The sequence below is a fragment of the Anopheles merus genome, chromosome 2R (assembly GCF_017562075.2).
Source record: "Anopheles merus strain MAF chromosome 2R, AmerM5.1, whole genome shotgun sequence".
Lineage (NCBI taxonomy): Eukaryota > Metazoa > Arthropoda > Insecta > Diptera > Culicidae > Anopheles > Anopheles merus.
Window position 1 is genome coordinate 22650960 of NC_054082.1, and position 242170 is coordinate 22893129.

The 242170-nt window shown below is 47.5% G+C and overlaps 20 protein-coding genes and 1 long non-coding RNA gene across 64 annotated transcripts in view; 10 read left to right on the forward strand and 11 right to left on the reverse strand.

Moving 5' to 3' along the window:
- The window catches only part of LOC121603556 (junctophilin-4), a 19450-nt gene extending 9364 nt beyond the window's left edge, over window positions 1-10086 (reverse strand). The window contains exons 1-4 of one of the 7 annotated variants that reach the window (XM_041932447.1): window positions 9795-10086; window positions 8447-8700; window positions 8150-8361; window positions 1773-2668 (exon numbers count right to left, since the gene is read on the reverse strand). In XM_041932447.1, coding sequence (XP_041788381.1) covers window positions 1773-2014 — 242 coding nt within the window. In that variant the 5' untranslated portion in view covers window positions 2015-2668; window positions 8150-8361; window positions 8447-8700; window positions 9795-10086. Of the gene's footprint in view, window positions 1-1772; window positions 2669-4682; window positions 4970-6001; window positions 6096-8149; window positions 8362-8446; window positions 8701-9069; window positions 9423-9794 lie in introns of those variants that run through there. The other 6 variants (XM_041932450.1, XM_041932449.1, XM_041932446.1 and 3 more) reach the window with 6 other exon arrangements.
- Window positions 10087-16415: 6329 nt separating this feature from the next.
- LOC121590894 (cartilage oligomeric matrix protein) lies at window positions 16416-25431 on the forward strand. 2 transcript variants are annotated; one of them, XM_041911037.1, is made up of 18 exons: window positions 16416-16516; window positions 18533-18635; window positions 19358-19421; window positions 19915-20018; window positions 20125-20336; window positions 20417-20570; window positions 20642-20779; window positions 20861-21037; window positions 21108-21225; window positions 21323-21444; window positions 22484-22584; window positions 22779-23140; window positions 23208-23427; window positions 23511-23798; window positions 23870-24104; window positions 24184-24412; window positions 24523-25031; window positions 25102-25431. In XM_041911037.1, the coding sequence occupies exons 2-18, from the start codon at window positions 18545-18547 to the stop codon at window positions 25176-25178; spliced, it is 3201 nt and encodes a 1066-aa protein (XP_041766971.1). In that variant the 5' UTR covers window positions 16416-16516; window positions 18533-18544; the 3' UTR covers window positions 25179-25431. The 2 variants fall into 2 exon arrangements, with proteins under 2 accessions (XP_041766971.1, XP_041766972.1); XM_041911038.1 differs by having other exon boundaries at window positions 16437-16516; window positions 18538-18635.
- On the reverse strand, window positions 25307-28706 carry LOC121590896 (gonadotropin-releasing hormone II receptor). The gene is made up of 7 exons (XM_041911047.1): window positions 27026-28706; window positions 26818-26941; window positions 26582-26730; window positions 26406-26505; window positions 26118-26325; window positions 25921-26044; window positions 25307-25844 (listed from the first exon to the last, which is right to left on the reverse strand). The coding sequence occupies exons 1-7, from the start codon at window positions 27187-27189 to the stop codon at window positions 25649-25651; spliced, it is 1065 nt and encodes a 354-aa protein (XP_041766981.1). The 5' UTR covers window positions 27190-28706; the 3' UTR covers window positions 25307-25648.
- Window positions 28707-28973: 267 nt separating this feature from the next.
- LOC121590895 (hepatocyte nuclear factor 4-gamma) lies at window positions 28974-37026 on the reverse strand. Of its 7 annotated transcripts, none has more exons than XM_041911043.1 (8): window positions 36839-37026; window positions 32475-32567; window positions 31883-32096; window positions 31714-31808; window positions 31043-31585; window positions 30860-30959; window positions 30654-30790; window positions 28974-30583 (listed from the first exon to the last, which is right to left on the reverse strand). In XM_041911043.1, exons 2-8 carry the CDS (start codon window positions 32521-32523, stop codon window positions 29949-29951), a joined length of 1773 nt encoding a protein of 590 aa, XP_041766977.1. In that variant the 5' UTR covers window positions 32524-32567; window positions 36839-37026; the 3' UTR covers window positions 28974-29948. The 7 variants fall into 7 exon arrangements, with proteins under 7 accessions (XP_041766977.1, XP_041766980.1, XP_041766975.1 ...); XM_041911046.1 differs by lacking the exon at window positions 36839-37026 and adding an exon at window positions 36760-36778; XM_041911041.1 differs by lacking the exon at window positions 36839-37026 and adding an exon at window positions 36333-36623 and having other exon boundaries at window positions 32475-33000.
- Window positions 37027-39804: 2778 nt separating this feature from the next.
- LOC121588718 (myosin light chain kinase, smooth muscle-like) lies at window positions 39805-50217 on the forward strand. 6 transcript variants are annotated; one of them, XM_041906994.1, is made up of 9 exons: window positions 39805-39970; window positions 45056-46192; window positions 46286-46613; window positions 46701-47033; window positions 48081-48355; window positions 48438-49260; window positions 49328-49768; window positions 49844-49937; window positions 50012-50217. In XM_041906994.1, coding segments are annotated over exons 2-9 (3162 nt in total). In that variant the 5' UTR covers window positions 39805-39970; window positions 45056-45326; the 3' UTR covers window positions 50014-50217. The 6 variants fall into 6 exon arrangements, with proteins under 6 accessions (XP_041762928.1, XP_041762929.1, XP_041762932.1 ...); XM_041906995.1 differs by having other exon boundaries at window positions 39805-39966; XM_041906998.1 differs by having other exon boundaries at window positions 39814-39908.
- Window positions 50218-53671: 3454 nt separating this feature from the next.
- Window positions 53672-60783, forward strand: LOC121589022. 4 transcript variants are annotated; one of them, XM_041907577.1, is made up of 5 exons: window positions 53672-54181; window positions 54757-55017; window positions 55104-55301; window positions 55372-55539; window positions 58734-60783. In XM_041907577.1, the coding sequence occupies exons 2-5, from the start codon at window positions 54757-54759 to the stop codon at window positions 60552-60554; spliced, it is 2448 nt and encodes an 815-aa protein (XP_041763511.1). In that variant the 5' UTR covers window positions 53672-54181; the 3' UTR covers window positions 60555-60783. The 4 variants fall into 4 exon arrangements, with proteins under 4 accessions (XP_041763511.1, XP_041763514.1, XP_041763512.1 ...); XM_041907580.1 differs by having other exon boundaries at window positions 53714-53733; XM_041907578.1 differs by lacking the exon at window positions 53672-54181 and adding an exon at window positions 54196-54479.
- A 12956-nt stretch (window positions 60784-73739) lies between these two features.
- On the reverse strand, window positions 73740-92251 carry LOC121590300 (neuronal acetylcholine receptor subunit alpha-7). 10 transcript variants are annotated; one of them, XM_041909839.1, is made up of 14 exons: window positions 91149-92249; window positions 87487-88206; window positions 87234-87373; window positions 86770-86814; window positions 84779-84823; window positions 82763-82872; window positions 82487-82667; window positions 82313-82388; window positions 82044-82238; window positions 81481-81567; window positions 77034-77143; window positions 76738-76961; window positions 76476-76646; window positions 73740-75770 (listed from the first exon to the last, which is right to left on the reverse strand). In XM_041909839.1, exons 2-14 carry the CDS (start codon window positions 87545-87547, stop codon window positions 75686-75688), a joined length of 1530 nt encoding a protein of 509 aa, XP_041765773.1. In that variant the 5' UTR covers window positions 87548-88206; window positions 91149-92249; the 3' UTR covers window positions 73740-75685. The 10 variants fall into 10 exon arrangements, with proteins under 10 accessions (XP_041765773.1, XP_041765769.1, XP_041765768.1 ...); XM_041909835.1 differs by lacking the exon at window positions 84779-84823 and having other exon boundaries at window positions 76744-76961; window positions 91149-92250; XM_041909834.1 differs by lacking the exon at window positions 86770-86814 and having other exon boundaries at window positions 76744-76961.
- A 667-nt stretch (window positions 92252-92918) lies between these two features.
- On the reverse strand, window positions 92919-95532 carry LOC121590301 (protein RCC2 homolog). The gene is made up of 6 exons (XM_041909840.1): window positions 94971-95532; window positions 94709-94784; window positions 94129-94631; window positions 93961-94055; window positions 93618-93882; window positions 92919-93520 (listed from the first exon to the last, which is right to left on the reverse strand). Exons 1-6 carry the CDS (start codon window positions 95283-95285, stop codon window positions 93350-93352), a joined length of 1425 nt encoding a protein of 474 aa, XP_041765774.1. The 5' UTR covers window positions 95286-95532; the 3' UTR covers window positions 92919-93349.
- Window positions 95533-96889: 1357 nt separating this feature from the next.
- LOC121590297 lies at window positions 96890-134563 on the forward strand. Of its 10 annotated transcripts, none has more exons than XM_041909819.1 (22): window positions 96890-96975; window positions 99910-101892; window positions 108598-108727; window positions 109344-109467; window positions 111438-111586; window positions 112148-113546; window positions 117528-117705; window positions 117793-118031; window positions 118123-118286; window positions 118375-118511; window positions 119058-119075; window positions 119720-119857; window positions 123808-123906; window positions 129108-129257; window positions 129344-129420; window positions 129537-129678; window positions 129775-129944; window positions 130164-130258; window positions 130347-130435; window positions 130512-130699; window positions 130787-130921; window positions 131015-134563. In XM_041909819.1, exons 4-22 carry the CDS (start codon window positions 109397-109399, stop codon window positions 131136-131138), a joined length of 3762 nt encoding a protein of 1253 aa, XP_041765753.1. In that variant the 5' UTR covers window positions 96890-96975; window positions 99910-101892; window positions 108598-108727; window positions 109344-109396; the 3' UTR covers window positions 131139-134563. The 10 variants fall into 10 exon arrangements, with proteins under 10 accessions (XP_041765753.1, XP_041765749.1, XP_041765755.1 ...); XM_041909815.1 differs by lacking the exon at window positions 96890-96975 and adding an exon at window positions 96982-97085; XM_041909821.1 differs by lacking the exon at window positions 96890-96975 and adding an exon at window positions 96982-97085 and having other exon boundaries at window positions 117531-117705.
- Window positions 134564-136133: 1570 nt separating this feature from the next.
- On the reverse strand, window positions 136134-178758 carry LOC121590296 (histone acetyltransferase KAT6B-like). 2 transcript variants are annotated; one of them, XM_041909812.1, is made up of 13 exons: window positions 177848-178758; window positions 177608-177788; window positions 176976-177079; window positions 176302-176744; window positions 176052-176216; window positions 175885-175981; window positions 175644-175808; window positions 144954-145162; window positions 143876-144845; window positions 142192-142820; window positions 139879-141929; window positions 139600-139792; window positions 136134-139516 (listed from the first exon to the last, which is right to left on the reverse strand). In XM_041909812.1, the coding sequence occupies exons 2-13, from the start codon at window positions 177763-177765 to the stop codon at window positions 138923-138925; spliced, it is 5778 nt and encodes a 1925-aa protein (XP_041765746.1). In that variant the 5' UTR covers window positions 177766-177788; window positions 177848-178758; the 3' UTR covers window positions 136134-138922. The 2 variants fall into 2 exon arrangements, with proteins under 2 accessions (XP_041765746.1, XP_041765748.1); XM_041909814.1 differs by lacking the exons at window positions 175644-175808; window positions 175885-175981; window positions 176052-176216; ... (2 more) ...; window positions 177608-177788; window positions 177848-178758 and adding an exon at window positions 145251-145302.
- Window positions 173153-175525, forward strand: LOC121590302. Its single transcript, XR_006004404.1, has 3 exons — window positions 173153-174130; window positions 174501-174615; window positions 174678-175525. It is a non-coding gene; the product is annotated as an uncharacterized LOC121590302 (long non-coding RNA).
- A 348-nt stretch (window positions 178759-179106) lies between the features above and the next one.
- On the forward strand, window positions 179107-185678 carry LOC121590298 (inactivation-no-after-potential D protein). Of its 2 annotated transcripts, none has more exons than XM_041909827.1 (19): window positions 179107-179576; window positions 180025-180353; window positions 180869-180918; window positions 181985-182061; window positions 182144-182230; window positions 182316-182450; window positions 182538-182630; window positions 182714-182783; window positions 182853-182929; window positions 183018-183096; window positions 183184-183377; window positions 183446-183540; window positions 183615-183684; window positions 183792-183842; window positions 183914-184015; window positions 184098-184496; window positions 184586-184744; window positions 184820-184954; window positions 185289-185678. In XM_041909827.1, exons 2-19 carry the CDS (start codon window positions 180067-180069, stop codon window positions 185466-185468), a joined length of 2340 nt encoding a protein of 779 aa, XP_041765761.1. In that variant the 5' UTR covers window positions 179107-179576; window positions 180025-180066; the 3' UTR covers window positions 185469-185678. The 2 variants fall into 2 exon arrangements, with proteins under 2 accessions (XP_041765761.1, XP_041765760.1); XM_041909826.1 differs by having other exon boundaries at window positions 179108-179576; window positions 182535-182630.
- On the reverse strand, window positions 185668-188073 carry LOC121590299 (U4/U6 small nuclear ribonucleoprotein Prp4). 2 transcript variants are annotated; one of them, XR_006004403.1, is made up of 8 exons: window positions 187767-188073; window positions 187480-187659; window positions 187024-187368; window positions 186553-186948; window positions 186333-186480; window positions 186125-186253; window positions 185797-186048; window positions 185668-185743 (listed from the first exon to the last, which is right to left on the reverse strand). XR_006004403.1 is itself a non-coding variant. In XM_041909828.1 (7 exons), the coding sequence occupies exons 1-7, from the start codon at window positions 187940-187942 to the stop codon at window positions 185905-185907; spliced, it is 1518 nt and encodes a 505-aa protein (XP_041765762.1). In that variant the 5' UTR covers window positions 187943-188073; the 3' UTR covers window positions 185668-185904. The 2 variants fall into 2 exon arrangements, 1 of the variants encoding a protein (XP_041765762.1); XM_041909828.1 differs by having other exon boundaries at window positions 185668-186048.
- Window positions 188074-188939: 866 nt separating this feature from the next.
- LOC121590611 (dynein regulatory complex protein 1 homolog) lies at window positions 188940-191943 on the forward strand. Its single transcript, XM_041910423.1, has 10 exons — window positions 188940-189256; window positions 189326-189498; window positions 189578-189910; window positions 189974-190083; window positions 190157-190552; window positions 190616-190802; window positions 190867-191156; window positions 191233-191336; window positions 191416-191563; window positions 191629-191943. Exons 1-10 carry the CDS (start codon window positions 189078-189080, stop codon window positions 191743-191745), a joined length of 2037 nt encoding a protein of 678 aa, XP_041766357.1. The 5' UTR covers window positions 188940-189077; the 3' UTR covers window positions 191746-191943.
- An 872-nt stretch (window positions 191944-192815) lies between these two features.
- On the forward strand, window positions 192816-196148 carry LOC121588469 (SCY1-like protein 2). Its single transcript, XM_041906445.1, has 6 exons — window positions 192816-193107; window positions 193307-193912; window positions 193982-194190; window positions 194272-194944; window positions 195017-195470; window positions 195538-196148. Exons 1-6 carry the CDS (start codon window positions 192981-192983, stop codon window positions 195932-195934), a joined length of 2466 nt encoding a protein of 821 aa, XP_041762379.1. The 5' UTR covers window positions 192816-192980; the 3' UTR covers window positions 195935-196148.
- A 223-nt stretch (window positions 196149-196371) lies between these two features.
- On the reverse strand, window positions 196372-198970 carry LOC121588471 (protein phosphatase PTC7 homolog). Its single transcript, XM_041906448.1, has 5 exons — window positions 198581-198970; window positions 198288-198467; window positions 197684-197997; window positions 196924-197062; window positions 196372-196810 (listed from the first exon to the last, which is right to left on the reverse strand). The coding sequence occupies exons 1-5, from the start codon at window positions 198792-198794 to the stop codon at window positions 196761-196763; spliced, it is 897 nt and encodes a 298-aa protein (XP_041762382.1). The 5' UTR covers window positions 198795-198970; the 3' UTR covers window positions 196372-196760.
- Window positions 198971-199214: 244 nt separating this feature from the next.
- Window positions 199215-202893, forward strand: LOC121588470 (dynein regulatory complex protein 9-like). Of its 2 annotated transcripts, none has more exons than XM_041906447.1 (5): window positions 199215-199504; window positions 199594-200035; window positions 200117-200384; window positions 200467-200891; window positions 200959-202893. In XM_041906447.1, the coding sequence occupies exons 2-5, from the start codon at window positions 199957-199959 to the stop codon at window positions 201324-201326; spliced, it is 1140 nt and encodes a 379-aa protein (XP_041762381.1). In that variant the 5' UTR covers window positions 199215-199504; window positions 199594-199956; the 3' UTR covers window positions 201327-202893. The 2 variants fall into 2 exon arrangements, with proteins under 2 accessions (XP_041762381.1, XP_041762380.1); XM_041906446.1 differs by having other exon boundaries at window positions 199216-199504; window positions 199588-200035.
- A 977-nt stretch (window positions 202894-203870) lies between these two features.
- LOC121589052 (cytochrome P450 4C1-like) lies at window positions 203871-205751 on the reverse strand. Its single transcript, XM_041907620.1, has 3 exons — window positions 205030-205751; window positions 204815-204941; window positions 203871-204745 (listed from the first exon to the last, which is right to left on the reverse strand). Exons 1-3 carry the CDS (start codon window positions 205638-205640, stop codon window positions 203972-203974), a joined length of 1512 nt encoding a protein of 503 aa, XP_041763554.1. The 5' UTR covers window positions 205641-205751; the 3' UTR covers window positions 203871-203971.
- Window positions 205752-207127: 1376 nt separating this feature from the next.
- Window positions 207128-209078, reverse strand: LOC121590337. Its single transcript, XM_041909910.1, has 2 exons — window positions 208703-209078; window positions 207128-208630 (listed from the first exon to the last, which is right to left on the reverse strand). Exons 1-2 carry the CDS (start codon window positions 208876-208878, stop codon window positions 207484-207486), a joined length of 1323 nt encoding a protein of 440 aa, XP_041765844.1. The 5' UTR covers window positions 208879-209078; the 3' UTR covers window positions 207128-207483.
- A 6594-nt stretch (window positions 209079-215672) lies between these two features.
- On the reverse strand, window positions 215673-220520 carry LOC121589556. The gene is made up of 6 exons (XM_041908553.1): window positions 219812-220520; window positions 217337-217458; window positions 217103-217224; window positions 216610-216959; window positions 216229-216449; window positions 215673-216106 (listed from the first exon to the last, which is right to left on the reverse strand). Exons 1-6 carry the CDS (start codon window positions 220067-220069, stop codon window positions 215866-215868), a joined length of 1314 nt encoding a protein of 437 aa, XP_041764487.1. The 5' UTR covers window positions 220070-220520; the 3' UTR covers window positions 215673-215865.
- A 6958-nt stretch (window positions 220521-227478) lies between these two features.
- Window positions 227479-227919, forward strand: LOC121590424 (vegetative cell wall protein gp1-like). The gene has a single exon (XM_041910095.1). The coding sequence runs from the start codon at window positions 227479-227481 to the stop codon at window positions 227917-227919; it is 441 nt and encodes a 146-aa protein (XP_041766029.1).
- Window positions 227920-242170: the final 14251 nt, after the last annotated feature.

The following is a 242170-nucleotide window of genomic DNA, read 5'->3' on the forward strand; positions in this document are numbered from 1 at the left end:
GGGCGGACCGCAGTCGTTTGCTCCTGGCGCCAAGCGCGCACCGGTGGCGTCATCGGTCGTGAAAGTGTTTAATTCTGGCAAGACACAGACAGACACAGCATTCGCCCCGCCGTTCGTGTCTTCGAAGCACTCCACACACACACACACACACACACACCGCACTGCCAAGGATGAGAAGCTGGCGATGGTGCATCGCGATAGTTTGTGGTCGATTGTCCGACCTGCGGGGGTAAAGGAGTAAAATCGATTTTCCTTCTCAGGGCTCGACGGCTATGGGCCAAGGTTCCGCTGCACGGTTCGGGCGCAGTGTGAGGGTAAAGGAATTTCAAAGGGGATGCCAGCCTAATGAACCATACAGCATTGGGGTGAAAGGGGCCATCTTATGTACATGGCGTTGGTACGGGGTGAAAGGGTTTATTTCTTGTACGTTGAAAGAAAAAATATACATTTCTAGAGGTAAACGTGCTTTATGTATCATTCCAAAGATCTTCGAACACATAAATCCATTAATTGATTTTTTTTTTAATTTGGGAAATGCAAACAAATGTTGTGGACATATGTTATGGCTGCTTTATTTGCTACAAACAATGCCATACAATAACTGCAGATTTAAAATGTAAGCACTTAGGCTCCGTGATACAGTTGTTTTACTGGACGATTGAACAACTTGATCAAACTGGGTTCAAATAAAGTATGAAATAAACACAAACATTCCAATGATAAGTGTACCATCTAGCCCTTGATTGCAAGTTCCCACCCGACAGACCAGAAAAGGCAGATCTTTCGACCGACTATGGTTGTTGAATCTAACAAGAAGAAGTAAAAAATAATCCAAACGTTCCGTATGGCAACGTCTTCAGCACTACGTTCTCTCTAACAATAATTCAGCAAAATACAGTCACGAAAAGTGTTCAAAAGATGCGCAATTTGGTTCTAATGAGATCCCGGAAAAATCGACCAAAAATCTTGTTACATATATAGTGAAGTCTTTGGAAGCTGCAACCCCTGTTATTGTTACTTTAACACTGCCTGTGTAAATAGACTTTAGGTTGGATTATGGTTCGAATTTCTAGTTGTCTTGATGGATGAGGATTTGAATTGAAAACGAAAGGATAGGGCCTCTAACTACACTATTCCGACCTGTATCGTCAAGCGCCAGGATAATTAGCTTGCCGAAAAGTGCTCTTTTCTGGGTCTAAATTCTGGGTCGCCTAGAAGAAGTTGATGTGCTCTCACATCGAATATCTTTTTACGTTGCGTTTTAGAGTTCAAAACCGTACAAGAAGTTATGATGACTCTCAGTAATGTTTTATTCTGTTATCCAAAACTTGTTTTTCTTGTAAATTCTATAGTTAAACGTATATTAAGTGCTTGATTTATTATGCCACATATCACAAGTTTAAAAATGAAACCAAAATTCTTCAACCAGATTTATTAGCGACAATGTATACTGTACAAGAGAACTTGTTCGAATATTCAGAAAATATTCTAATTACTCGCATATTCTCTGTATCCAATATACTTGTTTGCACCTAATACTCATGTTTTTTTTGTCACAGAATACACGCTACACGGCAGGGCGTGGTACCTCAGTCTTAAAATCCTTTATCAATGAACGCAATGGAATGATCTTGTAGCTCTTGTTATCGAGTGTTGTAAATCTAGGCAACTTCACCCTCCAACTCACTGAATCAATGTCTTCACTTCGACCACACCGAAATTAGGCCACGCAAAACGCAAACCCAACCCGCGCACTTACTCCCAGCACTTACCTTGGCCAGCAATATATCCCCGCCACCTCGAAACCGTAATGCCATGCTCCGGAATAAGCACCTTTGTTCTTTGGACCCGTACAAACTCCGTGGCCGTGGGCCTTGTTATCCTCCCACCCTCCACAGAATGTTCCACCGTCTTCGAAATCGTACCGACCGCCGCTGATGTGTGTACTATCGGCACGAGCGGCCGCCGCGACCGAACTGCCGCCGCCCGCCTGCATTGCCGCCATGTGCGCCATCTTTCATTTCTTCCTCCACCACTAGATCGCCACCGGCGGGCCGCTGCGTGCGCTCGGTGGCCGCCGCTGCTCGCTACCGTCCCAACAATGGCCGTCAGTGAAGCCCTCTGCTTCCCACTGCGTCGTGCCGTACCGTGCCGGATGGTGCTGGTACGCTGCTGCTGCTGCGTGCTTCGGATGCACACCGTCGTCCCGGTCCCCGTTGTCGTCACCTACGTCGTCGTCGTATCGATGCAGCAGGACCGGAACCGGTCGACTCATCGCAATTGCTGGACGATCGTGCGACGGCAGATGAGGCGATGCGATGGATCGCACTGGATCATAGCATCGTACGGACGGCACACACACACATACACAGACGCACACACAAACACACACACAAACACTCACACAATCACTTCACTGCAACTACCTGCTGGATGCAGGATCAAAACGCTGCTCGAATTCACTGAGATGATGATGACGGACGGCCGCTGCAATCACCCCCGGGCTCACTCTTCGTCGTAGTTGCAACACACTCCGCCGTCGCAGGGGGGAAAGCACTCTCGTGGTGGGCGGGTTGCGGTCGACGGAGGAGCAAGAACGGTCACCACACACTGCCCCGACGAAAACCTAACCTAGATCACGAGGCCTCACGATGCTCAATGTGCGTATCTGCTCGAAAGCGCAAGCGATCGTGCGGTACGCCGCGCATCAAACAGGGCAAGACGAAGAGATAAAGAGAGCGAGAGAAAGAGAGTAAAAGTGTGAGACAAAGACAGAGAAAGGAAGAGAAAGCATTTGGTAGCCAAAAACAGGAGAAAGAGAGAGAGAGAGAGAGAGAGAGAGAGAGAGAGAGAAAGGCAAAGGAGAGAACAACGATCAGTATCAGTCTGCGTGAGCAGCAGCCGGCGGAGCGAACAGTTTTGAGAGGGAAAGTTGGGAAATTCGGGGAAAAAAACTCGGCGGAAAAACTCGGACCGGCGGTCCGGGGATGGGCGTTACACGATGTGCGTTACAAGCGGTACCAACACACTGGCGCGGTTGAAGGTATTGGTGATGTGTGTGTGTGTGTGTGTGTAGCAGTATCGGGTGTGCGCGCTGTACAATGGTTTGTGCACGATCGATGGTATTAATAATGGATGCTGACGATCGGATCGGTATCATGTTGCACGGGAAATCTGTACCATCCCTATCTCGGCGGGGGTAGGGGTGGCGTTGGGGAGAGACCAAACTGTAGGGCAACGAAAACAACGTGAACATTCTCAAAACCGTTCCGTTTCGTTGTTTCTAACCGTTCCTCCCCTCTATCATCTTCTCTTGATTTTCCCAGCCACTGCTCGAATTGTGCTGTGGGTGCTCGATCGGCTTACACTTTTCCATCCGGCACTAGAGCCGCCCCATGATGACGTGAGCCAAAAAGGGATATTAAGGCGATAAACGAACGAACCACTATCCGCCATCCGCTTCGCAATCCGTGGCCCCGTAACCTTCGCATTGTTTCCACGACCGATGCCGTGACTGAGTGAAAACTCCCCCTCCTCCTCTCTTCTTCCCCCCCCTACCCCCTTCTATAGAACCTTTTACAGCTGGGATTTTCCATTTATCGATCGTGTTGGGCGTTTGCTGTGGCCACCAAGTCCCCTCCCATAGAACGGGGCCGTTGGCCGGGTCAACCGGGTTTTGGGGAGGAATTATAAAAAAAAGAAAATAATGTAGCATAATCGTGAGGCGTGTGCGTGTGTATGCGAGTGACTTCCTGCGACAGCATTCACGCACGCTTTTGAGCGAACAATAAATGTTGCCCCTCGATCGCTTGAGGGCAGAAAAAGGATTGTTTTTTTTTTTTTGGTTTGGGAGGCCGCCTTATTCCTTTAGGCTTTGTGCCCGTTACTTCGCTCATGCCGTGCAGGGGATCCAAGGACCCGGAAGTGTGGGGACTGTTTGAAGCTGTTGTGCACGGTGCTGTTTCGCTTTCGACTCCACACTGTCTTGGAGGATTCAATTAAAGGCCAGGACAGGGAGTCTAGCTGCAAAACTTCCCCGTAATTGCCGACCCCGCGCGGACGAAACGTCAAACCTGAGTGGTGGGTTGGCTCTCGGGGGGGGGGGGGGGGGGGGGAGTGGAGGAAGGTGTGGCAGATTTGCACGCAGCGGGCAGGCACCGACACCACATGCACGTATTATTTTTACGTGTGAAGTAAAGAGTAAAGAGCCAGTGTAGCGTAGACGGTCCAAGTAAGCTTAGACTTAAAAATAGCATCCCCGCTGAACCAAAAATTTGACTCACCAACATCCATATAACCACACACACATCTCTCTCTCTCTATCTCTCTCTTTCTATACACACACACACATACACACACACACACACACACACACACACAATCACATGAACACATTCCATTTGCACACAACCAGACGCACGTATGGGGCATCTCCCTCAGTTATACACGAAAACCAGCTGCCCCCAACACACACACACATTCGCTGCGCGCACACGTGCACGCGCAATAGCCCCTAGCCCGATGACGACGACCACCGTCGTTGCAGACAGAGGTAGGGAAGAAAGCTAAAGGTAGAGGACGGTGGGGGAAGAGCCCTAAAGGGTTTAACAGGAGGGGAGGAGGGTGAGAGTGAGGAGCAGATTTGCTCAGTCCTGCGAGATGAGATGAGCGGAGCAGCGTACCCGTAGCGTACGCGCGCACCGACAATGCGCTGACACTGGCGCGAGCTGGTGTGCCCCAGGCCTATTCACACGGACTACTAAACTGTGTACAATTTGTACCCAACTGACATTGACACAAGGAGGAGCTTGAACCGTTGGTTCCCCTCGCTCCTTCTCGCACTCATGTCTCGCTCACTCATGCATGCGGAGCTTGCTTTCTCTGCCCTTCTCGCTTACACCGTCACGGTGGATTCCTGCGAGTACATCCGTCCTCAGAGTCCTCGGGGTTCGGAAAAGATTCTCGGGGTTCAAAGTGGCACCCCCCCCCCCCCCATAACATACACCTCTCCACCCACGCCAAGGGGATAGTTAAACGGTTTGACCCTTTCTATATGGCTCCAGGTTGGCAGGTAGTGGTGGTTTAGTGGCCAGGACATGTGAACCCTCATCCCCTGGGTCTATTGTGACTTTGAGAGTTTAAAACAATACACGCTTCGGCAGGAACCGTTCCACTGAGTAGCCGTTTGGAGCGTTGGTGTGCGTACGTGGGGAAGCAATCCGCTGTTAGGGTTTCCCAACCCCACCCGGGGAAAGCATACGGGCGGAAGTTCAAAACTGAGAAACGAGAAACAAACCATCTCTGCGGCCAACGAAAAGCAACAACAGCAAGGGCAGCATGAAATGAAAAGAAATAGCACACAGTGGCGCACAGTCAGCGGCACCCAGCGCTCGACCATTTCTTCGTGCTCGGAGCTCGCGCCGCAAGATTCGCAATATTTCGGTGCGCACTCGGTTGTTGTTTTGCGTGCGCGATTCACTCGCCGCGAATTGTTCGCAGCGCGTCGGACTGGGGTTGGGCAGTAGTGGCAGTAGTAGTAGGCTGTGGAGAGCGCGCAGCACCGTTGGTTGATGAGTCCGATTGAACGAAACCAGATCGGTGGCCCACTGTGTACTGTACGGTTGCGCGGGGTTGCGAAGATGATGATGATGATGATGACGGCGATGATGATGATGATGGTGAAGGTGATGATGCTGATGCACGGTGTGCGTTCCCGTGCGACATGGGGTTCGGGTTGTGTTGGTGGTGCCGGGGGAGCGAACCGTCGCCGACATTGCCGCTTCCCGGACCCGAAACCTGCGAGCGAGTGTGTCAGTATTTTGGGAAACAGCTAGCTAGTCCCGCGTCACTGCCATCCCACGATTAGCTGCACATCCCAAGCCCCTGCCCACCCCCTTCTCACCCTCACACACACACACACACACACACACTGAAACAGAAACGCAGACACGTCAATTTGCCTTCAGCGCGGGAGCCCCTGCGAGGATAAAAGGGATCTTACTAATACGTCGCGCGCCACTACATGAGACCGAACCGATGCGGCAGTCCCCGTCCACTAAAAAAAAGACACTTAGACACAGCGCACAGTAGTCGCCCGCTCACCGCACTCCTGTCACTTTCGCACGCCTCAACAGCCCAGCAAACAAATGCTGTCAATCTTGGCGGGGCAGCTCGCTCACTGGCCGGTACTACTACTACCTCCTTCGGTCATCTCACTTTTGGGAGCAAACACACATGTACATATACTCTCGCACACACACACATACACACACGTGTACACTATTATTTTCGCATTTTTGCTTTTTCTGGTTTGCTCTCTCCACGCATTAGATAAGCGGTCGCACTGAGTCGCCTTAATAACCACTTAACAATCTGTCACACAACTTTCGTCGACGGATGGCAGTACACTGATCGCTGCAGATCAAATGTATCTTTTAGCTTTTGCACATCACTTACGTACTCACACATACCCACACACATGCACGCACGGCACTTTGCACGATATGGTTGCACTGTGGTCTGTACGTTGTATCACCATGTAGCACAGAGCAGCTGCCTTCGGTTGGCGGGCGCGTTAATAATGCAGCATTAAAAATACTCTTTGGGGGATTGCCGCCATATCTTTGCCTCGGTGGTCGAGTTACACACCCGTCCCCTTAACAACATGTGCGCTTAACGAGGCTCCAGAGAGAAGATTGTGTGTGTGTGTGTGTGTGTGTGCCATCAGGCGGTCGTCCTTTAATGTCGTCAAGCACACTTTATTCAATTCGTCCAAAAGGGTACAAAATAACACAAAAACGAACTCTTATTAAATACACACCGATCTGTTTCGATCACACTGATCAGCTGTCCACAACCCCGTCGATGGAGGTGGAAGGAATTGGAGTTATGCGCACTTGTATTTGGGGTTCGGTATTCACCCCCCCATAAACACACTCGGGATTGACGTGCGCGAGATGAGACTGGGAAATTCGCCGTTTTTTTCGCACACTGATCAACACACACTCACACGCATACAAAGTAAGGGTCCGAACATCATGTACCTTCCGTCACAGTAAGCGGTGGTGGGTTGGTTTGGGCTTGGCTGTGCTTTTACGCGTAGTATGGGCCATGCAAAATGGTTGACAGGTTGTCGATGTTTGCCGTTGTGCCGCGCGCCTAGCACAAATGCAGCATCCTCGATTTGCCAGCGAGTTGCTACTATTTTCTACTTCTTTCCTCTTCTTTTTCTTCTGCTGTTGCATTGGCAACGGCGCTCCTGCTCGCCAGCTACGATACAAAGTAACGCACTGTCGCACCGATGTTGGCAACCGATGACCGAAGAGGACCGCGTGATTGTCGCGCATTGGCAGCCGATCTGAGCCGTGTTTGCCCCGATGATCGCACATTGCCATTATCAACACCAATGTCTGCCTGGTTTAGAGAAAAAGCTCAAGCATTCCCATGCAACAAGCACCACTGTTCCACTGTTCGTTCGCCACATCGGAAACACTGCAATGGCATTGGGGCGTGGGGCCGGCATCGGTTTCGGTTGTCGCAATTGTTCGAGGTCACCTTTTCGATATCCTTGGCCGGATGCAGGCGAAAGTACGATGTCACTACGTTCGAGCCAGCACTTCAAACTTTAAGAAACGGAAAGCCACCGCAGCGCGTACCACAAATTAACTTGCCGCTGCACGGTCTAGCCGAGGGGTTTGCTGTCACCAATTTTTCCCTTTTTCACCCAACGAAAACAATCGTAGCAAGCGAGGAAACAATTCCTACTATCCCGAAGCAGAACAGGTGTGCTGTAGCGACTTTGCAGCGGCTCACTTTCCCATGCCCGTGAGAGCAAGGGAAGGGGGGAATTTTTCCTTGCTATGTATGTGTGTGCGTGTGTATGTGTGTGTGTTTGTGTGTGTGTGTGGTGTGTGTGATACAGGGACGATGACGGGAGGATTGGCCCACTTTCTCCGTCGTACAAAAATCATAACAGAACCTTCCCAGGCAGCAGATGTAGTGCCTACTGTCAACACTGTCATACGTCAACTATCTCTCTCTCTCTCCCAAAGGTTTTAGGAAAGGGGCAAAAATTAGAGGGGAAATGTTGGGTAGTATGAGGGGATGCTAAAGGGGATTGCCAGGAAGCGAATGGTTGTAATTGTTGTACCGTGATTTTGTAGGTAAGAAGGTAAGCTGTATACGGCGGATCATGGAAATGGAAACTTCCGCCGATGCTCGCAAGTAACCGGGCGGCCTGCGTGTGCGTGCGGGTCCTGTGTGCTCTTGCCTCACGCTCTCTCTCTCTCGCTCTCGCTGTGTGCGACTGTATGTATGCGTAATGTCTTGTTCTTTCCGTATGTATTTTGCGCTATGCAGGCACTATGGCGGTGATGTCAGGGTGGCGGGACAAAAAAAAAAACAACTCAAGCACTATACTATCGAAACCGTTTCTATCTATATCTACCGTTTCTATCTATCCACACATGCACGGAGCGCATACGTGAGCGGGAACGTGTACGTGTGTTACTGCTACCGTTTGCTGCTACGGCTGCTACCACTACCACCGTTTCGCTGGTTCGTCACCTGGGTCGTCGCTTCCGTCCGTCGTCGTCGTCGTCGTCGTCGTCGCACTACTCACGGCCTGCTTAGCCTGTCACACACTGTACTCACACACTCTGTCACACACTGCACTTTCCACAGGCAACGGCGTCGGCCACACTGGATCGATGGGGCGGGGGAAGGGGAGGAAAAATAAATTTAACACATTGCAACACCAGCGGTATATATCAACACAATACGAATGCGTATGGACTTTTCGATCCACAGCGAGTTCCACAACGTTCGTTTTAGGTTGGATAGGTGGGCCCCTGGAAAACTCTGCCTTACTGTGTTTGTGTGTGTGTGCTCGTGCCAGATGATGACCCTACCACAGTGACGCCAGGCCGGGGACAAGGGGAAAACAGGGAGCGTTATTTCTTTCGAGTTTTCCCTCCACTCGTTTCCGCCACGCACTTTTACATACACGGGCACGATTTCGTCCTTTCGTCAACGCACACACACACACACACAAACAGCGGAATGTTTGACCTGCTGGTTTCGCTGCTGGATTGTTGCTGCTGCTTCCTCCTGGGCTGGGGGACGCGGCGAACCTGCCTTCTCTCCTTGTTTCCCAACCGCAAGGCTCAGGTTCGGGAAAACCAATAGGCAGTGTATTGCATATGCTGCCCACTTCCTTCTGCCTTTCCCTTCTGCTTCTTCTTCTTCTTCTTCTGTTTCGTGTTGCACGTTTTTCGTTTTTCGTTTCAAAGATTCCGTGTCAGTGTTTTCGTCGTCGTCGTCGTTGCGTCGTTGCGCTCTCCCGGTGGCGCTTTTTGCTTCTCAGCGGAAAGCCGAAACCGCGGGCCTGCTGCTGCTGCTGCTGCTTGGCTCGACACTGAACTGTTCACCTCGGTTGGTTGCTCGCGAAAAACCCGTGGCCATGCGAAGGTAAAGGTGGCCACCCATACCACACCTGCACACACACACACACACTCACAGGCTTGCATGCGAAACTGATCTCACTTTGATCTTTGTATGACACATTTTCTTTTCATTTCGCCTTACGCAGTGAGGTGAGGGGGGGGGGAAAGGGTGGAAGGGGGTTTTCCTTTTTCTCCCTGCCTGTGGCCAGTGTTGGAGAGACAATTTGGTCGCTGATGTTCCTTGGCCGCACACTGGCACACACACACAAAAGACACTCGATATTGTGAAATCAAAAATACACATCAAAACCCGTTCTCTATCCCGTGCGGGGAGCGCGGAACCGTACCAACCTATAATATCCGCGCACACGAAGACGGGTTTTAGTTCGTTTTTCGGGGAGAGAGTGGACAACAGGGAGTCGATGCGGAGATGCGAGCGGGACGGAGGTCACCACCCAACCAACTAACCACGAACAACAACAACAAAATAAAAACGCAACCGAATCACTCGCGCTGAGCGAAGGAAAACCTCGCTGTGCCCCAGTTCGAAGGTTGGAAAAACTGTGGCGGCGGCGGCGCTCGGACGGAAAATGGACGGCTGAGCGAAATGGTGCGCGCGCTCTCCCAGCACTTCTGCCCAGCAGAACGGGCAGCACAACAGAGCAAATGCGGCGGGCGGCTGCGAGCGACCGAGCTGGCGCGAGAGCCCGAGAGAAGAAAGCGTGAGCGAGCGGCATGGGCCAAAGGATATGCGGGACGGGTGCGGGAGCGATGGGAAAACGTTGCTGAGCGATTGTTCTGCGAGAGCGCGCCTGTGCGGGAACGGGACGGCCGATCGGGGTTTTCCCAGCGAGCGGAAAAACTACCCTGTCGCACGAGAGCGAAAGGAAGGGAGCGAGAACCGCGGCGACAGAGCGCGCGTACTCAAAACGGGAGAGTGGGTGCAAATGAGAAAGAGAGATAAATAGAGAGAGAGAGAGAGCGAAGGGCATGGAAAATCTGCTCTGCGCTCTCCCCCGTGCTCTCACCTGTGTGGCGAGTGCGGAGCCTGGTGTTGGAGACGGAGCAACCGTCCTCATCGGAAAGCGGACGGAATTCCTTGCGAGCCATCTGCAAGATTGACCAACCGCGCTCTCCCCCTTGAAACCCCCCTTATTAATGCGTGTGCGTGTGCGTGGAGAGGGGAGGAGAGGTACACTATTGTGCCATACACACACACACACAGACACACACAAACACATGAAGAACGCGCGCGCTACAGGGAAATCATATTTCACCATATGCTAAAGCGGACGGTTCGCGTGCTGGCTGACACAGGGCCGGCCCTACCACCCAATTTAACATCGTCTACAGGACAAGAAGGGGGGGGGGGGAGATGGAGGAGTGTTGTGGTGTTGAGAAACGGCACTCAAGTGAAATGGATCCCGTTCTCGCACACACTCACAATTGATGACATATGGTGAGGGCCGTCTCACGCAGCACGCGGCAAATACCAACCCAAAACCCTTCCCACTGACTATCCCCCCCCCCCGCAGACTGGCCTCACAAATGCAAATGCACACAGTTTGGGGTGTGTGTGTGTGTGTTTGTGCCAAAGGGGCAACCTCCACCTCCCTCCCCTTCCGCTCGATCAAAGCAACCTGTTATGGAGCGGGCCCAACCGAAAGCAAACGGATCGATCCAAACACCCAAAAACCGATCAGCGATCGCATTGGGGTAGAGGGTTGGGGTACGGGGGGACTGAATTTGCATCCAAAATGAGTTGAGTTTGCGCTGGCCGAGCGGCTGATTTTTTTTTTTTACTTTAAATGGGCTCGTTTCAAGGGTTTGCAAGCGGCGCCGGAAGAAGCCGCCTACTGCTGCCGCTCATGGGCATGGCGCATGGCATAAAAAAGTGCTGGCGCTTGGTCATCATCATCATCATCGTCATCAGCGGCCCTCTCCCCACGCCGAGGTGAGTAATCGCGGTTCCGAGGCAATGTATAGTTGGAGAGCAATATTTGTGTTTGTTCAAGTGCTGAAGAGGGATGAGGGGAGGGGGGGAAGGGGGTTGTGGGGGTGGTATGATTACTCAAGGCTTTTGTCATCGCTCTCGGGCGCGCGCGATCCTGATCTTTTGTGCCGTTTTTTTTTTGTTTTTCATTTTCGAAAGAGCAACATTTGATCGTAATAATATGCGAGTTGTGAGTTGGAAGAGGGGGTTGTGGCGAGGAAGGTTGAATGGGGAGGGGGGGGGGAAAGAGGGATTTGGGAGGGTAAAGAAATCGGATCACCACCCAGTCGGTCGCCTTTTTTTTCTTGTTGGGGCCGCTCTTTTGGGGTGAGGTAAAATTAGACGACTTCCCTTGATGTACTAAATCGCCGTGTGTGTGTGTGTGTTTGTGTACATTTTTGTTGTTGTTGCCACGATGGGATGAATGGCATTTCGAGTGTTTCCGCGGCTGTGGTATTGTAGCTCGTTGATGGCGGGGCAATTTTGAGGACAAAGCACAAAGCAGCAAACAGCAACGGGCTCGCGTCGCGTTGACAATCGGGCATTTACTTGTAGTACTGAAGGCTCGCCATCACCACCACGCGAAGATATGGGCGAGAAAAGACAGGGAGGAACAACAAAACATAACCAAAAAAAAAAAACAACACTCTTCAACGGCCACCTTCCAACACATCGCTCCCCGGAGCTCTCGCAACCAGCTGTTTCCCACGGAGGAAGCGCTTCGCAGTGGAGGCCCGCCGGAGTTCCTCCCCAAAAACCGATGCCCTGGCACCTGGCACGCAACCGTCAGGCCCTTCGCGTGAGTTACACTTTGTTTACACACATCATATGACAAATGTCAAACAGCACGGCTCGATGCGTCCATTCGGGAGTGTGTGCGCGCGCGCGCACATCACGCTCCAGCTCTCTGGTCGATGTGTGTGTGTGTGCCGTGCTCTCTGCACGGTGGCACTTACCCCGGTAGCACTAATGTCCCCCGCCTACTTGGGGAGAGGGTGCGACCTGCATTTTCAATTTCACTGTCCATCCGCAGCGAGCTCGTCCCAGGGCGTGTATCGCACGGGAAGAAATGGCCCCAGCTCGCCCCTCACCCCGGCCACGCCAGTTGCGACACTGGTGGGGGAGCACTACCGCCCGCCACCGTTTGCTTTGGACGAACGCGAGAACGCACTCTGACAGTTGCAACATGCGTGCCGCTCTTGGGAATGTAAACACGCAGCAATCAATAAGGCAGAACGGGGCGAAACAGGGAGCGAGCGGGGCAACGGACACGACATCACACAGTGCCGTGCGAATAAGTGGCACCAGCGGCAAGGAAATGGACCGTGCGTGAACGAGGAAGCAAATGAGAAGAAGAAGAAGAAAAAACACTCACAGAACGGTGTAAAAATTACAATTCGTCACGCTAATTAAGTCGGAAAGGGCCAACCCTAGTAGGGCGGGGTAGAAAGGCGGAAACACTGTTAGGGGCAATAAAATATTACACGCCGACCATTTACCGTACCGGCAAGCCCCGTCCCTTGTCAACGGGGGTGTTTTGGGGTGAAGTTTTGCAATCCAACCCCGATGGACGAGCGTTGTGACGAGCATAAAGCATAATTTCGTGTGTTTGCGCGCGTGTGTTTCAACGGTCGATGAAGGAAGCTACACTGATTAGCAGTGAAAAGCGGCATGAAAATAGGAATGTGAAGAAAATGTGTAAGAATTGGTATTTTTTTTTAGCGGGGGATTGTGAAAGGAGAAAAGTAATTCAAAGCAACATTTCAAAAAGCGGGAAAAACGGACACATACAATGGAGCACAACAACACAATAGAATTAAATGAAGAAAAAAAGATATGATAGTTAAAAAAAGAAGTTAGAAATATATAAAATTAACAAAAAATGTATAATTGAAGCAACTGAAAACAGTGTAAAAAACTCTTATTAGAGTGCAAACAAAAAAAAAAACAGAATAAAAAATAATAAAATTTTAGGCAAAGAAGAATGTACTTGGTATTAAAATTATGTTTTTAAATAGTAATTATATTTAAAAGGCGAGTGAAATATAAAAAAACACAGACACAACATGAACAGGTCTTTTTGGTTTGATCAATGTCAGTCTAAATATAATATATATGCTATGCACAACAATAGCGAAACATGTCGGGAATTGAGCACAGGTCAGGATGAGCTCAGAGACTCGGTAAAACAGCGAACTATTGGTGTCAGCCCGAGGGGATCAACAACGAAGAAGAAGAATACATGAATAAAAGAAGAAGAAGAAGAAGAAGAATAGTAAATGAATAGAAAAAAGAAGAAGAAGAAGACAGCGAAGAGAAGAAAAAGAAGAAGAAGAAGAAGAAAAGAAGATAAGGAGGAAGAATAAGATTAAGAAGAAGAAGAAGAAGAAGAAGAAGAAGAAGAAGAAGAAGAAGAAGAAGACGAAGAAGAAGAAAGAGAAGAAGAAAAAGAGAAGAAGAAAAAGAGAAGCAGAAGAATAAGAAGAATAAGAAGAAGAATAAGTAGAAGAAGAAGAAGAAGAAGAAGAAGAAAAGGAAGAAGAAGAAGAAGAAGAAGACAGCGAAGAGAAGAAACAGAAGAGGAATATGAAAAAGAAGAAGAAGAAAGAGAAGAAGAAAAAGAAGAAGAAGAAGAATAAGAAGAGGAAGAAACAGAAGAAGAAGAAGAAGAAGAAGAAGAAGAAGAAGAAGAAGAAGAAGAAGAAGAAGAAGAAGATGCAAAATAAAGGCACACCGGTTCGCGAGTAAAAATATGTTTGAAGCATGTAAATACGTTTTTAATCCAAAGGTTATTGCCTGCCTTATGAAACTTCTGTGATAATCATTTTGAAGTTAATAAAAATCTTCAGTTTTATTTGTTGAATGCATCAAACTTATTATGTTTTTTTTCATACACTTTTTTTGCATAAACGCAAGCATGAGTAATTTAAGCAGCTGTATGAAAGTTTAGTTACAAAACGACGGCGTTTTCTGAAGACTACAATGGATTCATCTTTACACTGAACTCAGGTTATTATCATTTTATCATGCGTTCAACATGCCCATGGATTAACCAGCTCAAGGGCACCCTTTATGCCCCTTTCCGATGGCAACCATTTCTCCCGTGCTTGCCGCGCATGCATGCATGGTAATTATCGTACGACAATAATTAATCGAGCCAGCAGAGATCTGCACCACAGCAGGCAGAAAGCGGTCGGGTCGCTCTCCTGCGAAGAACGGGCCACTGCATTGATGAATTGATTATCGACCCGGCCGGGATGGGTCCGATCGACAGGTCCCGGCGATCGCGCTCACAACCCCCAGCGTGATCTGATTGACCATGATGAGCACAAGGTTGGTGCAGCATAGGTGCAGCAGGCACACGGTACGCTGGTGCAGGTTTTGTTCGATTTACGTGGACAGTAGATTCCGTTTTTGCTACTGCACAGTCCCAGCAATACAATGACATTGATGGAGTTTTTTTTTTCCTGCGAGAAATCGACAAAACATACGCAAACGGGCAAATTGTTTTAGCATTACAGCAAGCTGTCTAACATTTTGCTGCATATTTAATTTCCTCGCGCACAGCATAAGCATGTCTAATTACTATCGCACACAAACACACGCACAACAAACGCAAAACTAGCTTGTCACAGGGACGTTAACGAGAAAACAATGCAAATAAAGCTGTTAGCGCACAGACATTTTACGAGCCCCTATTTGCCGGGCATGCAGAACTTCAGCCATTTCCCTTTTTTGCAGCCCACTGGCATCCAGCATTCCAGCAGACAAACGGCGACAAACCACATGCGAAAATGGGCTAAAACGTCCGGAACCGATGTGCGCGCGCTGCCACTGCCCACGGTTTCCGATTAAGATTGCTTCCAACGAGCGCGCGCACACACACACACACACACACGCAAAAACGCCACGATCCCGGGTCCGGGGGATGGGAACTAATGAGAAAAACATTATGCCAACCCGTCGCCGTCACCTCGCCCGCGGTTTGCTGTGCTGTGATAATGTGCTCCATAAAGTACGGATCTAAACGATGTTGCTACACAAACGAGCGGGACTCACGGCGTCACAGCCAGAGGGGCCATTAGCGGGGCCGCGCTTAGAGTCTGGACAATCTGCTGCTGCTGCCGCTCTGCCAGCACCGTTTGACACGCTCGAAACAAGCGTTGCGGCCGGCCACGGCCCAATGTCTGACCGGTCTAACCCTCCCCCCCGATCCACTGTTCTCCTCCTTCTCGGGTGTTGCAGTGGACAGCGTGGAGCGACCACCCCACACAGCACAGCGACAGTGACAGCTTTTCTCTCCGATTTTATTAGTCAAAACCTCCATTAGACGGTAATGGCCATTATGGATCGCCATTACTACCGCTCCGGTCCGCGGAGTCACAACGGGTCGGCAACTGGACAGCTGATTTTGCCATACGACCGTGATGGGACGGCTCTTTATGTGTCGGGAGCAACAGGCACCTCACTGGAAGGGCATTTTTGGGGTGGAAAATGTGGTTTATCGCCGTAGCCTTAACAGTGGTCTGGGACGGCCGTGCCCGAAATTTCGTCGCCCCGGGACCACACCCACCACTTGCGGCTTAATGGCTTAACGATCCTCGATCGATGGAGATCGTCGCACCTTCGGTGCACCAGGTTCGTCGCCTATATCCGTAACGGCCCGACCCGGTGGTAATCATAATCTGTTTCACCCCTCCAAAACCAAACTCAAAAAAAAAAAAAAAAGATTAAAGCCAAGATTCGATCGTCACCTCTTCCGCGATTGTGACACCCCGTCCCGCACTACCTCTCCTATGCTGTCCTTCCACTAGTTTCACCCTGCGTTCGGTCGATCACGTCCTGTCTAGCGCGCTCTCTCTCCCTCGCTCTCTCTTTATTCGCTCTTGCTGTTGAAGCAAGCATACACACACACACACACCGCCTGGGGATGGCGATGAGGTACGGGCGCAGCATGATCGCGATCGGCGCATCTAGACCCGAAGGTACGCGCGCCGCGGCTTAGTCTGCTGTGAGATCCCGCAGCGTTTGGTCGATCTGTTTTTCTTGCCCTTTGCTTCGGATCGTTTGCACGGGATTGGTGAGTCTCTGGAGTCTCTGAAGGACCATCTGGCGTGTGTGTGTGTGTGTGCGTGCGTGACAGTGCGTGGCCTCCGAACCGTTTAGCAAGGACCTCGTGGCAGGAAGTGCGTAACGATCCTTTCGCAGTGAATGAGCGCGTTTCGTTTGTGTCACCACAAAAAAAAACGGTGCCTTGTGTTAAAGCAAGCTTCCCAGTGAGTGGAGCCAGCAGACAGATTGCGTGCAGTTTGGCGAAAATCGTTTCCTTTGCCGTGTCAGGTGGCGCGCCGTGTTGTAACGGGCTCCTTACGAGTTCGGGCCAAAATTGTTGTGCAGCGACGCTGCGCAAGGTTGCGCTAGTTGCCCAAAACTCGCCCAACCACGCGACACACGCTTCCCGCTAACGGTTTCCGTTCGGGTTTGCGCGCCGTCCGGTAATTTCTGGTCCGCTGCAACCGGACCGCATGTCCATTTTCGGACCACTCCGGTCCGAATTTGGCAAATCGTCGCTCGAAATCCCATATGTTCCCCCATGGGCTCCCGTCGTCAGCGCGGTAACACGTACGCGCTGGAGCTTGTGTGTGTGTGTGTGCGTTTGTCTCGGTGTGTGTGTGTGCTGTGCGGGGACGGACAGACAAAGGGGGCGGGGGCAGTCTGGGGGCCTGGAGAACCGCTTTTCCTTCGCCCCACCGTCCCCAAGACCGCCTTTTGCGCCTGGTTTGTGTGTACGCGAGGCGCGAGCGCGCGCGCAGCCTCCGCGCGGCGAGCGTGCACTGCCCACACGCGTTTTTTATTTTTATTATTTCCCCGTCATTCCGCTTTGCTTCGCTTTTGAAAACCGCCTACGCGCCACAATTCCGAAGCTCCGGGGCTAACACTCAGCCCTGCCGCCAACCGCCAACGACCGCGGTGCCCACACTGCTCTCTCTCTCTCTCTCCCTCTCTCTCTGTCGGGTGCAGCTTCTTTTCGCACCGTCCTCCATTCTACACCCGTTTGTTGTCGGGCTTTGATTGCTCGATCCCGCGATCCAGCGTGTGTGAGTGTGTCTGACGGGGGGAGGGGGGTTGTTTTTTTATATATGTATATCGCTTTTCCATCCCCTCCCTGCTCTTCCTTTTTGTTGCCCTTTTGTCATAGCGCGAGGACGGGAACACGGGGCCCTGTTTAGCGTTTTTGGATGGGAATTCCTGTTCCCGGCCCTGAGCGGTAAGCTTTTTCCTCCCCCGGGGCGGACCGGGGACGGCCAGGGAACGGGTGGGCCCTGTGCAGAGGATGCCGAGGCCCATCAGTTCCACCTCGGGACGTCGGGACCAGCAGGGACAGTGAAAAGGTGTGCCCAGGAAGAGACACGATCGTAATGTCGCTCAAGACTCATCTAGTTCGTCGCCTTCGTCGTAACGCTCGGAAGACAAACGGCGCGCGAACGATCACCGATCGGCATCGGGATGGGGTGGGCAAAAGAACACCTTAGATGCACATGTTGGTCGTCGCGGCAGCATCGTTGGGAGTGTGGATGGGACAACAAACAACTGGGGGGAAAAAGGGAACGAAACGAGCAAGAAAGTGAGAATCGAAGCATCAAACAATTAATAAAACGTGTCCACAATGCAACGGCTCGGGTTGGGTGTTTTCGCAGACGGAACCCGTGCACAGATGGCGCAACAGAGAGCGCAAGTTAAGTGCATGGATTTTGGAAGTTCGTCCCACCAATTTTGAAGAAAAAAAAAAAAGCAAAAACTGCAACAACTCCAGCCCGGTTATCCACCTTGTTGCTTAACACGGCGCTTTCGTCTGCTTACCGACGAGACTGCTACCGGCCCTGAACTGTCGCGTTTACTTGAAAAGTGATCCAGCAACAATCATGTAGTGCCGCTTTTGTAGTGCATGTGAAATTGCAATGAACATTTCAATCAAGCTCTTCCCGTTTTGTGTGCGCGAGTGATCCTTCTGTTTTTTTTTGCGAGCTGAACCGGCCTGTGAGTGTTATCGTACTGATTTTCCCTTTCTCTTCTTGTCTCTGCTTCCCTGCGGCAGTAAAGGAGCAAAATGAAATCAACCCTGCCGATGGCAGGGCTGTTGCTGCTGCTGGCACTGTTCGCGTTCGTGCAGCAAGTGCAACCGCTGTCGATTGACCCGGGTAAGTACACGAGCACCCATGCACCCCTGGCGGTGCTATCAATTAGTCGTAAATAATCCATTCCAGCTGCTGCCGTCCATAAATCGTCGAATTTCGAACCGAACTGGGACGCACTGAGAGTATAGAATAACAAAAGCAACGAAGCGAAGTACCCCGCCGCAAGCAGCCAAAAATGGGCAGTGGACCAGATTTACAACCAGCAGTGTCTTGTGGCCAGAAGTTTTGTGCCCAAAACGCCATTCTCTGTCGCCCCGGATCGCCCACACCGGTTGGCTCTGCTGCACGATACACATACTGGGGTTTGCAGATTGGATGCTTGATGGTGCCGGTTTTTTTTGTTGGTTCGTTCGATTGGTCCAGAACCCTTTTGGTTTCTCTCGCTCGAAACCCTCGATCGAGGAGGTGCGCGCAATGAAGTAATGCTTCATAAATCTTCCACCCGTTGCACACACGCACACAGAGCATTGGCTGCAACCTACACTGGACGCCACAGTACGGCGCCCACGTCTGCGACAAGCGATTGCGCGATCGCGCTATTGATTGATTTATTTAAATTAATTTCTTATATGGGGCGCCAGAAACTGTGTGTGTGTGTGTTTTTTTTTTTGGTCACTAATTACAGTGTTGAGAAGTCGCGAGACACTTTGCAACATACGTGGTGCGGAATGATTTACATTTTTTTGTTTTTTTTGCTTCCCCTTTTTTTTCCTTCTCTGATGTAGTTGCGTCGACTGAGCTGGAAGAATACATTAAGGATGATTTCCTAATATCGCTCCGCCACATTAGGTAAGCGATCGGCACATTAATTGATTTACAGTGAAACCTTGGTTAAGAGATATTTCTGCAACAGAGAGAGAGAGAGAGAGAGAGTCAACTAGACAGAGTAGGAGATCTTTCAAGTAGGAGCACTAAAGTTAGAATGACATGTATTAGAGGAAATATACTTCAGAAACGGCAAAAATGAACTGAAGTAAACAATTTTAAGTGTTTTCCAACCAGTTTCGGTAATTTCAAAATATGTTGTAATGATATAAATGCTCAAAATTATTCTTCCTATTACCCTTAAATGTTGTTGAATGGACATAATTCAATCCAACAGTCAACTAAAGAATACAATATTAGATATCAAACCACATAAGAGATAGTTTCAATAGGGGGGCAGTTTTATTTAAACGTTTGATCGATTGGTCTCTTATCCAAGCTTCACTGTAATTGTTTTTTTTTTTCTTCAAACACGCCACTACAATGGCATTTCGAATGTTTACCACACTCCACACAGACCGCGGCGAAAGTTTAGAATCACCATCGAGGCACTGTTTATGATCGATTTCCCTGAATCGAAGAACAAATTTTCCTTCTATCTCGATCGCAAAAACAAGCGAGGTAAGCAAATGGGTCTACTGTGGCCGCCCCTAATCGAAAACCGATAAATCAATCGCTTTTAACGGCCATCCATTTCCCTTCCCCCCACCCATTGCCCATCGATCAGTGACCATCGACATCACCACCCACTCGAAGGTGTACTCGAAGAACCTCATCCTGAGCGAGCTGAACGAGTCGACCACGATCAAGTCGCTGGCGTTCGCGTTCCACCAGAGCGCGATCACCGTGTACATGAACTGTAAACAGTCCTCGACCGAGGAGCTGGACGTGAACCTGTCGAAGCTGTTTGCGGGCAGCGACGAGCCGACGGTCAAGCTGGTAATTGCTCATCTGCCTCACGATCAGCGTTCGCGACAGTGATTGATAGGGATTTGCTTTCCTACTTTCCTTTTCCGTAGTTCCGCGAGCGCAAGTATCCCCTGTTCCTGGATTCCGACCTGGACAAGGCGCTGAGCCGTGCCAGCTGTCAGAAGATACTGCGCCGCAACGGCAACCACATCCCGTCGCGCCAGAAGCAGACGGTGGAAAAGATGCTCAAGAACAAAGTGCAAGGTGAGAGCGCTGGAGAGTTTGGGTAAACTTGTCCCTGAAAAAGCGATTTGCTAATCGAGTCGGTGTTGCAGGTGAGCTTATACCGGAGCGCAACAAGAAGCGTGACATCCGGAACTGGCACCACACGGCGGAAAAGTACAAGGAAGCGTTCCACACCGACTTCTCGGCAAACCGTGGCGACATCCCGATCATTCACGGTGATTGTGATGGTAAGTTGGTAGCGGTAGGCCCATTGCAGAGTTATCCCAAGACACAGTTTTCAACACTTTTTGTGATTTCGATCATGGCAGAGAACATTCTGAAGCTTCTCGGCGAGCTGATGAAGCTGGTGAAGGAGCTGAAGGAAGAGGTGAAGGGACAGCGGCATGAGATCAACTACTTGCGGGGGCTGATCGAGAACTGTGCCGGTTGTCAGCAGGCGCAACCGTTGCGCGAAAACTGCCAGTACAGCAATCCGTGCTTCCCAGGTGAGTTATGGCAGTACCCCAGGTCCTGGTGAGGATCTACTAAACCACCTGATTTCCCGCAACGTTGCAGGCGTGCAGTGCTATGATACGTCCACTGGTATGCGCTGTGGTCACTGTCCGCGTGGATACGTCGGCGATGGCCGAAACTGTCGTCCGGGTCAGACCTGTGCGGACCAGCCATGCTTCAAGTTAGTAGCACTCCTTTCAAACTAACTCCCACTACGCTCTATCGCTGACTAACAGACATCCAAACGATCCGGTGTTGTCTTGCTCCTCTCCTTCCAGTGGTGTCCAGTGTTATGACACGGTCGAGGGTGCCCAGTGCGGTCCCTGCCCGGCGGGATACGAGGGCGACGGTAAGCACTGCCGGTTTCGGGACGCCTGCGAAGACAAACCGTGCGCACCAGGTAGGAAGTAATAGTCAAGTCAAGCTCCCCGCCTTACCACAACCCCCTCCAAACCCACTCACTTTAACCCGACGCCTGACGAGACGCGACGAGTCGGGTCGTCGCCACGGAGGGTCCCAGTAGCGTACGATAGCATGCGGGCTGCTACGGGGCTTCTCCAATCATTTCTCCATTGCTCCCTCACAAAAGAAAAACCCCAACAACAAACCCTTCTTATACAAAGCCCCGTGTGTCGCCGTGTGTGAACAAACCAACAGTTGTGAATGTAAAACGGTGTTCCCATAATATATAACACGCTCCCCAGGGGTGGAACAAAAAGTTTGGGGAAAGCGTTGTCCACACATACCGCCGGCTGATATATACATATACATATACATATACAGTGTTAAATGAATTTCACATATTTTTACATGTTTTTTATCACCATTTTTCTTACCACGTTTGATCCTGTGCCTGGCAGGGTGCGCCAAATGTACTTAACCTTAAGCTTCACTAGCAAACCAGCTGATATTTACGATACGCAATAATAAAACTGATATCTCATCGTCGTACGTCGTAAGTTTGGCCTGATTGGATGGAACTTGTTGGATGACTGCGGTGCGATTCGTGTCTTCCGTTTGAGCTGTGGCAGGGTATATAACATTCGCTTCATAATCTTTTATCAACCATTTCCGAAACAGTTGTAACAGAACCATGCGAGGGGGGTTTGGGTATTGGGAAACATCTTTGCATGCTTGAGATTATACCATTTTTCTATCGTACCATTTATCATGTTGACTACTGCCTTTTAACTGATTGTGAGTATTCATCGGCGATCGGTTTCGGTCCTGGATCAGTGCTCCAACGAAAGATCTTGTAATGTAAGCAATGGTAGTGTGAGCGCCGAAGATCGTGTCGATGCGAAAGTGTGAATCACCAAACCAAAATCATTTGCGCCTAACCCATTGACAAATTGTGTAACCTGTTCCCGAATTCGATCGTTAAACTTCGTCTCCCACACATTACTTGACTGTTCCTCCCTTCGCCCTCCAAAATTAAGGTGTACATTGCAGTAGATTAGATCAGCATCCGTTCTTCCGCTGCGGTGCCTGTCCGGCCGGTTTCACTGGCAACGGTACTGCCTGTCACGATCTGGACGAGGTAGGTTATGCTGTGAGACTCCATCTTCTTTGCTTGCTTTGCTGATACGACCCCGGAAAAAGGGTGTCTCCAGCCGAGGCCAAAAGAAGACCGTCTTCTGCCAACTCATACGCCTACTGCTAGAATGCACTTTCAATACCTTTGCATCTGTAATTTCTCACGCATGACTTCTCCCTACCGCCCGTTTTGTAAAGTGTGATCTGGTGGAGCCGTGCGATGTGCGTGTACGCTGTACCAACACTGCGCCCGGGTTCCGGTGCGACCCGTGCCCCAGCGGTTACGTCGGCATACACTACGAGGGGCTGACGGCAACGTCGTTCGACGGTTCGATGCAACGCCAGCGGTGCACGGATCGGAACGAGTGTGCGGACGGGTCGGCCCGCTGTGGAGCGAACATGGTCTGCCACAATACGGAAGGTTCGTACGACTGTCAGTGTAAGGCGGGCTTTATCCGCAACTCGTCGCGCGAATGTTTGCCATCCGATCGGATGTGTCTGGATGGGACGATCTGTGACCAGAACGCGGTGTGCAAGCATGCCGGCAACAATAAGTACAGGTAGGGATTCTGGAGGAAGATTTCCAGGGTTCAAGTAAGGCTCCAAAGACCACTTTTTTTTTGACAGATGTAAGTGTAAGGTAGGCTGGGCGGGTGATGGATTCCTGTGCGGCTCGGACAAGGATCTGGACGGGTGGCCCGACGCCAACCTGCAGTGTAACGATGAGAAGTGTCGCGCTGACAACTGTGTCAACATTCCCAACTCGGGCCAGGAAGATGCGGACCGGGACGGTATTGGTGATGCGTGCGATCCCGACGCAGACAACGATGGAATTCTGAACAATCCGGTAGGACTGAATGACTCAGGCGGAGAAATTAAGTGTCAGCTCCAGTCCAGATTTTGCTAACTTCCCTTTCTCTATAAATGAAGGATAATTGCCCGCTGGTGCATAATCCGGACCAGCTGGATAGCGATGTCGATGGGGGCGATAAGCAGGGCGATGCGTGCGATAACTGTCCCACGGTATCGAACGTCGACCAGAACGACGTCGATAAGGATGGGATGGGCGATGCCTGCGATCCGGACATTGATAATGATGGTATTCGCAACGAGGACGATAACTGTCCCAAGGTGGCCAACTTCAACCAGCTCGATACGGATGGCGATCGGGTCGGGGATGTGTGCGACAACTGTCCGATGATTCCCAACCCAAATCAGGTGAGTGTCTGATTAGAAGAATCTAAATTAAATTGATTCTCACTCTCTGTTCCCTTTTTTTTATCCCACAGCTCGATTCCGACAACGATCTTATCGGTGATGCGTGCGACAGTGATGTCGATCGCGATCGGGACGGTATTCAGGACAGTCGCGACAACTGCCCGAAGTTGGCCAACTCCGACCAGCTCGACACCGACGGTGATGGGCGGGGAGATCTGTGCGATACCGATGCGGATAATGATGGTATCCTGAACCACGAGGATAACTGCCCGATCGTGTTCAATCCCGACCAGACGGATGCGAACAGTAAGTCGGCAAGAAATTGATTGCACCCGATGTGGCACCCGCTCGCAGCGACATATACTTACAAAACACTTCTTTCCAGATGACGGCATCGGTGACATCTGCGAGGAAGACTTCGATCTGGATCTGATCCCGAACTATCTCGACAACTGTCCGAACAATTCGAAGATCTTCTCGACCGACTTCCGCACGTACCAGACGGTGGTGCTGGACCCGGAAGGCGACTCGCAGATCGATCCGAACTGGGTGATCTACAACAAGGGTGCGGAAATTGTCCAGACACAAAACAGCGATCCGGGGCTGGCGGTTGGGTAAGTTCAGTGCTCAGTTTGTAGGGCTTGCGCGGAGGATCGCTTTGATCGAGATTGTTTAATTGCTTTTGCTCCCATCCCATCATCTCGTGCCTGTCCCGCAAATGCAGCTACGACGCGTTCGGTGGCGTTGACTTCGAGGGCACCTTCTTCGTCGACACGGAAATCGATGACGATTACGTCGGGTTCATCTTCAGCTACCAGGACAACCACAAGTTCTACGCCGTCATGTGGAAGAAGAACATCCAGACGTACTGGCAGGCGACCCCGTTCCGTGCGTCGGCCGAGCCGGGCATACAGCTGAAGCTGATCAACAGCGCGACCGGACCGGGCGAGATGCTGCGCAACAGTCTGTGGCACACGGGCGACACCAAGGGCCAGGTGAAGCTGCTCTGGAAGGACCCGCGCAACGTCGGCTGGACCGAACGGACGGCGTACCGCTGGCTGTTGCTGCACCGGCCGAAGATCGGACTGATCCGGTTGCGCATCTTCGACGGCGACCAGATGGTGGCCGATTCGGGCAACATCTTCGACACCACGCTCAAGGGTGGCCGGCTGGGTGTGTTCTGCTTCTCGCAGGAGATGATCATCTGGTCCGATCTGGTGTACCGCTGCAATGGTAAGTTCGGTCGACTGGCGAACGTGCGTCCGAGAGTAATGCTTTTCCATTTTCGTTTGCCTCACTACAGATAACGTACCGGAGGCGATTTACCGCGAGCTGCCTCCGAATTTGCAGCGCGAGGTACAGGTTGACCATCGGGCTTAGGCCGGCACTCCATCGGGTGATCGTCAGCAGAGTTAATGTTAGGTGTACAACTAAATGTAGCGCTTACAGTATATACAACACCAATCTGCTTCGTATAATCAGGCCCTGTTTCCACTCCTTACTATTACTATTCCCTTGTTGTCGCTACCTCAGTTCTATGTCAGTAAGACACTATTCAGTACGTAATAGGCACTAATGCGAACCAATAAAGCGTGTGATCTTCCTTCGCACAGCGATGGAGGATGAAACAAAACTTCTATACAGCATTTGTGATCCTTCCATTTCATGGATACGTCCACCGAATCGTGGATTTATTGCGTACATAGCCGCTACATACAGAGTATTTCAGACCGTGAGTAGTGTAATTGTAAGTTGTAACACTATCTTATGCTATAAAATGGAGCAAACATCCTACATTCTCTCCCTCAACAATAACACGAAACAGACTTCACTCCATGCTACTAATGCTCCTACACCCTCATCGTCAGATGACTGCCGCAGCTTTTCTCGTGTGTCGTCTTTAGTAGTTTTTTAGTGTGTTTCTTGCGCACGTTAAAGACACCGTACACCACCGGGTTCATGCAGCTGTTCGTGCTGGCGAACAGAAACAGTCCCTTCTGTATTCGTTGGTCCACATTTTTGGCCGACTCCTTGTCGAGCCAGTACCTGCAAAACGAGACGGGAAGGAACAGCATGCTCTAAACATTGGAAAGAATTTCTCCTGGATGACTCTATCACTTACCATAGTGACATGACGTAGTAGGGCGTCCAGCAGACGACGAACACGATCACGATCATTATGGTCATCCGTAGCGTCTTTCGCTTCGCTCGCCCAAGCACATCTATCGACGAGCGGCGAAAGCTCTCTGCAAAATAGGGCATAAGGTGAATCTATTGCGCGTGGTTGGAGAGTCGATAAAGGAAGGAGTTCCCTTTTACCTAAATTGCGTGGATTGGTACGACTAAATATTTCGTAGTAGATAGACCCGTAGCAGTAGAGGATCACAATCAGCGGGAAGGTGTACATCAGGCACATTACCAGCACGTTGTAGATGATCTGGTAGATTTCCTCCTCAAAGTAGTGGTACGTTACGCACTGCTGGTATCCCGTAATGTTTGGATGTCCTTCCAGGTGAAAGATAAACGCCTGAAATCGCAAAACAAAATGGAACCGCACTGTTTGAGCAACTGGCATTGATCGGTTCTTAGCAGCAACAAAAACCATACCTGAGGTAAACTGCACAGTCCGGACATTATCCAGGCCGCTGCTATCATCAGCACGGCCCGATGTTCGTGCACTTTCAGCGGTTTCAGCACAGCAAAGTATCTGAGAAAAAAAAGGGCAAAGTCTGGCCATTAGCCGGGGACGATCGGTAAAACGCACTGTCTCAGATGGCACGTACCGGTCCACCGATATGCAGATCAGAATGAAGCTGGACAGATACAGCCCGAAGGTGCGGAAGAACGCCATCACGCGACACATCAAGTCACCGGCCGTCCATCTAACCGTGTACGCCCACCCAATCTCCAGTGGCATCATCAGAAAGGTGACCTAGGGTGCAGTGAAAGAATGGGTGTTAAAGAATCGATTCTCCAAAACATCGCCACAGGTTCCGTATGCCTCCAACCGCAAACCAACCAGCAGATCTGCAATCGCTAGATGCGCCAACATGATATTGATCCGCGACGAGGCGCGCACCTTCCGCTGGGCCAGTATGCTGAGCACCGTAAGGTTGCCCGTGGCCGAAAACACCATCAGTGTACTGTAATGGGGATGCAATAAAAAAAAGGCACAAAACGACGTTAGCGGCAGAACAGCCTGAGACACCCTGGCCACCGACGCTTACGTGTACACCATGATCGATAGGATGTGACCGGAGTTGAAGCGCATATCGATCGGCATCTCGTAGTACTCCTCGCCGGCCGTTTCGTTCGCATAGTACGACCAGTCGGCCAAATTCCGATGGTCCTCGATGCGCTGGTTGATGTGGGCGGCCATTGTGTTGGGCATTGTTCTGGCTGGCAGGCTGGCAAACCGGACTTGCGGCTTGCGGCTAACTGTATCGAAGGGTTGCTCGGTGCTAAGCTAATCCATCTAGCACGATCGGTCCTGCTGTCAGTAGTGCACGTGTTTCGTTAACCACCAGGCGGACACTTTTGTATGGCATTCTTTCCTTAGAATGATAACTGAACGCGCTAAGAGTAGTTCACAGTCTATTACGAGATTCTTCCCGTGCTCACAAATCGCTGCCCTGCCCCAACCACTGTGTGCCACTAACGTTCCTCCCCCAACGGCATCGACCGTCTCAGGTTGCCTCTTTTGTGTGGTGCCCTCGGAGTTCGGAGAGATTCGTCGGCCAGATAACTCCTGCCGACTTCTTGTAGAGACACACTCGTGAGTGCTCCAAAACAGCACCTTCACAATCCTAGCCCCAACACGACACAACCTCACACACTCACCGCGAACACACAAACGCAACCCGCAGAGTCAATGTCGCAGTTCACACGGGCACACCACTGTACCGAGGCTTCGGCAAGCAATGTATGCTCGATTGTCCCCTCCCCCCGGACCCGGACATGGTTTTGATCTGCCACCAATAAATAATGCTACACACCACCACCACCACCACCCTCCGGTCGGTCACTGTTGTTGTGATGTGCGACCGCGGTAGGAACACTCACTGAGCGCGTGCCAAACAACTCATAGTCCAGGTCTACTCTGTCCATGGGGCGTGCTGCCACCGTCGCCACCGCCACATGCATGCATTGGATGTACGGAGAGGGCTGGGAAGGGGGGGGGTGTATACGGATGAGATAGATCCTTCGGCTGTACGATGATTAGCAACTGATCGCGCACCCTAATGCGTTTGCAGGGCGGACGGACTGATAGGGACCGATGTGGGAAGAGACCTCTAACGCGCCTGCACTAATACACAAGTAAGCAAACCAACAAAAAAAACTGTACAATAACAGCAAACACACTCACACATTACACAAACACCGATCGTATCAAATCTTCCACCAACGAGCGAACGCATCCGGAAGTGAGCAACTGTGGTGGTTGATTTTTCACTATTTTTGTGAGTGAATTCCCGAATTCACGATCGCAACCACCTGCCAGAGGTACAACAGTTGAAGCCACACCGCGATGATGGTTGATGTAGGTACGGCCGATGTACTGCTACTGCCGCGCGGGTTCCCTGAGCACCACCACCACACCGGTCCGTTCTCGTGCGCTCGCGAGCGCTCAATCGATTAGTGCCGTGCCGGGCGGTACGGCCACCACACGGTCGCGGGGTGATCGCGTCCAATTCCCTCCTCCCACAGCGAACGAACGATCGCGGCAGCACCACCGAGGCTGCGGCACGAGAAACGGTGTAGATAGACTGCCCGCACTAAGGCTAGCCGGCCGACTGGGTCGAACCGTTGTGCGGGCTTGTGTCGCCATTGGGTCGCCATCGGACGGACGCGGTTATCAGCGGTAATGCGTTTACCACCGATCGAGCGAGCGGAGCAGCCGAACTAACGTACCGCAGCCAACCACACCCAAGCGCGCCCTCGGCTCGGCTGTCGTATCAACTAGGACAACACAGTCGGCAAATGCCCGGCCCCGGAGCTTGAAGCCACATTTGCTTAGGTGAGATGAGGAACTCGCGCTGTTATCTTGTTCCCCGTTTTAAATTCATTCGGAAGCATCCAGCAATGGAAACGCGGAACGCAGACACACGTAATTTCCTTGTTTTAAAGCACAGCACCACGCACCACTGCTGGCCACCAATATGGAAACAGAGACAATAACAGTCGTTTTTTTTATTTGCACTTTTGCGTCCCAGAAAACAGAAGAAGTATAACAAAGTCGTAGTATATAGAACACGTTTCCTTAGCTCGGGCGATGCGAGAGGGAAAAAAACGGCCAACACACGCTATCCCGTAGCGCGAAAGGGATGAATGATAAGGGAGGTAAGGATTGGGTGGGGATGGGAGATACCTAAACTACGCAAAGAGTATAACAATCACCTTCCCGAATGTGCACACACCACCGGTTGTAAATCTATGTACAGGAGAGAGAGAGAGAAAAAAAAAAAGAAAAAAACCTACCTAACAGAATGAGTCTGACTTTGACTTGGTTACTTAACTAGCCTAGTATCATTATACTTATGTAGCTTTAAACACGGGCGTGTTTGCTTTTTTGTTTGTTTCTTGCCTACTCCAGTCATTCGTTGAACATTTTCATTGAAAGAAAACCCAAAACAGAAAGCTCAGTACCAACCAGTATTGCAGTCACATCGCAACCGATCGCGAGAGCGACCGGCGACGATCGTGAAGAAAAACCTAGCGCCCTGTCACCGCTTTGTCACCCGCCCCATAACCGTACCGTAAGGAAATCTAACCAAACAAAAACAAAACAAAAACCTGCCGCAACAAAACGGGGAGTATAATGTAAAAAAAAACACGCACACACACGATCAACGCAATTCAAAACAAACAAACAAAAAAACCCTTTCCTAAACGGTTTGCTCGCTTCTCGTGCCCCGTCGTCGTGAATATCAATCTTGCTGCTGCTGCTGCTGCACTATCTTGGTTCTGCTCTAGCCTTCTGCTTACAATTGCACATTAACCCCCAACCATTCTCTGGTTTGCTTTCATTTCCCTCCAAAATGGTTATACTATCAGCACATACACTCTGTCTCTCTCTCTCACACACACGCACACACACACATTCACGCACATAGTTGCGAATGGCAAGAGGGATGTGGGTGGGTTTTGGAATTAGGCATTTTCCGGCTCGCGCTTCGTCTCGATCTTGACCATCTCGCAGCCCTTGTCGGGCGCGTGCGTCATCTCGCCCGGGCAGCAGCTTAGATTGTTGTTGTTGAACATTGCGACGTCGCTGTCCAGTTGCAGCGACGACGACGGGTCGTGGACACTCGTGGGCGCATGGAAGTATATGTCCGCTACCGTAACGGTGCCATCCGCCGAGCTGCCCGTAACATGACGCTGCTGCTGCTGCGCTTGTACTTGATGGTTTTGTTGATGCTGCTGTTGCTGCTGCATGTATCCGACGTCTGCAGGTACGGTACCACTACCACCACCACCATTCCTTGGACCGTGCAGCTGCCCATTGAGCGCATCCGGCGGTGTGGTCTGATCGGGCGCTTTGCGCGTACAGTAGCTGTTGGCGCTCGGTACCGTGTCCATGAGCAGACCGTCCGGATCGCCACCGTAGCCGGGCGGTCCGTTCAGCGATGACATTTGTACTAGCGGGTCGGCCCCCTCGTGGTCCACCGGTGGGCCCCCGATCGATGGCGCGAGGTGCGTCGTATCACACGAATCGGATGGGCTGTTGTTGGTGTTCATCATGTTTATCGGTGAGGTGATCGTCGACGAGGTATCGATAGTGTCGCCTAAAAAGGGTTACGCAACACAGTGAAACAGTGAAACCAAACACCATGGCAGCAGACGGCTCAACCATACCTCCGAGCAACATTTCCTGCAGCAAGCTATCGATGTGCGCGACGCCGAACATTTTGGCAAGCTCGATTTGCTGTATCATCTGCCACGTGATCGATTGGAGCACTGGCAGTAGCAGCAGAATCTCTCCGAACCTTCCTCTGTTGAAGAAGAAGAAAAAGGTTAGTTCTCCATTCAATTCATCATCCACGGTCCACGTCTCCGCTCACCTCGAATCGTACAGCTTGTCCGAGATGTAGTCCTCGAGGTTGTTTAGCACCTGATGCCTGAGCGATTTGATCTTGGCAGGTTCGTTCAATCCTTTCGCACCTGTTGGAAGAGAGGAAAGCAAATCACATCACCGCTAACGCCCCACGCCATAGAGTCCACTGCCCCCCCTCGGCGGAACGTACTTGGATCGAAGAATACCAGCGCCTTGATGCACGCCAGCTCGGAATCGTCGATCTGTATCTCCTTCATGGCACTGACGAGCTCGTCGATGATGCGGGCCCCGATGCGGGAGATGTCCAGATTGGGCGACATGTTCGCATCCGGGCACTGCTTGGTGATGATGCAGTTGTTCCCGAGCAGCAGCATGTCCTGCAGGTGCATCGACCGGCGGGACAGCCCGAGCAGCAGATGCTCGCCCGCGTGCGCCCGCAGCAGCGCGACCTGATCGTCCAGCTGCAGCTCGGCGAAGGCCGGTATCGATTTGGCCCACTCGACCAGTATCAGCAGCTGCTGCTTCATCGAGTCGCACACGTCGTTGATGCTGGCGAACCGCTTCGACGACAGGTCGGCCTCCTCCGCGTCGTTCGTTTCGTCCAGCGCCGCGCCGAAGTGGCGGCTAAAGTTTTCCGCCCGCAGCAGAAACTTCACCGACAGCCCGTTGATGGTGTTCTTATCGTCCGTGCTCGGCTTGCGGCAGCTGATGCGGTCCCGCTCGTTCTGGACCGCTGAGAAGGAAGAAAGAGAGAGAGAGGGAAGGGAATTATTATTATCAATCGCGTAAGATCCGGGAGCAGCAGACGGGTGAATGTGTGTCTATGTGCGTCCCGCGGACATCTCGTCCCTTTGCCCTTACCCTCTTTTTTCATGCCCGCTTTGAAGCATTTCTTCAGCCTACAGTACCGACACTGGTTGCGCTTGTCTTTGTCCACCACGCAGTTGCGTGAGAATCTGTACCAAACGAAGGGAGGGAAAGTGTAAGCGTAAGGGTGCTATTCCGGACGGTTCGCGTCGCTTCAGCTCACCTGCAGGAGTAGGTATGGTTTTTCCTTACGCTCCGGCGGAAAAAGCCCTTACATCCATCGCACGAGGCGGCACCGTAGTGTTTGCCCGTCGCACGATCGCAGCAGATAGCGCACACGTTGATTGCGCTGAAGCTGCCGCTATCGTTCGGCTGCAGGGGGCTCAGGCATGATTCATACGCCGTATCGGACGTATGGCTCGGGCTGTCGTGGCTTCCTGGAACAAGACAAAAAAAAGGCAGCGAAAAAAGAGTAAAATCGTTAGACACGGGAATCAAAGGGACCTTCGAGAACACCAAAGGCAAGATTGTGAGCGATCACCAACATCACACCGACATAACAACACCCTCTATATATATATGCTGCGATAGAGCATGGTACGTCTCCGCCCTCCCCACGGTTTGATGGGGGAAAGATATTCTTATCGCCCACAAGTCCGAGCGTCCGAGGGCCCTCCCCGACTACCGACAACGGCACAAACACAGCACACCTTCCGCACACCGCGACACCGCTGCTGGGCAGTTACAGCACAGCACAACACAACTTTTGCTCCGAAGCATCCCTCCTCCCCGCGCCTGCACCGCACACCCCTTACCTTTCGTTCGGTCGTTCAGCTCGCTGTACTCTATTCCGGCGTTAGACATTTTGGTCGTTGCAGCATATTGGCTCGCGAGCAGTGGTACACATTCTGTAAGAGGCAAAAACTGCATCATCATGCCGGGCCGGGACGGGGACTACTACCACAGACACCGAACGCGCGCGTGCGAGGACGGTTCGACGGTTCGGAGCGCGCACGATCGTCTGCGGCCGTCGTAGCCTCGTGCTGGGTGCAACAGCAGCAGCAGCGCCGTCGTCGTCGTCGTCGTCGTCGTCGTCGTGCTCTCACTTCGCGTTAGTGTTCGTACGCGGATACGCGATGCTGTCTGGCCGCCTAGAGATTATGTGCGCGACACATTGGGGCGCGCGGGGTGTGTGTGGTGAGCGATGATTTGCCGTCCGGCTACGCGCCCCGTTTCTCGCTACCCCGCGACAGAACCAACCCTCTCCAACACAGAGACACACACACACACACACACACACACACCAACACACGCTGCGAGATCCTGTGCGACGGTCGGTGGCTGCGGTGGATGGAAAATACCACACGGGCGGGATCAATACTTCGGTGGGTCGGAATCGGACGACCGAGAAAATCGACGACGCGTTAATCAGCAGCCGCGACGCTCGGCACTGTACTGAGCGATTACGCGGCGATGGCTTGTGCTTTTTTCGTTGCTGCCAGGAACTGCCACTCTTCTTCCATCACCTACCAATATCTCGAGCTTCTTTCAGCCTCATCTTTTCCACAGCGACCGGGAGGGAGGGGAAGAGTGATTGGTTGGCCCGTGGCAGCCGTGAGAAGCTTCGGTCTTATCTCTTATCTTTGTGTGTGTGTGTGTGTGTGTGTGTGTGTGTGTGTGTGTGTGTGTGTGTGTGTGTGTGTGTGTTATTTACTCCCATCCCCCGTCCCGGCAGGTTTGCCTGGACCTTAAGATGGACGCAAAAGTGTGTGTGTGTGTGTGTGTGTGTGTGTGTGTGTGTGTGTTTTTTTTTAATTGGTCAATCTTGTGTGCGTATGGTGCTTTTTTCTTGTCTTCTTCTTATCTTCCCCCCCTCTGTGGTGCTTCTCTAAAGTGCCCAAACATTATCGTTTACATAATGGGGACGTTTAACCTTGTGTAGCGAAGGATGTTAAATGTGGTGGGTGGGGGTGCGGGGGAGGGGGGCATAAGACAAACAGAACAATTGCACAGCCACACGCTAGCGGAGGAGCTTTAAGCAACTGTTCGTCAAACCGCAAGACATCTTCACGCTCTGCCCAGGCCACCACCGGCCAGCAGGCGCGGATAAAGCCCACGCAGATACAGGGGAGGGATGATCTCTGTGCAAGTGTGTGGCGGCTATGGTGACGAAGCAAACACATCTCGAGAGCAACCAGCCAATGGCTGCTTTTATTTTATTTTTGCCTCAATTGACAAAAGACAATCAAAGAACGTGATCTTCGCGGATCTTGGCCGTCCTCTCTCTCACTCGACGACTGCTAGAGACGGCAGCTCTCTCGTTCTCTCTCTTCCTTCTAACAAAGTACGACGCGCGATCGTGCCGCGAAGGCGTGTGATTTCATTCGCGTTTCATTGGAAAATTGAGCAGTGATCGTTAATGTTAGCGCGCCACCATCACCCTCTTCTCTCTGTCACGAACTCATACAGGGTGGTAAATGTTGTATTTCCGCAATCTACGAGCGAAGTTACTGCGGGGCTTGTCTTCGGAAAAAAACTCATTCCGTGCCTTCGGGTGCAGTTAATCAGACGCATCATAAATCCTCCCCCTGACACACACACGCACCCACACGCCTCCTCACACCCCCTCCCCCAAAGGGAGCACTTGATGTTTTCTTCCGCGGCGTTTTGTCACCTGTGCGCAAAGAAGAAGGCGCGCTCGCGCAGCAGGAATTAAAGCCTGGTGGTGGGCTACTAATCCCACCGCCCGGTAGCAATGACCGTGGCGGTGACGGTGACTCTCTATCGATAATTATCGGCTCCAGGCGGTATCACAAACCCTTCACCCCACTTCACACAATGCCAACAGAAATAGTGTGTATGTGTGTTTCTGGCATTCTCGTGTGCTTTCAGAGTTTAAAGCCCAAGAGGAGCATGGGGCCCTATCTTAAATATGTCTCTAGAGATAGAGGAATTTGTACAAAAATATGACACACGATCACTTATTAAAAAGTGTTTCCTTTTTTTTCTCTCTCTTTTCATCCAGGCCAAAACATTCGTGTCGTGTCTACACCTAAGTCTATATGGTCAAAAACGCACGTAAGTAACGTCAGCCAAGTACTACACGTTCTGTTCGCGCCCGGCTTGCGTTCTCCGCAGTCATATTTTGCTGCTGTTTTTGCGCTGCTGTTGCGCTGAGTTGGCGTAATTGTGTGTTTTGCGGTGGCAAAAACACAACCCCCTGTTAGAGTCACGCAGCACGGCGCAAACACGCCAACGACGCCATCCAGACAGCAATTTACTTACAGCAAAACGAAAAGAGTGAGTAGGACAGATCAAGGAAGGGATGGGGCGATTGACAAGGAGGGGGGGCAAAAAAACGCTATTCAAACAAACGCGCCTGTGATGCGGTATCCGTGCAGGCTGACGACTACTCTTCCGCTACCAACTGCGGTCGACGTAATTTCATCTACGAAGATCATCATTTCGCTTGCGCTTGTAGAGTTGACAGGGAAGGAACGGCGGTCGGTCCATCTATCCCGCTTCCTGATTCCTCGTTTCATTGCCAGGCAACTGTGTAAATGACAAAGCTTCCAGCTTGGGAGGATAATTGTCCGGCATAGTGTGTCCTCATCGTACCGGGTAGTTTGCCGGATGATCGCTACGATCGAACCGCCCTTTGTGTGCGTGTGTGTGTTCCTGTTTTGATGCCAGCCTTATCAGCCCTACACACTATTCCCACGCACACACACATGGAATGGCATTCGATGATAATGATGGGTCCGGTTGCAATTGCAATGGAAGCGATTCCTTCCATCGCGGGCCACAATCCGAAGGGGCAATCATTTTGCTGTCCCGGTCTCCCGTAATCGGGGGAGGTGGGCCAGTGGAGTTTTTGTTTTCATTCCCGCCATCTTCGATACCCGTCCACCACTCCAACGACCCCCCCCCCCCCGCCCCATTCTGGTTCGCATTCCACGATCGGTCTGCTGGGAATCGAACGCGTTGTTTACATGCCACACAGCCTCCGACAGCTGATACCACAAGAGCGAGAGAGGGAGAGAGAGAGATAGAGAGGGAAAAGGAGGCAGTAGCAGCAACAATAATCTCGGTCACTCGCGATCGGAAAATCGAGATCGACCACCTCGAGTAGACGATGGTGGTGGTGGGAGCCGATCATCACAACATCATCCACCACACCACTGCCACCGCAATGCGCGCCATGACACAACGATCGCGATGGCTGCAACTTTCTACACAAAACCCCGGACACTTTCCGCCGACGGAAGATTAAAGACACTCTCGGCAGCTGCATGGGGAAGGTGGTGATGGGATACAAACCTGCAGGGCAGGGCTTGTATGTGGTCGCACACCTGTAGCACACTACAATTACCTTAACAATACAGGTTCGGCACCTTCGATCGGGTATGTGTGGCGCACACTAAACAAACCCATCTGTGTGTGCTTCGGACCAAGCGGTACTGTTCTTCTCAAGCAACAGGTCTTTCTCTGTCTATCTCTTTTTCGCTCTTTCTCTGCCACTCTCTCTTTCTCTCTCTCTCTCGCTCTCTCGCTTACTCCGTTCAATCAATCGGTCAATTCGGCAGTGGATTTTACTTGTCGCTGTTTGCACACTCCTTCCCTTTCTCGGGATTTTAGTGAAGCACACCCTTCTACTCAAGGGGCCCTCTCACCCCTTGTCGTTGAGCGAGACGGTTGCACTCGCGGACGGATGGCAGGGGAGGACAGGGAGGTGGGGGCGCCTTATCAATATGCCTTCCCGTTCCAGAAAGATACGGCACAAACACGGCGACGACGACACACACGCACGGGACGGTGCGCGCGTTCCGCGACAATTGTGGCGATTGTGGGGCCCCGCGCCGAATCAAGCACCGAGCGCCGTGACGCGATGACACAACGCAGCACCGTACAACCACACAACACAACACCACCGTGCGACGACGACGACGACCACGACCCTGAGAGAAACGATCGAGATTTCCCTGTGCGTTTGTTCGCTTGTAGGTATGCGGACTGCACACTGGGGTTGTGCTCTCGCCGCCACCCAGCGACGACAACGACGACGACGACGATCCTCTCTGCACAGCGCCACACACAAACCCGCGATCCTCGATCGCCTTCCAGCGCACACAATGACCCGACCGATGATGGCACTGTGCGGAGCGCAGCGCTAGTTTACCTTACAGGTAGTCACATACACACACACACAAACACAAATAACACGAAACAGCACTAAACAATAAACAAAACTGCGCCACACTGGGCGAACTGGGACTACAAATATTTACAACAAAAATTACATAAAACAACCGACATCACTACAGTTATGTGCAATTAATTTTTGAGTGCATGTGTTGACAGCTGATTCTCACCAATGCGTGCGTAGATTGATTTCACGGTTGCTAGACGGTGGGCGGTGTGAGCCGTGGTGAATTTCCTTCCCGATGGAAGGGTGTGTACAGCGTGGTGAGATTGAGTGTGTGTTCCATTTCAAATTGTCAGTTGGCGGACGAGCGTATTCGTTTTGTGAATTATTTTTGCTGAGGAAATAGGGTTAGAATAGATTTTACTATTTCTGATGCGTTTGGAAATATTTGAGGGTGAGCTAAAATAATGAAAAACGAAGCCTTTCAACCAATCCACAGTTTTAACAAATCGAGATGTTTCTGTTTCCCGCGATGGTGCTTTCGGATAGGAGTTGACACAATTTTGAACAATTAAAATAGAATGCTTTGTTTTGTCGTTGTCGTACGCTAACAACGGAACAAACACCCGTGTGAACGTTTTAAGTCGTGCCCTATGCGTGTTGATATGCGAGTTTAGTCTTCTTCATCTTTTTTTGGCTCAACAACCGTTGTCGGTCAAGGCCTGCCTCTACCACTACTTGTGGCGTACGTATGGCGGCATGGTCCGTTTGGGAATTGAACCCATGATGGACATGTTGTAAAGTCGTCCGAGTTGACGACTGTACCACGAGACCGGTTTATGCGGTTTTATTGGCCGTTAGAGTCGATGAAGATTCATTTTTCGTTATTCATTCGATAGTGCGTTTCTTCTTCTTCTTTTTTTCTTCTTCTTTTTCTTCTACATTTTCTCTTCCTCCGTCTTCTTTTCTCTTATTCATTTTTCTTCTTATTCTGCTTCTTCTTCTTTTTTCTTCTTTCCTCTTCCTCCTCCTACTCCTCCTACTCCTCTTCATTCTTCTTCTTCTTCTTCTTCTTTTTTCTTCTTCTTTTCTTCTGCATTTTCTCTTCCTCCGTCTTCTTTTCTCTTATTCATTTTTCTTCTTATCCTGCTTCTTCTTCTTCTTCTTCTTCTTCTTCTTCTTCTTTTCTCTTCCTCCTCCTCCTCCTCCTTTTCTCTTATTCATTTTTCTTCTTCTTCATCTTCTTCTTCTTATTCTTTTTCTTCTTCTTCTTCTTCTTCTTCTTCTTCTTTTTCTTCTTCTTCTTCTTCTTCTCTTTTATTCATTGTCGTGTCAGCCTTTTTTGTGTGAACTGTCCTTCCTAATAGATTTGTTCACTGTAACTTTATTTTATTCACACCAATACAATCCGTTTGGAGTATTCAGAATCAATTTGGAAGGGAATTAATCCAAGCTCAATTACGTAGGGATGTCTTTCAATTACATCTTCCATGTCGTCGCTTCGAACAAAGGCTTGATAGACAAAGGCAAGGGAGTTGTCTGAGATGCTGTGCTTTGCAAAGAAATGCTATGGAACCGAACGCAGCCACTGGATGTTGCACGTTAAGACTTGATGTCACACCTTAGGAAATTTGTTGCGTTATCGACTACTTCCCGATCTTTAGTTCCCGTATGCGTAGCTGTTTGTCTCGTCATTACGAGAATTGTTTGGGTTTTTGCCATGAATCATCACATGTTCACCGCTCTGCGTAACGCATCTCGTATCAGTGTTATAAATAAAGCAATATTTAAATTCGCATTTCGTTCCAACCATCGAAACGTTGGAAAAAAAAGAAATAAAAAACCAAACATGCTTATAACCGAAACCATACTTTCGAACAGATATCTTTTTTTCTTATGGGTTTTTGTGCCGTTCTTTCACCTTCAACACATTAATTCTCACGCACAATGTCGCAACGGCCTGCTCCAGCCTGGAAGTCACTGACGGTCAAAGCGATAACATTACCAAATAATTGACCCCAAAAAACCATCGACATTTTGCGCCTTCCTGTGCCTCAGTGTGACTTCCGAGCGCCATAAACACTTCCCCCCCTTTCCGGCAAACACGCTCCCATTAGCATTGAATCGATGCCCTCGTATATTACCATACCCACGCCATACTGGCCAGCAGCAACAACAAAAATAGTAAAAAAAAATAAATAAGCCCACAACATACCCGGGACGGGTGCTGGTGATGGTGGTGGTCATCACATGAACGATGGGGCGGTGGTTGCGGTTTTGCACCAGCAAAAATGATACAATCTTTTTCATTCCATGAAAGGAGTTTTGTAGGAGAGTGAGATAAACACTCGAAACGAAAGTGGCTTGGTGAGTCACGGCGGACCGAAAGACTGCGGATGCTGCACGCTACGTTTCCACCCACCTCTCCAGATGTGCAACAGGTTTCGCTCCACAGGGGGGTGTAGGGTAGATGGCGCCCGAACCCGTTGGTTTATTTCTTTTTTTATTATTCAGTTGCTCCACAGCAGAACGTCCTTCAGCACTTCTCGCCCCCCTTCCCTCGCATCCTGGCAGATGGTCGATCATAAAGCGCTAAACCGGGTCACTGGTTCGCTCTCATCCGGTCCAATGCGCGAGAAGGCGCTGGACGTCTAATGAGTCGAGCCGAACAGAATTACTTTGTGAAAGGACGTCCGGTGGCGCTTCGAAATGGCGCTTCGAAGTGTTTAGGGCCGTACATTTAAATACGAAATTGAATTTTCTTGTACCCCTTGTACCCCCTCCTCTTCCGCCTATTGCAAGACGCGCTGCGATCGAGCGATGCTGCCGTGCTGCCTGGAGACGCTTGGCACCCACAACACAGCGACCGATCGACCGAATGGCATTTGTTGCACCCTTTTACATCCAGCAACACTCGCTGTCGGTGTATGTGCTTGGGGATAAGGGTGTATGTGTGTCCATTTCACGGCCCTGTGCTCACCGCAACGCGATGGCGCCTCCAGTTGGGAAGACGCACAGTCGCTGTTCGTCCGCAGATCGCGTCGGACGTTGCAAGCTTGAACGTAACGCGAATTCAGCTGCCCGCGGCCTCCGTAAAGCCTCCGTGAGTCAGTACGGGCACACCTTAACGCCCTTTGGCACAAGTGAAGCAGCAGGAAACTGTGTGTGAGTGTGAGCGCACGCGCGCGTATAAAGTGTAGCGGCCCGAAGACACGAACCGCACCGAAGGTCGTGCGTGCGTACGATCGCGCAATTTTGTCGAGCGGCCCTTTACCCATTTGCGGCTGGTTGGACGATTTTTTTCCACCAACCGGTCCGGCCCTGTCGTCGTCGTTGCCGTCGCCGCCGCCATCCGTAACTATCCATTGCGCGAGGTGTTAAGGTGTCGAAAATTGCCGGTTCTAGTTTCAGGTGGCACCTGCCGTCACCAGGTGGTGTGATTTTAGTTGCTCGCGGTGAAGGTGCACACAGCGCACAAGGTGCATTGGTGCATTTGCAGGGTAGAAGGTGCTGTGTGACGCGCAGTTTGCTGCCAACTGCGCTAATCTACTTAGCTCTAGTGCGACGGCGGAGCCGGGGGTTGGTAAAGGGACGTGGCGGCACGAGCGCATACGGGCAGCCTGATTAGTGTGCGAATGATTAAAACCGATCAACCGGAATGGTTCTAATTGCGAGACCCTGACAACTCATCAGTTGCTGGCGGATGTAGCGAATTGGACGAATCGCTTTAATTGATAATGGGATATTGCATGCGTATCGATCTTTGAGATAGAGAGAATTTGAAAGAGAGGGAGAGAGAGAGAGAGCAAACGGTTTGAGATAGTTGAAAAGATGCCACACAAAGACAACATCAGCAACGGTGCCTACAATTACAAAAGTGAGCAATTGAGAGCCTCACAGCCTCAGCGTTTTAGGATCGATTACGGCTGAGGTCGGCAAACATTCGAACAAAACATCCAAAATTTCTGAAGCTATGGGTTGCGTTTGCAGCTTTAACCTTCCTAAATACAATGCACTTCATTCGTTTGCTCTTTGCAAAGAAATTTGCTTCTTTACAGAACGTTTTGAAGTTTATGTATTTTACTTCAATTTGACTGATCATATTGAAAATCTATAGGTCTATCTATAGAAATCTGTCGAATCTTTAGAAGTGCAATAAAAATGATCTCATCACAGTTCAATTGCAAAATGTTCGCGTGACCCGGACGCTTCTCGAGCCCCGTAACTTGCCAACCCCTGGATTAGGGCATCTCTCCCGTAGTCGAAGGCATGTGGAGCGAGTAACATTTTGGGGAACAAGATCTCCCGTCTAGTTTCACCTGTGTTCTCACTGCAACTCGCCATCCTTATCTTCCTCTCTCGCACATACACACTCTTAAACGCTCAAACGATAGCTCAGTTGCCGTCGCTTGTGTGTCATTACAACCCTCCATCACTCTCTAGTGGCCGTTCGTTTCGATCGATTAGATGTCGAGATCGAGAGCAAGATTGACGACGCGGTCCTATCACGGGCCGAGCCAGACCAACTTCGCCAGATGGTGATCGTTTCCTCCAATCATTCCGTTACGTGCAGCTCGACCGTGTGCAGCGACAACTGTACCAGAGACTGCTGCAGGGGCTCGCCATCGACCCCAGTGTGTGTGTGTGTGTGTGTGTGTGTGTGTGTGTGTGTGTGTGTGTGTGTGTGTGTGTGTGTGTGTGTGTGTGTGTGTGTCAGAGGACACAGATCGTTGCAATCTGCGTCGAGATCTGGAGCGACTAATTAGCACCAGCCGCAGCACCCTTATTCTGTTGGCAAAGTACGATCAAGCCGCAGTGCGTCGCCGTGGTCGCCTCCGATCGAGATCTCCGCGTGGCGTTTAGCAAATATCGTGAAGATCGGACGAGGTCGGACGAGCGCGCCCGCAGACAGCGAAACTGACAAAAAACTGCGGGGGACGGCGGTCTGCAGCGTGGCGATGGGAAAAAGGGTGTACAAGGGCGCGCGAAAAGATACGCCAATTTGTAGCTGTGTGCATGTGTGTATTTTTGTGTTTGTGTAAGTGTGGTGTTTGTGGTGCCATGCAGTAAACCGCGGGTTCGTCGCCTCTGGCTCGAAGGCTTTTCGTTGCTGCAGTTCGGCAATCTGTTAGCAAAACACGCGTTTACGGGTGCTGCCGGCGGCGGAACGGACCACCGGAAGCGCCAGTTCGATCGGGACGAGTGTAAACAAGTGGCCTGGCTGGGTTAGGGCCCACGGCCGGATGTGCCCAGCCGGTGGCTGGGGACGTTTCTCGGTGAAGCCTCGAGCGCCGTCTGAGGCCACGCCGTGAACATGGGCTCGTATGACCTTTGGAATGGGAGGGGGGGGGGGCATCGGGCGCGCTTGTGGTGAGGACGGTGACGGGCACACACACAAGAAGGGCAACTGCGCTCGCTGCGTGTCGGTGTGTGTGTGTGTGTGTGTACTGCGGTTTACGCAAGGTTATTTTTCCATTCCAGCGACAATGTGCCGCCGTTTTCTGCGGGTATTGTGTTGCGCGGTTTTCTGTCGAACGGAACAGCGAGTAGCGAGCCTTCGGGCGGCCTGGTTGACGAGTTCGAGTTCGAGGCTCAGCTTTACATGCACAGGCTTTGGCGTATTACCGATCATACGCAAACAAAGTTGGCGCAAACCCTCCAAGTGGCGGTCTGTTATTCTTTCCCCAGCTGTGCTAAGCAGATGAACTGAACCGTCTAACGTTCATAGCGGACAAGTAGTGTGTGGATGTGTGTGTTAGTGTGTTTTTATTTGCGCAATTTACTACCACTCCCTTCAACTGCCACCCACCGGGGGTGCGGGAGGTTTTTATCGCTGGGCGCTTTCACTGGTGTGTAGCTCGCGTCGATTATTCCCTTTCCGGGGCATATACAAAACACGTTTCTGGCGTGCAAAACGCGTCGCCGTGATGCCGACAAGCAACATTGATCATCGTCTACTGGGCGAGGCGTGTAGTGAGAGATATTCCTTGAGAAAGCTTGTGTCGCGTGTGTGTGTGTGTGTGTTTGCAGTGACTTAAGTGCCACCGTAAGCCACGAAACCTTGTGGGCAGAAAGAATTTCGCCAGGAATGTGCAACGGCCGCCGCCGCCGCGCATCAGCTGTGGGGCGCAAGTATGGCTGCGCACAGGTTAACGGTACGGAGCCCACGGATTCGAACGCGCAAGTCGTAGCGCTACCGTGCGGCCGTACACAGGGGGAGGACCACCTGAAGGTCGCAACCGTGCGCCACCGTGCAAACACGTTGCATTCGTGTCGGGCAGCACGCGTGCGCATACTGTTTTGCGGACTAATGCGCTGTAACATGTGCGATGAGTAATTGATGCCATCGTTCAGTGTGGCTGCCACTAGTTTCTTAAGAGATGGTGGTCAAAACGTTTCATATTTGCCATAATGTCCCTTTTTCGTAACGATAGTGTCTTATAAAAAAAACAACAAATACGACAAGACACCTTCACAGCATTTATCCATTTATGAACGTCGAACGTCATTTCATTCGCGATTATTTTGTTTCGCCTCCGTCGATCGATTCACCGTCTCTACCAACCCGGGTCGTTCCCCGTTCCCCGGTACGAGTGCGTGTTAACATATTTGGAATTCCATTGTCGCCAACACCGCCGGCACGACGTGAAATGTGAAATTTTATTAAAGCCATTTGCGTGCCCCAGTGCGGCCAAAACGGCGGGCAGCGACTGGTCTTTATATGGCCCGTGTGTGCTATAAAGAGGTAGTTTAGCGGAGTAGCGAGAGATGTTGGCTGGATGGTTGGTCGGACGGCAGTTCCTTAATTGGTGTGTGGAAAGAACTGGTCGGGTCATTTTTTGTACGAAAATGGATGATTTTGTTTATTTCGAATTGTTTATTTATTGTACGCGAATGTGAAGTGTGTGTGTGTGTGTGTGTGTGTGTGTGTGTGTGTGTGTGTGTGTGTGTGTGTGTGTGTGTGGTGTGTGTGTGTGTGTGTGTGTGTGTGTGTGTGTGTGTGTGTGTGTTTGTGAGTTAGCAGTAGCGAGTTCAAATCTCGGCGACGAGCTGGATTTCGCTCTGTTTGGTGGCTTAATTTTTAAATGGCGCTTTAATACACTTTCGTGCTGTGTTTCTTGCATCTTTCGTTAAGATTCATTTGTTTACGTCTTCAGTGATTTGTATTGCGAATCGCGGAAGGAGTCTCCAAAGATTTATGAAACCCCATAGATTCGCAAATTGTCTGATACCTTTAAGCATTCATCAACCGTCTGAGATTCAGAAATCTTTAGAGATGTATCTTTGCAAATTCTGAGATATGCAAATTTAAGGTCATGGTTTTTGATAATATTTAGTGATCTTTGAGGATTAATGAATCTTGGAGAGTTCATCGATCTCAACATTTGAGTTTCAAATTCAATGATTTAATTTGATGATTCATTCAGATTCTTGAATCAGAGCTACGCATCATTCGTATACATTATTTGTCTGTGGTTTTGATTCCAACACTTATCGTTCTCGAGCTCCAGCCTTACACCAATCTAATCGATCTCCAAAAAGCTAAAACGAACTCCAGCCTTACACCGGCTTATGCGAGAGAGTTCAATTATAACCGAGTTGACTTGTGCCGGATGGGTATCGAACTACGATACGACCTTGATGGAACTACCTCAATCCCCATTCGGTCATCGGGGTTCAATTCTACATGCGTGCACTTAAAACTATCATATCATGCGAATAGACACAACATCTCCGTACATCACCAAAAGAGCACAACATCTCCATGCTCCCTTGGAAAGGTCTCATCATCCTTGCGCGCTCGATGCGTTCCGTTTATCTCGTGCGTACAATCAGTCGTTTCTTGCAATGTATTCCCCAACAAGCGCCAGCGACATTGACTTAAGAGCCCTGCTACTTCCAAAAAGAGCGAATGTCATTGTACAAGCATGACAGGACCGTTCCGTAACCCTTCCGTTCCCTACCGTACCGCACGGTTCTCATCTGCGAAAGCTCCTAGAGCTCGTGACGCCTGCCACCATCCCGTCAGCGATATCCATAAAGTACGACCTTCTTCTGTTGTACTGATGATGGTGAAGCCCAAATAGGTGGATAAGCTATCGGAAGGTTGAATGTCACCAAAGTGTTGAGGTTCCACGTTCAGGGACACGTACGCAAGGGGTTCAAGGGGAACGCAAATGCGGAACAATGCACAAAAGGCAGCAGTGGCATTGGAGCTTAGGAGTTGAACTCATACTGAACATCTTACAGCAACGCAATGCAGTAGTATGGTGGTCCCGTAGTAACGCTGTGTACGTGACTGTGTCAGTGAATCATCATCAACGCATCTAATAGCGAACTGATGAGCTCAACTTGAGAAAGGGTGGAGTGAAGTGTCACACGCGGCGAAATTCCTTAGCGAACGTCCGTGCTGTGCTCCGTGGATGTTTCAAGCTCAGTGTTTATGTGTGTGTGTGTGTGAGGCGGTGTTTGAAGTTGATAGCAACGTTCCAGCAGTAGAAGTAGAAGAGTTCGATGCAAAATGGCCAGCGGTGCGATAAACCAGCCAGCGCTCGCCGGGTGCGGTCGGGCAGCCGCCGGTGAACCGTGCGCCACCGTGCCGCTCAAGTTTATCTACGTGCCGCAGAAGCTCGAGGTGTACGAGTACGAGACGGCCATCTTTCAGTGCATCATCGAGGGCTACCCGACGCCGGCCATGGCCTGGCAGCGCAACGGCGCCCTGCTCGCACCCTCGCGCACCATTTCGATCCAGAGCAAGGGCTCACTGTGCACGATGAAGATCCAGTGCGTGAGCGCGAAGGATGCCGGCCCGTACCAGCTGGTGATCGAGAACGAGAGTGGCCGGGTGGAGCGCACGATCGAGCTGCTGGTGCTCGAGAAGATCCGCACGATCAATCGGGTGAAGCGGAACAGCGAGCCGGCGGCGAGCAGTATGCGCATCTACCGCCACATCAACGACTATTCGCCCCAGGTCGGCGAGTACATCGTGCTGAACGCGGAGTACTACGCACCGTCCATACCGGCCGTGCGCTGCTTTCACAATGGGCGCGAGCTGGACGATGGCCGGATATTCCATCGCAGCGTCAGCCAGCGCAACGTGTCGCTCGTGCTGGAGAAGGCGAAGGCGAGCGATTCCGGCACGTACACGTGCGTGCTGGAAACGATCGACGGCTGCATGAAGGTGATGTCGGCGGAGATCGACGTGCAGGACCCGAAGTGGTCGGTACCGGTCGGACAACTGCCCCGGATCGTGCGCGAGCTGCCGAAGGTGATCACCGTCACGGAGGGAACCGAGGTGGAGCTCAGCCTGGAGCTGCAGTGTGCCGAGCTGGTCAAGTGTTCGTGGAAGAAAAATGGCCGCCCGGTGAAGGATTCGACCGACTTTGCGTGAGTATCGAGCTGCGGGGTCCAGGATGCCTGGGGGACACGAGAAACCGAATGCAACTAACCTTGGGGAGACACGCTCATCCCATCCCGCAGGTACATCGATCACGGTAATGGCAAGTTTGGGCTACGACTCAAGGACCCGTTCCTGGACGATGCCGGCCTGTACGAGTGTTGCATCGAGGCGGCCAAGCAGCAGCTTACCTCCAGTTGCTATCTGGACGTGCTCGAGCTGGACCAGCAGCAGCCGCCACCGATGGACTGCGATCACCGGCCGCCGGTGCGCTTCGTACGCTTCCCGCTCTCGCAGATCGCGCTCGAGGGCGACAACGTGGAGTTTTGCGCGTGTGTCCATCCGCCGGACATGCGGGTACGGTGGTACGTCCGGGGCATGGAAATTACCAGCGGTACCAAAGGATTTTCGGTGCGTCACTGTGCTCCCTTTGCCCACCTGACACCTTCTGTTGGCTTACACCTTCGTTTGTTTCCATTCACACCCCCTTCACCACAGATGGAGTCACGCGACGATGGAGCGAACATTCTGCGAATATTCAACAGTGCGTACCGGCAGAGCGGCGAGGTAAAGTGTTGCATCCCCTCGACCGAGAGCGACCGGCAGGGTCAGCTGTGCGCGTACGCCGACCTGTGCGTGCTGCCGAAGGCGTACGTCGGTGCGTGCGAGCGGCAGGAAGTACGGCGGGAAATCGAACGGTACGGCGGCAGTCAGCAGAAGCTGCGCTTTCTGCACTCCCTGCAGGACGAGGTGGTACTGCAGGGCGACGACGTGATCATAGAGGCCTGCTACCAGGGCCAGCCACCGGCCGAGCTGCGCTGGAAGCGATCGGTAAGCAAAGCTTGTTGGAATGTTGTCTTCTAGCGCGGCGACCAACCGCGCGCAGCTGCATGCCCAAAAACAGCTCGATATCTCTCATGTCGGATCACGGTTTCGGCAAAGGGGCGACAGCATGAGCCCGCGAGGGCGTGTTGATTAGTATTCTCTACCGTCCGGATGCCGCTACGGGCCAATCGCCGCCAATCGAGGAGGCTAATCTTAATCTTAACCAAACACGCATTCGCGGGCGTAATGGTAGTTGGTTTCGTTGCGCAAAATATGCAAACGAATCCTACTGATTTCGCTATCTGTATCTCGGCTGTACGTGGGCTTTGGAGCTGGTAACGTGGGAAAACAGTACACAGATTTACAGATGTTTTTTGTTGTTGTTTGAGTCTGTTTGGGTTTGAAGTCCGTGTAATTTGTGGGTTTGGGGTAGAATTTCCATATTTATGATGGTGTTTGATTTGTGCTCTGCTTCCAGCGATTACACGGCTCTGCTACTTGTGGGTTGCTGCTGCGACTTTGTTGACTAATTTTCAATGACACATTGATGAATAATACCCTAGAAGATCTCGATCAAACACACAGCTGAATAGAGACAGACGCCGGCGCCTTGCAAACAAGATCAGATATGGATCGATTCTTTTATATCCAAGGACATCTTTCCCAGTACTCAGAATCGAATATTTCTGGAGGGCTGTACGTGCCCTGTGGGGCATTAAAATGTGTGTTGTTTGATTCAGACCCTTAAAACCCAACCATATAGAACACAGCCGAAATAGGTGAGAACTTGGAATTTAAACCCAACCGGTCTTGTAGGAGCTGACGCGTCTATCTAATAGACCACAGAGCCGGCTCGGAGCTGTACGTGTAAAACATCGTTTAGTTCCTGTTGATGAGCGGGAATTGGATTGTGAGCGGGAAGCTTACAAGCTTATTAATACTTTCCTTATCATCAAACCATACCCACATACACATATCCGTACAGATAGATAATTTGCAGGGTGATGGTAAATTGGGCGTATCATAAATATCTATGCTTCGCTATCATTTTAGGGCCGATTCATCACCGATAGCAATGCCAGCACGAGCAATCTACCGGGCCGCACCCGGCTGCTTCTAACCAACATCGAGCCGGCCCAGGGCGGTAAGTATAGCATCCAGCTCGACAAGGCCTGCCCGGAAACGGAGCTGTCCATGTGTTTGCGCGTCGAGTCACCGCCGGAACCGCCTGCCGGACGGCCGACAGTGGCCCCGCTTAGCCCAACCGCCCTGACCGTATCGTGGAATCCTGCCCCGTACGATGGAGGAAGTGCCATAACTGGATTTGTGTAAGTGCTCTGTGGTGCAGCATAGCTATGTGTGTGTGCGCGCGCTTTGAGAATCATCTGCTAATAATCGGCTGCCCTTTAGGATCGAGATGGAACAGAATGGCGAAGACCGTTGGACCTGCGTCAAGCGTGTGCCGAACTCGTTTTCCTGTGTCATTGACAGCTTGCAGCCGGACGGCTCGTACCGGTTTCGAATACGGGCAGAGAACGTGCACGGCACAAGCCATCCGACACCGGCCAGCGAACCGGTAACGGCACAGCACGAGGCCAAACGCATCAACGGCACGTCGGAGACGCGCACGAGCCTGCTGGCCGCCAGTCCCACGTCGAGCGGGGCAAGCTTCGGCAGCGACGTCGGCAACGGTGAGTCTGGCGGGTACGCGGACCACGAGGGTGACGGTGGCGAAAGCAACAGCCAGCACCAGCACCAGCAGCAGCCGTGTCCCGCGACGCTAACGATCGCCTCCGGCGGTGACTTTAACGAGCAGTTCGAGGTGGTGAAGGAGGTGGGCAAGGGACGGTTCGGCGTGGTGTACAAGGTGATTGCCCGGCAGGGCGAGGCGGGCACCGTGCTCGCGGCCAAGAAGGTCAAGTGCATCCGGCTGAAGGACAAGGAGCGCGTCTGGCAGGAGACGGCGATCATGGAGAGCCTGGAGCATCCGAAGCTGCTGCGGCTGTTCGCCACCTTCGAGCTGCCGAAGGAGATCATCATGGTGGTGGAGTACATCTCCGGCGGCGAGCTGTTCGAGCGCGTGGTCGCGGACGACTTTACGCTCACCGAGAAGGACTGCGTGATCTTCGTGCGCCAAATCTGCCAGGGCGTGGAGCACATGCACAGCCGCCAGATCGTGCATCTGGACCTGAAGCCGGAGAACATTATGTGCGCCACCAAAACGAGCCACGAGGTATGGGCCGTAAGGGGAGGATGGTATGGTATGTGGTGGGAATGAGACATTCCGCTTGCTTTTGCAGATCAAAATCATCGACTTCGGTTTGGCGCAGCGGCTGTGCGCGTCCAGCCCGACGCGTGTACTGTTCGGGACGCCCGAGTTCATTGCGCCGGAAATCATCAACTACGAACCGATCAGCGTACAGTCGGACATGTGGAGCATCGGCGTGATCTGCTATGTGCTGCTGTCCGGCCTGTCGCCCTTCATGGGCGACAACGACGTGGACACGTTCAGCAACATTACGCGCGCCGAGTACGACTTTGACGACGAGGCGTTCGATCTGGTGTCGGACGAGGCGAAGGAATTCATTGCGGGGCTGCTGCGCGGCCGCCAGGAGGAGCGGCTGACCGCCCAGCAGTGTTTGCAGTCGGAGTGGCTTTCGCTCAAGGGCGGCGACAACGTTGGTGTGAACCAGATCCGGACGGATAAGTTGAAAAAATTCATCATCCGTAGAAAATGGCAGGTAAGCGAAAAGGGCGGGCGGTGCTTTCACGCGCAACATAATTGCCTAACGCCTTCCCTCTGATGCCGTCCACAGAAAACAGGCAATGCCATACGGGCCCTCGGAAGGATGGCAAACTTATCCGCTTCCCGGCGCGTGTCGGTAGTGCCGCGCGAAACCAACCCCGAATGTGAGTTTGGCTTTGACCTGAGGTGTGAAGTCGAGGTCGGTAACAATATGAGCCTTTTCCGCATTTCGTTACAGAGCTGGCATCAGGATGCGATCTATAGTGCGGGCAGCACGGCCAACAGTACGTCCGGCAGCAGTTTGTTGAGTGTTTCCGATACCAAATGAAAGCATCTGATGATAAGCGTAAATGTTTGATTGTTATTGTTTTACCTATATACTACGTGTACTATGCAGACAAAACTACTACATCAATAAAGCAACTAAGTTAGAGCGAACTCTGTAACGCATTCGTTGTGTTAACTGGAATAAATAACTTAAGGCCGGGAAACATTGCCCGTACTCGCTAGTGTAAAGGCCGGGCTACATTGATCGTACTCGCAAGTCTAATTTCGATTTTCACTAGCGCATCTGGCGGCGGCTGACTGAAGCATTTTGGCAAACAATTTGGAGCCGATCCAGAAAATACCTTACTATTCCATGTTTTTTACTTTAACTTGACTGGAAAAGCTTTGTAATTGATAGACAAACATATTGTGCAAGTATTTCAGCCGTTTTCGCATCAAAAAACGATGTAAAAACTACTTAATTTTGAGATGCGGCACGACCATTCCCTAGATGAGCAAAAAAAGCTTCAGTCAGCCGCCGCCAGATGCACTAGTGAAAATCGAAATTACGCTATGGAGTACGATCAATGTAGCCCGGCCTTAATATCGATTTTCACTAGCGCATCTGGCGGCGGCTGGTGGAAGCTTTTTTTGGTCATCGAGGGAATGGACGTGCTGAATCTCAAAATAAAGTATTATTTTCACCGATTTTCATTGCGAAAATGGATGCAATGCGTGCGAAACATGTGTATCTACCTTTAACAAAAATGATCTTGTCCGATTTAAGTGGAAAATATGGAAAAAATAACAGAAGCGGCTCCAAATTGTTTGGAAAAATGCTTCGGTCAACCGACGCCAGGTGCGCTAGTGAAAAATGAAGTTACTCTAGCGCAGCGGTCGGCAAAATCCGGCCCGCGGGCCAAATGCGGCCCGCCGCAACATTCTATCCGGCCCGCGAAAGGTTTTGACTGATTTTGAAAGATGGGAAGAAACTATTCGTATACAAATTACTAAATAATTTTTAGAATAGCATTTTATGCCATCGAACTCTTTCAATTTTAATTAAAGTACAGGTGTCCCCCGAGATACGACTGTATTTGGAACCGAGAAAAAGTCCCAACGCAAGGCGTAAGTCGAAAAAGTCGTATGTCGAATATCTGTCAATGTAAAGTTTATAACCGAAGTTGAAGAGTCGAAATCTATGATATTGTGTTTTTAATTTGAAACAATGTTCGATAATGTATTAATTTTACACAAAATGTCGTTTACACGATGTAGATATTCAATATTGGGTAGCTGTGGAATCTTTGGAAATTTGTGTGTAACGGTCATCAGCTCAGAAATTCAAAAATATACATCAATTTCTTCTCGATGACAACTTTTCACTGTCAAAATCAAAATCGTCGTATCTGCGAATCGTCGTAACTCGAGGGGGTCGTAACTCGGGGGACGCCTGTACTATGGAATGGCAGGCCTTGACCGTCAACGGTTGTTGAGCCAAAAGAAGAAGAAGAAGAGTATGGAATGACGGATCGTTCGGTATGTTTGAACTCAAGATCAATATCCCCGTAACTTTTACAAGAAAAAATGCCTTTTTTCGGCTAGCTGTAGAAAAAAACTAGGAGAGACAATTTCTTTACATGTACATCATTTGAAAGGTAATTATTTAAGCTTACTTGCACAAATTTATCTCAGACTTTGCGAGTTGCCTTTCGTCAGTTATCCCGAATTTTCACCATGATGGACGAAGGCATCCTAAGTTTTCTCGACAAAATTTTTAGAGAAAAGCTTTTCCATCATGTTGGTCCAGAAAAAATCGATGGAACACATGTGACGGATGTTGTACCAGTTTGCGGACTAAGGTGTCATATGCAAATTCTGCCGTTACGACTTTTGTATCATCCCCGGAATATCCGCAATATTTTTTGCGGCGTGGAAGGATGGGGTCTTCAAGAAGCAATATTGATCCTTTTTTTGTTATTTTTTGACTAATCACATTTTTGGCCATCTATTGCCGATTCTCAAATGATTAAAGATTGCAATTAGCTTTTAAAGCAGGTATCATCAATTTTGAAATATGTTTAGATGATATAATTACAGAAAAACAACAATGATACCTAAGAGGTTTCTAAAAGGTTAAATTGTAATAAATTAAGCGCTGATAAAAAACCGCATTCTCCTGGCCCGCGGCACTTGATCATTTACTTAATTTGGCCCTTTACCACAAAAGTTTGCCGACCGCTGCTCTAGCGAGTACGGACAGTGCCCCCCGGCCTTTAAACAACATGAAACACTGCAGCAATGAAGGGTACTGGCTATTTAAGGCCGAAAATACACGGACCGGAATTTCGCGACCGCCAACTATTGAATACAGGCGGTCCCCGAGATACACGGTACCTCTTATACACGGATTCAGGGATACGCGGTTTTCTAAATTTGACAGTTCTTTGACCAAATTGTACTGATTTGACACATCTATTGTAAAATGCCAAATAATTTCTGTTTTGATCGGATGTTGAAAACTATTTCAAAAGGTTTGAAACTGTTATTTCATTCAGAATCATATCAAATAGTTGATCAAGTGGCTAAAACCACCCCCTAGTTGCAAATTTACACGAAAATTAGTGATATTTTGGCTAGAAATCACGAGATTCGACTTACGCGGAAATTCGAGATACGCGGTTTTTTGCGGCCGTTTTCGGTCTCCATTAACCGTGTATCTCGGGGACCGCCTGTATTTCTCTTTCTTAATTATTGTCGGCATGCCATGAGATTTTTGTGAATTTTCAAAACCGGTTTTCCCATACAAAAACGCATGCTTTTTAATTGAACTGTCCACCAACTATTGAGCGTTCAACTAAAAAGCATGCCAACTAAAAAGCGTTCAACTATTGAATTCTGACTGTATTGTAAACACCTTCGGTTTTGACATCTTTGAAGAAGAATGGTGTGCTGTCAAAATTTGCACGGGCTGTCAACAACATGAAAAATATCAAATAGAAAGAAAAAAAACATCGAGAAGAACACACCATGCGACTTCATGTGAAATGTATCCAAACATCCTAGTCTTTTCAAAATTGATTAAGAAAAACTTCATCTTATTTTTATTTTTAAATTCAACGGACATACTTGCGGTGCATGTCTGCGTTGTGTGTGGACCCCGCTTAGAGATGATTCCAATGGTGAACCACCTTGCTATCTGCACCTTGTGTCTGTGAACAGCGGAATGTTCCATGACATTTGTTGAAATATTTAAAAACATTCTGATTCTTTAATTTTTTTTATATCTTCGTTTTGTATCGGCGTGAGTTTTATAACATGAATTAAACTTTTTATTGTCCTTCCGTCCTTTTCCTAAATTGATTGATTGATTCGGAAGCGATGTTTTGCAGGGCTTCTGATGCAACCTATTATTTGTTTACAGTTACCGTGGAACGCTTATACGGGTACCTTTCATCCGGTTTAGTGTATATTCGAGCAGTTAATAAAAAGGCCAAAGGCAGTCTAGTCCTGCGCAACATGTTCCACACGAAACAAATGTTGGGAGCTAACTGTAATGAAAGAATATTCTACACACGCCCAGCTCCCCGACCCGACCGACCGACAAACCCTGCCAAAAGGGCTTTCGTTTGACGTTTGGCAAAGCGCTAGCAAACCGTTTCGTCTTGGCGCTGTCAGGGACAAACGAAAATCGTAAATATTGCTTCATTATAGCCATTTTAAGTAGTTTAGTGTACTGGAGAACGGGAAACAGAAGACGATACCGCGTCCAGACAATCTTAAAACCACTTTCTGCCGAATCCGAATTTTTTTTGTTCTGCGAGAGCGATGCTGTGATGCAGCATGATGATGGGCGCTCAGCAGCGTTGATCGAAACAGCAGCAGCAGCAGTAGCAGCAGCAGGAGGAGCAGCAATAAGAGCAATAACAGCAGCTGCAGCAGCACCAGTAAGAGCGCGTAGAGGATTTTCTCTCGCCCTGTCCCGTCCTCTCCTGCCGATGCTGAGTCGCCGCCGTCGCCTGTGAGCAAGAGATCTGGCAAGGATTTTGGAAACGTATCGTGCGAATCGTGCTGCGGAACAGAACGGTGGTGGGTCGCTTCGCCACACCGAACGAGAAACTGTGCTGGAAAGGTGGCTGAGGTGAGCTGGACAAACGGGAGGCAAGAAGAAATACTCCGCGACCAAGCAGCTTTAGCGATAGTAAGCGCGCGCGTGTGTGTTGCTCGCGGTTCTGCGCTTTTTGTGGCTGTGAGGGTTGTTTTTTTTTTGCCCTGTTGGGTGTATGAAAGAACTGGAAGTGAAGAGATAGGATAGGCGAGATGATCGATCGAGTGATGCTACGGAAAAAGATTCCATTCTCGATACTCGGGCTCTAGTGAAGTGAGGAACTCGTCCGCAAATTGTGGCCTTTTTTTAGAGCAGTGTATTATAAATTACGGTAATTTTTTGTACGCGAACACGAAAAATCAACGCACTTTTATCCCCCTCCTGCGGTGGTCGCGGTGGTTCTGTGTTGACATTTTGCCCCGCTCGTAAGCGAAAACCCCTGTATGTGCCTGCCTACACCCCTTACTGTTCGCAACCCCTGCCCACCCTCATGTGTAGAAGTCCTGGCTCGCGGCCAATCCGTGCGACGGCGGATGGGTGTTCGATCGCTGCACTAACGATAAAATCCCTTGTGGGTGTGTGTATGTGTTTTTTTTTATTCGCCACAGATGCCACAAACGGCCGACGAGGTGGAAGAAGATGGCAGCAAAAATATGGTCTCTAACCTGCCGCTCCTGTTCGCGGACGGCTACCCTTCGTCACTGCAGAAGATCACCGAGCCGCAGCTGGAACGGTTCATCCCGTTCATGGTGCAGTGCTCGCTCGGCTACGTCCACATCCATTCGATGACCGAGTTCAACAAGCCGGAATGGTGGCCGACCGATCTGGAGTTTACGAAACCGTTCCGACGACCGAAATCATTCACTGGGGTAGGTGAATCTTTACCCCCCCGCGCCAGCTCGCTCGCTCGCTGTGTCGGCAATCTGATCAACTCTTGCCTTTTTCTCGTTTTCAGAACTGGCTGCAAAAGATGCGAGAGATCGTGGTAGTGTGCTACACCTTCCACCATAGCGTCTATCTGCTGCGGTACTGTTCCGATCTGGCGAAGTATCAACCGACGGCGCTACGGTTCATCAACAATTACAACTCCACCACGTCCCTATTTGAGCGAGCCACGAACAAGCTGCTGGTTACGTTTCGCAATGAAAATATGGTACGGTGGGAAGGTGCTCCGTTTTGTTTTTGGCGATAGCCGCTGACGACTACCTCCCCTTTCCTTGCAGCTGTACGACCAGGAGCAGAAGATCAACAGTCGCAAGTGCCTGCTGCCGAAGCAATCGAACTCGCAATCGAGCTTGGCGACCCAGGAGGAAATGGTCATATCAGAAAGCTTCGATATCTATCTCTGCGACAACTGTGATGCTGAGCTATACTCCTACGGTGCACTGGTGGTAAGTCAGCTCGATATACTTTTTTTTTTATCGTCCTCCTGTTCGATTCAGATCAAATGCGTTTAGGAGGGACGGGGTACGCCAATAATTGCGCAGTAGCGACTGTTGAGACGCAACAATGCGCACAGGAAGTAGATATATGGAGCAATGCTTCAGTCTGTCCTTGCAATATGTGGTCTATCGATGCGATAAACACTCGCTCTAAATAACAAGAGGTTGAATATTTCTCGTACATCTAGCATTTGATAATTGAAAGATTCATACTATCGTTCCGTGCTGCAATAACGCTTTGCTTAGGTGTTGGGAAGGATAGTCTTTGGACCTTGGGTGGCATCTGAGGCAAGTCTAGTACCTTAGATTATTCATGGAGGTGTCTTTTGCAATTTTTCCGCAACAGCGTTCGCGGCTCTTGAATAAATATGCTGTAAATTGGTCGTTATATGAGTTTAGTTTGCTTCAAAAATTGTCAAATACAAGGACAATTGCTTTTTTATAATATTTGAAACCATATTTTTGCAAATTTTCCACGTAAATGGTATTAATTATATAATGATGTGGGTAAAAGTCCGGTCTCGTGGTACAGTCGTCAACTCGTGGTGGTGGTGAAATCTGGAATCAAAGTGTATGTATCAGAAGTGTATCATTGAGAAGTAGAAGCGATAAAAATCAGCCTTCTAAATTCATACACCTTGGGATAAGCCCACCTGTATATTATACTCACTTAGATAGCTGCTCGAAAACTGCTATACAATGCAAATAGCTGACAGGCTGAAATTTCAGCCTACGAACTTCAAACGGAAATGGCCCCATAAACAGTTTTCTTTGCATCTGCCAAAAGATTACAAGCAAAGATTCGTGCCATCGAGAGCAAAACTTTCACTAAAAAGATTCGACAAACTCTGCTCGATTTTCGGTTGCTATGGGAGACGGCGATTTTCACAGGAGTTTTCAAGCAGAAATCGTTGTGTCAAAACAAGGCTAATGCGATTAAAAAAAAAAACTGAAAAGTGCAGTGGTTTTATAGCTTTTTTTAACCAATTTTTGAACATCACTTCTGATGTCATTTGACAGGACGAGTGAATGCTTTTGCTCAAACAAGCTTTGTGGAGGCTTGAAGAATACACAAAACACTCTTAAAACCTCCATTCAGAAGCAGGAGCGATAAAAATCAGCCTTCTTAATTCATACACCTTGGGCTAAGCTCACCTGTATATTATACACACTTAGATAGCTGCTCGAAAACTGCAACACAATGCAAACAGCTGAAATTTCAGCCTACGAACTTAAAACGGAAAGGGCAGTGTTAGATTTCAGGAATCTTTGGTTGAGATTCATTCATATGAATCTTCAACGATGAGTGATTCAAATCTCGAATCGAATCTCCAAGAATTCATCAATCTTTCAAGAATCTACGATGATTCATTAATCTATAAGGATTAATGATTCTATAAAGATTCGTGAATCCATTAGGATTTATAAATCTCCAGTGAATCATAAATCTTTAGAGATGTATGATTTTCTAAATATTGAATATGCGCGATCCCATGGTACAGTGGTTGACTCGGACGACTTAACAACATGCCTGTCATGGGTTCGCATGTATCGTCTCCCAGTAGCAAAACAGATTATTCTACTGTGTGTTACTTGCCAAGAAGTCTCAAAAGCCTGTTCTGGCTGACTGGCTAGACCACGTAGGTTGTTAAAAATAAGAAGAAGCTCAAACTCTATGAATCTTTGGAAATTTATAAATCCCTTGATAATCATGAATCCCACAAAATTCAAGATTTCAGATATCAAGATTCAAGATCAAGATATTCAAGAATCATTTGAGATTCATGAATCTGTCGAGATTCATATTTTTTTAGTTTCATGATTCCTTCCAACCGAGACTCAGATTCATTGAATCATTTCAAAGATTCATTCCGCCTCATCAATCTTAATAGATCGTAACAAGCCATATATTTGTTCGCGAATTTTTCCTCTTGCACCAGAAACTTCTTCTTCTTCTTCTTTTGGCACAACAACCGCTGCCGGTCAAGGCCTACCAGTACCCACTAGTAAAGTGGGCTTGGCTTTCAGTCACTTATTGTTACCATAGCAGGATATTTACTCCTACGTATGGGGACACGGTCTGGTCTATTCGGGGCTTGAACCCTGACGGGCGTGTTGTTAAGTCGTTCGAGTTGACGACTGTACCACCAGACCGGCTAATCCACCAGAAACAAGTGTCCAAAAAAGATTCGCTATTTTTTTTGCGTTCACTCAAAGGTGCCTCGTTAGACTACCAGTGGATTCTTAGCTCTGATTTTGTTAGCTATGATGGATGAAGATTGCTATGGAGATTGGCAGATAAGGAGCTAGGGTTAATGCTGTATAACTTTGACAGCTAGGGTCAAATGAAAATTTTTCAATGTACATTGGACGGTCCGACCTGTAGTCATTTATGGACCTTGGACGTGCTTTCAACATTTTATATGAGATTTTACAAATAATTTAGGATAGTCGCAAACGATTTTTTGCTTTCGATAATCGCTCAAAAAGAGTATTTTTTTTTTATAGTGAGTAAATTGGAATACATGAACATGTTGACAGAAAATTTACGAAATGCTGGATTTTGAAGTTCTTTGATGGATGTGATTGCGATTTTGTACACGTTATTTGTTTACATTGCACATCAGCTGATTGCTTTGATGTGTTACCTGATAGATATTTCACCTGTCAAATAGTTTTTATCGCTGTGTATTTCACTCTTTGTGGCCGTACGGTAAGAGGGGCCATCCATAAATTACGTAGCACTCATAAAAGGGTCGCGTAAAAATGCGTTATTATCTTATAGAGAAAATGACGACACATGTGCAAATCAAAACTCAAAATGATTAGTTCAAATGAAGTTATTGCGGCATGAAGCCATTCCATGAGTCCTGGAGTGATGAGTCTGGTACAGACCAAATGCAGATGCAGCGACAAGCAAGAAGACGACGAATTGAAGCTAAGCAGGCCATGCCAGGGTACAAGATAAATGCAGAAGAAACGATCGTTTTGATGCTATACGGTGTTTGTTAAACACCGTTTAACTACTGTTTAACTACTTAGTAACAAACGAAACTCACTAGCTGCTCGAGAACATTAAAAATGGTATTTATTTTCCTACCTGTGTGTACTTGGACTGATTTCATTTCATTGAATGCTTCCAGGAACACGAGAAAACCTGCAATAGCGAGCAAAGCAATCCAGAGCTGGAGTACACTAGCGACGACGATGACGTGATCTTTTGTGGAGAAGTGTGCGGTGACCAGCAGCTGCCACTCGATGAGGAAGCCCGTGCACAAGCAGAGCAGCAAAAGATGGTATGCTTCCTGTCGCAGAACTTCATGCTGCGCTGCACAAAACCAACAGACCCGTCGAGCGGTTCGTCGCTCGTGCCCGTACCGAAGTCAAACAGCACCGAGACGGAAGACAGTGGCACGGTGGCACCGGGCGCAAACCATCGCCGCGTACCTAGACGCACCCGCCAAGTCGTTACACTCGCCAAATGCGCTCAAATTCCGCTCTCGTCACCGTTGGGACTGTTTATGGTAAAAACCTCCAAAACCATTACCACCACGGACTACCTATCCGAGCGGTTCGATCGCATGGAACGATTCTGTCTCGCACCGAGCTTACCGCCCGGTGCCGGTTTCCTAATGCGAAAGCGACTGCTTAAGGGTGGCTCGTCGGAAGAACTGGCCGCCCACGATCGGCGGCTGCCGAAGTGGTTGTTTGCAAAGCCCAAAACGGGTGGCGGACCAAACGGGTGCACCGTGACATTCAAACGGGCTGCGGACGACTCGAGCGAACGGTCGATACGGCACTACAAGCATCCCCGGCGACAGCTGTCCCGCAAGCATTGGGAGGAAAACTTCCTGTTCTACAACAAACTGCTGCTGGAGCGTTGCCGACCGTTTGTGGTGGCGTTAATAAGACTGACGCCTGCTGAAGTGCAGGAGATTGCAATGTTGCCCGGCATCGAGCGGCAAATCAGGGAAGCGGAACTAGCGGCCAGCCTGGAGCGGCAGCGGCGGAAAGAGCTGGCGGAAATTGCAGACAGTGCAATGGTCATTGACAGCATCGATCTCTGCTCTTCGGACGAGGAACACACGCAGGAGGACGATGATGCACAGGAGCTGTTCGCCAGTGGCATGGTGCCGGAGGTGCACATGAGGGAGGATGATGAGGAGGATCAGCAGGCGGATCAGCAGGAGGAGGACAGAAACGCGATGCAGCAGGAACAGAATACTCGCACTAACAACCAGCCCGTTGCACAGGACGAAATCGAAACGATCGTGTTGGAAATGGACGACAGTATGGGCAGCGACACGAACGAACTGGCAAACGCTAGCTTCTACGAAAATCGTTCCTCCCAGCAGAAGGGTGCATTACCGGTCGATGTGCACTCTCCGACCGTACCGAGCATAGCGAAGAAATCGATCATGGGCACGATGCTTAGCGAGAGCACGTATCGGTTGAACCAGTCACTTCCGGCGGCGCATACGAACGGGCGACACCTGGAAGAGCTTGCCGCACCGCTGTACCTGTACGGGAACTGCAGCCAAACGGCAGCAGTGAATATGGCCGACGAGACGCCACCGCTCGCCAACGGCAATCGATTCGGCACCGCCCGAAAGGGCAGCAGTTTGCCGTCGAAGGAGAACGTCATGAATGGGTTTGGGGGCACTGGCGGCAGCCCCACGAACGGCGAGAGTGCCGCCGTTCCCGTGCACCATCAGGCGACGGCACAAGCGCGCACGCTGCTACTTGCCGCACCGATCACCAACGGTCATCCCCTATTCGGAACCATTCCAGTTTCGTTCGGCAGCGGTGCGAGCTTGCACCCGCGTACGAGCGCTTCCGTTGTCCAGTCGATTACGACGACGTCCTGCGTGAACCAAACGGTGCACGGGCACGCGTCGCTCAATCACAGCAATGGGCCGACCTCGGCGACTGTCACCGGCACAGCCGCAGCCAATCTCCAGTAGGAAAATAAATTTACAGTAATTGTATACATGTTAGGAGCTCTTTAGACCTATTTATGAGACGCAAGCGGACAGAGAGAATCTGAGTGGCAGTTATACTTTTGTTTCCTCTTCATAGCTTTCATTTTGAATCCGTTTTCCACAGCGGTTTTATGATATTACATTTTGTTTTACGTCCTTACGTCTGAACAGATACACATTCGACGAGAAATGTAAATAATTATGCAGACTACGTTGATTTTGCTGTTTTGTTTTGCCGGTTTCGCTCGTTCCTTATTGTGGCAAGACAAATTCCTGTCCGTCTTGATTGGCCTGGATAAAACTCACCTACCGTTTTCAGATTATGTACTCTTTTGCTCTGCTTGATCGAGCTTACAAGGTAACACTGTGATGTGTGAGCCGAGATGAGCTTGAATGTGTTAATTTATTCCTCTGTTCCATACGTAACATGCTTTACAGTTCTCGTTCCATACGACTAAGCGTCGTTATGCGTAACTAAACCTTGGTGGCTTAGAAATTATTATTTTTAATACAACAACAACAAAAACATCGCATCATGTCTCTCTAAAGTACATAGATTGGCGTTGTACATATCTTTACGAATAAAAAAAATATGACTCAACGAAATGGAGAAAGCTGTTGTGATTACTGTTTTAATGGAATACTTTTAAATATGACCCTGTATAAAAAATGCCACGAAACTTTTTGTACACCTACTCCACGGGAGCAACTGATGTCTGTTCCAGTCCTTCAAGCATCTTAGCTCATTACCAAAGTACGTGACTTGATCGCGGTTCCTGTTCAAGTCCTCTATTCCGTCCTCAATTCGTAATATATATCGTTTTGTGCATCTCTGGGTTTCATGCACGCAATGGGTTTCATAAAAAAATAAGAAAATAACGGTGCTAACTGTCATGTTCAAATTTTACATCTTCTTTCGTCTAGAGTAGCCAGGGGGATGATGCATATGAATTATTTTGGAGTCTGATACACGAAGTAGGCTATGTGTTGAAACGCACCTGCGTAACACTGAGCGCTGTTTCAGTCAGGTCATTCTGTGTTCAGACTTAGCAGTGAGCAGACATATTACATTGTAGCAGCTTCCTAAAGAACAGTGGTGAAAAAGTGTAAGAAATGTCGAAGACTTGAAGCTTGAAAAGATTTGAATGCCAAGAAGGATTTGATTGCAGTGGATTTATGGGTGTGTTGCAGTGTTGGATATGGAATCTGTAAGTGGAATTGATTTTACAAAGTAATTTACTCTATTGGCTCCCGTAGCATAATTTGCTGTCTTGGCCATAGTATTATCTGCTTAGTGCGCCATAGCGCACATAATATCCGCATGTAGCCTCTCGCCAAGTCGAATCGTGTAAAACACCGTACCATGCAAGACCGTATTATTTTTACTTACCTGCCCGGCTATATAACCTTCTTTGCGATCTCGACCTGCTGCAGGAGTGTCCGAAATCACTCACGGTCGTTTGCCAAACCGTTTTCTCGGCCGTAATGGTGGACGTATTCGCTTGATCGCGCTTCCTCAGTTTGGGAATACGAGGTAAGAAAATCATTCGCTCCGGTTAAAGAAGTATCAATTATTGAATGCCAATTTCTGCTAGTAGAAATTTGCTATGTTTTAACAGAAAAGCTTCAGCATTCAACTGCTCCATTGGTTTTGAGGACAAAAACGCAGGTTCATTAAATTGGACAGCAAGTGTGGCGTATGGCTACTAGATGGATGCAAATTGTATTGAATGGATTGCTGTGGGTAGTTCGTTAATTTATTAAGTCAGTCTAGTTTGCACAACGCAGGAACCATATTGCTGATGATATTCGATAGGAAGAAAAGCTTTATTACGTATCTCATCAGCAAAACTGTTCGGGTGATCTGAAATGTGTCCACAGTGAAATCACTCTAAGGTGCGCCTCGGAGAAACCTGTATCATTTAATGACATCCATCATAGAGAAACTTGTTGCTATGGAGTATCCAAGTAACCAAATGTGAAGATTTGGTCTCCCAATTCCGTATCAGAAAATTCTCCTGAAAAAATATCTGGAAAAGAAATGTTCATATTGCACTGCTTCTGAACGACCCATTTTTTTGCAGTCGTAAATTGCGTTGTTGCATGAAACCTTGTTCTCCGGGACTGAACCATGGAAAAATCTACAAACCTAGGACAATCAAGCATTGCTTTGCGTGTGTTCAAAGGCATTGTCTTGGCTCAAAAAGCTCCCATATAAAATGTGTCGTGGCTCTCTTTTGAGTCGTTTAGGAGAAGTGTTAGGTAGAATCGAATCTTGAAGAGGGGATTGTAGATTAGAATGACTTTTTTTATATTTCTGTCACGTAATTCGGAATAATTTGGCTTGTGATGGTTAGATGTGGACCGATCAACGTTCGGTCTTGCTGGAGCTACTACTACAAGGTAAGTTAGCTGTACACTGTGATATACCCCACCGCCATATACACACACTTCGAAATGCAACTATTACTCGGAACAACGATCCGTGGATCCGCATTTTTCGCAATTATTATTTGGATATTTTATTATAAAACGTTAACATGTATATATACAAACACACACACATGCAGACACAAACTTTCATTTTTTAGTACACTCGTATGTGTAACATTTTTTGAGTTCCGCCATTTTCTCCAGCATCATCATCGGTTCTTCTTCTTCTTTTTTTTTTACATCGAAACTATAAGATGCTCTCCATTCTGTCTCTACGAGTACAACAAAAAACAAAAGGTTTCCCTTTACACAACACCCTATTGCATCGGTCGCCCGCGGCCGCGATACTTGCACCGTGCGATCAGTAGCACCACACGGTGCACCAGAGTACCATTAACGTTTTTCCTTCGCATTTCCTCTTTTTCTTCCTCAAGCTTACCGTCTCAGCGCTTTGTGATCCTTTCACCCATACTGCTAGTGTCTTTACACTCCCCCGGAACGTGATGGTTTTGTTCCTTTTCCCTTACACGTACGATCGAGTTGCGCTGTCGTGTCCTTGTCTAGTGTTTCCCTACCCCCCCCCCCCCCCCCCGTCCCAAAACGGGTTCGCGGTTTTGGCTGCTTACTTGGAACAATTCTCCTATTGCGTAGGGTGATTTAAACAAACAACTATTGCGCTTGTGTGTACACACCCGTTCCCAGAGTAGTACTTAAATTGTTGTTCCGATTTGAAAATGTGTACTAGTGCTGTTTTCTTGCTCTCGTGGTTTTTGTCTACTCTGTTCTTTATGTATTTTTGATCCTGTCTTCTACTGCCCCCCCCCCGGCGCTGCTTCATTTCGGCTTTTTTTTGTATGTGTCGTTTTTTAGGTTTATCTATTCCGTTTGGTTTTGCGTTTCAACTGTATTTAACTGGTGTGGTTTGTTTAAATTTACGTTTTGAACCGTAACTATTTATTCTTTCTTCGTTACACGCATAGGGTCTTAAAATTATTTCAGTTTTTTGTTTGTTTAAATACTCGTCAATATGACGAAACACCGTCTGTTAATTTGACTCGCCCGATAACAGACTCACCGTTTCATTTAGTTGTTATTTCGTAAAAACTTGCGCTTTTTGTTAAAAATATTCTTATTTACACTTGTTTTTTTTTGTTTTTAGTAATTATTTTGAACTATTAAGGCCCTCAACTTTCAGGCTTATATTTAGTAAAAATTACTCTTTCTTTTTTTTTGCCATATTTCTTTTTTACTTCCGTGTGTGTTCTGCTGCTTACAGTTGATGATGTGATGCAAATTTTCATTGAAAACATTTGGCATACATAGATCTTGTGTGTTTGTGTGTCTGTGTGTGTTGTAGTATGTATGATGGTGTTGTGTTGTGTAATTTTTTTTTTTCACTACATCGCTTTTACTTCCATACTTTTGGAAAATACTCAACCGTCATGATACAGCATTCCTGCAGTGTTATTACACTGGTTAAAACAAACACATTGGATGGTGGTTGGGTTGGGGGCAGGGAGTTATTTAGAGGACAGAGGGAACAAACAATTAACTGCAAGAGCAATAGAAGAGAAATTAATTTACCTCTTCGATTTTCAGTGCTTTACAGTAAATGGTACGTAGTAATTACGAAGGAACTAGAACGTAAAGTTTTGCAATCAATGTGGCAAAAGTAGCACCCGGAAGGAGTGGGAAGCTGCAATTTGTGGATAGTGCAAGAGGGCTAAGGAAGTGTAACAAATAATAGAACGAGAACAAACAACAAAGTACAACAAGATCGTACTAACACTCCAGGTCGTCTGTGGATTGGCAAGAATTTATGAAATTCATTTACGTTTTTTTTACGTGGCCCTCGACACCATATCCCACAACAACGACTGCTATCCCGTTGCAACCACTCGTCGACGGATGATGGTCCTAGTGCAAGTAGAATTGATTCCCTGTGTGTTGCGCTGCACCGATTCACAGCTACATACGCTAGCCTTTGGCCTGTTTAACGGCTTGAAACACTACCTCTATTGCAAGGGAAGGGGAACGAATGTATCGCTAACGTTCAAAATTGGGCATACCTTGCTATTACAGTGCAGTACAATAGCAAGATGAAATATGGGTAATGATGGAACCTGCTACTAACTGCTCTCTCCCCTATTCGGTGCTCACACGAACTACTATTAAAATCCCTTTCCCGCTGGAATAGCTTGATTGCCTCGAACGATGTGCCGCACGGTTCCGTCTCGATCACTCACACTTCAACAGTACTGAAAGGTTCCGCTTTTCGGTGGTAGCTCTCGTTTAGTGCGTGAAACAGTATGCTTCAAGTAGTACTCCTCGCCCAGATGCTACTCTAGAAAGTCAGAGTGTGAGGATACACGCGTTCGGCTTGGCTTGGCCCTGTACGGGCACTGCCGATGCGCCAGTGTCCTCCCGTTCCGCGAGGCTTCTGTTTGCAGTTATCCTAAAACGGATATGGACCGACATAGTGGCGTACACTCGTAGAAATGTAATAATCGATACTCGCTGTTGGGGCCGGTATAAGATTTCGATGCGATGCCCGCGCTCGAACTCCCATGACCCGCGTCCACAGAGCGGCGAGTAACGCGAAGAACGCAAACGCGTTCAAATTTGGTTAGCTAGTTGCGCTTACATTAGTAAGATCTTGTTGCCCGGTTTGTTAGCTAGACATTAGAGCTGTGTTTGCAGAATCGGAGCTGCAGTTCTTTCTCTCTCTTTTACGTACCTTTCCTAACAGATGGTTGCTTCCCATTAGGGGAAAGTACGCTCTACACTCTGTCACGATAGGATCGTTACTGTGTTTCGGTTGGCCTTTTTCGGGGTACGATCAAATGGGTTTCCATTCGAAAATGAATGAATGTGTGGTGTGTGGTACAGAGTGTTGGAGCGAACCTGACCGTCGACAGGTAGTGGTTGCACCGGGGAGTGATCGCGCATAGGGAATGGCTGACGTCGTCTACTACCACGGGTAGCACGGAATATCCATCAACGAAATTTTTCCTCTCCGCGCGTGCCTCTTTCCTATTCCCCCCTGTCTATTACCGTTCTCTGCAGCTGTCTGCTCGTTTTGCTAAATCTCTCTTCCCCCAAAATGGAAAGTGGCGCGTCGGAAAGGACATGTAAAATTGGTTACATAAATAGTTTCTTTTTCTGTGTGTAAACTAGCCGTAGTATTCAACCCGCAGGAAATGAGCTCATCTCTCCTTCCTGTGGCGTGTGTGTGTGTGTGTTTTAGTTTTCTGTAGGAGTACCCCCTTCGGGGATGACGGGGGCCGTTCCCGAAGCGGAAAAATATGCCACAAGTATAAGAGTAAGTAGACTTTCGTATAAATATATCTGCAAATACAAACAGTAACAGTAGTTTTACACTCTACGTAAATTGTCCCAGTTTTGTGTGTTTTTGTGCGCGTGTGTTTGTGTATGTGTGCGAGCCGCCCACCTCCCTCAATTTCTAGTAACAAGGGGAAGTTCTGGGGGCTAATAAGGTCGAAAGAAACACGTGTAACAAAATAACGGTTTTGAACGGTAAAATTTCGTTACGGTGGACATTCGATGCCACATTCGATTGGCTTTAACGTTTGTTTTCTTATCTGTCTTTGTTTTTTTTTTAGCTTTGGTTTTTGGTTGCAATAGAATTAATTTTGGGGGCATTAGTAGTATTGTTCTCTCACGATTGTTTTAATGTAATAATGTACGGAACGATACGCTCGGGTGTGCATCGCTCTACTCGATCGTATGCGCGCGCCGCCTTTTCGCTGCTCGACACATCCTGTCTGCAGGTGCTGCTCTCTTCGTATAACGAAATAAATGCTTCCTATCCACTTTCACTTTCTGGTGAATATTATCTCGTGTCGTGTGTCGCTAGAATCTTCAACGTAAACTTGAAACACAATTACCACATTACCGATGCTTCCTGCAATTCCTTTATCCTGTGCCTAATCCGGTTAAGAGTGCTAATGTGTGTGTTTGCGTCTGGTAATTCATAATTCATAGCTTCATCATAACATTTTGGCCACTAGAGTTCAAATATAGTAGAGTCCAATCCAATCGGAATGGAAAGAACCGCCGAAACAGAAACTATTCCGTGCACCAATACTACACAGCTTCGCTACGTGTGTGCCCGTACATTGCTTTATGGGTCCTGCTTATACACGTGGCCCGTGAATATTGTGTCTATGCCACACAGCTGTGTTCTGTGAGTTGTTTTACCACGATAGCTTCCAGTACAATATGTAGGTGCAAGTTTATAATATCGCTGTGTGTACGCCTCTACTAAGAGCGCACGGTGCGCACTATCAGTGTTGAGTGCTGCAAAATATAGCGTACTGGAGAAACGTGTTATTAGCGAGCACTAGGCGGTCTAAAGGTCAAACAAATTCTCATTTTATCATTCTGTGGCCGTTTCCCATGGCATTGTAATTTTGGACAGATACAGATCAAAATCCTGTATATCCGGGGAATGAGGAAAAGTATCATCTTTCCGTTCTTTGTTGATGTAATTAAGAGACCTAAAACTAAAAGAGCGATATACCCCCTCTATAACGCAACCGGATGGTGCTCCATTTATTGCTGCAACGCAACGAGACTAAAACACACCGCTTATTCCCGGAGTGGAAAACGGTCCGGTCTTGCGCAAGCGTCCGCACGTAAACCACTGAACCAACGGGATGCTCTTCAATGCAGCAAGCACAGAGGGCCTATAAACAAATTGTCCTGTCTGGAGACTTGAGCGGCTGGAAGTACCAAGTGGTTGGTTCGCTACACAACGTTTAACGCGTGACCTAGGTAAGGAAGACTCACTGGAATAACAGATGTCGTAAAACGAACCCTTTGACTATAGATGAATCTTGGTGTTTTTGTATGGCTATGGGTGTGTTGCTCTGTAATGGGATGGGATCCGAAGCCCTCCGAGGGATAACATAGGCTCTCCCATCCAACTCCTATTCCGACACGTCCTCGTCGTGCAGAGTGGTAACATGTGCCTTCATATATCCTAGCTTGGGTACACGGGCTAGATCCAACCCCTTGGGCGGATGGTGGCATATGGTGAACCAGGAGGGGGGTGGGTATCCCGGGAAACTGGGTGCCTGAACGTCGGGGGGGCAACCCGACGCTAAATAAAACGGCCACGTGGGCGCAGGGCCAGTCACCCAGTCCCATGGAACAACTGACTACAGAAAGCATCAGAAGGATACGAAACGGACTTAACGATACCGACCCAACGCAATGCCCCCGGACAACGATTAAAATGGGCTCATGGAACGTACGCACTCTTAGCAAAGCCGGAGCCTTGAAACAACTTGATGACGCCCTAGCCACATTGAGCATGGACCTCGTAGCTCTACAAGAGATTCGGTGGCTAGGGAACGGTGTGCACAACAGGCGTGGTAAGCAATGCTACGATATTTACTACAGCTGCCACGACCGCCACCACGTGCTCGGAACGGGTTTCGCCGTAGGTCCCCGGCTGAAATCCGTAATCATAGATTTCAAGGCTATAAACGATAGGCTATGCACCCTGCGCATGCGAGGCAAATTTTTTAATATAAGCCTCATAAACGTTCACGCCCCTACCGAAGATAAAGAGGAAGAGGAGAAGGACCTTTTTTACGGCCGCCTCGCTAGAACTATAGATGCGTGCCCCAGGCATGACCTCAAAATCATCCTGGGGGACTTCAACGCAAAAGTCGGTAGGGAGCCAATGTACCGCCAATACACTGGCTGTCACAGTCTGCATGAGCACAGTAACGATAATGGTAGTAGATTGGTCCAGTTCGCCGCAGCGAACAATCTGGTTGTAGGAAGTACCAAATTTGCGCGGAGGGACATTCACAAAATGACGTGGGCGCACCCGGATGGCGAATCCTTCAACCAGATCGACCACGTGTTAATAAGCCGCCGACGACAGTCGAGCCTGTTAAACGTCAGAACTTATCGAGGAGCCAATATCGATTCCGATCACTACTTGGTTGGCTTAGTGATACGTTGTAGAATCGCCCGCCCCCGCACCAATGGGGGCGGAGAAAACACGCAGCCTCGGCTCAACACGGACTCTCTAAGGGACATTACTGTCCAACAGGAATTCAAAGCCGCTTTAGACGAGTCTCTACTACCAGAAAACAGATATGAAACTACGAGCGAGAGGTGGAACGCTCTAAAAACAAAAATAATAAACTGTGCAAGAAATATACTCCCACCACGTCGTGGCAACACCAAATCTGGCTGGTTCGACGATGAATGCAGACAAGTGACCGAACGTAAGAATACTGCATACCGAGCAATGCAGCAACGGCATAGAACGCGGGCATGCGCAGAGGAATATTCACGGCTCAGACGCGAAGAGAAACGAGTTCACCGCTCTAAGAAGCATGCTTTGGAAGAGCAAAACATGCGGGAACTCGAGCAAACCAGAGAGGCGTACGGACCGACACGAAAGTTTTACCAAGCGATAGCAGGTCACCGAAACAACGTGGTACCTAAGGTAACCTGCTGTCGCAACAAGGATGGAGATCTGGTTAGTAACCAGCCAGAGGTCCTCTCGCGGTGGGCTCAGTACTTTGATGAATTACTCAACGACCAGTTAAACGAACAGCTAGAAGCGCCACTAGCAGATAGTGTCATGCTACTGCCACCTAGCATAGAAGAAACACGAAAGGCTATCCGTCGGCTGAAAAATAACAAGGCACCCGGAACCGACGGAATTGCAGCTGAACAGGTCAAGAATGGAGGTGCACGACTAGAAAACGAGATTCATCAAATTGTTACTGAGGTGTGGGATAGCGAATCGATGCCTTGTGATTGGAATCTCGGCATCATCTACCCCGTATACAAGAAGGGAGACAGGTTGGACTGCAACAACTACAGGGGTATTACGGTGTTGAATACCGCCTATAAAATATTCTCCCTGATCCTTCAGGATCGCCTTGTCCCGCACGTCGAAGAGATAGTAGGAAACTATCAAAGAGGATTCCGAAACGGAAAATCAACCACTGATCAGATCTTCACCATGCGGCAGATCTTGGAGAAGATGGCTGAATACAAAAACGACACATACCATCTCTTCATAGACTTCAAAGCCGCATACGATAGCATAGCCAGGGTAAAACTGTACGACGCTATGAGCTCATTTGGAATCCCGGCCAAACTGATAAGGCTAGTTAGAATGACTATGACCAACGTCACATGCCAGGTGAGGGTGGATGGAAAACTCTCAGGACCTTTTGCTACCACCAAAGGTCTGCGCCAGGGGGACGGGCTTGCCTGTCTCCTATTCAACTTGGCGCTAGAGAGGGCCATCCGCGACTCGAGGGTGGAGACTACGGGAACCATCTTCTATAAGTCAACCCAGATCCTGGCATACGCTGATGATATAGACATCATTGGTCTGCGGCTCTCCTATGTAGCAGAAGCCTACCAAGGGATTGAGCAGGCGGCAGAGAGCCTCGGATTGCAGATAAACGAGGCAAAGACCAAACTGATGGTGGCAACATCAGCGGACCTACCAATAAATAATCCGAATCTACGTAGGTGTGACGTACAGATAGGTGAACGCACTTTTGAAGTCGTCCCACAATTCACCTATCTTGGGTCAAAGGTCAGCAACGACAACAGCATGGAAGCTGAGTTGCGCGCAAGGATGCTGGCTGCCAACCGGTCATTCTACAGCCTGAAAAAGCAGTTTACCTCAAAGAACCTGTCGCGACGGACGAAGCTGGGACTATATAGTACCTATATAGTACCAGTACTCACATACGCCTCTGAGACATGGACACTGTCCAAATCTGACGAAACCCTCTTAGCCGCGTTCGAGAGGAAGATGCTCAGAAGGATACTTGGCCCCGTATGTGTGGAAGGACAATGGAGGAGCCGCTATAATGACGAGCTATACGAGATGTACGGCGACCTCACTGTCGTACAGCGTATAAAGCTCGCCAGGCTCCGGTGGGCTGGCCATGTTATACGCATGGAAACGGACGACCCAGCCCGTAAAGTCTTTTTAGGCCGTCCACAAGGACAGAGGAGGCGTGGTAGGCCCAAATTGAGGTGGCAAGATGGCGTGGAGGCGTCCGCCATTAAGGCCGGGATAACGGACTGGCAGACGAAGGCGCGAGACCGTGAGCGGTTTCGGACACTCCTGAGGCAGGCCAAGACCGCAAAGCGGTTGTAGTGCCGGATAAGTAAGTAAGTAAGTATGGGTGTGTCGTGTGTTGCGGTTTCTGTACGGTGAGGTTTTTTTTTTTTGCTATGAGAGTCTTGCGCGCGAACCATATGAACACATTTTAAAACACTAAGTGTCTCACCGTCTTGCGCTGGTGCAATCGTTTGAAGCGTGTGTAACTATAGCAAGATATTTGTCCAATTTAGCATAAACCAAACTCACGTTACACACACGCTCTCTCTCTCTCTCTCTTTCTCTCTATCTCTGCTGCTCTCTTTCCCCGCCATTTCCTAATCACGAGTAACGAAAATTAAATATTCATTATATACCAATATAATATGCACCTATATATATGTAACTTGGTTATATACATATATATATATATATATACCTCTATGTATGTATAAATGCTTTTTTCTGCATGTATAAGTATAGAACTGTACTATAATCTCTTCGCTTTGGAATGGTGTGACTGCAGACACCCCATGATTTTTTTCCTGTGCACGTTACAAATGCTGCTGCCAGAGTAATATATAATTATTTCTAGGTGTGTGTGTGTTCTGTACCTACGTACTTGCTCGGTTTTAACCCTCCTTTTTTCTAATTTTTTATTTACCTTCTTTTTTTACTATTTTGATTTGCATTCTTTGTAGAGTTGAGCAACTCACAGTTTTTTATGGTTTTGGTAAGACAAACAAAAACAAACTTAAAATTAGGTTTAAACTATGAATGTTCCATTTTGAATTCCTGTCCGACCTGGTCAATTGTGAGTGATAGCGATAGCGTAAAATCCTACGAGTAAAAGACGTTTTTTTGCTCTCGCTCTCTCCTGTTGTCTTCGTTACTAGCAGAAGTGGTGCAAGGATCTGCAGTGTACTCGACCGAATTTACGTATTTTAGCTACAAGTACAAAACACCGTGCCAATGTCGCATCACACGTCGCAATTTGGTGGGTTCTGGTCGCGCTCTGTGTGCAGGTGGTGTGGAAGTATATAAATCGAATAGCAAATGTCCGACAAAACGTGCAGTGCTGTTTTGTCCCCCCCACCTCTGCACGTAAAACAGTGAAAAAACTGACTAATTTTGAAATGCATGTATATGTAGTGTAAACCATTTAGTTTTTTGTTGTTGTTATTGCAAGGAACATATCAGAGTAAGTGACAGCTCTAAGTGTAAAGATATTATTCGTCCCGCATCAGTGTCGCATCGCTGCCCTCCTCTGCTATACGCCACCATTTTCTTCCCTTTCGCGCACACCGAATAGTGTGGTGCGGTAGTTTTGATTGAGACGCTCACTTATTGTTGCAGAGTAGTGCGTGCGTTAGTATACATGGTTCGATTCGGTCGGCTCGGTCTATCCCACATCGCTATCCAAAACTGCCCCCTCCCCCCCCATTGTCAAGGCAGGACTTCAGGTCGGCGAAAAAGAATGTTAATAGCATCGTGTACTAGTAGCAAATAGTAAATAGTTGAAGTAGTGTGGTGTACCCTAGTAATAGTAGTTGTTGTAGTTTTAGTTTCAGCGTCACCAGTAGATAGTATTAGTAGTAGTAGTTGTAGCAGTAGTAGTAGTAGTAGTAGTAGAAGCAGCCGCAGCTACTGCAGCACAAAAACACACACTATGACGAATAGTAGTGACAGATAGTACCTTAGTAGACACTACAGTGCGTAAAAACTAAAAGAGGAGAACAAAACAAAAAAATCGTTCTATAAATCATCGCATCAAATAACGAAAGCATCGTTTTGCAAAACGGCCGACAATGCACTAAACATTCTCTATCATTTAACACACATCGCCGGGAGTCTAGATGCTCCTTGCAAGCGCACAGCTCTCACCACTACCCCTACTTTTAACAATCTTTTGACACTGCACGTGACGATTCCGCGTCCAACAATGAACGGAAACAGTCACCCCAGAAACGTCAACCTACAGTCGCAGTACATTGCTATAACGTCGTGCTATAACGCATCCCGCTGGCGCTACTGTAACAGAATTCCTTTTTGGCTTGCTTTTGCTTTTTTGTTTGTGTGTGTGCATATTTCTTCGCGTACTCTATGTGTGGGAGCTGTTCAATCTCAATTGGTAATAAATAGTTTCCCAGTAGTGAGTGAGTTTGGCATTCCTTTATCTCTTGGCTTTGGGTTTCTTGGAATTTCCGGGTGCGTATTGCATTGCAACCAGTTGCATCCAAACAACTAACAACACCCATTGTCGTTACGTGTTAGCTGAAACCTATCACTAAGCTGCATTGATTTTCTGACAGACTTGCTGCGGTTATCTTACTTGGCTACTCTTGAATAACGTTCACGCGTAACTTGCCTCTACTGAAAGTGAAAGTGCGTTTGCCAAATATGCGTGTGTGTTTCACACACTTCCGTTTGCTATATCAATGCCCGCGCACGCAGACACACACGCACAGAGCAGCATCTTTTCACCCGATTGCAACGGTGCAGCTCGCGCATTCTAACGTGTGCGCGCGCGCACGCTTTATTTAAGTATATATGTATATATATATATATATATCTCCTATCTGTATTTTCTTATATAGTTTTGTATTTCTTTGTTATCATAATTATTTGTTGCACCTATTCGATTTGCTTCTTCTAGTAAGAGAGTCGTGTAGTTTTTTTTTTTGCTTGCAGTTTGCACCGTGAAAGAGCAAATTTATAATTTTATATTCGAACTCTATGACAAGTTTGTTCTGTAGTTGTTTTTTTTTACTCTCTGTGTCCCACTATCTCGCTTTTCCTCTGTCACGCATATATTAAACATATACGTGATTTTAAACTTTTGCTACTTAAAGTAACGCTTCCTTAAATCTTCTCTCTACATTATTTCCCCTCCTCTCCGGTTCTCTTATTCCCTCTTTTTCCTCCACACGTAAACGTACACGTACAACTTATGTGCACATCCATGCATGCTCAGCCTGCTTATCATTGTAAGTATTGATTTTGTTTTGTTTAAAACACAATTAAAATAATTTACCATTACACCATCTACATATAGATGAGTAGTCTTCAATATAAAAGTACTTTAATCAAGTCGTTCGATTTAGCTTCTGCTACTTCTTCTTCTTTTTCCTCCCTTGCAGTACACTTAGTATACTAGTTCCAAAAATACAACACTACAGTATCAAACAGCGTCCTCGTATCAAATCAAGATGCTTGATTATAATATACGTCCTCTCTATTCCCCGCGTGCGTCCCTTCCTTTATCGCTTTCAATCGGTGCCGTGTTTTTGTTTGTTTGTTGGCTGTATCATTTCCATTGTTCATACCTTGTTCTAATTCATAAAAAAAGTCCTGCTCCCGTGTCTCTCTTTACCCATGTTGTTGTCCCTGTTGTTTCCATTACTTTACGCGCATTGTGCTTGCTTTTGGTGGTATTCGTTTACTCTTGTAACGTGTTCGTACGTTCGCTCGCAGCATTGATTGCAGTCTATTTTGCAGTTCGCATCACGGCGACCACTATTAGCCCTCAAATGTTTTGTTTGTTTGTTTTTGTTTTGCCCCATTTATGGTTTCCTTTAAAAAAGGGGAACCTTTGTTCTGTTGATTCTACTACTAGCCTGTTGCTCAGGATGTAGTAGATTTGCTGCAATAAATTACTTTGCTGCATCGATTGATGGTGTAGAGTTTCGTGGCGCAGCTAGCCAGATGACGTTGGCAGTCGATGGTAGGGTGTATACGACGAACATGTGCGCATCGGTTGTATCATTGCCTCACATGAGCAGCAGCATCTTACACAGCTCTTGGTGCCTGTCTCACTCGTTTTTACGCATAACGGAGACACACGAAAGTTAGTATGATGAACGATTCGATAAAACCAAGGATGGAACACAGAAACCAGAGCAGCACGTCCTGCAGAAGGAACTACCAATTGCGCCGTTGCTCGGGTTCACTTCCTATTTTCGTGGTCTATTTGCTCTTGCTGCTGTTGTCGTGCTGCCTCCGGGATGGATGGTGCCAGAACGTGGTAAAGAAAAGTGAACAGTTAAATAGACGGCAAACGCCACACTGAGCCGCTCCCGTTTCTCCGGCGAAGGGACGATCCGAATTTCGGCGCGTCGTGCTCCGGGCGCTCTATTCACATTGGTCGTGCACACACACACACCTTTCCAGCTAAGGTGTGGCCTTCTCGCGCAAAGAAATCAGTCCCGGGCCTCTGGCGCGTGCTTTGGCATCGATTTTCACTTAGTGTTTTATATTGATGTTTTGTTGTTTGCATGCTACACTGCAAACGGGGAATTTCGGCAGTACGAGGGCGTCAACGCTTTGATAATTGGAATCGCTTTTGCTTTTTAAAATGCTCGCTCCCCCACTATCATACGCATTTGCTTTAACTAGAATCACTGCAAACTATTTTCATACGACGCGCGCTCTACTTATTTATAAAATATATGTATATATTTTATGCGTGTTTGTATATATGTATATATACTGTGTTTTCTCTCCCCCTTCCCTTGGTTGCCGTCTGCCGCGGGTTGCTCGCGCAGGTAGTAAGCCGTGTTTATTGCACTATTATATGAGGAGCCGATAGAAGCACAGTGACGGTCGCTATTATTGTGAATAATGTAAACACGAAAAGGCAAAATCTGCAAACACGCAAACAGGAAATGTTAGTAGTTAGTAGTGAAAAAGGTGAAGATTAATCTAATTTTGGAGTGAATTTCGGAAGTCCTCGCCAAATGACAAATCTTCAAAATTCTTGTACTGTTATAAATTGAAGGAACTTAAACGGAGCTCCACACGCAAAGCTATCCCAACAAAAAATGTAATGTTAAACTGAAAAACAACAAGTGTAAAAAAACCGTCCATCTTCTTGCGTTCCAATATCACGGATGTATGATGGAAACAAATATGACAATTTAACCAAATTAATCCAAACGACACGAGATTCAGTTGTTCGGAATGCATAATACAGCAACGCTAGAATACTTAAGGCTTAGCAATCGAAAACTGATGTTAAAACAAAAAAAAAAGATTCAAAGATTCGTGTTATCTATCCAGCGATGGATAGTTTTGATTGCTCGAAAAAGATTCGCCGAAAGCTGCTAAACTTCCTCCCCTACCTCCGTGAAAAAGTATCTTTGGAAGATATATTCTAGCAGAATATGGGCTGTGAAAACACAGCTAGAATAGAATCTCTCAGAAACATGTTACAAAACTTTTTTTCTACCTGTGGTTCATCAATTTCAAAAGTTTCGTGAATTCCAAGAATCATTCAAGAATCACCAAATTCGTTACTCATCATTCGTGGAAGGGTTTACGTGACTGACACTAATGGCGATGTCCCCTACCTGTCAACAACCATCGCCGCGAACTTCCAGTCACTGATCAATTCCTGTTCCTCGTCCGCCTTCTTCATGCGATTCGTGATGAACTGCAATTCCTTCAGTATGTGGTGCAAATCCTTGTGCGAACATCCGGAACTGACGTTCTGCTCCTCGACCGTTGTTAGACGCGTAAAGCTACATCGGTGAAAAGAAGTGGATGGTATTCGAAGGTAAAAAAAGAAACTATCATTGGAGGGGTTTCATCCAGCCGCTAAGCTTTACTTACACTGACCCTCCTATTGCGGTGGTCGAGCCAGAAATGCCGGAACAGGGATGGCGGAAATCGTCATCGATATCCAGCACGTTCGCTAGCAGCGATTTCGAGGATCGCTCCTTCAGCTCCAGCTCCTTCATCCGATTGCTCAGGATGATGGTTTTGCGCGTGATCTTTCGCCCCGGTCGACCCATCCGCAGTATCCACGGTAGCCACTGGAGGAAAACGGATTTGATCTGCGGTGGAAAACAAAAGGGAGGATGAGCAAATGGCATCTTCGTCTCGCTGCATTGCGTGCGACTACTCACCCAGGGAGGCATCTCGTGGATATCGGCGGTTCGGTGATGGTAGTTCAGTACGACAACCGTCAGCACGACCGACGAGGCGACCATGAACATAATGCAGTTGAAGTACGTTCCTGGAATGTGTTGCATTTCAAAAAAATGACAATTAGGGATGAGCGAGCCAAGTGCGGTGCACTGAGCGACAGGCAGAATTTGAGATGGAAAAGGCAAACTACTATTTTTTTTTATAAACTAAACAATCATTCCAAAAATCGAAAGCGAACGATAGAATCCGTCACACAACCAACAACCGACAACAATGATGCATCGAAAGGATAATAATCAAAAACCAAAATGAAATGAACAAAAACATGCTGGAATCATGCAGAGAGCACTAGTAGCATAGGACTAGGGACAGGGCTTGTGCCATTACGTAGAATTGAGCCGAGAAGCATGCAGTCGTCGGTAATGAGAGTGGCTTGATGGATTGTAAAAAAATTGGCAAGAATCAACATTCCGACAGCAACTTCCGTTTTGTGGTGCTGGTACTGCAGCGAACATTTTTGCGGTTAATTTCCGACCAAAACACACACCCACGATTAAGAAGGGAGGAGCAGCAACGTATGTGATTTCCTCATCAGACATTCATGATGGACTATTCTCAAGTAACGAACAAAGTAACGAAGCGTTGGTTTGCCTATAGGAAGGTGACAAAATGTAAAAAAAAACATCGACCTAGAACGCTTCGATCAAGTATCTGTGCGGTTCTACGTGCCCGAGATATTGACTCTCCATTATAGTAACTGGAGAGGTAGACCAATAACTTCTGCTACACTGGCTGAACCACTGTCTCTCTCTCTCTCTTTTGTGTTTTCATCATTAGTGGGACATTCACTACATTTCGCTGCGTTTTGTGAGCTGCAGATGGTTTGAGAATTCATACGCAGATTATCAACACTTTTGGATGCTGGTTGGGCGAGACGGTGGTGGGGGGGGGGGAGAAGGGGAGTCTTCTATAAGCAATAGCTAGCGGATGATAAATAATAATGACAATAACTCATATAAAGTGAAGCACACAGCACAAAACAGAAACTCAATAGAGCGCATAACTTTTGGTCAGCTAAGAAAAATATCTTTATACATTATCAGTAGTAGAAAGACAGAAGTAGCACAAATATGTATTTACATTACAGTGGAATTTGTTATGTGAACATTTGGAAGGTTTGAAGCAAACTGGAATCGTAGAGACACAACACAACACCGCTAAAAAAAATCCCCAAAAAGCACAAATGCACAAACCCTAACAAGCTGAGCAGTGACACAAGACCAAGAGAGAAAGAGAAAGAGAGACAGATGGGAGCTGCATTGCAAAATTGAACCAAGATCGTCTCAGAATTCGGTGAGCTCTAGTCTGAACGCCCAAATGCCATGCGATAGGCACTGATTTATTCAATCGAATCATCGTTTGCTAAAACGCAAACACGCACACACCCACACCCACATATAGATACTTCGTCACGTAAAAAAACCATAAACCATGCCCCCGAACAGGTGGTGTTGTCGGTTAATGGTTAAAGTCTTGAACACCTGCGACAAATCCTTGAATCGATCGGTGGAAGGACCAGATGTTATACTTATGCTCGCCTCATCATCGAACTCTAAAAGGGGGGGATCGAGCGCGCAGGGACGGGAAAACTGTGCAAAACTTTCATTAGCATACTCCCAAGAAAACGAACCCAAATTCAAAATGAAACAGAAATAATGCACTAAAATTACGGGCAAACTCTGCAACAGAACGGAAAGGTAAGTGGTGGATGTGAGTAGTAGAAAGCAAACAAAACAAACCATGCGAGTAATTGCAAGGGGGGGGGGGGGGGGGGTGAAGGAGCATGTGGCGGGATAAGTACATCTTGTTCCACCCGAAATTATGGTGGCAAGCTTGTATGTGTATCTGCATGATTGTGAGCATGATGTTTCAAGGAGAAATATATGATTTATGGTATTGTGCGCGGGATGGTGTAATGTACTGGGGCCGCAAGGATGTGTGTGTGTGTGTATGGTTGATATGATATGGTAGCAGTTAAGAGAGTGTTGTTTAAATCCGGAGGTTTGAGATGGCAGTTGCGGCTGGGTAGCGTCTGTTTGTACATAATTATGTTCAGTACCTCGAAAGCTACAGTTTACTGATTAGCGTTATATACGTTCGTTTAGTAATTGTAGTAAAATGTGTGGATTCAGATATAGGTATGTATGGCTGTGCAGGGGGAAAGGGGTAGGGGGAGCACACCATACGAACTCTTATCGCTTAGTTTTTAGGTCGAGCTGCATTTTACACCTGTACACGCACACGCGCGCTGCCGGTTAGCGGGAATGATGCTGAATCATTCACCAGTTCGTTTAGTTCTGTTCTGTTAAGATGGAAATTGTTATTGAATTATCCAGATTTACTTAGTAGAGCTACTAGTAGAGCCTTTTTTTGTTTTGATTGTTTGCTTGAGGGCGTGGAAGGAGTGGATAGATATTAATATACGTTTTGATTTGTTTGTTTGTATTCAAATATGTTTTTTTTTTTTGGTTTGGTTTGTATAGTACTACTTTCTTTAGGCTATACCTAGCAAAGGGACTGCTTCGCTCGTTTTCGTAATAACATGTCCCACTAATAATGAAAACACAGTTTGAGATACCAGTATAGTAAGTCCTGTAAAAAATAACAAGAAAAACATCATCTTAAATCGTTGAACATTGTAAGCGCTCTCTCTCTCTCTCTCTTTCTCTCTGTTTTCACTGGATCGGTAGTGTACAACAAAAGCAAGTTGTGCAGTGAACCTCAAATTGAGAGGCCGGTACAGGCACACCACACACTAAAATAGGACTGCTAACCGCAGGTTTTGCTCATTGTGCTCAGGATTGTGCCTTAGCAGTTTCGTGGCACGATCTTTTGTTCGGGTCGGGATGGTAGACAGGTGTGTTAAGCACTGTTTAACAGTTGTGTTGAGGAGGGAGACCAAAAACTAAAATCAACCCACGACGACGACAACGACGACGCCATATTTCCATAATTTTGTTCGACAGCTTCCACACAGTGTTTGGAACCGGGTACTGATCGTAAAGATTTGCCCGCAATATGATTTGGCCTAGCAACATCAGCAGCAGCAAACACACAGAGACATAGGAGAGTTGGCTCCCTCTTTTTTTGTAGAATGTCATTTGAATTGGAAAAGTAAAGCAAGGAAGCAAAATTTATCACTGATGACACTACACAGAGTAAACGCAAGAAAGCAAAAGTGTGGTCCTACTGGTAGTGGTTTATGCATAAACATTTTTAAATTAGTTTCATTTACGCCTTAGTTAGTGAATATTATTCATTCAGTTAAACCTCCCCTTGCATCAGTTGAACATTTATTTAGGCAACATTTTATTGGCAGTGTTAGTGATTGTTATGTTTTGTTTTAAGTTTTGTTCATGAATTGTTTTGTTAAGAGTTTATGAAACGGATGTGTTAGTAAGCATTTTACTGTTTAGTTAATTTCCGGACAATATTCGAAATAAAACAATGAATGCTAAAAAAACACAAGATAAAAAAACCTTCAAAGCGACACACAAATAAAAAGAAAAACCAAGCCACTACATCATAGAGTGATAGAAAGAGAGACAGAGGTAGAACAAGATGCACATAGACAAAAGGATTGTGCCACGAATGGCTAACTGGAATAGAAAAACGGAATAAGTAAATAGAATCGCAACCCACCCCGTTCATCTAAATCATGCAATTTAGTAATTTGCAACTAGCCTGCAAATGATAACACTAAGATAAAGAATTTGGTAGACAAAAATAAAGGAAATGCGTACACTACTATGCAGTGATGTAAATATGTGTAATAATAGAGCATTGTAGCAGAGAGGAAAAGAAAGTACGTAAATCTAGTGCTAGAACAGTTTTGTAAAGAGGCTAAAGGGAGAATGTTTAAGAGATACAGATCAAAAAGAATAAGAACATACTCTCCAGAGAACTAACAGAAAAATCTTCAAATGACATTAAAGGAATTGTTTGGAGCTAAGCTTTCGTCCATCGTTTACACTCAAAAACGGAAGGTCTGCAAAATGTACTGCTTCTTTAGGCATTGGTTGCTTAACGCTTGTCTGATTACACATCGCATATATATTAGACTTATATTATTATCTCTTGGAATTTGAAATCTGCACTAATCCGTAGAAACGCTCTGTCAACGGTCCCGGCAAAACAGCTATTCGACAGTAGATAAATCACCACAATATCAATCAACGTAAATTGACAAAGCCAAGCATTCACACACACACAAAGACAATTACACAGTTATTCGGGACAACAGCTAAAATCATTCATCGAAAAATGTTGGAGGAGCTCGAGAGAAACAAACAATAAAAAAGAAACAAACGGGGCAAAAAACCATCACAAAATGCCTAGCAATGGATGAGTTCAGTATCGGCTAACCTAGTAACGGAATTGCATCGGATACTTGAGGTAACGTCTCCGCAACTAAATTAAGGAATACAGTGAGTGATAGCAGTATAGTTACACCTGAAATGAAAGTGAAGTCGGTTTAGTTTACATATCACGTACTACACGCCGATTATGACGCTCGCCCGTGTTCGAATGATATCGTCATGATATGCATGGTTTTGTAAGACGAATGGAAATTTTAACTGGTGGCCTGGGACCTTATAGCAGACAGGACGGGGGCAGTGCGCTGAGTTTGAGTATATTGCCCCAAATCGGTAGAAGGATGGAAGATGGTGTTCCGATAAATGCTCATATCGAACAAAACAATGCGCCCTGTGTCGTGAAAATTCGGCAATAACACACAATACTGGGGAAATGGATCGATGGCTTCAAGAATCTACGAATGTAAGGGGCCAAGCAGATGATTTGGTTGATGCGTCGGATCAGATGTACAGGCCGGCCACGTATTTTCCTGATCTCTGAACCACGAGGAACCCCGGCAGTAGTCGCAGATGGCTGCTGCAAACACTCTTCCCAACTCTCCATACACTTACCAAGGGTCAACTTTTCTCCCGAGTCCGGTGGAAGCGTGAATCCGAGCAGGGCCATCGAAGAAATTAAGACGCATGGAACTATCAAATTGAAGAAGTAGTAAAGTGTCCGTCGCCGTATCTGTATCGTGAACGTTATGTCCACGTACGGCTCGGGACAACACTGATATGTTATTGTATTTTTCTTTCCGGGCATTCCTGTGAAGTGGACAAGAGTGCATAGATGTAGACTACGAGGTGACGATTATCAGCAGCATCTGCGGTAAACATACCTATGAGATACCATTCGCCGTTCGTGATGAAATCCGACAGATCACCTCCATCGTCCGAGTTGAGTATGAGATCCAGCTGGAAATGGAAAACATCAGTCAATAATTAGTCATTCCTGTCATTTTTGGACTGTGAGACGATTAGGAGGTGCTAGCAGGACCCGCAGTTTCGCCTACCTGATTGCCATCGTACGTCCAGCTGCCGAACTTCATCTCACAGTGCTGGTCGTCGAACGGGAACCACGTGATGTCGATTTTGCACGTGCTCTTAAAAATACCGGGAGGAACATATAAACAGCTTCCATTGTTTTTCACAACTATGTTCGTATGATATGTTCCGTCGAATCCTTCATCAGCACTGGAATGTTTGCAGAAGTGGGAGGGGTTAAGGGGAAAGCGATTGGCGATAAGAAGGGTTGCGACAAGAACAGTCTCATTTTAGCTACCCCCTACCTGTTGTACATCAGCACGTCCGGCTTCCAAAGTTTGTTCGGGGTAATTCTCAAATCCCTCACACCACCGTATTCGGAATCGTTCCAGCGCAAGTTGTAATCGTTCCATTCCTATAATGGGCCGTCGCCACGAAAATTGAATCAGTGGAGAGCAATTTTGGTTTCGAGGGCCAGGCCAGACAGATATGCAGCACGTGCCCACCGTGTTGCGCTGGCAGCAGCACACGTGTGCCATCGACCCAGGAGGTAAGACCACCTCCCCAGTTGATGGGATTGGTTTAGTGTACAAAACAACTATTGATTCTACGTATCATATATAGTATATATTGTGAAGCCATTGCGATAACCATATTTATGAACATTTACGAGTAGAAGCGGTAGTAGTAGCATTATGAGTATTATTAGCCAGGCATTTGCACCACATGCAGAAGGGGCGGCAGCCATAACTGCCGAACCGAGCGCTGATCGATCGACGATCGATACGTCAATCAGGCCTTTGGGATCTGGCCAGAACGAACCAGTTGCGATGCAACGGACAGAGGAGGGCAAAGCGTTCCATCAAAGCTAATGCAACAAGACTCAAATGCATAATGGGACAATATGCTAATGGCATTCCAAACTACACTACTTTTCTATCAGACTGGGGAAATTGAAAACCGCAAACTACAACTACAAACACAACACGGCTCATGCAACATTTCAACGGTGAAGTTTTTTTTAAATATCAAATTACATAGGTATTGTGTTTAGTGTGTATCATATTTATATGGTCGAGTGCATTATTGTCAGTTAGGTTAATTTCACAGGTTTTTTTTTATTATAAATTGGTTTTAACATGGTTTCATGTTGAAAAAAAACGACATTACTATGTTAATTCTAAGTATTCTTTATCTGTATGCAAAAACATTGGTGTTTAATAGTAATAATTCTTACAGACCTTTTTCGTCTTTTTTTGGGCATTACATCCAACCTACTTATGGGTTACACTCATCGGATACCCAAATTAAAGCAATTTTTTCATGTAATTCCCTTTGCTAAAAGGATGACGCACGGTCTGAACGGGAAAGGCTCCTTTGTCCGGGTTTGTATGAGCTGGTACGGTTTATAATTCGACCACCGAGACACATTGTATCATATACGTACACGGTGAATAAATATCTAGTCTATGATGCTGAAATTATGGCTGCAAAGACCACCTTATCCAACGATAACTGTAATAACTCATTTCTTATTTTGCTGACTGATGTTTTTATAAAAAAAATAATATTCTTATTGTAGACAACAAGTATCATCTATTATTATAATGCAAGGGGAACTTAGATTAGATACAATTCTAGCTACTGTAGGACATTAATTCTGTCGTATTATATTTTTTTGTGTGAAGTGTACTAAACAGAGATTATTATTTCCCTTTTTCAAACAGCGTCATATTTTATGAGACAAAATAGAGCACACTAAACGTATTGGATACTTTTCAGAACAAAATCTTTCTGTTCTGAAGCATCACATTCCCAATCAGATTAAAGCACTAGACGATATAACAGTAATGAGGACAAAAACCAGGTGTAATAATTGTACATGTACATGTGTTCAACCAGCTACATTCAAACCAATAGCTAGATAGTAGAAGATTTTGTAATAAGAAACAGTGACAGTAGCAATAGTAATAGTATGAAGAGTAGAAATAGTAGTTAACCAATCGTACAGAGGCTCTAAGGGAGATAGAAAGGTGTCAGCAACTATGCAGCTGTACGTAGAGTACCCTAGGAAGCTGGTTTGTGTATGTTTGTTTGTTTTTTAAAGTTCATACTTTAGGAGAGCCAAACAAGGTTCGGTATGAAATAACTCGTTCGCAACGCTATGCATCCAAACAATCCTAAGCTTTTGTAAGATAAGGTCTAAGGTATAGGTGGGCGGTTAGAGTAAGTTTGTTTTGTTTTTGTGAGCTTTGGTTATTTATTCATAGTTTGTCCGTTTATAAAGCATGCAAACTTTACCGTGAAAACGTGTAACTTACCAACGACAGCCATATGTTCGTTATTAAAAGTTGATTCTTCTCGTCCTACAATCATCAATTTGCAGAAATGAATGGATTAAATCAAAGGAAACAAACGCTATTTGCATAAGAAAAACTGACCAATAACGACAAACGACAAACAATAGGAGAAAATAAACAAACAATCCGCTGGTGCTATCAAACAGAGCTTCTCAGGGCGAGAGGGGGTAATAGGTGACAGAAAAAAGAGACGAAAAGAATCGAAAAGGAAGTAGTAAAATGGTAATAACAAAACCGTGTAGATCGGTATTTCAAAATCGTACGCTGCAGGATCGCTTTGCAATGCGCCTGATTGGTGTCGTGATAATGAGAATAAATATAATCATAATAATTATAATACTAATGCAAAAAACACGGGTGTGAGGTAGCGAGTAAGAGGTAAGAATCAAAATCAATGGTTTAAAAAAAAAATCTTCCAGACACGTAGAGATTAACATTATTCCTAATATATCAGCTATGTATTATCTAAAACACACACCAGGTGAAGCTAAACACGCTGGCCACCGGCCCTCACAAAACTTGCACACGCACGCACAATCGAAGAAAATCGAGTTTAGTAAATACATGCAGATTATGAGTATTAGGATCTTGATTAAGGTTTGTGAAAAAGGAAACGACGCAAATGATCGACATTGTCTTCGAGAGGTTTGCATTTCTTTTTGCTTCGTGAGGAAACTCGATTACAAAACAAAACAAAAAGTTTATTATATTACAAACGATAAATCTATGATTATGACATGTACCCATTTAAAAGCGACATAAACAGAGATGCCAAATAGCCTAGGCGCATTTTTTTTCAATTAAATATCTGGTTTTTATTTGATGTTTAACACTTGTTTAAATTAGTAGTTTGTTTTTTTTTTTTAAAATGAGGGAAGCTTTAATTTTGCTATTTAGTTAGTGAAACCCTTTGCTGGGCTTTAGCTACGCATATGGTTTAAAGTTATTAGGCAGAGGAATGATGGAGTTTGTTTTAGTGGGAAACGTTTCCCCAGTTTTAAGATTACGAACTATTTAACGCGGACCCACAACGCGCGCACCGTTCCTCGGGGAGGAATTTTAGACGCATCTACGCATGTGTTTTTGTTTGATGTTGCTTGGTTTAGCTTTATATTCGGTTAGTTAAAACCACAAATCACAAGTACGTACACACAGCGAGTAGTGAAAAGTCCAGTAAGACACGACAATTATATTTTATAGCAAAATGCACTGGTGGGGTGGGACGGTTGGTTGTTTATATGCTTCGTATTAGAATTAGTAACACCACCATGTCATAGGCGGGCTCTCGAGGCGTTCGAGTAGAAAGGATGACTTCTTCCGTTGTTATAATACAGTGTATAGGATTTTTGTATCGCTGTATATGTATGTGTGTGTGTGTTTGTAAAAATAGTACACATTTAGTACACATGTTATGTTTTTGTTGTTGTGTACCTCAGTGATTGAGAAAACAGAAGCATGCATTGAACGAAAGATACAACATCGATAGATAAGGAAACGTAGAAAGCCATAAAGTGTAAGCTGGAGCAAACTCGTGTGCCTCAGAAGTTGGCACTAAAACTGTTGTTCCGCGCTCCCTACAACGAGAGCTGTGTATGTGTGTTGGTGTGTTTATTTAGTAACTAATATCGAACGATAAAGATTGATACAGATAAAGAACCGGAGAATAGTTTAAAGAGCAAGGAGAAAGTTTGACAAAAGTTTGTTCTGCACGGTTTGCTTTCCGCAGGCGGCAATGGAAGAAGTCATCCCTTCGTGATCCCGCACAATCCCCCCCCCTCCTTCCCATGCGTGGGGTAAAGTAGGCGTAACTGTTCATAAATATAGGCTTCATCATCCCAATTGCGAAAACAAGTGTGTTTCCTAATCCAATAAACCCTGGCAAGGGTGTTGGAGATATTTTATGGTATATGCTGCGAAGAGCGTGTCGCTGCGCCCGGGTACATGCCACTTACCAGATTCAACCAAGCGTTGGTAGTGAGTATCTGATTTTTTTCGTCCTAGAATAGGTTCAATAACGGGTAACTTGATTATAATGCAACACACAACGCACACACACACACACATAAACACGAGAGAGGTATACACATGGTATACACAGGTAACAGAGAGCCCTGTACGAAGAGCCCTGCAGTGCTAAGCAAAATGCACGGACGCACGCACGTACGCGGAGAACCGTGAGCGCGGGCGGATCGACACGAATGGGCACAGTAAAAATGTAAAAAACAAAAAACCCAAGTCCAGTGGGGGAACAGAACAAAACGGAAAACCGAAAACCGAAAACCAAAACCCAAAAATTGGAAAACAAAACGGAAAAAACCAATAGGTGGTTTTTTGTTTGTTTGAAGCCGGAGAGAGCTACGGAGGGGGTGTGAGTGTCACAACGGGAGCACCACCGGCACGCACGGGCAATACTCACAACATCGATTATTTGCTGCAGCGTCAGCCCGAACTTCACTTCCAGCGGATCGGACTCGTTGGCGACCGGGCGTTCGAGCGTGTTGTACGTTGCCAGTAGATTGTTCAGCAGTCGTTTCTCGTGCGGTCCCTGCAAACTGTCTGCAATTGGCGTTGCGTCGTCGGAGGAAAACAGACAAACGAAAGAAAAGAAAAAGAAAAACGATTGTCAGTGTGATCTCGGGGCGCTGCAAGGTAGATGAAGTAGACTTTACCCTTAATGTAGATGACCAGCAGACACAAAACGATGAGATACAAATCCATAACAAAATACATCGTTGAACGCAACGCCACTCGAAACTGTTCGCCGCGCTGAGCGATTACACATTTCACGCGCTTTTAATGATCTTCATCGGAAATGCGAACAACAGCGGCAGCGGTGTGTGGTTTCTTGAGCGCGAAGGAGGGAGGAGTGTTGCGCTTCTTTGAGCTATATTATCGTTGCTGCTTCTCGCACCTGTCGTGTGTATCCTTTCGTGCTTAATCCGTCCTGCCCGGTCAGTGGCCGTTGCAATGCGCCGCAACGGTGGTGCGCATCCAGCCTCAATTCACACAGTGATTGCGTTCAATTCCTAGGTGACCCAGGCGTGGCAGGCGGGAGGTTACTTTCAATTCCACTGGCGTTACCATAAATCCAACAACCAACAATGTCAATCCGCTGGACGACGGCGGGATGCAAGTGCATGGCAGTGCCACTGCGTACTGCGTGTATTGCGTTCACTGCTACTGTGGCTGTGTGGCTGTGCCGCGCAATGTGTGGGCCAGTTTGGGCGGGTACAGAACGGGTATGCAGCGCTAAAGTGCACATGCAAATTGAATTAGCTAAATGGGGCAAAGGTGTTGGATAGCTTAATTTTCATCTGCCGCCACGTGATCACGACCGGTAACCATTGCCACGTCGAGTAGTCTGCTTCGGCGATGTTCTATTGCTTGTACTGTAAAAAGGAGAGAGACAAGAGAGAGCGTGGAGAGAGAGAGAGAGAGAGAGAGAGAGCGGGGAGAGAGAGAGAGAGAGAGAGAGAGAGAGAGAAATGAAATTAATGGTTCGGTTGTTAGGTTGTAAATTTCGCAAATAATAAGCAGTAACAATAACGAAGACAAGCGAGTAATTAAGATACTTTGGCCATCTTTGGCGTACAGTGGGCAAACAACAGGCTGACGTTATCGACGTTATCACACACACACACATGCATGGGGGAGGGTGGGTTAATCGATTATCGAAACACTAATCTAACTTGCGCGCCCCACAGAATGAAATGAAATATGAATGCCAAGATGCTAAGCCCAAACTTCGATTTTAAAATGGCCACTAAATTGCCAAGAGTCGTCCTTCTTTACGGTTGCAGATCGTATGCATATTTTATGCGAAGCAACCACCAACAAAAAGATGTGTGGCAAAGATGGGCGGCCAACGATGCTGCTGCTGCTGCTGCCGTGTATTGCTTACACATGTCGCCACTGCCGCCCTTTTCTGTGTGTTGAACACCACCAACCGTTCCATTTTCGCGCACACACGCCTGTGTTACAGGCACAACCTCCAACCCATCGATTCCTCCACCTGACACACTGCTCCTGTCCACTCGACCCACTCGATCCTGCCCCCCCGAGAAGTTTGCGCACCAGCAGTATGTTCCTCCCAGCCCGAGACGGCTTTTCGAGCACGCCAGTGTCCCAGTTTTGAAAATTTCATTCATTCATTCATTCACTGCGCTGTGTGCTGCGCTGCCCCTAACCTTACCAACCAGCAAATCTTAACCGCCATCTCCATCACCACCCCCTTGTCCATCTGCCCTTCCCACAGGGAGAAGAGCGGAGAGCGCAGCATGTGATTTACAAGCCAAGCGGGATGGGAAAATGGGATATTATATTTTTCTGCAACACAAATGCACACACACACACACATACAGCCACACATTTGCAGGATATTACTAGATGCGGAACGGCGATGGCGCTCCGTTTTGAGGGCGATGTTCAATATACCGAAAAACTTAGTCTTCTGCCTGGGCCTTTCTGCCTGTCTGCTTTTACAGGATTGGGGCTGCTGCCAGTCAGGAATAGAGGAGGAAGTGTGTCCCCGTTTTTTTTTTTTTTGCAGCAACGAATGATTATCGAAGGGAGCAGAAGTCGCTCGCGGTTCGATTTTTGTAACTGCTCTGTTGCTATTTGAACCACCACCGCCACGGCACCACACACAACACAGCCTGCTGCTTCGATCAGCGCACGTGCCTCCTCCTGCTCTTCGCCACACCGACGTGCGCCTGCTTCCGCGTGTGCTCTCTTGCTTGCGTACAAAGCGCGCAAAGGATATATACGCCACTGACTTTCACTGCGAGAGAACGAGCGACAGAGAGAGAGAGAACAAAGAGTTGACTGAGAGATGAACTCCGTCCAAGGAAGAGAACGAACCATCCGCGGGTAGAAGAGAGTTTTGACGTTCTCCAGTTTTGAAGGTTGAGGGGGAGGGTGGGGGTGGGGGGATGGGTTGTTTCGAACGACACAAGGATATCACGATATATTCTTTCTGTTTTTTTTTTTGTAATCTTGGGTGCACACGGTGGATGTGGTGCAGTACAGCATATACCAAATCTATCGTGTGTCCTTGCGATTCACCAGCCCCACAACGGTACAACTGCACAGTAACACACGCACACACTCTCACATACGCGCACACGGCCACCGAAGTTTGGTGGACACCTGGCGCACGAAGCATTGTCCTTGAGCTTTGTAACTGGGTTAACCTGGAATGGGACACACGCGCACACATACATACTAGTCTTTTTTAATGTGGTCAACACAGTGGTGAGAGGATGCGATGTTGGAGGCCTTTAAATGGTCAACCAGCAGAGGGTTGTCAAGCAGTCCAGTGCCTGGCTAGCCAGAAAGGGCAACAACGCAATGAACTTGAAACCAATCCAAAAGGTCAAAATCTCCACAAGCGGGCAAAAGAAAGCGAACAATTTCTTGAACGGCACGCGAAATCGATGCCTCCATACAGTTTCGATTTGTCCTCGCAGACACACACACACACACACACACACTTTGGTCGTCTAGCTGTGACTGTGGGTTGCACTTTCGCCCAATTGCCTCATTGGCACGTGGCCAACCGACTGGAGTGCCAGCCAGACTGGAGTCCAGTGCTACCCGCTCACTGCTGCCGCCCGCACGGCACCGAAATCGTCGACCACGGGGGCAGGGGGGGGGGGAGGGTTTGGCTGTCCGACTAACCCTCGGACGCGGGAGCAACGTACCGATTGGTCGATTTTATTGAATTCAGGCTATCCATCACCTGCCAAAAAGGGTCATGTCCTGCCAGTGCTACTACTACTACTGCTGCTGCTGCTGTTGCTACTACTACCACCACCCGCCGTCGCCACACTACTACTACTAAAGCCACTATCTGCCTTTGGCTTTGGTACACGCACTGCACGGGAATGCTTCCCTCACTGTGTGCAGTCGAACCGACCGACCGACCGACCGACCGACCAACCGACCCAAAAGCTTTCCCAACATAATTTCGGTTCGCATCGTCAGCGCGCGCGCACACGACATACATCTAGATGTGTATCAACAGTGTAGCTAGCTTTTTGCAACAACAGGACGATGGGAGTGAGCGAACGAAAAAAAAAAAGAGATAAGAAGAATGGAAATCCAGTTACAGGGAGAGAGATCGTTATCACAATGGGGTTTTCACTAAACTAATCAGGGCTTTTTGTCTTTTTCGATAGTTAAAAGGGGGCCGCTCGCTCAATGCTCAATGCTCCTTTTAGGGGGGCCAAAACACAAATCGAATGCTTTTCAACTTGAAAACAGAAAAAAAAGAAAATAAAGAAAGCAGCGCTACGGGTTCATGAAAAGCTATGGCGGCTCGAACACGTACGATTGCTGAAATACGTTTCCTTGTTGCTCACGGCTGTTGCTGGGAAGGGCTGGGAGCGGGATGGATGATGATGATGATGATGTTGTCCTTGTGCAGAAAAACGGAGGCAGAAACACAGGTAGCAGCACCCAGAAGGCCAGAGGGGCACAGGAGACCACCGTGTGTTTGCGCGTGTGGTCGGTGCGGGGGCGGGACGGCGTATCGCGCGTTGCTTCCTTTCCGTTGGGATGGATGATGCACACACACACACACGCACACATACACAGCACTTTTTGATTTGCTTCTCCGCTCGGTTGTGGCCCAAGAAGTACCCACTTTAGTGCGAATTCACTATTGCTTCACCGACCAGCCGAGGGTGGCACGCGTTCCACCACCTTCGCTGCTTGCTTGTTGCATCCGACGGTTAAACACTTTCGCGAGCACGAAAAAGCAAAAGCTCCTCTTACACGCGGGGCGGCACGAGCGGAAAAAGTTCACCCGTCCTCGCGCAATGTCCTGATGGGACCGAATTTTGCTGTGAAGTACAGTGCGCCATGCACACTTACACACGCACTTACACGCACACACACACACACGGACGTGAAGGTCGGGAAGAAAAAAGCGCAACCAGCACCTTTCGCCACCAACAGTCGAACAATCGAACGGGCACAATCTGATCCTGGCGTGGTCAATAGTCGAGGAGTCCAAAACGGGGAAGGGAAGCGAACAAAGCACTACACACTGTAAAAATCCTTCGTAGTTGTTGCTGCCGCTGCTGCTCCTGTTTAGAGGTTCCTGGTGTATTTGGTGGATGGGGCCGCTACTCAATGCGTCCAAGGGGCACACACCACCAGCAGCAGTCTCATTATTTCTGCCTCTGAGTGTTTTTTTTTTTTTTTTGTGTGCTGGTGTAGCTTGTGTCTGCCAATCCGTCACGACGCGGGTGCCACTGCCTAACGGTTTGACTGCCTTTTCTGCACTTGTCAGTCGGCCGAGCGCTTCCGTTCATTGAAGGCAAATCTTTGCGCTTTCCGAGGCGTGCTCGGTACGGCTCATGCGTGCCCGCGCCGTCGCGTTCGGTTCGGTGTTAGCATGCTTAACGAACGCCACAATTTTTCGCCACCGTTCGCGTCGTTTCGGGGCGAACTGTCGTGAGGGTGAGCTTTTGTTGGCGAGCTTTTTCCCTGTGCACACGTGTGCGGCTAGCTTGGTTTGCACGTGCGAATTCAAAATTTGATTAAACAGGGGCACTTGCTACCAGGCACCGGCGGTTGAGCTCTGTTAAGCTGCTTCGTTTAAAAAGAAAAATAATATTCTTCTTAAACTATTGAACGTGACAGGGTTTCCAGGGGTTTTCATAGCTGTGGGACACTTCCTTGACTCTTTCTTATGGGAAGTGAACTTTATATGGATGGAAATTGACACCATGGAAATTCGAATTTGATGTGTCCAACAAGGGTGCTATAGAGTCCAATTCCTATTACATTACACGTAGGAAAGAGTCAATAAAGTGTTCCACAGCTATGGGAACACTCTTGGAAAACCCCTGTAAATGCAGCGCGTACCATCATTATATGACCATGTCGCATCTATTTCCACCAGGTTTAAGCATGGTTCAAACATAAAATAAGATTCGCTAACCGCTGTTTATAGTAAAGCTAGTATGAATGAAACAAATAATTAGGATGCGATCCAGAGATTTAAAACGAATATCAAACAACGATCGTGATCACTATACAGAAATACACTGGACTATGCTACAAGTTTTGTCAACATATAAACTCTAAAAGCTAAAAGTCTTTTCTCCTCCAACGGAGGGAGTGAGACAGTTCTTTCAATTGTTCTTTTCATTGTTCAATGCGCTCAATGCTTTTGGTGGAAATACATGCTTTTCCCGGGTCGGTCACACGGGGCGGTCCCGACGGGAAAAGCTAAATGCACGTTTAATTCCCAAAAATATTACATATACGTTACGATGGAGTGATTGATGGAAAACTAATACTAGTAAAAGTAATTGAGAAGGGTTCTCTCGGTTCAGCTGGTTGGCTCAAAGCGGCAACGCGCAATGAACGCCAAAAGGAGGGAAGAAGAAGAAGAAGAATAGTGCGGTGCTGGTGGGCTGGTGGACACACAACCCATCGCTTCGCTCTTCATTCTTCTGCCGGCAGTCTCAAGTCGGATAGTAGTGTGGTGGTGGTGTTGCCCCCTGCCTCCCGCAGCAACTAGACGACAAACTCGGGCAGGTTGTCATACTTCTCCTTCGTCTTCTCGTGCTCCGTGTTAACCAGCAGCATCGAGTGCGAGTAGCCAAGCGCAACCATCGGGATTTTCATGCCTTCCATGCGCGTTACCTCCTTCGGCGTGGAGGACGACTTTTGCAAATCGCCCAACCCCTACAGAACGTGCAATGAAAAAAAAAAAAAGTATTGTAATAACGTGTGTTAGATGAGTTAGCGCATCCATTATGAAAGCAGGCACACTCCCCCTTACCAGTTCGCCGTACGTCGGTGAAGCACCCCAGGCAATCAACGAATCGTCGGCCGAGATCACGATCGATGTGTAGCCCGTGCCGATGCTGGTAATGTTCCAGCCCGCTAGATCCTGCACCGGCTTCGGGTACATGTTGGCCTCGCCTGTTTTCTTGTTCTGCCCGAACAGGTACAGCGAGCCGATGTCGGATATTGCCAGGCTGTACGATGAGCCACAAAACACGCGCATCACCTTACGGTTCTGTGTGTCGAAGAATTTGATCAATCTGCAATGGGCGGCAACGGCAGAGTGTTTGCAAGCGATTAGTTGATGCTAGCGATCGACACGGTTTAATCTAACTTACCTCGGCACCATCTCGTCCTTCTGCTCGGCATGCCCCAAACGCCCGATGCCTCCGAAGCCCCAGCTGTACGCCCGGTTCTTCGAGTCGATTGCAACCTAGTGAAAAGAATCAAAGAAAAGCTTTTCCAGCAAACGCGATTGAAGGAGCTGTGTGTAAAAAACGCCCTACCGTATGGTTGTTGCCGCAGGCAAAGTCGATAATGTTAACGTTTTCGATCGGCAGCACGTGACCCTCCTTGTTCTTCTCCATGTACACCAGTACCTTGCGCGGTTGCGTTTCGAAGTGGAACGACATCTTGGTCGAGTTGACAAAGTACCGCCCGTCCGTGTTGTGGCCGAGCTGTCCGTACTCGGGCAGCCCGAACGTGTGCAAATTTCCCTTGATGTCGAGTATGACGGAAAACTCGGCACCGCAGCCAACCTTAATGATCGGCGGCCCGTTGTAGCTGATCCGGGTGGGCGAGGTGATCGTGGGCAGCTTGTTGCCGACGCCGCACTGGCCGCTCTTGTTGTCGCCGCACGCGTACACCGTACCGGTGTCGGTGAGGAAGAGCGTATGGTTCCGACCGCATGCCGCCTGTATGACGTTGAAGTCGGCCAAGTCGGCCACCTGCGTCGGCTTCTCGCACGTCACCGTATCGCCATGGCCCAGCTGGCTCAGCTGATTGCGTCCTGGGGAAAGGGGGTTGTGCAACAAAAGTGACCAGTCAGCACAGGCAGCAGAACAGACCGGCAGCAAAATGTCTTACCAAACGTAAAAGCTTTCCAGTTTTCATCAATTAAAACCGAGTGCGCGGCAGAACAGAAGCTTGCCATCGAACGGTACTACGAATGGGGTGGGAAAAGAAACATGAGATGTTATAAGGGGGAGAAACATGACCACGCACACACGCATACACGCGCGCACACAAATAGTCACACGCACCACTGAACCAATTGCGGCAAAGGATGCACACAAAGGGCCAAATGTTTCGAAATTGCAGAAAACAGATAAACACAAAAGAAACCCACCGTTTCGCCGGTGAACCGATGGAAGGTGAACAGGTTCGGCCGAATCTTTGTGACACCCTTCGAGTCCCGTTTGCCGGTCATTTCCCAGGACACCATGCCAGCGATGAGCAGCTTGCCGGGGCCCTTGTCGTACACGGCCAGCAGCTCCTCCGGCAGCTTCTCCATCGGTCGCAGCTCCTCGACCACCACCTCGCGGGTCGACGGTTCGCCCGCCCGCGGATACTCGTCGCTCAGGTCGGAGTCATAGTTGGACTCCGAGTTTTTGCGCTTCTTCACCGCCTTCTTCGTACCGTCCGGCTTTCGCTTGGAGGACATTTTACGCACAGAAGACGCACAACACACAGGCAACGCACACGCACGAACGGCCAAGCGCAGCAGGAACGATTTATCACAAACCCGTGAGGGGGGCAGACGGAATGGACAGAGTACAATGGGGGGGGGGGACAAAGGCGACGTTTGCAAGACGGCGAACCCGGAGCGCGAACCGAACGGGACAAACAAGCGAGAATTCAGACGACGCTGTTTTTTTTTGGCTTTTTCCAAACCGCCAAGCCAGTGCTGCCAGAGCGGTCAATGAAACCAGTGCTGCCAGTAGCTGCAGTGTTTGCCAGTGCCTGACAGGAGCACGGACGCACAGTACCGTGACGTGAATATTGCATATATTTAGGCGCTCAGTGTGGCCGTTTGTTTAGTTTGCTTTAATTTCTTTAATTTGTGGCTAATTTCATCAAAATTAAAACTAAATCAAGCCACTGACTTGCTCTCTAGGCTTTTGAAAAAGAGCAATAAAATAAGTCTTTCAAAACATCATTCTTGAAGTAAAACTCAAAAACCGTCGCCAAACCGTCGAAATCGGTGCGAATTTCCCTCGCTGGCGACGTTTTTTAAGTACTTGCGACGATTTTGACGTTTCGAGCTAGAATTTTTGAGGGATTTTTTTTTGTTCAAAAAAACCGTTTACTTTGGTCTGGCTTTCAGAAATCCAATGGAAGTGGCACACGATTCGATTGTAGTGGCATGCGATTCGATGCAAACGGTACGAGATTCGAATGTACCTGGAAACAGGTGTATGTAGGGTTTGAAGGAAAAATCTCAAATTTACTTTTTTTAAGCCCTAATCGGCCGCGTGGAGCCCTGAAAAAAGGAACTCGCCACACCGTTGGTTGACTGCCATCGTTTCGATTCATAATTTGCGTTGGCAGGATCCATTTTGAGGGAAGAGATGACCGTTGATAAATTTTGGATGAATCCTTGCTGTGCGTCCTTCTTTCAGTTTTACCGCTATAGTATGGTAAAGTGTTCGAATGATGCTCGTTGAATTTAAGTGTTCAAAAACTGTTCTTTTGCAGAGCTTTAAGGCATACCTTTTATCCCAGTATGCAGCTCAACTCCATTTCGGCTCATTTGTTTATTTCCTCCATTACCTTCTTTTGCCATCCATTTCCCGCTCTGCAAAACACATGCTTCCTTCGCACAGCTCTTACACGTTCACGCGTGCTCTAGCGCTCGTTCGTGCGTGATGCAACATCCTCGACATAGGTTTTAATAATTAAACAGCAATCCGCCATTGAACGGATCTTTTAATGAAAGGACTCCCTCGGGATCGAACCCGCATCCATTCTACAAGGGGGATGGATCATGCAGGGTGAGGATGGGTGCGAAGGTGACTACTCTACGAGAGCAAATCACACCCCCCCCCCCCAAAAAAAATGTCGAAAATTGTGAAGTGCATATGAAGGCTCTCGCTTCCCTACTCCCGCACTTTCCCCGTTTCATCCCTCCACTCCTCTCCCCTTGCGCTACTCGCAGTGTTGCTGCTGCTGGTAGTATTGCTACCATTCTACATTTGTCAAACACACGGAGGCCACCTTCGGCAGTGTCATGCGCATTGGCGAAAGCTTCGCTGAATAATGGAAAATGACTAACCCGCACCCGAGTGTCTGGAACTTCGCAAACGGGAACTTCGCAACATCGATCCGCTAGGGGGCAGTGTGTTTGAAAAAAGGTGTTATGCATTCTACGGCCTGCCGCTGCTGGTCATAGGAGCGCGAGTGCTGTTCTTGAGTTTTTACTCCTGTTTTCGGTTCGGTGGGACCCTCCGTCAAATCAGGAAAGGTGGGCCCTGTGAATGTGTGTGACTGCTGGCCGCGCTAAAGCAAACACGCAGCAGCACGCCAGAACGAAACGTATTTGCAAAACTGCACCGATCGCGGCATATCCTTTGCCCCTCTTTGCCAAACCGTACGACCTGCGTGAGTGATTCTGTGGGAAATAGTGCACCAGGAACCGAGTGCGTGTCCAGAACGGCAAGTAGTGGCTGGCACTGACCGCAAAAGCTTCCCCACTTTGCAAAGGGGGTCTCTGCTGCCAGCCAGACAAACGTCGCTGGAGGACGCTGGGAGTGGAAAACCCGCCTGTGATTACGTGATACCCGCCATCGTTTTGGGAGTGAGAAAAAAAAGGGGAAGGGAGTTGGTGCACAGGAGCACGCGAGGTTCTTTCGCACTTTTTGCCGTTCGAAGGGTGGCCACCCAACCCATTGTTCCTGTTACATGGGCGCGCACATGGGCCAGCTACCCTTCCAGCAGTCCTCCCCTAGCGCGGTGTGTGTGTGTGTGTGTGTGGTGTGTGTGTGTGTGTGTGTGTGTGTGTGTGTGTGAATGTGTGTGTATGCTGACTGAAACCTTCGAAAAAAGAGGTCCTTCTAGTTCGAATCGTTCGTTGTCTAATTTTTATCCAACATCCACGGCCTCTCCTCACCCATTCATGTGATGGAAATGCAAGTAAACGGTCAACTAGTAGTGAATAGAAATAGAAAACACACACACTCACACTGACACACAAATTACCGTCTGATTGGAAGTTGATGGTGAGAAATCTTTCCAATTGCTAAATATAAGTTAGTTGTGCATAATGTGCAACATCAGTGACCGAAGCCTTAGCATACGCCGCACCATTCCCTCAGACGCACACACACACAAACACATGTACAGGTGCGTGTGTCCTTGCGGTGAGGCTGCACACAGTCCCCGACCAGTCTCGCAGCGAAAGCGAAAAACAGCTGTACACCTGGCAGTAGCTAGGACAGAGCAGCGACGAGTGACGAGTGTGTGTGTGTGTGTGTAGAATAGTGAAGGTTGTACAATACCCTAGGCAAGTTGCCCCTGATTTGCAGCGTTCCATCGGAGAGGCAGACCAATCAAGGCAGACAAATGGCGAAACATGGCGAAAGTGTTAAAATAATTCACACACACACACACACGCATCATAACTTTTAGTGCCCACCTGGGAGGGAAGAGGGGATGCTGAAAGGATCCCGAAAAATCATAACACCAAAAAAACAGGCTACCGACCACCAACCACACACACACACACACACACATGCGGCACAACCCGTTCGTGGAAAAGGCACGTATCCCTGCCCACCCGTCGGCCACGTGGCCACCACCACCACCACCACCAACACAGAGGCTCTTACACAATCATCAAAAAACACCTCCCGCCCGGCCGCCCACCCAAATGGGGAGGATCTCTTCCTTTCCCCGCGCCCCTTGCGTGTACCCCCTCTCCCCCCTCCGTCACGGGCAGCGGGCTTTTCCACCATCATCCCCTACGGTTTGCGGTGGTGCTTGTGCGGAAAAGTGGAAAGTTTGCATAATCTCGAATCGGTGGTAAAAAATTTACACTTCTCTCCCGCCTTCTCACCAACAACAAAAAGAAGAAAAACACAACACATCCTCCCATCTGTGTGTGTGTGTGTGTGTGTGTGTGTGTGTGTGTGTGTGTGTGTGTGTGTGTGTGTGTGTGTGTGTGTGTGTGTGTGTGTGTGTGTGGTGTGTGTGTGTGTGTGTGTGTGTGTGTGTGTGTGTGTGTGTGTGCGGGTGTGTGCACGTGCATGTTCTCATGTTGTAGCCACACTTCTCCCTGGTTTTTTGTTGTTGTTGTTCTCCACCTACACGATTCCTGGAGTCTGTAGTGTAAGGCCTGCTCTCCAGTGGTTGCTTCGCATCGATCGATTTAGAAGAATCGGTTTTTTTTTTAATCAGAGACCGTGATACAGGGGAAGATAGCGGAAAGCGAAACAGTGCGAACCAGTGTACCGCGTAGAGTTTGGCTATCCTTCACCTCCAAACCTCCCCGCCCCACCCCTTCCATCCACCCCTCTCTTCTCATCGAGAAAGGCAGCAGAACAACAACTACAGCAACAACGGCCAGTGTAAAGGTATCGGAAATCTTACACAAGATACATATCTGTCAATATCGTTACGTAACCGAACCGAACCCGTCGTCGTCGTCGTCATCGGCCGTTGTCGTGGTGGTGGTGGTGCTGGTCGTCGTCGACGTCCTTTCTCTCCGAACGTGCTCACCGCGAGCCTCTCCCCTGCTTGCCGCGCACCCACAAAAAAAAAACCCCAACGTGGTGTGGCCCCTTTGTGTCTGCAGTCGCTTTCGACCTCTCGCGTGTACGCAGCAGCGATGTTTGTTTGATGGTGGCAGAATGTGTGTGTGTGTGTGAAGCAAGGATTGCCTCAACAAAACTTTAGCTGAGCAAGGGCTGTAAAGGAGTAGTAACAGCAGCAGCAGCAGCAGCAGCAGCATCAAAATTGCACACTCGACATTAAACACGCGCTTGGCAGGATCGGGGTCGGGGAAATTCGTGTTGTAGCTGTGTGCTGCTGCTCGAAGGGGACGATACGGGGTGCGTCGCAAAACAAAGGCAAAGGCGAGAGAGAGAGAGAGAGAGAGAGAGAGGGCATGAGGGAGACCGGTAGCAATGGAAGCTGCCATTGGTTTTTTGGTTATCGTGGCGTACTACCCGGCAATGGAAATGCTCTCCACATTTAAACTGTTGGGATAATTAGGAGTGGCGAACGAAGGGCGTAGAATTTTGCTACTACTTCTTTGCTGAAACACGTGTGTGTGTGTGTGTTTATTGCAGGTGCCAGCGATTCGCAAACGCGCAAAACAATCGCGCCCAACGCGGGGGAAGAAAATCGATTACGAGCAGCAGCAGCAGCAGCAGCAGTGTGTGTTTCAGTGAAGAAGGAAAAGCAGGAAAAGCACAAACATACACATGGCTGCCAAGTGTGAATTGTGAATGGTGAAAGTTTAATCAAAAACGTAGCTTGCACACTAGCAAACAAACACCAACTAATGCAACCAAGCGCCCCCCCTCATCTTCCCTGTTAGTGTTAGAGCTGCCGCTTTCTTGCCTATAAACCCCCTACGCCTAACAAACGCTCCCAACGCTCAGCGGGATAGTGTGTTCTAAACGGCAGACGCAAACGCAACAGTAACGGGGTAGTAAGCATAAAATAGCAACAGCAGCAACAACAACAACGCGCCCCCAACATCATTGTGATAGAGAAATGCCTCCCACAAGAGAGTGATTGCCGATTTGTCGCTCGAGCTGCTTGCGTTTCCCTCCTGTGTTGTTCACGTGTGTGTGTGTGTGTGTGTGTGTGTGTGAGTGTTTGTCTGTGCGTGTTCTTGCTTTCCTATAGTCGCCTTCTAACGTTCGTGCGCGAGTGTGTGTGTGTATGTGCTGCCTTTTTTGCGTCCGCGATTGTGTGGTGATCGCGGAACAACAAACCAACAACAACAACAAAAAACCGCCCTCCGTGTGAAAGCAATCCAACAAGACCAACAGCAGCTCTGGTTCGGTCTAGCCAAAAACGGAACAAAAGTAAAAAGTAAACATACGAATAACAAAACAAAAAAAAACAAAAAAGAAAGATTAATAATACGTATTTGTTTGGAGTTGTGCAGTATTAGTACTAGTATTTCCCCACCGTGATACAGGTCCGCCTGTGTCCCAGCTGTGGTTATCTAACAACCGTTTTTACTACAAACACGGACAAAAAAGCTCCCCCTCCAGCTTCCCTTGTGCTTGTCTCCTGCACCTCCCATCCACCAACGCCCACCAACGAAATCGATCGAACTCGAGATATCTACGGTTTGTGTGTGTGTGTGTTCTAGAGCGCGCGCGTGTCTCCGTCTGTGTGTCAGTGTGTGCTCTATTGTTTCTTCTCATTCTTCTTCTCCTTCCGTGCCGTGTTCTTTTGAACCACCCCAACAAGCCCTCCAAAGCCGCCGTTTTTTTCTGTTGTTGTATACGTGTCAACCCGCGCGTCAAATCGCGTGGTCCATCGCCGCCGACTGTCGAACGACGAACGACCATCCCACCCATCCACTTGTCCACACACGCGAACGTACGCGCCCGGATAAACGATCACCCGGAGCGAAACCAAACAAAACCAAAACAAAACAAAAAAAAAAGTGCGCGAAACAATCGATATCGAGCGCGGGGCCGAGCGTGAGATGAGTGCTCAAGGAGCGGGCCCGTTCTTAGCAGTGCCCATCAAACCACCCACCGTCCTCCGACTGCTGGGCTGTTAAAAAGTGTGCACCACAGCAATACTGCCCCTGCCCAGCTGGCAGTTGAGGCAGTGGGAGAGGCTGAGCCCCCACCCCTTTCCCGCCAGAGCCGCTTGAGTGATTGATCATGATCTTGACGGTGATGAGACCGCATTTGTCGATGCAGTGTAGAACGGGGTGAAAAGCGGACTCTAACCCCCTCCACCCAAATCAGACCAGTGCTCTATTGTGCCTCGCAACCTATCTTCAACCTGGTGTGTGGGTGTGTGTGTGCGTTTTTTTTTGCTGCCATCAGGACATCGGGAAACCCCGGTCGTAATCGAGGGACTGAGGCGCACGTCGAACACACGTTAAGGCAACGGAATCGACCGTGACACCGAAAAGGAGGCACAATATTACGAGAAAGCAATAAGAAGAGAGAGAGAGAGAGGAGAAAGGAGAGAGGAGAAAGAAACACACGCGAGGACAAGAAATCAGATCAAAAGCTCATCGAGATGGAAGGATGTACTTGTGAGGATACGGCACGAGTACGGATTTATTAAGGGTAAGTGTGTTGTTTTCTCAAGCACCTCACGGCTCTCATGCCATCCATACGCCCCCCCCCCCTCCTTTTTACTTACCTCGCAAACCCCGCTCCCCCTGCTTGTGGTGGTCGCGCCCGCTGGGAATGCTCTAGTGGCACGGGCGCGGGCATGGTATGTTGTTTTTTTTCTTCTTTTTCGTTATTTGCCATTGCTGTTGATTTTATTATTTATCTCACTGTCCTCCCTGCTCCAAAACCCTCCATAGCCCCACTCTTTGTGTGTGTGTGTCCCTGCGGTCGGCACGTACGGGACTGGGCGCCTCCATCAACCATTTCACATGCGCCCGCAAGTACACGGTTGCCCATTACCCGGCTGTATCTTATTAGTAGGAAGGGGGGGGGGGGGGTTAGGAGTCGTACCCTGTGGGTATGATGACGAAAGTGCTGGCAGATACACATCGAAGCGCACACACACACACGACCACGTAGTCCGCGCGCAATTACCGTCCCCGTACACTGGGGCACCACGTGGAGAAAGGGATTGCCACAGCTACACCGCGAGCGCTTCGCGTTTTCACTGCTCAAACCCTCCCACACACACACACATACACACCTTCTTGATGCCCGATCGCCCACCAACTCCACTCCACAGCCGCGTTAACGGGAATCGCTTCGCAATGAAGATGAGTTAGCAGAATTTGCGGTTTCCAAACCCCTCAGGGGGGAAGAAAGGTCATAAAGCGGGGCTGAAGGGAGGCAAAAATGAGCAATAGAGAGAGAGAAAGAGAGAGAGAGAAAGAGAGAGGGGGAGAAAGAAAGAGAGAGAAAGGAAGAGAGTGGTTATAATATCTAAAATACAAGGCAAGGTAGCAAAACCAACGGCCCATAACCACAAGATGTTTTGCAGGGAACGCTTTTTTCGGTCGATAGAGACACCCTTCCCCGTCCCGCCTTGCTGAACTGACACAACTCCCACCGCGCGGGCCACCTGCACGTATACGTTACGTGCACAAGCGCTCGTGCACACGCAAACCTCTTTCGACAGCACCGCCACCAAGTGACCCGGCGCGCGTTGGTTCGTCTCCTTCGGTGGTTCGGCGTGGTTACACAATGCACCGATCTCTCACATGCGCTGAGGTGTAAATTTTCGCGGAAATTATTGTTCCGTTTTCCCCGTTCGCTCCTTCTCTCGCCCGTTTTTTAACTCACCTTCGCTCACGCCCTGGACCTGGACGGATTCAAACGCATTCAACTCAAGTGGTTGAGGGGGGGGTGGGAGGATTGTTTGAAATTTTATTTCCCACAAAACTGACTGAGCTGAGGATGGCAGGATTGGATGGGCAGGGAAGGATGTGCAGCTAAGTGTTAGCACAACAGAGACAAGGACAGAAGAAGCAGAGAGAGAGAGAGTAAGTGAGAGAGAGAGAGAGAGGAGCAAGAGAGCAAGAAAATAAATTATTTTCCCCGAGGGATTGTAATTAAATGCATGCTTCACGAGATTCATTTCCCTGCTTCACACGAATCGATAAGGATGTATGCTGTTCCCAAGCGAGTCAACACGCTCGAAAGTAGCAAGGAAAGTAGAAATGAAGTAGCCTTCTACTTCCCGTTCTACTTTTGTTGCTTAAAATCAGAAGAATGTAGAACATCTGGGTTCCAGGAAAGAGCAAAAAAATGAGTTCTCTCGTGTACACCCCACACACACGCACGCGACGACTCACTCTCACGCGTACTCTTGTTCTACGCCCCTCCTCCTTCTCACTCGCCCCACAGATCTATTTTTAGAACATCATTCACTTCCATCGACGGCGGTCGATGTGACGATGTGTGTCGTCGCGTGTGTGTTGTCGATTTGGTCAGAAAAACTTTTTTCTTCAGACCAAATATCTCTGACTTGGAGCGTCGGCGTTCCGATTGAACCATCGCGACTTTGATCAGTGCGCGCGGTTAAAACGACCTTTTGTATTATGTTGTATGTAGCGTGCGCGCCAAAATTGTAAGAGTGCGCGGAGAGTGAATGTGGTTTTTGGGGGTGGGGGAATGAGATACAGAGACAAATTTCGCTACACATTAACACATACATTCTCACTGCACGGGTTGAACTGCGAATACTCAGTTCTGAGAGAATATAGTCGCCCAAGCGAGTCAACACGCTCGAAAGTAGCAAGGAAAGTAGAAATGAAGTAGCCTTCTACTTCCCGTTCTACTTTTGTTGCTTAAAATCAGAAGAATGTAGAACATCTGGGTTCCAGGAAAGAGCAAAAAAATGAGTTCTCTCGTGTACACCCCACACACACGCACGCGACGACTCACTCTCACGCGTACTCTTGTTCTACGCCCCTCCTCCTTCTCACTCGCCCCACAGATCTATTTTTAGAACATCATTCACTTCCATCGACGGCGGTCGATGTGACGATGTGTGTCGTCGCGTGTGTGTTGTCGATTTGGTCAGAAAAACTTTTTTCTTCAGACCAAATATCTCTGACTTGGAGCGTCGGCGTTCCGATTGAACCATCGCGACTTTGATCAGTGCGCGCGGTTAAAACGACCTTTTGTATTATGTTGTATGTAGCGTGCGCGCCAAAATTGTAAGAGTGCGCGGAGAGTGAATGTGGTTTTTTGGGGGTGGGGGAATGAGATACAGAGACAAATTTCGCTACACATTAACACATACATTCTCACTGCACGGGTTGAACTGCGAATACTCAGTTCTGAGAGAATATAGTCGAGCGCTCGCGCATGAGTGCAAGCAAGCGCGGAATAGAGGATAGAGGGAGACAAACGATTATTTTGCTCCAAGCTTTCTACTTTTGTCCCGTTGGGCGAGCGCTCGCGCATGAGTGCAAGCAAGCGCGGAATAGAGGATAGAGGGAGACAAACGATTATTTTGCTCCAAGCTTTCTACTTTTGTCCCGTTGGGTTGCTGCTGCTGCTACTCCCGCTGCTACAAAAGCTGGGCCATCATTATAATCATCCGAGGGGAGAAAAGGAAGGGAAAAGACTCTAATGCACCTGTTTTTTTTTTTTTGGAAAAAAGCACCCAAAAGTTAGCCAAACCAACCTATCGATTTTCCGTCCATGGACTGGTTTGGCATCATCATTTATATTAATTATCTATCCGGTTCCGGTCACCTTTAGTGCCTTCGCGCCAAAAGAACAATGTGGTCACTGGCCTCGCGATTGCTCATTAGGATGCAAATTGTGAAAAGTTCGATACTTGAGCTGGGTTGCTGTGTAGGAGAGGGACAATATCTTTGGTGAACCTCAACCACGGGCCGGTTGCTCCACCCGGCAGCATCTCTCTCTCTCTCTCTCTCTCTCTTCCTTATTTCTTGGGTCGGGTTGAAATCAAAATCCAGATAAAAATTGGATGAACACACAATTGGCACACACGGAGGTTTCGTAACCCATCATTATAATCATCCACTTTTGGAAAGCAGTTGAACAGGGCTAGATGGGAAGGAGGAACCGCTTGGTGCGGCCGTACGGGGCCCTGTCAATTAGGCTTTCAATTTCGAGAAAAAGGGTCACTTTGAATCGGGTCAAGGCTCTTGCTGTCTTGCGCTCTTTCCCACCGCTCTCTCTCTCTCTCTCTCTCTCTCTCTCTCACTCTCTTTGTCTGGCTCGCTCAAGGGGTTTTCAAGGTAAGGTGTGATGCAATCGTGGCCACCCAGCCCAATCCCCACTGCTCGTTAACGAAAAGTTGGCAATACAATCCGTTTCGAGAAGATGATTTGAAACACTTTACAATCATCTTTCGCCTGCGCTTTCCGACAAACACACACACATACATACACAAACAGACACATACAAACCGGGTCCATAATTGAACAGGTGAAACCCATTCGCGCATGGCTCCAGCAGTGGGGAAAAAGGAAAATCTATAGCGCTGGCGCTAGAAATCAGAGACCCGGACGGCGAGTCCACTGGCCACCCAGCCAGCCAGCCCCGGGTTCTGGTGTATAAATAGAGCATTATGACACCACGGTCCGGCACACACAGATGCACACGAGAAAATGAAATTGCTGTCAACCCGGTGTGAGTAATGCCGTGTGCGGGTTTGTTGCAATTACTCGATTGGACCATTCCCCTCCGCGAGAGTGGGCCAATAGAAATAATAGCGCAGCGCTCCAATTGCAATTGAAATGCGCTTTTCTTGCGGCCACATTAAGTCGTGCAAACGTGCGATGGTGTTTGGGTAGTGGTGGTGGTGGTGGGGTGGTGGTGGTGTAATTTCATTTGCATTGGTAAAGCCGACCGTGGGCCAAACGCGAATGGGAGTGTGATGGTAATTTGTTGTGTCACAAAGTGATCCATCAGGAGCTTATTGTTAGGGTCTAATGTTGTTTTATTCACAATTGATGCAATTATTTGCGCCAGGGGGAGGGGGGGTCAGACATGGTAGATTATGTATTGGATGGGATGAGCAATGGATAAAATTGGTGTTAAGCATTGTCGTATGATAATCGATTGATCCTTTTCTGATTTAAAAGGCATAGAAGTGAACGCTGAAATAATAGTCTTTCTTCTTTCTTTTGAAAACCTAAAACCTGTATTGGGGCCTGTTATCAAGACAAGATTTTAGAACTGTTATATCTTGGCCAAGGTCCCCTCCAGATCGTTAGAAAATGATACTAAAAATTTCTGAAGGAGTTTAGGCTCTAAACTGACTATCAAATTTTGTTTATAAAATTACAGTCGATATTGCAATAATTTTAAATTATTTTTATAAAGTAACACAGCGCGTAACAAGGACTGTACGACTGTAGTGGTTAAAACATGTAAAGCAACGCATTACATAATCTTTTCTCTTTTCTGAAGATTTGGAAACCCCAGAGAATTGGTCGTAGTGTTACGCACTGTATCGACAAGAAGTGACAACCAAAATTATTTCTGTTTTCCTCACTCACACCAACTAATAATAATAATCTACTTGTATTAGCAACACAGCTGCAGCAGGATGATTTATCTGTGTACATAAAACCATACTTTATATTTCACATAACCTTCCCTTCCTCCCAGTTTCTGACATCATCCATTCCCTGCTGCTACCAGTGTTTGCTTTCAGCACTCTTACCATCGCGGTACCAGTGTTGCCCGCTTTGTCCAGGGCAGCCGCGGGAAACGTTGATTAGTAGTGCAGTCCTTTTGTGTAAGCGCAAACGCCGCTGAGCTTCAGAGCTCACGAACCTCGGCGTTTGAAAACCGGGAAAATCGTGTCCCTTCCCGCTGACGACCCAACCAGCGCCGACCCATCAATCAATCAAACCAATCGAACGATTCATTATTTCACCCGGTTGTCAGCTGGCACACACACACACACACGTGGAGAGTTGGTTCGTTTTGACGAGAGCCGCTTTCCACCGCATCTTGGGGGAGGGGGGTGGGATGTCGAGTTCCGTTTGTTTGTTCAAAATTTGGCAAACGCTCGTCCCGAAAGACGTACGGCGCAGGAGCATGTAATTTCGCTTTCTACATTATTACTTTCATTATACTGCTCGGTGCTTGTGGGGAGGGAAGAGGGAAGCACCCGCATCAGCATGCAAACAAGCAGTTACCGTAGCACACCATATGTGTGCGTGTGTGGTTGTGTGAGATAGAGTAAGCTTGAACGAAGTGTTTGTGCAGTGTAGCGACAGATGTCAGCTTCATGCTGCCCGGGTGGGATTTTGGCCACGACCAAACGGGGTAAACAATTCCCGCTCTCCTAAACAAATGAGCCTCTCCTGCGTGTGTTTTTGTCGTCAGCACGAGCGAAATGGGGAGCCCAAAACCACCACCACCCCACGGACAAACAAAGGGACAAAAAGCAAAAAGCTCGCTAAGCATCGTTAGGGACTGCTCAGGGCGGCCGTCCACCAAGCGCACGACCCAATCGAGCCCACCGTCGTGAGCGGACGCGGACAATTCCACACCGGCTTCCTGCAGAGCCACCGTTCAATTCCGCACGATTGCTTCCGGTCGTATGCGAGTGCAGGAAGCTATGGAGGGGGGGAGGCTTTTTCTGCGTCATAACATGTTTGGCTATTTCTGACATCCCTGCCTGACTTCTGGTCCGGGCGCGACTGTCGACGACCGACCGTAGGCTCCTCCGCACGACCGTCGGTCCTCAAAACGACTTCCTCGCGGCTCGTTCGATGGCACTCTTCAGCAACATATGTTTCATGAATGTAATTATGTTTTGACACGCACCTTTTGGTCCTTCTTGGGGCCGGCACATTGGTTCCGACCTTATTCTTAAGGTCGAAACGACCATTGGGTGGAAAATGCTTCCCATCGTGTCTCGCTGCCAATGGCCGATGTTTACAAACTCGCGCCAAACGACCGTTCTGGGACTTGGGGCGCTTGTGGGTTGAGGCGTTGGCTATCTCCTCCTCCGGTTGACGGTAAATTGATTACGCTGCTAGTGCGACAATGCGACGTTAAAGATTTTAACGATAATGGCACTCCAATGCAACGTTTTGTGCTGTCCTGCTGTGCTGAGGGAGGACCTGAATGAGTTTATAGTTTTAGGTGTATTTGTGTTCTTGGATGCCCTTCCCGCGCTGATTGTTTTTCCCCTTTTCCTTTTTTGATAGAACTTCCTGCTCTTCCTACTATTCTTACTAATGCAATGGGGCCTTGTGCTGCTGCTCACCAAGAAACCCCCCAAACATAAAGGACCAATGATTTATGATGCCCTTTTCCATTTATTTTCTCTCTTTCTTTCGGTTTTCCCATTTCCAGAGCCACAGAGTTGCAGAGCCCAAACACAACGGATTCGGACGCGCTGGATGTGTTGAAAGATGCCTTTAGAAAATTGTAAGCGTAGGGTACACAGTACTGGCGATTACTGCAGCAATCACATTTTAAGCAGGTAATTCTACTAATTGGCCCGCGCCGCATACCGTTGCGATTGTTACTAGCGACTGTCCTGGACGGGTGACCTTCGTACCCTTCCAAACGATAACGGTATGAATATTCAGGTATCATTGAGTTCATTATCCAAGCGAGCGAAGACCGACTGATGCCAGCTGTCGAGGGCTATCCCGGGCAGTCTCGAATTGGTCTCGAATTTTAGCCAAACCACCAATTGACGACCGGCTCAGCTCCCTTGGGTGGCCAATATCTGATCAAAAATTACACAGCAACATACCATGAGGGAATGAAAGAGCAGCAAACGTCTCTGCATTCGTTGTCGGTGCCAGCGCCGTTAGCGAATATTCAAATGAATTCGATAAAAAGACAGGTCAAGCGCGGGGTAGGGCAGCTAATGTGATGCAAATGCGGAACTTAAGGATTTCGTAGGTGTTTAGATAGTATCTAGAAAGTGTCGTTTTGTTGAATACGTAGAAGACGTTGTGTGGAATACGACGAGTCTGGGCAAGGTACAATGAATATCTCTCTTAATGTTTTTGTTTTTGTTTGAATTGAGTTAAATCTAATATTTATACATTTGTTTCGCTCGTTTGTGTTCCCTTTTTATCAAACAGGATTACACGCATTCTATCCCCGTCAGCCGTTCATCTAGTGTAGATGTGTGAAGATGCCTTTTAAAAACTTTCAACGACGGGTTAGTGGTCCTGGCGCATACTGTAACAATTACATACAGAGCAGGTGAGTGTAGCGGTTGGAGCAGAATTCTTTACCATTTCTTTCCCTTCTCGCAGTCTCTCGCATACGTACCAGTCCATCGCGTAAATTGCCAAATGTGGTGCAATTCTCCACACCACCATCACCGTCTCGAAACCCATGCGGCACAGTCGAGCAGCTGGGACAACCACCACCCGCTCGTTCACTTTGTGTTCGAGCAGTTGCGGCAGTCGCGCGAGAACAAGGCCGCGCTCGCAACCGCCCCGAAACCGCACCCGCCCATGCGTTCCGGTATCTGGAATCGCAAACAAGCGCGCTCCAGTTCAGTCAAGTTCGTGCGTCCGGGAACGGTACGCGCGCTCCAACGGGACCGAGACCGATCGATCGACTGTCGTGGAGCGGTGCACCATGAGAACTGCACGGGGCTAGACAGGGACAGGGACGGCGAGCAGCAGCACGCGTGCAATTACTTAGTTGCCCAGTAAATACGGTCGGCAATTGATGGAGGCAGCGAGAGCAGATTGAAATAGATCTACACTGCTTTGCCGTGGGCCGCATCGATGCTGGGTCGACAGTGTATGCCGCGCACGCAGCCGTGTACACGCTGCTGGAGCCAAGCTCCTGCCGTGCACGATCGACGGTCCCGCGCAAAAAGATTATTTATTTATTTTTGGATATTTGTAAAACTCGTGCACACACCCCGTTCACAAGCGACGGGCGGACACGGGACAAGCCGGGATCGGGTTTGCGTCTGGCCGTGATCGATACGCTATAAAATTGCCATAAACCAACCGCTCGCGAGTATTCGTGAGCAGCGAGAGCCGCGTCTTGGGCGTGACCTTGCGAGTTTTATGATGCCTTGCCGCTAAGCTTCGTTAAGCGCTTCCCGCTCGGCGGGTTCGGTTTCTCGTTTGCTTCAAGTATTGTTTGTACTTAGCCGTAGTATACGATCGTAACATTCCACCGGCGGCCGGGGTCGCGTTACGATCGAGCACTTGATTTTCGGCTCCGATTTCGGCTGTCGGTATGACGTGCGCCGTGCGCTGGCGGAAGAACGGAGACGATGGATGCGCCTGGTAGTTTGTACATGTTTTGTTTTCAAAACTCAGTTACAGCAAAAGTGTATAGAATTTGCCCCACTTTTTTTTTAGCAGACATTTTCTATTATTAAATTTTGGCATCGTGATGGCCGATTGCTCCTCTGTTGATTAATTATTGGCAGCGAAAGTATAGAGCCGTCCAATCATCTGGCGCACCCCATTTCCAATCGATTGCGTTGAGAGATCGATTGAATTGAAGCCGAAGAACGATCGCGTTGCGTTGAACGATCGCAACTCTGGGCGCTGATTAGCGAAGCCGATCGCAACTGGCCGACGGAAAGAGATGAGCTGTTGCAGCGGAGCAAACAAAAAAAAACCTCCCAAATGCTGGGAGCTATACTGATCGGCGCCCCATCCCCAATCCCTCCGCCGCCCGCAATCGACACAACAACCTTAGGTGCGAGAAGTCAAATTTGCCCCGTCCGGGGCCGTCCATCACTCACAACTAGTTTCCGTTCGGGCCGTTTACCGTAAATTAGATATACAAAGCTGTAAACTGCCATTCAGTGATTTCCTACGGCGAGCGGGCGCTTCGTTGATGATTGGCCCCGAGAGCGAAGGGGAGAGAGGCGTTGGGAAGCAGAGCTCGTCGGCAGCGGAACGAGAGGGAAGAACGCGTTATCTTTCGGCTGGAGAAACAGTGGGCCAGCGGAGCAGCGGCGGCAAGGAGTATAAACATCTTATTTTCGTTCCATTTTCAATCCATTTAATACATATTAGAAGGCACCACCCGCGTGTGTGCGCGGCCATCGAACGTTTGCCGTGTGACTGTGTACACGCACACGTGTACACAAGCGTTTTCTGCGCTTGTCTGTGTGTGTGTGTAAGATTGCTTCTGGTTTATGAGTGTGTGGTTTTGTATCTTTCTCCTCTCTCTATCCCCATTTTGCATAGGCAAGAAAACGCGGAGTTTCTGCAACTCAGCCAAACCCAGCTGCACCAGTCATCGGTGAACATCGGGTTCAGTAACATTGTTTACAACAGTGCGACTAGCGAACCGCTCAACAGCTCCCGCAGTGGCTCGACCTCGCTGGCAGTGATCGGTAAGTAAAAGGCGCTTCTCGGTAGAAAAAAGCGACGCGATCGTGCACCGGTGAACTATCCACAAGCAGTGGGGCAAGCAATGCTAATGTTGTGCGGTTTTTAGTGGAGTTCATTAGTGCGATAGTCGTAAAAAAAGCATCTCGTATTTTACAAATATCTCGGCACGAAGAAAAAACATTAACTTCAATCAGTGGTAATCCGCTGATGGTGCAATAAAACGCCTCCCGCTCGGCAGTGATGTGTACAAATTGAACAAAATTTGGCTTGAATTTGAAAATAATGTAATCTCTTCAATGAAAGCAACACGCTTACTTGCGCGCGCGTGTGAGTGTATTGTGGTGCACAAATCGAGTGTCTTCTAGGAGTCGCTTGCGTAGAGTGGCCCGAGGATGATGCGATGTTAGCTTTGCTTCTTGGTGCTTCCTCAACAAGTTTAATTCGGCTTCCCGCCCATGTTAGTGTCCGTGTTTGTGATGTGATGTTTTACCTCTTTCTGTCTCTCTCTCTCTCTCTCTCTCTCTCTCTATATCTCTCTCTCTCTTACTCTCTCGTGTCGGCAGACAAATCCACCACCCCGAAGGCGGAATCGAGTGATCAAAAGTCGGGCCACAAGTACAACGATCTCAACAAAACATCGCTCTCGGTGGAGGAAAGCAATCTCAACTTTAACTTCGTCAAGAGCAATGGCAAGTCGGTGTCCGCGAACAACTGCAGCGGCTCGTACAAGGGTTTAGCGGGTAGCAACGGTGCCGGCACCAGCTCCCAGTCGCAGCAGCAGCAGCAGCAGCAGTCGGCGGGCAGTCGGCCCGACGGCCCCGGCAGCACCTTCCCGTGCAAGAAATGTGCGATCAGCAACAATCTTAGCAACCCGCCAACGTTGCACCTGGGCGGAACGCCGAGTGACGGGCCGCCGGCACACTATCACCCCGCCTGCCACGAGCACCACGACCACTCGAACCAAAGCCTCAAGAGTTCGCCGGCGCATGGCGGTTCGGGCTCGTCGGGCCGGGGCGTACCAGCAGCAGCAGCAGCGAACATCGTAGCGTCCTCGGCGCCGACCAAGTCGTCCGGCGGCAGCGGCAAGGGCAGCGCGCTGCTCAGCTCCTGCCAGGGCTCGTTCCACTCGCTGCAGGGCGGCGGCTCGGGCAGCGTCGACGGCAACGGGTCGATCCTGCCACCGTACGGCCACCACAGCGTGTCGTCGAGCGGGGCCCAAACTGCGTCCGGTGGGTCGATGCAACATGCCTGCAGCAACCTGCTGTCCCATCATACAGCGGTGCAGCCGCGCCTAAGCTACTCCACCAGCAGCCACACCGACTCGCCGAACGGCAGCGGCACCGTGCTGTACAATCGGTCGCGCATCAACAGCAACGGAGCAACGCCGGGCGAGCTCGAGCGGGGCGGCAGCATACCCGGTGCGAGCAGCAGCAGCACCAACGGTGGCGCAAAGCATCAGCAGCAGCAGCAGCAGCAACACGCCACCAACTACAACGTCTTCAGTGTGAACTACGAGCGGAAGAGTGCCAGCATCGGTGGCGGTGTCGCCAGCGGTAGTGGCGGCGGCGTATTCAGCGGTGGTGCGAGTGGCAGCAGTAACGGCAACGGTAGCAAAACGATAAACAATAGCAGCAACAAAAGCAATAACAGCAACGGTGCCATCAACGGGGCGTCCAACAGCGGGAACGGCTACGGCTACCATGCGAGCGACATTAGCCAGCTGCGCAACATCATCGAGCTGAACAAGCAAGTGAACGATCTCAACTCGAAGAACGTCGAGTACAACCGACAGCTGAGCGCACCGGCGGAGAACAACATCAACAAGAGCAGCAGCAACTGCTACAGCAACAGTGTCTACAACCTGTTTTCCAATCACATTTTGCCTCAGTATCACAGCAATTCGCCCAACACTAACAGCTTGAACCGTGCGAAGAAGAAGCGCAGCTACAAGCTCAATGGCAGGTAAATATTGCGCGCGAGGACACGGTACACACGGCTGTATGTACCGGGGACTCACGTCAGGGACGTTTGCTTTGCTGTGAGTGGGTTTACTAGTTTTCAAAATATTCTTCTCTATGGTCATATTTTGGGAATAGGGCAACTTCAAAATAGCCACGAGAATAATCATTCTTTTTAGAGACAAGGATCAGGGAAGAATAATAGCGATCAATTCCATTCCAATCAGACTTGGCGATTAAACTCACATAGTATCCGTAGCGACTCACAAGACTGTAATTCAACTTTGTGAGTTGCGAGAGTATATGAGTTGAGGCGTACAAGAGTGTCATAGAAACTCTCTGTGCAGAGTTGAGTCCGGGTAGCTTCAGGATTCCTTATCTGTCACTCACTTTTACTAGTAATGCTCATCTTTACTACTAAAAGATATGTTTCATAGCATCAACAGCTACTTTGGAAATGTGAGCTTCTCGTTGTTCACTGTAGGCATTATTTGGTGTCGAATCAGGGCCAACATATGGCGAATATTCCATAAATTCTATAATATTACTACCTCAACATAATAATGATTAATTCGCGGTGATATCATGTGATGAATGTAACTTAAATCAACCCTTTTTTCCTGTGAAAAGGTTATGCATTTTTGCATATATGTGGAGCTAGTGAGCTCAAGAATGCCTGAAATCTCTCGGTATGTCTCATATCGGTCATGTGTGATCAGTTCAAGTAGGATATCTATGTTTTTTGATAAAACCTCTACGGTTTTGGATGACCTTAAATGACTGTTTCATCAATGAGCAACAACGGTCACAATTAAATTCCAAACAATGTTCAACATTCTTCAAATCCACGGTATTAACAGACGGGGTTTGATGAAATGCTGATAATAGCCTAAGAAATGCACTTCATAAGGTCCTTTCCACCAGAGAGATCTCCCGAAGTCCATTCTCTACAAATGACTTGAAGGGTTCGTAGGAAGAGCGGTACAGATTTCATGCCATCCAAAACAAAACAAACTGGATGTATCTGGATGCAATAAAGACATCCGCCACGCAGGGGCGTACAACTGACAACAACTTGGCAGGGAAGCGCCGAGAATAGCCGATGGCCTCATGCCCGTGATCTCCCGACATCGGCCACGACCGATCGACCTGCCACCGATTGCCAATGAATTATGGTGATCTGTTTTTAGGTTGGACATAGATTTCGTTGATTCTAGCACCGCCACCACCACCACCCTTCACTCCCACTCGTTCGATTGAACTCCATGTTACGGGTTACGGGCCACAAATGTTTACAAAATCCCGATCGTGTACCCCAATTGGAAGCGCCATAAACTAGCGTACTATTATCGGAGTGGTTCATCGCCCATCCCTCTCTCTCTCCCTCACACATGCACATATATACATACAAAGCCAAAGCCACCTTCCAACATCTGCCTGCTCACGATGAAGATATTCAAGCCAGCAACAGCAACAAACGACGAACAGACCTCAGGCGGAGGAGTAATTTAATCAATTGGAATGTGGTAGAGCAATCACTTAAAAGAAGATCACTGCAATAAGCAGAACAAGAAAAACAATAACCGCCTCAACGAACACGAGTGCAATATTTGTGATCCTTCACCTTCCCTTGACCTCTTTCCCTTCGCTCGTCCAGCCCTACCCCTTTATGGAGATGCTATTTTTGTACAACTCATTTGTTAGGTCCGCTATTGCCATCTGGAGGGATAGGTGCGTGCAGGATCTTGCAAGCTGCAAAACACGCAGGCTACAAAACACGATGCAAACACAGGTTCATCCTTTCCCCACACTCACCGTCATTTCTTGCCCGTTTGGCATTTCAATTGATGGATCCGGCCCCCTTCCAATGCCTGGCAAAAGGTGTTTTTGGAAGAAATATGGGCGCACAATTCTATACGGGATTCGCGTTTGATCGGCGATGTACAAATCATTGCGTACAGCTTGAATGCTCGCTGGGAAAGCAGCGGGTGGTTAACGATCGCCAGTGCTCCAACGATCCACACGAGAGGGTGTAGATCAATCGCTGGCGATTGATCGACTATTTCCTTTTTTCCATACGTTGTTTTTTGGTACCATAAGTTTTCATCGGAATGTAGGGAACAGCTCTCTCTCCTCTCTTTGCTTTAGCTGTTTGTAGCTATCTCATTTATAATTAGACATGAAAGGATTCCTTTGAACTTATCTTCCCGTTCCATTCTTACTGGAGGGAAAATTTCATGGAGATTACAGGTGCTTTTAACGAAATTAACGTCCAGACTCGCTCTGCCACTCCTCGGAACAGGTGCGCTTTAAAAAACAGGAACAAATATGTCCTACTTTGCACCCAAATGCCTACCGGCACCTGGTTTTGTGAAGTGTCATCTTCGGTGTGGCGTGTGTCATTCTACCCCTACTACAGCCAAAAGCCAACATTTGCCAACGTTTGCTATTTGCTCAAAGACGCCTAGCGGTGGAGGAGGGCAACGTGGTGGAATTCCTTTTCGTTTGCTAACGTTTTGCTAATTCCCCATTTAGTACCTCGCACAAAGTTGCACAAATATTTACCCAGCTGGTAGCATGTTTGGCTCGTTTTTCGTGTTCGTGCAGCACCCGAGCCCATAGGGCCCAACATTGCGTGCCCGGGAGTCGTGTAGCGTGTCAGACCGACACTAATGCCGTGGTGGGGCTGTTGCATGGTCATCTCAACAAGTTGATATGAAAAAAAAGAAGCATTAGAGAAACACACCTGCCCGTGTGTGCTGCTCGTGGAATCGGATCAGAGCGCGAGTTGGACACGGTCGCTTGCGCAGGACCACGTTTCGGCCACTGCATTCTGGTGTTGCCCAAGTGCACGAGTTCCCAGTGTCCTTGCTTTCAATGTCACAACAACGGGTTTCGCAGAGTGTGGCTACCAAGGCGGCTCGTGTGACTTTTACTAGCACAGTGCAACAGAGTGAGTGTCGTTGGAGCCGTCCTCTTCCCAGTCCACGCACGAGCCGTGTGCAAACGCCAAGTGTCGGTAGCGTGAAGAGACACGCGCTCTGTTTAATTGATGATGTAACTGCGGGCAAAACCGATTCCACACTCCACGAGCGATCGGCGTGGTGCGACACACTTAAATGGCTTAAACAGACTGGGCCGGATTCCATCTGATGAGTGGCGCAAGGTATATACCGGTCCCAGCTGCTCTCCCTTCCTAAGCCCGGGGGTTGACGTTTTCGGTCAATACGGTGCAATAAATCGTAGGGCTCTTTAGCAGTGCGAATGCAAGTGTTGCCACACGGTTCATACTAATTGTGCACGGTTGGACCCCTATTTCCCTATTTGCACCGTGTGCCGCCTGCTAAAGTGAGTGAGTTATAGATCCCGATGCATCGCGCACGGACTGGACCGACTGGGACGATCTTATCGGTGACGTGGCGAACCAGCCAATTGTGGGACCAGCGCTGGGCACTGGTGGTGTGTCGCCGTATCAGCTGCGGCCTGATTGCTTTACCGCGACAGCGGGCCAACTAGAGTGCCAAACCGTTTCCATGCCAAGCCAAGGGGCTCGTTAGTACGTCGCCGTACGAGCCCGTGCCGACGATCGTCCCTGTGCTCGGTCGGTGGTTATTTCCATCAAGCTCAATTAGTAGTAGGACCGGAGCTACCGTACATTGTGCTTTCCCCGTCGCTGTAGTGCCACTGCCCAGTTCTTCGCTTCCAGTCGTGGGGAGGGAATCGTGCGCGAAACACATTCACTGCCCGTTAACGGTCGATCGTCGTGATCGATTCGCATGTCAATTAGTCTCGGCTAATTTGTTCAAACACACAGCGCGGGACAGATCGAGAAGAAACAACCAGACGACGGTTGAGACACGCTTCATCTAACTGCACCTCATTTCTTTGCTCGTCGCTTCTCTTCTCCGCCCTCTCTTCTCCACCTCATGGACCCGTGCGCACGGTCGGTGCGCCAATACCCTGCACCGCAATCGGCCGGCACCAGCAGACTGTTCAGTGCGGCCAGCTCCGACTCCATAAGGTTCCATTCGAATCTCTCCAACCAGAACGACACCGATCTGCGGGTGTCGATCGACAACACCTGCACGGACTCGCTGGTGACTGCACTGGATGATGAGGCGCTGCTGATCACGGACTACATGAACGACATGGCTAAATCAAAGGTAGGGTCACTTGTACACTGCCCACACACACACAAAGTAAAGCAAAGTACTGTTTCTGTTTTTTTTTCCACCATCCATCATTTGCAGGTACATTTTGATGACGTGTCCCTCTATGGTACACCGAAGGAGGAACCGCTTCCCAACATTCCTCCCTCCATAGAGAAACCGTCATCGAACTTCCTGAAGAACCAGCTGCAGGCATGGTTCCAGCCGACCGACAACCGGCTGGCCATGAAGCTGTTCGGCAGCAAAAAGGCGCTGGTGAAGGAACGCATTCGCCAGAAAACGGCCGGCCACTGGGTCATCCATCCGTGCAGCTCCTTCAGGTAGGGGCCCCCGAACCTCGGGAGGACGCTTGCGCGTGTGCGCGGTGGTGGTAGTAGTGCTGATCGTTCTGTTTATTCCTTTCTTCGGCAGATTTTACTGGGATTTGTGCATGTTGCTTTTGCTAGTAGCGAACTTGATCATCCTACCCGTAGCGATATCATTTTTCAACGACGACCTGAGCACCAGATGGATCGCATTCAATTGCCTGAGTGATACAATCTTCCTTGTCGATATAGTGGTCAATTTTAGAACAGGTACGGTCGGCATTGCTGGTCCTTGCCGCAAACACATTGGGGGAGGACCGGCCTGTTAACCGTCTTTGCCTGCCGTTCTCGCTTTCAGGTATTATGCAGCAGGATAATGCGGAGCAGGTGATACTCGACCCGAAGCTGATTGCAAAGCACTATCTGAAGACGTGGTTTTTCCTCGACCTGATATCGTCCATACCGCTCGATTACATTTTTTTAATCTTCAACCAGGTAAGAACGACGCATCGACGGGAAGGAGTGGTGGGATAGAGGGAGATGAAGTTGGTAGACGATCCACCAGTTGGTAGAGTGTGTGTGTAGGCGTAGGATGTAGTGTGTACTCTTACTCTGTAGCACCTTTACAGACCATTATTCTATTCTGCTTAACGTCTTTTCGATATCTTGTTTTCAATCTATTGTTTCAATCTTGTAGTCTGTGTTTCTTTTTTTTATCTCTCTCTATCTCTCTATCTTACATTATCTTCTTCTATTTTTTTTCTTTTCCTTCCATATTTGTGTTTACACTCTTATTTGTTTGTACTTCTTACATAGATATCGCCTCTTTTAGATCGATGTTTCATTCTGATCCTATCTTCCCTCCTTCAAGACTTGTTTCTCTTAGACCGCTTGCCTGGTAGTGGTAGTGTCTCGAGAGACGCCCTGCTGCAGTCCGCCCTGTCCGCCTGTCACGCATGCATGCCCTTCCTCAACTGGCGCGAGCTCTGGTCCAAATTAATTTTTCCCGTTTCCGTTTCTCTTCCGTTTCTCTGATTCCAGATGCAAAAGTACAGTCAGGTAAGGAAGGCATGGATAGTACGTTGTTTCCGCCGCCAGCTACGCCTCCTCCCCCAGTTACATTTGTGTTTGTGAATGTGTGTGTGGGTGTGTGGGTGTGCTCCTGCAGTGGTCCTGTGCTATCACACACACGCACACACACGCACACGCGGAACACCAGGCGTGTGACCTCAGCTTCCCGAGTTGCTAGTGTTTCTGTTTTTTTTTGTTGCGTTGATTTTTGGTTTGTTAAATTATTTCGTTTTTATACGTGTGTTGCGGTACCGTAGGAGTGTGTGTGTGTGTGTGTGTGTGTGGTAGTCAACAAATGTTTTCACAGCTCACACATGTATGTTGAAACATTTGAAGGTAGTATTTTTGGGGTTTTGTTTTTGTCTGCTTGTGTATGTATCCTTGCGGGGTGGCGGTTGGCGTTCCTAGACGCAGTAGATGGGAAGCGGAGGGGTAGCGCCATGGCACCGTGTTGGTACGACACATTGCTGGTTTTTTGTTTGTTTTTGTTTTTTTTTGTAACATGCATACACCAATGTTTTAGCTCGCATTTACAAACTGTGACTACAACGGCCGAGCCGCCGTTTTTTTTTTTGGGTTTTTGGTTTCACTTCACACCACCAAACTGGTTTTGTTTTTCCCCCGCCCGGCAGGATTTCTCCGACTCCTTTCAACTGCTGCACGCTGGCCGTGCCCTGCGCATACTGAGACTGGCCAAGCTGCTGTCGCTGGTGCGGCTGCTCCGACTGTCCCGGCTCGTGCGCTACGTGTCCCAGTGGGAGGAGGTCTATGTAAGTACAACGAGCTGGCTATGTTTTTAATCGTGCTTTTAATTTTACCAACAGCAAAAAGAAACAACATCAAACCAAACACTCTATACATACCGAAACGTACTTAAAACACCTTTCGTCTTGTTGTGTTTTTAAATTATTTTCCTTTCTACACCATTCTATACGCGCTGCTTTGTTACTGACGTTTGTTTTATGTGCTAAGAGATACCTATCTACACATTCAACAGCATACACATTCATACACACAGTACAGTATCGTCCCTTTGTTTGGTTTTATGTTTAAGTACACATACTTCTCTGTACCCGGAACCAACAAAATAGTATGTGCTCTAATTTACCTTGTTTGTTTCGTTCTTTCTCTATTTCGTTCCGCGGGTGAGAGGGGATGGGGATGGGGGCGCATTTGTTTTCCGTTTCAGTTATGTCTTCTGTTTACATCTCGCCGTTCGTACCAGCTGAACAATTTGGTTTGTTTGGTATTTTCGCTCACTCAATGTTCGCCTCACAATTTGCCTTCGAACGTCCGTTTTGTTTTGTTTCTGTTTCTGTTTCTATTGTCCGCTTTGGCTTCAAGCAACATCAATGTGCATCAATAATGCTACGCCACATTCACCCCTCCCCCCTTACATACAGACACAGCTCGTGGTTTGCGATGTTACGTTTATACGTCAGTGTAATTATATTGGACATCTTGTGTGCAACCTGCCATGCGCCATTATTCGCCAGCTTCTGCTGAATGTGTTCTTAACAAAGTGCGTTTTACCAAACGGTTTGCCTTTTTGTTTTTTGTTCGTTGTGTGTGAACCGCACGCTCATATCACATATACACCGGCTCTTCTGAAATCAGCCCCCCCATCCACCCTCAGGAGATATATGCTCAGAGTAAAGTGTTGCGCTCAACACTCACATCAAACCTAATTGCCCTAAAGCACAGAATGACGTTTTTAAAATTATAAAAACAAAACATCTTTAATTAATCGCCTTTTAAAAATAATTACACTATTATTTTGCAACTTATTTTACACGATCGGTATAGAATTGGCGAACAAGTTGTACGTTTTTTTTAAATATTTTCCGTCTACTTCAATTCGTTCGTAACGTTGTAATCCATTCGGAAGGCTTCCATTTTATCACTTTCTTTTTGATACACAATCACTTTAAAGTATATTAATTTCAACTATCGTTACAGTTGCTTACACTTATTATATTATTTGGATAACTATTACATTCACATAACACATAAGCAAGCTCTTGCCACCCAAGCTGTAAGCACCTCCAAAAAAAAGTAATGTATCAGCTTTAAAAAAACCAGGTGCAGTGAAATGATGCTCTGAACTATGAACCAATCCTCAGCGTATGTAGAATAGTAGTTGGCAGGGTAATGAAAAAGATAATAATTGGAATACTCAAACACTTTTTACACATTGGCTCGACGATCCCCGTTTCCTCCCATTTGCAACATTCTCTCGCGTTGATAAGAAAATTGTCTTCAAAGTGGCCCAAACAACAGACCAGCGCGTGCAAACTGAAGTCACTTGCAGCTAGATTGATCCAATTTCTGCGACATCTCTTTGGAATTGGGGGTTTCTGTTAGTTTGTTTTGTTTGTTGTCTAAACTGCGATAAGATTGTCCGCGAGGATAGGCACAGAGTCGAGCGAGGCACAGGCGTCTTACCTTTGGGGGAACAAAATTTTGTGGTTGCATCGCATTGGTTTGGATCGAGAGCGCAGCAAATAATACAGTAATTGGTCGTGTTAGCATTATTCTGCTGCTCGTGTATGTGCTCCAGCCCATCCTCCGACCTCCCATCCCTTTTCTACTGGAGGGCTGGATTAGTTTGTTGTACGTTGGTTGTGTTTGTGTTTATGTTTCGTTTCGCTAATTTTAATATGTGCTGTATCGTGAATCTTTAGACTTCTGTACCATTGTGTCGCTCTGTATGCGTCGTGTTTGTGTGTGTGTGTGTATGTGTGTGTAACGTTAGTTAAGCAGTTTAGCAATTCCGAAACGGGCAACCGGGTTTGATGAGATACGATCAACAATGCGTCGACAGAATTTATTAGCGATTTCAGTTTGAGACGATAACTGATGCGAAAAATTAACTAAAAAATGTTCCTTCAAACCGTTGCTCGTTTTCGCAGTGTGTCGGATAATTAGTTAATCCGTTTCTATGTAATTTGTATGTGTGTTTGTGTATTATTAGCTGTGTTAAAAAAAAACAAATAAATTGACAACAGGTAAAACCAAATAAATCCACCACGAGCTAAACTCCTGCAAACTAAACAACATCCACCAAATTGCATAACTTTGTTATCATTTGTTAACTGCGGTGCGGACAGGGCTTGCCGTACACTACATACGATTTATGTTTCGTGTTATGATCAAGCATCTTTTGTGTTACACACGATGCACACACTTTGATGTGCCAAACAGAATTCGTGTGGTTTCGTTTCTGCACCTAATGTTGCTTTGTGAATGTTTTTGTTTCGCCAAAAAATCATTCACATGAATCATCGAATCGAAAACATCACGTATCACGAATTAAATTTTGAATCTGAATTAAAAAAATTCTAAACATCATGCATAAGATATTAAAGTTAAAATATAAAAAAAACAATGCACTCTAAAAATCAATTCTATCAATTCTTATGTTATACATTCGATTTATCATCGAATTTACATTTATTATTCAGAATATTTTTATTTTGCTAGCAGAGTTTGAATTGTTTTTAAACTCCTGACATACCACAATATAATAATTTGATTCGTTTTAATCTAATCTATTACAAGATTTACGCGGAGTCGCGGATCCTGCTCATGCTAAAACAACATTACTACACATTTAATTTCATTTGTACCACGTCGAATTGATGTATGCCGTCAAAAATCCATTCATTACCGTTCATGGTTCATGGTCTTCCATTTCTGGAAATGTGAACTTCAACTTCGTAGCTCAAAATTATAAACCTGTTTGTTGCAACCTGACATCATACACATTTATGGATCTAGCAGCATACAAGCGGCAGTTACACGCTGTAGTTTGCTTGTTCGTGCGCCGTAACTTAGCCAAATCGAAGGGTCACTCATATGATCACAAGTTTGTCACAAAAATACACACCCTAACCGCATCCATCACCATTACGCCCGCTCGTATTGCCATCGCCATGTACATGGTTTCGACAGTCAATGACAGAGGCTTGAGTTTGCCTCGCTGCGGTGACTGTTTTAGGCTTTACTTTGATTGCTACGATCGTACATTAATTACAGGCCTACATCATACATCGAAAGCGGCACAAATCGAGTTCGAGTTGTATTTGTTTCTAGATGTGTGTGTGCGTTTATTTGTGTGTGCTTCATCAACAACGATCCACATTATGTTCGACCAAGCTCGTATCGTGCGTTTCCGTCCTTTCGATCAATTCTGTTACATACAATTGTGCGTTTTGATCATTGTTTCGTTATCGTTTTTCACGCACACAGACACTCACACACACAGTATTAGACACGTTTCTTGAACCCGCGCGTTCATGCTTTCAGTTTGTTGCCGATTAAAATTTGTTCCATTGAGAGGAATTTAATTTTGTTTCGGTTTCATTATTTAAACTATCCTTACGCCCCATCCCCTCGCCGTTAGTGTTCATTGCCCCTTTCATTCCCCCCATTCGCGCTCCGTAATGTCGGTGTCCTGCAGTTAGTGGTCGTTTTGCCGTCTTCAGTTGTTGTTTGTTGGAATGTATGCTATCACACGACCCAAATCACGACTCCAAACAGCGCATATATGTGTCCATCCCGGTTCATCACAGCACTGTTGTACCACCCACCCTCTCCATGTGATCCTGTAACACCCTTCCCCTACCGCCACCACCACCAGCACCACCAATACCATTGTACTGCGCATTAATCAAATAAAACCGTCATTTTTAATCGATTATTTTATATACAACTTTAGATACTTCAAAACCTACAAAAAAAGCATTCTAATCGAAGAGGGAGATCCTTTCAAAAAGAAAAAGCTAAAGGTTTTTCTAAGAGCAGCCTTATTTTGAAGGTAATTAAGAGAAAGAGAAAGCGCTTTTACTTCATTATTTGTAACCGTTTGTTATTTATACATTTACCAATTATTAAAAAAAAAAAACAACTTAGAAACCATTTCGGTAAATAAACGTTTTTTAAGCCAAATCTGTTCAATTTCGCTTATTTACGCTTTTATATACCGCTTAGTCGAAACCAGTTTTTGTTACCATTTTTACCTTTTTGCTAGTACGGCAGCCTTACATTTATTGCAAATATTGCTACGACAAAAAAAACAGCAGCAACAACAAAAAAAAAAACGCAAAATTGGAACGCAATGTTAATATATTTCAAAATTGCATCTTGCATCGCCTTACGGCTTGTTTATATTAGCTAATTTAGAGCCAATGAATTATACATTACATACATACCTGTTGTTTACATTAGTAGCAACGACGAAAGCATCAACAAACAAAAAACAAAACAAAACAAAAAGATCAATAGCAAAACTAACCCGCAAGCACATTTTAACTGCACTAGCAACATTTGTGTGAATATAATCGTCTTCTCGAGTCAATTGATTTCTAGAAAAAAAATAAAGAAGTAAAGCCTAGTAGAAAGCTTCGTATTCTTTCTGCTCGATCACAGTCATGCCAGGGGAAGTAATACATAGCAGATACAAAGACGATAATGTTTTGCGCTTCAATTTCCTTAGAGTTTGTGCATTTTCGATCCATTGGGTTACCATTCGATGCCAGGTGTAGATGTTAACAGAACAAAACAAAACAAAATTATTTTTAGCATGTTTTTTAATTACTATTAGCAGTAGATACTGGAATGTTTTTTTTTCTTTTCTACCTAGTTTTTATGGTTCGTTTCCGTTTATGTCCTTTCTTCCGCTGTTATTGGATGTTTCTTACTTGTCAATAACAATTATAACAACGAAGGTCGTTAACTGATTGCCATTATGTGGCAGATACTACTGCTTAACTACTACTCCTACACGCTGTAGCACAGCAAAAACAGTAAGCACAACCAATGTTGATGCGTGCAAAGTACGAAGCAAATATTACGCGAAAGCGTACATGAATTGAATTCACTGATCTTTCATCTATCATACATTACCGAACGCTTTCTGGGTTGGGCAACAGGGTCGTGGGACAAAGTTTGTACTGATTGTTTCACTGTTTAGTCTTAACTGGAGCTTCAGTTTGATTAAAATGATGATTTTGAATGAACTTTACGTTTGATTGAAAGTGGCAAATTTTCCGGAACTCTTCACAAGCAATAGTCATCTGATGTTTTTATACGCTATACAATGTTTTTTACATGTATGTGTGGTTGGAAGTTTTCTCCCGTTTAGTTGATTTGTTTTTGTTATACTTTTATTTATTAATTATTTTTCAATTTAAAAGCATTTTACTATAAACTATCACCTTTGAGTGCTATTATTCCTACCAGTGTTTTAGCTTTCCCAACCTGTTACTGGTACCATTTCAAAACATTGAGACATCGGTATGGTTAGAAATTTTTGAATAGCTGACTCATTTCATGCTATAAACCATAAGAGACATACCTAAATACCTCAAAGTGTTGTTCAGGCGCTAAACTAAAGGCAAACATTAAGTTGTCAACTTTACGTTAAATTATCCTTAAAACTCATCCGTTGCCCATTTTTACGTAGAGCAGAATTGCGCAAAATCGCTGTAGAGATGTAGAGCAATCGTTCTCCCTTTCGAGCTGCTCCAGCCTAAAAAAAAACATTGATAAACAAATGGATCCCCGGTCCCTCCGTATTCAGTCGATTGAACTGTAATTAATAAGAAAATTTGTAACAATAGCCACTCCATTAGCATTGTCCATAGACCACACGCCCCAACCGACCCTTTCGAATCACTGCCACCCAACATTAGTCTCCTTCTCTGTAGGTAGTTGCGTGCCTCCTTTACCACCATCACGATCCTGGCTGTATGTATGTATGTATGTACGTGAATGTCAGTTCCCAAAACAATAACAAAACAAAAGTCCATCCAATATCCACACCACCGAGCCGCCTGCAATCCCTGCATTGTCTTCTGATACTTTCTTTCTTCTTAAATTACCCATTAAACCCAATGCCCAACAAACGCAACCAAAGCTCCCGAAACAAAGCACCAGAAACTTCTCAACTCAAAGTTTTTGCAACCCTGTAGCGTGTGCAACCCGTGGGGAGAAGGTTGGCTGCCGATGAAGCTCGCCCTCGGGCAAACGCGTCGCACAACGGTCATGATTCAACACATTTAAATGGCTTCATTAATCATCATCCATCGTGCAATCAACTTACGGCGATATATAAATATTATAATAATCGATAATACTACTCCATAGGCATCAGGCTTCTGCTTTCGCGCGCTACATTCGCCGCCACCCGTATGTATTTCCGGTTTAACTCTTCCATTTTCCAACCGCTCCACCCGAAAGCTCACCAAAACCCTTTTTTACCCCTCTCTTTTATATAAACACTCGCTCACTCACTTTTCTTCTGTATTTCGGCTTACCCCTTAGTGGTTTGTTGCCCCTTTTACGCTACACCTACATGCGCTGTCCTGAAAAAAGCAACTTAAACCGGCAGCTGACAGCAAACATTATGCTAGCATTAGCAGCAGCAGCAGCAGCAGCAACAGCAACAAGCATTGAGGAAAAAAGCTGCTAACTCTCTTTCTCTTTACATACTTTCATCTAAGAAAGTTCATCACGAAGAATCGAAAAACAAGGTCCCCTCCGAATCTACTGCTGTACCCCTTCTGTCAAATGTTGTACCTATGTTTCTTATGTTGTGTGTGTGTACGTGTACATATATTCACCAGTTCGTAAGTGTGTGTGAGTGTGAGTTCGTATACAGTTCAACTAAAATCATCCATAAATCTCCTACATCTATCATCTATCATTTCTCCGTTGCCCGATGCGTTTTTGGTGCTCTTTCCCCCATTCTCATTATCGGGACACCGGGGATGGATGTTATTCTATCTATCTATCAACACTGTTCGAAACGTTTCATTTTCCCACCTTCCGATGTAATGATTATTACGGTGAAAGTGCAGCGAACAGATCGATACACCGGCGCTACGGTCGTTTGCTGAAATCATTAATTAAAGCGCCGCATCAATTCTGCTCCAGAAGGGTTTTACCATTTTTAATTATCTGTTCTGGTCTGAGCGAGCTTGAGAGTAAGCTGAGCCATTCCGGACGCATAACGGAGGGTCGGGACACACGCTTTGTATAAAGCTTACGCTGCTATCTTCTATCGCCTTTAGCGCTGCTTTGCATAGATACATCCACACAGCGAAATTTTTTGATAGATGCCCCATAGTCTCTCTTACACTACAAACTTGGAGGCAGTTTGGTAGATGGGTCCTATGAGGGAAGAAATTTATTGTCGAATTACTTTAAATGATGTACATAATTGTGTTAAAAACCTGTACCAGATGATTCGATATGAACATGAAATGGAAATATTAGCGCTTTTCCGTGCTTTGGAATATCTTTCTGAAAACAAAAGCAACTATTACCGCTTTCTATGCGGTCCGGGTCCCGTGGTGTCGTGGTTATCTTCTCACATTGACGCAACACAGGTCGTGGGTTCAAACCTTGGTTTTTAGGAGTGCAGCTTCTAGAATCTGTGATACTCAATGTGTTTTCTAACAAAGCACAAATGAGAAATGCATACATCAATTTTGTATTTTCTTTCATATCGACGACCTCTATTATATCCAGCATGGATCCTAAGAGTGAGCTGAGATATTGTTGTTTGTAAGGACAACTGTTTTCTGCCTCTTTTTTTGTTTAACGCTGCTTCTCTTTGTACAAAAGCAATTATTGGTATTATTTTTTAAATGTTATGAAAAATCACATGAAAATGTGGTGCAGCTTCCCCAACAACTATTATTGGCCCTCGAATTGTAGCTCTGTACGTTTGTGTATATGTGTATGTCTCTATGTGACCTCTGTATGTGTGTGTGTGGCTGTACAAATACCCCTGCCGTAACGACCCTCTCATACACCAACTCGGCTCGAACGAAGCGACTGGCGTTCGAGATGTAAATAGTTGAATTCGAAAACTGTTTGCTTTGTTTTGTTTTTTCGATTTGCAGTGGTTGATTAGTACGGTTGCGCTTTAGTTCATTCCGGATTGTTTACTGTGCATGTTGGCAGTTTGGTTTGGTTTTTCTGTTTGTTAGTTCTCTCCCGTTACGTCGCTGCGGGCGTCGGATCGATGGATCGTTTAAGTGCGACACGATCCTCGTCCGCCGGAACGCATCCCTAAGCTGATGCGATTGACCGGCGTTGTTGGCTACCGATCTTGGTGTTGTTCTCGTTCGACGTTTGCGACCCTTCAATCCATTCTGTGCTCGTTTGTAAAATGTGTGTGAGTGTAAATAAGCTTACGTGCACCAGCACAAGCCACTCGGAATTGGACCGGTAGATCCCGAGTTTTTGGGATGGCCATCAATCAGCAAAAGTTACCGCTCCTATTTCACAAACATTTTCATCTTTGTTTAGGCTTTTTTTGTTTAAGTTTTCACTGGCCTTACGTTTGGGAAACTGAGCTTTTCGTTTTTGATTTTGGGTTTACTGATTTACTTAAAATGTACATAAAGTGCTCTTAGCGAGATTAAAACATTTTTTTGCCATCATTTTTCTTTTGTTCGTTTATCAACTTTCACTATCCATTGAACGATGAAATACTGCGTTACAAGTGTCTTCACTCGACAAGCGTAGACCAGCTTGGGTGGTTTCTTTTTCTTTCTTTAAGTCGAGTTATTTGGATGTTCATTTCCTTTTCATTATTATAGTTTTATAGCTTTTTCTTTCGTTAAACATCAACCATTGGACAAAACTCTTTAAGCCAAAAGAAATCATTACTATTCGCCAAGCAAAGGGGAGACTGTTTCCTCTACCGGTGGCCACTACCAAAGAACGAAGCACCAACAACACTGGTCATCTAATATTTTAGAAAAGAAAGCCCTCGGTCCATCTCCAGCAAACAACGCGTCACTGCTCAACTGCATCAACTAGTTTTGTGTGTGTGTGTGTGTTTTTGCGTGTGTTCAAACGTGGAAGTTTCCCGAACACATGCTGGCCAGTGTTCTGGTTCCGGCTTTCCCTTCGCGGGTGCTCAACCCTCAAGCACGACCCTATACCATTGCCTTTCTGCTTGTTCTTCTTCTTTTCCCGCCCCGACTTCACTTGCGTGTTCAGTTTCTCAACATGGCGTCGGTGTTCATGCGAATTTTCAACCTAATTTGTATGATGCTGCTGATCGGCCACTGGAGCGGCTGCTTACAGTTTCTCGTGCCGATGCTGCAGGGCTTCCCATCCAACTCTTGGGTGGCAATCAATGAGCTACAGGTAAGTGAGCTCTAGTGAATATTGGAGACTGATAGGCAAGCTTTTACATTTGCTGTTTTGTTTCATGTTTCTGTTTCCCTTTGCAGGAATCATACTGGTTAGAGCAATACTCATGGGCACTGTTCAAAGCGATGTCGCACATGCTTTGCATAGGATACGGAAGGTAGGTGGTAGGTCCAGCTTGGTGCACTACTGCTGGAATGCATGCAGCAAGCTCCAGTTCGTCTGCGTGAAGCCATTGTTTTGCTAATATCTATCTCTACTGCCTCTGCCGGACAGATTTCCTCCTCAATCACTGACAGATATGTGGCTTACGATGCTTTCGATGATATCTGGTGCCACCTGCTACGCCTTATTCCTTGGGCACGCTACCAATCTCATCCAGAGTCTGGACTCTAGTAGACGTCAATATCGCGAAAAGGTATGTGCCGTGACCCCCAGCCGGTTGTGCAAATGTGATGTACTAATTTACTAACCCCAAACGCCCGCCACGCCCAAAATGGTGCGCCTCCTGCAGGTCAAGCAAGTGGAAGAGTACATGGCGTACCGGAAGCTGCCGCGCGATATGCGACAAAGAATTACTGAATACTTCGAGCATCGGTACCAAGGTAAATTTTTCGACGAAGAATGCATTCTCGGCGAGCTGAGCGAAAAACTGCGGGAAGATGTGATAAACTACAACTGTAGGTAAGTACCGATCGACGGGGCCCCTCCATCGTGCGATTGAAATATACGCCAAGCACAAGGATAAGACCCTGCCCCGAGCCCAATTAATGCTAATATGCAACCTGTTTTTTTTCTTCTTCTTCTCGTATGTGTGTGTGTGTGTGTGTGTGTGTGTGTGTGTGTGTGTGTGTTTGTGTGAATGTGTGTGTGTGTTTGCGCGCGTGTGTGTGTGTTCCACAGGTCCTTAGTTGCTTCAGTGCCTTTTTTCGCGAACGCTGATTCTAATTTTGTATCAGATGTAGTGACTAAACTTAGATACGAAGTTTTTCAACCTGGTAAGGAGATACTGACACACGCGTTAAATGTGAAAGATGCAGTAGCATAGCAGTTTAACTTCACCCCCGTCTGCTCTTCCTCTTCCAGGTGATATTATAATTAAGGAGGGAACTATAGGATCAAAAATGTATTTTATTCAAGAAGGCATTGTAGATATCGTCATGGCTAATGGAGAGGTACGAACGACCAGGGGTGGTGTGACCCGTTTTGCAAGATGTCTCCACTCAATGCAACCCTTCTGTCTTCCTGCAGGTCGCTACATCACTGTCGGACGGATCATACTTCGGAGAAATCTGTCTGCTTACCAATGCCAGAAGAGTCGCCAGCGTTCGTGCCGAAACCTATTGCAACTTATTTTCACTCAGCGTTGATCACTTCAATGCGGTACTGGACCAATACCCACTGATGCGCAAAACGATGGAAACGGTGGCCGCGGAAAGGTTGTAGCAGGGCGCTTGCAGATAAAAGCGATCGTACCTCGGTATTAATCCTCGTGCTCCTTTCTTTTTCAACTTTCCCTGTTGCAGGTTAAACAAGATTGGCAAAAATCCCAACATTATGGCGCAGAAGGAGGAATCGGAATCGGGCAATACGGAAACCAATCAAATTAGTGCTGTAGTGAACGCTTTAGCTGCTGAAGCTGATAATGTAGATAACCTAAGGTACGCATTACGCATAGCAATTCCGTTTTGATCCGCGTTCATCATGTAATGGTGTCTCCATGTTTTGTTTTTGTTTCATTTCGTTCCCCACAGTGACGGTAACGGTAGCATGAAGAAGGGCACTTCGCAGTCCAGCTTGAACGAGCTCAATCAAAGCTTGAAGATGAGCTTACCCCGGCCGAAGAGCGGCGAGTTTAGGGCCCTTTTTGAGGGCTGAAACGCCACCCACAAGGGAGCGTGACCGTAAGAGGGTAGGAGCGAAGCGGAGCAGAGCGGAAATAGTGGCATGTGGAGAAGTGTGGTGTGGGGGGAGAAGCATGTTTTCTTCAGGCCTTATGACAGTGACAATGTATGTGTGTGTGTGTGTTTTTGTGTGTGTATGAATGTGTATCGACATACACATAACCGACCCAGCGACGAAACAAACATCCAAAAAACACTGATACACATACTCTCTTTCTCACACACACACACACACACACACGCATATACACATACTTACACAGACAAGAACAATGATCAAATGAAGCAATGAAAAAATGGCATCTACTCTTGTAGCGCGTTACGTTAGTGACAGGAGACAAACACACACACGCACACACATACAGACGTCTACTATCAGCTCACACTACACTCAGACACTCAGTACACGTGGGACAACCCCGTTTGATCGTTTCAGGTTCAGTTAGGATGCAATTTGTAGTGAAGATGTTTCGGTTAGATCGAATTAAGTTAGACTAATTATCTTTCTTCTTCGAGGGTAGTATAAGTAGGTGGTGCGAGTGGGAAGGTACGGGAGGGGAGGAAGCGTATGAATGCGGGGACATGATGCTTGTAGGAAAAGGGCCTTGGGGCAAAGTATATACACTTATACATATACAATTATACCGAAGGAGAGTATACAAACACACTCACACACACTAACCCACACTCTTACACACACACACACACACACACGTACGCTTCCCCTCCCACCATATGCGCACGAGCGGGCGCATAAGTAATTATATTTTAGGAGTTAGTAGAAAGTGCAGCGTAGCAGCGGCGCACCATTACATCTTTCTTTAGTTCTTCTTAGGCGAGATATACATATACATACATATATATATATACATATATACATATATACATAGATATATGGCAGTAGTGCATTTGGGTGTGTGGGGGGAAAAAGGGAGGGAGGGTGGGAAACCGCCGCAGTAGTGAAAACAGGGAGTAGCAGAACACTTCAAAACTTGCGCTACAATTTCACGCACGTTGCATCGATGAGAAAGTACCAGTGAAAGAGAGAGAGAGAAAGAGAGGGACAGCGAGAGAGAAAGAGAGAGAGAGAGCGGAAGAGAAAGAGAGAACATTGAAGAGAAGCAATCACGAACCGGAAGAAGAAAGAGGATGATGGGGCGATGGGAAGGGACGAAAGCGTAGCAACAAAAAACCCTTCGTTTCCTGCACTCCGCTCCGGTAGTAAACTCAGGACTACTCTAAACGCTCTGAACACGCACTGTTAACGCACAACAAGCAGCATGAAGCAAACAAAACAAAAAAAAACAAAAAAGGCAAAACCGCTGAGTTCTTCTTGGGGCTTTGCTTTCGATGGTGCTGTACGCGCAGGATGCGGAAGCTTTTTATGACGTGCCAGCAGCTAATTGGGGTGGGAAAGGAGGGTGGTAAGGGAGGGAAACATTGCACAAAGCTGCAGGGAACACAAACACTGCGGCAAGAACACGGCTTTGCGCACAGCTCGTACGCACGGGCGCGCGTGCGCGCAACGGATAAATACAGGCGACACGGGGAGCTAGAACTGGCAACGTTAGAACAATACGAGAGAAAGTCTTTATTTACCTTGTTGGTGGGTGTTGTGGGCGGTGAGGTTGGAGGGTGGGACAGTTTTATGGTGGGCTAGAATGTCCACAGCAAGACCTGGCAAGTGGGGGGGGGGGGGGGGGGGTACAACGGGGGGACAAGAACAATTAGAAACAACAATCGGGGATTTAGCAGGAAGGGGCCTTAGGCGCAGGATTGAGTAACTCGTATTTAAGTAGAGATTTACACTAATGAATAAAACAATTCAAACAAACAAACACACACACACACCCACACACATACTAAGTCGCACGGAGAGGAAACAAGCGTGGACGCGGGTGCCAATACCACAAAAGCGCCCATAACAAAAAAAATGCGAAAAATCGGGAGGTGCGTAAAGAGTGGCTCTTTTTCCTCATTTGCCTCCTTAACGCACTGCTAGGACGTGCTAAGCTGGGTAATAAAGGAAAGGAAAACACAAACACACACACACACTCGAGAACAATTACACGGGATATAAGGGAGGGGGGGGGTGAATTAAGGGAATAGGCGTAGTAACATAGCGAACGAATCGAACCAGGAGAAAAGAAGGAGTGTAGAAAAAGGGGAAAGGGAAAGCAATTAAGTATAACTTAAGAAGAACAACTAATGTGGTAGCAGCGAATGAGGGAGAGATTTGCAAAAAGAAACAAAAAACAAAAGAAGTGGAAAAATAACAACCACAATAGTAAAAGAAAGGTAAACAAACATTAGAGAAAAAGGAGAAAATCAAATCAATTAGAAAATAAAACCGAGAAAAAGGCGAAACAAAGATACAAAACTAAAACTAAAAACGACGTGGGAGCAAGAGAAACATAAAGCCATTTGAAACAGAACTCTCACTATCTCTCTCTCTCTCTCTCTCTCTCTCTCTATCTCAGTAGCGGTGTAGTGGTGTAGTAGTGCAACTGGGGTAGAGCCAACGGCAAGGGGAGAGCAGACGGGAAGAAGTGTTGTGTGTGTCTGAGGGGCGGGGCGCAAATGGCGCGCGAAGGCGTTTATTTAGTTCGTGTTGCGTTCTTCAATTTATGTGTCGCGTCTAATTCGAGATTTTTCCAGTCTAAGTCCGTAGCAGTACTAGTAGCAGTAGTAGCAGTAGTAGGCGATGGAGAGAGGAGTGATGGTGTGTTTGCGATTGCAGAGCTGTAATTAAGAGAATCAAAATTACAAAAAGAAGCAGAATAAAAAAAAACACACACACAGTCCTTTTCTTTTGTAGTAGTTTTGCGCAAACAAAAAACGCGCTGGCGCGCGCGCCTCAGCAGTTACGTTTGCCGCAACAAACAAACAAACAAACCTACACACAGACACACACACAGTGATACAATAGCTGCTCTCTCGCTCTCTCTTGTAGGACAAAAGCAAGCAAGCAAAGCAAGCAAAAGAAATCAACTAAAATAATTAGCTCAGCTACACACTCTCTCACACCGCAACCGTCGGGACCGACCGCCGTCGAACGGTTGACGGTGGAGGGGAGGGTGTTTAGCAAAACCAAACTCTATTTAGTGCAATTTTGTTGTGGGAGAAGGAATAAGAAAAAAAAAGAGAGAACAAGAGGAGTATGAAGAAGAAAAAAAGGGTGAAAAAGGAAGGGGTGTTCCGTTGTCCTGTGAAAATCAAAACAAACAAACAAACAAAACCCAAAAGCAACAACAAAACAGCAACAACAACTCACAAAAGAGCGTTGTAGATATAGTTGATCGTCGTTTCATGATAGTTTATTCAGCATTACTGATAGATTAGCTGGCTTACACTACTAAAAACAGTGATTGTGAATAAAACCCTAGAATGAACTAAAAAGGCATCAAAAACACGGTTGGGTCCGTCTTTTTCGTTTGCATTTTGTTTGCGATGACAACTACTACTCACCCTGTAAAAGAGTGGCGGAAAAGGTTCGGACACGAATGGCAAAGGTAAGTGAAAGCAGTGCTGCAAAATGTCACTGTCAATGCCATAAAAAAATCGGACTGAAACAAAATCCATATCAGCGTCACGTACTCAATTGTGATAATCAGAGGTGATACTCAAAACTGTTGGTCATTTGGACATTTTAGCAACTAACTTTTGGTCATTGACTTTGTTATGACTTTTTTTTTAATGATTGCGGTTCAGCAAAAAGGTCACTGACATAACAAACATGACAAATTTCGGCTGAAACAAAATCATGTCAGCGTCACGAGCTCTACTGTGATGATCAGAGGCGAGCCTCAAACAGTTGGTGCGACCATCACATGCTTGGTGACATCCTCTTGGTCAGTCACTTGGTCGCGACATTTTTTGTCGATGATTGTCACGATAGTCATGGGACATATGGCGTGCGTGCGAACGGTCCCATGCAACAAAATGAGCATGTTTTCTCGCTCTGTGTGACACCGCAGACCATCAAACCGGACAGACCGAGAAAGCATGCTCATTTTAGTGCTTGAGACCACACACCAAGTATATTCCAAGAATGTTGTGATTATCATTGAGAGAAAATGTCGTGAACAAGTGAGTGACCAAGAGTTGGGAGCTAATCAAAGTGTCACCAAGCATGTGATTGATCCTCCAACTGTTTGAGTCCCATCCCTGACCATCTCAGTTGTGTACGTGATCTGATTTGAGCTCCGTTTCAATCATCAGTATTGGTAACTGAAGCAGTGGCAATTCTAAGCACCACTGTTCGAGGCCAGAAAAAGTCATAATTATGCGTGTGACGACTTCAAGCTTAGCTTGTCAGTCAGAGTATCGCGTTGGACTCAAGCATTCGCATGTAGCGTTCGGCATATCATGACGCACTTTTATTGAATATCAGCAATGATCATCAAGCTACCACGGATATGTTCATTGTTTTCGTTGGTGAAAATCTCGCGATGCTCATGACATTATGCAGCACTGCGTGAAAGGACCCGAATGAATGGTGAGGCGTCTCCATTGCACAAAACTGTCATGCAGAAGACAAAAGAAAAAAGAAGTGTGTCTCTTGTGTTTTTTTCTATCCTTTTATTTTGCCTTTTTAATTGCGCAATCGGTTAAACAGATACAAATTTGTGTTATAAATATATAAAATATTATGAAATAGTGAGTGTATGTTTGTGTGTTGGCGTGTGTGTTTTTTTATCACACAGCATGGATGGAAACCACCACAAACACACAACACCTTCCCTCCCCCTCCGCGTTCGATGTTACATGCGGGGATGGGGTAACACGTGTGTGTGTGTGTTTGCGTGGGGAGATTTTTGTAATGTATTCGTATATTTTTCCTCACTTTTGTCCACACTTTGCATGTTTCTGTTTTTCCTTTTTCCGGTTCCAGTGCTGTTTCTGCTTCAAAAACTTTTAATTCAGCACGTGTTTTGCAATTATCGTGTTTGTTCATGACTGTGATCTATTTCTCTCTCTCTCTCTCTCTCTCTCTCTCTCTCTCTTTCTCTCTCTTCCTCCCTGTGTGTAATCCTGCTTTCTTTTGCCTTTGCTAGGTTTAAGGTATGATATTTATGATTTTTATGATTGGTTTGATAAATGTTTATTTTTGTTAAATATACTTTTCTGCGCCTCTGCAACCCCTGCTATCATGAACCGCGTTCGCGTGTGTGTCTGTGTGTATTGTGTGTCTAATATAATAAGTAAGTATGATGAAAATGTTCATGCCTTTTGATTATCTCATCTTTTCGCCCTTTTCTTTCACCCCCAGTACACCACAGACTGTTATCTTCGTTTCGCAGAACTCGCCTGGCCCGGTCCTTTCTGGACTGTCTCAATTCCTTCTCTGTGCGCTGTGTGTAACTTAAAATGTAAGCCAATTCCTTTAGCAATTCACATTCTCCTCATTTTGATTGCGTTTTCTTTCGTAAGTTGTTACTTTATTTCGTCGAGATTTCCACCTTTTGCTTTCATATTCCTTCCTTCAACTTCAACACTTTCCCACTCCGCTCCGCTAACAGTAGCAGTAAGCTGCAATCGAACACAGTTTGTTCGGCGCCATTTAGTTTTGTTCGTTTTTGGTTTTTTGTTTCTGTTCAAAAGCTACCTAAATAGTTTCGCACTTCCTTTTGCCCTTTCGTTCAATGCTGCGCAACGGCAAACGGAACGTTGTTTTGGAGGTTTGCTGCTAGCGAGAGCAAAATTTCGCCTTTCCGTGTTTTGTTGTGTATGATGGAGTGGTTGTGTGCGCAAGAGCTGTGTGTATAAATTCGGGCTCTAACAATTCACGAGAACGCTAAGGAAAGGCTACAATTAACGGTTACACTATTATTTATTTAACACTACTATACGCAGGGGAGGGGGGCGCTATGGGATTTTTGATGAGTTAAAATATTCGATCAACACACACACTCACATACACACTCTCTTCGCGCGCCCTGCTAGCACATACATTAATTTCATTTTTATCTTTTCACTGCCATCCCCTGCTACGTTCGAATTATAGTTCTTTGTTGTTGTTATTAAACATTCCATTCCATTTCCTACTAATTAATCAATAAACGTTCAAAGTGCATATAAGCGAATTGAAAGCTATCTCAAAAAAAGGCAAAAGAACGCGCGCGCGCACGCGCACGCAAGGCTAGAGAGCTTGAAAGGGGAGGGGGGAAAAGAAAGAAATGACAAAAACAAAACAAGAACGCAACAACAACGGCCTTATGCTTAGCTGTCTGTTGTATAGCTAAAAAAACTCTGGGTGTGTGTATAACCTCTAATTGTGAATCGAAAAACCATTTTAAAGCAGACACAAGTGTGTATCCACTGGCAGCAGAAGAAAGCTCAAATCGTTGACAAATTAAAAGGAATCATTAAAAAAGGAAAGAAGGAAAAAACATTTCACTGGACATAAGCATGGGCTCTCGACAAACAGGAATAAGCAATCATCCACCATCGGTGATGGTGGCGTGGTGCGGCGCAGTAAGTAGCTGCAAAGTGGCGTAAAATAGAGCAGGTGCGCGCGCGTGCACACGCGGTGCGTGTATAAAGCGAGAGATTAAATTCAGTGCGCCCGGGAATGGATGGGGATGTTGCAGCCGGCTATTACTATCCCCCTTTCCTCCTGTCCGCTCTTGCTCTGAATGCAGTTTTTAACAAGCATTATTCTTTTTCTAAACAAAGCTACCACCAACAACAAACTGATTGGAGATTTCGAAACAAAAAAAAACGTACGTACGCACGCTGGTTAATAGCTAAATCGTTGTGTGGTGTTGATGTTTCTCCTTCTCTCGGCGTACGCTCATACTAAAGGCCAAAAGACGCAATTGCGCAATTCAAACGTAAATATGTTATAACTACTAATCATCATGCTTGGCATAAAACAAAAAGATATACTCCTATTCGCTAAACTTGTAGGTATATAGGTAGTATGGGAGGGGGAGGGAGGAGCGGGTGAGTGGGATGACGCTAAATAATTATATCGAAGGGAATTCAGCATTGTGTGTTTTATCGTCCTTTTCATCGTCTTCTCTCTCTTTCTCTCTAGTTTCGTTTCGTATCGTATGCGTTCGTTCTAACACGCGTGCGTTTAATCCGGGTCTAATGGTTCTCGCCAAATAGCCAATGCCTACCACAATTATCCGTCTCTCTCTCTCTCTCTCTCGGACAAGTGGCCATAATACATATGTACTCTCCTTAAGGGGGTCAGTTGTGTTTGAAATTTGTTAAAGTGCATGCACGCACAAACTTCTACAGACTGTAGCTCTAAAGAACTGTTCAAAAGTGAAAACATGCAGAACACGTACCACACTACACTTGTGAGAAGAACGGTTGCACTACTATTACTAGATCTGCTCAATGGTTGCTTGGATTGTAGGGGGGGGGGGACTATTTTGCGTGTCGACACTAACTCACTCACACACACGCACATACACACACCTAGACGAATAATTGTATGGTTCGATACTTTTAGCAAGATTTGCCCGAGAACGAAAGCAAGAAGAAAGTCTGGTTGTTGGTTGACCATTTGTTCGACTTTCGTCCCTTTCTCTTCCCCTTTCTTTTGGCTGCGTGCCTTCATCACTAACTAAAAACACGGTTAAACAATAGGAATATGCGATTATGGTGTATTAAGACCATTCGGGTGTGGGGGGAGGTAAGAGAGAGCATTAGGTCTCTCCCATCCCATCCCATCACACTGCAGTGCCTCTCTCTCTCTCTCTCTCTCTATCTCTCTCCGGCTTTTTTCCCCGATTAGTGACATCACATTGCTTGCGGAACAGGCACGAGCAATTGGTCAGCGGGCAGATGCTGTTCCGGCTGTTCCGGTGGAGAGGTGGCAGCTACTGCTGCTGCATCGACCGGCACTGCTGCTTCTGTCACGGTACCAACGACACCGTTCGTCTTGGCGGCAGCAGGAGGAGCGGCTGCCGCCGTCGTTGCTGTTCCCTTGGGTCTCGTGATTGGCGCCGGTTTCTTAGTGCCCGGCGCTGGGGAAACGGCACTGGTGGTCGACTTCTTGGCCGCCACACCGTTCTGCTGCACCTTTCGCACTGAGGGCGAGGTCGCCCCGGCGGTGGCAGCCTTCGGTGCGAGCGAGGTGCGCGTGGTCGTCGTCGTTCTGCCAGCGGCTGTGGAGGACGACGCTGTCTTCGATGCTGTGGTTTTAGCGTCAAGCAACGGCTTCTTGGCGGCAGCGGTGGTGCCGCTACTGCTCGTTTTGCCGGCCAAACCACTACCAGCTGAGGCGCTGGTTCTGGTGGCGGCTCCCGTTCGCGGCACTGTGCTGCTTGTGGTAGTCTTGGTCGTTCTGGCAGCGGCGCCATCAGTCGCGGAAGTTCCGTTCGTTAGCGAGCTCTGAAAAACAATCATTTAACACATTCGCCATTAAAACGAACGTTCTGGAAGCGGTTGGCCGAAATGTGGCGCTATACTCTTACCTTAGCTGCAACGGTTCTCTTTGCTGTAGTCGTTGTGGTGGTACTTGTCTTCGAAGGAACTGATGCACTCGATACGGCGCTCGAGGGTCGCGAGGTGACGGTGCGTGTGGTGGTGCTGCTGGCAGTCGACAAACGCGAGCTTGGTTTTGGGGCTGCACCTGCACTTCCTGTGGCCGGTTTGGGTGCGGCAGTTCTATATTAAAACATACAAGAAAATGTGTAAATATTACAACAAAACCATTATTTCATTCCCTTACGATTGAGCCCAATTATTCTTACCTCGTCACTGAACTAGCGCTGGCCGCTTTCGTTGTGCTCGTTGCAGAAGTGGCGGTTTTCGTTGTGCTCGTGGCGGAAGCGGCCTTGGTTCGTGCGGCCGCCACCGACGATGCTGTGGTCTTGGTCGCTGGCGCAGCCTTTGTCGCGTCTGTGGATGGTTTGCCGGTCGTAGTACGCGCTGCTGCCGGTCCGCTAGACGAGGTAGGTGCTTTCGCGAGTGGCTTGCGTGCGGCAGTAGTGGTGGTGCTGCTGCTGCCAACACGTGTCGCTGCGCTCTTGGTCGCAGTACTGTCCTTATACACGGCTGCGGAGGCTGATGGTTTAGCGGATGCTGTCGTTTTCTTTGCCGCGGTCGTTGAGGGTGCCTTTGGCTTGGCGGTCGGCTTGCTGGTAGCCGCTGCAGTGGCTGCCGCAGCTGCAACTGCAACGGTGGCGGCAGCAGCAGCGGCCGCTACTGCAGTACCCGCTACATCTGCCGATTCCTTTTCCGCTTCGGCTACCTGCGGTTCTTCGGCCTTCTTATCGTCGCTTGCAATCGTTTGTTCTGGTTCCGCGGGCATTTCAGCGGTCTCCTGTGGTTTCGCAGCTTCCACCATCGGCTCTGGGTCAGCCTTCTGGTCAGGTGCGCCGCCCATCAGATCTATATAGTTCTGCGATGCCTGCGGTTCGCTGCTGTCGACGCTAGCGGCCGGCTCCTGGGAGGAAAGCAGCCCTGGCTCCGGATCGTAGACAGAAGCTTCCAGCGCAGATGCCTCCTTGTGGTAAGCGGCTAGCTCTGACTCTCCACCCGCGAACGGGCTGCTGCTGCCGGACGTTTTGCCCAACTGCTGCTCGATCGATGATTGCAGCATCTTGAACTCGGGACTCTGCGAAATGTCGGAACTCGCGCCTCTCGGCACCTGATCGGCGGGGTAGTCTTCCACGCGCCCATGGTACATCTCTCCGCCCTCCAGCATAAGGTTATCCATTTGGTGCGCCAGATCGACGGACGACGGCGAAATGTCCACCGTTTCCTTCTGCTCCACCGACAGCTCCTCCTTGGCGCTGTAAGTTTCTTCCGGCTTCACGAGCTGATCAAACTCTTCGTGCGCGTACTGTGCCTGAACCGGGGCCACTTCCTGCGCGTCAACCAACGGTTCCTGGGGCTTTTCCTCCTCGTCGTCCGGCAGTTCCTGCACCTTGTTCAGCAGTTCCATCTCGGCATCCGCATCGGCAACCGCCGGCTGCGCCAGCAGATCGACACCAGCATTTTCGTAATCACCAACACCGTTCGCCATGTCACCCGACCCAGCCAGCAGCTGCTGCTCCACCACTGTTTGTTCGTTAAATTCGCTCAAATCGAACGGGTGAACTGCCAGTGGGGAGCGCAGGTGCGACTCTCCGGCACCACTCTCGTCCGCACCACCATTCTCTCCATTTTCCCCACCGTACTCCTCGAACTCGTGCGGTCTCTTGTCCATCTCGGTTTGGAAGTCGGTTTCGGCCGGTACGTCCAGGTCTTCCATGGACGACATCGTGCCCTTGCGTGGACTTTGCGCAACGATCGCGTCTTCACGCAGTTCATGCATCTTGGGATTGATCTCAGCGCCGCCACCGCCAACCGATCCGGTTACTGGTACGAATTCCTTGGCTTCGGGATTCAATGACCAACCGTAATCACCTCCGCCACTGCCATCCTGCTGCTGCTGCTGCTGCTGCAACAGATTCATCGACTTCTCCTCCGTTTCGTACAGGTGCTTTTCGTTCAGCTCTTCTCCATCGGTCGTAGGGCTCATGGTATCGTCCATGCCCGAACCGAACATATCCTTTTCGTGGCTGTATTGTTGTTGCTGTTGCTGCTGCTGCGCCGGGAAGTTCTCCACCGGAGACATTGGCGTCTCGGGCGAGTGTGGTTGGTCGCCAACTGATCCACCGTACATGCTAGCCTCCATGTTTACACTATCACTGGGAAGGTCGTACGCAGGCACTACCGGTTCGGATGTTTCTTCTTCGTTTACCGTTTCGCTATTGGTATCGCACACCGGCGCGTCCGCTGTTGGTGGTAGAACGTCCTGGAACAGCGAGAAAAGCGAAATTAAACATTAATCGTGCGCTCCTTTCAACTAACTAGAACTAGAACAGCAATCCATGCACAGCCGCTAACCCCAACACAGCACATACACACTCACAGCAATGCACTAAAAGTGCATCACTCATCGTGCGTGTGTCGCTTGCTATTTTCACACTTTCACACAACCACATACCGCACCCCTTCACCTCCACACCACACCGAACTCGAACAGAAAAGAAAGAAAGAAGCAGCAGAAGCCCTACCTCGTTGAAATCGTTCAGCAAATTGACAACTTCCTTGGTTTCGCCGCCAGTGCTGCTGATGACATCATCAACTTCGTTCGCACTCTCCGACACGGTCGATTCCGCCGCGTAGTCGCCAAGAATATCTGCCACCGCCGCCGCCGGTTCGTTCGTATTCGGCACAGCCGCTACCTCGTCGTGATGTTCTGCCACCACACGACCCCCCGCCACACCGTCTTCTTCTTCCTCGTTGCTCTCCTGGGCCGGCGTTTGCTCCACTTGCTGCTGCTCCTCCTCTTCGCAGTTCACTTCCACCTCCTCTTCCTGCTGCTGCTGCTGTTCTTCGAAATGTTGCTGCTCTACTTCTTGGACTGGCTCCTGCTGCTGCAGCACGTCGTTTTCCTGCTGAAGTGGCTCTTCGGGTGCGAAACTGTTGCTGATGCTGCTGCTGTACTCAACCGGGAGCGTAGTTTCGTCCGAGGGCGTGCTTTCTTCCGGCTGCTTTTCAGGCGCTGGCTGCGATTCTTGTTCGTGTTGTTGCTGCTGCTGTTGCTCTTCGCTGTTCACCTTCACGTAGTCCCATTCGTCTTCTTCGGAGTCTTCGCAGCAACCGGCATCATCATCCTGTTTGACGTCTGCACTATGACGATCTTGACACAAGAAAAAGAGAGAGAGGGACAGAGAGCGGGAGAGGGAGAGAAAGAGAGATAGAAAGGTGAAGTTTGACGATCGCTCACGTACGGAACGGAACAAAATGACGGTTCGGAGAAGATACACCAACAATGTCTTCTCCCGCTTTTGCACCGCAGGCCGGCGAATTGGCGTTACCTTGTTGCACGGAAAAATCTGTCCACTTTTTTATTGTTATTGCTGATATGCAAGCCAAACAACTGATTAGCGCAATACGGACAGATAAGGAGACAAACAAACAGTTAAACGTTCACGATATTCACAGGCACGTATGACGACCAAACACAAGCCCAGCGTAGTCTGCTATGATTCATCTGAAGGCGAGCAACCATCAAACTGGCAGAGTGAGAACTTGGCCATTCCTCGAAACGCACGATACGCGCGAAAGAGAGAGAGAGAGAGAGTTTGTATGGGTGTGTGTGTGCGAGAGCACGCGCGCTCGAAATGAGAGCGAGATCCGAGGCGTTGCATTTCGCTCGCTCGTGATGCAAATAACTGCCGCCCTTCAACGGATGCTCGCCCAAAGAACGCAAACGTCAAAAGTTTGCTCAGAACTATTCGATCCATGAAGGCAGGCGATGAGTTCTGTGCAGCAGATTTTAAACATCGCACGAAAACAGCGCCTGCATTGAAGAGTTTCTTTCTCAATTTCTTTTTTGAATAGCTTTGAACATGAAACATAAATAATCTATGCCGTGAACATTGAAAAGGATACAAAAACAAAAATACCTAGAATGATCTATCGCTGGACCGTGTGTTGTCAAGAATCAGAAAAAATGCAATATGATGGTTTTCAATTTGATTTTACACTTTGAGCCCAAACAAAAATGTACATACCGATAGTAAAATGTACCAATAACTACTTCAAACTATCCAACCCAACAGTTGGAAAAAAATGACAACATTAACCCTACCACTGCCCAATCCAGGCAAGGGCCGGGTTCGAAGAGCAACCCAGGTACACGCCGAAGGTTTTCTAAAATTAACTTATTAAAACCCGTATTTTTGTACTTACCAGTGCCATAATCACTATCGAACACCTTCTCGTGATGCAGATCCTCCTTCTCCGCACCATCATCCGCGCCGTCGAAGTCGGACTGCTTCTCCTCGCCCATCATCAGCTGACCATCGTCGTCGTCTTCGTCATGCTCGTGGAGCATCGCTGCACCGCCGGACACCTGCTGCTGCTCGATCAGCTGTCGTCGTATCGCCTCCGGAATGCCGAACGAATCAAGCTGATCGATCAGTTTGTTGTCGACGATTGCATCCGCACCGAGCAGATCGTTAACGATTGGTTCGTCAATCGTTTTGAGAGGAACTAGTTCATCCGCATTCAGCTCCGCCTTCAGGGCAGGCACGATTTCTGCTGCATCCAGCTTTTCCGACGCACCATCACCCCCGTCACCACCACCCACCAACTCGTCCCCGATGGTTTCGGTCAGCTCATCGTAATGATGATGCTCACCGTTACCGTTGACGTGCGGGACGGCGTGCACCAGCTGGTCCTCCTCGGACAGATCCACCGGCGGATCGGCGGCACTGAGGCTGGATGGTGAAGTGGGCTCTTCCTCCTCGTAGTCGGTCGTGTTTGCCGCCTCGCCCATACCACTTGGCGCCAGATCGAGCGGTACGTTTAGTGACTGAGCGAACGGATTGTGATGGTCCATGGTATGGTGCTGTGGCTCTTCTGCACCGCTGTCCGCCCCGTGAGCCGCCTCATGCTCCAACATATCACCATTGTCCAGCAGCTGCGCGGACTTGACGGCTTCCTCTAGCAGCGGGCTGGGCGATTGCTGCTTGCTATCGTGCACACCGTCCACGTCCGTCTCTGGGCCGAGGCCTCCGTCTGAGAGGAAGCCCATGTCGTCCATCGGACCGACGCACAGCGTGGAGGCGGCAGACTTTGGTTCCAGCATTGCACTTTCTACCATGAAGTTTTGTATATCGTCGTACGTTTTATGATCCTCCATACCGATGGCGTTGTTCTGTGAGGCATGACAAACAAGAGGTGTATCATTGTAACAGTAACCAGAAAAGGGGGTTGTTTCTAGATGTGTGTGCCAATGGTGAAAGTGATGGACTTTAAAACTTACCTCAGCCAGAAAGCCATTACTGGCGGCTCCGTTAATCTCCATGTTTTGGCTGGAACGCAGTCTTGCCTTAGCCTCTATCTGTTCTATAAACGGTGTCTCCTTGATGATGGTCTGCGGATCCTTAAGGAACACTATTATCACTGTGATATTGTCTCTAGTTTTATGCTTAGCAAAGGATATTAAGCAATCAGTTACTTTCTGTGGATCATCTGTGGAACAGAAGTGAAGAGAACAGGGATCAGATTAGTACACCACGAATAGGGTATTTAAATGTTTCTTTTGGGTATTTATCGTTACTAAATCGCACGCGCCATCTACAAATATTTTCCAGCATTCAATATTGCTCACGTTTCTAAATATAACTGTTACCACCAACTACCAAAGGACGTTCACACCCGAACACGTTTAGCAGGGCACTGACGGGGCATATTCGCAAACCGAAAACTATACCTAACCGGGTCTTAAGCAAACAATCGATCGCAGTATGACGCCCTGGGGAACCGGCAGCAAACGGAACATCGCCTAGATCGCGTAGTGACGAATGCTTGCAAATTTGCATTGCATGACATCACGCACATTCGGCTGGGCGTGGAGGTTGGATTTGCGTGGCCAAGTAGCCAAGAAGAGTAGCCACAGCAGGGTCATACCTGTGAACATTATCTTCTTCGACTTCTATTTTTCTGCCACGCAAAGAAGCTCTTAAATGACACTAATGGCCTTAGCACTTCAATACACCCTGTCATGCGCTGTCAATCATGAGGCGCTCCTTGTACCATCAGCCAACGTAGTTTTAGAGCTTTCAAATTGATCCGAATATCATCGACAAAAAATGCCATATTTTCTCTGATGGATATTTCCCACACCTCAGCTGAATCTGTGAAAGACACACACACAAACACACACAGACCAATTCGGCCAGCACAATTTAAGAAAGTTTTCTATTCAATCCTACCGCAACCCACGGCGGCAGGAGAAATGGGTACACACCGCAGCTATTTGCATACATTCGCGCAAACGGTAACACGCCAAACAAACAATCGCGTGGTCAAGTGCGGCGAGTGCTTTTCCACGTGGCATTTCTCGAAGATTTGTTCAACGTTTCATTTGCCGCATTCTCACGCACAACCGCTACACAACCGAAGCGTGGCGGCAATGGCAGCAGCAGCAGCACAGCATCAGCCAGCATTTGTTCGTTTTGCGGAATGTGGATAATTTTTCGCAATTTTTCTCTCTCACCACTTTCCATTCCTCGGTGGGTGAGCGCGCGCACACGCACACACCCGTTTCACCTAGCGCCTTTGTCTATTAAAAGTTTGATAATTATCTCAATGAGATTGCAAGAAAACAGAAATGATGAACACTATGCTACTCTTCAGGCCGCGAGCCATTTTTTGTACTGCTGCCTGCGCCAACACAGCCCAATGAACAAGCACACGAGAAAGGAGAAGAGACACAGAGCAGAAGAGAGAGGGGATGAAAATTATTAACGGTATATGTATGAGTTTTCAACAAACAAAAAGCGATTGCAAGAAAAGTAAAAGAAACACAATATGGTTATGAGTTAATCGGATGACAGCTTTCGGGGCGCCACTTTCTTAATCCGTTGAATTGACATCATTATTTCTGTTGGCCAGATTGTGTACAGCCAACAGTCCATTAACGATCAGTTCCGAATTGGCCCCGAGAATAGGAAACCGTTTACCATAATTTACCAAAAACCGTCCAAGCTTGTCGGTCCACTTTTCTCCAAACCATGACCAGCCAAGCGACTAGGCGACCGATCGTTTTGACAATTATTATGAATAATGTTTCCATCAAATTAACAAACATTTTATGGCTGCTTGTTGTGATTCGGGACACGCTCTACTAACTCCTCGTTTCCGGAAAGTCAACCTTTTGAGTCCATATCTAGCGGTAGCGTTACTCTTAAACACGTGCCATTTCTTGACCTTCACACCCAACGGGGCCCCCCTGGGTACATTTGGAATGGAACATAGCTCTTATTTTACCATTTGTAAGCGCTGGTTTGATAAATAAATCAACCTAAAAAGGTTGTTTTGACGCTCCGGCACAACAGCGAAAGCATGTACGAAGTGGCGCCTTTGCACATTGTGATCGTTTTGGGGTCGATTCGAGACGAAAATAAATAAATTGATAAAATAAATTGGAGTACAGCAATCATGCGTCATTGCATTGCAATTTGCAGCTCGGGATGAGGGCAATCCATGCATGGGGATGTTTCACACCTCAACACATATGGCGGGTGGTGTGCCCCCACAGACACCGAAAATAGGATTTGTTGTTGTGTGGTTCACTTTTAGCCGAATCAATACATCATGACAGGTAGAGCGAATTTTCTTATTAGCCGGCATTGTCTAATGGTTATGCATATTGATCGATTGAACAAACCACTCCTCCTGTAGCGTGTAGTTTGGCTAATGGAAAGAACAATAATTACACTTATATGTTATGTTATAAATATGTAAAAAACAAGTGATTTCTGCACATGATTTCACTCTTCAAACAGCTTCCCGAGAATGCACAAACAGGCGAGAGCACACTCGTTTTCCTGTTCCGGAAAATCTTCCCTCTTACCTTACACATACACACACACAAACATACACACACGCTTGCACACACGATCACCCCCATCCTCTGCCCGCATGTCGAGGTAGGGCGCGCGTCAGCAGCAGCCAACCAAATACCAACGCGAGAATGCCAACGCAATGCTATTTTTGGAGGAAATTTTACCCCACCACAACCGGTACACCACTGAGGCTGGGCTCACTGGCACGGACTGGTGCATCACCGCTAACCGAACGGCGCACGGCGAAACGGTGGCCGAATTACGGAATGACAGTGATCTTCACCAAACCCTCGACTGAAAGCCCTTGACCGCGACGACCCCATGGAGGGGCACAAATCGACATCGGTTTACCTTGATCAGCTTGAACGCATGGTAAAGACGAGTAAATCGGCACAGAACACACACACACAAACAAACCGTGAACCGGAAACCCGGAATGGCAAAAATGTGTGCGGCAAAATCTCTCCGCTCCGTTCCTTTGCCACAAACACGCTGACGCGAAGAGAAAAATTAGAAAAAAGCTTTGAACACTAATGAGCGAACTGAGGAACCCCTCACCATCAGTACACCGCTCTGTATGAAGAAAATGACAACATAGAAAATCCCGTGAGAGAAGAGAGAAAGAGCGAGAGCGAGAGAAAAACCTTATTTCATTGCGTTCGTCAGGAAATTCGGTGAAGGGAAATCAGTTTCCGAACGTAATACTGATGGTGATGATGATGACCGGAGGGAGAGCCGTAGTGCGCGTTTCACCGGGAAGGGAAATGAATAAACAACGACGACAAGCAGCAGCAGCAGCAGCAGTATCTGTGTGCACGGCGTACGATCGCGCAAGACCGAGGGGGTTTTGGATTGGTGAAAAGCGTCTTTCCTCCTCCATAGCGCACTGGAGAAAGTTTCACCGAAAATTTCTACCCAGTTCAACGTACCCGCTGCTTTCTTTCTGCGTTTTGCTGTTTTATTCGGCCCCCGTTTTTCCTTATCGTTTTCCAGCAGCAACAACAAACAGCAGGGGGGGCCCCCATAAAGTGACCAAACCCAAAACGGCCGCTACTTTTCCGTGGCGGTCTCGATCAGTGGCGCGATGGCTCGATGCGGCCCCATTTTTCCGCCCATTTTCTTCTTCTTCCCTTTTTCCACCGCTGCGCTCTGTGCACGATTGGATGCGAGCAAACGAAACTTTCATCGAGATGTAGTCTCGCGTCCCGGGGGGGTCGTAGAGGGGAAGGGTTTGTCGTGTGGTATGCTGGATGCCCAATTCCGACCGGTACTCTGCCATCCCAAGGCCACTCCCGGTGATCTCCCATTCGATCATGTTCTCGATTCCGATGCGTTTGGGAGCATATTACACACACACAAATATACGTTTTCTCTCTCTCTCTTTCTCTCTCTCTCTTTCTCTCTCTCTCTCTCTCTTTCTCTCTCTCTCTCTTACACACACACGCGCGCTGTCTTAGTTTGTACCGGTAAACGATGCATTCAATAAAACCGCTTTGAATCGTAATTGGAAAACCTTCACCGGCCGGCGAAAACCGAACGGCACGGAACTAACGATCGAAGCGAATGGAAACCCCGTTTTTTCCAATAAGATTGGCGAGATGGAGGAGGCTGGTAGAAAGCCCACGCTAGTCAATTTGCGGTTAGGCTAGGAAAGAAACGCTGCAGCGAAGGGTGGCGCTCCGGATCGAGGCTAGCCCTGGCTGGGGTGCAAACGTGAGGCACGGTGTTACGCGGTGTCGATCAAGTCGAGAATCGTCGATCGATGGAGAGACATGAAGCGAGCGATAAAGGGTGTGGAAAACAGTGAGGCTCACTACGCTGGTAGATGCTGGTGGCTAGCGATGATTTGTTCTCTTTTCACCCTCTCTTTAGTTTGCTCTCTTTTGTTTCTTTTTCCACCTGCATATTTATAAATAATCTTGATTTTCCTTCCCTCCGTTCCCCCGAGCTTAGATGCTCTCTCGTTGCTTCCCTTCCATTAGTTCCGTTTTCCGCGCGTTCCTGCTACGGCCACACAACGGACTGTGCCTTCTCTACCGTTTCTCATTAGGCTTGGCTTTATATTTGCCATCCTGTTTGCCTCGAAACATTTGTCCAACTAACAACCGAAAGTGGTGAGAAATTGAGTTGAGTTCTTTTAAAATATTTCAATTTCCCAAAACATTTCCATCGCCACCGCCACCACTCTCCGCTCTTTTGGCTACCTTTTGTTCTTACTTTGCTTTATCGCTTCATCCGGAGCCGTGCCGTGGAAATGTTTTGATCATTTCAGCTGCCAGCAACCCCTGGGAAACCATTTTTCCATTACCACTTCTTTAACCACACGCTCTGGCCCACCCTTTTAGGGGTGGGCTAGTTTTTTGCACTATCTAATACTACCTCCCCATCCTTCTCCCGTCGCTCCAGAGTTTACATTCTGTGGAGTGGCCGTTTTTGCTTCATTTTTGCTGCTGCTTGTTGCTGCAAAGCTTCCTCGCTCGTTTCCCATCGTTCCATTGGGTTATAATAAAATACCTACACATCCTGCTCCCGTGCTCGCCCTGCTCCGCCACCCCACATGGACCGTTATTAATGCATTTCGCAACTCGCAAAGAGAACGGATCAGAGGAGGGAAACAAAAAAAAAAATAAAAAATTGCCACACCAACGACGAGTCGAAAAGCGTGGAATCAGGAAAAGCAGAATCTAACACACAGCAAAAATAGGGATGGGGGTAGAAATGATCTCATTGCAGAGTGTGTGTGTGTGTGTGCATGTGTCTGTGTGGGGCGTTGGATGGAACGACTCCACCTAACCGCCCCGCACAACCAGGCACTTTACACTCACCTACTTGCTCGCGCAGCTATGTTTATTACTATTGCGACCATTATTGTTATTACCGTCGCATCGTCTGTCTCTCTTCTCTGTTGCTGGTGGTTCAAATGAAACATCAACACAAAGGAGGGGGGGGGGGTGAAGAGCACAAGAACAAAAAGCGAAAAATCGCACACCAAAATTGGGGCCCCACGTAGTGCCGCAGTGGTAACGATCGTTATGAGGGGGTGATGATGATGATGATCGTTGTGTCGTTGTGTCGTCGTTAGAAGCTTCCAACCATTTTGCAGTATTATTTCACTCTTGGCAAAGAGCCGTTGTGGGTAAGCAAATGCAAGTAGCAAAGCAATGTAATGTAAAGGTTTACAAGAGCGATTTAGCAAACAGCGAGTAAATTTCTGTAGCTGCAAAGTCGTTTTAATTGCATCTCTCTCTCTTTAATCGTTTCACAATCTTGCAAAAGAACTAAAGCGTCTATAAATATTTGGAATCGTTTGAAAACTGTTTGCTACTTTCGATGATTCACCAATTCCAATCACAGCCGCTGTTAAGGAAAGAGAGAGACGTTCGGCTTCGACGAAGTGTATTCTTAAAGAATGAGCAATAATCCTCCTTCCTGTCATATAGAGAAAAAAAACACACTCACAACCCCATAAAGCCATTCGCGATTCGCATTAGTCAACGGGCGTGGTGGTACGTGACAAGCACACAGCAGCGCGCACAGCAAACAATAGACATTACTGCGTACCAAACCAAAAAAACACACAGAGTACCATAACCGGGCCTAACAGCGTACTGCTTTCACATTTGGGAGGAAACGCAGCCCAGGTTTTGCGTTTTCCTCCCTCTTAATACTGTTCATAACGACGAAATTCGTTTGTTTTTTTGTCATATCACATTCAGCACTTCCGCCACATGGTGGTAGTGGCACACACACACACACACACACAGACCAGCGGGACGACTATATTTTCTTCTCGATGATCTCATCTGCATCTCTCCCGCTCCCGTTTAATTCCGAACCATGCAAACGGTCACATAAACACGCACACACATAGAGGACACGGTGGGGCTGGGTGATGGCATCGACCCATGTGTGCGCTACTGCGCTCCACGCGCCGTCCCCCCTGCGACAACCGCGCGCACCCAAATACGCACCGCAGGACACGACGCATGTGCACAGCAAACCCAGACGACCCGACTCTAGGCTGGGCTGCGGGGATGGGAGTCGGGTGTGATAATGGGGGGCAAGAGGTATTAGAGAAAAAACGGGTCGTGTCTGTGCGCAATTGATAGCGCCCATCTGCGATACCATGACCTAGGCCAAACTTCGCCGAAGGCACGCCGCTACGCACCAACAAACGCGAAATAGAACAAACGCGTCGGGGCGCGGTGTGAGTTTGGAGATTACATTTCAACTGTGCGCTCCAAACATCTGCTGAACAAATTTGCACTTTGAAGCGTAGAAAGTGTAAATTTTGTTAAAGAAGAGAATGACATCTGTGTAATGCTACCGTATTATTCACATTATGTACAAGCCACAGCAGCACCAGGTGTATTGGGGTCTGTTTTTTCACACTCTTCGTGTCGTATCGAAGGGAAGCTGAACACTTCTAAGGTTGCACGCACCTGCCCATCCACTGCGCAAAGAGTGGACCGAGATACGCGAGCAAATATGCAAAGATCTGGTTGTCTCTTTGCAGGCAGCAGATGGAAAATGAAGCACAACGCCCAGTTGTCAAGCGGCTACAAAAGCCTACACAGCAGATCGCATTGTTCTAGCGCAGCTTCTATTATAAATTCGTTTCGCTGTACAGCCTGTCACTGCCTCCGCGCTCCCACCGCACGGTGCCAGCAGGCAGTGTGTCTGTGTTCTAATTTAATCACTTCTCCGCGAGTTCTAGACAATTCTCGATTTCCTGTGATCACCACACCTCCCGTGGGTTTGTCTTCGGCAGACAATGAAAAATGTATTTTCTTCCTCAGAAAATCGCTTTTCCATGCCACAGAGAAGCAGCACACGAGAGAAAGAGAGAAATTGAGAGCGAAAGAGGGAGAGAGAGAGAGAGCTCGCTCGCATATGCGCCTGTATCCCTATTTCAAAGCGTGTTCCGTTGGGCGTTATACTCAGTGTCTGTGTGCACAAGTGCATCCTCCCGGATGGTGCATTTCTTTGACACTGCACTTTCCATTAAACGTTTCTCTCGCTCTCTCTCTCTGGCGCTCTCCTCTACACGGTTTTGGGGTCTGGTCGAGACTGACGGTCCGTAGCGATGGCGGAGAAGATGTCTGCTTCTGCTGCAACGGACGACATTTCTTGTCTTTTTGTAGTGTATACAAAGCAAAATGGTGCTAGCCCAGATTGCATAGCGAGCGCCAGGCTAGCGTCAGATGGAGCTCAACCACCGGCGTATTGCATGGCGTTGCACCAACTCCACCTTTACCCAATCTAAAGAAGCTCTGCGCGCGGACCGCTCGCTAATAATGATTTGTCCATTGCATTGCAAGTTGTGCAAAACCAAGCAACAAGCAAGCAATAGGAACAACAAGCTCGTACAAGATACGTAACGCAACAATCGCCAACCAGAAGTTGATACGTTCTTGCGTTCTCGTCCTTTGCCCAACCTACAATAACATCGCTCGGGTGGTGCAATTGCACATCGTGCGGCGCCGCAGCAGGGTGTTGCAGACCATGTACGAATTGCAGGATATTCACCACGAAGCCACATTGCACCACAGTTGTTGCACACACAGCTGCACAGCTCTCCGTGGCGGGGGTGTGCCCTACAGATGTGCCCACACACACACACACACACACACACACTCACACAGACACAGAGAGAGAAAACCGCACAACCATCATTATTAATGGCGGAAGAAAATCGGCGGATAGGATGGACGACTACCGAGGAAAAAGGGGCCGCCCAAGCGGAAAACGGATGATGATGTTCGAACGGTACGGACTCCGCCCCAACACAAACGCACACACACACACACACGCCGGAAGAGGTCATTGACGCCCGTTTCGGGGAGGGAAACGAGGCCGCCCGAGACTGGGCCGAGCAATGCCAAACGCCAAAAACAAAGGAAAAGGAAAATGGTGAGCAAAAAATCGGCAGCTACAGCAAACGCACGCAGGAAACGGGGGCCCCTCTGCTGTAAGCGAAGGAGAATATGCAAAACCAACGCTGGGGTTAAGGGGGGAGGGAGGGAGGGAGCGAGGGTGGAATCAATACAGGGTTTTCAGGAGTTCTCATAGCTGTGGGACACTTTATTGACTCTTTAATGCGTGAAATGAACGTAATGGGAAATGGACTCTATAGCATCCGTGTTGAACAAATCCAATAGGAATTCCCAATCAGCCTGTCCGAAAAGGGTGCCATAGAGTTCAATTTCTATCGATTGAGGTTCACTTCCGATAAGAAATAGTCAAGGAAGTGTTCCACAACTATGAGAACCCCTGGAAAACCCTGTAATAGCCACGCACGGTGTGTTTAACTTTGCTGTTCGTTTGCCGTTCGAAAAAGAGAAATTAATAGAAGGAAAAAAAGAAAAAAAAAATGCACGCACTAGCATAAAAAAGGTGACCATACCAATCCAATCATTATCATCATCATCATCATCAGTGCAACGAACAGCCCCCGCGATCGAAACACCCCCATCGATCCACCCAGTTGCAATACTAATGCAAGAGAGTTGCAAATGCAAATACTAATAGGAGGAAAGTAACGAAAGTAAGGCAACAAAGTAACGAAAGCAAACAGCGGAGGGAAATAATGAAAAAAAGAAGGAAAAAAAAAGAATCAAACAACGAACGGGCACACCACAGCAGCGCGCAATGGAAACAATTAACGATCGACCGCGATCAAATATGCGGCAGGCCGGTGTGTGCTGTGTCCGTATATTTCGGGCAGTGGGATTAGGTTTTCTTCTTCTTCTTCTTCTTCCTCTGCTTCTTGTTGCTCGCTGCACAGTCGCCGCTCGCCAGTAATCGTTTCTCTTCGGTGGCTGAGTTTTTCATCCCGCGCACAAGAAGAAGGCGGAAGAGGGGGAGAGGGAAGGGGGTTGGATTTTTCGTAATTATATTTTCCGTTTGCTATTCGCTGCTTTTACGATTTCATTTCACGCACGCATCGGTTTGGATTTGATTTGATGCTTTTTTTTTGGTGAACATTCCAGTTTAAGCTTCTTCTTGTTTTCGTTCGAAAGGGGGTGGGGGGGGGGGGTTTAGTTTCTGTTTTCCTTTCGGAAAATCTCTCTTCGCACGCGCTCTTGGGGTTGCTAGCTATGGAGTTGGTACAATATTTTACTGTAGTTTCTTTTTTCATCAAAACAAAAAATTGCAATAAAAGTGAATGAATTTAATTGTACTACATAATAAAAACATTTCCTGTCCAGAAGGTGGCATCCATTGAAAAAGCCTTGTTTTTCGTCTACAAGAAGTATCTTTTCACACACGTCATTAACATCATTTTCGCAATGTAATCGAGATATTTAGTTTTTTAAATTCACTGGAATGTTCAGCAAACCTTGTCCTCGACATTTTCATCATAATAATTGCTCCCCTTACCAGCGGGTGTGGAAAACTTTCCCCGGTCCCCTTGCAAGGCATGCGCCTTTCAGTTTATGCTACACTGGGAACAGCAGACAAGTACAAAAAAATATATAATTTTTACAAAAAAAATAAAATAAAATAAACTAAAACGTGTTGTATAGATGATTAACAGACACAAAGTACACAAAAAACAATTACACCACCCACTGCCAACCACCCGACAAACAATTGAACGAGTGTTCCGGCGTCGGGCTCGTCAGGCAGCACACTACACACAACAACATAACAGGTTCTCTAACCACAGCCCCGCAGGAGCAACTGCTGCTGGTGTTTTCCACGGCACATTTCTCACTTGGAACACAGCAATGAAAAAGAAAGAAACAAAAAAACGGCACAGCAATATCTGATCCACTGTCACATTATAGTTTCACCCTCCTTTTATTGTACACCGCCACCCCCGACGTTTGTGTTTGTGTCTGTGTCTGTGTGTGTGTGAGTGGTTGTGGTTCGCTTCAAACACGTCCTCTGCGCTGCCAAATTGCCCTACCGACACCGATTGGAACCCAGGAACACATAGAGCACACACACACACAGGGAAGGGGAAAAGAATGAAATTTAATATTCCCTAACCAATAAAAAACACACACAAGCACACAAACAGAAACACACACACACACGGAGGCACAAACACACACACACACCACTGACAAAGAATCACCAGCCCAAACAGCGAGTGACAAAGCCGAAGGAGGGAGAGAGGCCGAGGGAGAGGCCACAATGATATCGCGTGATCGAGTTTACCGGATAATTATTCGTCAGCGAGAGCTAAAATGAGCGGAATATAATTTGAATAGGGCACACGTGTACTTTTTTTTTTAGGTTGGTTTGGTTTGGTATAAAATAATTAACAGCTACACACCTACGAAAAAATGGCCACAATGCGAGCATGAACAAGAGCACAAGCACACGGAACCACACGGCACCACGGATCTCTGTGTCACGGAGAACGCGAAACGCTCAGCTTCCCGTAGGTTGGTTTCCTACACTTCCAGCAACTTCTCCCCGTTGGCAGGAAAAGTCGTCGATCGCGTTTACACTTTTTTCCTTTGTTTTTTAAACTGTGTTTTATGTGTTTTTTTGTTTGTTACAATTTAACTGATTTGATTACTAGAACTCTTTCCCCTACTTTCCGTATTTTTGGTTACTTAGCAAACAAACAAAAACACACGGACCGTTACTATCAACAAATAAATATAGCTCGTAGCGCGGAAATCAAAGGGCCGCTGCTGCTGCTGCTGCTGATGCTACACACTATTCACACAGCACAGCAGAGATATTGCACACACAGAGAGGCGATTTCAAATCACGCACACCACCCACCGGGCGCCCGGGGTTTGTCTGAAACGCGCGGACAAAGGCAAGGGCCGAACAGCACAGCACAGCACTCGATGACTAACTGAGCTGCCGGAGCGCTCCGGTTCGGTGTCGAACCCCGCCGCACGACCCTGGGGGGACGCGGGTGTGGCGGAGGAGGTTGGGGGAGCGTGTGCGGCCGCTGGTGCGGAAAGGAGAGGAAGCGCTCCCGCAACAGCAACAGACACGGGGAGAAAGAGAGCGATAGAGAGAGAGAGTGAGCGAGAGAGCAGCCTGGTCGGCCCAGACGGAGGGAGTGAATGGAAAAGCACACGAACACGTTTCTGCAAAGACGCACACACACACACACAGACGAGGGAATTAAGGGGGGGGGGGGAGAGAAAAACCTTCCCCTGAGGACTGATCCTGGTCGCGCGACACAGCGACAGGGCTTTCCCGTTTTTCACCATTTCTTGGGAGGTTTTTCGGGAATGCGCTTTCGTTGGAATTAGATTTTCCACTCGTTGGAGTTTTTGCATAGAGTATAGTGCATTAGAGATATAAAGATTAAATTATCCTAGCATGAACATAATTCCCCTCACAATGTATGCAGAGCAAGGGAGAGATATAGAGAGATGGAGAGAGAGAAAGAGGGGAATTGATAGTCGCGTCGAATTAAATCGAACTGCCACAGGGGAAGGTGGAACTGTGTTCTCCTTTTATTTCCTTAGTGCGGGGTTTTCGTACCCTTTTTGCGAAACATTGGCAAGGCATCTTAAAATACATAGCACTCCTGCAACCACACTCTCTGTAGCATAGTGTCTCTCTGTCTCTCCCGCTCTTTCTCTGTGTTCCGTTCTGGACTATTTCCTCTTGCAGAGAGTGCAGACGATCGTTTCCTTTGTCTGGCAGCCAGAAAAAAGGGTTACGCAAAACCGAGAGTACTCCTTTCGCAATCTCGATCCCGCACACACAAACATACAAAGGCAGGAGATGAACGTGCACACCACAGTGAACCTGAGCGGAGAAGCACAACAAATGCATCATTATCGATGCACCGATGCAAAAGGAAGGGTTGATTGCATTCGTCTGCCGCTCAAGTGCATCTAAACACACACACACGCGAACGTAGTAGTGTTAGTGTGTGAGAGAGAGCAGACACAGATCTGTGCAGAAATGTGCAGAACGCAATCGAAAAGTGTGTGCGAATGGAACTAGAAATCATGCCAGGATATCGGAGCAAGGGCGTACTGTTGGGCCCCCGCGACGAGGAACGAGAGCGAGCGGAACGCTTAATTGATTCGAAAACTGCCATCGGGAAAACACCATCGGAGTGCTGGGGGCCCCGCCGGCAAGGTGTGCACCGAACCTTACCGAATGGGCGTAATCCATGGACGGCAGCCGTTGGACGAAAAAAGGCACCCGAAGCTAAACAGAGCCATGATGCTACGATGCTGTGCTCTCTAGCGACGAAGGCATAGGTGCACAACAGTATTTAATTGAGTTTGTACCTATTCTACGAGAATTCCCTGCGCGGGCAATATAATCAACCAAAAGACAGACAGGCCGGGCGAAAAGCAAAAAAGATATATATGGAATAAAAAGGAAAAAGTGTAATATCGGCGCGAAGAAAAAATGAACGGGATGGAGAAAACACACTTGGGGGGAGAAAGAATGCCCCAATTTTCTTCTTACCCTCACATACACTCACACACAAAACAGGCTTGCTGCTCCGCATATTTTGCCACAGTTGGATGAATCTTCTCTTTTCTACCGTCCCAAAAACAAAAAACCAAAAACGAATGCATTGCTCTGGCAAGCGCCCGATCGCATCGTGCCTTCAATGACGGGAGTGATCGGTCGTCGAGCTCTGTACCCCCATCGAAAAGGGCGAGATTTAGGGGATCCATCTTGCTGGGGGGGGGCTTCTTTATGTCAGCCAAAAGCCGGCGTAAAAGCCGGTTAAAGCAAAAGCGCCGGCAAAAAACCGGCTAAGGAACAGCAATCGCTGCAGCAAACAGAGAAGAAGAGGCCAAACTGAACCGCTGCCAGTCCTCCCCCACACAGAGAGACAACATACACAGAAAGAGAGGGAGTCTGGAAGTGCAAAAAAGGTACTAAAAGGAAGAACAGCAAAGCCAGGGCGCATGCAATACGGTCATGCAATTCGAAGCTGTTCGAAAGGTACACGGGAGACACATGTGCTTCGTGACACGGGGCTAGAAGGGCAGAAACGGGAAGGCAGTAAAAAAGTAACACGAGGATGGATGGAATGGGCAGAAATGAGCTCATGGTCGTGCTATGTAGACGACCCCTAACAGAGGGTGTGTATGATTATGTGCCTGTGATGGTGTCCAGGAGAGAGAGAGAGAGAGAAAGGCAAAAAGAACATTCGCGAGAGCGATTTTGCGATTTTATTCTGCTTTTGGTATTGCTGCCACCCACCCAGCCCCATCGAAATGGGAAGAGATAGAGAGAGAGCGATAAAGAGAGCGCGCGAAAGGGATCATCCCCAATCAACCCCTTCTCTCCACTGCCGTACGATGGCGATCATCCCTCTAGCTCCCTTGCGAGGAGAGCGCGTGTGTTTCGCGCGATCACTCTCCGCCTCATTCTCTCTCTCTCTCCGGATGCCTTCAAATTGCACATTTTAGTGTCGTCGCTTGGTAATAATCGGTCGCTTCTGCTTTTTCTATCTGCCCAGTTGGAATCCCCTCTTAATGCTTCCCCCCAATTGACACGCTCTTGTGCACAGCCCGCAGCTAGGGAGATATATAGGCAGGAAGAGTCTTCTTTGCTGCTGCCTTTTTCGGTACTTCACGCACAGCCTCTCGAGTGGGTGCGCCCCCTCATCGTCAATCCGTCATCACGATCATAACCACCCAACCCTTCATGCGAGGAGGGCAGGAGGGAAACAAACGCTTTCCCAGAATGGAAACGCCAGCGCCGGTTTTAGCGCTTGCTGATCATTTAAAGCTGACTGCACTCACTTGGAGCTCTGTTTGCCATTTGTTACGCTCGTTTTTGTACCTCATCCACCCCCCCATCCCCATGGCCACTCTCCTAACGGGTTAAAACTCAGGGCAGACACACACATAGCTAAAAGAAACACAAAGAGCAAAAAAACACAATAAAGAGCGATAAAATAATAATCACCTTGGGACAGAGCGCAGATGGAAAATGGTAATTGTGAGTCATTTTTCCACTAGAAAGCATCGAAAAAGTGTCCGTGGTAGGCGGGAAACAGTGCAGCAAACACCGCATCATTCCTCTGCTCTGGTGGCTTTATCTCGCACACGTCTTCGCAAACACACAGTTTGGCGATAAGATTATCGATTAAATTTGCGACCACTAAGCTCTCATGCAGACAGGCAATAATAACAAAAAATCCAATCGGTAAACTCTCACCGATAAAGATAATCCCAGGGTGCAACAAGTTAGCAAACAGCGATGCACCTTTTCGTTCAACAACAAGCGAAAAAAAGTGGCATCTGCCTGTAGCTACATGGAAAACAGCAATCTAGCCCCAGAACCAGCCCGGCAATAACGGCACGTAATGAAAGGGTAATATGTGTCACACTAACTGTGTTCCCCCGACATCCCTCCGTGGCTTTTGCTATGCCAATTCGAACGCATCCCACGGCACAAGTGTCGATAGCCGGGGAATGGGGTGAGAGAGACCAATCTGCAAACAAACATTTGTCAATTCACCCTTCGTTTATGTGGCCACAGTTTGAAGAGGCGGGTGTGCGTGTGTTTTTTTTCCTTCTTATTTATGTATTTCGCCTCTCTCTCACCTTTCCTCTCTTATTCTTTGCGTCTTTTCTGTTTCGGGTGGGTGTTTGACCCTCCAACGAAACATGCCTTATGCATTACACGCAGGACCCGGAGAGCAGCACTACAGCACTCTCCACTTCCGATCGAACTCCGTGTGTGCGCGCTGCTGTGCTTCGGTTCCAATTTCCGACGATGCTGCGGCCGCTGTCATCCTATCCCTTTTGGGAGGGTAAAAAAACCTGTCTTTCCAGTGTTGCCCAAAGCTATCAAATGGGTCCCGTTTTACGGCTGTGTTCCAAGTTGTGTTCTTCAATTTCGTGCCGTGTCCCTTCGAGCGAATTGTACGATTTACACAAAAAAAAAACCCTCGAGGAAGGATATGGCTAGATTGCCTCCGACCACTAGCAGATTCCCTTTCCATGCGGCGGAGAGACATCTCTGTTCAGGAAAAAAACAAAATGCGTAAGGGTGCCAACGCTAACTCGGCAGAAAATAGAGACGTTTGTCTGAAGGGTTGTACCGCTTGAGGTACTAATTAGATCGGATTATGGTAGAATGTGATGAATATTTTAACGAAATGAATTAAAAATTTGGCTAGCTTCTTAGTTTAGTAGCATATACTATGCACAACACCAAAATACATACAGCAGCAACAATGTACGCAGCACATAACAAGATTCGAAGCTGTCCGGCAGGAAGAACCAAACGAAGTAAGGAGCGAACGGTAACTCGTAACCCAATTCATCAATAAAACGATGACACAACGCACATCGCACAACTCCTTCTTCAAGCCATACACCGACACAATTCCCCTTTCCATCTTCTCTCTCTCTCTCTCTCTCTCTCTCTCTCTCTCTCTCTCTCTCTCTTCCCGATCGCGCCCCGTCGTCCCAGACCACATGTTTCACACCCTTTGCAACGCGCCGCAAAAATGCATGTACGCCCTCAGTCCGTAGTCCCAGCCCCGGTGCCGAAGTTTCTGCACGCGCAAGGGAAAGAGCTCGGGTGCTCCGTTAGTCCGTGCGCACTTGCGGTCCCCTCCAAACACATCTGGAAGTCATCGGGCATGGTGAGTCATCGGTAAAATTTCTTTCCCAAAGCCAGGGTACGGCTACGTGGGGTAACGTCACTTCGTATGCTTGCGCGCATTTGTCCCGTGCAGCATATAGCGCAAAGGGGCGACCGTGAGGTATGGCAAAGCAGCACAGCAACACCAACAAAGCAAAGAACCCCATGACTGGGCGTTAGAGCGCGCGCACCATACCACTAACGCGTGCCGTGGGTCCGTGTTTTATGAATCATCTTCCTGCCACCGTCTCTCTGCCTCCGCCGAAATGGGCAGACGGTGCCGATCTGCTAGTTATCGTCGTCTAGCGATGGAGATGGGTCCACGGGGTGTGTCTGCGTACTAAATAGCGACCGAAGCTGCGAAGCTAAATCGCATACACACGCACATAGAAGATGAGTCGGAAGAAACGAACAGTGTGTGTTTGTAGATTTACGGCAAGCATACCTCGTCGTTTCCGCTGAGCTCGAGATTCCGGCAGATCGTGTGCCTTCTTATCACCTTGGCATTAAAAATAGCATCGAAGCGATTTGCTTGGAAGAAATCACTCTCACATTCACGCTCGAACAGCTTGTTTTAGAGTTGTGCAGCAATGTCTTGTATTATCATTGGCATCAAAGAACAAAAACATTGCGTTGAAAGAATATTTAGAAAATCATTATTGTAAACTACACTTAAAGAGCTTTAGATGTGCATATGTCACGTAGCGCAGTGACTAAGTGATCGTACTTCACACAACAGTGATCATGAGTTCAATTCTTATCTCTATTTGAATCTTAACGTTTATATAGTTCTTACTATTCAGGTTTAGGTTTCAGAAATTGTCTGGTTTCTCCTGTTGTGGCTTTATTGAATACTAATGTGACAAGAGTAATTAGTCATTAATAATCAAGCCCAGTGTAAAATCAACTTTTTTACTCCATTAAAGAAATGCAATTGTAATGAAAGTAAAAACAAAGAAAAAAGCATAATTAATTTACCTACTGCAGCGCAAACCACACACTCGGAAAGCACGGAAATTAACGCTCGCTTCTCTCAAGCAACAACAAAATGCAAAATCTGCAACCATTCACCTTCGAAAAGATTAACATGCAATTAAGCGCATGCAGTTACTCTTGTGGCTATCCATGCCCCCTTGGAAACGGACGAGACAAACGTTCACTACTTTCATTCATTTTTGCCTGTCCGCCCTCTGCCGTCTGAGCAAAAGACACGCTCAGTTATGAACGATGGTTCTGACAGCCCCAAGGCGAGCCCTCGCACATTGGAAGGACACAGTGCCTCCTTCCGCTGCAGTGCCTCCATCTGCCATTTCTTGACCGAACCTCGCAGCAATAAGCTCTGCTACTCCTTGTGAGAACAACCGATCCATGGGCTCTGGTAAGATCTGGTTCACATCCCACCCAATAAGTCGATGCCTCCACCATATTGGAGCGTCCACCGCCCACAGTGTACCAGTGGGACGGCTAGCCGGTTTGTGTGGGTCCTCACGCCGGCGAAAGCCGATAGCAGCCCCAATGCCTCGTCCCGGCGGAGGACAGCCTCTCAGTAGAGCTCTGGCTCCGGCCAGACGGCTGCATCCTCGCCCGATAACCTACACAACCGTGATGCACACACCGTAGCCAGTGGTAGCCTAATTCCCACATAACTACGATCGCTTCCACCTCGTCGCGCAGCAAAACTTGCGTGGACCACCACCACGCGGTGTGGGGAGAGCGCGCTTTACTCGGGCACGGTCCGCCCACGGAGTGTGCCCACGTCTCCACCTTCGGGCCCCCAACCAACGGGGAGAAATGATACTGTGACAAACACATGACCAAGAAATGGGAGCAGATTTAGCAGATGTGTATCATCGCCCGGCAGGATTTGTTTGGCGTGGCAGACCATTTGAATTGTATGATCATATCGGCTTAAGATCTTCCACTTCCACTTCCACTGATGAAATGTTAGCAACAAAGAGCGTACTGTCTAGGTCCCCAAAAATTTTGTGCAGGATTTTTATATTAACAAATTAATTTCGTGCTCAAAACCTTCAGCACGCTAACCTATTCCGGGGAATTACATTAATTACACAAGCCATCAAACATGACGCTACAAATCACAACGGAACGTGCGAAGCAACATGTATTTACATTACACTGTGCAACTTTACGCCCAACCCATCTGAAAATGGGATGTCAGCAGGGGGGGCAGGGGATAGACACATGCCAACTTTTACTCGCTTTCGCAACAGTCGCGCGCGTTCGTGAGTAATAATATTCGCCAAAGCTTTACAAAACCCGATGCCTGGTGTCCGCCCGGCCAAGGCCCCGAGCATTATCGCGTCACTTTCCGCTTCCCAAGCTTTATCAAGTCCCTTGTCGTCGTCGTCGTGCACCCAGCTTACCCCATTTGTGATGGGGACCCTTCGTGCTTAACATTCTTCGCCAGGAAGGGTTTACCTTTTTTGTCGTGGGGCAGAGTAATGTGAGCCGACGGGTACGTGATAGTCCTTTCCAGAAGACGCCATCCACACACAGCGCGGATGACGTAAGTCTGGCCACTAAGTGACATGCACACACAAAGACACACACACAGACACACACACGTGACAGTTATGGTAGAGCGTAGTGACAGTGTGAAGAAAAGAAAAACAACAAAAACTAACTGACACTCTGTTTGTCGCGAAAATGCTCTATGGATGTGGAATCATGCATCAAATATTTATTAAAGTAATGGCGTTTCGTGCCATGCCGCCACCGAGCGATGATGAACATGCACACAGCCGTCACATTAGTCTGGGCCTCTGGACTGGTGCTAGCATTGCATTGTTGCGGAGCAAAATACTGCCGACATAGGATGCTTGGTCACGCTAAGAAGATAAAGATAGGGACGAACATCCCTGCCGCGCGGTGATCGATGTTCGCGCCTTGGCGAAGATATCATGAGATGACCTTCGCCGCTTTGGCGTGCGGCCTTTTTCGGGGGGCTGGTGACGTCAGAAATTCTCACCATGCACCGCAATCATTGGCCGACCCGAAAGTGCACCAATAAGAAGCGCCATTATTTGCAATGTTTGATTAATAACATTAATTACCAGTAACCACACCTTCTTGCCGTACAGACAGAGAGACACACACACACACAGCACGCAATCGCAATACCGGGTGCCGGCTGTATGCCCCGAAAAACTTTTCGGCCAACCAACAACCACAGCTGCGGCATGCCTTGCGTTTGTTGCGTGCTTCACAGCGCTGTTCCTTTTGCGTTGTATTTTTTTTGCGAATTTTTGCTTCACTCGCAACGGCGCACAAATCTCACTAAATCTTGCTAATCAAGTGTAAAAACCAAAATTAATTTAACGCGCATTGAGCAATTCAGCTGACCCGGATTCAACCCGCGGGTAAGGGGAAAACTCGCGTGGTGCAGGAAATTAAGCAGCATAAAAGATAGAAATGCAACCGGAACCGTACACCGCAGCACCGCGCATTGAGGAGGAGTTCCAGTTCCGGGGCGCTGGAGGAGAGCTGGCCCGATCGTTTCTGTTTCTAAAAAAAAAGCTTTCTATTGAGCTTCTACCATAAATTTGTTTTCTGCTGCTGCTGTTGCTGTTGTTGCACTGCCCACTGGTCAGGCGGGTTCAAGTATTTGGGTCGAAAATGTCGACGACCGAATCGGAGAAAAGACCTTGTGGTGGTGGTGGTGGTGGTGCTCGCGGTCCGGAATCGATTTATTGTGGTCGATTTTCCGTGCCCGCGCTCTCTGGGCGGAACCTTACCATCAGCAACGACACCACCACCGCCACCACCACCGCCACCACCACCACCACCACAGTTGCGATTGAATTTGCAACCAACTGTTACACCCCAATTCCAATCCCAATCCACTCGCATCTGGTTTGGATCGACAAAAAATGACCAAAAACAGAAACTATCACATCCGTTAGCTGTGTGCATCTTTCGCAGAGCGTGGAGAAACTATTAATTAAGACATGGGTATAGATATATACATAAATATATATTTTATTTAACCAGCCGTATCGCACCACCCCGCGGACATTCCATTGGAAGATTGCAATTTTGAAGATGTAGCGAACAGCGAACATCATTTTTGCCGAAAAGCTACAATTTGCACACACAAACACGCCGAAAGAATGGGTGGAATTCCACCCTCGTGTTCCATCGCAGCGCGACTGGGGATTGGAGGGCAAAAGAAGAAAAGAAGGAAGAGCAGGATCGGTACAATAATTATTAATTAGCGAATGAGCCTTTCTATACCAAACCCCCATATCCCTTCACGGGGCGCCGGTAGTGTCAATACACGCGGGTGCAGTCGATTTGAACCATCTGAATTGGGCTCCACAAATGGGGGTGTGAGGGGTGATATGCACTTTTCTTTTCCAACTAATCTGGCTAAAGAAATCAAACAATCACCGTACAAAATACCCCCAAAAAAAACATCCCCTCACACACGGACATTTCACCATTTCCCATTTCTGAAGTGGCCCACGCCCCGCGGGGGAAGTGCACGAAGGTATGCATATTTTTCACCGTTCAATGCAACGAAAGGCTCCCTTTTTTGTGTTCCCTCTTTCGCATTGTACCGCTATCTCCCTCTCTTTCTCTCTCACACGCCCTTGCGCGATCGATGATTAAAAAAAATGGATATTTATGAGTGCACATAATAAATGCACTGGCGCTAACGCCCGGCGTACTAATCAGCGGCACCGCCTCGATCAAGTGGGGTGAGTGAGGGAGAAATAAGAGTTGTTTCCTGCCAGGCTTCCGCTTCTTATTACTCCTTTGCGCCTTTTTCCTAACGCTTGGCTTTCCCCCGCTCACGCGTTCAACACACAATCCGTTCAGCCCGTGGCGGATCACTCTTTTTCGGAGACCATCTGCGATGGCTTTCCCCCCTTCCCCCTCTTTTCTTCTTACCCCCTCGCACTCCTTAATGCACCGTCGTATTTTCGCTACGCTTCATGACGCACAGCGCACCACTCTGAGCGGGCGCGAATGATCACGACGATCGCCGAGATTGCATTAATCTGGTTCGGCGACGCATCTCTTGCCGTACGGGGGGCCCCGGTGACGATCCACTCTTTGCGCCGTCATCTGCGTTCGTCATGCGGAATTGGCAAGAATGAGGAAGAGAGCGCAAGACGACTCACGCGACAATCCACGGACGGTGTGTGTGTGCGCCTGGTTTTAACTAGAGCAGGTTTCTCAGTCCCGGTTTTGATGGAGGATTTTCTTACTCTCTACCTTCTCTGATGGGGAAAATGGTGAGGAACGGGAAAAACAGCTACACCACCAATCATTTCACCATTTCCATTCCCGTCGGAGACAATCCGTTGCTCATCTCGCCAAGCCCGGCACCAGCCGAATGATTGGGGTGTAGAGTGGGACAGATTAAGATCGGGGTTTGACAAATGGATTGGTGGAAAATTAAAATGAAAAAATGGTACCTCCATCAACGTACTTCGCTCGATACTACTTTTTCTTCCGCACTATCACACATCGGATCGGGGTGTGTGTATGTGTGTGCGTCTCGATTCTGGGTGATCTTGACAGTCGAAAAGCGAGCGATTTCGGAAACCGAGGAGTGTGATGGCAGGCTCCGTAAAAGGAAAGTCCAACCATTTTCTTTCCGCTCGCTGCACCCTCTTTCTCCGCACATTCTCTTGAGCTACTATCCCCGTGTGGTTGTGATGGCATTATATGGTCGAGCGATGAGCGATACTATCGTGTCTATCCGCAAGACGGCGTTTTGACAACAAAAAATTAGACTAATCTTTCGTGATCTTGTGAGCGCCGTCACGTGAAGAACATTTCAGTAGGAAAAAGCATCATCTTACGGTTAGGGGGGGGGGGGGGGGGGATGGGGAGGGGGGGCAATAATGATAGACATCATTTCGGATTCAAGAGAGAATGGAAATTGTAAACGCGGTTTACGTTAAACATTTAGATTTCATCGTCACTGCTATATCAAAGCGATGAGCTTTCACCAGCAAATGGGGATGAATCGTTTCATTTTCTTGCATTTTTGACAGCTCTTTCGGGGTTTTCCAGGGGTTCACATAGTTGTGGGGCACTTCCTTGTCTCTTTCTTATGGAAAAGAAACTTCATATATTGGAAATTTGACTATATGACACCCTTTCTGGATAGGTGCCTAGGACATTCTTATTGGATTGGTCCAACAAGGGTGCTATAGAGTCGAATTCCCATTACATTAAGTTCATGTAAATAAGAAAGAGTCAATAAAGTGTTCCACAGCTATGAGAGCTCCTGGAAAACCCTGTAAGTGAACTGTACTGTGGATGAGTAAGATGCAGATTTTTCATGCTCATTCCAAACAAAAAAACTACACGATTTAGGGCGATCTACCTTTACTACTTAGCTTTACTTCTCCAGAAATGCAACTCATGCAGCCTACCGATCATCAGCGCGCTTAACAAGATAAATCAACGATAAAAAAGCCTCTCCCACAACAGAACAAATCGATCGGAAAGTGTCTGCATCCCACACCCAAACACACAGCACGGCACACAGCAACAGCCATACTACTCTTGTGGGTGCGATAATGGGGGCGCGTTAGCCACAAATCTTAAACCGTTCCGATGCATTCCAAAGCGGGCTGCAATAAATATTACCGAACCCTCCATTCGAACTCGGCTGCATCCAATCTGGTTCCCATCATCACCACCTCCAGCGCGCGAACGGCTTCTGCTACCGAGAGCTGCACACTTACACGTGAGTGATCGGCGAAGGGCGGCGGATCAGTGCTGGCGAATCGAATCGAACGCCGCCAGTAGCAAACCGTAGCAAGGGGTCTTGGGCTGGTCTTGCTGGTTGGTGTTGCAGGTTTACCGGCACAACCACCACCACACCACCATCATCATAACACATAGCCGACAGCATAAACATTGCGCCCGCCGTTCCCGTAAAGCCGGTGGAGCGGACGAGGTATGCCGCATAGTGACAGCATTGCGCGCGCTCTCGCTGCTTTTCACCGGTGCTTCTACGCGCTTCTTACCAACAGTTACCCCGTCGTTCAGCAGGAACCAGTGACTAATTTCGGCATCTACTTCCTACTCCGTTGTGTAGTGTAGGAAGGCTGAACAGGGGAGGAATGGCACAGCGACACCGAACGACGATCAGGAAGAGAGGGAAGCACACAGAAGAAGCACGTACACAAGTGCGCCTGTCGTTCGAAGGGGGGGATTCGTAATCCATTTTTGGTCGAACGACGACGAATAGCGTCACCCGGGAGCGCGGTGGAGGGGTGCGGAGCCGCGATCGGGTGAAGGTTTTAAGCCCGTTTTTGGAATGTTTTTTTTACGCTGCCAAAAATAGCTCTTGCGCAGGCACTTGCGCACACCACACACCCTGCACCGAATGCGTCCCAGCGCAGCGTTTTGCAGCGGGGAAAGTACGCAAACCGGGTGGGTAGGTACGGTAGAAGGCAAGTACCACCAGCTCCGGAGACCAACGCGGGAACTTGGCCTCCTCGACGAGAAGACATCCTCCCCTCCCCCTCCCCCCTTCCCAGTTCCATCTAACAACACCCCCTCAACCCGTTTTAGTCCCATTTCCAACCAAACGGAACCCGACCCCGGCACAAGATGATGATCGCGTTTACCCATTGCACTGCTGTTGCTGCTGTTCGCCATCCAAAAATGGGTGAGCATCGCCGTATGGTGTGGTGTCTTGGCCTTTCTTTGGCCGTTTGCTTTACAAAACTAAACGGGTTTAAATCGTTTAATTAAAATGTTTTGGGTTGTCGAGTTGTCCAGGGGAGTGGGGCTGCGGACATTTAAATTCAATTTATCTTTCCGTTTGACGCGGAAATCTAAATGCTACGAGCAACGGGGTGTGTGGTTTTGATAATTGTTTATACAATTATGGGAATTTGACCTTCCCGTTTTGGATGGTGCTGTTATGGTTTGAGAAACAAACACAAAACAGAAGATACGTTAAGTTGGCAAACGACACATTTCTTGGATGATGATAGCGCACTACTCAACAATATGCTCATGCTTGCGTCTATACACAACAATAAATCAAGTTATCTTCGGAAACTCTGAAACTCTGCCAATCAGGGATCATTTGTCTATATTTACTTTTATTAATCTGTGTAGCAACCAATAGACCGACCGCATTTGACCATTATTCTTCGACATTTCTATAGGTCCTGTTATAGGTAGGTTCTGTTTGTGTTAGTTTCTCAATCCACTACAGCAACATCCAAAACGTGACGACCACATTCCAATAATTGTATTAACAATTATGAAAACCACGCCCAACTGCTCGCTCGTAGCATTTAAATTTCCACGTTAAACGGGAAGATAAATTGAATTGAAATTTAGAGCCTAAAAAACGCCTGACACAGCCAGAACTAGTCCCTATTTTAAATATAATTTGTGAAAAGATATTCGTGTTCTCCGTGTCTTTTATATGGAAAGAAGTTTTGGATGGGATTCGATCCAGCTCCATCATCTCCAGCCTTTTATAAACCAACGCTCATATCCATTGCACAAACGGTACCGCAACGAACTTAGATGTTTATAATGGTAGACACTGCTGTGATTCAGCTTCTGGAAATTAAAAGGCATTCCTAATTTATCGTAATACTTTGCCGGATACTTTAATTGCATCAATTTCTTCGCTAGGCGTCCGTGACAATTCATGATAACCTTTTGGAGAACTTATGATTAAAAAGCACTAGAAAATATGACTTTGTTTAAAATGAATTGGGTGGTCTTTTTATAACTTCATGTTCATATTCAAAGGTGATATACGAAAATGAAACCAAAAACTGCAACAAATTATTTCTAAATCATTGTTAGCAAAGTATCTTTTACTCCGCGAAGAAAAGCACCCGAATAACCGCAAAACGAAGGCAACGATGCGTCTCCTAATCCCAAAAACCAAACAGCTCGAGAACAGCGCCACCATTGCGCGCGCGACTGATTTCCCACCACCGTTTAAGATCGGATCTTTCGTGAGTTTCAATTGCCCAAAAACCGCACCATCCAAAAATGCTCAAAATATAGACAAATGCACGATCACACGGATAGACCGGCTGAAATCGAAACAGAGCACATGTACGATAATAGATAAACCATAGATAGTGATCGGCGTGCGGCGTCGAACGGTCGCAATGATGATGATGACGATCCGTGTTTATCATGTGTGTGTGTAGTACGATCGTTCACAGGACCGTGAAATAATAGGGTAACCCCCCAATGCCAGCGGCACAGCGGGTACCGTCGATCGCTTTTTCGTTTGGTGCACTGTTGTACACACTCACTTTTTTGTTTGGCTTTGGCAGGTTCGATTCACCTGTGATCGCGATTTATTGCCGGGCCGCAACAAACTGATTGGCGGAAAAACGTGCCACTCCAGCGGTGGACAGCGCGCCAACCAGAAGAAAGCGCGAGCGGTAGAGAAAGGAAAAGAGAAAGGACGAAAAGTGGCCGGAAAAAATGGAAAATCGGACCATATTGCCTCGCTCGCTCCTTCTGCTTCCGTTTTCTTTTTCCGCCACTGCTCTGCCCACTTCCAGCCAATGGCGGTGTGGATGTGTGTGTGTATGTGTGTTTTCTTCCCGTTTTTAATTTCCTTACAATCACTGTCTTTCCTGCTCTGTGTCTCGTTTTTTTTTTGTTAGTTGGTGCTTTTCTAACGCAACGCACACACAAACGGGGCAATGCTCACAACAACAACCCCGCTAGATGCGGGGGAGCCGTGCCTGCTTCCTCTATTTCTATTCGAGCGCGATCGACACGCTAAAGCGACGTTGATGATCCACCGAAGCAAGCGCCAACCAACCGACCAGAGCGCCGGCCCAACCGACCGACCAGAGCGCACGGACCAGTCATGCAAAGCGAAAAGTAAATGCAAACCCCGATGCCGCCAGTTCCGACCAAGCGATCGCCACCCCCGCCCCACCCCCTTCTTCCTGTCCGAAAGTACGTCCCTTTGCCAGTGTGTCTTTCTTTCTCTGTGCATCGTGGTCGCTTGCTGAAACATTGTAATCAAGGCCGCTGGATCTTGAAGTTTGTTAGTTGTCGCAGCAAAAGATGTGTCTGTGTTTCAAAAAGCTTCTAGCCAACAAAACAAAAACTAAACGAACCAGCCCATGCAAAGGAAGGGAAGGAGAGGTTTATTCCAATTCTGAAAGATCGTTTTCGTAATTACATTCGATTCTGACTGACACGAGAGTTTTGCCCAAGCAAATCTTTCTGCCCGCAGCTGCACGAAATATCGAGATCAAGAAAGAACCTATGGAAAGCGGAAATTATTAGTTTAGCCACGGGCACCGGGTATGGACCGCCGCCCGCTCTCCTCCCAGCTAAAAGCTCGTTCGTTCTTCCTTTCCGAGAGTAGATCATGCAAGCGCAATCATTCCAGATGGTTGCACACACAAACTCACACAGCCACACAATCCTTCATCTCTACCCTCTTTTCGGTATGTTGAAAATAAAAAGGTAAATGCCGAAAAAAAATAAACACACACACACTAGAACTCGCATTCATCAATTAAATCTCAGCCTAATAGAGGGGATGGGATAGCCGATGGGCACTGTTGAGAGAGAGAGATACAGCGGGGCAAAAGTGTTTGCGGATCACGTGCGGATCTTGGCAGTGCCGGAAGCGCACAAATGTACCAAATTCCTGCCCAAAAACGAGGGAGAGCCCAGAATATGGAGCACGCGAAGAAGCTCGTTTCGAAGCGGAATCGGTTCGATCAGATAGAGAGTTGATCCAACACAGCGAAACCGAAAAGTTTTCACAGTCCACTAATAAACGGGGTGTTGCATTGTTTCGGTACCAGCCGGGCGTCGGAAAACAATGGAAATTGATGTACATGTTTGTACACACTGCACGAGAAACCGTTCTTATTTGTGTTAGTTCAATCAGCAGTAAAATTGAAACAGAAATAATCGAACGAGATTTTATATGAAACTGAAATGATGAAATATTTAGAATATGCGCCTTTGATGAGCTCAAAACGCATGACGCAACCGCGTACGTGTCATCTACCGACTTGGAATAGCAATTAAGGCAACCGAAACCCCCGAACACATCGTCGTCGGCAGCGTCTGCACATCGAGCAGTAGCAGTAGTGGCGATCAACATATGGGTACGGTTGACAAATTGGTCGGTTAAACGAAAATAAATTACCCACACTCAAGAAAACATCAGCATTAACATCTGGTTAGAGTAAGCCGCCTGAATAGCCGCCCAGTGCAGCCACCCCATTTAAAATCAGTTAAAATTTTAAGAGAGACACGCAAAGCAAGCCGCACGTTCGCACTGTCGCGACGCTGTGGTGCTGGTTGGAAATTATTTATGACCCAGCCAGGCAAATGGTGGCGTGAGTGTGTCATTTTTCTTCACTTCGATCCACTGGCAAGTGTCGCGATCAGCGCGGCCATACTGAATCAGCGATCGGGAAAGAAAACATTAGATTGCGTTCCATTGGATTTGAGCTGCAAAAACATTCCTGAGCGAGCGCGGATGCATTACTGTTTCGAACAAAATCGTAAATGAAACGAACGCCTTCCGAACGCTGGAAAAGACGGTGCACAACAGTCACGATAAATCCAATTAAGCTGCAAAGAGGACCACATGCTTTCACTCACCCGTCCCCCTGAAAGCGCTCGTTTAATGCACCGCTAATAGAGACAATTTTGATATCCACTGACTGTTTTCGGGGGGTGAGGGTGAGGTGGCAGGCCAAATACTGTTTACCGCACCCCTTCATCTATACCATTTCAATCGGAAACTACCGTTTTCTATTCTTCTGCTTCTTTATCGTCACTGAACTGTTTCCCGCAACACAACAGCAGCAGTTATGACTTGCACCACCACCTGTCGTTGCGAAAGGTGAACTTTCTTCTGAAAATGATAAAAAAAACGAGATCAAATCACGTATGCCACCACCAGCAGGCACCACCACACCACAACATCACACCACCCTCCACCATCGGCTGCTTCATACGGTACCATATTGTGACCATATTCCATAGCGCACAAGGTGCACAACATGTGCTGGTGGTAGCTGCGAGTGCCACAAACCCGCAAGGGTTGTAGCTGCAAATCCATCAGGTGTGAAAATGTACGCCTTCACGTTGGGAGACGGCGAACGAAGCCGCTTCACACGCGAAACGGAAGATCGCGCCGATCGTGCTGGGGAATGGGTGGGGAGCCAGTAAAAACGGTTGTGTGTTCATACCTCATCGAAACGAAGAAAAATCAAATCAAACCTAACGGTGCCACCGCCTCGGTCCGCGGGCGAAGCGAAAGCACGCGAGCTGAAGACGATCTTGGGCTCTCATAGACCATCCCATTTCGGAAAGCCTTTCACTGCTACCGGAGCGCGGTGGTCGGTGTTGCCCGGGCGAAGGCTAATGTTAGACAAAGTGACGGCTGGTGCGGAACGTGCGATTCATTCACTCTGCTTCGACCACAGCCGGACGGGGTGTGTCGATAACAAAAATTACGTCTTTGCACCTGTGAAGTTAGTAGAGTACCAGAAGCAGAACTCTTTATCGTATGGTTAAGCAGTTTGAAATTCTAGCTACTATTCATCGCATTACACCAGTGCTAAAAAGAAAGGTTATGATAGCAACTTTCAGTGCGATCCACAGGGAGATTCATCGGTAACACAAAAAAAAAGTTGCAATTTGCTCTAACAGCGTGATCACTCCCATCGTTAACGATTGTTTACATTCCGTCCCGCGAACGCTGAAATCATTGCGGCAGTGGCACGCGGTATGCCCGTACACGCGTTTTGTTTAACGAGCTACGAACGAGTAGAGCTGTCCATTCATATGGGGCTCGGCGCCAAGTAACATCAACAATTCATCGCGGGAAGGTCTTGCTTCCCAGCTCTTATCAGCATTGTTTAGGTATTGGGTTTTCTCGGTTTACATGAATACATACAGACAGACCTGTAACAAACACCGTTCTTACGATGATCACGAGGTAATCATCCACCAAAGTGTCATTTCAGTTCTAAATTCGTTAGTGATTAAGGTAACTTACTTAACAGCTGCATTCAAAACTATCAGATAGCGATTAGATTGAATAGCAGTTGAAACCATTCAAAAAATATATATATTTAAATAGTTTAAAGAATGCATTTCTTAATTTTAATAACTATGCAAACGAAAAAGTGAAATCTATCATCAGCATTTGTTTTTAAATAGTAAAAGACTCGCCACCCTCTTTCTCTATCTACATAAACCGGTTGTGTCCAATCAACCACAAAATATTGTTTCCTCAGTCCCCACAGGTAGCGAAGCGTGCAACGAATTGCAACGCAGAGAGCCCTTGTTTACAATCCCAATGATCTGATTACTAGACGATTGTACAATTTACTCATTGCTCCCCGGTTTCGTCACAGGTTAATTGGTACAAACGTTGTCGCAGTACGGCACGTACACACGATGTTGCAGGAAAACGACATTTAATGTCATAACAGAACGTACATTAGGGCAGACCTTTTAGTTTTATTCGAGGTAAGCCTACGATAGCGAAGCAACGAAAATACATAATAAAATATGTTACTTTCAATTAACAGGAATTTACATACGAGTTGTGATAAAAATAAATTCTACCACAGTTTCTAGCAAATGCATGAAAAACATAGATCAAAATAATCTGCAAGAAACAAACCAGTGTTGATGATGATTCCCGAGGCGAACAAAAGCGCGATGGAATCAACAAACACATATTCCCGGATGCACAGCGATGGTCTAATTACAGTCTTCTTTCAACACCGGTACTGCGCGGTGTGTTGTGACTCACAGCCACCAGAAACGTATACCATGGATAGGATGAAAAACGCGATCGGAAATAACGTTCTGCGTCAGCGGGGTTAGCGCAAATCACTTCATCGAGGAAGCATACTGGCGAAGAAAACCTGCTTGTTCTTACGGTTGTGCGAGATAAATATTTTACTAGAATATATTCCGCTAGGTAAGCGCCTCATAGTATAACATTTTTTTTTCAAAGCCTCAAAAGTATTTATACGAAACAGTTGCATTTTCAATGTAAATTCATAAAATCGATAAATAGATTAAATTAAGGGGCGGTCCCGTGGTACAGTCGTCAACTCGTACGACTCAATAACATGCCCGTCATGGATTCAATCCTAGAATGCACCGTCCATCCATAACAAAGGACTGACTATCCGGCTGCGTTGTAATGAATAAAATTTCGAAAGCCTCTGTATAGGCCGGCATGTCCACCTAGGACGTTACGCCAAATAGAAGACGATTAAATCGATTTCATCATCATCTGAATACAGCGATTTGGGTTTAATTTGCCAATGGTAGACGCAATGACGCTTTTACCGGACAGGACAGTAGGACAGCCTATTGTTCCAGATCTACTTCGTTAGCTTGTGAGAAAAGACGGCGTATTGTATCTCGCAATCCCTCTACGGCAAATACTTTCAACGACCGTATCTGTATCGAAGCTTCGTTTTACAAAAGTAGTGAATATTTTGACACGTTTTACGCAACTGAAACAAAACGAGACTTACCGGGAAACTTTCGAATCGCGTACAGCACAAACATGGACGTTAAATATTCGTTGTATCCTTCCCACAAACCATCACTAGCTAATATAAGCAAAAGATCATCTTCCGTGCACTGATTTAACGATACAGCCGGGTTTGCCGTCACGAAGGGTTTGTAGAAACGGTTGCCTAAAAATTAAAAACAAAAATCAACAATTAAGCACTGGCAATCTCAAGTAAACCCCAACAATATATTCGAACATACCAATCGCTCGTGTAATGGCCAGCTGTCCACTAACACGAAACTGGCCATTCCAGGGAATTACGCATCCTCCCTCCCGATCAATACGTTCCCGCTCGTCCTGTAACACAGATACCGGAAGGTTAATGATCAATTACAAATTCTGATTATACTGAACATCCCACACTTACCGGATCGGACGCTACATGGGTAGGATGGACGATCCGCTTGTAAACCCCCTCGCCCGGATTTCGTCTCACGAGAATGGCCTGGGAATCGCCGACCCAAGCTACATCGATCCGCTGCGAACGTGTATGATGTACACAGGCAACGGCCGTGGATCCACTGTTCAGGTGCTGCAAGGGGACGAGAATAAATGACATTAAAAAATGCTCCCCACATTACACAAACTCTGCCCCGTGTATCGTCCTGCATACATACATGGTTTTCACACTTTTCCAAAAACAATTGATCAGTCTTAAGGAACCCATCCCGGAACGCTTGCTCCATGTCGTGCGGATAGTGTTCGCTCTGCGCAATGTAGTAGTGCAGGTGGGAGGCCGCAAAGCTGGCCGCCTCCTGGCCACCGTGCCCATCGTACACACCGTAGAAGGCGGTCGGTTCCGTGTCCTTCGTGCGGAACAGCGTGTTAAAGTCGGGCAGGCACACGTGCCGGTCCTCCATCGTGCGCCGGCGATGCTTCAGTCCTCGCGAAAAGTGAACCTTTGGCCCGTGGGCGATGGCACCCCCTCCAGCCGCCCCATCCGGCTGATCCGTGCCCAGCTGGGCGAGCAGATTGTTCAGCTTCGCATTGTCCAGCAGTCCGAGGCAGGTTTGATTTACGCGTAAAATTACTTCATGGTTCAGCTGGAGCGTGTTATACTCTGCAGGCAAACAAAAAGGCAAACAAAAATTGAACTGTTAAAAATACGTATAACGTGTGTGTGAGAGGAGTGTGTGGCTGTTAATAAAATCCAACAGCTCTGCCCTAGTTTGCTGCTTGGCCCGTTACTTTATGACGAACCGGCACCCGTAAACACACCAGGCAGCGAGAAGCAGCGGGCGTACCGTTACCACACCACCCTCCTTGCCCCCCCTCCCGGCACCATACTTACCCTGGCCGTTTAATCCGCAAGATTTGGGATTTTCTTTGCAATTGCTCAGCACCTCTTCCAAAACTGTGCGTATTATTAGCGGCAAGATGCACTGCGGACAACCGCTGCGGGATGGGGAAACAGAAGCAAAAGAAGAAGAAAAATATTGTAAACAAATGCATTTTTTTGTAATTCTTATTTACACATCTTCAAAAAACACCCCCGATTGGAAGGTGTTTATTATGAATGAATAAAAAAGTAAAATAAACATTTGAAAACAAAGATGACATCAATGTTTGAGCGACAGACGCCCTTGCTTGCACGTATGCTAAATGCCACCACTGTATATCACATGTCGCGCCTTCGCCAGAGCGTTGGTACGTGTGTGTGTGTGTGTGTGGTGCAATGGTCTCGCAGCACACCACCACATACAGAGTGATTCCGCGTATAATAACAAAAATGACTCATGTGCGTGTCAGCAAAGGGCATGTTTTCAGGGGTGGGGGGGATATCGGGGAGGGAAAGGAAATTGTCGTGAATGTTTTGGCGACTCATCGCGCTGCTATTTACACTTGCACAGCTGCGTGCGTAAAACTGACACCATTTACCACCTCCATCAACGTTATCCTGTTGCAGTGGTTGCAGTTACTTACAACTGATCCAAATACGTTCTAATCCAATCGATGATGGCGGGCTCGATTTCGTCCTGCTTCAGGTGGTAGATCGGCACCCACACGGGTAGGGGATCGTCCGGGTTGGCGTTTGTTTGGAAGCAATCGAGAAAAACCCGCGCCTGCTCTAATGGATCCATCGCGCGCGGAAAACAGGCACACACTGGTGAGGAGGCAGTAGTAGTAGTAGTAATCTATGTCGTAGTAGTAATAGCAACTGACCACGGGAAGGCTTCTTTCCTTCCGAAAAGTTACAGCAGCTCCTGGCAGTGCACAACCAATCGAAATCACAACGCTCCAAAAGCAGAATGAAATCTTTTCACACAAAACAAGCACACACACTTTACTTAAAACGCTAAATACACACACACATTAAACACTATGCACAATTTTTGTATACTTTCAAAATAATACTGTCACAAGATTGATCGTTGAATGAAATCGGTAGAATAATAACGCAGAGAAGGAGATACCGCTGTAGATACTACGGATAGAGCACCGACCGTAAGGTGGGGCCGAACGGAACTGGGCTTTCCTTTCCGCGGCCGATGATAATCACCGCCGCTTGTCGAGGGTGTAGCAGAGAAGCGAAGCGGCGTGGGTACGAGATGTACCGGGGGTGTTGCGGGAGGATGTTACTGTTGCTTCGATTATCACCGTTAGCGCTGCACCATCCGTCCTGCCTCTGTTTGCCCACCCCTTTTATGTACAGTTGTGTACGCACGCACCCAATGCGAGATATCGTTGGGGCTAAACACACTTGCTGCTGCTGCTGCTGGTGGTGCTGCGCCCGATACAAAACACTTGCGCTCACACACACGTATACACTCGCACACAAACGATAACAGCACGGGTACTGGAATGACGATCGAATTTCACACACGGTCGTGCCCGTGACGGATTTCCGTCACTCGCAGCACAATCAGAAAAAGAAGGGACGAAAACAGTGACTGGTGTTGTTGAATTGTTTGCTGCTTTCTTGTCACACAACCGCCGTTACTACCGTTCGCTATTTGCACAATCCACGTATTCCGCCGCTGCACTTCTCGCACAATTCCTGGCCGCCCGTGTTTGCTGGTGTTGTCGATAAACGCAATCGAGAATCATCAGCCCTTGGCACTGGAACGGAGGGGTTGGGAATGCGTCAAAAGACGAGAGAGAGCGAGAGACACCGATGTATGCAAACAAAGCCTGGAAGAGGTAGAGATTGCTGATCCGACAATCGCGTGGATGACAACTGAAATTTGTCGGAAAAGTGCTAAAGTTCGAGGCATTTGCAATTGTTTTGTTCGTTTCTCGTTTGGTTTATGTACTAAACACCAATGTATAGTATGTTATGGTTATTTTCATCCTCCAGTTTTATTTAAAATTTGTCTTTTTATCATTTTTTCCTCAATCCAACTGCGCCAACTGTCATTCTATCATGCCCGCAGTTTTCCAGCACGGCGCACAGTTGCCTTTGTCGGATAACGATTTTCCAATCAACCCCCCACCAGCCCCGTACCACACAGGCTCGGAGCTTTTCCCGAGTAGGGGGAGAAACAGAAAACGATACCTCAGAGCATCATCACCATCGGAATTTTCGTACTTGTGCCAAACGTTTACCTTGCTGGCTTTTACATACCCTACGCACCAGGAATTACAAACTATACAACGCACGTGTGCCAAATGAAGAAATAGCAGCCGCTTCCTACGTTCCTCTAAAACCAAAGCCAGAGTGAATTGTTGTTATCCTTTACCTCGTACCCTGCACAACTTACGCCAGGGGCGGGGGAATGTTTGCATCGCAGCAAGCAGTTCGCACAGCATCGAAGTACACTCATCCGGAAGAGCGGAACAGCACATCGAAGGATTTGTCTTAGTGCCATACTACTTTTTTTCTTTTCTTTTGTTAAAGAAAACGCGTAGAAGTCCATAGTCCAACTGTACAACGAAGTGATTTTCCCCGCGGGTGGGTGATAAAATAGATGTTGTTGATTTTTTCATGTCTTTTTTTTGTTGTATACATATTGCATGAGGCTTATCCACGGGATAAGGCTTTGGCAAAAGGATGCCTGCATTAAGGACTTTTTTTATCCACGGGTTGTTCTGCCCCTCCTTTTCCCCGTCAGCCTTGCATGACCTTCCTTTGCTTTTCATCTGCAACGTCTTGTAGGGAGCTTCGAGCATGCATATAGGATGTGATATTTAATTAATGTTTATTAACACGACTGTTTGGTTTATTTAAGCGTCAAAGTTAACTAATAAACTTAACTAAACGTGGTTATTGTTTCTCAACCCCCGCTTCATCCACTTTGCATGTGTATTATTTTGAAAGATAGCGTTGTAAATACGGTAGGATTTAATTTGTTGTTTGAAAAGCACTAAATTAAAAACGAAACCCGTACGCACCAAACTAGGCATACCAACCACCACGATGAGCAGGCAGCACTCAGCATGAGATGGAGTACAGCAGACACCGGAACAGTGGGATAGGCCTGTTCCAGTACCGCATCCAGTATTACCGTGACTACGACGAGGGCACGCTGCAACCGGCCGACGACAGTTGCATCTATTTGAAGGAACTAGACCACTACCGCACCAAAGCCAAAATACCATCCGACAGTGGCAAGAGCAACCGGAAGCTGCCGCTATGTTATCCGGTCGCGAAACCCGTCCCGACCGCACGCCCGCCCGCCGACACGGTCCCGCCGACAACCGATGCGAAGCGGAGTCCGTCCAAGGAAAGGTAACGCGTATTGTACATTCCCGAGACACAAGAACCGCTAGCTGCCGACTGAACCAACTGCTCAACTCTCTGGGCTCTGAACCTTTGCCTTCCAACCGTAGACACTTGGTACGCGTGGCCAACGCGTAAAACCGCTGCTGTATGTATCGCGCCCATTGCTAATCCAATTAGAACATCGTCACATACCCGTACGTGTGTATCGTTTTGCGGGGTTTCACGCCCCTTTGTAACTGGTGGACTTGGGTTGGTTTTGCACTCTGCACTTGGCCGATGCTGGCAAAGGGAACCTTTAAAAAAAGTGCACTCAGCAGTGGATTTCCACTGCCCTTTCCATGCGTGTTTGTGCACTGACGTAGCCGTAGTAGTATAGTACGTTTTACCAGCCACGATCCGCAAGGTCTGGCTACGGTTACCTCCAGCACGGTGGTCTCAGTCGGTATCTACTTGCGGTACGAGCAACTGCAACTAACTGCAGGTGTTTTTTTCTTCGTCTGGTTTCCGCCATCATTCCGCAGGACGGCAGAGATGACTGTTAGCGCACTACCGGGATCGGTCAAGCTGGAAGGTAATTATTGCGAGTGAATTGTAGTTTGTAGTTTCCGCTGTCCGCTTAATTGCCCGGAACCCGGGCGGGTCGTGAAGGGAAGGGCTTGTGCAATGTGTAAACTGCGCCCGCAAAACCTTTGTTTGTTTTCAAATGGATGACTGATAACAGATACTATCTCTGTGCGCGTGAGTGTGTGTATGTGTGTGTGTGTGTGTGTTTTAGTGTGCGATATCAGGTATAATTTAATATAGTGAGGAAAACCCGAATCACGTTTCAGCTAGCGTAGCACCTGGACATGAACTACCAAGCGTCTCCATCACGGTTTTAAAAATAGCTACATTTTAACGCAATTTATTAAATTATCAAATAACTTATTATCATAATCAGCATAAATTGCAGTCAGCGCTTTGGTAATTCTCAAAATATTGTTGTGTGTAAATTTAATCAAAATCAATCAATAAGTCCCTGATCTGCAATGCCAAACCGTGTTGGCGCCAAACCGCACCACGCTTTGACACGTTTCCATTCCATGTGTGTGTGTGTGTGTATATGTGTCTGAGCATGTCCTGCGTGGTGTGTTTTTTAAAAGGTTTCCCTTACCATCGATCGACCTTACGATTCCGAACGAATCGGCAGACACAAGGAGGGCAGAATCTCGGGCCCACACTCGCTCGGGCACTCGCTTGGGATTACGGAGCAATCACGTGAACCGGCGGTCAGGCGGCGGCGATGGGCTGCTGCTGTTTTGCGTCGCTCATCGATCCGGTTCGGGTCGGTTTATTCTCACGTGGCCAATAATGATGTCGTCAGTAGGCCCATCCTCCACCCTCTCCCCCTTTCCTCTTCTCTACTACCCACCCCCCCTCCTTCATTGCCATTCGTAGCGTCATCCGGACCGATGTCTACGTAAGACCGTATCGTGTGTGGTTGACATCCATTTGTGAAATTAAAAACCGACACCAAAAGCGAGCGAACAGGGTGGGAAAGAAGCTTCCATTTTTGAAAACAGCAGCAGCGGACTTTAAATTAATGTTGTGCGTTTGTTGAACAATACATACACGCACTATTTTCTGCTTGTTTGCAGTATGGGGCCCAGAGAAAAAGGTCGTCATCGAGAAGACGGAAAAGTCATCCTTCGGGTTTAGTATTGTTGGAGGAAAGGTAAGACGCGCGATGGTACTGTTTGCCACGGTTTTGTGTGTGTGTGTGTGTTTACACATTTTTGCATTTTTTCTCCCTTCAGGTCAATGTGGGTGGCGATGTTACGTCGGGACTGTTCATCAAAAGCATCATCCCGGAAAGTCCGGCCGACAAGTGTGGCGAACTGAAGGTGAATGGTGAACCGCTGGAACGGAAGCATTCCTCACTCTGTCTTAAGTTTGCCACCGCTGACTGTCCTTTTCTTTGTTTCGCAGATTGGCGATCGAATACTAGCCGTGAATGAGAACAGTTTGGAAAATGCTTCCCATGAGAAAGCCGTCAATTACATTAAAACTGCCAACGATCGCATCGTCCTAGTGGTTCAGAGCCTGGAGCGCACCGTCAGGGAGGTATGTATCCTCCTCTCAGGGCGCACCGATCGTTGACCCCCCCGGGTTAGTGTTTTAACTCGTCTTGTGTGGGCCTCATTACAGCAGACCAATCCAATGGTGCTTCAAAAGAAAGTTCCGCCACCAGTAACGCCGTCGAAAACGCCCGAGGTGGAGTACATCCAGGATGGCAAACCAAAGGTGTGATACAGCCGTACGGCAAAAGGGGGTATTCTGTACATCTTCAGCACTGATTGGGGGTTTCTTGTTGTGCTACATTTCAGAAACAACCCGTTGCAACACCGGAGGACAACAAGACACTTTCGGTGCCGAAAGCACGGCAAGAGTCTACCGGTAAGGATATGACGGTGCATGGACCCGCACTACGTAGACACTTACAAAACTCTGCTCTCTGCTCCACAGATTCCGAAAATTCTTCCGACGATGAGGAAGACAGCCGTGAGATGGAAGGCAAAACCTTTACCAAAGCTGGTGTGGAGGTAAGGTGCCCCCCGGGCTGGGGTGAACGTTTAATGTATCGCCCGCACCTAATGTCCCATTCCATTCTCGATTGTGCTTGGTGTGTAGATCGACCGTGCATCGGCTGGCAATACCAAGATCGGCGAAGAGGACGCCGAGGAGGAGGATGATTACGGCTACACGATGAGTAAGGCATCTTGACGCGTTGAAGATCGTGTGGCAAAGGGGTCAGTAACAGCGTAATCAAATGTGTTTGCCCTTTTCAACTTTGCAGAAAAGATAAAGAAGCGTTACGCCGGGCTGGGCGAGGTGGACGTCTGCACGATCTTGCGCGACAGTAACGAAACGTGCGGACTGTCGCTGTGCGGTCACCGGGACCGTACGCGGATGGCTTGTCTTATTGCGGGCATCAATCCGAAGGGTGCGGCCGCCGGAACATCGCTCACCGTTGGCGATGAAGTGCTGGAGGTTGGTTCAAGGGGTTTTCGGGCTTCATTAGTCCGATCCAATACTTAGTCGTTGTGCTACCGTTTCAGGTAAATGGAACCGTTCTCCATGGGCGATGTCATCTGAACTGCTCGGTGATGATCAAAAACCTGGCCAGTCCAACACTTAAGTTTATTGTGCTAAGGTACGGTGGCAGTGATGGCGATGAGGGATCAAGTTGAGGGGCCTTTTTTTACAATTTGCGTCATTACTTTCCAGAAAAAAGACATCTCCGGACGATATGGCAGTAAAACCGGTGAAGCATTTCCCCACCGATATTGACTATACGGTATGTATTGGTCCCAGCATACCTTCAACCATCGTAAACTTGCTCACTTGGTAACAATATCATTTTCTTTCACTTGTCTTGCACCCCATTTCGACGACGAACGACAGGATAATATTATGGAGAAGTTTAAGGACGTGAAAACAATCACCGTGAAAAAGGTTCGCATCGATTCAAGGCTTTTGGGACGAAAAAATAACATTCACCACTTTCTCCTACCACCCAATAACAGGGCACCTCCAGCTTGGGCATCATGATCATCGAAGGCAAACACTCGATCGCTGGTCAAGGCATATTCATATCCGATATTCAGGAAGGATCAACGGCGGAAAAGGTTCGTAAGACATTCAAATTCCCTTTTTCGCTGACATGCCGAATTGAATGGACACCATTCACATTGTCCATACCATCCGCAGAGTGGCCTAAAGATCGGTGACATGCTGTTGGCCGTCAACAGAGACTCGCTGCTCGGTTGCAATTACGAAACGGCCGCCGGTTTGCTGAAGAAGGCGGAAGGCGTCATTACGCTGAAGATATGCAATCCCAACAAGGAGAAAGAGTCGGAGAAACCGGCCAACGGTACGGCAGTACCGGGCACGACGCCGAGCAAGAAAAAGCCGGAAGAGATGGCAACGCTGGCAACGAGCCGGGCCGGCACACCGCACGGCACCAAGCCGGAACCGTCGCCTACGAAAGAGGTCATCGACCCGCTGAAGGCACCGATCAATGACAATGACTTCACCGTGATCGATATTCCGACCGAGGGTAAACCGCTCGGCATCATTGTGGCCGGTGGCTGTGATTCGCTGGTGAAGGTATGGGGACGGAACATTGCTGACATGCTGACACACATGTTGCGCTGGTGGTAAAACGCTGTACCTTTTTATGTTATTGTTTGCTGCAGTCGGGAGCCGCAGTAATGGACATTCTGCCGCAGAGTGTGGTGGAGAAGGACAATCGGTTGCAGATATTTGATCAGATAGTGGAAATCAACGGCTTCAAGGTGAACAACACTTGCACGAGCGAAGCTATCAAGCGCGCCGTCAAGCAGTTACACCCGAAGGTAGGGATAGTCGGAAGAGGGCAGCCATATCTTTCCGCCAAATACCAATTAATTGCTACGTTTCATGTTGAATAGGTCCGTTTGGTCGTGTACCGTGCCAACCCACCAACGACGGAAACGGTCGAGGTGGATTTGATGAAAAAACCGGGCAAAAATCTAGGACTGACGTTCCGTGCCGGCAATCCGAAGGGCATCGTCATCACCAGCCTGGTTCGTACGGGGGAGGTTAATCAATTACAGGGTTTTCCCCAGGGGTTCTCATAGTTGTGGGACACTTCCTTGACTCTTTCTTATGGGAAGTGAATTTCATATGATAGAAATTAGACGCTAGCATCCTATTTAGCAGGCTCCTTCGAAATTCTAGATGGAATTATTCAACAAGGGTGCTATTCCAATTACAATTCCAAGAGTCCAATTCCCATTACATTGCGTTCATTTCACGCAAGAAAGAGCCAATAAAGTGTTCTACAGCTATAAGAACTCGTGGAAACCCCTGTATGCTATTGTACAACTAACACAGAGCATCTCACTCACTTCGTTGCAGGTCCCAGGCGGTTCGGCAGAGTTTGACGGACGCATTCAGCTCGGTGATATCGTTTCGCATATCAACGGTGACAGCTTGGAGGCGGGCGGCATCGAACAGTGCGCTTCACTGCTGAAAACGGCCCAGGGCAAGGTGGGGCTGCGCATTTTGCGACCGAAGCTAAAGGAACGGTCGGTTTAAGTCTTGCTTCTATGGGCAGTAACGAGCAGCACACCGTGGACAAACGACGGGCTTCGAGCGTGCAATTGATTTAAAAAGAGAGAAAAAAAAACCCTAGCGATTTGTACATAGAATTGAATGCTTGCAACATATGCTCACAACATCTCACTCACCACACTACACTATTGATATTTTTAGCCAAATAAATATTCTGTTCTAGTAATAGCAAAATAAATGCCGTGCTTCATTCAGCTTTTTTTTGTTGTTGGTTGCTTTTGACAGATTCCTCTAATTGCCTAATAACAATGAATTGTTACAATTAAATGCTTCTCATAATTGAAAAACTTACACACTGTGTTACCATTCTCGCACGATACACTTCCACGGGTTTATTGATTGGCCTGGGCAGAACATCGGAACAGGGGGCGTCGTACCTTTTGCGCCCACCCCCCCCAATCTAGTCCCATGCCCACAGCTTAAATGTGCGATCGTACGACGCAGTCACTATGTACTGGGAATCGTGCGAAATGTCTACACCAACCAACCGTCCGTCGTGCCCGGAAAGCGTTTTAAGCGGTTGCCATGTTTTATCGGACCAAATCTGCAAAGTAAAACGATACACACGGAAATGGTTAGCTGCTGTTCTGTTAGCGTCTTAGCGCCATATTGCTCGTTACCTTTGCAGTTTTGTCGTAACTACTCGTCACAAGGAAGTTGCCACCATTTTTCTGATACTTTACATCCGAAATAAGGTTGAGGTGGGCGGGAATTGTGTACACCATTTGTCGTCTTCGCAAATCCCAGATCTAAAATGGGAATGAAATATGATAAAGCAAACATTCCGATATAACTGTGTCACAAAAAAAAAAACGGTTCCCTCGTTACCTTGCACGAATTGTCCTGACTGCCCGACGCAATGTGGTAACCATTGGGCGAAAAATCCACCCCATAAATCGCACTCAGATGGCCCTCGAGAAACATGATACATCTGCCCGTCCGCAAGTCCCACACTCTGCCAAACCCGTCCACACCACTTGTGAAGGAGAAATAAATATTAACTTCAAATCGAGTAACTCTCGCGATTTTACGCGCTCCCTGTACTTACCCAGTAACGCACACGCTACCGTCCACCTGGAAAGCGATACAGTGAACCGCCTTCGTGTGGCCTTCCTGATGCAGCACCTCCTGCTTCTGCTCCAGGTCCCACAGTCTCCAGGATGCGTCGTAGCAGGCCGTCCCCAGGAACCGACCGGAGGGATGGAATGCGAGTTTCGCCACCCGGTGCGGCACGTGCCCGCTGATGTCGGCAATCGACTCTTCGTTGTCGTACGCCCAGAGCTTAACGGAACCGTCGAAGCTACAAGAAGCCATCGCTACTTCCGATTTACTATCGTTGGCAACACCCGGCCGGAAGGCCACATCACTTACGTTGCACTTGTGCCCACGGAGCGTCTGCTTCAGGGTGCAGTCGGGTACGGACCATACTTTGCACAGGGAGCTCCTGTTGAGGCGCACAAGGAAGAGAAACAATCAACAACACATTTCAACCCACATAACTACACATCACCGTACTTACAAGCTGCAGGTCAGCAGTAGTGTAGAGTCCTCGTTGATGGTGCAGCCGGTGATTGGTCGGGTATCGCCGACCTGGCTGCATTGTGGCGCCAGCTGTTGGATCCGTTTCTGCAGCTCCACCATCCGGCCCGCCTTGGTGGCCGAATGTTGGCGTACCTTTTCGCTCGCCTCCTCCAGCCGCTTCTTGGCCCGGGCCAGCGAATAATTCGCTATCCAGAACCGTGCCACACGCAAACTTTCCGGCCCCTCGTGATACCAGGTCGATTCGTTCGTTTCCTTTTGCTGGCTTTTCGGTTTCTCCTCTTCCTTAGCCGGTTTCGCTGCCGGCAAACCCTTTTCACCAAGTCTGAGGAAAATGAAAAAAAAGAGAGAAAGAGAAAAATGAAAGATAAAAGGGTTAGCAGGGAAAAGTGAAAACCGGTTCGAGGAACAAGCAGCCAGCAGCGGCTGTACGTACGCCGAGAGCAGTTCTTTCAATCGTAACCGTCGATCGGCGGGACCTTCGCCAAAGTAACAGATGGGTTCGTTCAGCTTCCGCAGTGCACTCTTCACCTCACCGTCGTCCGTGCTGACGTGAATCAGTCGCGCTTTTTTCCTCCGCTCGAATTCCTCCAGCAGTGCTGCTTTCTCTTTGGCGCTAAAATGAAATGCAAGTGATTCGGAACAGAGGAAAGGTTAGCAAGAGGTGTGCTTTAGAGGCTACTGTTGTGGGGGCGGGAGATTATGTGAGTGGCGATACTTTACACATCCTCATCCAAGGCCATGTAGTCTGCGGTGGTTAGCTGGCTATAGTCGGTCCTTCCCGAACCATCCGCATCGTTGTCTTTCCGGTCCACATGCCATCGATCCGATTCCTCCAGCGAACCGTAGTGGATTGTTTTCGTCCGCTTTGCGTACACGCTCTGCTCACTGTCGGACATTGTGCTACGGGGATGTTTGCGCACGCGGGAAATAACTTGCACCTTTATTTAACCAGCAAAATGCCTTGAAATTGTTGCAGCGTGCACGATTCGCTTGTTGTTTTTCCGAACATCAACAAATTTAGAGCTCGCCGGCGTCATGAGCAGAGTGGCCAGATTATTTTTGCGGTTTTCGGTAGGCGCATCATAATTTTATCGGTAGTTTTCGGTAGGAGTTAAAGATTTTTTCGGTAGTTTTCGGTAGGCTTTGAAGTGTTGAGCGGGGGGGGGGGGCTTGTCGGAGATGGAAGTTAATCTGTCCCATGAAGAGCAGCACGAGAAAATAACATCTTTCATTTATTTAAAGGAGATAGTTTAGATTTGGTTCATAGCGGTCACATGAGGCCGTTCTGAAGTGTCGATCTGAAAATTGTACTAGGAAATTTAACCCAACGAATGATTGGGACGCTCTAGCAGCAATAGAACGCGACATCGAACATGAAAAATATATGGAATTTTACATGTTCGATGTGATAACCCACAAATCGAACATGTGAAGTCCTATACATTTTTCATGTTCGATGTCGTGTTCTATTGCTACTAGAGCGCCGGGTTACATTATCTGTCAAATTGAATATAAAATTTTATCAGCGCGTTCGACTTGAAGTGCAGACACGGGCCTTAGTTGTCTCTGTTGAACTTCTGGTTCTGGTTGCTAGTGATTTCCATATAGAGTTTAATACAATAAGTGATTTGGGAGATGGTTACATGTCTTTTTGGTCAGTATTAAGAAAAAATCTGTGATTTTCGGTAGGATAAATGAAAAATCGGTATTTTTGGGGGCTCATCTGTGAATCGGTAGGCATATCAAAAATCGGTAGGAATACAGATAAATCGGTATTTCTGGTCACTCTGGTCATGAGCAAAAGCGCCAACTGTCAAATGTAGTTTTGACAGCGAGAGGCAGCGCTTGTTATTTAGTACAAACGTTTTTAGCACAAGAAGACAGCCATAGCCATGGCAACGGTTGTTGAAGTGATTTAAACCACAAATTTGTTTAACTGAGTTGAGGAAAAAAGTTAAGTCCGCTACCGTTCCGTTTGCTTGTCTGCTGCCTTTTCTTCAATTTTAAAATTCATATTTAAGGTAGTAAAGAATGGATGCCGAAGATTCGGTTCCGGAAAAGGAAAGTACCGACTCAGGAACGGTGCCCGCTGTACCAAAAGACGGTGCCAATCCACTGTTTCTCAATTTAGTGGAATCGGCATTGCTGGAAGGACGGTCGCATAGTATCGTCGAGAGCTTCGTGCGTGACAATCGATTCCGCAAAAAGAAGTAAGTCGAATGAACAGCAACTCACAGGGATATGAACACATTAACCTATTTTGTTTGCTCTCTGTGAAGTATCCCGTTAAACTACGCGGAGGATAAGGAAAGGATACGCATCTGTTTGAAAAATGCGGACAAGCGGATCGCGGAACTTATGCGCGATGGGCTGGAACTTATCGAGGACGTGCGTGTGGCCAGCGACAGGCACGAGGTGGAACGTCGCATGGCAGAGGCGGATATTAAGGGATGTGAGTAGAACAACTTCTGTAGCAGGTGTGAAAGTATCGTGCACGATCCTAAAACTTTCGCTAACCCTCGTTTTCATAGCCCTCCTGAGCAAGATTCATACCGAGTCGGTAGATTCGGTAGCAAAATTTCAAACCACCTTCGAAAAGTGGACCGAAATCAAAGCCCTGAAAGATCCGATGCTGATGAACGATGAGCTGCAGCTGCAGAAGAACCGCGTCGAGGAGCTGCTGAAACAGAAGGACATAATCATTGCTGAGTGCCGGAAGGAGCTGCAGGCGGCTGATGATCGGTACGCTAGGGACATTCGCAAGCAGATAGTCGATATTCAGAGTTTGGTGCATCGGGCCGATACGGAGGTGGAGGCAATGAAAAGCATTCTGAAGGAAAATTTAGATCTTATTCAAGGAACAGGTACACAGAGGCCGGAATGGGAGAGGCGTAATTGGTGGTTAAGAATTTGTTGATCAATTTCAGTTGAGGAGGAACGAGTCATCTTGCAGAATGCGGCCAATTTCAACTGGAATGACGTTTATGCAAAGCGAGCCACAAACGAACGCATCAAAGTGAAGCAAAAGAAGGAACGGGTAAGATATTGAGGAATGTCGGTTAAGAATTTTGTTGTTGAAATCAATCAATTTACTGGCAATCTCTTTCCAGTTGCTCGCAAATTTAACAGAGATAGAACAAATCGAGCTCGATTACGTTGAGACAACACGAGCCACCAGAATAAAGCTGGACAAGGACACCCAGGCGCTTGCGATTGAATTGCAAAAGATTAAAACCAACACCACGCTGAACTCGGAAAAGCTCGACTACAGCTTCCAGGTGTTGAAAAAGCGGGAAGACGAAAACCTAATGGTAAAGAACGCCCAAAAGCGTCGTCTGGCCAAGCTGCACGAAACCATCTTTACGCTGCGCAATAAGCTGAAGGACACGAAAACTACCTACTACATTGAGACGGAAAAGACGGCTAAAATGATAGAGAAGCTGCATCACAGCGTGGACCACATACGCAGTAAACTGGAATGCTCCAAGAAAGCGTACGATAAGCGGGTAAGTTACGTTAGCGTGCCACTTGCATGTTCCGAGTACGTAAGGTCTTTTGTGTTCTTGTAGGTCCGCTCGATTTGGAACTTGAATCGTGACGAATGCTTTGAAATCATCCAAAACATATCGGCCATTGATAAAATACTCGTCGAGCAGCACTTGAACCGAAAGTGGACCAATAATTTGAGTGCCATTTCGGATTTGCTGCTAAACTATGATCCACTATGCACACCGAAGCTGCCCAGCACAGCGAAAAGTAAGTATGGAGTGGTGGAATTCTATTGTTTAGTAACATCATTTTTTTTTGCGCGATCTTCCAGCAAAGCGAAGCCTTACCAACTCCAAAGAGGAACAGCAGCAACAGCAGCAGCAGAACGATTTCACGCGGTTGAAAAATTTGCTCGAACAGTCACGCTTTCTGAGTGATAAAAAGTTGGAAACGGCGTTGCAAGATCGCCAGCTCGATAGTTGCGGCATGACACTGATCTGTATGGACAATGTGCTGAATGCGCTTGGGATCGACAGCATGGATGGTGTGCGTCAACTGCAGTCCACCCACTCGGAAGTGCAGCATTTGAATGATGCGGAGGATGCATGCAGCACCTCGGATGTTAGTTGTGAGCCCATCTGCAGGACGCAGGATGTTGGGAATTCGGCAAGGATATGAATTTATTTATTTTTTACAGGTTTCTTCGGTTGATAACAGGGAGGTCGATACACACCAAAGGGCGCTTACAACGTCGCGGGATCTTTTGGCACTAAAGATGTTCTGCGAGGACGATGATGAGGCGTGAGTATTGGAAGGGGTTTCGTTTTCTCCTATTTAGAACCACAAATAGGATAAGGAGCTGTAATGATTCCAATTCCAGATTACACTCTCAAGCGGAAGTTAAAGCCGAAGCTAAGCTCACACTTACCGATACGCGTAAGTTTTGGGAGTCGTTCAAGAACATTTTCCTTCCCAATCAAATGAAAGTTTGGGATACGATGGAAGAAAGTTTGAGTAAATACTTGCAGGTATGCAGTGAGTTTTCGAATGCGCCACGCGGAGATATGAACGTTATTTTGCTTTCTTTTACCAGGTACTCCGCGAAAGGCATGCACTGGACGAGGAGTGTAGTTTCCTGCGAAAACAAAACCAAGAGCTGCAGCACATTATGCAAAAAATGTTGATCAAACCGTTGAACGACGATTTCTAGATAACGGAACACGTGCACGGTTTGAATTGGATGCTTTTCTGTAACGATTTGAATTTTTTGGGTGATTTAAAATCAAATTAATGCGTGGTGTGTAACGGTGAACTCTTTTCGCTATCTTTCATTTGAAATCTTATCGCGTGAGCAGGGTTCCAATAAAACCTAATATCGACTCATTTACTTATCAATAAATCGTTTTCAGTTTCTTCTCGCAGCGTGCTTTAGTTTTGCTGCAACGGCGGCGCGTAGACGCAAACGTCACTCCAGTAGTGATGGGTAATCCGGAGCGGAGTCATGGATCAACTCCGACTCCGGTGCGCAAAATATGACTCCGACTCCGGATCACAACCGGATTCAACTCCGGATCAGTTCGGATCAGTTTGGATCAGTCCGAATGAGTCTGGGTCACTCTGGATCACTTCTGATCAGTTCGGATCAGTCCGAATGAGTCTGAATGTCTGCGAACAGACGGCGTCCACGGGCCTGCCCACGCCGGAATGCACAGCTGATGGCATATGATTCTATCTTCACGATTAACATTAGAGGGACAGAGCTTATACCCCGAACGTGCCCGAAAGGTATGCATGCTTCACTCATCAAGATTTAAAGGCAAGGACAAGGCAAAAGAGACTAAGAAAAGTTACACGGCTACACATGTCCTCTAGACTGATCCGGAGTGATCCGGAGTGATCCGGAGTGATCCGGAGTAATCCGGAGTGATCCGGAGTGATCCTGAGTAATCCGGAGTGATCCGGAGTGATCCGGAGTGATCCGGAGTGATCCTGAGTAATCCGGAGTGATCCGGAGTGATCCGGAGTGATCCGGAGTGACTGATCCGGACTCGGAGTCGATGAGTCCGGAGGTCTGCTCGTGCACCCCCCCCTCCCCCCGCCGGTAAAACAGTCCGGAGTAACTCCAAGTCCGACTCCGAGGGGTATCGGAGTCGGATCAATCCGACTCCGGTAAAAAATCGTATTTACCCATCACTACACTCCAGTCGCTTGCGTTTGTGTGCGTGCGTTGTTTACATCGAATGGAAAGAAAGAGATGTCAGGTTGACGTTTGCAAAGGGAGATGAAAAAAAAAACACAAATCAACAGAAAAAAGTGGGCGCTGTTGGTTGGTTTCCAGTTTGTGGCAAAAATTATCCCAAAAATCGTGAAAAAAGAAAGCGCAAACGGATCGGCAATAGTTGTACCCAGCGGTTAAAATTCACTTCAACATTCCAGCACAGTTCCATGGATGCCATAAACAAGATTTATTCGTCCGTTTCACAGACGGTCTCCACCCTGTCGGCCGTATTCCTGGGGAATCCTCTCACCAAGGACTATGATATCGCTGAACATATTGGATCCGCAGGGACAGGTAATGTGATGGATGTGTGGTGTGCGGGGTGCCATTCCTTAAACAACGACTGTCGTTGTTTATGTTGGATCATACGGAACGTTCGTGCTGATCGAAGAATGAATCATCCGAGTTCCGTGGTTTGGCAAGCCACCTCACCATCAACGTTGATAACACAGTGCTCACACTTTTCTGTTTCTCTCCCTTCCTTCCCCTTCAGAGCTGGTGTGGAAAATCTACACCGGCAGCAAACGCACGACGAAGGAGGTGGCCTCCATATTTGTGTTCGACAAGAAGCAGCTAGAGCTGTTTACCAAAGACGAGCGGGAAGAGATCTGCGAAAACATACGGCGCGGCGTGGTGCAGCTGACGAAGATACGCCACCCACAGGTACTGACGGTGCAGCACGCGATGGAGGAAAGCCGCGATACGATCGCGTTCGCCACCGAGCCCGTGGTGGCCAGCCTGGCCAATCTGCTCGGCAACACGACGAACGTTTCCAACACCGGGCTGCTGGCGGAGTACAAGCTGTCCGAGTTCGACACCAAGTTTGGCATCTTCGAGCTGATCAAGGGCATCCGGTTTCTGCACGACGAGGTGCAGCTGGTGCATCGGCATCTCTGCACGGAAAACATCATCGTCAACAAGCAGGGCGTGTGGAAGCTGTTTGGGTTTGGATTTTGCTGGAGCAAAAGGGCGCCCGGGACACCGGTGGGGAACCATCCCTTCAAAAGCCGGCTGTTGGGCAACCCGGGCTCGAAGTGGACGGCCCCGGAGTTGATACTGGAAAACACCTGTAACGATTCGACCGATATTTATTCTTTAGGTAGTGTGACACAAGGCGACAGCTTCACTTATTGAAGGGCTTGTATTAATGTTTGTAATCCCGTTTAAGGTATTTTAATTTATACAATTTATACACGGGAAAACATTCCCTCCCCTGACGCCTCGTCGGATCTGTACGGGTACAAGCAGTCCGTCACCAAGCTTAGCAATCAAGGACCACCGAAGCTGACCGCGATCCCGGAATCGCTGCGATCGGAGGTGAAGAAAATGCTTAGCGTCAATCCTCAGGCTCGACCGACGCTGCAGTCGTTAACTCAGGTAAGTGGGCGGATAGACCGACGGCCCTTCCTCTAATCGAAATCGAATACAACACGAACGTAATCCATTCCCTCTCTGCAGATTTCATACTTCTGTGACCAATATGTGCAATGTTTAGACAGTTTGGAAACGCTATTTCCGAAGGATAACTTAGAAAAGTCCGAATTCTACAAGCGGCTCGCCACCATCATCGGCGACATTCCGCACCGGGTGCGGCTGTATCGCATCCTGCCCCTGCTGGTGAAAGAGTTCGTCAACTGTTCGATGATACCGTTCGTGCTGACGAACATTCTCACCATCACGGCGAGCTGTACGAGGGCCGAGTACATGCAGCACGTCAGTTCCCATCTGCGGCCGGTCATGCTGCTGGACGAGCCGGTTCAAATAATGCTGATCTTTTTCCAAAACCTCGACGTGCTGCTGAAGGTGTGCCCGTCGGAGGAGATACGGGCGAGCGTGCTGCCGCTCGTCTACAAAGCGCTCGAATCGAAATCGCAACAAATCCAGGAGCTTTGCCTTTCGATCATCCCGTCCGTGGTGGTGCATCTGGACAAGGCCACGATCAAGGGTGGGCTGGTGCCGCGCATTAAGACGCTCTGCTCCGGCACGAACCTGGTGTCGGTGCGGGTGAAATGTTTGCTCTGCCTGGGGCAGCTGGCACCGAAAATCGACAAGTGGGTCATGATCGACGATATCGTGTCGTACCTTCCGTCCGTGAATTGTCGCGAGCCGGCCGTTATCATGGCGATTGTTGGTAAGTGTTTCTGCCATCGGGCGGGCCCGGTTGGTGTGCACAAAATTGCATTTTCCCTTTTTCGGCTTGCAGGTGTCTATAAAATATCGTTCAACACGGATGGGCTAGGCATACCGAAGGATGTGCTTGCCTGCAAGGTGCTACCCCATCTCTTCCCGATGACCATCGTGAATGGGCTTTCGCTGCAGCAGTTCAATGCCATCATTGCACTGATCAAGGAGTTTACGCGCAAGATTGAGGACGAGCAGGGGGATAAGCTGGGCAGCAAGGCGGGTTCCATTTCGTCCAGTACCAGCAGCAGTAGCAGCTTGCAGGAAAAACAGCAATCCGAACTGCAGCAGTCCTTTGGTAGCTTAGGGTTTGGTAGTGGCAACGATCTGTATGGGGATTTTATGCAATCACCAGCGTCACCAGTTCCCAAACAAACGGCTCAATCGACGGCACAGCAGCAGCAGCAACAACAACAACAGCGGAAAGCAGGTGGCGGTCCAATGAAGCTACAACTGAAACCACTTCAACCCCAAAGGTAAAGAATGAGCTTAGTAAGTTTGTTATCCTCATTATTAATGTACTTAAAATTAATTTAATTTCAGCAATTTGAATTGGAGCGTATCTCCGATGACAGCGACCGCAAAGGAAAACAGCAACAACTACAATCTATTTACACAGCAACAGCAGCAACAGAATGTTTCCTCCACGCTACAAAACAAAGTCCCTCCGCCGGCCATCGCAATGCCCATGATGGCACCACAAGCAGCAGCACCCGCAGCATCCATGGCTTCCAACATGTGGATGAACAACAATGGTTCGACGGGGTTAACGAAGCGGCTCGAGCTGACCTCCCCGACCAACAGCAGCAGCAGCAACCCGTACGGACAGTTGCAACCGCTCATTCCCACTCCCTCGCAGACGGGCGGCAAGGCGTCGGCCAAATCGGCCACCAGTCCAATGCTCTCGAAGGAGGACATTATGGAGTTTTTGCAAAAGTAAATTCACTGCAGCGCATCCGCATAGAACCGGCTTACACATTGTTCGACTTACGCGCACCCAGCTTTGTTCAACTGTTCAACTGCACCACGTGTTGTTTGGTTTGGAGCGAGGGAGACTCTCTCACTTCCATGTTCACTAATTGTACGCGGCACTTCACACATACATTCAGTATCTAGAGCTACAGTAATAAAAAAGAAAACCATTTGATGCCGTATTCCGTATTCTTTCTTGTTATTCTGTTATTTTTCCCCCCAAAAAAGGGAATTGAAAGGAGACGGTTTTAAGAGTTTTAAATTGTTTCGCCTATTTTGTAGACGTTCACCCTTCTACATCCTTACAAAATGGGTCGATTCGAAGTTTTATTATTTGATCGCCTTAGGAACCCTTTTGTCTTGCGGCCTCAGACAAAGAGCATGAAAAATAATAAGAAACTAATGTAAGAAGCAATAAACCTAAAAGCTACAACAAAATTTATTCCAACAGCCTTTCGCGTTGCATGTATGGTTCCGTTCCGCCAGCACTTCCAGCACGTCCAGTGTTCCCACCCATTTTGCTGTGGGCTGGATAACTCTCTTTGCATGGGTGGTGGTTGTGTTTTGTTTGTCCTTTCCTTCGCGTTTCCTTGTTTGCCGCAATCGCTAACTTAATTTGCCTAAGAAGTTCGTTCGCCTGCCCACACGCGCCCGTTTTCTATTAGAGTAATTTCTTCCTCCCCAGTAATGCTGCTCCTGGCCGCGCAGTTCTGCGTTCTAATTTTTGTATGTTTGTTGGTTTTCGGTTTTGCACAATGCCAGCATTTCGAATGCATGCTGTCTGATGCACGAGGCTACAGAGCTACTGTCGCTAACACTACGGTTATATCGTCTGGTTTTCCACCTAGTAGAAAGAGAAAGAGAGAGAGATAGTGGAACAAGGAAAGCCACACACACACACACACAAAATTAGTACGGGGAAATAGCTGTTAAATGGTTAAAATAAGTAATACATACCCATTGCATTGATATTATTTCTCCTAGCGTTTACGGAAAAGGGCGATAGAAACTTACTATCGAACGACAGCGATCTTGCCATTAGCGCAATCGAATTTGCACACATCTGTAACTTGACTTGATCGTTTTCTCCTTCCACCTGCAATGAGGAAAATTTTAGGATTAATTTGCAATCAAGTTTGCTAAAATAATGTATTTTCAAACAACGAGAATGTGTGTATAAGAGGATACGTAAAAAATGATTAAAATTGCAAAAAAAAAAAACTACTGAACTGTATATATGAAGATCAAGTGCTGATTAGGATGTTCCAATAACAATAAACAAACAACAGAGTGAAAAATACAACCGAATTGCAGGGTTAGTCAACCATGTCGGTCATTTGTTTGCCTTCAATGCCACTAAACATGTAAAAAAATGACTTCATTAATAAAAACATTAGGCAAAATGCCGTCGATTACTAAAATAGCAACATTGTTGCTCTTTTTCTCTCTCTTTCTCTGTCTCTCTGTTCTTTTCTTTGCACCGTAAATGAACAAAAACGATTACTAATTACCGTACGCTTGCATCACGTGCCTAGAGGGGGCGCACTCATCCTCATTTCATCTACCAACCGCGCACTACCCCACATGACGGTGGTGGTGGTGAAACTACTACTACTACTACTACTACTACTACTACTACTACTACTACTACTACTACTACTACTACTACTACTACTACTACAATACTACTACTACTACTACTACTACATCAACTTACCCGCTGGAGAGTGTCGACTAGCAGCTTGATCGGTACATTATCAAACACACCGTCCGTGGCGACGAGTATGACGTCCCCGTTGCACACGGGAAAGGTGGTCGTGTTGGCCGACTCGGGCCTATCGCTCAACACATCGGTATGGCCGGGCGGGGGTAGGGAGAGCTGGAACGGGGTGTTGAAGTAGTGCTGCTGCTCCTCGCTGCGATGCACTATTTCACCCTTGCGCACTATGATGAAGCCGCTGTCGCCGATGTTGGCCGTGTAAATGCTACTGTCTTCGCGATTAAACACCACTATACAGGCAGTACTGCTACCTGTGGGACGAGACGGAATGGAGGCGAAAGAGGGTTCACTATTTAATCTTGATGCAGCCCAGATGTGCAACCATCACACCGCCCAACTATGGGCCGAAACCGCCCGGAGGGCGGTGTTGTGCAAAAATATGAAATGGTCACGGTCACAACCACAAATACATACACACTCACACGCACACGTGCGGTACGGTATTTTGCTTTCGCTCGCACGCGATTACCAGAGCGAGAGGGCACATGATATTTGCTTGTTCGTGAGTGACACGGTTCGCCATCGAAACGGTCCCCCTTACCCAGAATGCATTTCCTGTTGTCCTGCAGTTCCCGAAATCCGGACGCAATCAGGTTCACTGGCTTGATGGGATCGAAGCGGGAAAACTTTACCAATCGTTCGCAGTTCCTCATCAGCACCATCGCGAACTCGCCCGGATCAATTCCATAACTGCGCCATCCGCCGACCCCATCAGCGACACCTGTCAGATGGTGAGCGAGAGCAGAAGTAGAAGAAGGGAGAGGGTGAGAAAAAAACATCATGTAATGCTGTGCGCGGGGGGTCCAGTCTGGTCCTGGCCTGGTCTTTACTTACCGAGGACGTCGGCTGTTTTGGTGTTGGCGATGAACCACGCATCGTCCCCCATCTTACCAGGCTTGTACTTTGACTGGGCCAGGTTCTTCGGGAAGCCACTGACGACGGAGATGAAGCGCGAGTAGGTGCGGGGCTTGTTTTCCGCAGTGGCGCTTGCAGCTTGCCAATTCTGGTGCAACGCTCGAGAAAGCCATCGTGTCGTCCAGGATCGCATTATTTTGGGAGGGTGCGTGAAAGGATTACTGAATCATGGGCAGCCCACTAGCGGACACACACACACACGCACGCGGACACGGCCGAAAGAAGCGAAAATTGCACCAAGAATCGTAAACAAAACTTTGGACCACTCGTGCTAATTCTTTATTCACTCTGGGCTGGAAGGCAGGTCGGTTCATGGGTAGGGCATCGTGACATGTTCGCTGTCACGTGACGTTTTGACAGTTGAACGCAAAGGTACGAAAAGGTCTTTTGGTTTTGGACCGATATTTAAACAAAACGAGTAGCGTTAAACATGGGAGTTTCTTAAATTATGTAAAAAATAATACAGAATGCGAAAAGATTGCACAAGAAAAATTATATCCTTCATTTTGTTTCTGCTAAAATGTCACATTATTGTGATGCACGTACCCTGCAAATTCAACTGCCAAAACGTGACAGGCTCCCAAACGGGGCACGGGCTTTGTTTATCAACATTGCACAGACCAAATTCACAAGTTTCACAACGCGAAAAAATGCCCGCAATCGAAGCTACAATTAAAAGCCAGGGCGCTACCGAGGCGGTCACACAAGAGGTCACGGGCAGCAACATGAGTGAGCTGATTTCAAGCATCAAAGTGGTAAAGGATTCGTTGAACGATCTGCTCACCGCGATTGTGGTACGGGATGCGAGCTCGGGTAGTGCACGAAAGGAACGCACGGAAGAAGGTAATGTTCATGTTCCGGTCTGGAAGTAACAAACGAAATCCGTGTTGCATGTCGTTAAGTAAGCTTTCCGTTACCGTTTTTAGCTACAGAAGAGGGAGCAGCTGATGGTGAAAGTAGTGATGAACCGGAAGAGGGCGACAGAGAATCCAACAAGCGGCAGAAGGTGTAGACCGTAGAACAGCTTTCAAAGTGCGACCTAAAGCGATAGCGATAGCATTTTTGAATTATACCGGTTTCAGTTGTATGTAAGTGTGCCTTTTTGAATTGACCATGTTTTGAAAGCAGGCAGCATGCGACCGGTGCGCGCATGTCGCCACCGACCTGCCGTTGCTAGGACACAATTTTCGGAGGCGTCAAACAAGTGGCTCAAAGTACGGAATAAGAATGCGAAATTGTTTCCTCTAAAATCCACAATAAAAGTTAACTAACGAATTAACATTACGCACATCGGTATGTGTGATCTATCGAAGCCTAATTTTCATTCGACCGAATCGTCCGAGAGTGAAGATGTTAGCGACACCACAACTAGGGGTAAGTGCTGGAATCCTCCAACTACCTCTTCAACCTCCCGACCAAAGCTTGAGCAAGAGTAACCAATTCCCCTTCACGCAGCATCGACGACCGAATCTCACAGTCAGCTCGGCCCGAAAGCCATGTTCAACGAGATGGAAAGTGGTATGATAAACATCGTAATCGAGGAAGCGACATACAAGCTGATCGTCATCAACCGGGATGGGGACAAAACGAGCGCCCCGATCGTACGGAAGCCGCCGATGCACGTCCGCTTCGATCCGTCGTACAAGAACCAGCTGCTGAGCGAAAATATGGTCGTCGATTTGGCGATGGGAAAAATGATTCTCGTAAAGCTGCAGAATGACATGTAGGGAATCGTTGCATGGGTTTTTGTTAACGGCAAATTAAATTACTTGTGACTAATGTTTCGCAATCCCCCACTATTGCAGCTCCAATTTACGCAAGCTGCTGTCGGACACGCACACGGAGATGGCGGAGTTCGGTACGTTCGAAACGCTGCAAACCTTCATGGACAACGACATCCAAAGCGAACAGGAGGAGCTAATTCTGATCCGGGACAGTATCTTGAATGAGAAAAAGCTGAAAATACTGCAAACCCAGCTCGAGGGCGTCAACCGTGAGTGCAAGAACGTGCTGAAGCAGCTCGACGACGAAATATTCGACCTGGAGACGAAGCTCAAGGACGCACGGATTGAGAACGACATCAAGACGAAGCTGGTCCAGCAGTGGGAGCGTACCCGGCACGAGCAGGCGCGCATCATCATCGAGGGCAAGGAGAACGAACTCGCGCACACGGCCACACTGACGAAAGCGAACATTGAGCGCGAGTTGCGGCTGAAAAGCGAAATCGATGGTAAGGAAGGCTTGCTAGAGAAGTGGGAACCATTTATGCCATGTTTCATTCCATTCCCGGATGTTAGTGTACATCAACTACTGCATCGATCAGATCAGTGAAAAGATCGCCTTTTGGACGGATAAGTACCAGCGGGAGATAAAGGCGCTGGATGCACAGATTGCCGAGCACAAGGACAAGATCGTGAACCTGAAGGTGCAGTTCGAGGAGATGACGATACTGTTCAAGCATCGCGAGAAGGATCTGAAAATTTGTGCCGAGTTTATGAAGGAGCGGGAGCAGCAGCTAGCACTCGCCAACAAGCAGATGCGTTCGGCGATCAAAATCCAGTCTTGGTGGCGCGGCACGATGGTCCGCAAGGGGTTGGGACAGTTTAAGCGCAAGAAAAAGCAAAAGCCCCAGAAGGCACCGAAGAAGGGAAAGAAGGGAAAGTAAGGTGAATGAGAATGAGTGAAAGGTAAGGTCACCTTTTCTTAAACAACGCTATCGCTATCTCTTTATAATCTAGCTATCGATGATAAAGATTTGCAACATGTAATTTGTCCTTTTAATTGCTTAGATCAACAATGTAAAACTTCGAGGCGTTTAAAAACCTCTTTGGCTCAACCAGACGACTGGACGAGACCATTGGACATTCTTTCTGCTTCGTCTTTTAAAACGTGGTATTGTCAGCGCGTTGGCGAATCGTCTGATCGCGCCAAAAAGGTTTGGTAAACGCCTCGAAGTTTTACAAACAAGTTTGTTGGATCAACAAGACTGAAGAGCTTTTCAAGTCACAGCAGTAGAGTATATTTCCTAAGGACAGAAACACAGAAAGAAACGCACCATTATTACACCATAAACATAAATAAGAAAACCATACAGGGATCATCTGATTGGATATGGATATTACGTTTATTTTTCAATTCATTTTTTGTACCTTGAACATTTGCACTCAAACCACGTGAAGAAAACGACAAAGGGAAGTACAGTAATACTTTAATTTCCGTGAGCACGTGTCTTGGTATGTGAATAGGCATGCCATTAAATGACCCATAGACATAGTGAAATCGTAGAGCGAAGCGCAATTGCAACTTGCAATTAATTTTGGGATTTTAAGCCACCAGACATGGTCGATTGATCTGCCAATGAAGGTTGCCCTCACTATCATTAAAGAACTGAATCCAACGTCCGTTAATGAGTGCGCTAGAAGCCTCTAGTTGAGCATTCGAAACCAGTTTTATGTTTTTTTTATCATTTCATTGTGTTTTGTACATGATCTTTCCAATAAAAAAAAACTCCAAGCTTTGTTGAATACAATTCAATAAAGCATTTCGTACGGAATTCGTGGGAAACTGTGTAAAAAATATGCTTTTTTAAATCCATTATACATAAAATCGTAAGATGCCAGCATTATTAAAACATCGCGGCAAGTTTAGTACATCGAATTGCAACTCATAATGATGAAACGAGTTTTTAACGGCCAATCATGTAATTGAGATTACGTTGAAGAGCAGTTTTTGTAATCACTCTACGGAAAACGTTCAAATCATCTGAGGTCAAAAGCAGTATGGCAGGAACTATAGGCACGTTTGTAAAAAAATAATAATACAAAAAAATATAATTGCGACATTACATTGTAATCGTTTTATTGATTTTGTAATAACTATCCATAATAACAAAAACTGGCTACATTACAGGGGTTTCCCCGATAACCAATAACCAATAACCTGACCAATAAGGTCAGTTCCCATGATTTTTTGGTGCATTCCCACGATTTTTTGGTCGTATCCCATAGATTTTTGGTTCGTTCCCATAATTTATTGGTATTTTGCGATTGGATATCCATACAATTTGACCAAAAAATTCTGGGAAACGACCAAAAAACCGTGGGAACGCACCAAAAAAATATGGGAACCAACCAAAAATTGGTGGGAACCGACCACTAAATCGTGAGAAACCCTGTATATCATGGAAACCCTGTATCTGTTTGTAAGATAAAATACTATTTAAAATAAAATCCTATTTTCTTATTTAAATTCGCTGATATCTGGTGTTTTTGGTGATAATGAAAGTACTAGCTAGATGTTGGTATCCTATCAATTTGACTATTTAACAAAACGGAACGTGAAAAAACACCAAATATACACTTAAAAACCATTAAATGAGACACCTGATCGCACAATCGCTGGCAAGAATATACGATTAATTAATTAATCTTTTCCGTTAGCTAACCACACACAGCATATAGCGTGCATGTTTCTAGACAATTACGCTGTGCATGTAGCATATCTGCGGTGAATTTATCACACCAATAAAAGGAGCTTGTTCCGCGTTCGAATTCGCTCCCGAACTGCAGAGGGGCAACGGACTACCATTGTTTCCAAGGTGGCTAAACGGCGTCCGCCGATTGAACGTCGGGACGAGCTGGTTAATTATTTTCCAATAGTACCGATGCATGATTAACACGTTGCGTGTGCTACGGCGCGTGCAATAGCGTGCTTAGGGCGTCAGCGTGTGGAGTCCTCCGATTCCTCGCCCATTAAATACGCACGACAGATAGCACGTTCCGCGCACGATGTAGTAAGTGCCGTTAGTGATTGGGGATGTTTACATCATGAAAAAATCGTCGAGCAGCGGGCCAGATTGCAGGCCGCGTGTCAAGTACGTTACCCACACTGTGGCAGGTAGTAGTAGCAGCAGCATTGGCGTAATTAACACCTCTTTGCTGCAAAAGGGCGGAAGCATTCTCACGCCGTACAGGACCAGAACCGGGGTTGGGTTGCACCGCCCCCTAGCACTCAAAGGGGGCATCGATCGGCCGCACAGTGCCGCCAGTAGCATGCGTTGTGTGTGAATTAATTGCACCTAATGGTGGTGCTGCTTATCAATCAAAGGGCCGAGGGTTGATCGCTAGGGTGTATGCGGCCGATGGAATTTCATTGTGATGTAATCGAACGAGATAAACTGTGTAGAAATTATAGCAAAAAAAAAAGGTTCTGATCTTAGATCTGGCCAATTGCACGAGTGCCTGGTACGAGGTATTATGACGCATATATTTCTCTCCAAATATCACAAAAAACGGGATCGCCTCCCCACATTCACCGCTGCTCCAACCGTATCAGATGTTTCGTGTTGAGCTTCATCACCAGCGATAGGGAGAGCTTAATATCGCGCAGCTTGATGTCGGTCGAGATGCGATACTGGCGCACGACATGGCACAGCAAGATCTTCATCGACAGCCAGCCATACTTCATGCCGATACAGTTCCGCGGTCCCTGACTAAACGGGATGAACGCGTACGGATGGCGCTGGGCGCACCGTTCCGGCAGGAAGTTGTCCGGGTTGAAGGTTTCCGCGTCCGGGCCCCAGATCGTTTTGTCGCGGTGCATCTTCAGGAAGGGAATCAGCACGAAGCAGCCGACCGGGAGGGTGACGTCCTGCGCCTGCACCTCTTTCATCGGCGTGCGGGCGATCAGGCCCGTAATGGGCAGCAGACGCATCGTTTCCTTCAGGAACATCTCCAGCAGCGTCAGCTTGGTGAGATCCTCGTACGAGACTGGACCGTGCGGTACGACGTCCATGATTTCCTGGTACACCTTCTCCTGCCAGTCCGGGTACATGCCGAGCGTGAGCAGGGTGTTGGAGAGGGCCTGGGCGGACGTATCGTTGCCACCGAACATCATCGTATCGATGTGCTGCTGGAAGCCGTCCTCGTCGATGCCGTTGGCCGGATCGTGTGCGATCTCCTCCAGCCGCTCGATGAAGATTTTCGCCTTCGGCAGCTCCTGGTTTTCCTCCGGATCGGAGTCCTGCTGGTATTCGGCCTTCGTTGGTTTGGTCTCGCTCAGCAGGGCCTGTCGCATGGTTATTATCTTGCGAGAGAAAAAAAAACATTATTATTATGAAAGGTATCTTTTATAAACTGCTCTCCTCTGCCATACCTTTCGTGACATCTGTTTGAAGCTCTTGAATCGGACCTCCTCCTCTCGGAAGGCCGCCGTCATGCGGTAGACACAATCCGGATGCAGCCAGGCCTTGTAGATACGCTCAAAGCAGTTGGTAAACATTCTGCGGGACGAAAAGGACATACAGACAGGTGCTATTAGATCCTTCGTCCACCCAAGCAACCCGTACCACGACAGGCCCTCACACTCACTGTATAGCGTTGCTGGTGTATTCCTCCAGCACCTCCCGCTTCTCGACGCTCAGGTCCGCCCCGAGCGTGGTGGACGAGATGGTGACCAGCGTGTAGCGGGCCAGCAGCCTATGCACATCGAAACACTCGCCCGACACTTGGCCCGCAAGCTCGCGGGTAAATTGGTCCGCCTTGGCGTTAAGCGTCGGCACGAAGCTTTTCAGGGCGGCCGGCGAAAAGGACGCGTTGAGCAGCTTGCGATGCCGCCTCCACTGGTCCGCCGGTGCCCCGAACAGCCCCTTGCTGAGCCGAAAAAAGTCGTACATGAACGGTTTCTGCACGCAGTCGGGCGAGCTCAGCACGTCCTGCACCATTTCCGGCCGATCGACGACGACCAGCAGGAAGGGCCCGAGCCAGGCACGCATCGGCGACGGAAGGTGATGCATCAGCTCCATCAGGTGCGTTACCAGCTCGAGCGGAGATTTGCCGATCGTGAGCAGGATGCTGCCGATGAGCGGATAGTCGAACGGGCCCGGTATGCGTTCGGCCAGCTCGTACAGCCGCTTGCGCGTACGGCGAAAGTTAACGTAGTACACCAGGGCGAACACGCCGATAAACACAAGCACTATCATGGTGGCGTTGGGTAAACACACACATAAACGGTTTAACGAGCGTCAAATTATTTAAATTCCTCCTATAGGCACGTGCCGAACGCGATTGCGGCTCCACACTCTCCGGATAGCTGCAGCACCGCTGGTGAACTGAAAATTGTGCCATCGGAGAAGCTCGTTTTTATACGACCACGGGTAGAATTACCCGCGGTTAGTGTGTACCGTACTGGGTGGGAGTAGAATCGCACATCGTAAGACGGGTTCAGAACAGTCAAGATGCTGAGGCACCAGGGAACCTAAGAGGGGGTAAACTAGGAACGGAGACGACGGCGCATCATGTTATCCCAAGTGCGTTGAGTAGAGTTACTAACAGATAGCGGTCGATAGTAGCAATTAGAGGAACTGCACAGATGCACGATAGCAACATGATCATGTAATTTGCAAAACGTAATTGGGCAAAACAAATCAAGCTTCGTTACTATGTATGCATAGTTGTGAGGTGTAGCAAATTTTAACAAATCTCATTTTAAACTATCGACATCGGGGCGCCCCCCGTGGTACGATCGTTAAGCTGTGCGAGCGAACCAACAACATGTCTCATCGCGTGTTCAAATCTCGTATGAACTTGAGGTGTGTGCTGGGTGCAGCTGCCGTGCGCGCAAGAACTGTGACTGAACTGAACTCTGAAGTGGGGTACACACCATTACACACTGTCTTTTTAGGGTACAACGAGTTAATAGCTACATTAGACATTGACCTTGATCAATGACTGACTCCAACTGCGAACGGAATTGATGTTCAGCATACCGGGAAAAGAAGAAAAAAAATCTCACTAAAAGTAAGTACAAATCCTTTTCGAAGAATGTTTTACGTTTGGTAAATTGAAGCTTGTATTTGTTCAACACACGTTTTAGGCTTTACAGGCTAACAGAGCTCGACGCACCTCTTAAGACGACTTTGACCCGCTTAATACTTCAGGTTAGAGTTTACTGCTCCATGTGATGCAGCGTGCATTGACTAGTAGGCCAGGCATAAACCTCTTCAATGGAGAAGGGGGCAATGTAACACCCGTCTGGGGAAGTCCAATATGCCATTCCCCACGTGTTGTGAACCGTGTTCATGTGTGAATGTCTAGCACCTCTACATTTGCACCCTGGAGATGTAATCTGAAGAGAAAAACAAGAATAAAAACAAACGGGTGGGAGGTGGTTTCGCACAAATTGGTCTTGTGGTGTCTTTCGCGACAACTACTGCCGTTCGTCTGGCTCAACTGCGTCTGGCTTAACATGCTTCGGTCTACGCATCGGTAATGTCTCGTTTCGGGCGTTTGCTTGAGGTGATGAGTTAGTAACCGTACAAGGTATGGTGTTGACGCTTGGTGCCAATTGCATGACATGGTGCAAAAGAAGCACAGCACAGGTCAATCATTGCTCATTTATTTGCTGTTAGCTGTAAACACTTTCATAGGCAAAAAAGGGAGAAAGGCGAATACAAGCGAGTTTTTGCCAGTGTGTTGTACATCGCATACTTTGCGTTCTTTATTTATGAATTGACAATCGTTGGTTATAAAAAATATGTTCACAAGTACTACATACGTACAAGTACGTTTTTTTGGGATAATATTTATCCATTATTAATTGCTAAAATACTCTTTGCGTTACAAAGTAAGAGTAACACACAGAGTCCAGAAATTCCATTGTTCAATTATGAAGACGTTATGTGTGGTAAACTGTTTAAAATTGTGTAAACAATCATTCATTTGGTTCCTTTCTTACTAATGTTTTTATTGCCTAAAAAAGGATTATTTGTCTCCGTAACGTTCAGGATTATGCTTTTATGCACTGTGTGGCACACTTTACCCCATTCACATCACGTCCATGTAACCCATTTTGCTAGCGTGCCGCATTACGGCCGTTATACGCCGGTTCACCACATCACCTCCCATCGCCAGCGCACACCGCCGGAAGCCTTCGCAGTGTATATCCTGCTCGAAGTAACCGCTTACTTCGATCACCTCCTCCTCACTGCTCATCATCGACGGTATAAAGTTGAGTGCCACCATTGCGCCGTACAGCGCAAAGCGATCAAAGTGTGCGCGAAAGCTAGACTCGCGGTACGGTTCCAGGCGCGGATCCGACTCTGCACAGTGCAGCAGCTCGCGCAGCGTGCCCACCAGCTGCCGATGGTAGTGACGCAGCAGCTCCTCCCAGAACCGTTCGCGCAGTTCCGGCGTCATGTTCATGTACATGAAGAACGACAGATCGAGGGCGGGCGATCCGTACCGATTCTCCTGGAAGTCGATCATCAGCACCTCGACCGGGCGTTGCCCGCCGTCGTACCGGAACAGTACATTGTTCCGGTTGTAGTCACCGTGCAGGATGACCGAGTAGGTGGGATCACGGTGCAGAAATTTCTGCATCAGCTCGGACTGATTCGGCCCATACTTGGTGCGCAGGGTGTGCACGTGCTGCCGGAACCGCTCACTGTCCAGCTCCGCAGGAACCGCATCAACGTACGCAAACAGACGCTCCGCTGCGAGTCGGAACACTACGTCGTAGCTTTCGAAAAATACCTTCCCATCCTGCAGGAAATTCAACGGCACAATGCGCTCCACGAGCCGGTCCAGGGCGGGCGGGTCTTGGATGCGCAGCGCGTACGAGCAAGCGTGGTAGCGGGCGATAATCTCCACCATCAGCGTCAGATGTGCCTCGTCCAGATCTAGCCGCGGCCCAGTACGGAAACCCCGCGGTGTCACGTTTTCCATCACGAGGAACGTTTCGAACAGTTCGCTGTACTCGCGGAACTGGCCCATCGTGCTGAGATACACCCGGGGGCACCAGCGCGTTGCCCGCAGCTCCGAGCCAGCTTCGGCGAGAAACGCATCAAACTGGGGCAGCACGTTCGCGTAGATGTTGATCTCGTTCGGGAAGAGGACGTGGGCAAGGTTTTGCCTGCGGAACAGCTCGTCCCCCTTCATCACCTTCACCAGCAGCGGAACGGTGGATGTTTGCCTGCGCGGAGAATTGAGCTGCACGGTAAGACGGGTCGCGGGTAAAAATCGTCCCTTCCCCCAAGAAACCTACCCACTTGCACTGTGGCGCAAGGTCAGCGTCAGTTGATGGATGGCGGACATGAACCCGTCGAGATGCTTCGGTGTGTGCAGGTCACTGCGCACGACTTCCATCCCACGGAAGCATTCGTGGCTGGTCAGCACCTGCTGCACGAGCCGTGTTTTGATGTAGTTCACTTTTGCCTCCATCGTGCGACTATCCTTCGTTTGGGCAGATATGACCGATATATTCGTTCTCACTTATCACTGTCTGTTTAGTGTTGAAGAGATAAGCTAACAAACAAATGTACGCTGCAACAACTCTATCAGCTCTGATTGGTCGTCTGTTTACTTACGACACCAGTAGTGACACAGGCTCGTTGCGCTGGGAAACAGTGACCACACGATGCGTTTAAATTGGTTGCACGACGCACTTGAGAGCTGTATACAACATGTTAGTGGTACTAGCGGTACTAGAATTCACTTACACATACACTTCAAACCGAAATTTTTAGTCTAGCATACTTTCAGGCGATTAGCAAGGGTGTAGAAAGCAACCTTTAGTTCATAAATTTTTTTCAGAATTATAAGTAGATCATTTGTAGGTGTCTGAATGATTATTAGTCTTTTGAAAAGGTTTTCACTCGACATAGAAACATGCACGGGAGGATATTTAAGAAAAAACTGACCTTTTTTACTGACACACTGTGAATGGACACGGTGTGCTTTCCTTATCGATGTTAGACTCATCCACTGATGTGGCATGAGTTTGTGCTCAAATCAAATCAACGAGAGCGCGCGAAGTTTGTTGGCAATCAAACTGCAAGCTATAAATAACGCTACCCATCAGTGAGCTGGCCGGGCAAACTTTGCACGTAGTGTGGGCTTCACTCGTAAGGGGTTGATAGATAAGGGTTGTTTTCTAATGAGTGCGAGTGGAAACCGCGCCTTCGACCGTTGAACTGCCATTCAAACTGAAATGAATGATCATTCGATGAACAACGTATTAAGTGTTTATTTTCTTTATAATATATCTCGGTAGCATCAGTATAAATATTTGTTACCGTAACAATAGATGGAAGGAAAGCAAAAATCAGCAGCCTATTGTATTTTTTTTTGCGTAACATGCTTCGTTGAGTGTATTTATATTTCAAATTGATTGAACAACACACACACACACATACACACACGCTATGGTACCGTTTGTGTTATCTCTTTGATTAGCTAGAATCTTTCGCCTTTTCCACTGCCGGGTTGCCATCATCCCGGTACGGAGCGAGGTGGAAAGCATCCGAGGGCCCCACGATGAAAGCAAAGGAGAAAGATAAATAAAAATAGCAACCGAGCATCTGGCAGATTTGCTGCGACGTGGCAGAGTAGCGGAAGGCACGGCAGTAAGGTCGGATGCGAAGCCGGGAGACACCATAAGTTTGCCACCTTCGATGTTCGGTGTTGCTAAAAGCTCGAGCACACTGCTGTGCAATCGAGCATCAGACTGCTCGAGTGCTATCGGTGAACAGATCATAACCGCACCGAAAGCAGAGCGGTGGAGGAAGTTTTGCTGGAGTGAGAAAAGAAGTGATTAATCTACGAGCTAGAACAATGAGCAAAGTCACACGGTAGTGCGGTGGAGGCGCACGGGACCGTAGCAAAGTGGTTTACGGGGATCTGTACCCTGCCGGAGTGGAGAGTAGGGGTGTCTCGCAGCAAACGAACAGATGTGACTTTATGTGCTTGGGCATCGGGGAAAGAGAGACATAGACGGATAGAGAGAGAGAGAGAGAGAGAGAGAGAGACAGAGTGGGTGAATGCATATTTCAAGTGCTAACAAATTGAAGCTAAATTGTTTTTCATTCGCACAGCACCGGACCCTCCCGACCGGGTCTCACATCTATTGACCGGCGCCATTGCAGCTACCCTTCCCGTTTCCTTCGGCGGCGCTCATGATTGGCCTCCCCGTACGGAAACTTTTCTTACGCCACCGTAGCATAGTGCGACCGTAGGCAAAGCATCCGTATCAAGCATCAAGCATCGTACTCGGCAAAGATATAAGACAAACATTAGAGTGCTTTCCGACACGTGGCGAAGTGCACTCGTCGATTGGGAATTAGATAAATAGACTGATTGCTTTTGAGACCCGGCCGGTGGAGTGGATGCAAAATTAACACAAACTGTCGGTACTCTCTGTGTCGGTGTGCTCGTAAGTCTTTGTCGGTCAAATGATCTTCGGCGTTGGGATTAATTGAGGCAGAGCGTCGAGCTCTAATCTAATATTCGGTGTGTTGAAGCTGACGTGTCAATGTTTGTGAGGTCGGGTGATGGGTAATTTATTTCGTACAATTAGTAACGGGGAGCTTCAGACAACCGTTCACCAAATTGGTATTTGGTACATTAGCAAAGAACCAAATTCTTTTCGGTTTGATGAGAATGATGACTGTAGTGGTGCACTAACCATTTAAGGCAGAGATGAATAAATAACCCCAAAGCCCATCAGATTTTGTGAAAATGTTGTCCGAAGGCCCTACCAATTTTCGATTGTCTATCTTATCATTTTCAACACTTCAAGGGTCAGTTGTACTAGTGGACGCTTTGAAACAGTCAGCTCTTATTTTATACCCAATCTAGAATTTATGACATTCTTTCACATCTGGCAAAAGATCCTTTTGAAACCTGGCTGTAGTCACCACTCCTTTGTTGTCTGAAGTTAGGTACTTGGCAAAAAAAAGTGAAGGAAGAGGTCAAAGGTAGTGTGGCCACAAGTTTCAACGGGAGATTCCAGTGGAATCGGTCAAGTAGTTGGAACAATATTTGGATAATTTGGATTTATTTATCCAGAAGCAGCAGAAGTTCTGCAACAGAAGAGCAGACAATCACTCAGAAGAATTGGCTCTGGATGTCGGTTTTCAACAGTGCGCAGTTCTATTTTTCATAACCATAATAAGGTCTGGATATGAAGCATGAAACATTTTACAGGAAAACAATCCACAGACATTTTTATCAATCATAATCTAAAAGACGAGTGCCGGTTGTAAGATGGTATACTAGGAAGCTTTTTTATCTCGTTCATAATTTATGCAGGTTGAGTAGTAGTTATTGAAACATGGAAAAACCCAAAAAAAGTATATAAAAGTGCGTCAATGATCTTTCATTCAAGAAAGAACTTTTAACGAATCCAGCGACACGAACAAACCTTCTTATAAGTTAGCGCGAATTGCATACCTTACGGCGCAAAAGAAATACTACAGCTACAAACTTAATGCGCCTATTGTGATCGTGTAAAAATGACTATTCTTTCTTTACCTCGCACATCCTCCGAAACACCCTCCTCGGCAACGCGAAACGTTGGTTTGAAGGTCCTTAGCATCCAGAGAATCCTTGAACCTTTTTTTTTTCGTTTTCAAACCGCTCCAAACGTAGTTTCTGCGAACCAGTCGAGGTGTCAGAACGGTTCCCCAAACAAAATAATTGATCGTCCACTCGGCAAACCCGGCAAATGGTACGCGGTGATAAGCAGCAATAAAGCGTGCCGGGATAATGAAGCAGCCTTATTAAGTATCCCCGTGTCGTGGGTCTGCGGGTTTTGACAGTTACGCGAGCGTTTCCCCGTTCGTCGCCCCACGAAAGCGAAGGCGGGCACGAAGAAGATGAACACGGCGTTTGGCGACTGAACCGTTCCACCGACTGGTGCCCGGGTCCAAGGGCAATTCCTTGCTGATTCCACGAAAAAGCCATCCCTGTTCGCGGTCTGCGCTGATAATGGACCATCGCCCTACCATCCACCGGTACAATGGCATTCATTACGCTGCAGTAGTGCCGTCTTTCTGGTGCGCAACAAAAATGCTTCCCAAAAAATGAACCGCCGTCAAGGATGTTGATGAGAAAGATGATGTCCATGATGTCCATGATGATGATGATGATGATGGTCTTAGTAATGTTTGAGAATAGTGAGGTGAATATATTTCAAGTGACCGGCGGTCAGTTCGCCCAACGTGGCAGGAAAGGTGCAGGGACATTCCTTCTTGTTTCTTGCTTATACGGGGGCAGTGGATTGCAAATTAGTTTAGCGCCAAAAAAAAAAGGCAAAGTACGTGCAACAAATTTACATCTTCGTATTAGCGGGCACCAGTTCGAGGGGAAGCGTCATGAAAATAACCATTGGAATTTGTAAGCAATTAGGTCCGGCGGCTTCTCGGTAGCTAATGTAAAATCTAACAGCTTAATGAAGACGATCGACGTCTAATGAACCGTAATTCTTACCAAGTTTACATTCTAATTGATTGCATACGGTGAGTGGTGTGCTTAGGTACCTTGGAATAGATATTCTAGTATAGTCGTCAACCCACAAGACTTAAAAAGATGCTCGTCGTGGGTTCAAGTCTCATATGGACCGTTCTCCAGTAGTTTTTGGACGCTTTTCGTGGCAATTTATTAAGAGGAGAGACTAAATTAAAAAAAAAAAAGATTATTAAACCACGGGACGAAGGATTAAAAGAATACGTTATACGATCATTGAATTTATACAGCAATTTCACGTTTCATTATGAAGCAACCAATCGTGGGGAATCACATGTTAAACATTCTTCTTTTTCTGTCGCTTTGGATCAAAATTGGGTTATAATTCTCGTACGAAGAAGCTTGTGTAAAGATTAACGTTTCAGCAAGCGCGAAATATTACACAGAATACTTTTACGATGTCATGGCAAAAGTAGGAGCATTAATGGCATTTAATCTTTCTCGTTAATTATAGCTACAATTGCACTTGAAAATTAAAGTTCGCCGGAAAACATAATTCAAACATTCGCTCCACCACAGGAATGCGTGTACTTTTTTCTGTAGAAATCATAATTCGATCGGTGTAAGGACTTTCCAGCCAATGGTGCACACATTTAAACGTTAACCACAAAACCTCTCCCACCGTACTGCTGCTGCACCCTTCCTTTTCATTGGTTTCGTTTCCAAAACCAATGCGCGCAGTGCGAAGAGATGTAGCGAACGGTAGCCGGTGCGTGAAGCAAGTGCACCGATGGTCGTGGTGGTTTAACGATGATCGTTTGACAAATGTAAATCATTTCATATATTCCCACAATTGGTAAGCATACTTGTGTGTACAATGGACGATGGGGTAGGTGCTGGTAGGTTGGCACGGTTGGGAATGGCAGGAGAAAAACGCACCAACCGTCGGGCAAATCGGGTCGTGCACATTGCGCGTACATGGGTTCGAATTGGAGGCACTATTCGTAGCGAGGTTGTCGTAGTGAGCACACTTCACTGGCACTTGGTCCGTGCCAGCAGCTGCGTGCAAAGGTGGAAACCCGCCCATGGCTGCCAGTGGCTCCGCTGCCGACGGCTTAACTCACGGCCGGCAATTGTTGTGTGTTGCGCAACCTAGACAAAAGTGCCATAATTTAATTCATGCCCCATTAAAGAAATAAATTAATTTATGTCGCACAATCTTGATGACGATTGCATACCCACACACACACACACACACACACACACACACACACACACAGACAAACACATCCAAACACAAACCTGAAACACCCGGTGCCAGCCCGACCAGCGCCAGTGGTCAGCGTGCACCGGTAGCAAATTGTCGAACAGCTTACCCATTGATCCTGGCGTGTCATCAATTCTTACCACGCGGTTTAGTGAAACCCAATCCATGCCGCGTCGAGATTGTGCGGCCAACGGTCGGTCGCGAGTGGATTCACTTCAGCCGGCCGGCGGAGTGCATCTGTGCCGTAAGAAGGTGCACGAGTGTGGTGGTTGCTGGCCACTTCGAAAGTGCACCGATGCGGGCGAACAGCGGCGGCCGGCGAAGATTTGACACCACGTTTGCTGTGGCCTTTGCTGCTGGGTGTGATATACCATTTTGCCAGCCTAGTTTTGTCGAGACGGTAGCTTACGGTTGCGGCTCGCGATCATATCAGCCTTTCGACAGGCTGTGGCTGCAGACGACGGGATTAATTGAAAGAGATTCGTCCCGGATTAGTAGTGCCGACCGCCGAACGATGTTCTTGCAGAGCGACGCAGAAATCGGAACCGATGCCATCTAATTGCTGTCTGCATTGTGTTATGGATTGGTTAGGGAGACTGGGGCGAAGGCTTTGTAGCACTAATGCTCTTCAAGGGAAATCGACGTGGCGCATAGGCCACATTGAACTCATTAGGATGAGGGCTTGTGGAAGCTTTACTTGCAAATGTGTTTGTAATTCCAGGTATTTGCATAGAACGATTGATTGTACATGTGTTTTGTTGTGGCGATTTTATAATATTTCCTTCGAAAACATGAATGACTGAATTCATGAGGACGTGGGATGAAATAGAGGGAGATGGTTTTAGTTTGCATTTCGGGACATTCGTGTTCTGAGTTTTGAGTAATCCATTCATTTGAAATTATTAAATTATTATAAGTTAGTTGTGTTCGATTATCGGAGACGCACATAACAAACCTTCTTGTTACATTAGATTCGTGTGCATTTTTCCAATTAGTCAGGAAGTAATGATACATGCCATGTGCTTGTTCAACAGATTGATTGCTTCAAGAACAAAGGGTACATCTAAACAAGGATACGATTTTTGCTTCATCAGTGCCTCAAATCAAAGGAGTTGGCTTTTTGGATTCTTGATACTATACAGGCCTTCCCACCCCATAAGATTAGTCTTTATTAGGAACAGCATGAGAGCCTATCCGGTCCAGTATCGCAGAGGCCACTGGTAAGCTGCAGAGCAATTTCTTTATTCCAGGAAATTTATACTTCGATTATTTCGATAGTGCTGTGTAGTCTTTAGGTTTTTGCAATAAATTGCAAATAAATGAAATGAAATACCTAGCTCGAAGTCAGGGATCCACTTCACTGAAATGCTACATCAGACGTTCAGAAGAACTCGTTGCCAGATCTTTAATACTATTTTACAGTTTTGCATAACACGAAATTCAATCATGCAATAATCGCAATAAGGGAAAAACACACATACTGGAAATGAAAAGCTTGATGGCATCTTAATGGAAGCTGCTCTTACCAGAACCTTTATCACTATTGATCAAATACACCATTCCCTCCAATAACCATCGTGGCGCAAAATTAAAACGTTAAAACCCATCGCACAAGTCAACGGTGCGCGCACGTGTTGCTGTGGTGAGCCTGTTCAGCACTTCCATCGACCCGCGCGCCCCGCCCAGGGGAAACCCGATCACACCGGATCGAGCCCGTACTGGGAGTGGAGCCGGTACATCTCGTACACCATCGCCGCCAGCTCCCGGTCGAGTGGTTCGCCGCCCCGCTTCCACGCATCGGCCACCGATTCCTCCTCGGTGAAGATGTTTTCGGTGAATGATATCTCCATCGGTTCGTGCAGTATCATCAAAAACGCGGACGCAATGTTGAAGCCGTACGAGTAGTATTCGGCCAGCTCGCGATGGAATGATTCGTAGCTATTCGAGCCGGACCCCGTTGGGTTGGGCGGTAACAACAAATAGAAAAAAAGGAGAGATCGATAAGCATGAAAGGAAAAAGGGGTTCCGCACCCAAGTTGATGGCGGTTTGATTGACGCACCTGAAGTACGGTGGCAGATCGGCGGGCTCGGAAACGCCGACGACGGTGGCCACCGTCTGTACCAGCGCACCGTGATAGGTGCGGAAGATGGTATCGAAATGGTGCTCCCGCTCGGCGTACCCGGTCGAGTTGGCAAGGAAGGCAGCATAATCGATCATCGGTGATGCGTAGCGCAGCGTTTGAAAGTCAAACATCATCACTTGAGTGGGTCGGGCTGGGTTCTGGGTGGGGAAAAAACGTCCAAAAATAGGTAAAAATCGGTTGAATGAAAGTGGCTCCGAGCAGTTTGTTAGTGGGAGAGGGTTCGGTTCGGTTCCCAATTTTGGGATTCGGGAGCCGCTGGGAGCCTTGGCACCTTGGCCCAGTCCAGCCGATGTTTACCTTCGCATCTGCGTACCGGAACGCCATGTTGTTGCGCAGATAGTCGCCATGGCAAATGACGGCGAGCGGTTCGCGCGGCTTCACCTTACCCTTCGCGTGCTCCCACGGATCCTGGAACAGGCGGGCCAGCTTTTCCAGGTAGTCCGCCGGCACCAGGCCCTTGAACCGGCTCTCCTTCAGGGCTTTGATGGCACGCATCGGTGCAACGGTCATGACCGCTTTCCACGTGTGGTCCGTAATGTCGGCGGCGTAGCGAGATTCCTTAAACTTTGCAATCATGCTGTCGAACTGGGGACGGTGCGCCACCTTCAAGCCGTAACATTCGCCATGAAAGCGCCCCAGCTCGGTCACTGGAGTGGAAAATATGATGTGACGCAGACGGGGCCAAAGAAAACACGAAATAAATTAAAGTTAGGTGGGTTCAATATGGAAAGGAAAATAACAACGAAAAGAAAGGTAGAAAAAAAAACTCGGTACATCTACTGTTACAAACCGGCAAGCATAATGTAATCCATTGGCAGGTTGACGACCATCGGGGCCATTTTCCAGCCGGAAAAGGAAAAATCGCTCATTACCATTAATGCTTCCGCTGGTTTCCGCTCGCAGTGATAGTACCTGCAGGTGACAATAACGGGCACCGACAGCGGTACGCCATCGGAATGATGATGTTTATCGGTCTTCGGACTGCTTGTTTGTGTGTCTGTGTGTGTCTGGCAGATAATGTTACCTTGGATACAGCTCTGCCTTTCCGAGAGCGGGGATGATTTCCGTGTAAGCGATCATTTCATTCTCGAACAGTGTCTCGAATTGACAGCTCTCGTACATCTCCTTGTTGCAATCGGGCGTTATCTGGGCGTGGGAAGCGATGGGAAACGGGGGAGATATATAAGAAAGATAGAAACGCAGATCAAATCCCCCGGTTTAGACGACTCAATTCCTGATATGTTTCTTGCACCTCCGCAAAATTGAATCCTTTCGATTTTAGACCATTCACGGGAATCCGATTGATTTATTTTGCAGAATGAAGATAGATTAGATTTGTAGAGAGTGGCGATTGAGAGCTTCCAAGAATATTTACGATGCAGGATACATCCAACTAGGTGCCCTATGTCGAAGGTAGCGTCGAGGTAGGTATGTTGGAGGTTTGCAAGGATTATTAGTTTTCCAATGTAATAAATGAAGTAAATAAATATACCATTGTCCCATCATTAATTACACTTAGCTTCTGTCTGTCTTCTATGCTAATGATCAACGTGAAGTCTCTAAGCCAGGTGGCGTGTCAAGTGAGGATGGAAAAGGAATACAGTATTCTGCTTGCACTATTAGTCTGCGCCATGGGAATTAACTCTGAAAGGTTCCAATGACTAGATCTAAGCTTACGCTGGTGATGTCGCCATCATTGATCGCCAGCTCACATAAAGACTACCTAACTTTAATTCGTGGTACTTCGTGACCGTCAAAGTTCGGACTATGCCGTACTAGTCTAATACTCGTATGTACCTCCAAAATAGAAACTGTTCATTCTCAGAATGGTATATACCAGGTGTAAGGAACGTAAGGTAACGTACGTAAGGAACAACCGAAACCCTTAAGAAACATTATATCGAATGCAACCTCAGTCGTATTATGTTTCGATTAAATTCTGAATGTTAGCATAATTCTGTGCAGAATGGATTAAGGATTGAAATAATCGAAATGCCGAAGCCCTGCAATACATAGCTTATTAATAGATTAGCTCACAAAGTCCATTCCTCAATTTGCGAATCATTCAAGACGCTTCAACTGCCAAAAAATATTTGCCGACCTTTGTGGGATCACACACCACGAATCTTCGTCATATAAAATTATCGTAATTTACCAAAATGTTTCGTATAATACAAGTTTTTGTTATAAGAAATGAATATACCACCACTTGGAACTTGGAAATTTGTGAAAAGTAATGTTTAAACACGTTATATTACAATTTTTCTCTTGATCTACCGAAAAATTGCAGGACAATATTTTTGTAATTCATCCAGCGATGGATAGCTTGGATTCCTTGAAAAAGATACGCAACAGGCTGCTAGACTTCCCCTACCTCAGTGAAAAAGTGTGGTTGAGCGATATTTTCTAACAGACCTGCCGTTTGAGAACGCGACTAATGAATATTTTGATTTTCATTTTTTAATAATAAGGATAAAAGAAATTGCATGTGACGTTAAAAGTACATTAAACTTTTTTTATAAATAAAAAAGAGCAAATTTTGAAATAAGAAACGATTCCAGATTTGAAGCGAGGAGCATACAAAGTCAATTTGTTTAACAATAATGATTTTCTATATATACTATATAAATATTGGGGTATATTTTTTATTATCAACTATGCGGCCCGCGAATCACTGAAAATCTGTACTTGCGGCCCTCTGATGAAATGAGTTTGACACAGCTGGTATATACCATTAACAGCTATCAAGAAGTGTTCAACAAAATGGTTCAAGATCATAATTGGTCTCAATGAAACTTTGGGACTTGCTTTGAAATTTGACTTAAAAAATCTCACTAGTGAATCGGTAGTAGCCTGAACGATACAGAATAATACTTAGAACATACAGTCTCATCTTCTAGCCCTACGCATAGCCTTGCTACTAGTTTAAGTGCAAAGCAACAGTTAAACCTACCGCCAAAGGAATTTAGAACAAGAATTACCATTTTAAAAGCAATTAATTTCATTTTTTTACTAAACTTTAACAGGCTAAGAAATATAAACCAATCAACAAACAACATTTAGCATTCCAATGGCAATTGTTCGGATCCAATGGCAAACGATGGCTATCTGGATTGATCAAATATGTCTAGCAAGCCTGTACGATGGTCGGAATCGTTATGCCAAGTGAAAAAAGAAGAACAGCAATGGTAATAAAAAAGGGGAAGCAATTTAGTATTGTTTTGAATAGACAAATATCGTTTATCGTCTCAACTTGTGAAGTGCCGCGAGATATCGCTCTCCTGTTCCACTGCTCACAGCTGGACACAAAATTGGACGAGTTGCACACCAACACGGCGGCACAATGACGCTATCATCGTTTGATCGGGCGAAAAATCGCACCATCATTGCATGCTTGGGGACACAAGGTTGCAGTGGAAGATTAAAGTGTGCTTGAATTGGCTAGAACTTGCAGGCAAAGTGCCGAGTCGAGTGGTTCCGCCTATCTCTCCACACTTACCTTCACTATCAGATGCAGTGTTTCCGGTTCCGGGGCTTCCTTGCCCAGCGCAGAGCCTTCCCGCTCCAGCACCACGGTTACCACGAACGGTATCGTCAGCATGAATCCATTGGTGACGAGCGGCTTAACTTCGACCGATTTGAGCAGCGTCTTAACGCCTGCCGGAACCGGCTCGGTGAATGAAAGCTGGCCGCGTGCCACCATCCCCGGTATCAGCACATCCCGCACGTACGCTTCCTTGTGCGTTGTATCATTCATATCTGCCCCGGCACTGATATAAGACAGGCAGCTGCTGATAAAACAATGCGTGAACGATCCGTTGTGTTGCGTTCCGTTCAACACAGCGCAGTGGGGGAAGCGCCTATCTTCACTTTGCACAAACACCACACAAACAAACACACACACGCAAACACACAGCAAACACCACTGGGAACTTGGTCCCGCGATTGCCAAAGCAAAGGGTGTGTTTATCAGTTGGCAAAAAGTTGGCGAGCTAGAAATCAAAACACGCGGTCGCGTGACGCTATGCGCAATGGGGCGGCCCGGTGCGCGGCTTGTCAACTTTCGGGAAGGAATGGAACGGATTGCTGCAGCACGACGACTTCGCGCACGCGTCCAATCTTCGGTACGGGTTTCGGGTGATCGGTGTGTGGTTGCCCGGGGCGCGTGCGTTCCGTGACCGAGCCGACAGTGGACTAATGTATCGCTGTGATTGTTAGCACCGTCGGTAGCCCGCTCGGCGAGATGCGCACGATGATGGCGCGAATGGACATGGACAGGGTGTGTGGAAATATATATTTTTGATTTCTATCTTTAAAACATAATTTCAAAATTAACATTTAACTTATGCTTCTCCTTTTTTCTTGAAGAAAAGTCGTTCCATATAGAAAAGGCTTTAATAACAATACAATAAATTGTTGTTGAAATGTAAAGCATTTTACCGAATAAATTCCAACCCATATTACGCATTTCTTGCATGAGCCACGGTATGCTTCGAATTGACGCACCGTGCTGGATGCTGAGCGGTTTGTCTAAGCGCATCATTAGCAACACGAACACGTCGTTCCTCAAAACGCACACAAACATACACGCACACCCACTTGAACGGTATGATAATGATGATGATGATGGGTTTCGTTGAATGATCGCTAGATCGAATTGGCTTTGACATTGAACCTTTTCCCACACCCCTATTAAACGCGAGCCCCCCGTACCACAATCACCAAACAGCCGGGTCGGATAGCTCATGTGAATGCGTGAATGCGCACGGTGCGTGTATTGGTACGATGCCATCAATACGCGGAACGTTCGTTAGAAGGGGTTGAACGGGGTTGTCAAATGTGTGGATTTCTAATACGCCTAACGGTATGCTCTGCCGCTCTCACGACGGTGCGAGCAAATAGGTTCGCAACGAAGCGCGAAACAGCGAACCGGGTGCGTACGTACCGGGACGGTATTGCCTTTCGGGGTAAACACATCATTAATGAACTTAACGTAATTAAGTTCACTGCTGTGGGGGTAGTTTGAACAGTAAAGGAAGAAAGGCTGAATTTAAAGCCACATTGTTTGCGTGTGGTCAACTACTGAAACAGGTCGAAAACAATGACACGAAGGAAAACAAAAACATTTCAAATGGCGATTAATAGTTAACAGGTGTTTAGGCCGTGCAGAGGTGGATCATCCATAGAGCGGACTAAGCTGGTGGCTTGAGGCACCGAGCTCAAAGGAGCTTGTCGCTTTATTAAAAAGAACTTTGTGGCATGATGACGTCACAATGGATGATGACATGATGGTACTGTGTTTATAGAAACGACCTATACCTAACAAATAAAGCCTGCCGATGGTTGAACAACATTTTAAAACAGTCTTGGAGAAACTAGCCTATTTAAGTCCTTGGACCTTTATGGGTATTTTCGGTACGATTGGTCCGAAATGTAAGGCTTACAGTTTGTATCGTAATGGTGCAGTCTCGCCAGCCAAATCTCGCCAAAAAGTCTCGCCAAATAAATAATAATAATTAGAAGAGTCTAATCGTTAATTGTTGTTTAAATTAAATGCACAACTTTCTAATCACCTGCAGCAGCAGGTAGTTTACGGTTGATAAACCTGTCAATTATAATATTTCAAATAGAGCCATTGTGCCGATATGCTAATAATGAATGGTCGGTTTTCTACCGCATGCTTTTACGACTATCAATTAAGACAACCGTCCTCACCACAACACTCAGCCGGATCGATCCACTTTGAAGTGTGTGTTTCTGCGCTTAACACGTGTTTGCTACGTTCGGCTCGGTTTGACTGACGCCTCCGTTTACCATCACCAGGCTCATCGGCAGCTTCCTTCTACGCCTGTCACCGCGGCCGTGGGTTCCTGGGTTGGTGACTGATTGTGCTAAATTAAATGGCAGTATTTGTGCTGTACACACCTGTACCGCGACCACTCGAGGAACAAATCGAATCAAGGACGTTCCATTTAGGGTACCGTGCATCTTGCCGGCGGAACATTTGGCACGCCCTGTGTCCGTCCACTATGTGTCTGCAACGAGCGAACTCCACCCACGGAACATGGTCAAAGCGTTTCCCTTCTCTTTACCCTCTTGCTACTCAGAAAGCCGTTGATTAAATGTGTCATACAGCACGAGACATCTGTCCACAGCCAAAACCCGGATCCCGGGGCATTGGCGTGAACGGTCCACCGGCACTTTCGGAAGTGCGAAAGTTAGCCCCATACAGTGCACAGCTGGAAGAGGAATTTGATTACCCCCGACAGTTGCCGGAAAGGGGGAGCCTCTTCTCCCACAGTGGACAGTGCGTTGCATCCCGGTGCGTTGCATTTCACTGTCGCCGAAGAAGTTTCAAGGTGCCGGAAAGTTTGTGCCTGCCGTTCCTTAAGGCAGGTTTTAGAGGCATGGGCACAACAGTATGTTGTACAAGGTGTTGAACTCGTGACGGTCCCGTTCTCTGATGCCGGGCTGAGCCAACCAGAAGCCCCATTAAAATGCTCTCCGATGATTTTGTAATTTCGCTCGTACCCAACTTTATGACACATTATTAATTATATTTCCGTGGCTGGCTTTCTCGGCTGGCGTTGGGCGTGGGCGTCTGTATGGCAAGCGTCGGTGTGCGCATACTACTTCTGCAGTGAATTGGCCAGCTGGCTTAGCAGAAGTGCCAACAGCCCCCCCCCCACCGTCCGCTCCCCCTAGACATTGTAGCGTCGAAAGCGAAACGGTTCTGAGCGATGGTTCTGGACACTTGCCGTTACGGATGGCACAGAAGGTCAGAGCGTGCTGGTGGGTTTGTTGGGAAGCTAGCACCCGTCCGGGTGGTTCTGTGGTTTTGGCTTTTCACCTTGTTTCCTGTACGTCGGGATAGGCAAAAAAAAAACAACGAAAACTCACTCCATCCTTGAAGGCAGACAGCGTCTTTGAAGGTGAATTGGTCTGAAGTACGCTTGAAGCGCTCGTACAGCGTTGTGCATTCTAACCCATTCGCTCTGGTCCTGTTGCATTAAGATGCGATGCGGGTAGGATAGCCGTCAGATATCGTGTGGCCGGTGTTTTTGCACAGGAAGCAAGTTGGCAGCAGTTGGCCTCACCTTTGCTTGTAGAGAGAGAGAGATAGATATATGGAGAGAGTGAGAGAGCGCGCGCACAAGCTACAGCGAAGAGACACTGATTTCTCCGGTGAATTGCAATTGCTTTTGCGCAGCGTCTCAGGACCGCAGCTCGCGCGGGAATAGGGAAAAGTTACTTTTCGTGCGGTTCGCATACCCGTTCGCACATGGCACAAAATTCCCTGCGGCGGTGAGGCATCCGCTTGCCGCCCCATTAAAGTGGAGGATGTCTTTGCTGCTGCTGCCGTTGCCTGCCTAAAAGTTTGTATCTTTTGTTTCGATGCTCACCATCCCCATGCTCGGCGGGGGCTTAAGTGTTTGCAAACGATCAAATGCAAAGCTGTTGCAATCTTCCGGAACCACTCGTGGGCGACGGCCGGGGGGCTGGGGTGGGGCCGGTTCCACAAAATGAAAGCACTGCACCCCGGGGTTTGAAGTTAATGCGCTGCGGCTTACGGGCTTGGCGAACGAGTTGGATGATTAAGCCGCGAGAAAATGATCGCCCGTTGATGTCTGTGTGCCGCAGTAACCCGGCGCATGCCATTGGTGCACAGCGGCTGGGGTGGTGTTTTTTTATGTGTTCTTCTTCCCCGTTTGGCCAGGCGAACGGTTTCGTTCAACACTTTTCAGTACTTGTAGTTTATCGATCTTATCGTACCGCTTGGCGGGATGGGCAGAATCAGTGGCAGTGCCAGTGCTGCCCATACGAATGCCGTTCGCTGTAGGTTGCGGGTGTGAAAAGGGCTTTACTCGTTGGTAAATGATGCTCGCGTTTTTTTTTTCAGAAAAGGGAGCGACAGTTTTAGAGAGAAACACTCTCCACTGGGTACATTTACGGGCGGTGGCCTTTGTCGAGCGAAACGGTGAGCTTAATATTTATGCACACAACGTAATACTGAAACGAGTCACTTGAGGGCGGCTATACTCGGTGCGTTACCAAGAAAAGTGCTTCGTTATATGAAGTTGGTTTGTGGGAGTTGAAGCAAGTGCTTGCAGGGGGAAAGCTGCTACTGAATTCAGCTTATAGTATAATTTATTTTTAAGTTAAGCTTAAGAAAAATATACGAAAAAATGTTTTTTCTTCTGGAGCTTCCATCGTTGCACACTGAGAAACCAGCAATATTTTTCTCAATTGCAGAATAATCAAATGAATGAAAAGTTACGAATATATTTAAACTAACTCAAGGAAAGTAAATCATGATTATACCTTATGAAATTTACTAATTGACAGCTTATTAACTGGCAGTAGTAATGAGAGCTTTTTTAGAACAACTTATTAGAGACTTTGAAGTCAATCATTTATAGATTTGTTACATTTACCACGTTAGCTACGTGTAAAACCTTAAAAAAGTCTACTAGTAGTTAGATCGATAGCTGACCGGTTTTGTGGCAAACTGCCTAACTTGCATGATTTAACAACATGCCCGTCATGGGTTCAAGCCCCAAATGGACAGTGCCCCCATACGTAGGACTTGGTACCCTGCTGTGGGCCTTTTGTGCCGTACAGACAGGCCTTGATCGACAATGGTTATTTCGCCAAAGAAGAAGAAGAAGAAGAAAAAGAAAAAGAAGAATAAGAAGAAGAAAAAGAAGAAAAAGAAGAAAAAGAAAAAAAGAAAAAGGAACAGAAGAAAAAGAATAAGTATTTAGATGCTTCTGATGTGATTACCCAAAAACTTCTTTAGTAAAATACCCTGTTACGTAGAGGTATTTAATCAGAACCAGGAAAACATTGTTGTGGCAAGAAGAATATGTAAATATTTAGTTTATATTTGTTCGTTAGCTTAAAAAAAAGCCTCAACAGCTTGCACATCTAATAATTCCACGTCTTTCCTATCGTGGGTTGGTTGCCCTTTTCGATACGATTGATGATGATGATTTACTTCCCCTATCGCGGCTCGAGTGCACCATTCTGCGTTTGATCTTACCATATGCTTCGTACGAGTGCCACACAGTGTACCGGAGCTGTAGCAGCAGCAGCAATGTCGGTAAATTTCCTCCGGGACTACTTCATCATCATAACCATTGGTTGATTACACTGTAGCTGTGGCTTGACTGTTGCCGGCGCACGGTTGCCCCAACGGATGGCTCACAGCATCCGGTGGTGATGCCGAGTGAAGATCAACGCGTCTGCAAGATGAGACACTCTGGTAGGTGGACGTTTGTCAGCTTCATCATAAGCTTTGTCATTAATCTGTCTGAACAATGGAACATCAAGCACAGAAGAAGTCGTTGCAGATTGGCTAGCTGCTTCCTGAGCGTACGCCCGTGCCTTTGAGGGTGAGCCTGAAACATTCCGTGAGTGCTCCTGTGAGAATAGTTTCGCTCAAACCGCGTTGACGGATGTGGCAATTCTTTTCATGCTGTGTGCCGAAGCATTCAACCGGTTGCAATTAATTAGAGTGTAATGAAAAACTAAAAAATAATAAAAACGACAAGCTTTGACACTGAGTCAAAACATGTTTCGCTATAGCAATAGACAAAATGTGCCCAATTTCCTAGCAGTGTTCAGAGAAGCGGTTGAAAAGGACGACCTAGGTTTGGGGTTAAGTATAACTAAAAACTACAAACGGATGATTTGAATACATCTTAAAACCATTTACAGTATCAAACAACTACCGCACCGGGGTAGCACAGGAGGGGTTCGGGTGGTTTCCATGTGCATGTGCTTACCGTTCCTAATGAGAAGTATAAACGAAACTGAAGCCTTCCCCCCAAACGAAGCTGTTCTGTTTTCGCTGGTAAATGGTTGGGTTCAAGGCGTAGCCCACACGTTGACAAGGTACCACACGTGTCCAGCGTCCTTTTGCCAAATGTATATCCTCTCTCTCTCTCTCTATCACACACACAAACACACAAGCTTACACCGATGTGTACCTTCTCTATAATGTCAATGAGCTTCGTTGACATTCACCGGTCGATGCACACGTTGAGTGTAAAGTGTATTGCTTTCATCATACATGTAAATTAGAAAGAATCTCGCTGGAGACTGAATTCTCTTACACACACGCAAATACACACATACACACATACAGAGACACATAAACACACAGACAGTGGTTTTTAAACCAGTGTGGAGGAAGGATTTTTGTACTTTAATCACCTTCTGCCCTCACGGTGTTAGAGCGGAGGATAGATAGTGGGAGAGGATTGTGGTCCGATGAGTTTGGGGAAAATGAATGTTGACATTAATTTGGCTCACACTACATGGTAGGAAGCGTTACGTTCATTAGTCTTCTGGAGGGTAGGAGGGAGGGTTTGGAATGTATAGGGTAATGTAGTAATAGGGGAGTTGTGGTTGTTTGCCCTCCAGTACGTGGCTTTGTTCGATTAGTTACAAACTCTTATAAAGCGTATCATTATTGAGGGCATTGAAATGCATTAGAAATTAAATTCAGCCAGTTGCTTAGTGGCGAAAAGAGTAAGTTTAAGTTTGATACATGCGATACTCGTGCCAAAACTAATAGAAAAAAATGAATTGAAGATCTTCGACCAGAGGAGCGTGTGTTAGGCAGCTTGCAGAAGCATTTGTTACCATCAGTTGAATGCAACAGAGATATGAAACAGCATTACACAATTCTGATCGTAAACCACAGCGTGTGTATTGGTTTGGGTACAATTAAGCGCATCGGAAATGTGAGTTTATTGTTAGCTAAATTTAGCTCCCAAACATCAGACGGATGAGTGAGCTAACCATGCTAACGGTTTGCAGATATGGCAGAAACAGTCCGTTTAATTAGCTAATGATGACAGGACAGCGGTAATCAAGATAGGGCGAAATGATAGCGGAACAACTGATTGGGTTTTTTGATCGTAAACCCATACTGACCGTATCGTTCAGGCGAGTTTGATCTATTACCGCCAAAGATAGTAAACACACACACACACACGCATACACATGTACGATGTTGATTGAAGATGGGCAACCAGGTAGACTAGACGGAATAAGCGGATGAGCGATAACTTTATTCGATTGTTTTCGGCACTGGCTCTGTAAACTCTGCTTCGAGTGGACAAATGTATAGTATAAAAGGTCGCTCGTCCGCTCGGAATGGTCAACACTTACTACAACCATTCCAATCGCAGCAGTAACCGTGTGCAACGAGCAGTGTGCAAGCAAACCAGACAAAAGATGCGCTTCCTTATCGTGCTGGCCATGCTGGCAGCGGTGGCCGTCGCCAACCCGCTGATTAGCATTCGAGTCAACGTGGAAAGCCCGGACGGTGAGGTTCGTCCACCGGGACCGCCCGGGCCGCCGCCGCCGCCACCACCACCGCCCGGTCCGGGACCGGATCCGGAGCAGCCGCCACCACAGCCCTACAGCCCGAACCAGCTGAAACGTGACGTGCTGCCGACCGACGCGGACGTGGTCTTCCCCGCAAACGAACCGAACCCGGCCGGAACGCTGGTCAACATTGAGGTATTCGTCGACAACCAGCGCCAGGGCAATGTACCGATCATCCCAGACTATCCGCCACCCCAGCCCTACTGAACCAAAGGTCCGGTACGAGCCGTGTACAAATGAAGTGAACGGAAATATATCAACTGACGTATGAAGTCGTAGCTACGTTTCGTGCTTGCTTTCTTTTCTTTCGACCCGATGGCGGACACTGTGGACGCTTGTTCGCGCTGGATGCACCTTGAGGGGGCTTTCTTGCAGTCCAGCTCGGAGACTCCGCAGTCTGGTCTGGACGGTTTCCGAGAAGCAGCACGTACACTCATTAGCTTCCGGTCGTTAGAGTGGATTGATCGTGAGTTTGCGCTGAATTTGTGCGTTGACCCGAATGGGCGAGGTTGTAACCTCGAGTAGGTTTCGGGCGAATTTCTAATCTTAGCGTTCACGGCAAACACGGGAAGCGTTTCGGGGCGGGCAGTACATTCTTGGGATATTTATTTACTAACTCCCGGGCGGTACTATTACACACTCGCACGTACAGTGCAGTGTACGCTGTACTAAGCGGGCGGGTTCTACTTAACTACTTATCGGTACATTGTATAGTATGTGTGTGTGTGTGTGTGTGTGTATAGGGTAGGACGCCGTATAGCAGTTTCGTCTTGTTTGTGATCGACTCCTTGGACCAGTTAAGGAGCAGCCCGTAAATAATGCCAATTAGTTGATGTCACTCGTACTTCCGCGAACTTGATCAGCCCACGCGCAGTTTCCCGGTCAACATGTTTATTTAATTTGTACGTACTATTTCCGGTCCTGCCGGTGTTTATACGGATTGATGGTGGACGTGTGGATAGCTCGTATTTGCGGCAACAAACGCAGTTGGACGAGTTAGAGGTAATTATTGGGCCAGCTGGGGGAGTTTTCACAACAAAACAAGTTGTTTTGATGTGAGGGATGTGTTTTTTGTACGTTCGTACTGCTACGTAAATACTTGCCATTTTACATCCCTCACTGTGATACTGGAAATGTGATTGGTGTATAGATAGGAATGAGTATTAGTAGTCATCGAAGTTTCCTGAGCTATTTCCAAAATTTCATCGATGTAAACGTACGTCGTCTACCTTAGCTCTTAAAACAACATTCAGTGCCCGAGCGTTTAAATTTGGAAGTATTCGTAATTAACTTCTTATGAATAGATGCAGCCTTTGGCGTTTGTTTCTGTCTCTATTAGTAATACCGAAGCAGGTCGTATGCTTGAAGTAAACATGAAGCAACTTCTAAACATTGCCGAGTATCGTCAATGTTACCGCACATTACTACTAGTGCTTAGTACGCTTGGTTAGTGGATTGCAGGAAAGATTGTTCCGCTACAAATATCTTTTTATTTGTTAGATTATGACTAAAATCTATGGTTTATTTAACAAAAATTGAAATATTATAATTGTCAAACCTTTGTCTGACTATATAGGAACCATGCCTTCTACCGAGACGTCGTACCAATCGTACGCATTCCTTTTCAATCCTACATCACCTCTTTCTTACGACAGCATAAAGTTATGTTACTCGCCGAAACATTTTACAGGGAAATTTTACACACAAAATAAAGGAAAACAAACGCAAACGAAATCTGAACACAAAATTCTACGAAAGGTACAATTTGAAAAGGTGCCTCCCGCTTCACATCCCAGCATTGTACCGTTGCCGGAGAAGGCTGCATTTCCGCTATGCAAATCCATCGGTAAAGCTTCCGCTGCACTTTCGTTATGTTATGCAACGTTTCGGGAACGAAATTATGATGAAACGTGTGCAAATCACTGTGCAAGTTTCTCATTTTGAAGTCCGGACATTCGGAAGATTATTCTTCCTGCCCCTTACCACCCCCCCCTCCTATCCCACTGTACACGATACAGGAGCGAATGGGTGCGGAAAAATTCGTTCGGTTGTTTTTCTGCCCGACTGAACGACATCTGGCAACGTGGGGACGTGGGCAGAACGAACAAGATGTCGATTCCAAACGATGATGATACCGACGAAGGATGCAACGATTGCGCTTTTTCAGTGTGTGTGTGTGTGTGTGTGTGTGTGTGTGTGTGTGTGTGTGTGTGTCCATCCAGAAACCTCAGCGTCCGTCCCAGTGTATCCGCTCGCTTCGTGCCGAGGTAGTTCCCTGTGAACCCGTAAGCGTAGTCGGACCAGCTGGAGCAACCGCTCTGACAGGTCGGTTTTACCATGCACCGTTGTCGGCTTGGTTCCTGCATGCCCGCCTTCCCCGACCGCGGGCTGTCAGAAACCAGTTACTCGGTCATGCAGGTGCCGTAATGCCTCTGATCGTGGGTCAACTCTAAATGCTCCCATCTGCATGCAGAGCAGCAGCATCTTTGGCCCGGCGTTGTACGGTGTACGCAGCAGTTGCCGGTCGTTCGTCGGCTGCCCATGTTCCAGCTGGTGCGTGGAATTGGCTGTAAGAGGTTTAGAAGATTACTACTGCAGCCCACACGGGCAGTGGTAGTACGGGTGCTAGTATTGCATTTTTTTTTTCACTGCCCCACTGCGCTTCTAAGGCGCTTCTTGCCGAGGAAACCAGAATGCGCCACGCCTTCCCTTCACAGTGTGCTCAGCTAAGCTTGAAACGTTTACTTAGAATTGAGTGCGCGTGTGTCTGTGTTCAGTGCTTCGGTGGTCCGGTTGGTGCAATGTAAATTAGACGACCTGCTTCGGACCCATTGCCATTCACTTGCGGTGTGTGTGTGTGTGCTGCTACGGTGAATGAAGTGCGCCCGGGATAAAGGGACAGCACTTTCTAGCGCTGAGATTGATTTTTACTGTGAATTTACTGGTATGTGTGTTTGTGTGGGGAGGAAGGGGGGAACTGCACGAAAAAAGCTCTCCATTCTAGGGAGCAACCATACATCTGGCATGCCCGACTTTGCATGTGTAAGGAATGTGGTAAAAAAAGGAAAAAAAATGGAACAGGGAAAGCGGTTAATCTTCTTTAAAGCTTTCGATTTACTTTGCCAAGTGCTTGCTGGGGACTTTCATCAAATTTGTGTGAATAAATATGAATAATTTAGGAATTAAAAGCTTCAACCTTTCTTTGCTGCCATCAATTTAGTAAAACAAAAAGTAAAAAGGAAACAAACTAAGCTTGCATGTAAACCTATGGCTGTTTGTGACAGTTGTCAGGGCGGAAGCCATTTTTCCACATTGCTAGCGTGTTCGGAGAAGCAGAAGCGTTCCCGGGAAACATCTCATTCTTTCAAAAAATGCTTGCCATCTTCTGCCACGGCAACCAGCCAGAGTGACGGGACGGTCGGTTTACCTTCATCCCGTATTAGCTATCCAGTACCGCAGAAGAAGAAGAAGAAAAAAACCCGCAGCAGGAAGCAACACTGTCCCACCGCATGCCCATCCATCCACCGTGGTTTCATGTGGCCTGGGGGCTTTTCCTGGCCAAACCGGAGAACCGAGAACACTTGCTGGGCGCGGTGGACAGAATGTAATAAAATGCAAAATGCTTTCGGACGATATTAGCTTCCATTGTTGTTATTATTTGTTGTGTCCATTCGTGGTAGTACGTGCTCCATATGTCCAGAGCGGGTCCAGGGGCTTTCGAGGGAGCGCGAAGGACAAGCGTTTTGAAATGGCTTTTGAAGTGTACGCGTTTGCTTTTGAAATTTTGTGCATTTTCATCAAAACCCTCGTTCACTCGGTCGCGTTCAGCAATGATGGTAGCGAATGATTTGGTTGAATGTCTTTTTTGTCTTGTTTTCAGTGTGCTTTTCGTTTGGGGTTTATAACGAGGAAGAGATTTACTATTGCAATTTAAATTAATTGTACGCTGGCCATTTTTTCGTGCTTCTCGCTGAGGCACGGGGCGGAAAGCAAGAAGAAAGGATAGAGTTTTTCTCAATTTCTGTCTCTGTTCACTTTGCTCATTGCGTTTTTCATCAGCAAAACGATCAGAAAACACTCAATCGTTGCTTCTCTTGTTAAGAATGTATGTGAGTTTTTCCAAAGCTTGCTTTGCACAAGACTGTTTTATTCGTATGAAACGTTCAGTATTGGTTCAATGGAATGGATTTCATTGTCGACAAAAACGGAGTTTAGGGAGAATGCAGTAAAAACAAGTGTTATAATGGCGAGCTATTCACAAGGCGACACCGTTAACTGTTTGAACATATTCACTGTGAACTAGAGCTCAGGCTATACTCCCGCGCGTTTTCATACGATTTGCACAATATTTAACAAATCTGTGAAACAAACCATTTTATACACAAAACAAACAAATCGTTTGCGGGGCAACCACCGGGAAGGGACAGCGGAACAGCGTCCAAAACCTGTTACATGCCGTAACCGTTGAAAAGGTTAATGGTGCGTGTACGCCCGCTTTACGATGCTTGACCGCTGGGCGCATTACCAGTTGCTTGCACTTTTTTTCTTCTTTTGTTTCGCCCCCAAAACATATTTCATCCTTCCTCTAACCTTGCGTGAGTGTATAATTTTGATTTACGGCTTACCCTCCGGCTCGATTTTGCTGCGGACCCGCGCGCGACATCCCGCGCAGGATATGATGCTGATACGGTTGGTTTCGGAGTGATCGTTCATTGGTAGCCGGGGAAAGCGAAAGCGGGGCGCGGTGTTGTGCGTCCAAATTACATTACTGTTGCAATTCATCAAATTCTTGCCAACCGAAGCACCGGGCATTGCCAACTGTCAGCAGAGTGCGCAAGGGATCGGGTTCGCGCGGTAGACAAAGCGATTCGCAACGATGAGCCTACCCGACTCCCAAATCCGCCAGCAGCGAAGGGATTCGGAAACCCCGTTTTTGACCACCATCGTCGGCAATGCAAGAGCGTTCGAGCGTTTGGAGCGCGGTGGGCAAGGGAAAGATAAAGTGCCCATGTGTGCAATTCTTCAATGGAATCGCGCGTGCCGGTGGGCGGACTGGAAGGGGACGGCGGCTGTTTTGCGGATGTGTTTTGTGTCAGCGAAAATTAGTTAAATTTTCCGTAACGTGATCGATGACGGTACCCTCGCCGACAATAGGAAGCGAGACTGCATTCCTTCAACCGCCCGGGAAAGGGTGGAAGTAAAGTGGAGGGACAGAATGGGGATTTTTGCTGGTTTTTTTTTTGTAACCGAATGGTGGTGAACCTTTTATGCTAGTGTGCACAACCTGTATACATGTGGGCGCGGGATTTTTTTTTGGTACACACGTACAAAGAGAGCGGAATGGCAACGCAATGGCAACAAATGCAACCGGCGTTTGAAGTGCGATTTTTCATAAATGTGCTTCAGACAATAATTGCATTAATGGAGGCGGTAATGGTGCAATGGCGATGGCGATGATGATGACGACAGTGCCGGATTGCCGGAAACTCTCTACTTTTGGGAAGGGTACACGCAAATGTCCTCGGCGTCAGTGCGTTTTGTGTGGCATAGAGGAACAGTGTGCAAGCGGGGAAGCCGGAGGTGGCCGTTTCGGGTGAAACAAAATAAATCCATCAAAGGTGTGAAAAGTATCGCTTCGTGCGCCTGTGCCTGTGCTCTTTGCGCGCTAATGGAGATATTTTAATGGCACCACTCGTTAGGATATATCATATTAATATAGATCGTTTATTGGATGGAACGTTCCGTTTTCTGCTTCTGCCAGTTTTTATCGCTTGTCGATCCACGGTATGGAACAGGGACGCTTTTCAAGAGGAGCGGGACGATTGTTGATTTATGTGGAAAATCGATTTCAAAATTTAAACCAACCAATGGCAATTGGTTTGCTATTGGTTTGCTATTGGATGTTTGATGGACCACTTGTGACTTATATTCAAATACAGCTTTGGACTACATCTACAGCTCGTTTTTTAAACACATTGTCATGATTTTGATGTGATAGAATGGTTTTCACTTATTCTTCTTCTTTTTGTTCCGAGGAACAATTGTTTGAGGATAGTGGCAACATTAATAACACATTATATCTAGCACAGCCCTTTAATAACCAACTGAATGCGACTGTTGGATTAGAGCAGGGGTCTCCAAACTACGGCCCACGGGCCGTTTGCTGCCCTCAAGAGCCTTTAATGCGGCCCGTGAGGACTGGGTTAAGGTTAAGCTTTCTTTTCTATCTGATTATTTTTGTTTAACTTCTAAAAGATGAAAACCAAGATTCAATAAAAGAAAGCTGCAGAAATTTGATATATTTCAATAGTATTTTCTTATTAAACGGCTTTCACTCATTCTAAAGGTAGCGTCAAAATGGCCCTCAATGGTTGGTTGTGAAGCAATGCGGCCCGCGAGCTGAAAAGTTTGGAGACTCCTGGATTAGAGGATGATTCACTTTAGCGAGGTTGAAATATGCTAACAAGCTTCAAAAAAAATTCACGCGCATCGAGCTGTCGATCGAGTTAGTGAAACTGGCTGAATAACAGCAAGGGATTGAAGAATAGAACTTTTTTTTGGTTAAAACAAGAATAAAATATTCTGAAAAAAACTGTCCAAAATGGTCATATGGGAAAGAATCTAATCCAATTAAAAAAAATAAAGTGTTTAAAAATAGGAGTGAATTATTTATACATATTTAATATTAATTTCAAAGAACCAAAAAAATGTTTCATCAATTAGCAATTATTGAAATTATTGTCTTTAAAATTATCACAAAACTTTATTTACTAATTCAATTTCAAGTGCATCTAGTTACATTACCAACCAACTGCTTCCCGATGCGAGTTTCAATACGACTTTTGGCGTCATTCAAAAACAGCAAGTCAGCCGATGCAAACATAAATACACAATATCGATTGCAAATGAAGCAGAATAATAAAGTACCTTGTCGCGGAGGGTGGAGAGGGGGTTTGGAAGGGAGAAACAAACGGAAAGGCTAACGGGGACCGAACGGGTATATAGCACATACATACACACACACACATACACACATACATTCACATGATTCAGCCTGCGTAAGTGTGCCAACATAATGAGAGACAAATTGTCATCCTCACACCCGAGCGATCGGTATCCAATTCCGCAGACTCATTTACTTACCCATCTGTCTGCCTGTTTCGGTGTCACCACCGCTTCCCCACCTTCTCCCCCGGTTAAAGTTGTGCGGCGTTGTGTTTCATCAGACGGCAACCAATATGTCCAAGTGGTGCGTTTCCCCGGAGGTGGGGCTGCCGCAGGATGCGGGAGGAATTCGGCTAAAGGGACCGGACGAATCACGAATTAATTTCTACGTTCTTGATTTATTGCCTTTTGCGGTCCGATAAGAAGCTGCAGGGGGAGGAGGGAGTGGGTGGAGTATGGGATTATCAGGACGGCGAGCAGCTCCACGTACCGGAAGTCCATCCCGGCGGTTGGGTGTATTGGAGTTCGGCAGTTCTATTGGTGGGGAAAATTTATCGATACGTGTGCTGTTATGTGGGAGGCAAGATGAAAGATTGGAACGCAAGGGAGGGATAGTGGGAGTGCAGGAACGCCTGGACCATGAAACGAGACCGGGAAATTATAATGTTTCCATTTCATAGATAAATGATTCATCGACGAGCGGTGGTCGAACCATTGCCCGGGCAGTGCGGGGCAGTTGCAACTAACTCGTACTCGGGCCTGAAGGACACGATGATTGCTCGATTTCCGGTCGGTTGGGTTTGAGCAATTTCCGGCCCAGGGTGGTAACGGTCAAGAAAGCGCAAGACGCTGCGTTGTCCTACCTTTGCCAGAGCTCTGACCGTTCGAATGCGAATCCGTTGCGCAGTGAATTGAGTTCCGGGCAGTGAGGAAATTGCGTATAACTGCTGCTCCAGAATTTGCGGCAAATCGGCATAGAAAGAAAACGACTTTGAAAGAAAATTAAGCTTACTTCATTTATTTTCCATGTACAAATCTTTTCCTATGAAAACACGCTTGATTCAAATCTGTTTGTCCTGCGGCAAGCTCGGTCGACCTTGGTAACCTTGAACACAATCAGGCATGCTGAGCGCCTCGAGCTCTCATTACTCCAGCACTGGAGCGTGCACAAGGCGTGCAACGAAAGACGGACGAATGTGTCCCAGTTTTCCCAATCTCCACGGTCGAAAGTGAAGTGAATGTGTTCCACCTCCAAATGCTGGGCGTTTGTACAATTACACGAAGCTACCGAAACATGGGGAACGGGGAGCATCGAGGTTTTTGCTTTTCGCTTCATTTAACTTAACCATGAATAAAGGTCGCATTTCAGCGTTGCCCTGCCACGGTGCCCTCCCGAAGCGGTTAGCTGAGGGCGCCTAATGGCAAACGGCCAAGCAAAGGCAGTCAAAATGGTGGGCTTTCCTTTCACTTTTCCCTTTCACGGTACGGTTGTGGCGAGAAGATTTTCAGGTCGGGCTTTACGTTTAATCATCAAATTTAAAACCTTCTGCGCGTCGTAAGCCCAGGGCCCGTGCTGGGAGCCGCTTTAGCGATGCGGGTCGAGACGGTTGGCCGTTACAATGCTGCCGGGGAAGTGTTGGTGTTCGAGAATAGGTATCATCGTTCCGGTGTTTACTTTCTAAGCACTTGTTATCTGAGCGGAGATTTCCCGAGCAGCAACTTAAATCACGGTTTCCCCGCGTTAAGTGTGGATGTGAGGAGTATTTTTCGGTGTGATTCGATTTAGCCAGCGGCGAGTTATTGGTGTATTTGCTTAAACATTCTTTAACTCTTGAAATCTGTGCTACTTGCCTGTTTGCTTATTTGTTGAAAAATAAGCAATAAAAATAATAAGCTGTTTATCTTATCTTACTAAAAAATCATTTAACATTCACCACTTCCCAGTACAAACTATCGAACCGAAATGAAAAACAAGTTAATGCCTATTCACTAAACGTTTTTATCGCACTTGCTTTGCTGGTATCATGTATGGTTTCTCTACAAGCGCACCTTATTTACAGCACATTTTAATGAACTCCTCTATCGTGTGTAATTTGCTGTCTTGCAGTGTTAACACAGCAAAGCTTTCCTAGCTTTGGCAGGGTAAGGCTTAACGAAAATTCAACTAAGCCGCCGCCGGCTTACCTGTCGGTCCGGTGCAGCCAGAACAAGGCAAACCGCTTGCTACACTACCGCTTGTTACACTTCTACGCCACTATTTTCCTCATAGGAAGGAGGAGAAGAAGTATAAGTAGCAAACCCTGAGCCGTTCAAATGGCCGTAATATAATAAATAATATTTGTAGGCTTATTATCAGCCAGCTCCTTTCGGCAGCGCGGCGCATTGTGGTTTGCAATGAATGAATAATTTAACAGATAAAATAGCATTTACCTTCGGTGCGCGATGGTGTGCCTGGGCAGGCTTTCGTGAATTCCTACCCTCAGAAGGTTCTGTGTGTGTGTGTATGTTTGGCGCGTGTGGTTGTTATTATTATTATTTTTTCTTTCGCTTTCTTATAGTTCATTATTTCATCCCCGGACTGCAATTTCACCAGCGCGCATGATAGGAATTGAGGGGGCCGGCCCGGGCTGCCTTTTATGGCCACTCGACCATCCTTATGAGGCGCTTACGAGGCCGGTACTAAGCCACCGTCTTGCGTCTAACGCTCCCTCCCCTTCGCTGCTATGGATGACCATAGTTTTTTCGCGTTTGCACCGGGTGGCATTTTAGTGTTTGGTTTTTGTGAAACACACGAGAGATTCCGAAGTCGTTACGAAGCCGGCATTGAGCGTTGGGCATTGTTAAGCACCGTAATTAACCGCAGCACTGGGGACTGGTTTTTAGGGAAGTGGCCGGGAGGGGAGTTTAAATAATGTGTATCAACAACAAACTGGGATCAGAACAGTGGCTTAACAGTTGGCGGTGCACCGTGATGACAGGCAGTCGGGAAGAGCAGCGGAGGCAAAATGCAGCAAAGTTTACGAGGAGCAAAATTAAAAAAAAAACACACACACAGGTGTAGAAAATTAAAATTGAGTAAAATAAAATGAAAGCTTATTTTTTACCCTAAACTATTGCGAGAAATATAGTACAATAGTCCATGTACAAGATTCAATTAGATCTGTATCATCACAGACCTTACCCGAGCTTAAAGCTTTTAAAGCTTACGTCAGCGCTTACGTCCTTGCCATTTTTGTGTGGTAGCATTAGCAGCACCATCCATCCAATAGGGATTTATTTCTACTTGAACGATTATGAAACGGGTTGATTTACTTTTGCTTTTTTTTAATTCATTTTTATGGAATTGATTCTGTGCGTGGTGTGTTTGTGTATGCGATCTGCTCGCAGAAACATCCCCAACCTGTATTAATTGCACTCCGTTCGTCATTGCGAGAGTCGTCTGTTTCCACCAATAAAAGTCTGAACAATCGTAAAGGCAACGTCCCCCGATCCACTCTCCCACGGACTCCGGCGCACTGGTGCCAAGACTGTGTGCAAAGCGCACTAACTTTTCATCAATTACCGTCGGATGCCCTGCGTCCCCAGCAACGGGCGTGATCCGTTCCCGTTCCCTATCAACGGTCGTTAACGGCGATGTTCAGCGGTGCAAGGATAACAGATCAAACGGAGCGCTAGATAAACCCCGGACCATTGAAAAAGGCGAACGGCGTAGAAAGAGCGTCGGTAAAATGCTCGACGAATCCCAAGCCAAAAACCCCCGGTGAGTGAAGGGTGCTAGTGCTTCGGGAGGGGTTTTTGGTAAGGATAAAGATGCGCTGCCGTAGCTTGCCGTGGCCGGTCAGTAAAAGTGCTTGCACGTTGAAAATATATAATCATTGGCAAAAGTTTTTCCAATAAAATAAAACGAGCACGTTTAACTCTTTTTGAACTGTCCATTATCTCAGCGGTGCGGATCTAATCCACCGAAAACGTCAGCGAATCGTTCGGTCTGTCTCTGTCGGTGTGTATTTGCGGTGCCCGCGCTCTACCAAATCCCGCCCGAGGTCAGTGGTACCACGAGCTGGTGTGAACCTGTTTCTGGTTGTCGGCCCTCGGCCCGCCCGTTCGTGTGTTCGCGTGGCCAAGATTCCTTTGGAGCCATTTTTCTACCTCGTTTCCTGCTACCGCGCTGCTGGGCTAAATGCTTTACCGCACCGACGGACGTGGAAGTATTTGTCCACGAACGTGTATGTGCCCTTTCGAGGGAAGTTCATCATAAGTTGGTGGGTTGCAGGAGAAGTTGGTGGGAAAAGTTTTAAACGGCACCAGCAGGTGCCAAACGCTAATGTGTCCTCCAACTTCGTGGTGAGTTGATGGTGAAGTCGCACGAAACAAAAAAAATCATGGTTGACACACTTCAAAAACGAGCTACAGAGGAGAAAACCCGTTTATTGCAGCCTTCTCCTCCTGCAGGGCGAGTGAACGCAGGGGAAGCAGCTGTATGCGGATTTTGCTTTTCTGATTCTGGCCACGAGTCGTCAACGGGCACGATAGACACATATCTTCCCATGGTAGATTAAGCTTCCAATGATCCGTTTTATTACTTTCATCTTCGGTTTCCTTCGGGTGTTTCAGCGCCATTCAAAGGAACGCGGGCAGGGTTCTGGTGGTTTTGTTCAATGGCCTTTATAAATTCCGCATGCATTTTTGTAGGCCGATTGTAAAAATACGCAAGTTTTGTGCGGTTTCAGAGGGAAGATACAAAAATAGAAGCTTTAAAGGCGATCCGTTGTTGGTGGTCTAGCTCGGTGTTATATCATACCAAAGGGTGCAAGAGGGAGCAAATGATATAATTTATAAAGGGCACACAATATCAGCGATAAAACCATGCATTGGTCACATAATAGAAGAGTTATAAGAGGAATTCATTAATGGTTTCGTACTTCAGACTGGGTCATGTTCTTTCAGAGAAATCAAATCAAGAGTCGTGCCCCAATATTTGCTGTAACATCATTCATGCAAAATGAAGCATTCTTACTTTGCATACATTCAATTTGATAGTTTGGCAACTATTTTTCGAACATAATTCAACCTAATCATTGAAATGTGTCATTTTCTACCAAAAGACTCCAGCGCTACATGATACACACCCAGCACACAATGAAACGAATGAAGCGGGAAACATAACACTGCAATGAATATGGGTCCAACGCAAAAAAAAACAACATAAGCACACCCATCAAGGGTTTGCTTGTTTCTTTACATTCCACCACTGTTCAGTGCCTTGTGCTGGCGCGCTTTCCCGCTGATCCCTTTTGCATCAATTTCCCGGCAGTCCGCTTTTTTTCCAGCCAGGCGAACGTTGACAGTGAACATGTGCTCGTTATTTCACATTTTCCTCCACTGCTTCGGCACTTTCGCCAGCGCACACTTCCGACAGGTGTCTCGAGCATGCATTCAGGCGTTAAAATGTGAGCTGACTTCTTAATTAATTCCTCGTGCTTTGCTTTCGCCATTCTTGTTGCACGGGTGGGGAGAGGGATGGTACTTGTTGTTGTTGTTGTTGTTGTTGTGTTGGGTTCTGTTGCAGTTTTCAAACATATTCTTTTTCACGATCAGGAAATTTGAAGCATTTGCAATGTTGTGTAAGAGCTAGTATCTAAGTAGACGACTATACGGGTGGTGCAAAATATTGCATCGATATTCATGGCCCAATGGAGACGCCTGGTGGCTTGGTTTGGATGGTATGATTGGAAGTTTTACGCTGCTCCGGCACATCGCTCGCTCGCTCGCACTCTTTGTGTGGTTAGTGTGGATTTGTTGCACGCCGTGCTCCTGATGAATGTGTTGAATTTTTAATTTTCGCTTCAACTCCATGTTTGTGCACATACTTCAGTGTCACAGTTACACTAATTGGAAAATAAATAAAGTCTATTTAACGGTCGAATGCGTTTTTTGCTGCCGGTATATGTAGTTTGATTGATGAAAAACTAATTTCTGTGCATATGATTGGTATGCCACGTTCGAGTTTTCGTGTGAATTTACATGTTTTGGAATTTTAATAATTGTTCATCGTCAATGGGCGGCTTCGGATCCAGTAGGATATTGCATTTGTCGACCATTAATTATGTGATCCTTGATCGATTGACAGTGACAGATTGATCTTACATATCTGCAAGAAACCAGCAAGCTAATGCTTAATCAAAAGCAAACATTTCTCATATTGATGCTTAGTTCATTAAACTCAAACCAAAAATAGACACAAATGGAACTGTCTTAAGGTTGGCTGTTTGGTTGAATTTCTGAGACGTTGAGCATCTCTCATCTAAACTCATCGCTAAAACATATCTTATATTTTCGCCAGACCGACAATGTGACACCTTAAGAAGGAAAAATTGTCGCAAATCTGTCAGCTACATACACTCTTCGTAGGCCTCCCTTGAAAAACGACCCTCAAACCGGCGCATTCAATGTATCCCACCTATGGCTGTACGGTGGAATTAAAACATTATCTTACATGAAGATTTATTGGGTCGTCTTTATTGTGCCGAAACATTCACTGACCCCAGACGTTGTCCGTCTTCATTCCGCCGCAGCTGCCCCGGTCACCAAACGGGGGCACCGTTTCGGTGACAGGACTTTATAGTGGCTAACAATTATCTCGAACGTACTACCTGTGCGGCTGGGACGTGAAATGAAGGTTTTTCGTGTATTTATCCTACTTTTTCGCCGCTGGCCGACTGGTGATTAATGAGGGTGACTGTTTGGCTGTGGGATGATAAACTTTTCACGCATAATTTTGACCACCCGGTAAAAGTAAACAGGACCGCCTTGGTTTGGTGGAGGGAAGCGCTACAGGAGGGAGGCCATAAAGTTGAAAATGACCTGTAATTCAGGATTTCAGGATCCAGCTAAAAAGAAGTTGATGAAGAAGTTAAGCGTGTGAATGAGAGTGTAGCAACATTGCGGTGATAAGCAGAGCTGAGACTCCCATTAGCATACCATGCTAGGGTTTCAGAATTCAGAAAGATAATGTTGCGAAGACGCATCTAGAATGGGCTAGATTCCTTACAGGAGCAAATTTGTCAAGCATTGCCGTTTCTAACTTTAAACCAAAAGAAGCTGCTGTCGCATTTTGGAACAGATTACAATACCCTTACCAGATTTCGGTAGAATTCGTTGCAGGTTTTGCTGGCCAAGTGTAGGAAAACTTGTTTGAAAAGCCTAAACTGCTGTATAGTTGTTTATTTATAAGATTCTTTCGAATAAATGTTGATCCAATTTTTGTAAAAGCAATGGTTAGCTGTGGTATTTTCTCCCAGAAATGACATTTACGTCGGCACGTGCTTCATTGCCTATTCAATTTGGTCCGTTTGGTAAACATTTGCCGCCCAAGAAATTCTAGTTACAGTGCTGCAGAATGATTGGTAAAGTTCGCCGAACAGGCTCCAGCTGGGAACTGATGTGGATTATGCAAAGAGAAACTTTCTCCCTCTCTTTCTCCCTCTCTTTCTCTCTCTCTCTCTCTCTCTCT

Excerpts from the sequence above, each read along its gene's own strand:
- LOC121590298 (XM_041909826.1), top strand. The coding sequence starts at position 180,067 with ATGGAGTACAGCAGACACCGGAACAGTGGGATAGGCCTGTTCCAGTAC. Across the intron at positions 182,784-182,852 it reads AGCACGGCAAGAGTCTACCG|ATTCCGAAAATTCTTCCGAC; the intron begins GTAAGGATATGA and ends TCTGCTCCACAG. Across the intron at positions 184,016-184,097 it reads AAGGATCAACGGCGGAAAAG|AGTGGCCTAAAGATCGGTGA; the intron begins GTTCGTAAGACA and ends TACCATCCGCAG.
- LOC121589022 (XM_041907577.1), top strand. The coding sequence starts at position 54,757 with ATGCCACAAACGGCCGACGAGGTGGAAGAAGATGGCAGCAAAAATATG. Across the intron at positions 55,302-55,371 it reads CGTTTCGCAATGAAAATATG|CTGTACGACCAGGAGCAGAA; the intron begins GTACGGTGGGAA and ends CTTTCCTTGCAG. Across the intron at positions 55,540-58,733 it reads ACTCCTACGGTGCACTGGTG|GAACACGAGAAAACCTGCAA; the intron begins GTAAGTCAGCTC and ends GAATGCTTCCAG.
- LOC121590300 (XM_041909839.1), bottom strand. The coding sequence starts at position 87,547 with ATGTATTTTGTTATGGATTTGTATCTCATCGTTTTGTGTCTGCTGGTC. Across the intron at positions 84,824-86,769 it reads CCAACGCTTGGTTGAATCTG|GACGAGAAGAATCAACTTTT; the intron begins GTAAGTGGCATG and ends TGATGATTGTAG. Across the intron at positions 75,771-76,475 it reads GCGGCGATGGTTGTTGACAG|ATTTTGCCTTTTCGTGTTTA; the intron begins GTAGGGGACATC and ends GCGTGTTTGCAG.
- LOC121590896 (XM_041911047.1), bottom strand. The coding sequence starts at position 27,189 with ATGCCCAACACAATGGCCGCCCACATCAACCAGCGCATCGAGGACCAT. Across the intron at positions 26,731-26,817 it reads TAGCGATTGCAGATCTGCTG|GTCACCTTTCTGATGATGCC; the intron begins GTTGGTTTGCGG and ends ACTGCACCCTAG. Across the intron at positions 26,506-26,581 it reads ATCTGCATATCGGTGGACCG|ATACTTTGCTGTGCTGAAAC; the intron begins GTACGTGCCATC and ends TTTTTTTCTCAG.
- LOC121588471 (XM_041906448.1), bottom strand. The coding sequence starts at position 198,794 with ATGCGATCCTGGACGACACGATGGCTTTCTCGAGCGTTGCACCAGAAT. Across the intron at positions 197,998-198,287 it reads CAACAGGAAATGCATTCTGG|GTAGCAGTACTGCCTGTATA; the intron begins GTAAGGGGGACC and ends CTCGTCCCACAG. Across the intron at positions 197,063-197,683 it reads TAGTCGACACTCTCCAGCGG|GTGGAAGGAGAAAACGATCA; the intron begins GTAAGTTGATGT and ends TCCTCATTGCAG.
- LOC121588469 (XM_041906445.1), top strand. The coding sequence starts at position 192,981 with ATGGATGCCATAAACAAGATTTATTCGTCCGTTTCACAGACGGTCTCC. Across the intron at positions 194,191-194,271 it reads CGCTGCAGTCGTTAACTCAG|ATTTCATACTTCTGTGACCA; the intron begins GTAAGTGGGCGG and ends CCCTCTCTGCAG. Across the intron at positions 195,471-195,537 it reads AAACCACTTCAACCCCAAAG|CAATTTGAATTGGAGCGTAT; the intron begins GTAAAGAATGAG and ends ATTTAATTTCAG.
- LOC121590895 (XM_041911041.1), bottom strand. The coding sequence starts at position 32,595 with ATGATGATGCAGTTTTTGCCTCTTACAGAATGTGTACCACTGCTCGCG. Across the intron at positions 32,097-32,474 it reads GCTGAACGACCGAACGAAAG|GAAGCCACGACAGCCCGAGC; the intron begins GTAAGGGGTGTG and ends GTCTTGTTCCAG. Across the intron at positions 30,584-30,653 it reads GCAGGAAATGTTGCTCGGAG|GCGACACTATCGATACCTCG; the intron begins GTATGGTTGAGC and ends AACCCTTTTTAG.
- LOC121590301 (XM_041909840.1), bottom strand. The coding sequence starts at position 95,285 with ATGTCCTCCAAGCGAAAGCCGGACGGTACGAAGAAGGCGGTGAAGAAG. Across the intron at positions 93,883-93,960 it reads AAGGACGAGATGGTGCCGAG|ATTGATCAAATTCTTCGACA; the intron begins GTAAGTTAGATT and ends CGCCCATTGCAG. Across the intron at positions 93,521-93,617 it reads CACCGACGTACGGCGAACTG|GGGTTGGGCGATTTGCAAAA; the intron begins GTAAGGGGGAGT and ends CACGTTCTGTAG.
- LOC121589052 (XM_041907620.1), bottom strand. The coding sequence starts at position 205,640 with ATGATAGTGCTTGTGTTTATCGGCGTGTTCGCCCTGGTGTACTACGTT. Across the intron at positions 204,942-205,029 it reads TACACCAGCAACGCTATACA|AATGTTTACCAACTGCTTTG; the intron begins GTGAGTGTGAGG and ends TTCGTCCCGCAG. Across the intron at positions 204,746-204,814 it reads TCAAACAGATGTCACGAAAG|ATAATAACCATGCGACAGGC; the intron begins GTATGGCAGAGG and ends TTCTCTCGCAAG.
- LOC121588470 (XM_041906447.1), top strand. The coding sequence starts at position 199,957 with ATGTGTGATCTATCGAAGCCTAATTTTCATTCGACCGAATCGTCCGAG. Across the intron at positions 200,036-200,116 it reads TAGCGACACCACAACTAGGG|CATCGACGACCGAATCTCAC; the intron begins GTAAGTGCTGGA and ends CCCTTCACGCAG. Across the intron at positions 200,385-200,466 it reads GTAAAGCTGCAGAATGACAT|CTCCAATTTACGCAAGCTGC; the intron begins GTAGGGAATCGT and ends CCACTATTGCAG.
- LOC121590297 (XM_041909819.1), top strand. The coding sequence starts at position 109,397 with ATGCCTTTTAAAAACTTTCAACGACGGGTTAGTGGTCCTGGCGCATAC. Across the intron at positions 129,421-129,536 it reads CTTTGCATAGGATACGGAAG|ATTTCCTCCTCAATCACTGA; the intron begins GTAGGTGGTAGG and ends TCTGCCGGACAG. Across the intron at positions 130,436-130,511 it reads TCGTCATGGCTAATGGAGAG|GTCGCTACATCACTGTCGGA; the intron begins GTACGAACGACC and ends GTCTTCCTGCAG.
- LOC121590424 (XM_041910095.1), top strand. The coding sequence starts at position 227,479 with ATGGTCAACACTTACTACAACCATTCCAATCGCAGCAGTAACCGTGTG.
- LOC121590296 (XM_041909812.1), bottom strand. The coding sequence starts at position 177,765 with ATGGATCCATTAGAGCAGGCGCGGGTTTTTCTCGATTGCTTCCAAACA. Across the intron at positions 176,217-176,301 it reads TGGAAAAGTGTGAAAACCAT|CACCTGAACAGTGGATCCAC; the intron begins GTATGTATGCAG and ends GTCCCCTTGCAG. Across the intron at positions 144,846-144,953 it reads GTAATGGCTTTCTGGCTGAG|AACAACGCCATCGGTATGGA; the intron begins GTAAGTTTTAAA and ends CATGCCTCACAG.
- LOC121590611 (XM_041910423.1), top strand. The coding sequence starts at position 189,078 with ATGGATGCCGAAGATTCGGTTCCGGAAAAGGAAAGTACCGACTCAGGA. Across the intron at positions 189,257-189,325 it reads AATCGATTCCGCAAAAAGAA|TATCCCGTTAAACTACGCGG; the intron begins GTAAGTCGAATG and ends CTCTCTGTGAAG. Across the intron at positions 191,157-191,232 it reads ATGCATGCAGCACCTCGGAT|GTTTCTTCGGTTGATAACAG; the intron begins GTTAGTTGTGAG and ends TATTTTTTACAG.
- LOC121590299 (XM_041909828.1), bottom strand. The coding sequence starts at position 187,942 with ATGTCCGACAGTGAGCAGAGCGTGTACGCAAAGCGGACGAAAACAATC. Across the intron at positions 187,369-187,479 it reads TTGAAAGAACTGCTCTCGGC|ACTTGGTGAAAAGGGTTTGC; the intron begins GTACGTACAGCC and ends CATTTTCCTCAG. Across the intron at positions 186,049-186,124 it reads GTTACGACAAAACTGCAAAG|ATTTGGTCCGATAAAACATG; the intron begins GTAACGAGCAAT and ends TTTACTTTGCAG.
- LOC121589556 (XM_041908553.1), bottom strand. The coding sequence starts at position 220,069 with ATGAATGATACAACGCACAAGGAAGCGTACGTGCGGGATGTGCTGATA. Across the intron at positions 216,960-217,102 it reads GGATTACATTATGCTTGCCG|TGACCGAGCTGGGGCGCTTT; the intron begins GTTTGTAACAGT and ends TTTCCACTCCAG. Across the intron at positions 216,107-216,228 it reads GATCTGCCACCGTACTTCAG|CTACGAATCATTCCATCGCG; the intron begins GTGCGTCAATCA and ends CGGCTCGAATAG.
- LOC121590337 (XM_041909910.1), bottom strand. The coding sequence starts at position 208,878 with ATGGAGGCAAAAGTGAACTACATCAAAACACGGCTCGTGCAGCAGGTG. Across the intron at positions 208,631-208,702 it reads TTGCGCCACAGTGCAAGTGG|GCAAACATCCACCGTTCCGC; the intron begins GTAGGTTTCTTG and ends TTCTCCGCGCAG.
- LOC121590894 (XM_041911037.1), top strand. The coding sequence starts at position 18,545 with ATGAAATCAACCCTGCCGATGGCAGGGCTGTTGCTGCTGCTGGCACTG. Across the intron at positions 21,226-21,322 it reads GCGGACCAGCCATGCTTCAA|TGGTGTCCAGTGTTATGACA; the intron begins GTTAGTAGCACT and ends CTCTCCTTCCAG. Across the intron at positions 25,032-25,101 it reads TCTGGTGTACCGCTGCAATG|ATAACGTACCGGAGGCGATT; the intron begins GTAAGTTCGGTC and ends GCCTCACTACAG.
- LOC121588718 (XM_041906994.1), top strand. The coding sequence starts at position 45,327 with ATGGCCAGCGGTGCGATAAACCAGCCAGCGCTCGCCGGGTGCGGTCGG. Across the intron at positions 48,356-48,437 it reads AGTGCCATAACTGGATTTGT|GATCGAGATGGAACAGAATG; the intron begins GTAAGTGCTCTG and ends GCTGCCCTTTAG. Across the intron at positions 49,769-49,843 it reads TCATCCGTAGAAAATGGCAG|AAAACAGGCAATGCCATACG; the intron begins GTAAGCGAAAAG and ends TGCCGTCCACAG.